Below are 288,358 nucleotides of genomic sequence, written 5' to 3'. Positions count from 1 at the left end.
GTGCAGAACGAATCGACAGAAGAATCCGCGACTCCGTGACACTCAACGGACCGTCCTTGACAGAGATTCCTTTCTTTAAATGGGCAAAGTATCTGCAATAAAAAGAAACAGCTCGTGTGCACATATTGATGCACCTCAAATCAGTGAGACATTCTGCGCCTCCCACCAATACATCGTGACAGCAGCGGTTTTTTATATACCGCTTCAACAGACGAATTCACAAGACTTTAACGCGATGTCTTTAAGGGTCGCGCGTCGCATTATTGTCGTTGGCCTAAAGCACCCGTTACATTAGGAGTGAGTAACAAATCCCGGTGGAACTTTAAAATTCAGGAACGGGTCGAAATGCTCGAATTGATGTTAAATTCCTCAAGGAAGTTACTGGGTAACCAAAGGAAAGTAATTGAGCGTAAAATAAAATTTTATTTCAGTGGAGTGGAAGTCGACTCAGACACGCTCTTCATTGGCCGTGAAGGCTCCCTCGTTCAAGCTGAATAAAATCAGACCTAGTGAATGCGCGATCAGGCGTTCTGATGGTAAAAGGCGAAGCTTAATTGCAACCCCTCATGTTTAAACCATCTTCCTGCCATATGGTTTACCCGCAACGATATATTAGATCGTAATCATGACACGCTTCATAGCATGTACAGTATCCTCCAAGAGCAGCAGCTAACTCAAACATCTCGAGCTAATCAACAGGGTTAACCAAGGAGCGGAGGTCAGAGCGCTCTTGGACGTCTAAGGGCCCTCTCAGGTACTACAGGACCAACCATCGTCATTTAAATAAACTTTTTCTCCTCTGGTAGTACGTTTTCCCAGGAGAGCACATTGTGTTCCTTGTATTCATAGATACGAGTTTCCGTGAACACGCCGAGATACCGAAGCATAGCCCGGTCCCTCTCTATAGATTCCACCAGCACTAGAAAAATCCTGTACATATCTGCTTCCGCGACAGTTCATTCGAAGCGCACTGCAAACGACTGCGTTGCCCGTAACCGGCACTGAAATTGCTAGCTAGCTCAGCGGCTTTTAAATCAAAATGCGGTCGAAGATACAGCAGAGATAAAAATATTTGCCAGAATATAAACTCATGTGTTAAGGTAATATAGAATTGCAGGCGTCTACTTTGCAACGCCAACTGAGCTCATTTTCAGTTCATTGGAAGGCTTGCTTCGATTGGATGAATCGGAAAACCGTTCACTTGGAAACAATTTTATTCACCAGGATTTGCGGATGATGCCCATGATGAAAACTGCACATGGACATGCGCTGCCATAATAATACTATTTGCCGATAAAAAGCTTAAGAAATGGCTTGTCACAGATGTCATTGGCTTGCTAAAATTCAAGACTGCCCACGCCAAGTTATCGTTGAACCGTCAGATGTAAGCGAAGATTTCTGTTTAAAATGCGCAAGCATTCAGGCATTCGCCTATTCAGAAATTCTTCTGGTAAGTTGAGATCAGCTCGCAATAACTTTGCAATGTGCTGCAGCTTCTTCGGGAGAAAACATTGCACTGAATGTCGCATTATGTTCGCGTTATGTGTGGCTACGTATTTATTCGCAATGTCTATCAAAACGAATCTGCTACAATTTTGGTGCTTCTTCAGCCGTTCATCATGCGCTGCACAGTACTGTACGCTAGCATATATCGCCGCCAGTCATTAACTGACCGTCGGATTGGCCGCGATAAACTCCTGGTGCTTGCGTTCATCATCCTCGCTCAGGTCGGCCGTGAAGAGCGGAGCCACCTTGTCCATGTCCTCCTTGGTCATGTGGCTCAGTCTCTCTGCATCCTCCTCCATCTCGATTCCCTCGATGTTGCTGAAGTTGCGAGCCAGTGCGCAGCGAATGATGCGCAGCAGCTGGTAGCGCGAGAAGCGATTCGTGTTTTTGGCCAGGCTCTCGATGTCGCTCTCCTGGTAGGTAGGGACGCGAAGCTTTGCAAGTTCAGCATGAATGATCGCCTTGCGTGCCTCCTCGTTCTGGGGAATGGGAATGTTGATCTTGGCGTCGAAGCCGTTGCGCATGTCTTCCGCGATGAGCCACGGCCGGAATGTCGTTGCTATCACTACCTCCTTGTACTCTTTTTTCTCGGCCAGCTCCTTCATGTACACCAGCAGCTCAGCCTTAACGGCAGCCACCACGGGTTTCTTGGAATCCGTGTAGTACGGCAGGCACAGCTGGTCCAAGCCCTCGAGGACAAGCACAGAGGAGTTGTGCTTCCTGTAGTTCCTAACGAGCATCCTGGTCATCGAGGTAGGGTCGTGCTTGATGCCGCCGATAATGAACAAATCAAGGTCTACAATGAATATGGACTTCTCGGGATACTTGGAGTAGAGAGACTTGACGAGGAGTGATTTACCCGTCCCGTGTGGACCATGCAGAAGTATGGTGGATGCGGCCTTCGCCTTGGGGTCCGCCAGGATTTGAGCTAGCTTCTCTTTAGTGGGATCGATGCCTTGGATGTCGTCGTCGAAATTGATTTTCTTGCCTGAAGTAACAGTTCCAGCCGCCAAGAACCACGGAGGAAGAACCTTAAGGAAAACAGCGGTGAGAATGAGAAACATATTTGTATGTAGTTCGCGGGATCGACTGTGCATAAAACTGCAGGAATATAAATTTGGAAGTAAACGTAAATCTGCTCAAGAGCATGATGAATGCACAAATGGCGCCATTACAGGACGCTTGCATGTTATCCCTTTCTTCATCATTTCTTATTTGTGCCAGTGCGTTTCTCAATTACTGAAGTTCAACTTACTGACATAAGAAGCTTCAGAATGATGAGTCTAAACTTCTTTTGTGCAAAATGCGACGAGAATAACTACACGGTTTCTGTGGGCTAGACTGCAAAGTTAACTCTCCACTATCTATTCGTGTTCTTTATTCAACATTTTCATCCCTTCCGTTTCTACTCACGAGACTGGCAAAGAGCCGGAGAAGCTTTTTTACTTTATTTTTAATTTGATTTCTTCAAAATCCAACACTATTTTTCCTGTCCTGAAAAAGTATTAGTCACCAAGGAATGATTGACCCTAGCTTTTCTCTAATTGTCTGTGTTCGTACTTATTCCGCGGCACTGAGCTTCTAGCACCTCTATTTTAACCAAGATCACTTTTCATCGCGCACTTTTTATTCAAGAAAATTGCCGCCAACATTGCTGTGTGTCAATGAAATCTCACCGCATAAAAAAAGTTACAGAGATTTATCGTGGCTAAACGACGTAAAACATGCGAGGGCACTAGACTGGTGCAGTGTAGGTTGGTTTTCACTACCAAACACAACGGAAATTATCTTTATGGTCAAAGGTCAAAAGTTGAGGCGTCTCACATACCCCCTAATTTTTCGATTTTCCCTGTGAAGTAGTGTTTCCGCAGTAAACAAATACACACTAGAAGCGTTAGCTGCATTGGAAGAAACACGTAATCAGTCAGAAGGTGTTAAGCGTAGATTTTATTTCATTCACGAGCTTATCCCACGCTGGCCTTAGTGAGCAAAAGTACTTGGGGCATGGCGTAATATGCGGGAAATAGAAAAACCATCGTTTTTTGACCCGACAGAGGAACTTTCAAGGAAGGATAAATGAGCGAAAGAACTCTGACCCCGAAGTTCACTGTTAGCGGGCGTCGCTAAGCCATGATAGGTTATTTCCAAACTAAATAGGAAGAAGGTTTCGTCTTTCAGTAAACTTAAACGCCTCATAGTGATCACGGCGATTATGTAAGCGTGTATCAACGGGAAGGGGCCACAAAAAGTGGTGATAAATTTAGTTGAAAATTCCTAAACCGTAATTACTGAAAACACGTATAATGACGGCTCGCAGGAAATTTATAAATTTTGTGATAACACGTATACTGCCTAAAGCAAGTTTCGTGCATTTTCTTCTCAATGCCTCTCCCTGCTCTTGCAACTACAAGAAGTGTTCTGGCATGCGTGCGAGACGAGAGGGAATCACTTAAAGCAAAGTTAGCCTAGTTAGTATTTAGTTCAGCAGCCCCGTGTCAAAAACTAGAACCAAAATAAAATACACCCGAAAAAAGAATTGCACTGCACAGACCTAATGAAGCGTTTACCGAAAGGCTAAATTCTATTAATTAAATTCTATACTGTATATAAATTAACTTAGTAATTAGTAATTAAATTCTATATATTAATTTACTATTTCCATGTCCTGTGTGAACCCTTTTAAACTGATATTAAAGACCTCATCGGAGAACACGGCGTTGACCTGCACTATCATAAAAGAAAGCGTGCAGAGTGGGTCAGAGAAATAACTCAAGTTACCGACATTCTATACTCCGTTTCATACATCAGGTGCAACGCAGCGAAAGCTACGCAAATAGTCCGCAAGAAAAAAAAACAGTAGGCGTATCACTACGCGCTCGTTCTGTAGGCAAGTGGGTCCTGCCGAAACGGGCTCTATTCCGAGCATACACGTTTGCAATAACTTGCTTCGCATGCCTAGACATCACAAAGCGGATCTTATAGAAAAAATGCGCACCAAAAAACCATTTTCTCAAAAAGAGATGCGCAGCGTGGAGAGCACAGCCAGTGCCATCTGGTGGCACAGCTGGCAAGGTTGCAGGGAAGCGAAACGCGGCACGAACAAAAACGACATAAAGAAAACATACAAATTAGCCAAATCCGACCTTTTCTCCCTAAAAAAGGTGCTTTTTATGAAGTTGATGGCAAATGTAAAATGTATTAAGCTTGCAGACAAAGCAACTATTATTTTCTCTCGTATCGCGGATGCGGAGAGCGCAAACAAGAGCTGTAGCTTTGGTAGTGTTGCACTTGATGTATGAAACGGAGTATAGTGAAAATTAAGAAGAGGAAATGGACATGGGCAGGACATGTAGTGCGAAGAGAGAATAACCGATGGTCGCTTAGGGTAACAAACTGGATTCCAAGGGAAAGAAAGCGTAGCAGGGGGCGGCAGAAAGTTAGGTGGGCGGATGAGATTAAGAAGTTCGCAGGGGTGAAGTGGATGCAGCTAGCACAGAACCGGGTCAGTTGAAAAATATGGGAGAGGCCTTCGCCCTGCAGTGGGTATAATCAAGCTGATGATGATGATCATAAAATTCGCTGATTCGTCGATGAAGTGTGAAGTTTACGAGGCTTTGGAGCATGGCTGATTGGCAGATGCGATAGCTAATGGTAGGCATACTGGTTACGTGACATGTCAGCACGCTGTGGCGGGCTCGCTGCGCTTGGTTGTTTGTAGGAGTTTCTATATAGTCGGATACAACTCAAAAACGCAGCGGCAAATACCCTTCAAAAAAGATGTCCCCCAGGAAATGGTGTCACACGGGATTGTTATGATGTCGCTGTTATAATGCATTAATAATGAGCGTGTCTGCTGTTCACCTCTGATTTGGCGATAAGAGATTCATTGCGACGGCATCAGAAAGGGTTCTCGACATTGAGTGAAAAGCCTTATTTGAAGGGCATTCATCGCTGCATTCAAGTGCTCTGCCTGACCATAAACATCTCCACGTATCATACAGAGCCAAGATGTCTCTATTTGAGCGTATGTCCGCAGCAGTGAGAAAACCTCTGCAAGTGGAGAGGGCGAACACGGAAGTGTGCTGCTGAAAATGGAGCGTCGCCGATTGCACAAGGTATGCGTATGCAATGACGAAGAACGAGAGGCAAGTCGACTGGATACGTGGTTTCAATGCTATCGCGTTCTATAAATTTTCCTGTCCTTCGTGCTCACCCGCTCGTCAGCGTTTCCTTCTACAGATTATGGGGGATAAGCTATTTTCCGCCCTCACTGCCCGGTCCCACAGTCTTCATAGTTGATGCATCATTCAGCATGGCTCTCTCACCTGAGACAGAACGGCGATCTGCAAAATTTTCTTCATCGCTGGTGCCCCTTCCCCCACCAAGTGCAGGTCGGCGTCGCCGTCCGAGAACTGCTTAAGCTTCAGCGCCCGCTCGACAAAAGGAGCGCATGCGTTGCGGATTATCAGGGCCGCGCTCAGGTAGGTCTCCATGGCCTTGCGGTAAAGGCGGATAGCGCTGGCGAACTGCTTCTTGTTGTCCTCCGCGTTGGCCTGGTTGGACAGGTCAACGGCCGCCTCGATGTCGCTGACGAACGTCGCCGGGATCACCATGGCGGTGGCCTGGATGGACCACACGACGACGATAGCAGTCAGGTTCTACAGTACACGTGGCTCTCTACTCACGTTGTGGTTTCTACGTGGTCATAGGCCACCAACCACCGCGGGTTCGAGCGTCGCGCGAGCCGAAGCCCCGATCAGCCGTCACCACGCGCACACTGAAACACTGCAGCGCGCACTCAACCTCCAAAGGAAGGAGAGCACTGCGCTGCAAGGACACAAACCTCCAAGTTCACAAAGGAGACGTTTATTGAAACGCCATCCTCCAGCGGCACACACACACACACACACACACACACACGCGCGCGCACACACATACACATATTTACAAACGCACATACGCACACACATATTTACAAACGCACATACACGCACGTACGCACACACATACACATATATACAAAACGCACATACACACACATACGCAGTCACCGTGTCAAGGGAGCGCGCGAGGAGCTAGGCTCCCCTGCGCACACGAAGTGACACGGAGTGCGCGCCGCAAGCACGCAAGGGCGTGCTGTGATCTCTCTCTCGCAGTAACCAAAGGGTTCCTTTGAGAGAGATTGGGCAACCACCGCAAGGTACGCCTGTCGCGGATCGTTGGATCACGATCGACAGGCTCGAGCTTCGCTCTCAGGTAAGACCCGGAGCAGACGAACTCGAGTACACACTGGTCTGCGCGGACAAAGGCCGGCAGACAAGAACAGTTGCGTACGCACCTTGCGATGTCTCGGAGGGGTCTCCCTCTCTGAGCTCCGCTCGGACAGTCGCGCGAGCGCGGCTGTCGAAGCGGTGCCGTGTTCCCGCCAAAAGGCGCCAATGAGAACAGTCACTGGGACGCCAGGGCGGAGCTGTGGCCCGAACGACAGTGACAAGTCGCTCGAGCCCCTCTCCGCCGCCTCAGGCGGGAGAAAGGGAACGGGGAGAACAACTGGGAAGCGGGCGGCGGCCGCGCAAAGGGCAGCCGCAGCAAGCCCGAATCCCACATCCTCCTCTCCTTAATTGCCCTCCTACCCATCAGTGAAAGCACGCGGCAGGTCCCCAGCATGAGGAAAAGAATGCTATCCTCACGCAACAAGTCAACTACACTTCAGTTCCAGCAAGAAAGATCTCGAAAAGACAGACACTCAAGAAAGACAAACATTAGCAAGGCGCACAAAAAAATGAACAAGATGACATGAAGAATAATGTACAAAGTTCCGGAGGCTAAGTAACAACGACTATGTACAGAACAGAATAATGTACAGAACACAACTATGTACAGAACAACTATGTACAAACACCACTATGTACAAACACAACTATGTACAAACACAACTATGTAGAGAAGTTCAAAGTTCGTCGGTGCAGCTCTGGGAGCCTGCGGTGACTCACCGCTCGTTGACTTCTGGGTGGCCAACGTTCATCCTTGGCTGCAAAAGATCTCGGTCGGTGGTGGTGCAGGTTAGGTGCAGGAGCAGCGAACACGCCGAAGGGGCCCCAGGCGTTGAAAGTCCGTGACTCCGTGGCGATCCAAGGCGCACATGGGAAGACCGCGCGGGGCTTCCTTTCCACCGCGCTCCGCACACGCCGGCAAACACACATGGCGCGACGTCGTCGCCTCCACGCCCAGGCACGCACACGCACAGCCACTCACACACCAAAGGGTGATGCCGACCTTCCGCGGCGAACCTGTCCCGAGCACCTTCGTAACCACGGCGGCCTTGGGTGAAAGGGGCATCGTCCATGCTCCCCGTCCCCAAACGGCCCCAACTTCATTTCCACACACACCGAAAAGCCGCGCGTCGGGACTGCTAATGAGCAACCCTCGCGATTTCAAGAAGAAAGAGGAGAGAAGACGCGCTGTACAAAAGAAGGCACTCACTGTACAATATTTACAAGATAGGAAGCAATAACAAAAACAGAAGAAAGCGAAAAATGTGAAGAGACACAAAAACAAAATAAAATACAAAGGCTGGAACTGAGCGAGCTAGAAAAGGTAGAGACCAACCTTGCTTCCGGGTAGGGTTGAACGAGCAAGCTCGCTCGGTGAAGCGGTATGCCTTCGGTTGCGGAAAAGGCCCGCCGTCCGGCATCAATCACACAGGTGAACGTCGCCTCACCTTGTACCGGTGCGGGGCACGGCTGCGTTCCACTGCATCGGGTGTGCCTTGGCACTTGCCTGTGGTGACAATGGGCACCAGCGCAAGCTCGTCAGACCGTTACGCATAGGCCTCCAGGTCTGCAACGTAGGCACGGCTGGCTTTCCCCATAGGGGGATTCTCCAGCAATGAGCCCCTGCTTGTTACTGGGGAAATGCCCCATGAAATCGCAGGTGGCCATCTGCCACGGACGCACACTGTCAGTTGGTTTCGTCATGCCCGGTGGCTTGCCACCCCTTGACTTCTCCATTTGACAGACGTGGCAGGAACGGCAAAAGCGGAAAATGTCGCGCTTCATGCCGGCTGCAGTCACCGATTGACTCGGTTTCTTGAAACCTTGGAGCCACTCAGATGACCAGCCAATGGTTTGTCGTGAGAGAACGCAATAGAGCGCCGCTCAGACATTGGGGAATAGCCACTTCAAATGGTTCATGGACTCATCATCCGTGGCTATGTATTTCAGCGCGAGCCCGTCATGGCCCAGCAAATATGAATCCCCGGGGCACGCCGCGACACACGCTGGCTCGTGCCCCCCTGCGCCCGCTCAATACAAGTAGCGTAACGGCGCTGCGCCCGCTGCAATACAAGCAGCGTAACGGCGCTTCGTCTCCCAGAGACCGTCGCTGACATCGCGACAAAACGGGTCATTCTGCTGGACCGTCGTAGCTCTTCATGGCTGAAAACGATCCCAGTCATCTCAAAGGAGAGCCTGGTTTCGTCCCCCCGCAGGTTCGCAGCAAAACTTCCGCTGGCATCGGCGTCTCAGATGTGCTCACAAAGAGCTTTCACCCTCGCCTGCTTTGCGAAGCGCTGCTTACCCGGATAGCGGAATGGGGAACCCGTCTGCGGGCGTCCCCTCCGTGCCGATCTGCGGCTCGTCCGCTGTTTCGCCCCCTTCGCCCGCCGTCCGTAAAGACGCCGCCGCGGGCGAGTGGGGCACGGGATAGCGCGTCAGCTACCACGTTCGTTCTCCCCTGTAGATACTGCACCGAAAAGTCGAAATGCTGTACCAAGAGAATGGCGCGCCAGCCGGCTCGCAAGTTCAAGGAGCCGCATCAGCCAACTGAGCGCGCTTTCGGTCCGGTTTCCAGAGGGAGCCCGGTCGACGCCTCGCCGTTCCCCGAACAGAAATGACTGCAAGCGGGGTACGGGTGCTGTTGTGCGGAGATGCCGGCAGCGGCGGCGTCGCGCACATTGCTTCCGCAACGGCGTAAAGCTGAAACAGCGGAGGCATATGGTCAACGGTCGCACCGCAGGGTGGTCCGAAGAACCATGTAGCGTGTTTCAGTGCCTTTGCCGAGTGCCGCGCAGGGGGCGGCAGGCATGACGCATGAGCTTGATCGTCAAGGCGACCGGCTCGGCCGATGTGCTGTCCAACGACTCATGGAGCCAAGGACAATTCACGTTGGGCGCCAGTTGTGGTTTCTACGTGGTCATAGGCCACCAACCACCGCGGGTTCGAGCGTCGCGCGAGCCGAAGCCCCGATCAGCCGTCACCACGCGCACACTGAAACACTGCAGCGCGCACTCAACCTCCAAAGGAAGGAGAGCACTGCGCTGCAAGGACACAAACCTCCAAGTTCACAAAGGAGACGTTTATTGAAACGCCATCCTCCAGCGGCACACACACACACACACACACACACACACGCGCGCGCACACACATACACATATTTACAAACGCACATACGCACACACATATTTACAAACGCACATACACGCACGTACGCACACACATACACATATATACAAAACGCACATACACACACATACGCAGTCACCGTGTCAAGGGAGCGCGCGAGGAGCTAGGCTCCCCTGCGCACACGAAGTGACACGGAGTGCGCGCCGCAAGCACGCAAGGGCGTGCTGTGATCTCTCTCTCGCAGTAACCAAAGGGTTCCTTTGAGAGAGATTGGGCAACCACCGCAAGGTACGCCTGTCGCGGATCGTTGGATCACGATCGACAGGCTCGAGCTTCGCTCTCAGGTAAGACCCGGAGCAGACGAACTCGAGTACACACTGGTCTGCGCGGACAAAGGCCGGCAGACAAGAACAGTTGCGTACGCACCTTGCGATGTCTCGGAGGGGTCTCCCTCTCTGAGCTCCGCTCGGACAGTCGCGCGAGCGCGGCTGTCGAAGCGGTGCCGTGTTCCCGCCAAAAGGCGCCAATGAGAACAGTCACTGGGACGCCAGGGCGGAGCTGTGGCCCGAACGACAGTGACAAGTCGCTCGAGCCCCTCTCCGCCGCCTCAGGCGGGAGAAAGGGAACGGGGAGAACAACTGGGAAGCGGGCGGCGGCCGCGCAAAGGGCAGCCGCAGCAAGCCCGAATCCCACAACGTGCAAACAAAACTTCGTTCTTCACGCCCCGATCTGTTCGCGCTGCAGTAGCGTATGCCAAGCGACGCAGGAGCAGGCGAAAAGGCCGGCGCAAGTCCATTTTCTTGTCCTTTTCAACGCGACAGCTTTAAAAGCATCGTTCCTTATAAAAATATTGCAGACTGCATTTACGTCTCCTTAAGAACGGAAATGATGAAAGCCACTTTACAGGACTGTTTCCATTAACTTTATCATAATTTTAATTCCTACTATCATCATCACGACCATCGCCCAGCCATTACTGGCGCTAGAAGCGATGGTCGTGATGATGATAGCAGAAATTAAAATGATGATAAAGTTAATGGAAACAGTCCTGTAAAGTGGCTTTCATCATTTCCGTTCTTAAGGAGACGTAAATGCAGTCTGCAATATTTTTATAAGGAACGATGCTTTTAAAGCTGTCGCGTTGAAAAGGACAAGAAAATGGACTTGCGCCGGCCTTTTCGCCTGCTCCTGCGTCGCTTGGCATACGCTACTGCAGCGCGAACAGATCGGGGCGTGAAGAACGAAGTTTTGTTTGCACGTGAGTAGAGAGCCACGTGTACTGTAGAACCTGACTGCTATCGTCGTCGTGTGGTCCATCCAGGCCACCGCCATGGTGATCCCGGCGACGTTCGTCAGCGACATCGAGGCGGCCGTTGACCTGTCCAACCAGGCCAACGCGGAGGACAACAAGAAGCAGTTCGCCAGCGCTATCCGCCTTTACCGCAAGGCCATGGAGACCTACCTGAGCGCGGCCCTGATAATCCGCAACGCATGCGCTCCTTTTGTCGAGCGGGCGCTGAAGCTTAAGCAGTTCTCGGACGGCGACGCCGACCTGCACTTGGTGGGGGAAGGGGCACCAGCGATGAAGAAAATTTTGCAGATCGCCGTTCTGTCTCAGGTGAGAGAGCCATGCTGAATGATGCATCAACTATGAAGACTGTGGGACCGGGCAGTGAGGGCGGAAAATAGCTTATCCCCCATAATCTGTAGAAGGAAACGCTGACGAGCGGGTGAGCACGAAGGACAGGAAAATTTATAGAACGCGATAGCATTGAAACCACGTATCCAGTCGACTTGCCTCTCGTTCTTCGTCATTGCATACGCATACCTTGTGCAATCGGCGACGCTCCATTTTCAGCAGCACACTTCCGTGTTCGCCCTCTCCACTTGCAGAGGTTTTCTCACTGCTGCGGACATACGCTCAAATAGAGACATCTTGGCTCTGTATGATACGTGGAGATGTTTATGGTCAGGCAGAGCACTTGAATGCAGCGATGAATGCCCTTCAAATAAGGCTTTTCACTCAATGTCGAGAACCCTTTCTGATGCCGTCGCAATGAATCTCTTATCGCCAAATCAGAGGTGAACAGCAGACACGCTCATTATTAATGCATTATAACAGCGACATCATAACAATCCCGTGTGACACCATTTCCTGGGGGACATCTTTTTTGAAGGGTATTTGCCGCTGCGTTTTTGAGTTGTATCCGACTATATAGAAACTCCTACAAACAACCAAGCGCAGCGAGCCCGCCACAGCGTGCTGACATGTCACGTAACCAGTATGCCTACCATTAGCTATCGCATCTGCCAATCAGCCATGCTCCAAAGCCTCGTAAACTTCACACTTCATCGACGAATCAGCGAATTTTATGATCATCATCATCAGCTTGATTATACCCACTGCAGGGCGAAGGCCTCTCCCATATTTTTCAACTGACCCGGTTCTGTGCTAGCTGCATCCACTTCACCCCTGCGAACTTCTTAATCTCATCCGCCCACCTAACTTTCTGCCGCCCCCTGCTACGCTTTCTTTCCCTTGGAATCCAGTTTGTTACCCTAAGCGACCATCGGTTATTCTCTCTTCGCACTACATGTCCTGCCCATGTCCATTTCCTCTTCTTAATTTTCACTATACTCCGTTTCATACATCAAGTGCAACACTACCAAAGCTACAGCTCTTGTTGGCGCTCTCCGCATCCGCGATAAAATATAGTGCCTGCTCTTGACGAGAGAAAATAATAGTTGCTTTGTCTGCAAGCTTAATACATTTTACATTTGCCATCAACTTCATAAAAAGCACCTTTTTTAGGGAGAAAAGGTCGGATTTGGCTAATTTGTATGTTTTCTTTATGTCGTTTTTGTTCGTGCCGCGTTTCGCTTCCCTGCAACCTTGCCAGCTGTGCCACCAGATGGCACTGGCTGTGCTCTCCACGCTGCGCATCTCTTTTTGAGAAAATGGTTTTTTGGTGCGCATTTTTTCTATAAGATCCGCTTTGTGATGTCTAGGCATGCGAAGCAAGTTATTGCAAACGTGTATGCTCGGAATAGAGCCCGTTTCGGCAGGACCCACTTGCCTACAGAACGAGCGCGTAGTGATACGCCTACTGTTTTTTTTTCTTGCGGACTATTTGCGTAGCTTTCGCTGCGTTGCACCTGATGTATGAAACGGAGTATAGAATGTCGGTAACTTGAGTTATTTCTCTGACCCACTCTGCACGCTTTCTTTTATGATAGTGCAGGTCAACGCCGTGTTCTCCGATGAGGTCTTTAATATCAGTTTAAAAGGGTTCACACAGGACATGGAAATAGTAAATTAATATATAGAATTTAATTACTAATTACTAAGTTAATTTATATACAGTATAGAATTTAATTAATAGAATTTAGCCTTTCGGTAAACGCTTCATTAGGTCTGTGCAGTGCAATTCTTTTTTCGGGTGTATTTTATTTTGGTTCTAGTTTTTGACACGGGGCTGCTGAACTAAATACTAACTAGGCTAACTTTGCTTTAAGTGATTCCCTCTCGTCTCGCACGCATGCCAGAACACTTCTTGTAGTTGCAAGAGCAGGGAGAGGCATTGAGAAGAAAATGCACGAAACTTGCTTTAGGCAGTATACGTGTTATCACAAAATTTATAAATTTCCTGCGGGCCGTCATTATACGTGTTTTCAGTAATTACGGTTTAGGAATTTTCAACTAAATTTATCACCACTTTTTGTGGCCCCTTCCCGTTGATACACGCTTACATAATCGCCGTGATCACTATGAGGCGTTTAAGTTTACTGAAAGACGAAACCTTCTTCCTATTTAGTTTGGAAATAACCTATCATGGCTTAGCGACGCCCGCTAACAGTGAACTTCGGGGTCAGAGTTCTTTCGCTCATTTATCCTTCCTTGAAAGTTCCTCTGTCGGGTCAAAAAACGATGGTTTTTCTATTTCCCGCATATTACGCCATGCCCCAAGTACTTTTGCTCACTAAGGCCAGCGTGGGATAAGCTCGTGAATGAAATAAAATCTACGCTTAACACCTTCTGACTGATTACGTGTTTCTTCCAATGCAGCTAACGCTTCTAGTGTGTATTTGTTTACTGCGGAAACACTACTTCACAGGGAAAATCGAAAAATTAGGGGGTATGTGAGACGCCTCAACTTTTGACCTTTGACCATAAAGATAATTTCCGTTGTGTTTGGTAGTGAAAACCAACCTACACTGCACCAGTCTAGTGCCCTCGCATGTTTTACGTCGTTTAGCCACGATAAATCTCTGTAACTTTTTTTATGCGGTGAGATTTCATTGACACACAGCAATGTTGGCGGCAATTTTCTTGAATAAAAAGTGCGCGATGAAAAGTGATCTTGGTTAAAATAGAGGTGCTAGAAGCTCAGTGCCGCGGAATAAGTACGAACACAGACAATTAGAGAAAAGCTAGGGTCAATCATTCCTTGGTGACTAATACTTTTTCAGGACAGGAAAAATAGTGTTGGATTTTGAAGAAATCAAATTAAAAATAAAGTAAAAAAGCTTCTCCGGCTCTTTGCCAGTCTCGTGAGTAGAAACGGAAGGGATGAAAATGTTGAATAAAGAACACGAATAGATAGTGGAGAGTTAACTTTGCAGTCTAGCCCACAGAAACCGTGTAGTTATTCTCGTCGCATTTTGCACAAAAGAAGTTTAGACTCATCATTCTGAAGCTTCTTATGTCAGTAAGTTGAACTTCAGTAATTGAGAAACGCACTGGCACAAATAAGAAATGATGAAGAAAGGGATAACATGCAAGCGTCCTGTAATGGCGCCATTTGTGCATTCATCATGCTCTTGAGCAGATTTACGTTTACTTCCAAATTTATATTCCTGCAGTTTTATGCACAGTCGATCCCGCGAACTACATACAAATATGTTTCTCATTCTCACCGCTGTTTTCCTTAAGGTTCTTCCTCCGTGGTTCTTGGCGGCTGGAACTGTTACTTCAGGCAAGAAAATCAATTTCGACGACGACATCCAAGGCATCGATCCCACTAAAGAGAAGCTAGCTCAAATCCTGGCGGACCCCAAGGCGAAGGCCGCATCCACCATACTTCTGCATGGTCCACACGGGACGGGTAAATCACTCCTCGTCAAGTCTCTCTACTCCAAGTATCCCGAGAAGTCCATATTCATTGTAGACCTTGATTTGTTCATTATCGGCGGCATCAAGCACGACCCTACCTCGATGACCAGGATGCTCGTTAGGAACTACAGGAAGCACAACTCCTCTGTGCTTGTCCTCGAGGGCTTGGACCAGCTGTGCCTGCCGTACTACACGGATTCCAAGAAACCCGTGGTGGCTGCCGTTAAGGCTGAGCTGCTGGTGTACATGAAGGAGCTGGCCGAGAAAAAAGAGTACAAGGAGGTAGTGATAGCAACGACATTCCGGCCGTGGCTCATCGCGGAAGACATGCGCAACGGCTTCGACGCCAAGATCAACATTCCCATTCCCCAGAACGAGGAGGCACGCAAGGCGATCATTCATGCTGAACTTGCAAAGCTTCGCGTCCCTACCTACCAGGAGAGCGACATCGAGAGCCTGGCCAAAAACACGAATCGCTTCTCGCGCTACCAGCTGCTGCGCATCATTCGCTGCGCACTGGCTCGCAACTTCAGCAACATCGAGGGAATCGAGATGGAGGAGGATGCAGAGAGACTGAGCCACATGACCAAGGAGGACATGGACAAGGTGGCTCCGCTCTTCACGGCCGACCTGAGCGAGGATGATGAACGCAAGCACCAGGAGTTTATCGCGGCCAATCCGACGGTCAGTTAATGACTGGCGGCGATATATGCTAGCGTACAGTACTGTGCAGCGCATGATGAACGGCTGAAGAAGCACCAAAATTGTAGCAGATTCGTTTTGATAGACATTGCGAATAAATACGTAGCCACACATAACGCGAACATAATGCGACATTCAGTGCAATGTTTTCTCCCGAAGAAGCTGCAGCACATTGCAAAGTTATTGCGAGCTGATCTCAACTTACCAGAAGAATTTCTGAATAGGCGAATGCCTGAATGCTTGCGCATTTTAAACAGAAATCTTCGCTTACATCTGACGGTTCAACGATAACTTGGCGTGGGCAGTCTTGAATTTTAGCAAGCCAATGACATCTGTGACAAGCCATTTCTTAAGCTTTTTATCGGCAAATAGTATTATTATGGCAGCGCATGTCCATGTGCAGTTTTCATCATGGGCATCATCCGCAAATCCTGGTGAATAAAATTGTTTCCAAGTGAACGGTTTTCCGATTCATCCAATCGAAGCAAGCCTTCCAATGAACTGAAAATGAGCTCAGTTGGCGTTGCAAAGTAGACGCCTGCAATTCTATATTACCTTAACACATGAGTTTATATTCTGGCAAATATTTTTATCTCTGCTGTATCTTCGACCGCATTTTGATTTAAAAGCCGCTGAGCTAGCTAGCAATTTCAGTGCCGGTTACGGGCAACGCAGTCGTTTGCAGTGCGCTTCGAATGAACTGTCGCGGAAGCAGATATGTACAGGATTTTTCTAGTGCTGGTGGAATCTATAGAGAGGGACCGGGCTATGCTTCGGTATCTCGGCGTGTTCACGGAAACTCGTATCTATGAATACAAGGAACACAATGTGCTCTCCTGGGAAAACGTACTACCAGAGGAGAAAAAGTTTATTTAAATGACGATGGTTGGTCCTGTAGTACCTGAGAGGGCCCTTAGACGTCCAAGAGCGCTCTGACCTCCGCTCCTTGGTTAACCCTGTTGATTAGCTCGAGATGTTTGAGTTAGCTGCTGCTCTTGGAGGATACTGTACATGCTATGAAGCGTGTCATGATTACGATCTAATATATCGTTGCGGGTAAACCATATGGCAGGAAGATGGTTTAAACATGAGGGGTTGCAATTAAGCTTCGCCTTTTACCATCAGAACGCCTGATCGCGCATTCACTAGGTCTGATTTTATTCAGCTTGAACGAGGGAGCCTTCACGGCCAATGAAGAGCGTGTCTGAGTCGACTTCCACTCCACTGAAATAAAATTTTATTTTACGCTCAATTACTTTCCTTTGGTTACCCAGTAACTTCCTTGAGGAATTTAACATCAATTCGAGCATTTCGACCCGTTCCTGAATTTTAAAGTTCCACCGGGATTTGTTACTCACTCCTAATGTAACGGGTGCTTTAGGCCAACGACAATAATGCGACGCGCGACCCTTAAAGACATCGCGTTAAAGTCTTGTGAATTCGTCTGTTGAAGCGGTATATAAAAAACCGCTGCTGTCACGATGTATTGGTGGGAGGCGCAGAATGTCTCACTGATTTGAGGTGCATCAATATGTGCACACGAGCTGTTTCTTTTTATTGCAGATACTTTGCCCATTTAAAGAAAGGAATCTCTGTCAAGGACGGTCCGTTGAGTGTCACGGAGTCGCGGATTCTTCTGTCGATTCGTTCTGCACAACACCCAACAGTTCTTATCGTCATCCCATGCATAAAGTTCGTCGCTTATCAGTTGTTCGTCATATACTAGCTTTGCTTTTACTTTATCACCAGGTAGACTACCCTTGCTTTTGCTTTATCGCTAGGTTGGCTATCGACCTCGACGGACTGCCAGTTTTTTTTTTCCTTTTCTGCAGTGTAGCGTGTAAGTGATGGGGAGATACCGACTCTTCAGAATCATTGAGTTTTGAACAATTTTGGAAGAGTGAACGTTTTGCGTCGTAATTAAACAAGCAAAAGATGACGGGTCGAGGCCGTTGGTTGTGAGGCTTATCAATTCGATGAATGCGTTCGACCGAGCTAGTTTCTTCACATATTTCTGGATTATTTTTTCTTCTAAATCAGCTCGTGATTAGTCCAGGCTTTCTTTTATACAGAACACTACGACGTTTTTCCAGAGCCTGCGATACTTTCATTCCTTTTTTTTTTGTTCAGCTAAGGTCTTTTCAAATGTTTTACTGGTTCTTCAATTTGCCGTATTCTTTCTTTGCTAGCTTCGCACAATTCCAGAAGCTCGTCTAATTTGATAGTTCTGAGCTATCTCGGAGAGTAATGAATCAAGAAACTTGCTGGTTTCTTTCATCTATTTGAGCTCAACAATAATAATATCCAATGCCTCCTTTTACTTGGAGTGGAATTAGGTTGAATATCAACCCACACGAGAATCAAGAGAACTGGTTGATTGATAGACAATATTGATAGACACTTTCCTCACAATTAAAAGTTATCAGAAAACTGCACTTGTCTCACGATGTGCCACAAACACACATCTATAAATTGTGAATGAAAGCAAGCTACACCCAATAAAAAAATAAAACAGATTCTTTCACTGGAAGCAATCCTTCACCACCAACAACGTAGCGAACAAGCATGACATGTGAGACAGCAGCACCCGGCGACAGCAGCGCCACCGCATCTTGCTTACGTCACTGATCGGTGTTGGTGTACGTTCGCTTTCTGATTTTTTTTTATTCCTCCATTTGTCGTCTCCCGTCCACGACCACTGATTTGTATTTTTTTTGTGTGTTCTACAATGGGGGGGGGGGGAGGGGGGGCTCTTTTACGGTTAGCCAATTTGCATTATCGGCTGACGTGAGTGGTGTATAGAATTGCCTCTGAATAAAGTGCAAAAGACCCGCAAGCCCATCGATATCTACAAAGCGGGACTAACAAAATAATATCGCCGATAGGGTCAAAATCGTAGATTCCTCAGTTTACTTCTGTTTTTCGTAACCGCCAGGTCCTTATACGGGAAAGGAGGAAGGTGGGAATGAAAGCATAAAAGTGTCGTAGTGGAGGGCTTCGGAGCAATTTTGACTACCTGAGAATCTTTAACGAGCACAGACTAGCACAACACATGGATGCCTCTCCGCTTCGCCTCCATCGAAACGAAACAACAGACTTGTTCAAAAAGAACTGAAAGGCAGGTACTCTTCCCCCGGAATGGACACACGCAAAAGTCATCTTCATTCCCAAACCAGGCAAATCACTAGAGATAACCAACCTCCGACCAATCTCTCTCACATCATGCATGGCCAAATTTTTCGAGCATGTAATCCTTAACAGATTACACAACCACATGTGTACTCGAAATCTCTTGCCACACACGAGGCTGGGATTCAGAAGCCACTTATCCACACAAGACATCATGCTTAAAATTTCTGAAGAAATTCTACATCCGCCATCTAAAAAACAGCGCGAACAAACGGGGACGAAAGGAAGAAACCAACTCGCCCGCTTTGGATGATCTATCACCAACTCGCCCGCTTAACTATCCTGTTGAATCTACATCCGCAGCATCGAAACCATACGAGAGCCTTACTGGCTCTGGACCTCACCAAAGCATTTGATAATATACAAAATGACTCAATCCAGCCTAGAGGTAGGAAAACGCACCCACTCATATATCGCAGCCTTTCTCCGCGACCGCAGCGCGGAACTCCAACTCGGTCCTACAGAATCCCCCACCTTCTCTCTAGGCAATCGCGGAACACCCCAGGAATCAATCCTCTTCCCCCTACTATTTAACATCACCCTCATCCCAATCGCCCACAAACTAACACAAATCCCAAACCTCTCCCGCACCCTCTATGCGGATGACGGGAAAAGTAGGAAACATAGAGGACACTATTGAACTAGGAGTGGACGTAGTGGCAACGCATGCAGCATCCATCGGCCTAGCGTGGTCCCCCACTAAATCCGAACTCCTGTTGCTCCACCCTAACCGCCGCTTTACCAAGTAAAAACATGCCTCCATACACATCACCATAGATGGGCTCCAAGTACCCGAGGTCAGCATACTTCGAGTTCTGGGCATGTTCCTGCAAAACAATGAACTCAACACAGAAACTATCCTGAAACTGACTATCACCACCCATCAAACTATCAGACTCACGAAACGAATAGCGGACAGGCACAGAGGCATGCGAGAGCACGATCTCCGGCGCCTTGTACAGGCATTCGCCATCAGCTGAATGTTCTATTCACTCCCGTATCTCTATCTTACAAAGGCAGAAACGGAGAAAGTGGGCGCACTTATTCGCCAGGCATACAAAACAGCACTTCACCTCCCGAAACATACTTCTACCAACGCCTCCTAAACATGGGAATACACAACACAATCCAAGAAATAGTGGAAGCTCACCGTACTGCCCAGATCAACAGACGTTTCTCCACAGAGACGGGCAGGTTCAGTCTCGACGCGCTAAAACTCCAACCAATTGGTCCACCTGCTGAAAACAGTCATCTTGTCCCCCAACACATCCGGGACACCCTTATACCGTACAACCCCTAACTAAAAATATGCACCCTGTTCACAACAAGGCACGACGTGGAGCTCGAGCCAAGACGTTACACAAAGCCCACGCGACTGACACCTAAGCGGCCTACGTAGATGCGGAAGAATGCAGTCACCCAACAGCATATGTCTTCAGTGTGATTTCTTATAACTTCAATCACATAGTTTCTGCCTCTGTCAAAGCAAAAACATCGACAGACGTCGAAGAGGCAGCCATAGTGCTAGCCATCTCCTCTCCCATTGCCACACTCATTTTCAGCGATTCTAAACCGCCATTCAAAATTTCGCAAGAGGAAAAATACATCCAGTCGCCCATCAAATCTTAACCTCTGGCTCCACAGCTCCCCAACCCATTCACATCGTTTGGGTACCAGGTCATGCAGGCAACCCCGGTAATTAAGCAGCCCATTCAACTGTTTGGGATAAAGATCTACCAGTCACTGACAGGTGCCCTCACTGTGACACTGCACCTGACGTCTGCGATGTGCGTCACTTGTTGTGGACGTGCCCATCAAAGACTCACATTAGACATTGGATAATCATGAAGGTGGGCCTGCGGTGGAATCGCGATTGTGATTATAAGAAATGGACAATGGACAATCGCTACACTGCCAACCTCTGCGAATACATAAGCGCAACTGGACTTCACTCCTTTTAACTTTCTATCTCCTGCACCCCATTCCCCTTTTCTCAACTTATGCCTTGTGGCAAACTTTTCGAAAAAAAAACTGCTCGAGCGCACGTCAACCGAGCGGGGCATACCAAAGACTGGGGAAGCACGCGGGACAGACTTCTCACCTATCATGACATAACACTTCACTACCGAGAACAACGACTCCTATATGCTCCAACAAATACCTCTCTATCAAAACCTCATCAAATAATCTGGCGACAGCTACAAGCCAAAACCTTTCCCTTCCCAGCTTGGTTGGCCTCAGCAAATCCGGGCCGGTACGACCCCACGTGCCCTTTATGTGCCTTACCTAGAGCCACCTTCAATCACATAATGTTTTTATGCGAAGATTTTAAGCCACCGCCTAAATGGGGCCACATGGACCAAGAGGGTTGGGAGAAGGTGGTGGTGGTGGTGAAAAACTTTATATTTGGGAGCCTTAAGGGATTACATGCTAATGACGGGTCGGCTCTTGGCTGCGTGTTGTGGCCGGAAGCTGGTGCTTCCCAGCGACACCCAAAGCCCAGTCCGTCAGCCGCTTTTGAACGGCCGGGTCAGAGCGGGACACCGCAGCCTCCCATCGCTCGAGATCGGAGAGTTGCCAAGTGGCTGGAGGGTGGAATTCCGAGCATTTGATCATAATATGCTCAAAATCAGCTTTAGGTGCCCCACACAGGGTGCATTGCGGCGAGAACAGTCCTGGATGGATCAAAGATAAGAAAGCAGGGGATGGGAATGTACAGGACTGAAGTTGACGCCACGTCACCTGTTGTAGCTTAGTCATAGATTTATGAGGAGGAGGGTAGATGGTTCGTTGATCACGGTAATGGAGAGAGATTTAGTGATAGGATACCATGCGCTCGCGAGCATCGCCCCAGGCAGTGGCAGTCCCTGCTCGGCTGACGTATCCTCGAGCAAAAGAGTGAGCTGCTTCGTTGCCTGGGTGACCCGTGTGAGCGGGCACCCATATTAGTTGAATAGGGTGTTCGGGTGGGGGGAGGGAGGCGAGGAATCGGAACGCTGGTGCAGAGATCCGACCGCGGGCGAAGTTCCGTACGGCGGATTTAGAATCGGTAAAGATGGTTGTGGCTCGGGCGGTAGCTATGGCGAGGGCAACCACCGCCTCCTCCGCCTCCAGGGAAGTGGTGGCAAAAGTTGTATACCGGCCGCGACCAGTTGCAAAGAGTTGGAAACAGCGCTGAGGGCGAACGCTGGGCGGGAGGGGTATGAGGCAACGTCTACGTACACGGTCTCTGGCTGGAAGCCATAGTGTTTGTGAAGAGCTTCTGCGCGTGCCTTGCGGCGAGTGACATGGTGCTCTGGGTGCATATTCTTTGGCAGGGGATGCACCTTAAGAACGCGGTGTATCGCAGGGGGAAGTGTATGTTGTGTAGAGCAGTGACCGGGAGGTGAGAGATGGATGCGAGCAAGGATGTTCCGGCCGGTAAGGGTAGATGATAATCGCTCCAACTGGGCTGAGCGGTGGGCTTCCGTGAGCTCAATTAGGGAGTTATGGATGCCCATGTGAAGAAGGCGTTCATTGGAAGTGTAGCGGGGTAAGTTGAGGGCGGCCTTGTACGCCTGTCGGATAAGGACGTTAACCTTGTCTTCTTCCACCCGCGTGAGGAAAAGGTAGGGGAGCGAGTACACAACACGGCTCAGGACAAATGCCTATACCAGGCGTCTGAGGTCATGCTCGCGCATGCCATGATGACGATTGGCTATGCGGCGAATGAGGCGGATTGTTTGATGAACCATCACCGTCAGCTTAGTGATGGTTGCGGTATTCTTGCCATTGTTTTGTATCAGAATACCAAGAATCCTGATGTTGTCCACTTCTGGTACCCGGGTGTTGTCAATTGTCAAGAAGATGGGGGGAGGAGGGCCTTTGTCTGTACGACATCTAGGAGGTCGGAGTATGAGAAGCTCCGATTTGGTAGGGGAACAAGCCAAGCCGACATTTGCGGCAAAAGATATTACAATGTCTGCTCCGGCCTGTAATATATCTTCCATGGCGCCAATGTTACCTGTGGTGGTCCACAGTGTAATATCATCGGCGTATAAGGAGTGGGACAGGGCAGGGATTTGGTTGAGGGCGTGTGCCATGGGGATAAGGGTAATATTAAAAAGCAGTGGAGAGAGGACAGAACCCTGTGGGGTGCCAATGCTACCGAGTTTGAAAGATGGAGATGAGAGCGAGCCGATGGTGATTTCTGCTGTGCGATGACTAAGAAAGGCGGATATGTACTGGTGGACACGCGAGCCGACTTGAAGCGATGAGAGAGCATCTAAAATGGCTGCGTGACGGACATTATCAAAGGCCTTTGTGAGATCTAGGGCAAGAATTGCTCGGGTGCGCTTTGCGTGGCGGTGGTGAAGGACATCTTCTGACAGTTGCAGCATAACATCCTGTGTGGAGAGATGTGTCTGGAAGCCAACCATTGTGTCAGGGAAGAGGCTGTGGTCATCTATGTGGTTTTGGAGGCGTGCGAGCACAACATGTTCAAAGAGTTTGCCAAGACAGGAAGTTAGAGATATGGGTCGGAGATTCTTGATGTCGAGTGGTTTGCCGGGTTTAGGAATAAATGTGATACGGGCGTGTGTCCACTGGGCCGGAAGGGTTCCCGTGCGCCAGCATTGGTTGAAGAGGTCCGTGACCGCAACGAGAGACGGGTCATCCAAGTTACGAAGCATCTTATTTGTGACTCGGTCCGTCCCCGGAGCTGATGTCGTCCTGAGGCGGTGCATCGCCGCCCTGACTTCAGCATCGAGGGTAGGGTTGGGAGAACCGGTGTAGGAAGGGAGGGGGGTAGAAGGGGTTGTGGTGATGTACTGATCTTTTAAGGTCTGAAGAAGGGCGTCATCGTCTAGGGGAAGCTGATGAATAATGCGGGTAATATTCCTACGCTGCGTGGCCTTGGTGTGCCCAGGATCAAGGAGGTAGTGTAAAAGCGACCAGGTGTCTTTAAGGCCTAAATTACCGCTCATGCGGTCACAGACCTGCCCTCACTGCTGGCGAGCGAGGTCCCTTGTATGAGCTTCAATTTATTTCACAAGGTGGGAAATTCGCCGTTTGAGGGTGCGATTATGCTTTTGGGACAGCCAGCGTTTCTGAAGGCTGGCGTGTGCCTCCCACATGTGGAGAAGGCGACTATCCGCAGCCGAAGTGTCCTCTGGTTTCGGGATAGTGGATGTCGCCGACTCCACATCCTGCGTGAGAGAATCCACCCAGGCCTCCAAGTCCACAATGGTGTCCGGAGCGTTTTGCCGGATGCGGCGAAATCGATCCCAATCGACCACGCAGGCCCGATTGCGTTTGGGTGGGGTGAAGGAAGAGATGGAGAGCTCGGTGCATAAAATGTAGTGATCACTGCCTAATGAGTGAGTGGTATTAGTCCAGCGGCTTTCTCGAACGCCTTTTGAGAGAGTCAAGTCTGGGCTTCTGTAGCGCTGAACGCTAGATCCGATTCGGGTGGGAAAGGACGTGTCGTTGAGAATAGAAAGCCCTTCGTCCTGAACGAAGGACAAAATTGCCGTACCCTTACGGCAGTTCTTTCGGTAACCCCAGCTGGTATGCCTAGCATTGAAGTAGCCAACCACTAGTAGGGATCCTCCCGCGCTAACTGTGAGGGCTTTCTTGATTGCGCCAATGAGGGGGGCAGGAGGGCTCTTGGGAGGGCTATAGAGGTTGAGAACAAAAAGGGCGTGTGCTTTTCGTGTGTGGGGTAGGAGTTCCAGCAAGAGACCATCCACGTCATCCACCTCAAGAGGGTGTTCGACCGCGGTAAAGTTGCGGTGCACCAACGACGCCACCCTGGATTGAGGCTGGGTGGAGGGCTCGTAAGTAGTATAGTCGCGGAGCTTAACTGAAACAAGCGTCTCCTGCAGCGCTATCACTGCCGGTATCTCGCTAGGGGATAGGGTAGATAAGTGAAGTTGCAGATTATTCCGCTTTGTGCGGAAACCTCTGCAGTTCCACTGCCACACGCTAATTATGTTGGGGTGTGCAGCCATGTTGGGTGCTATCAGTAATAGCTAAAGGGATGGGTAGTACAGTGCAACCTCTGGGGAGAAGCTCACAAACTTGGGTTTGGATTTGAGAAAACGAGGCTTCTTGAGTACTTTGACGCTTCTCAATAGCCTCTAGTCTATTTTGCGGCGTTCGTCATCCAGTTCTGGGTTTCGGCGCGGAAAGATTGTACCGAGCGTTCCAGGGACTGCATTGCCGTCATAAGGAAGGCAGTCTGGTCTGGCATTGATGGCTCGGAAGGAACTACCCCAGTGGCTATCTTGCGTTTTGTAGGAACGCCACGAGCAGGCGACCTAGCGCGCGAAGAGGACGCGGAGGGGGGAGAGTTTGAAGGAGTTTTGGAAATGGTGGGAGGTGCTTGGGTTTGCAATACTGCAGGGGACTGCTCTCGCCTTAAAAGGAGTTGTACCTGCCGTTTAAGCTCGACAATTTCTTCACACTGTGTTTTTAACTGAGCTTTAAGTTCCGCGTTCTCTCGTTCGAGCGGGGAAGACTGCGGCCTCCGGCTCACCTGTTTCGCGGATTCCTGGACTGTTTGGCGCTGGAGTGGCGGGATGGACCTCGAGCGGCTTCTGCTGTGGCCATGGCGGGATCCCGTCTTGGAGCGGCTGCGCGTCTTCGAAGACGATCGAAACCGGCTTCTTGATGGTCTAGATGATTTGAGAGTTGTCTCAGGAGGTCGAGCGTCCGAAAGCGTTATCGGCGGGGTGGGTATTTTGGAAGACTTTCCGGAGCGTTCGAAGCGCACTTTGCAGCGTTTGTTCCCCGTGAAGTGGGCGGCTTCACCGCATAAGCTGCATCTGGGTGTGCAGTCCGGCGTTTGCTTGGGTGGATGGGCAACGCCGCAGCGGGAACACAGGTCAGTCGTCTCCTTGGCACAGACGTCGGCACGGTGTCCAGGCTTCCGACAGTTGAAGCAAGATTCAACTTTTGCCTTGAATGCTTAACAAGAATAAATAGTGCCGTAGAAGTTTAGTTGACGCGGTACCTCCGCTGTGTCGATGAACGTGACTAAAACTGACTTGGTCCTGCCGAGCTGCCGGGCGTCGGCGATGGTGAAGTACTTGCTCTGATTAAGGGCCACAAGGTCTTGGAAGATTTCATCTTGCGTCTGATTGTAGACGGCTTTGTAAATAATGCCTCTTACGGCGTTGTCGCGGGCCGCGACATAAGCTTTCAGGGGGTACATCTGTTCGTTGAGGCGAAGTCCTTGCATGCGGACAAACTGTTTCATTCGAGTTTCAGAAGGTGTGCTCACCGTGAAAGAGTTGTGCGGGTTGATGCGCAACTTGTCGTTGATTCTCGCTTCGTGGTAGTCGACTACTGCTTCAGCACAGATCAGAGGCAGAAGTGCACCTCCATTTATTAGGCGAAGATCCAAGCCCCCGCCCGGTCGGAAAACAACCTTCTAGTCCGATGTCGGCAACCGGGGAAGAGGAGCATGCCTCTTCAGCTTGAGAGTGGAAGTCTTGCCTTTCGGCGCGGAAGCAAGGTTATCCAAACTTGTCGAGGCTTCAGGAGACGCGGACGCGCCGCTGTCCGAGGCTTGCTTCAGGTTGGGGTAGAGCTTGTTCCGGGCTCGCACCGCACCGGTCCAACGAGGATCGTTTTTACTGCTTCATCTTTCAAGATGGAAGTTGGTGTAAAAGGAGAAGATATTTCACCAGGTGAATTTCATAACGATCTTCGTTGGGTTGGGAGATTGCGGTCTCCAGCTCGGACCCAGTAGCGCAAAAGATGCTGGTTGACTGGGCTGAAGCGGTCGTTGCCAGGCAGGACCGCCAGGTGGCTGCCGGAGCATACGGACGCAGTAACTTTAACGGACACGTCTCACGTCGGCTCCGGAGTTTTCTACTCTTTTGTGCGTTTTTTTTTTACCATAATAGATCAAAATTGCTGTAAACAGTTTGTGAAGGTGTTGTGCACCTTTTACACACACTTTTCTGGACTTTCGAGCCCGAATTCTGTGCTAGACACGGATCGGCAGACGCTTCGCTGGGCCTCGCAGTAGGCCTAGCTGGAAATCGCCGCGCCTAGGCTAGGCTAGGCCTAGCCTCACAGTGCGCACATGGCTTAACCAAATGCCGAGTCTGCCTGCAGCAGCAGGGTATACCAAGTCGCCGGAGAAGCAATCTCGCTTGAAGAATTCGCCACGGATCCTAGATGGACCAGGGCCCTCGCAGCTCGTAAACTGGCCCACCCAGCCCCGCTCGTATTCAAGTTCCCCGCCACCAGCTCGCCTCTCAAGCCACCGGACGGAGCAGCCACACCGGCCTAGCTCAAGCAAGGCAAATCTCATCCACCAACTATAAAGCATCAGGCTCCGCTACCTAAGCTACCCGCCCAAGACCTGAAAATTATCTACCGCCCTAGCGGATGCCTATATCTCAGCAAACTCAATGGGGGTTACATACTATCCCTTGTGTGCGCCGGCCTGAAACTCCCCATAGAGGCAGTACGTCAACAAGACGCCATACGCATAAATCCTCGAAACAACTCTTTCACCGTCAGTACTCCATCAGAGAACAGAGCAGAACATTACGTTAGGCTGCAGTCTCTTCAAACCTCCGACGTGACCTACCCATTACAGGCCTACATCGCCCAACCAGACAACGCTATCCGAGGCGTTCTCTAGAACGCTATTTACGACCAGATGCCTGAAGAGATAGTTCAGGAACTTCAGACTTTCAACAAAAGCAGTTCGTACGTCATTACAGACGCTAGACAGTTGCGCAAGACTAAGTCCATACTCGTCACTTTCGTCAACACAAAGTCGGTTCCTATGCAGCTACGTCTTTATGGAGCCGTCTATAACTACTATCCATTCCTGGAAAAAGCAGAGGCATGCTTCAACTGCCGGCAAGCCGGTCACAGAAGCGACGTCTGTGTCAAACCCAAGAAAAATCTCTGCCAGCGCAGCGGAGAGATTCATTCCTCAGTCGAACCACCCACGTGTGCAGCCAAGTGCATCATTGCAATGGATTCCATTTTACTGGCTCCAAGGACTGCAAGCAGCGTTTCAACCAACCAGGCAATAAAAGACCGACACCTAAAGAAGATACGACAAAGAACGCATTCCTCCGAAAATCCTGCCGCAGGCAGCGATCAAGCTCCAGAAGCCGCTCCAACTCCAGTCACCGGTCTCGGTCCGAATCCTTCCCACCCCTGATTAGGCAGCCCACGTCTGAGAAACAAGGAAAGACCGGACAGCCCACATCTGGCAAACAGGTGTGTTGGGGTCCGCGATCTCCTTCCCTTGTTCGTGAGAATATTCAACTTAAAGCAGAACTCGAACAGCAGAGCAATTAGATCCAACACCAGAGTCAACAAATCGATAGCCTTAGCAAGCAAATTCAATCGCTGCTAAAAAGAATCCCACCAACAGAAAAAATAGAAATGCGTCAAGACATTCCCTCTTTCAGCCCGGTAGCTAGTACACCGAACTCACCCACCCAAAGCACACCTGCCAAGCGCAGAGCAAAAGAAAACACTACCACTGAGGATGTCACAACGTTAGGAACCCTGATCAACGCGATCAAAATTCTCGAACAAAAAATGGATACGAAATTCAAAGCCATGGCCAAAGACATAAGCACATGGGCCAGCAATCTTAACAACGGAATGACGACGCTCGAGCAGAGCTCTAGCGCCTATGACAACACCGCTGCTCAGCTGCAAAGCAAAATAGACCAATTGTTTCCACCCACACAAATCAACCTACGAGCTGCTAATGATGGCACCAAACAACAAGGAACTTAGAGTGTGGCAGTGGAATTACCGAACATATCGCTCCAAGAGAAGCAATCTGCAACTTTACATTCAATCTCTCTCCGACACAGAAACGCCTGCAGTCATCGCACTATAGGAGACTCAAACTCCTGCCAAATTAGCCAACTACACTCCCCACACGCCAACGAACAGACCCAGACAAAGGGTAGCAACCCTAGTTCACAGAGCATACAGAGCTACAGATCACCCGATGGAGGTTGAAGGCATAGATTGTCACTTAATAGAGCTCCTTCTGAAAGTTAGAAATAGAGCTAGCCTATACATGCTCAATGCATAAAGCAGCCCGAAAGGCAAAGCAGCCCCCTCCTCGCAGCCATACGCAAAGCGCTTCATATCAGCGATAAACACCCGCTTATTGTACTTGGTGACTTTAATGCCAGACTGCAATTCTCCTGTTAACAGACATCTAAGAGACCCTGTAATTTTTTTCTATATGTTCTGTGGTGCTGCGTTCGAGGAAGCGCCAAATGAAGTGCCGTACGGTCGCCTGGGTCGAACGCCCGGCAGGGTCAGCTCCGTATATGCGTGATTGATTGATTGATTAAAAGTTTATTTTCCTCTGATTTAATCGCCTGGTGACGTCATCACTGGTCGTTACGTCATTATCACCTCCAGTTATTAGACATGGTCGGATGTGACGTCATGATGGTTTCCCATCCGGTGATGACGTCACGGCTGATGAGATGGTGTCATTATCAGGCATGCGACACAGCTGGCGAAGCGAGCGAAGGCGGCGGCTCCGCGGCGAGCGTTGGCGTCCGCCAGCTACGCTGGTGGCTAGACAACAGCTGAAGGTCACTGTCATTCTGTGCCTCCTCGGAGTACCGCTATGGTCTCTCTAAAAATCGCAAGTTCGTGGCCAATGTAGCTTTCGATACAAAAAATTAAAAACGCCTTCCGTGTGCGTGCCCCCCGGCGTTGCATCGAAGGCAAAGAGCCCGTTTCGTTGAACGCGCACTCGGACGCATCAAGAGGCGGCATTCTAGTTTACTGCTGACGTCATAGCTCGGAAGGCCATAAGAGTAAATGTATAAAAATTAAGGATAAAGACTCGGAAAATACTTTGTGTGAAACGCTGTCGCGTCTAACTGTTAATGGCGGAGCTTGTGTCCCCATAATTTTTTATTGCGAGACAAGTGTGGAGTATTGTAAGATACTGTTATGCGCATGCTAATGGGAAACTGGAAACCTGAAGTGTAGCAAAATTTTGTTGCTTATTAAACTTATCCTGCGCTCTCACAGAGTAGTCAAAATTGCAGTAAAAATCAATGCGCAAGGTTGTTGAACCTAATTGTGGAGCAAGAGCAATGGGAATATTTTAAGATAATTTTATGGACGTATTGATATTAATGGCCAAAGCTTCCGATGGCTTTGCGTTTCTCCAGCATCGAAACGCGGCTGCCGTGGTTGGACGTTTACTCGGGTGTATGAGGAGATGTGTTCATATTAGTCATGAGAGAAGAGCGTGCCGGAACGTCGTCGGAACATTCATTGTACAAAAAGGAGTGTCGGAAGCGCTTGTCTTCATTTGATCACTCAGTGGATGTTGCACATGGTGTAGCAGCTCTCGCTAAGAACAGGGAACGTGCTTTCGCTTCTTAAATAGTTCGTAGGGTTAAATCTCTGCAATTGTTTGGCAACGGTAACGCTATTAGTTCCGCACTAACTGCAAGATAACCATTAAATGAAAAATTGTTCCTTTTGTGATCAGCGTAGTTATTAATGTCATAACATTAGGTGCACTTTGGTATTGAGGTTATCTGTTTGCGCAGCAGTTCTTCGAATGCTCAGTTGCTGCGACAGATAATCCAATAACTTTTGCAGCAGCGACAGCAGCGGCACAAAAGTTCCGCTGCTGCTTCCTTGTGCTCGCAAAATATACCTAAAAATCAAGGGGCGATAGAAATAGAACAGATGCGTGCTGTAGCCATCTGTAGTGTAAGGAAAAGGACAGTTGTAAAATCCGGGTATATCCTGCACTGACCGCCGAGTCACCGTGGTAGGCGCACCATTTTGTGGCAGCGACTCAATTCATATGCAACAAGATATATTTGTGGATGCCAGCATTTTGGTGTTTTAAAACATGAATATGTTTAATCTTTTTTTTTTTTTTGTACGCAAGCTTGCCATAAGGCATATTATATAAACTCCTGTAAATGGTTTTCCGTGAGGAACCGGAGCAGGCTCCCGCTCTTAGCGTTGTCGGTGAGCCATTTAGAAAAGTCCTCTCCCCTTGTTGTTGTTAGACCCACTTCGCGCAGAATCTGTGTCCTTGATGCCCTTGTCCCTGCACAAGTCTATAGCAGGTGGCGAACATCCACTTCTGCAGCTGATGTGGAACACTTTGGGCATGTGGTTGGTCCGATGTCAGCTTGCGATTCCCATCGGCATTTTACCGACGGGGTAAGGGCCGCCCCAGCTCTTATCCTTCTAAGGGAAACCTCCTCCAATCTCTTTATGTTACGAGCGAGTGGGAATGTACACGGGGGAATGAGGGCACGTGTACTTTCCCTTAAAGAGGATGCTAAAATGGAAACTGCGGAGCGGGCATCGAAAGGGAGCCTGGTGGGGGTCGTATTAGTGTGTGGAACTTCGTGTGTGAGGTGGTCAACTTTTCTCTGCTCAGCGTTCTCAGCATTGTCTTGTGTCCAATGTATCTGGATACTTATCTTTCTTTTTTTATTGAGTGCGTGGATTTCCTGGGTAACACATAGCGTCTTCGTCACTTTCTTCAGTTGTTTTATGGCGGCTAAGGAGTCTGTATAGATGTGGGCTTCTGTTATCGAATTTATTTTATGTTTAATCTATCTATGTTTAATCGTGTTGCCTGGCGTCGAAGTTTTATTTTAAATCAGAAGTTTAAAGCACCGCTGCCATCCACGCACCTCAGCAGGCTTGGTATAGAAGGTATGTGTGTGTTGTGGCTGTAGGAAGAAGGAAAAGAAAATGCACGGGCCTGCTACTGGCTCTGTAGCTGAGCCACCTCCGCTGCCTGATTGATTTATAGGAAGGGAAAGGCGCGGTAACTGTCTCACTTGTTCTCTGCGGACACCTCAACCGCGTCGTAAGGGAAGGGAGGAAGGTGGGAGTGAAAGTGGAAAGAGAGAAGGAGGAGCCGTAGTGGAGGGCTACGGAGTAATTTCGACCACGGACGCCTCTTCTTTTCGCCTCCATCGAAGCGCAGCCGCCAAGGTCGGGTTCGAACCCGGGTACTCCGGCACAGTAGTCGGGCATCTTACCACTGCACCACCCCGGCGGGGCCCTGCGCTGCCTCGTGTGGACAGAAGAGAATATAGAGAAGGAGGGAAAAAGAAGAGGGAGATAAAGACGTGCGCCGCAACAACAGCCGTCGTCCACCACCGAAGCAGTGACGGGTGCAATGACGGCCTACAACAGATACAAATCGGTGGCTGGCTAGCCCCCGCCGCAAGCGGCGTTGACCTACCGTCCCAGCCCCGTAGGGCAAGGAACTGCCACCCTTCTCGAGGGGAGACGCAGAGCTCACTGTCTGAACTCTACGTGGAAAGTGCGAGGTTAACGATAATAACTGGCTCACAGGAAATGATGGCACAGTATCTGTTACACTTTTTCTGTTGACACCTGGACCGAGCTGCAAGGGAAGGGAGGGAGGTGGGAGGGAAATCAGAAACAAAGGTTCCGTAGTGGAGGGCTGCCGAGTAATTTGGTTGAGGGCTGCATGGTCCAGCGCTCTCCGGGAGAAAGCGGAAAAACAAAAAAACGTCCAGCGGCACGAGGCCCTGTCATGCCCGCGCAGCGTTTGTTTACGTGCACGGGGTTGTTGAGGAGAAGGAGGAGGAGGAGAAGGAAGAACTTTTATTTCCGCCGAATATGGCGCGGCAGCCACCTCCGGGTCCGCACGCAGGCGTCCGGGGAGGCAGTCTGTCGCACCACGGCCAGAGGACATCCGGCCCCGTCTAGGAGAGTGAGTGAGTGAGTGAAAAACTTTATTAAGTATATTTAAGGGAGGGGGATGGTAGGTGGGGTCCCTAGTCCGGGACTCCAGCGGCTGCCGCTGCTACCCGCGCACGTGTCACGATGGCCCGTTGGGCCTCTAGTCCAGAGCTGGATAGGGCAGCCTCCCACCCCTCAATTGTTGGCACTGCATTCGGATCATCTGGAGGATTGTGTGGGCAGGTCCACACCATGTGGTGCAGGCCTGCCTTTTCCCCGCAATATTTGCATTTGGGGTCGCAGAACCCGGGGTGTATTGTGTTTAAACGGGCTGGTGTGTTATATGTACCTGTCTGTAGGCGTCGCCATCTAACTTCCTCCGCTTTGGAGAGCCCCTTGGCTGGGGGTGGATATTTTCTGCGAGAGAGTCTGCAGTGCTGTAACCTCTCCGCATACGTCGCCAGAGGGCCGGGATAGGGTGGTGTGGAGGATGGAGGGGTCGAGTCCCGGGGGAGGAGAGCTCGGGCAGCGGCATGGGCGCACTCGTTCCCTTCCACGCCTTGATGTCCCGGTGGCGTATTTGGGTTTGCTCGGTACGGTGGCTCCGCAAGGGACAAAGCAACAGAAGAGACGAAGAAAACGGGCTGTTCCAGCTAGCATCTACCGCCCCCAGGAGCCGAGCAGCCTAGCGATTAGTGGCGCATGCTTTTTCAATGGGCGTCACGTTGGACGCGGCACTAACTTGAGAGCCTCTAATACTACTACTACTACAACTACTAAATAATAATAATAATAATCATACACAGTAATATTTCCTGCTAATATTATTATTATTATTATTATTATTAGTAGTAGTAGTAGTAGTAGTAGTAGTAGTATTATAGAGGAAGACTCGTTTCACGAAGTTGGCACTGAATTGTCTAGTTAACGGCCGGATTAACTGGCTAAATATTATCTTCACAGTTTTAATTAATAGCAATAATAATAATAATAATAATATTAATAATAATAATAATAATAATAATAATAATAATAATAATTGGTTCACAGAAGGGAAAGACGCAGTATCTGTCACACTTGTGTCTGTGGACACCAAGGAATGAAGGTGTCCACAGACACAAGTGTGACAGATACTGCGCCTTTCCCTTCCTGTGAACCAATTATTATTATTATCATTATTAGTTAAAACTGTGAAGATATTATTTGGCCAGTTATTTTTGCCGTTACCTACAGACAATTCAGTGCCAACTTAGTGAAACGAGTCTTCCTCTATACTACTACTACTACTACTACTACTACTACTACTACTACTACTAATAATAATAATAATAATAATAATAATAATAATAATAATAATAATAATAATAATAATAATAGTAGTAGTAGTAGTAGTAGTAGTAGTAGTAGTAGTAATAGTAGTAGTAGTAGTAATAGTAGTATTATAGGCTCTCTCAAGCTAGTGCCGCGTCCAACATGACGCCCATTGAAAAAGCATGCGCCGCTAATCGCTAGGCTGCTCGGCTCCTGGGGGCGGTAGATGCTAGTCGGAACAGCCCGCTTTCTTCGTCTCTTCTGTCGTTTTGTCCCTTGCGGGGCCACCGTACCGAGCAAACCCAAATACGCGTCCCGGTGTCCAGACGAGGCATTTGTCTTGTTCGGGGTGTCCATAATTTTTCAATATTCTGGCAGCCTGGGGACATATTCGCCCTTTGATGTAGTTGCGGTAGGCAGCCATAGAGTCTGTTATTATATAGGCGCAGGTGGTATGCGTGGCGGCTAAAGCAATGGCCACCTCCTCCGCCACTTCTATATTGTCATCGCAGATGGTGAGGGCATCAACCACCAGGCGGACGGCGAATCGCTGAGTTTTTTCGTCGGAGATTCTTAGCCTGGTTTCGCATTCATCGCTAGTTTTAATTGCTTTGCGCCGTGGGGCACGAACGCATCTCCATATTATGTGATCTAATGTTGCCACGTGGCCGCAAAATTCACACATTTCGGTTGCTGCACCGTCCCTCTTCCGCTCTCTGGCACCCGTCCAACTCCTCCACAGGGGCGAAAAGAAATTTCGAGCTTGGAGCCTTCTCCAGTCGTATGATTCCTTTTTACTCAGGGATCTATCCGCAGCACCCCGACGTAGCGAGGAGCGGGTGAGCATGTGGGCAGCCTCGTTGCCGGCGAGACTGGCGTGTGCTGGAGTTCAGGTTATGGTCACGCTTTCGGCGAGAGACGACTCGTTCAAAACTTTTGCAGCACGATTGCTGACTCTACTCTTGCTAAAATTGAAATTCTCTGTTTTTTGCCGAGTTGCTGCCGTCGTTCCAGAAAAGAAAAGAAAACTACAATGAATAAATACGATGTGTTTTCTCGTACTACTTGTGGGTGAAACGGAAGAATTTGACCGGTGGTTGCCGGCGCCTGGTGTTAAGGCAGCTACTATGGCAGCTAACATATCTCGTACCGCTCTTTTAACCTGGCGGCGCTTCGGCGGCAATCGCGGAACACAGCCTCCCACAAGAGGTTTGTTATTCGTCCTGTTCCCATACACAATCCTTCTTGCGGAGCTAAAAATGTGCTCATTTCCCGTGTTCGAACCCGACCACGGCGGCTGCGTTTCGATGGAGGCGAAACGAAGTGGCGTCCGTGTGCTGTGCTATGTCAGCGCACGTTAAAGATCCCCAGGTGGTCGAAATTACTCCGTAGCCCTCCACTACTGCTCTCATTTCTCTCTTTCCACTTTCACTCCCACCTTCATCCCTTCCCTTACGGCGCGGTTCAGGTGTCCACAGAGCAAGTGTGACAGATACGGCGCCTTTCTCTTCCTGTAAACCCATTATTATTATTCGCTTGAACAGGTAACAACTAGGAATTGCACAAGATAGGTGTAGATCTTGGGAGACGGTTTCTGGAAAGAACTGTCTCCACTTGCGTTTAAAGTCAACTGCAGGTCCTCGCTGCTCGTCTCGTGGAGGGAGGAGGAGGAAAAACTTTATTTAGCCCTATTTTACTTGGCGGTTTTGGGACGTCTTCAGAGATGTCTGCTTGTTGAATACACGAGTCTTCGTCGACCTCGTCCACTTCTGCACAATGGTCGGTTGCCCTGAGTCTAGGGCTCCGCTTGCTACTGCCGCCCGTTGGGCTCGCTGTATCAGACCTTGCTGGTCTTCGCAGCGGTCGCTGGACAGCAGAGTCTCCCATAGCTCCGCACTCAGGTTTCGAACTTTGGGACCACATCTATGTTTTGATAGGCCCATGTGATGTGATGTAGTTTTGGTTTTTCATCGCACCACGGACATCTGTCCGCGTATATGGTAGGGAGCATTTTGTTTAGCATGTGTAGGTTTGGGTATGAACCCGTCTGTAATTGTCTCCATATGACAGCTTCCTCTCTGGTGAGAGAACTGTGCGGTAGGGGATATCGCATTCTTCTTCCTCTGTAGTTTTCTAGTATGACCGAGTATGCCTTGGGTGCTGGCAAAAGTTCCGCGGACTCGTCGGATGCTCGGAAAGTAGTGTATGCTCGAGCTATCCTGTCGGCCTCTTGGTTCCCTGCCACCCCCATGTTCCCCGGTACCAACATAATTTTGTGTCTGGTCTTGTTTTCTTCGTGGTTTTTAATTCTGTCGCTCGATTCGAGGAGTATACGGAGCGCGTGACAACCAATCCTACCATTCATGAAATTTCGACAGGCTATTTGAGAGTACGTGAGTATCGTTAGCGACCGCCCAGTTCTATAGCCCTCCGCCACCGCTAGAGCAACGGCTACTTCCTCGGCCTCTGCTACTGTGCAATGTCGGATAGAGGCGCTGGTCACTTCGCGTAGAGACGAATCGACCACCGTGGCCACTGCAATTTTGTTGTGTCCTCCTCTCGAGGACGCGTCTGCATACACGGTCGTGTCTTGAGGAGCATATGTTTTTTGAATAAAATCGGCCCTTGCTTCTCTTCTACCTTGGTGGAGGTTAGGGTCCATGTTTCTCGGGATTGGAGCTACATTGAGAGACTTGCGAAGTTCGTCGGGGATCGTTTCCGTCCTCGCTATTTCTCGCATCTGCTCACGGTATCCGAGTCTCTGTAAGAGCGCTCTTCCAGTCGTTGTCTGCAGCAGCCTGAGTTTTTACGACTCAAGCTGCGCCTCGCGTAGTTCTTCGAATGTGTTTTGCAATCCAAGCGCCATGAGCTTTTCTGTAGACGGGTTGCGCGGTAATCGGAGCGCTGTCTTATACGCTTTGCGTAGCAGGGCATCCGCTTGTTGTATTTCGCTCTTGTTGAGGCACTGGTAGGGCAGGCTGTACATAATTCGGCTCACTACCAGGTTTCTAACTAGTTTTAGTGTGTCCTCTTCGCGCATGCCATGCCGCCTGTTGGTGATGCGGGTGATCATGCGTGTCACTTGTAGCGTGGTTGTTTTGAGCACGGTAAATGTGTGACTACTGCGTTGGTTCGATTGAACCCACATACCTAATATTCTTATTGTTATCTTTTCCGAGATGGACATTCCTTCCAGGTAGATGTTGAGCTTCAGGTACTCACTGGTTGGGAAGGTCTGGTTTTGTTTGTCTCTTCACACTCGAAGCAGTTCCGATTTCTTGGTCAAGCATGCGAGTCCTCTTTCTCCGAGATATTTCTGTACACAGGAGGCCGCTTTCTGTAGTTTTTCTTCCTTCTCCCCGAGGGAACCGGTGTTCGTCCAGACTGTTATGTCGTCTGCATACATGGCGTGCCTGATGCCTTCGATCTTCTCTAGTTTACGTGCTAGACCTATCATAGCTATATTGAAGAGGATAGGTTCGATTGAACCCACATACCTAATATTCTTATTGTTATCTTTTCCGAGATGGACATTCCTTCCAGGTAGATGTTGAGCTTCAGGTCCTCACTGGTTGGGAAGGTCCGGTTTTGTTTGTCTCTTCACACTCGAAGCAGTTCCGATTTCTTGGTCAAGCATGCGAGTCCTCTTTCTCCGAGATATTTCTGTACACAGGAGGCCGCTTTCTGTAGTTTTTCTTCCTTCTCCCCGAGGGAACCGGTGTTCGTCCAGACTGTTATGTCGTCTGCATACATGGCGTGCCTGATGCCTTCGATCTTCTCTAGTTTACGTGCTAGACCTATCATAGCTATATTGAAGAGGATAGGTGAGATGACTGATCCTTGGGGTGTTCCTTTGTTTGGCGCGTGAATTTTGTTCGATCGAAGGTCTCCCATGCCGATGATGGCAGTTCGATCTGACATGAAAGCTTTGACGTACCCGTGTATTCTGCAGCTGCAGTACAGGTCGTCTAGGCCTCTAAGGATCGCTTCGTGACTGACGTTATCAAATGCTCCCTTGATGTCGAGGGCCATTATGCAATTTCCACCCGTTCGGGGTACGTTGCGGAGCACATCTTGTATTTGAAGCAGCACGTCCTGCGTCGAGAGTTTTGCTCTGAAGCCGAACATGGTGTGGGGTACATGGTCATTATCGTCCATGAAATTGTGGAGTCTGAGCATCACCACCCGCTCGTAAAGCTTGCCGAGGCACGACGTGAGCGAGATGGGCCTGAGAGTTTCAATTTGGAGCTGTTTGCCAGGTTTAGGAATCATAATTATTTCGACGTGTTTCTAGTCTTCGGGAACCATCTCCGCCTTCCAGTGTTTGTTTAGAAAGCTTACGAGCTCTTGTATGAGGTCATCACTCAGGTTTAGGATCAGGGCGTTGTCGATGCTGTAGGCTCCTGCTGCCGTGTTTTTGGTCGTAATCCTTATGGCCGCGTAAACTTCTTCCACAGTTATTGGGCGGTCGAGTTTCTCGTTTTCGGCTCTGTGGAGGAAGAAAACTGCCGCAGGAATGGCATGCCTTGACTTCTGGTAAATCGCCCAGGTCGTTAGGAACCCCTCATCTTTTAAGGTTGATTAGTCACTGATTTAGAATAGCAACATCGCCGCAGTGAACTAGTTTCCCCTGGTCGCTGTCGGCATGAATCAAGGGGGAAGGTGATACGTTTCGTGCTATTGTCGGGAAGACAGCGTAAGTTGCGACGAAGACATGCTGTGCGGCGCCGGTAGTATTCTGCGTGGTCGTCACCTTGCTGAAGCGAGTTTATATAGTTGTGGGTGGCAAAGTTTGATTCCGTTCACCTTGTTGGGAGTATTACCTAAAACCTTAATTTGTTTTCAAAAATACTCGAGCGCGCCCCATTTAAGTAACTGACCACAAAGGGAAGCTGCCGTCTCAACGTTTATAAATACTTATGTTTGTTGGTGCACATTCCGGGAGACACATGAGCGCAAAAAGGTGCACGGACTTAGTCTTCCGAGTCTCATCACTTTATTCTACATTATAAAGTTAAAGCACAAGAAACAATCAAATACAGACAGAGTTACGACCTAAAACACAAGTGCTTTTGTTTTGTGTCGTTACTCTGTCTGTGTGCGGTTGTTTCTTGCGCTCTAACTTTATAATACCTATACAGTCAGTCAGTCAGTTCAGGCGTTCAGTCGTGTCCGACTCTTCGTGACCCTATGGACCATGTCACGCCACGCTTTCCGGTCTCTCACTATCTTCTTAACATCACATAGCTTCATCTGCAATGCCTCGAGAATGCCATCTAACCATCGCGTTCGCTGCCTACTCCTTCTCCGGCGACCCTCAACCTTTTCCAACATCAAATCTTTCTCCAGCGACTCCTTTCTTCTCATCAGATGACCAAAGTAGCTGAGCTTTAACTTTAGAATTTGACCCTCCAATGAGCAGTCAGGGTTTATGGTCGACAATATCGACTGATTTGATCTTCTGGCAGTCCAAGGAACTCTTAAGAGTCTTCGCCAGCACCACAATTCAAACGCGTCAATTCTTCGGCGGTCAGCCTTTTTCACAGTCCAACTCTCGCATCCATACATCACAACTGGAAAGACCATAGCACGGGTTATACGGATCTTGGTTGGTAGACTAATGTCTCTGCTCTTTACTAGGCGGTCAAGGCTAACCATTGCTCTCTTTCCCAGAAGCAGGCGTCTCCTAATTTCATGGCTGCAGTCTCCTTCCGAGGTAATCTTGGCGGCCAAGAACAGAAAATCTGTCACAGCTTCCACTTCTTGTCCATTGATGCTCCAGGACTTGATAGGGCAAGACGCCATGATCTTCGTCTTTTTAATGTTCAGTTTAAGCCCAAACTTCTCACTCTCTTCTTGTACGCGCATCAGAAGTCTCTTGAGTTCCACTTCACTTTCTGCCATTAAAGTGGTATCATCCGCATATCTAAGGTTGTTGATACGTTTTCCAGCAATCTTCACTCCAGCTGAAGACTCGTCCAGACCGGCCTTCCTCATGATGCACTCTGCATATAGGTTAAATAGGCAGGGCGACAGTATGCAGCCTTGCCTCACCCCTTTCTCAATCGGAAACCAATCACTAAGGCCATGCCCAGTTCTGACTGTGGCCTCTTGCCCTTCATAAAGGTTCCTGAGGAGACAGATGAGGTGAATTGGAACTCCCATCTCTTGGAGAGCTTGCCACAATCTGCTGTGATCTACGCAGTCAAACGCTTTCGCATAATCAATAAAGCAGAAGTAAATGGGTTTCTGGAACTCTCTTGCTTTTTCCATGATCCAGCGAAGGTCGGCAATTTGGTCTCTAGTTCCTCTGCCCTTGCGAAACCCAGCTTGCACGTCCGGAAGCTCCCGATCCACATACTGCTGCAGCCTACCTTGCAGGATTTTTAACATCACCTTGCTGGCATGCGAAATAAGCGCGATCGTGCGGCAGTTGGAACAATCTTTGGCACTGCCTTTCTTCGGAATGGGGATGTAAACTGACCTCCTCCAATCCTGTGGCCACTGCAGGGTTGTCCAAATCCTTTGACATAATGTATGCAGTGTGTTAACAGCGTCGTGGTTGAGGTTTTGAAGCAACTCAGCTGGAATACCATCAATTCCGCTAGCTTTGTTCTTAGCAAGGCTGGCTAAGGCCCATTCAACTTCACTCTTCAGGATGCCCGGCTCGAGATCAGTAATCACAACCGTCCTATGTTGGGTTTGCACATCCGGGTCCTTCTTGTACAGTTCTTCTGTGTATTCCTGCCACCTCTTCTTTATCTCTGAGGCTTCAGTGAGGTCCTTGCCTCGTTTGTCCTTTATCACGCCCAGCTTAGCACAGAAGCTTCCTTTGATATCTTTGATTGTCTTATACAGAGCTCTTGTGTTCCTTAATTGGCTGTTGTCCTCAACTGCTTGACACTGTATGTTCAGGAAGGCATTCTTATCTCTCCTTGCTATTTTCTGAAAATCCGCATTGAGAACCTTGTATCTTTCTCTTTCCCCCATACCTTTTGCCATCCTCCTTTCCTCAGCTATTTGCAAAGCCTCTTCAGATAACCAGTTTGCTTTTTTTTTGCATTTCTTTTGCTTCGGAGCTACCTTAGTAGCAACTTCTTGTATTATATCACGAACATCAGTCCACATCTCTTCGGGCTCTTTGTCTTCTAGATCTAATTCTTGAAATCGATTCCTCACTTCCACAGCATATTCTAATGGAATCTGATCCAGATCATACCTGAAAGGCCTTCTAGTTTTCTGCGTTTTCCTCAATCGAAGCTTAATTTTGGCAACAAGAAGCTGATGATCGGTGCCACAATCGGCCCAAGGCCTTGTTTTTACTGCTTGTATAGCGCTTCTCCATCTCTGCAGGCAAATAATATAATCGATCTAATTCCTGTACAGACCGTCCGGTGAAATCCATGTGTACAGGCGCCTCTTGTGCCGTTGAAAATGAGTATTCGCTATGGTCAGGTTGTTTTCTTGACAGAACTCTACTAGCCTCTGCCCTGCTTCATTTGGCTCACCAAGACCGAACTTGCCTGTAATTCCGGATATTTCTTCACTCCCGACCTTAGCATTCCAGTCTCCTATGAGAAAAACGACGTCTGATGATGGGGTGCGGTCTAAAAGGCATTGTAGGTCCGCATAAAATCTCTCAACGTCAGCGTCTTCAGCAGCAGTGGTCGGTGCATAGACTTGGATAACTGTTATGTTGAAAGGGTGACCTTGGATCCGAAGTGAAATCATTCGGTCGTTTTTGGGGTTGTACCCTAGCACTGCTTTGCCCATTCTTCTGTTTACTATGAGAGCGACCCCATTCCCTCTCTTGGATTCGTGCCCACAATAAAAGACATGACCTGTTGTCGCGATTTCGCATCACACCGGTTTTAAGCCGCACCACCAGAAGAGAACATCTGTAGCCACTACCCCTGTGCTCAGAGGGAATCTACAGATGCCTGGCCACATGTGGAAAAGGCAGCGCCATACCCTCTATTCGGTAAAGAGCAGACGGCTTTCATTTCTCGAGTTGATGCCGACGAAGAAAGTTTCCCTGCATCCATCGATTGACATCCGACTCTATTCAAGGTATGTAAGTATTTTGAATATAAGAAAATATTGCCTAGCGGACACTTGGTGGAATAACGCACGCAGATCGCGCAAATAATTTGTTTTTGAAGATTAGTTGTTTTTGCAAGCGTCCGTCGCTTTGTCGCGTTTTCGCATCATCAGGCTGTAGGGTTCCAATTTATGCACAACTTCATCTTCCCTGAGATGTGGCCACGGAACTAGTAATTGTTGTTTTCTTGCAGTCACTCAATGCTTTTCGTTCGTGATGGACACCAGAAAGTTCTACGGGATCAGGGTTCCACCCGTTGAAGAAAGTGAAGATAGCTGCCTCAGCGACAGCGATTCCGACTACAGCCCTGACACGGAATACGCTGCCCCAGGCAGTCCGGGAGCGACACAGGTGCGCAATGTTTTTGTTTGTTTGTTGGGCGAGTTGCATTCCGCCGTAACGTGAAACGCCATCGGCGTTCCTTCGTGTTGTATTCCAGCGGCGCGTCCTTGCAGTGGCGCGTCCGTTTCTTTTTCAAGCCAAGGTTGTAGGGCTTCTCAAATGTGGTATGCTGACCTTGCAATGATTTCTTTTTCTTTTTTGCAGATGACGAAGATGAAACCGAACAGCCTTCAACGTCAAGTGCAAGGGGTTTCCTCTGGAAGCAAGCGAACGATCCGCGGACATGCCACCCTGAATGGGAAGACAGTCTCCCAGACCCTCCAGATGAGCCGAAAGCTCCCATTCAGTACTTCCGCTATTTTTTTGACGACAAGCTTCTTGCCGAGATTACAGAACAGTCCAATCTCTATGCAGTACAGAAGAATGCCAACAAAGCATTACGCCTAACAAGCGCTGAACTAGAGCAGTTTCTTGGCGCCACAATGTATATGTCCCTATACAGGCTTCCGCGATCGCGCATGTACTGGAACCGCGAGATGAGAGTAGAAAAAGTGGCAGAGGTTATGTCATGTGACAGGTGGCAAGCCATAAAGAACAACGTTCACTTCAACGACAACAATCTACTACAAGCGAATGCTGGAAAAGACAGGCTCTTCAAAATTCGACCACTCATTGACAATCTGCTGCCCAAATTTCAAATCCTTCCAAAGTCACAGATGCTGGTGGTCGACGAGCAAATTGTTCCGTTCAAAGGCCGCTCGTCGCTCAAGCAATACGTCCCTAGCAAGCCTCACAAGTGGGGCTACAAGATTTTCGTACTTTGCGACACCCATGGACTGGTCTATGACTTCTCTATTTACACAGGGGACATCCGCCCTGTTTCTGGATTACCTGACCTTGGAGCAAGCTCTAATGTTGTGCTCGAGCTTTCGCGCTCCATCCCAGAGAACAAGAGCTACTTGCTCTTTTTTGACAACTGGTTCACGTCCATAAAACTGCTCGTAAATTTGCATCAGTGCGGTATTCCAGCCATGGGAACTGCGCGCGCAAACAGGATTTCTGGATGCCGACTGCCCAGCGATGCAGAAATGAAGAAGAACGGAAGAGGAAGCCACGTGGAAAGGGAGGCTACTATTGAAGGAGTCGAAGTCCGAGTAGTGAAGTGGTACGACAGCCGGGGAGTGAACATTGCCAGCACATTCGGTAGTGCCGAGCCACTAGGAAGCTGCCAGCGATATGACCGCAAGAAGAAAGAAAGATGCGAAGTTCAGCAGCCAGCCATTGTGAAGACTTACAACACTTTTATGGGTGGAGTCGACCTTCTAGATGGGCTCATGGCGTACTACAGAATTTTTCTAAAGTCTAAAAAATTCTACCTGCGATTTTTTTTTCATTTTGTTGACATGGCTGTTGTAAGCAGCTGGCTGCTCTACCGCAGGGATTGTGATGCTCTAGCGATCCCAAAGAAAGAGCAACTAGATCTTTTAGCGTTCAAGGCTTCTCTGGCCAGCTGCCTCTGTAATCAGAACAAGGACATAATGAAGAAGAGGGGCCGGCCGTCTCTTTCTGTGGAAGCAGAGCTTGAAAAGAAGAAAAGAAGAGGACCAGCAGCTCCAACACCTAATGTTCAAGTCCGTCAAGACAATGTTGGCCACTGGCCTGAAGTGTCGCAGCAACGACAACGGTGCAAAATGCCTGGCTGCAAAGGCCAACCTGTTTCTTTCTGCACAAAGTGCAAAATTCATCTGTGTATAAATAAAAATTCAAATTGCTTCATATCTTTTCACAAGAACTGATGTACATATGTGCTGAGAACAAAGAAATGCGTTCTGAAGTGTGTTTGAAAATAAATATTTTCTGATGTATTGCGACCTGTTGTCGAGTTTTCGCGACATACCCGTAACTTTGTTCCTGAAACCCCGACATGCATAAAACTTGCTGTGCAACTTCCTCGTAAGCAGACTATAAAAAGCCACAGCAAAAATATTTTTTTTATGCAGTACGCTAAATTCAGGCTAGAAGAGGCCACATCTCTTCGGGCTCTTTGTCTTCTAGATCTAATTCTTGAAATCGATTCCTCACTTCCACAGCATATTCTAATGGAATCTGATCCAGATCATACCTGAAAGGCCTTCTAGTTTTCTGCGTTTTCCTCAATCGAAGCTTAATTTTGGCGACAAGAAGCTGATGATCGGTGCCACAATCGGCCCCAGGCCTTGTTTTTACTGCTTGTATAGCGCTTCTCCATCTCTGCCGGCAAATAATATTGCCGCATAGAAGACGACGCAAAAGATGACGACAAGCGCGAGCCTGGAAGTGAAAGAAGCTTGAACACAAGACTTGTTCTGGTCGACCATTCAAACCATCTATCGCTAGGTTCTCCTTGGTCTTCTACCGAGACGTGACACTGGTGGAGCGCGCTGGGGTATGCATAGGACTCCTTCCGGCAGTCCACAGCGGATCCCAAACATCGACACGCCTGTCCATCGTGCTAGCCGCCGCCTTCTAGGCCTAGCGCCGGAGTACAGTCATCTGCCGAACGACTCCTCAAACGCCCAAGTTCCTAAGACCTCTCAAGCCATGGCACATACCAATCCTACACCGGTGACTCTACAGAACACCAAGGTGCCAGAGTGCTTTCGCGGGGAAGCGTTTGAAGATGTGGAAGACTGGCTCGACCAGTTTGAGCGAGTGTCAAAGATCAACCAGTGGAGCGCGGACCAGAAGCTTTGTAATGTTTATTTTGCCCTTCAGGATAATGCTAGAACGTGGTTTGAAAACCATGAGGCCAGCTTATCCACATGGGATGACTTCCGCTGCCAGCTGGTCGACACTTTCGCGAGAACTGACCGACGGGACAATGCGCTGCGCCTGCTTGAAGTGCGCATCCAGAAGCCAAATGAGAGCGTGGCTATGTTTGCGGAAGACATGGCTCGCCTTTTTCGCCGTGCCGACCCTGATATGAGTGAACCAAAGAAGCTACGGCATCTCATGCATGGCGTCAAAGAACAGGTGTTTGCCGGCTTGGTCCGCAACCCCCCTAAAACCGTGAGTGAGTTCGTTAAGGACGCTACGGCTATCGAACGAGCCCTCCAAGACCGGTGCCGCCAGTACAACCGACCGGTCAACTGTGCCCCGACGACTGCGGCGGCGCTGACTGCAACAGATACGACCACTCTTCGAGACATCATTAGAGGCATTGTCCTTGAGGAGCTGCAGCGAATTACGACTACGAAGGCTCAGTCGTCAGGGGCCCTCATGGAAACAGTGAGGAATGAAATTCGATACGCCCTATCACCGTCTACACCATGCAACGAGTCTCATCCAGTCTACAACGCGGCACCCCTTTCCGAACCATACCACGCTCCAAAACCGATCAGCTGCACCGCCAACATTCCTGCAGCTTACCTCGAGCCGCAGCCCGAGAGCTATGCTGCGGTCCTTCGTCGCCCACCTCCAGACCACGCCCCACCGAGCTCACCGAACCGTCAGGAGATTCGGTTCCTCCAGGGGCCTCAGTGGGCGCCTCCCAGGCGCTCTCAACTGCGCCGAACTGACAGGTGGCGCAGTTATGACAGCCGACCACTTTGTTTCTACTGCGGACAACCTGGCCATGTGTATCGGTACTGCCGCCACCGCGAAGAGGGGCAGTCCTTTCCGCTTGCTTCTGCTCGCCGCCGCTTCGACACTAATTCTGCCCAAATCGACGACGACCCTCCGGTCAGCAGGGAAACCGAAACCCCGGGTTTCCGCCGCCGCTCCTCCCCATCGCCACAGCGTTATTCGCCGACACGTCGCAACACTACTGGCGTTAGCGGACGGCGGTCTCCTAGCCCTCACCGGGGAAACTAAGAGCTGCAACCTCGCGAGGGGAGGTTGCAACCAGTCTAAAAGTGTCGAAACCCTCACCACCGCCGCAATTGCCGACAACCCGGGCTTCTGACGCCGCCGCTAACATTGACATTTCCGCACTACCGCCGAAAATGCCGTACCAGATGATCAGCCATGACGACGAAGCTGACAGCGCCGACCTTGCCGCGCTTCCGCCGCAAATGCCGAAAGGGACGATCAACCCAGATAATTTTGTTAGCGCTGACCTCGCCGTTTCCATTGATGGGCTGGCGGTACATGCTCTGGTGGATACCGGGGCAGATTTTTCAATTATTAGCCAGAAACTGGCCGACACCCTGCGCAAAGTAAAAACTGAATGGACTGGGCCAGTAATAAGAAGTGCTGGGGGTCAGCTACTGGCACCGACAGGGAAATGCACTGCCCGGATAGGAATAGGAAACGCGGTGTTTGTTGGCAGCTTCGTTATTCTCCCTGACTGCTGCAAAGACCTCATCTTGGGCATGGACTTTCTGCGTCTTCATGGGGCTGTAATCAGCATCCGTGACAGCATCGTTGCCTTCACCAATAACCATGAAGACCTTGGTTATGCGCAAGTACCACTATTGCCCTTACGCGTCGCCAATGAGACGGTGACATTACCTCCGAGATCATGTTCTCTTGTTGAAGTGAAATGCGACGTGGCGCATACAGGCGATGGCGTCGCCGAACGGGCAGTTACCCTGGTACTCAGCCGAGGTGTTTCTATAGCTCGAGGGCTGGTCAACTTGACCAATGGGCATACCGAACTGCTGCTGACAAACTTCAGCGACGAGCGTCAGCAAATTCCGAAAGGCACAACTGTGGCCTTTTTCGACAGCCTCCCAAATGCGCAGCACTGTTGCTTACTGCAACAGAGAGGATCAGTGTGCAAGACACCCGTAACCATCGTTGATGTGAGCCCAAATCTGTCTTCTTCAGAGCGGGACCGCCTTTTGGATCTCATAGATCAATTTCGAGACTGTTTTGCTTCAGAATCGCGGATCGGCCAAACGCCTTTGACAAAACATCGAATTATCACGGATGACTCGATTCGCCCGATTCGACAAAATCCTTACCGTGTGGCTCCGAAAGAACGTGAAGCCATTCAGCGCCAGGTGGCCGAAATGCTTAGAGACGACGTTATCCAGCCGTCACAGAGTCCCTGGGCTTCCCCCGTGGTACTTGTTAAAAAGAAAGACGGCAGCTTACGATTTTGCATAGACTATCGCAAGCTCAACCAAGTGACCAAAAAAGACGTGTACCCTCTCCCTCGCATCGACGACTCCTTAGATCGCCTACGAAATGCACGTTACTTCTCGTCGATGGACTTGAAAAGTGGATATTGGCAAATCGAAGTGGATGAGAGGGATCGGGAGAAGACAGCATTCATCACTCCCGACGGATTGTATGAGTTTAAAGTCCTTCCGTTCGGTTTATGCTCGGCGCCAGCAACATTTCAGAGACTGATGGACACTGTGCTTTCGGGACTTAAGTGGCAAACATGCTTGGTGTATCTTGACGACGTGATAGTGTTTTCGGCTACATTTGAAGAGCATCTACTCCGTTTGCTAGCTGTGTTTCAGGCCATACAATCTGCGGGCCTCACATTAAAACCTGAGAAGTGCCACTTCGGTTACGAGGAGCTGCAGTTCTTAGGCCACGTCGTCAGCCAAGAAGGTGTTCGGCCGGATCCTGAAAAGCTCTCCGCAGTCGCCAAGTTCCCAACACCTACGGACAAAAAGACATTGCGGCGCTTCTTGGGTCTTTGCGCCTATTACCGTCGGTTTATTGCTGGCTTTTCACGAATAGCCTGGCCATTAACTTCACTGACTCGTGACAACGCAGTCTTTCGCTGGGGTGAAGAACAGCAACAAGCTTTCAATGAGCTGAGGAGGCGTCTACAGACACCACCTGTCCTGGCGCACTTTGATGACGACGCCCCTACACTGCTTCATACGGATGCCAGCAACGTGGGCTTAGGTGCTGTGTTAGTACAGCGCCAGGATGGTGTGGAAAAGGTAATTGCTTACGCCAGCAGGACCCTATCTAAAGCAGAAGCGAACTACTCGGCAACCGAAAAAGAATGTCTTGCAGTGGTATGGGCGGTTATGAAATTCCGCCCTTATTTGTACGCTCGCCCCTTTCAAGTCGTCAGCGACCATCACTCTCTCTGTTGGCTGACGAACTTAAAGGACCCTTCAGGGAGACTCGCGCGTTGGAGCCTTCGATTGCAAGAATTTGACATGGCAGTTATTTACAAATCTGGAAAGAAGCACACAGATGCAGATTGCCTTTCGCGAGCGCCGGTCGAACCTTCCACTATGACCGATGAAGACACTGCGTTTTTAGGTGTCATAGATGACGCAACGCTTTCCCAACAGCAGCGAGAGGATCAGGAATTGCTCCCTCTTATTGATTTCTTGGAGAAGCGAACTACGGTTGTGCCGAAGATTTTCGCCCGAGTAATCTCTTCATTTTTTATTCGCAACAATGTCCTTTACAAGAAGAACTTCCGTCCTGGGGGAAACAGTTTTCTGCTCGTCGTCCCATCGGTTCTCCGCACTGAAGTTTTGCAAGCGTGCCACGACGAGCCAACCGCCGGTCACCTAGGCTACACCCGCACGTTGGCTAGAGTACAGCACGGATACTACTGGCCAAAACTGCCGGCGACAGTGAAACGCTATGTACGTACGTGCATTGACTGCCAGCGCCGTAAATCACCCCCTGTAAAACCAGCTGGCCTACTCCACCCTCTTCAAGTGCCAGCGACACCTTTTAAGCAAATTGGCATGGACCTCCTGGGACCATTTCCGACGTCTACAGCCGGGAATAAATGGATAATTGTCGCCACTGATTATCTGACCCGCTACGCGGAGACCAAGGCTCTGCCAAGGGGTACCGCCGCCGAAGCAGCTAGGTTCTTCGTTGAGAACATTGTCCTGAGGCATGGCGCTCCGGCACTTATTATAACTGACCGAGGAACTACATTTACGGCCGAACTTTTGGAAATCGTTCTTCGCCTCAGTGGTACCAGTCACCGTAAAACTACTGCCTATCACCCTCAAACCAATGGGTTGACGGAACGCCTCAATAAGACCCTCGCAGACATGCTTTGCATGTACGTCGACGTAAACCACAAGAATTGGGACGAAATACTTCCCTACGTTACGTTCGCCTACAATACGGCCCGCCAAGACACCACTCGCATGACACCATTCAGCCTCCTTCACGGGCGACCAGTAACAACTATGCTGGATGCAATGTTGCTCCCGAATGCCGACACCGATGATCTCGACCAGGACGCCGAGGAATTCGCTCAGCGTGCAGAGGAAGCTCGCCAACTAGCTCGTGTGCGGATTCAAAATCAGCAGGAGCACGATGCACAACGCTACAATCAGAGACACCGGCATGTAATGTACGAACCTGGCGACAAAGTGTGGGTCTGGACACCTATTCGCCGCCGTGGACTCTCCGAAAAACTATTGCGACGATACTTTGGACCCTATGTTGTTCAGCGACGTTTAACCGACGTCACTTATGAGGTGATGCCAGACGGGGTGTCGACATCAAAGCGACGCCAGCACCAAGCTGACGTCGTCCACGTCGTGCGTATGAAGCCATACCACTCAGTCTGACCTTAACCTCCTACTTCCTTTTGTTCTCATCGGGACAATGCTTCCTAAGGAGGGGGGCAAATGCCGCATAGAAGACGACGCAAAAGATGACGACAAGCGCGAGCCTGGAAGTGAAAGAAGCTTGAACACAAGACTTGTTCTGGTCGACCATTCAAACCATCTATCGCTAGGTTCTCCTTGGTCTTCTACCGAGACGTGACAATATAATCGATCTAATTCCTGTACAGACCGTCCGGTGAAATCCATGTGTACAGGCGCCTCTTGTGCCGTTGAAAATGAGTATTCGCTATGGTCAGGTTGTTTTCTTGACAGAACTCTACTAGCCTCTGCCCTGCTTCATTTGGCTCACCAAGACCGAACTTGCCTGTAATTCCGGATATTTCTTCACTCCCGACCTTAGCATTCCAGTCTCCTATGAGAAAAACGACGTCTGATGATGGGGTGCGGTCTAAAAGGCATTGTAGGTCCGCATAAAATCTCTCAACGTCAGCGTCTTCAGCAGCAGTGGTCGGTGCATAGACTTGGATAACTGTTATGTTGAAAGGGTGACCTTGGATCCGAAGTGAAATCATTCGGTCGTTTTTGGGGTTGTACCCTAGCACTGCTTTGCCCATTCTTCTGTTTACTATGAGAGCGACCCCATTCCCTCTCTTGGATTCGTGCCCACAATAAAAGACATAATGGTCGCCGGAGTTAAATTCTCCCATTCCGGTCCACTTGAGCTCACTGATACCCAAGATATCAATGTTCAATCTGTCCATTTCTCGCTTGACGATATCCAGTTTACCTTGCGTCATAGATCTCACATTCCATGTTGCTATGTGATATATCTCCTTGCAACATCGGACTTTCCGGTCGCTTCCCGACACATCCACAACTGAGCGTCCTTTTGGCTTTAGCCCAGCCGCTTCATTCGTCCTGGAGCTACTAGGAATCGCCCTTTGTTCATCCCCAGTAACATGTGGGACGCCTTCCAACCTGGGGGGCTCATCTTCCGGCGCCATATCGATAATGGTATTGTGACTGGCCATAGGGTTTTCTTGGCAGGAAATACTGGAGTGGGTTGCCATTACCTTCTCCAGTGAATCACATTTTGTCAGAACTCTCTTCCGTGACCTGTCTATCTTGGGTGGCCCTACACAGCAGAGCTCACGACTTCATCGAGTTTCGCAAGCCCCTCCGCCACGACAAGGCAGTGATCCATGAAGGGGATAATACCTATACAGTATGCACCAATTCGTCGCCGAGGAAGAAATCTTAATATTGTTTATTCGCTCCCCAACCAGCTCCCGGAGCACTCATCGTTGTTTGAATGCTCGTTAATGGGCCACCACGAGACCCTTCCTTTTCCTGAGCAGCAGCGAGAGATATCGGGTGATTTCGCATCAGTACTGACTTCCTTATATCCTGTCAAGACAAGAAGTGCGGCATGGAGTCCCCGAAACAGCTTGCCTCTTGCCCCTCGCTTCGAGCAGTGATTCGGGGTTCATGCTTTTTGTTCATCATGGTTTGCTTCATTTCCCTTTCAGAATTCAGGGTGGCAAAACGAAATACCCTTTTTGTTACTTTCCTAATTAGTCCTCTTTCTTTATGACAGTTTAACTGTCTTAAGGCTGAAGTAAAGGTTCGAGTGGAACTCTGGGCTGTTTTGGATAATAGCTCAATATGCTCAATGACGGGAAAGGGTTTTCTCATATTCAAAAAGGAGCACTTGTATACTGCAAGCAATATTTGATTCCCAAAACAATTGAGAAGGATGATAGTTATTAGTATGGAGGCGGTTTTGCCTACTAGTAAAATGAAAATTTTCTATATCCATTCTATTATCAGTGTCCCATCCCGGCAACTAATGCTTCGCAACGTAATTAAATATGTCTTCTCAGGTTACTTGTCAGCAAGATATATAGGCGTCCTTTAGAGGAAAGCTCGACAGATTGAAGTGCGCTAGTTACTGGGAGTAAAACGAATCATAAAAGCGTATTCTATTTCTGCCGGCTGCATTCTATACACTGGCTGAAGCGCTGAAAACGGATCTTATTCAACGTGCTTTCCTGAGCAAGCTTTTAAAAGCAGCATATATGAAGAGTAATTTTCACATAGTAGTACAATGGAGCAGTATTTTCTTTAAAAAGATCTTATACGTTTATTTCATACAAAGCTTCATCAAAATTGTGCTTCAAAGGTGATAACATCTGCCAGATTAATAGCTTTATTGACTTTATTGAATATGCAGAAAACAAAAACTCCTAGAAGTTGGGAGATGTTTGTTGAAGAAAAAAAGAAAGCGAAATTGATTCAATTCCTGAAAATAAACATGTGTTAAGCGGATAGTCCAACTGGAAGGAAATGGTATAAAAAAATTATAAAATAGAAGGCACTGCTCTATTTTATTTCGTTTTTTTCGTACTTCACAGCACTCAACTGTAGCAGAAAACAGATCAATTTTATTTGGTGGTTGCTGATCCTCAGCCAATGTCTTTAGCTAAATTAGGCATGATCTGACATGTGTCTTCTCCTTTCATCTTTGAACCTTCCTGGCAACCGAAGGCAACGCTGAATTCGGTGAATGTCTTTATGGCAAAATTGACTCTGCAAAAATGCTTTCGTTAGGCGGGATTTAGAAATTAAGACACTAGCACATTATATAATTTCAATTTAAACGTTAATGCAGTGACAAAAATGCTTTTATGCTGTCATGCATTTATTCATGAAAGCAATGGACAGCATATAAAATGCTGTTCGCGACAGTTGGCCGTTAGGTAACGCTGGTGATTCTTACTGGCTGTGCAACAAGATTAATCCTGAATATACTATGAAATTTAATTTACGTTTCTAAATGATGAAACATAGGTGATTAGCTAATGCTAAAAAACAACGTGAGTACTATAGGTTCCATAAAGTACATAATAATTAGGCACCTGGCGCCTACTTGCATAATTTAGGCATACGTTTTTCAGCAAAGGTTGATGTGGTTGCTACTGCATACATAAAATGTCTGCCTGCTGCCGTGGGCGATGTCAATAAGAGCCGTCTTTAGCGAGAGCTATTATGAAATGAGTGATAAAAGTTGAGGGCCGAAGCAGCAGATATAATATCAGTTACAGAACGAGGATCCAAATAATGTTTTCAGATTACTTTTAGCACGAGAAGTTTTAGCCGCATACCACGCTGAAAGCACAAGGTTTTGCCCACCGCTGATTTTAACTGCGTGAAAGTGTGCTTTCCTCCACCACTGCCAAGAAGGAAGGAAGGCAAAACTCAATTTGGCTATGCTAGTTTTGGGTGGTTTTGGGGCGAATTCAGGAGTGTCTCCTTGTCGCATCCCCAAGAGCATTCTCCGTCGACTTCGTCCACCTCCAACCAATGGTCGGTTGCCCTTAGTTCAGGCTCCGCTAGCCACTGCCGCCCTTTGAGTTAGCTGTACCAGACCTCGCTGGTCTTCCCAGCGGTCACTGAACAGCAGTCTCCCGATGCTCCGCACTCGTGTTTCGTATTTTGGGGACCGCATCTATGTTTTGCGTATTTTGGGGACAAAATCTATGTTTTGACAGGCTCATGTAACGTGATATAGCGTGGGGTTTTGGTCGCACCAGGGACATGTGTCCGCGTATATCGTAGGGTGCATTTTGTTTAGAATGTATAGGTTTGGGTATGAACCTGTCTGTAATTATCTCCGAATGACAGCTTCCCCTTTGTTGAGAAAACTGTGCGGTAGGGGATATCGCATTCTTCTGCTTCTATAGTTTTCTAGTATGGCCGAGTATTCCTTGGGCGCTGGCGAAATATTCCGTGGTCCCGTTGGTTGCTCGGAAAGTAGTGTATGCTCGAGCCATCCTGTCTGCCTTTTGGCTCCCTGCCAACCCCACGTGCCCTGGCATCCACATAACTTTGTGGTTGGTCCAGATATGGCAGTAATCGAATTACTGTAATGAAAGTACTGTAATTTAATTACCTTTTCCAGGAATTCGTAATGTAATGAATTACTTTCTCGGTTTGGTAATTAAGTAATGCAATGAATTACTTTTTGGCAGTAATTTCACAGCAAAAGTAATTAAATCCTTTTGAAATTACTTTTACCTAAATACACCACTACTCTAATAGACAACACAGTAGAGTGCTGCGAAAGCAGGGACGACGTGCGGCAAGCCGAAGCCAGTGTAACGGATCGGCAAAAGGAGACAGAATTGAGCAGAACAGTGCGTCTGAGACCTCTTGTGTAGCAGGTTCACAGCGCGGCGATCCCATGGCAACCTATCTCCAAGCAGCAGGAAACAAGGCGTCAAAGGAATGCCGAAGGGACAGATGGTGCAAGAAGGCCGGATTGAAAACTATAGTTGGAAGCGCGGCGTAGTGGCAATCCCTGTTGCGTCGGCTAAGGCACAGCGGTGCCTGTTTATACTCGTCACCACACTGAGCGTAAATGCGTGAGCATTACTGAGCGCAAGGTGCCGAGGACCATTCTTGGGACTACAGAAGCAATAAATAACCTAACTTCTTCGGGCCTTTCAAATCGCGGAGAAGGTTCTGGGCCAGCAAGACGCTGGATTCACCGCTCATTTCACGACGGTTCGATCATATCATGCTTCTGCTTTTTTTTTTTTTTTTTTTTTACGGTTGTCTTATTTTTGTAATGCCAAGTGCTGTAGGAAAGAGGGAAGGAATAGCTCTCTGGGACGGAATTTGGCGGGAAGACGAAAGAATGTGTGTGCTTCGTGTGTGAACAAGTTGTTGTTTTGTTTACTAGCTTTACTTTGCTTTTGTATGGATGAAAACTAGAAAGTAATTTAAAAGTAATTGAATTACTCAGTCGAAGTAATTGTAATGTAATTTCATTACTATTTAGGAGCAGTAATGAGCAATGTAATTTAATTACTTTTCTGCTATTTTCAGCGAAGTAATTAGTAATGTAATTTAATTCTTTTTCAAAAGTACGTTTGCCATGTATGGTGTGGTCTTGTTTTCTTCGTGGTTTTTCATTTTGTCGCTCGCTTCGAGTAGTATACGGAGCGTGTGACGACCTATACTGCCATTCACGTAATTTAGGCAGGCTGTTTGAGAGTCCGTGAGTATTTTTAGCGACCTCCCGATTCTAAAGCCCTCCGCCACCGCTAGAGCGACGGATCCTTCCTCGGCCTCTGCTACCGTACAGGGTCGCATAGACGCGCTGGTCACGCTTATATAGAGACGAATAAACCCGCGTGGCCACTGCAATTTTGGTCTCTCCTCCTCTCGAGGACGCGTCTGCATACACGGTCGTGTGTTGAGGAGCGTATGTTTTTTCAATTAATTCGGCTCTCGATTCTCATCTGTCTCGGTGGAGGTTGCGGTTCATGTTCATCGGTATTGGTGCTACCTTGAGGGACGTGCGAAGCCAATCGAGGATCGTTTCCGTCCTCGCTATTTCTCGCATCTTCTCGCGGTATCCGAGTCTCTGTAAGAGTGCTCTTCCAGTCGTTGGTGCAGCAGCCTGTTTTTGCGACACAAGCTGCGTCTCACGTAGCTCCTGGAAGGTGTTTTGCAATCCAAGGGTTATGAGGTTTTCTGTAGACGTGTTGAGCGGTAGTCGGAGCTCTGTCTTATACGCTTTGCCTAGCAGGGCATCCGCTTGTTGTACTTCGCTCTTGTTGAGGCACTGATAGAGCAGGCTGTACACAATTCGGCTAACTACCAGTTTTCTGACTAGGTTTAGTGTTATTCGCGTATGCCATACCGCCTGTTGGTGATGCGGGTGACCTGCGTGCGACTTGTAGCGTTGCTGCTTTGTGCAGGGTAAAAGTGCGAGTTCTGTGTTGGTTAGATTGAACTCACATACCCAATATTCTTATTGTTGTCTTTTCCGGTATGGTAATTCCTTTCAGGTAGATGTTGAGCTTCAGGTCCTCACTGATTGGGACGGTCCGGTTTTGTTTGCCTCTCCAGACTCGAAGCAGTTCCGATTTCTCGGTCGAGCATGCCAGCTCTCTTTCTCCGAGTTATTGCTGCACACTGGCGGCCGCTTGCTGTAGTTTTTTTTTTCCTTCTCCCCGAGGAAACCTATGTTCGTCCAGACTGTTAGGTCGTCTGCATACATGGCGTGCCTGATGCCTTCGATGTTCTCTAGTTTTCGTGCTAGGCCTATCATAGATATACTGAAGAGGATAGGTGAGATGACTGATCCTTGGGGTGTTCCTTTGTTTGGCGAGTGAATGTTGCTCGATCGAAGGTCTCCCATGCCGATGGTGGTAGTTATATCGGACAGGAAGGCTTTCACGTATCCGTGGATTCTGCGTCCGCAGTCCAGGTTGTCTATATCAATAAGGATAACTTTGTGGCGACACACACTGCGCACATCTTCGCTGCGTCACCCTAGGCATGCCTCCCTGACAGCGGCTACAAAAACAGGCTGCCCGGCTGGAAAGCTGTTCTTTTGCATTCCGCTTCCGAGGCGAGTGTGGAGCTAGTTTGCTCGTCCGCTACCACTGTTTTCCTAATAAACAGTCGTTAAGGTTTTATGTTGGGATCGGTCCTTCATCGGAGGCGATATCCCACAGCTTCGTGGCTGACGTTACCGAATGTGCCTTTGACGTCCAGGGGCATTGTGACACTTTCATCCGTACGGGGTACGTTGTGGAGCACATCCTTTAGTATTTCGAGGAGTACGTCCTGAGTCGAGAGTTTTGCTCTGAAGCCGAGTATGGTATGGGGTACATGATCTTTATCTTTGCCAAGGCACGGCGCATACGAGATGGGCCCAATAGTTTCAATTTGGAGTTTTGTGCTAAGTTTAGGTGCGATAATTACTTCAGTGTGTTTCCAGTATCCGATAACTGTCTACATCTCCTAGAGCGGCTTCAGTTGAACGTAAAACGGAAGGATAGCTATGGGTGAGCCTCCAAAATTAGGACTAGACTAAAGAGTACTTCAATGACACTTGATCGGTGTAGCGTGTGGAGCCGTCAGACATAAGACTATTTCTCACATCAAGTTTGAATTTTATGTATTAAATATATTGCATTAAATGTAGAAATTAAGGAATTGAAAATCAGAAAGTAAATGTAGTCTAAATTAAAGCATGCGGTCCCCCTAGGAGGAAACAATCTAGTTGAACACAAATAATATGCATGACAACTTGACAAATATCCTTTCTCTTGTTGCATGGACGCTAAGATTATTGAAGCGTAATAACGTTCCGACATTTTCGGCCCCATGTTCTCTTCATAAATAATTTCCGGCTGAAGTGATGAGAGCTGTGATGAGCTTCGTAAATCAAGGCGAATTGGTTAAATGACCGAAAAAAAGCTTCGTTATTTCGCTATTTCGTTATTTCGTTTACTGGTTTTTGCGCTACGAATGCCGTCTTCGCTATTAGGACATTCCAACCGAACCATAAATAAATGAAATCAACACTTCTATTTCTTTGTGTTTGGTTCTAGTAGATTAAAAATGCTTTTGTGAGTGGAAGTGAGCAGCCAAATGATGAAACTAAAACAGCTACCCTATTTATGAATCAGCTATCGCAATTCTAATGCATCCCATTAGTGTCCTCAGGCTGAATGTGCAGCCTTTTGGTAAATTTAGATATTTATAAAATCTGGACGTTCGATCATCGAACGAGGCACTGAAGCGTACGAAAAGCTTTAAATGTTACTAATTGATTGCATTTTAACTGCATCCGAACTGTAGTTCTCGCGATGCAATTTTAAATGTAGTTCGCTTTAATATGAAGGACTTCTATGTTGCTGTCGTTGGAATTCTCGATGAAATCTTTACATTATTCCGGTGATATACTATGACACACTCTGTCAGTCTCATCTGCATGGCTGCTGTGGGCTTCTGATGCATTGCGTAGCGACAGCTTCGAACAAGACTGAGACGAAAAGACAACACAATGACAATTAAGCGCCGACCTTCCAATGAGGTTAATCGGCGCGGAGCGGCCGAAGATGTCTGTGAAATTCTTGGATGTGGGGATATGAACCAGGTCGGGAGGCCGGCTTCGTGGTTCTGAAACCATAAGCTGCAAACCTCCGTGAGGTAGAAGAGGACGTTGCTTAATTTCCCTGGAATCATGTGAGCCCTGACGCGTCGAAGGAGACCAGCCAATCGCCAACATTGTGGTCGCCGGTACCCCTGAAATGCGGATCACGCGGCCGTTGTGCCCCGGAATAGAGGGCGATGGCAGGGATGGGCGCACATGGATGTCTCGGAGCGTCTTGCATAGTGACCGAGTAAAGTGTGGCTTCGAAGTTCCAGGATGTGGATCGTTACGAGGACCGGGACGGGGACTGAGACACCACCAGCAAGTTTAGTGTGTTTATTTGAAGCGCAGGGTGGTAGGCGGTGAATGAAGACCATTGCTCGGACGAGCTCTCAAATGTCATCCAGGTAACAGACTGCATTTTGTCTACCTCTTCGCTGTGTCGTGTGAGCTGCTGTCGATCGGATCCATTGCACATTCCTTTTGTTGGTTTAGCCTGTTGTACTTATTTGCGCGGGCCAAGTGTCGAGCAACGTCTCCATTTACTAGCTTTACCAGCTACACTAGGGACTTGATTGACCTCTGCAAGCATATCAGTACATATATGCCAGAGACCAAAAGTGTCAACCATACTTTTAAAGCGCTCGCTGATGACGCGTTCCATATGCTTCTGGCCAGGAATACCATTTTCATCGACGGCGTTAGGACACTTTGCCAAAGGTTTTATGAGGAACGGAAGCAACGCACATCTACAGTCTGGTTCAACTACTGAGGAAGTTGCTGGCTTGGCGTTTGCTCCATCGTCTTCGGAGCAGTTCCTGTTCATGCAGCGCGTCCCAGACCTCATCCGCGAAGAGGTCGTATTCCAGTTGTTTTTCCTACATTCCGTTCAACGTACCACCTCTTCTGTGCACTTCGCACCGTTCGCCGTACCTGTTATCAATCAAAGTATTGAGAAAGTAGCTGAAGGGACCCCGCGCTCATTCTACTTCCGGCCACCGGCGTGTTCGGACGCAGGATCATGGGCTCCACCGGAGCAGTGATAGCGGCCCAGGCTGGCCGCGGTAACAGGTCCGATGTAAGTGAAGATAGTGAATATCAGATTGTTTTGCCACAGCTGCCCACAGGACGTGTTGCTTTAAACACGTTTTTTTTGCATGGTGACGTTCGAGCTAGGCCCTACCGCGTAGAAGATTTTCGGGATGCACTCGCCGAGACCGACGCGCTCGCCGAGGTTGTAGCCTTGGGGGAGTATTAAGTTAATCACGTGTGGGCTGTCACCTTCAAGACTGCTGAAGCCACGAAGCGTATTGTGACTTTGAAAGAGCTGAAAGTGAAGGGACGACGGTGTGTTATTATCGACCCTCAATACCAGCAAGTCCGACTCAGACTACATTGGATGATTCACGGTGTCGCAGATGAGGACATTCGCACGGCTTTCGCCGCATTCGGGAAGGTGACGGAGGTCACTCGAGAACGGTGGCGCGTCCAGGGCGTCAGCGAGAAAGGTTCGACAACGAGGTCAGTACTTCTCAAGTTGAAGGCCGGGATGAAGGCAGACGACCTGCTCCATCAAATAAGGGTAACAGGTGAGCTGGCCCTCGTCGTCGTTCCCGGAAGGCCTATGCAGTGCCTACGTTGCCATGGTTGTGGCCATGTACGACGCGAGTGCAAAGTACCGCGTTGTTCTCGCTGCCGACGCTTTGGACACACGGAAGTTGATTGTGTCCGCACCTACGCTGCGGCAACAGTGCCCGCTCTCAGAGAGGAGACGCCTGAAGATGTAATGGATGTTGTCGAGGCCGAGGAAGCAGCAAAGGGAAGCGAAGACGTTGGAACCTCTGCGGCATCCGTCAATGTGGAAGCACCGAACATCACCGGCAAAGAGGCGGGTGATGACACAGGAAAACAACAAGAGTCGGCAACCTGGGTGCCAGTGGCGTCTGCGAACGCACCCCTTCAAGACGCAGGTTCTTTGGAGCCTGCGACGAAGGTGACCATTGCTACGGGAAACGGCGTTCGGTCAACGAGCGCCGGCAGCGCACCTAAACGCCCGCATACCAAGGCAGGAGGCGGGAGCGAACAGCAGACCCTTAAGAACGACGATGAGCCGCCTATGAAAGCGACCCTGAACCGGTGACCTCCTTTCAAGCAACGGCCCAACATCGTGGCGGACAGGAGGGCCGAGGAAAAGCCACCCTCGCAGCAAGTCGAGCCCGTAAAAGATGATGGAGGTGGGCATTCTGGAAACGTCTAGCGCCATGCTAGACGTGAAAGGTAAGCGTCATGCTCCCGGCCTCCTTCTAATGCATGATTATGGCGATGGACCAGAGTCTGAACGTTGCAACGCTCAACGTACGAGGGTTGGCTGGTAGAAGGAAGCAAAGCCAAGTACTTCGCCTTTTAACAGAGCAAAACATAGACGTGCTAGCAGTACAAGAAACTAAAGTGGAGGGAGAGGAGGAGACAGGGAGCATGGCGCAGCGTTTCACGTCTCGGTACGAAGTGGCTGTTAGTCACGCAGTGGGCACGTCGGCTGGGTGCCTTCTTCTTGTCAAACGGTTGCCAGGACTTATAGCGCAGGCCGTGATTTCGTCTACGTGCGGAAGGTTGATTGTTTGTGACCTGGTTTTGCATAACAGTGAATGGCGCATTCTCTGCGTTTATGCACCAAATGCAGCTGAAGACAGGCTCATTTTCTTTAAAAACATCGAACGATACTTAGATTCAACAAGGCAGCTGATAATTATGGGTGACTTCAACTGTGTTTTAAGCGCCCGAGACAAAACCTCTAACCACCCCTTTAAAGATGCAAGCACCGATTGTTTGTTGCAGATGATTGCAGAGTTTTCATTAGAGGATGTTGCTGAGTGCTTGTAAGGAGCACGCAGCGTGCAATACACCCATTTTCAGAGTTCTAGTCATGCTCGACTTGACCGAATTTATTTATCGTTGGATGTTATACCGAAGTGTAAAAATTATTCTGTTATCCCAATGTCATTCTCCGATCATTGTCTGGTGAAATGCACTATAGGAGCTAGAAGCCCAAGCAAAAGTTTTGTGTGGGACCTTTGGAAGCTGAATTCCAAACTTTTAGAAGACGATAACTTAATCGAAATTATTGTACAGAAGCTAAATGAAATAAATAAACGACCTAACAGCAGCATTGGGGAGCAATGGGAACTGTGCAAGCAAGAAATTAAAATGAAAGCGATAGAAAGAGCCAGCTGTATTCGCCATAACGAAAAGCGAGAAGAAGCAGGCCTAAGATCAACATTAAAGAAGTTAATAGCGCAGGAGTGTAAGGAGCCGGGGGTTTACAAAGAGGACATCAGAAAGATAAAGAAGAAAATAGAATTATTAGACGAGGACCGATATCGAGGCGCGCTCGTTCGCGCCAGGGCCGAAAGGTGGGTCGCCGGCGAGACGCCCACTAAGCGCGCTCTGGGTCTTGATAAAGCACAGGCTCATCGAAATGACATAACTGAAGTAGAATGGAATGGAAGCCTCGTGACAGATAAGAACGACATTGAACGTGCGTTCTTCGACTATTATCAGGAGCTGTTTGCTTTTCGGGACATGAAGTTGGAGACGTTTAAGCAGGTGTTTCTTTCCTTCTTGCCACGACTGGATGCCACCACAAGAGAAAAGTTAGAGCAGCCGATTTCCGAGGACGAGGTTGAAAGCGCCATTGATAATCTGAACCCAGGAACGTCGCCTGGGCCGGATGGTTTGAGCGCAGCCTTTTATAAAGCATTCAAGCTAGATCTGTCCCCATTGTTAGCTGCAGTATTTAACGATGCCTATGAACTTGGTGCACTCCCTCCTTCGTTCGCATCCTCACATACAGTGTTAATTCCTAAGTCAAACCAAACAGAGAAACAAAAATTTGTGACGTCATACAGGCCTATTTCTTTAACAAATGTGGATTACAAAATACTGATGAAAGTTCTGGCAGCCAGGCTACAGACAGTAATAAAACATATCGTTGGTTCCCACCAGACGTGTGGTATAAAGGGCCGGTCCATTATAACAAATATTCATAAGGCGAGGTGCGTGCTGGAATGTTGTGACGTTGCTTGCGCGAGGGTCGCGCTTCTTCAGCTCGACCTAGAAAAGGCGTTTGACTGTGTTCCACATGATGCATTGTTTGCAATATTGGATTATATCAATGTCGGTTCTATTATCAGAGAGGGCGTACCGAAACTACACAACGCGATTGATTGTTAATAAAGTATTAGGGGAACCCATAAACGTGTGGCGTTCGGTACGTCAGGGTTGTCCCCTCAGCCCTCTTCTATTCTGCATTTATATCGAAACTTTATGCCTGTCTATTATTCAAAATCCATCTATTCAGGGCTTTCAACTGTACAAGTCTGAGGTCAAACTTTTGGCGTACGCTGATGATGTGGCAGTGTTTTGTGCGAACAAAGAAAGTATTTGCGCCGCAGTTGAAGTTGTGAAAGATTTTAGTGCGACCACAGGAAGTCCAGTAAACTGGGGAAAGTGTCTTGGCTTCTGGCACGGGGCGTGGACATCAACGCCTGACTTTTTTGCCAACGTTACATGGGTTGCAACACCCGTGAAGTATTTGGGTGTACCTCTAGAATTTTATGAAGACAGCAAGCCATTTTGGCGCGCCCAACTTCAGGAAATACGGGAGAAGGCTGACAAGTGGAAAGGAGTGCCGCTGTCTATCTTTGCACGAGCTACAGTGTGTAATCTATTTTTTTGTTGCCAAGGTGTGGTACGTCATGCAAGCACTTCATTGTTCTAGGTTGAGTGTTCAAAAGCTACACCGAATCTTTGCTGTGTTTGTATGGGCATCAAGCAGGGAAAGATGTAGTCGGGATAACCTGTTCCGGCCAATTAAAGACGGAGGTCTCGGGCTTGCTCACTTATTTGTGCGCCAGCTTGCAGATAATGCAGCGGTGGCGTAGCGGTAGAACATCCGCCTCGCATGCAAAAGGACCGGGGTTCAAATCCCGGTGCCGCGCAATTCTCCACCGGATGAAAGAAGAAAAAGATCCGCGTGTTGATGGAATCGCATAAACAGGTTTGGGGTGCGACCTGATACCGGTGAACACCTCCGGCAACGCACTCCCTCACCAGAACAGGAGTTGGCCACCCTGGTGCAGTAATCGGCCGCAACCTCCTATGATAAGCTCCATAAAACCCCGGCCCTCAGTCATCAGCGGCTGCGGAACAACTGACCACGGCGGCGGTCAGACCTGTGACGCAGCAGGGGGTGCTAAGAAAGCCTGGCTCCGCTGGACAGGCCGCCATTGGGAACTGACCCTGGCAACGTTTAATGCTAGAACCCTAGCTAGTGAAGCTAGCTTAGCAGTGCTGTTAGAGGAACTAGAGGGCATGAAATGGGATGTCATAGGGCTTAGTGAGGTTAGGAGGCCGAATGAGGCATATACTGTACTGAAAGATGGGCATGTACTGTGTTATCGAGGCTTACCAGAGAGGCGACAACTAGGAGTAGGTTTCCTTGTCAATAAGTATATAGCGGGTAATATAGATGAATTAGGCATCGTAATTAGGCTTAAAAAAGCGGTATAAACTGAAGGTTGTACAGGCCTATGCACTTACATGTAGTTATGATGACCAGGTAGTTGAAAGCTTCTATGAAGATGTAGAATCGGCAATGCGAAAAGTAAAGACGCAGTATACTGTACTAATGGGCGATTTCAATGCCAAGGTAGGGAAAAAACAGGCAGGAGACAAGGCAGTAGGTAACTATGGCATTGGTTCCAGGAATAGCAGAGGGGAGTTACTAGTTGAGTTTGCAGAGCGCAATAACTTACGAATCATGAATACCTTCTTCAGCAAACGGAAGAACCGGAAATGGACATGGAAAAGTCCTAACGGAGAGACTAAAAATGAAATCGACTTCATAATGTGTTCAACCCCCGCCATTATGCAAGATGTAGAGGTAATCGGGAAAGTGCGATGCAGTGACCACAGGATGGTGAGGTCCCGAATTAGCCTAAATCTGAAGAAGGAACGCAACAGATTAGTAAGAAAGAAACCCATCAACGAATTAGCGGTGAGGGGGAGGGCAGAAGAGTTCAGGATCTCGCTACAGAATAGGTTTTCAGCTCTAACTGAGGATGGCGACATTACCCTAGCGGCAAGGAACAATAATTTCAGAGATATCATTACTGAGTGCGCGGTAGAAGTAGGCGGTAGGATAGTTAGAGAGGATACCGGTAAGCTGTCTAAGGAGACAAAAGATTTGATTAAGAAACGCCAGAGTATGAAAGCTTCCAATCCAACAGACCAGATCGAATTGGCCGAGATATCAAAGCTAATCAATAAGCGCAAGGTGGCCGATATTCGGAAGTATAACATGGAGAAAATTGAGCATGCTGTAAAGAACGGGGGAAGCCTTAAAGCGGTAAAGAAGAAATTGGGCATAGGCAAAAACCAGATGTATGCGATAAGGGACAAGGCGGGCAACGTCATCACTAATATGGAAAAGATAGTCAAAGTAGCCGAGGAGTTCTATACAGATCTCTACAGTAGCCAAAGTAGTCAGGACCGTAATGAGATTGGCAGTAGGGAAAAACAGTCAGACGTTCCACCAGTGACGAAGGACGAGGTCAAGAAAGCACTGGAAACTATGAAAAGCGGGAAATCAGCTGGAGAGGATCAGATAACTACAGATTTGCTGAAGGACGGGGGGGATATCGTGCTAGAAAAACTGGCCACCCTGTATACGCAGTGCCTGGTGTCATCGACGGTACCGGAGTCATGGAAGAATGCAAACATTATCCTCATTCACAAGAAAGGGGACTCTAAGGACATTAAAAATTACAGACCAATCAGCTTACTGTCTGTTACGTATAAGGTATTTACTAAGGTAATCGCTAATAGAATCAGGACAACCTTAGATTGCAATCAAGCAAAGGATCAAGCAGGGTTTCGGAAACGGTACTCTACTATCGATCATATCCATACCATCAATCAGGTGATAGAAAAATGCTCGGAATATAACCAGCCCTTATACATAGCATTCATTGATTACGAAAAAGCATTTGATTCAGTTGAAACCTCGGCGGTGATGCAGGCATTGCGAAATCAGGGGGTAGACGAGCCTTACGTGAAAGTGCTGGAAGATATATATAGCGGCTGCACAGCAACCATAGTTCTGCATAAAGAAAGTAACAAAATTCCCATAAAGAAAGGTGTTAGGCAAGGAGACACAATCTCCCCAGTACTATTCACAGCTTGTTTAGAGGAAGTATTCAGAGACTTGCAATGGGAGCAGTTAGGGATAAGGGTAGATGGGGAATACCTCAGTAATCTGCGATTTGCTGATGTCATTGCCTTGCTAAGCAACTCGGGGGATGAACTGCAAATAATGATTCATGACCTAGACAGGAAAAGTAGAAAGGTAGGCTTGAAAATGAATATGCAGAATACTAAGGTAATGTTCAACAGCCTCGGGAAGGAACAGCAGTTTACATTAGGTAGCGAAATACTGGAAGTAGTAGGCGAATATGTCTACTTACGACAGGTAGTAACCGCAGATCCGGACCACGAAAAGGAAATAACAAGAAGAATACGATTGGGATGGAGCGCATTTGGCAAGCACTCGCAGATTATGACTAGCAGCTTACCGGTATCGCTCAAGAGGAAAGTATACAACAGTTGCATCTTGCCTGTACTCACCTATGGGGCTGAAACGTGGAGGCTAACCAAGAGAGTTCTACTTAAGTTGAGGACAACCCAGAGGGCTATGGAACGAAAAATGGTAGGGGTAACATTAAGAGATAGAAAGCGTGCAGAGTGGGTCAGAGAAATAACTCGTTACCGACATTCTAGCAGAAATTAAGAAGAAGAAATGGACATGGGCAGGACATGTAGTGCGAAGAGAGGATAACCGATGGTCGCTGAAGGTAACAAACTGGATTCCAAGGGAAGGAAAGCGTAGCAGGGGGCGGCAGAAAGTTAGGTGGGCGGATGAGATTAAGAAGTTCGCAGGGGTCAAGTGGATGCAGCTAGCACAGAACCGGGGTAAGTGGAGAAATATGGGAGAGGCCTTCGCCCTGCAGTGGGTATAATCAGGCTGCTGCTGCTGATGATGATGATGTAAACAGATTTATTTTCTTTCGCGACGTCACCGACCCCTTTTTGCGCACTGTGTGCCAAGTGAGGCTCGCGCGGGCGTTGCCCAATTTCGTTGTTGCTACGGAAAGCATGCCAGGGCGTCTTTCTAGTTTTTTCAAAGAGGTTGTCAGCAGTGTTCGAATTCTGTCAGCTCGCTTCTCGACAGAATACTTAAGTTCAGTGAAAAAGAAGAACCTGTATAAAGCTGTTTGTGACGACTTCTTCCCTGTTCCTGTGTACAGAGTCTTGTATAGCGGCCGTTAAGTCAAGACGTACTGAAGCGTGTCAAAAGAATGCCAGTTTCTCCTGGGGTAAAGACGTTTTTCTTTAAGTTACATACAGGAACATTATCGGTACAAACTTTTTTTGAAAGCAAGGGCTTTTATCTGCCATGGGGCTCACTTTGCTTAATATGTAAACAGCCAGAGACAATAGACCATGTATTTCTGCACTGTTGGGAGGGCGTCTATTTTTGGGACGTGCTGCAACGAACTGTTAAAAAAGAATTACCATTAGACTCATACGGGTTTAGATTCCTGCCAACTGAAAATAATGATGGGATTCCACTTGATATGGTTATGCTAATAGGCCTGCACAGTCTATGGCAGTCCAGAATGGCGGGTTTTCACTGTGACCCTGACGCCCGCCCTGCAAGGCTCTACTTCCGCGAGAGTATACACGCATTGGTTGAAATGCACAAATTGAAGACCACTGTGCCAGACTGGATTTCAAGAGTCGAACCACTATGCGAACTGAATGAATTTTAACTTGACAAAGGCAACTCGTATGAGCCTGCCGGCTTCTGTATTGTGTCATGCTTGTGGTAACCGCTCTGCTGTGAGCATTCTGATTGTAGCGCGTTTTTGTTGGTTTTGTTGTGTGTTGGTGATGACCGGCAATAAAAAAAAAAAGCCGGGGTGGCGCAGTGGTTACGGCCCTCGACTACTGTTCCCAAGGACGCGGGATCGAATCCCGGCCTCGGCGGCAGCTTTTTGATGGAGGCGAAAAGCAAGGCGCCCGTGCGCTGTGCGATGTCAGTGCACGTTAAAGAACCCCAGGTGGTCGAAATTTCCGGAGTCCTCCACTACGGCGTCTCTCATAGCCTGAGTTGCTTTGGGACGTTAAACCCTACAAACCAAACCAAACCAAGCCTGCCACCGAGTGTTCCGCATTCCCCTGTGCAACGCTCACCTACGCTCAAGTAACTGCTAGGACATGGAGCCAATTTCCCTACTCCGTCTTACCAGAGCAGTCCTACTTATTATGCTCCACCCCCCTTCCATGCCGCCTCCACCAGATTCGGTTTGTCGACCCCGATGATGCACTACCGCTGACAGTCGCCCTTTTTGCTACGCTTGCAGGCTTCCGGACCACGTTGCACTTCTTTGCCATCCGCCGCCGTCTTTTCTTGGGGATGATGTGTGCCATACCAGTACAATCCCGAGCTACTCATGGCCAGTGTTACTTCTGGATCGTATCCACCTCGCGTTCGGTACACCATACGAAGCTCGTCTTCGCCTCGCCAACATCCGTTCACCGATGCTCTGGCGATGGGCTGTCATCCAAGGGGAAACTGAATGCCGCAGTTACGGAGGCAAGAGCTGTGTATTTTGCGACCTCGTGAAGTCCTCCGTCTCCTCCCGCCATCCCATTAAATTATTAATTGAAAACGGTTCTGTTCTCGCGCTGGTGGAAACGAGTGCTGCCGTGTCCATCATAAGTGATGTCCTTTGCCACAAAATTCTCAAGGTCACCACTTTGCTATCTGACTTTCGCTCCTTGTAGCCATTGCAGTGTATCAACTCAGTGGCAGCGTGCACTGTACGAGTTTGTATATATATATATATATATATATATATATATATATATATATATATATATATATATATACAAACTCGTACAGTGCACGCTATATACGTATATATATATATATATATATATATATATATATATATATATATATATATATATATATATATATATATATATATATATATATATATATATATATCAGCCTCGGCTATGACTTCCTCTCGACCCACAGTGCTGTGATTGAACGTGACCGTGCTTTCCTCATGTGTAATGTTTCCTTGTGCGACCTGCCAATGCGCCCCGCTAAGCTCCTTTGAGCTGAAGGCAACGACATTCGCTCTTTTCTTCTGCTCTTGTTCCCTTTACTTGTGACGCTGCCCTCGCTAGCCGTGTCGTTACGCCCACCGCCACCCCAGTATGACTGCCTCCTCCTATCTTTTGTGGTCCTCATAATTTTAGATGATAGCTGTGCCACCTGTGCACCCAACCCGCTTTTTTTGCCAGGCTGCTGTGCTTCACAGATAACGCCTCGGCTACATTGAGGAGTTGAAACCTACCCCGCTTAAGACTTTTCCGATCCACGTCCTTTTCCCCGCGTCACTTCCATGACGTCTTGTACGACTATGATCGATAAGCTTCCTGTTGACATCCTTCCTTGAGCCATCGTCACCAACCTTCAGCCGTCTCAACGCCATCAAACAGTGGCCCTGCTTCAGCACTTCGGCACTTCAGTGCTTCGTTTCACGTTTCCAAGCCTTCGTTGGGACGCGCGTTGTCCGTCTCTCACGAAATTGATACTGGTATGAACGCCCCCTTGTGCCAGCAGTCGTACCACGTATCGCCAGCTGAGCGCTACGCCATTCGTGTCAATGACAATGACCTGATTCAACGAAGATTCATACAACACTCTCACAGCTCCTGGGACTCTCCCATCGCGTTGGTGATGAAAAAAGTGGGCACGATCCGCTTGTGTGTGACTACAGCCGTTCGCTAAAATCACCCGCAATGATCCCCAACATGAATAGGCGACGCTCTAGATTGCTTATAGGGGACGGAGTTTTTTTCGTCACTAGATTTAGGGTCAGATTATTGGAAAGTTGCTGCCTTCCGCTTACCGACCGAAAACAGCCTTTACCACCCCCAACGGCGTTTATTAATTTGTCCTGATGCCGTTTGTTCAGCGCAATGTCCCAGCCACCTTCGAGAGAATGATGAATTATATTTTAGTGGGCTCAAATGAGAAACATGTTGTTATTATGTTGGTAAAATTGTCGCTTTTTTCAAAATATCTTCCCTTTCGTTCCCTGCGCCTTCAGCCCATGCTCACGTGCCTCACTAAAGACGACCTAAAAAGCAATTTGAAAAAGTTTTACTTTGTCGTTACTAAGCTGGCGACACTAGGCCATGTCATCTCCAAGGATGGCATTCTATCTGACCCTTGGAAACTTCATGTCGTCGCTGATTTCCCCCCGCCGATCATCTTGAAAGAACTCCCAGTTTTATCGGCTTGGCTAATAGTTCCGCCGTTTCATATTGTCGCGTCTCGACAGAACGCCAAGGAGGGTCGAAATATAAGACGGTTTGATTATTGGCCTAGAACGAGTCTTGCGATCAAGCTTCCTCCTTCTTCTTTCCGCTCGTGCTTGTGTTGCCATAGTCGTCCTCTTTTGCGTCGTCTTCTATGCGGCATTTGCCCCCCTCCTTAGGAAGCATCGTCCCGATGAGAACAAAAGGAAGTAGGTGGTTAAGGTCAGACTGAGTGGTATGGCTTCATACGCACGACGTGGACGACGTCAGCTTGGTGCTGGCGTCGCTTTGATGTCGACACCCCGTCTGGCATCACCTCATAAGTGACGTCGGTTAAACGTCGCTGAACAACATAGGGTCCAAAGTATCGTCGCAATAGTTTTTCGGAGAGTCCACGGCGGCGAATAGGTGTCCAGACCCACACTTTGTCGCCAGGTTCGTACATTACATGCCGGTGTCTGTGATTGTAGCGTTGTGCATCGTGCTCCTGCTGATTTTGAATCCGCACACGAGCTAGTTGGCGAGCTTCCTCTGCACGCTGAGCGAATTCCTCGGCGTCCTGATCGAGATCATCGGTGTCGGCATTCGGGAGCAACATTGCATCCAGCATAGTTGTTACTGGTCGCCCGTGAAGGAGGCTGAATGGTGTCATGCGAGTGGTGTCTTGGCGGGCCGTATTGTAGGCGAACGTAACGTAGGGAAGTATTTCGTCCCAATTCTTGTGGTTTACGTCGACGTACATGCAAAGCATGTCTGCGAGGGTCTTATTGAGGCGTTCCGTCAACCCATTGGTTTGAGGGTGATAGGCAGTAGTTTTACGGTGACTAGTACCACTGAGGCGAAGAACGATTTCCAAAAGTTCGGCCGTAAATGTAGTTCCTCGGTCAGTTATAATAAGTGCCGGAGCGCCATGCCTCAGGACAATGTTCTCAACGAAGAACCTAGCTGCTTCTGCGGCGGTACCCCTTGGCAGAGCCTTGGTCTCCGCGTAGCGGGTCAGATAATCAGTGGCGACAATTATCCATTTATTCCCGGCTGTAGACGTCGGAAATGGTCCCAGGAGGTCCATGCCAATTTGCTTAAAAGGTGTCGCTGGCACTTGAAGAGGGTGGAGTAGGCCAGCTGGTTTTACAGGGGGTGATTTACGGCGCTGGCAGTCAATGCACGTACGTACATAGCGTTTCACTGTCGCCGGCAGTTTTGGCCAGTAGTATCCGTGCTGTACTCTAGCCAACGTGCGGGTGTAGCCTAAGTGACCGGCGGTTGGCTCGTCGTGGCACGCTTGCAAAACTTCAGTGCGGAGAACCGATGGGACGACGAGCAGAAGACTGTTTCCCCCAGGACGGAAGTTCTTCTTGTAAAGGACGTTGTTGCGAATAAAAAATGAAGAGATTACTCGGGCGAAAATCTTCGGAACAACCGTAGTCCGCTTCTCCAAGAAATCAATAAGAGGGAGCAATTGCTGATCCTCTCGCTGCTGTTGGGAAAGCGTTGCGTCATCTATGACACCTAAAAACGCAGTGTCTTCATCGGTCATAGTGGAAGGTTCGACCGGCGCTCGCGAAAGGCAATCTGCATCTGTGTGCTTCTTTCCAGATTTGTAAATAACTGCCATGTCAAATTCTTGCAATCGAAGGCTCCAACGCGCGAGTCTCCCTGAAGGGTCCTTTAAGTTCGTCAGCCAACAGAGAGAGTGATGGTCGCTGACGACTTGAAAGGGGCGAGCGTACAAATAAGGGCGGAATTTCATAACCGCCCATACCACTGCAAGACATTCTTTTTCGGTTGCCGAGTAGTTCGCTTCTGCTTTAGATAGGGTCCTGCTGGCGTAAGCAATTACCTTTTCCACACCATCCTGGCGCTGCACTAACACAGCACCTAAGCCCACGTTGCTGGCATCCGTATGAAGCAGTGTAGGGGCGTCGTCATCAAAGTGCGCCAGGACAGGTGGTGTCTGTAGACGCCTCCTCAGCTCATTGAAAGCTTGTTGCTGTTCTTCACCCCAGCGAAAGACAGCGTTGTCACGAGTCAGTGAAGTTAATGGCCAGGCTATTCGTGAGAAGCCAGCAATAAACCGACGGTAATAGGCGCAAAGACCCAAGAAGCGCCGCAATGTCTTTTTGTCCGTAGGTGTTGGGAACTTGGCGACTGCGGAGAGCTTTTCAGGATCCGGCCGAACACCTTCTTGGCTGACGACGTGGCCTAAGAACTGCAGCTCCTCGTAACCGAAGTGGCACTTCTCGGGTTTTAATGTGAGGCCCGCAGATTGTATGGCCTGAAACACAGCTAGCAAACGGAGTAGATGCTCTTCAAATGTAGCCGAAAACACTATCACGTCGTCAAGATACACCAAGCATGTTTGCCACTTAAGTCCCGAAAGCACAGTGTCCATCAGTCTCTGAAATGTTGCTGGCGCCGAGCATAAACCGAACGGAAGGACTTTAAACTCATACAATCCGTCGGGAGTGATGAATGCTGTCTTCTCCCGATCCCTCTCATCCACTTCGATTTGCCAATATCCACTTTTCAAGTCCATCGACGAGAAGTAACGTGCATTTCGTAGGCGATCCAAGGAGTCGTCGATGCGAGGGAGAGGGTACACGTCTTTTTTGGTCACTTGGTTGAGCTTGCGATAGTCTATGCAAAATCGCAAGCTGCCGTCTTTCTTTTTAACAAGTACCACGGGGGAAGCCCAGGGACTCTGTGACGGCTGGATAACGTCGTCTCTAAGCATTTCGGCCACCTGGCGCTGAATGGCTTCACGTTCTTTCGGAGCCACACGGTAAGGATTTTGTCGAATCGGGCGAATCGAGTCATCCGTGATAATTCGATGTTTTGTCAAAGGCGTTTGGCCGATCCGCGATTCTGAAGCAAAACAGTCTCGAAATTGATCTATGAGATCCAAAAGGCGGTCCCGCTCTGAAGAAGACAGATTTGGGCTCACATCAACGATGGTTACGGGTGTCTTGCACACTGATCCTCTCTGTTGCAGTAAGCAACAGTGCTGCGCATTTGGGAGGCTGTCGAAAAAGGCCACAGTTGTGCCTTTCGGAATTTGCTGACGCTCGTCGCTGAAGTTTGTCAGCAGCAGTTCGGTATGCCCATTGGTCAAGTTGACCAGCCCTCGAGCTATAGAAACACCTCGGCTGAGTACCAGGGTAACTGCCCGTTCGGCGACGCCATCGCCTGTATGCGCCACGTCGCATTTCACTTCAACAAGAGAACATGATCTCGGAGGTAATGTCACCGTCTCATTGGCGACGCGTAAGGGCAATAGTGGTACTTGCGCATAACCAAGGTCTTCATGGTTATTGGTGAAGGCAACGATGCTGTCACGGATGCTGATTACAGCCCCATGAAGACGCAGAAAGTCCATGCCCAAGATGAGGTCTTTGCAGCAGTCAGGGAGAATAACGAAGCTGCCAACAAACACCGCGTTTCCTATTCCTATCCGGGCAGTGCACTTCCCTGTCGGTGCCAGTAGCTGGCCCCCAGCACTTCTTATTACTGGCCCAGTCCATTCGGTTTTTACTTTTCGCAGCGTGTTAGCCAGTTTCTGGCTAATAATTGAAAAATCCGCCCCGGTATCCACCAGAGCATGTACCTCCAGCCCATCAATGGAAACGGCGAGGTCAGCGCTAACAATGTTATCTGGGTTGCTCGTCTCTTTCGGCATTTTCGGCGGAAGTGCGGCAAGGTCAGCGGTGTCAGCTTCGTCGTCGGGGCTGCTCATCTGGTGCGGCATTTTTGGTGGTAATGTAGTCGGCATTTTCGGCGGTAGTGCGGCAATGTCAATACTAACGGCAGCGTCAGAAGCACGGGGTGTCGGCGGTTGCGGCGGTGGTGAGGGTTTTGACACTTTTAGACTGTGTGCAACCTCCCCTCGCGAGGTTGCGGCTGTTAGTTTCCCCGGTGAGGGCTAGGGGACCGCCGTCCGCCAACGTCAGAATTGCCACGACGCATCGGCGGAGAATAACGCTGTGGCGATGGGGAGGAGCGGCGGCGGAAGCCCGGGGATTCGGTTTCCCTGCTGACCGGAAGGCCGTCCTCGGTTTGGGCAGTGTCAGCGTCGAAGCGGCGGCGAGCAGAAGCAGACGGAAAGGCCTGCCCCTCTTCGCGGTAACGGCAGTACCGATATACGTGGCCAGGTTGTCCGCAGTAGAAACAGAGTGGCCGGCTGTCATAACTGCGCCACCTGTCCGTTCGGCGTAGTTGAGAGCGCCTGGAAGGCGCCCACTGAGGCCCCTGGAAGAATCGCGTCTCCTGACGGCTTGGTGAGCTCGGTGAGGCGTGGTCTGGAGGCGGGCGACGTAGGACCGCGGCGTAGCTCTCAGTTTGTGGCTCGTGATAAGGTGCAGGAATGTTGGCCGTGTAGTTGATCGGTTGTGGAACGTGGTATGGTGGTTCGGAAATGGCTGCCGCGTTGTCCACTGGATGAAACTCGTTGCACTGGGCAGACGGTGATAGGGAGCACCGAATTTCATTCCTTACAGCCTGCACGAGGGCCTCTGACGACTGAGCTTTCGTAACCGTAATTCGCTGCAACTCCTCAAGGACAATTTCTCTAATCATGTCTCGAAGAGTGGTCTGATCTGTTGCAGTCAGCGTCGCCGCAGTCGTCGGGGCACAGCTGGCTGGTCGGTTGTACTGGCGGCACCGATCTTGGAGGGCTCGCTCTATAGCCGTAGCGTCCTTAATGAACTCACTCACGGTTTTAGGTGGGTTGCGCACTAAGCCGGCAAACACCTGTTCTTTGACACCATGCATGAGATGCCGTAGCTTCTTTGGTTCACTCATATCAGGGTCGGCACGGCGAAAAAGGCGAGCCATGTCTTCCGCAAACATAGCCACGCTCTCATTCGGCTTCTGGATGCGCACTTCAAGCAGGCACAGCGCATTGTCTCGTCGATCCGTTCTCGCAAAAGTATCTACCAGCTGGCGGCGGAAGTCATTCCATGTGGATAAGCTGGTCTCGTGGTTTTCAAACCACGTTCTGGCATTATCCTGAAGGGCAAAATAGACATTGGACAGCTTCTGGTCTGCGCTCCATTGATTGATTTTGGCCACTCGCTCAAACTGGTCAAGCCAGTCCTCGACATCTTCAAAAGCGTCCCCGCGAAAGCACTCTGGTACCTTGGTGTTCTGAAGAGTCACCGGCGTAAGGTTGGTATGTGCCATGGCTTGGGGGACCTGACGAACTTGGACGTTTGAAGAAGAGTCGTTCGGCAGATGGCTGTACTCCGGGGCTAGGCCTAGAAGGCGGCGGCTAGTGCGATGGACAGGAGTGTCGATGTCTGGGATCCGCTGTGGACTGCCGGAAGGAGTCTTATGCATACCCCAGCGCGCTCCACCAGTGTCGCGTCTCGACAGAACGCCAAGGAGGGTCGAAATATAAGACGGTTTGATTATTGGCCTAGAACGAGTCTTGCGATCAAGCTTCCTCCTTCTTCTTTCCGCTCGTGCTTGTGTTGCCATAGTCGTCCTCTTTTGCGTCGTCTTCTATGCGGCAATATGCAACTTTGCCTGTATCGTCGCCCCTTTAAGGCAACGTAGCCCGAACATCTCTTGGTCGCCAAACTGTGAGGCTGTGTACAATACTTGACGCGCCTATTAGTCTTTTTTCCCGTATTCCGCGATATTGGCCCTTCCTGCCCAACAGAAATACACACTGATGATGCAAGTGGATTCCAAAGTAGGGAAAGCTTAGCAGGGCGCGGCAGAAAGTTAGGTGGACGGATTAGGTTAAGAGGTTCGCAGGGGTCAAGTGGGTGTAGCTAGCACATGACCATGTTAATTGGAGTATTATGGGAGAGGACTTCTCCCCGCAGCGGGTATAGACTGGCTGCTGCTGCTGCTGATGATGATGATGTTGCAAGTGGCGTGGACCTGGGTGCTCTTCTCGTCCAACGAAAGTTTGGATATCTGGATGTCCAGGATATTCAGTGTATTTCGTCGCTTACGCCGGTCGTACCATCCCCGAAGCGGAATAGAAATATTCTGTGTCGAAAAAAGGAGTTTTTAGCCATCATCTAGGTAATTTATAGGTTTTCTCTTTGTCGTGTTTGCGCGTCGTCGATGTAGAAACGACGTACGCGCTACTATTAAACTGTTAACTTCGTTTATTTACCAGATAAGAGGGTGCGACCAGCGTCGGCCGAGGCGTAGGCCGAACTGGCGGGCGCAGAATGGAGGGAACGGAGGCCGGGGATGGGGATGGGGTTTGCTTCCCAGAATCAGAGGATCAGGGTGCGGCCTCTCTGCTCTGCCGCCCCGAGTCGTTCTTGTTGTTGTTTTTGTTGTCCTCATAAAAATGGCGCATACCCACAAGGGAGCGACCAGGTGGTGATTACATTTTCTTAGATTCCATTCTGCAGAACCGAGCTTAGAAATTTGAGCAAATCATGTTCACTGACAGTGATGGTCGAGGGTGATGCATGGGTTTGCTGCAATTTAATTGAGTGAGATTAAAAAAATAATAATAGTAACTTAGTAAGTAAAGGGAAACATAATTTGGAATAACAAAAAGGATATGTTAAAGACAAATAATTATGAAAATTAGTTATGATGAAAAACGTTTTGACTCTAGAAGAGAATTTTGTAGGGCAGAGCAAACATTCTCATCGGCACGTCCCAGCATATAGAAGCGCCAAGGGACAGAACCGCTGAACCCGCCGGGGTGGCGCAGTGGTTACGGCACTCGACTAACTGTTCCCAAGGACGCGGGATCGAATCCCGGCCTCGGCGGCCGCTTTTCGATGGTGGCGAAAAGCAAGGTGCCCGTGTGCTGTGCGATGTCAGTGCACGTTAAAGATCCCCAGGTGGTCGAAATTTCCGGAGTCCTCCACTACGGCGTCTCTCATAGCCTGAGTCGCTTTGGGACGTTAAACCCCACAAACCAAACCAAACCAGAACCGCTGACGACAAGCGCAAGCTAAGTTTCTGTAATGACATTTCTAGCCACCGCCTCCATAGCGATGTACAACGGCGACAAAAAATGAAAAAATGTTCAATGTTTTTTCTGGCACAGCACAATATTGACACAAAGGAGAGGTTACAAGACCAGGCCTGTAAAGGTACAAATTTAGCTGAGAAACACGACAAGTCGCGTAAAGGAAACCTGTAGTTTGCGAGACCGCTAGGCTTTACTCCTCCAAGGGAATAGAAGGTGATCAAAATCATCCAGGGAATTAGGCGCAGATTTGCCAAATTCTCGCATTAAAATATAAGTACGAAAACGTGCTGCCGTGACGATCACACAGGTTGGAAGGAGTTCGAAGATCGTACCTCAGAAGGCAGTTTTCGCTAAAGCATCAGCAGGCTCACTGAAATGAAGGCCCCTGTGACCAGTAACCCAAACAATCCTAATTGATTGGACATGAAAAGGGATGAGAAATTTAAATGTGCGAACTGCGACTCATTAAACGCAGGTAGAGAAGTACACAAAGATAATGAGTCTGTAAGCATTAAAGCCGTTGAAAACGAATTTGGGAGCTTGTGAAGGGCAAGAACTACTGTTAACAACTCACCCAAATAGATAGGGGTGAAATCTGGAAGGCGGGGAGAAAAAGACCAGTCAAGGGACGTAGAAAAGGTCCGCACTTGCCTTTTCTTCACACACCGAGATATCAGTCGCAATTGTAACATGTGAGCGAGAGGTCATCAAGTAGTCCTGCAGTAATGCCGTTTACCAAGAGGAAATGAAGTAATTTGGCATTACGTGGATAAATGTCATCGACGGTTATATTCACAAATGATATGGTTAATCCCATCGGAATAATTTCGGACATTCGCACATTTAGTGGTCCTAGCAAGGATTCAACGAAACAAATTTGGGGCGACTGAAAGGAGAGCGCTTTGCACTAAAACATTTCCCGCCGCAACTTCAAAATGCTGTGCAAAATACAGACACTGAGGACATTCAACTATATGGGCCGTCCAGCAGGCCCGCAATGCGCTCGAAAAGCCCAAGCCTCACAACCAACCACAAACGAGCCAAACTGAGGTAATGCAGAGTGGGGCATAACCCCGGGTCGACGCTTGGCCAGCGTCACGACGCTTTAACTCGTCGTTTGCCGGCTCCTTAATAAAGTTATTTATACATACATACATACATTCCCTGGATAAGTAAGGAAAACCAGCTTGCTCACATGCCGCAACGAATCGCATAATTTCAAGAATATTTGGGCCGTCAGAAGCCGAACCATCCAGTTAAGAGGTGGCAACCGTGCTTCAAGATGTAAAGCAATGTTGGGCACGAACTTAGGGAGTTCCAAACGGAGACGAAGAGCTTCTCTATAAGAGTAGAAGAGGACGCAGTTTATATGCAGCGGCTCCAGAAAACAGACGGAGCCAACTTCTAAAATTGGGCGAATATACATTTTAGAAATCGCCAAAAAAACATGCCTGCACATACCGCAGCGCGGGCTGCTCAGCCTACGCAGCATTCCGACCAACTCTTCACGCAGCAACTTGCTCTACATGAGTCTTCCAAACAAGAGAGGCGTCATATGTAACATCCAAGGTACTTTATAGAGCACACCTGTGGTATCACAATATCCCGGTAAGTTAGTGAGATGCTAACTTGCTGAGCCCTATTAGAAATTGGGAAACTAACAATGCACACATTAAGACATAAGTGGATATCCGTTAACAATTGGTCAAGGACATCTAAGTATACTGCAACACCCTGTAAAGGGAATTTAAGTCACCCGCTTTTATGGTATGACGTGGTCCTCTATACAATGCTGTCCGTTTTCTGCCTCGTGCCAAATAGCCCTTGCATTCTGAGGAGCCGACTCGTCAGGCTTTGTTTGATGAGGGTGGCCATATTATTTCTAGCGAAGGCTTTCGGCTCTGGCATTTATTCGCTCCGCGTTAAATATCGGATGCATGTTTTTTGGGTATTTGATGGACATAGATGTTCTTGCGGATGTATAGAGGAAGTTCCGTCTTTTGGTCCACTGTGTAGGGTACTTTGAGGTGTATCTTGTTCAGAAGGGTTTGGCCTGTTCGAGTGATGGCCTAGCGGTTGAGCTGTGACAGCCTTTGCGCCTCCGAGATTTCTTGGAGTGTGTTGTGGATGCCGAGAGACACGAGGCGCGATGTTGATGTGGTCTTCGGCCGACCCAGTGCCATTTTATAGGCCGCCCGTATTAGCGACTCCAGCTTTGCGATTTCTGACGAGGTGAGGTGGAGGCAGGCAGTCCCGTACATTATTCGGGAGACAATAAGAGCTTGTACAAGGCGAATTGCGTCCCTTTCTTTTATGCCGTGGTGCTTATTGCAAATGCGGCTGAGCATCCTGGTGATCTGCTGCGTTAATTGTTGTTGCGAGTTTTTTGACGGTCGTGGTGTTTTGGCGGCCTTGTGGTATCTACTGGCCAAGGATTTTAATTTCGGATGGCTTGGGGATTTCGTGTCGATCGATGCTGACTGAGATGTTTTGGGCTAGAGGTTGTCTCGGTTTCTTGAGTATGAGCAGTTCCGACGTTTCTGGAGCGCATTGTAAGACCTTGAGTTTTTGCGTACTGGTGGACGTACCGTCGGCTGTAACCTGGAGACGTTGTTCCACCTCTGCGTCGTTCTTAGTGCGGCACCAGATCGTAATGTGATCTGCGTAGATGGCGCGTGTTGTATGCCTTCGATTTTCTGAACCTTAGGTGGTAGGTCCTTCATCGCCAGGTAGAACAGCAGGGGTGAAAGGACCGCCCCCTGCGGGGTTCCTCGCGGGCCAAGTGTGATGGGCTGAGATCGGAAGGATCGCACTGATACTAAAGAGCATAGATAAAGAAAAATTGCACTATGCAGAGGGGTACGTATATCCATTACGTTATCTAATGTGGACTACAGGACTTTTGCAAAAGTTTTGGCGAATCGATTACAGTTTGTAATGTCGACTGTCATTGGACCGCATGTAGTTTGAGGAGCCGCTTATCTCATTCAAACTAACCTACATATTGCACGCCGTGATTCACAGTTTGGCAGCACCACTCAGGAGCAAGTGGCCATGCTTTAAATTAACCGGCACGATTTTCAGTTCTCACTTTCGCAGCAAGTAAATGATTGGTTCGATGAATACGGGGAAATACCTCTTTGCAACACTAATTGCTCCATCCGCTTGATTATTAATGGTTTCCTTTCACAAAGCTTGTCCATCTCTTCCTCTGTCAAGCAAGAGTTTCCATTATCACCACTGCGGTTCGCGCTCTACTTGAACTATGATGAGCAGTGTGCAGAGTAGTGACACTTGAGGTTTCTGCATTCTGGGTAGTGATCTCAAAGCATTGGTTTGTGCAGATGATCTGGATTTTTTTTTTGTTTTTTTCAGACGAGCCTATAGTGTGAATAAAGTTGTTAATTTAACTGAGCATTTTGTTACAGTTTCATGGGCCAACATGAACCGTTCAGAGTTGCGGCTTGAGGTTTGGATTGTGGGAATCTATACCAGCGGAATATGCAGGTGTGGCATGGACGTGTGTACCACCCAAGTACCTCAGCGTACCACCAAACGCGTGCAGGCGCAGTGAAATCACATGGAGAGATCGGGTATCGGCTGTACAGTGCTATGCTTAGACGTTTTGTCTCATATGGCCTGTCAATACTGCGCGAAGCTAACGCGTGTAACTTGTAAAAAATTTATTATGTTTAGCAGACTATCGACTGCGCCAGTACTTCTACTGAGCGCTTTCATAGAGTTTTTTGCAACTTTTGGTTGGGGCTATTCCATGGAGCTAATGCGACGACGTGATTTCTTTATCCGACCTGTCAGCACCAGTGGGCTAGGTTTAGTTCATCTTTATGTGCAGCGGATTTCTACCTTTTTTCATGACAAATCCCGCAAAATAATTCGATCTTTTCTACAGGCATATTTAGTTAACACCACGTTGTTAACACTTTACCCACATTGATTGTGTCCTCTAACTTGGCAGACCGTCCTTGTTTGTGGGGATTTATACATGGGGTATATTTTGCTGTACATTTTCTAATAGTCTTTTTTAAGTAGAGTTCTTATTTTCCATATCAGATAAATGCTTGTACAAAGACGACTTCGATGATTTCCTCTCAAACTCTTTCCCTCTCGCTGTGTAGTTGCCAGGATATGACGTTCTTACGTAGGTACGAAAAATGTTGCTTTCATCTGCACTATATTTTCTTCTACAAGTTGCACACGGAAACATTGCTTGTGAAGACTTGGCTTCAGAAACAGATGAACTGTGCCCTTTGCGATATTGCGGAAACGAGTAAACATTGCTTCATCTATTGTAAGGACGGAATTTTGTTTTGGAATGTCTTGCAACGGACCTAGGAAGAAAAAACAATTTATTTGACTCCATGCACATTCAATTCGACACCTCACCGCAAAGCAATATGCTGATCTAGCTCTTGATAAGATTTTTTTTTTTTTTTCTAATCGAACTACATAACTTATGGAAAACTAGACTAATGTATCGGAACAGTGAATCTGTCGTTTCAACGAAATCTCATTTCTGTCAAATAGCTGTTAAACTGAGGGAAGTGTATGAACAGACCGACTATGAACCGCAGTGGCACTCTCTCCTACTAGTGTGTCTGCCTTGCCTCACATGTAAAGCTGCTACCGTGTATTTTGAGGCGTCATTTGTGACGTTTCATGAAATCTCCGTAAAATAGTTCATGTAAATATTTACCTTCCTCACTGTTGCTTTACACTTGTTGCTTGCTGCTCGAAACTATATATATGCTTTGTACTTTGCACAGATATACAGTAAAATACAATTTATTCGCGAGTTTTTTTTGTTTTGTTTTTTCATACAAAACTCTGCATGTTAGCTGACCACACTTTGACCAAACTCCATGCAGTAACAGAGCAACCGAAATAATGGTTAAACTTCAACCTAGTTTCTGTTTTCACTCGGCTGACTGTCCAAAGCAGGAACCCGCGATACTTTAATGGTGCGGGAGAAGTCCGTCTTTGGACTCCATCTTACATTGTGTACCAAGCAGGAGTACGCACGCACTTATTTGAGACAAAATTATCAGTTATTTTACTTACTTTTTCTGATTATTTGCTTTCAAGCCATCCGTATTTACTTACTTCTTCTTTTGTTCCTGTTGTATTTCGTCCCTGTCTCCGTTTCACCTGCTGTGTCTGATTGTTTGTACCGAGTACACTGATTGCATTTCTTTATTGCATTTGGTTGTATTCCTAGCTTGTATTTTAGGGAAAACATATTCGTTTGCACTTGCGTGTATTGCCTGTATATTTTGTGCATTATATCGTCAACGAATGTTCTTTTTCTTTGTTGACTGTTTTTTGTGATGTGTTCTGCAGGACATGAGTTTATCAATTTCATTGTCTAAGAGACTATTGTCGACCTAAATTCTACATTTACTTTTATTTCGTTGTCCGTGTGCCTTCTGTCCTGTGTGTGAAGTTTTTGTGCATTATTTATTCTTAGTGCCTCGGAGCAGTGCTGATTAGGTTGTCACATGCCATGATCTGCTTTCCTTGCGTCGTGTTTTCTGGTCGGGATCGCGTTCGTATTTTTGTTTCATTGTGCCTCGTATGGGTGGTATGCTGACCACCTTAAGCAGCTCCTCCTTCCTCGTGTGCTTAAGAAGCCCAGTAATGGTGCTAAGAGCGGCTAGGCACGTGCATGGTGGCTAGGCACCTTTTAGAACAGAGAACGGCTCTCACAAGAGCGCTGAACACAGTAGACGTCTACACTGATGCCGCAATTAGAAATGAAAGGGTGAGTGTGGCATATATTGGTTTGTGTGCCAGCGCCCCAACACAACGGACAGCCCACGTGTCACCTACCTGGAGGAACAATTTTACACGCCGAGTTGCTTGCCATATGGAGAGCCATAGCACCATTACGACAGCTGCAGTCACAAGAGATAATTTCAATGGATATCGAATTTTAACCGACTCATACACAGCGATTGCAGAGCTGACGGCACCAACTACAGAAGACGCTGTGGCCAACGACATAAGAAAAAGGCTGAAGCGAATGTGGGAAGTTTAAAAAGAAATTCAAATTATATGGACACCGGGACATACTGGCACGGACGGGGGAAAAGCAGCCGCGCACGCGGGTCGGCTTTCTATAGGCACAACGCCCTACACTCCAACTCCATGCCTAACCCGAAATACTTAAATCCCTACCAAACAATGCTCATTAAGGCTCCCCTGGCAGAGCGATGATGCACTATGTGCGCACCAAAATAAAGCACGACAGCAGGACTAGATATTATGAAGCAACACCAACGGCGGTGTTTGACAACGAAAGGGCTCACTCGACAGCAAGAGATATTTCTCAGCAAAAATAACAAACGCAGCCTACACACCACACATACTTGACAAGTCGTTCCTCGGCTGACACGGAACACTCAAACACAACATATGCACCCACTGTCAAGAACAGTCTACAGCAGATCTAAAACATCTTATATGGCAATGCGCATCGTTTTCACGAGGAAGAAACAAAATTACGCATATTCCACACCACGACATGCCCACCCTAGCAGATCAGATTCTATCAATCATCGCAATACAACACTTATGGCAGTGAGAGCGGCCTGCTTCGAGCAGTGGGAGAAAGGTCGATTTACAGCGCGCAGATCGGCAGCATGGCAAGCAGCGAGAAACAGCTCGAAGAATCGTGAAGAAGCTACACTCCCATCCCTCCTAACTCCCTAATTACCCAAACAGCGGTCGAGAGCTATTCCTTCCTTCAAATAAAGGATTCATTCATTCATTCATTCATTCATTCATTCATTCATTCATTCATTCATTCATTCATTCGTTCGTTCGTTCGTTCATTCATTCATTCAATTCATTCATTTCTTCGTATTTGTGCTGCAGTACCAAAACCGTATGCTTTTCCCTGCCCACGTTAAAATGATAATTGATTGATTGATTGATCGATTGATTGATTGATTGATTGATTGATTGATTGATTGACTATACTCCTCCTTTTGCCTTGTCTCCCTACCGCTCCCCTAGTCTATGTCCCCTACAGTCTACTCACTGTCTCTGTTTCCTCCAACGCATCCCATGTGCGTGCGAGTACGACGTCAGATGCCGCTGCTGTCACAAAGTTGGCCTACATTTTTAATTAAGGTTAATAAGCCCCTCTATGATCGGTTTATTGTGCTGTTATTTTCGTATTGCGTGTTTTCCCGTTCAAATTTGGCGCGTTTGGCAAGGTTTGACGACTTTAGCATGACTGTAGCATTCCAGTGGTGACATTAAACAGACATGTCCCTTCCAGAATAGAAGGCAATGAAGGCTATCTACGGGATTTACGGTCTCCTTGTCACTGCTGCCGTTGAACAATCTGTCTGACTGCTGTTTTATTTTTAGCTTTTTTTGTGTGTGTATGAAAATTTCCTACCACAGAAAAGGTTGTAAACATGTTAGCAATATACTGAAAATAATGAGCGCTGTTATTCGCTTTTCTCGTTATATTTGGTTATTTTGGTTATATTTGGTTCGTTTTCCCAAGATATAGTGCTTATTCTAGAGCACTATACCCAAGATGAACTCGCGAGTCGAGAGAAACGGCGGCGGCTTTTGTACCATTGGCCACACTGGGCAGAAAAAAAAAAATAAGATACATCACAAAAGCAACATGGCGGCGATCGTGTTCGCATGGACTTGACGTTGAGCAGTTTTGTCTTACGTTCAGCTATGCTTTTCTAGCGGGAATTCGTAGTATTGACCACCGCTCAAGGACTGTCTCAGAAGGGATCCAGCAAATCATGAATCCCTACATGGCAGACATAGGAATCAACCTGGACGCCGTTAACTCGGGCCTGAGAGCTGTCAAAGCTCTTCGGTGTACCGTCGGTGAAGTGTTCCGAACGCTGGCCGATGGCGTGCCGTGCACACAGGGCGACGAAAACAAGGAAAGAAGCTTTATTGTGGACCTCCAAGGAACACTGGGCGCCGTCATCTCGCGCATTCGGGAGCTGGAGACTGCCGTCACCCTTCTGGGCTCTCCGGTCGCGCCGCTGAACCTGGGCAGCACGGGCCACCTTTGCCAGGACCCGACTCTAGACAGGACGTCACTGTATACGGACATGATCAAGTCGTACCGATGGTTCGATAAGGTCCACGAGCACACAAGCCACGCTTCGGCTATCCTGAATCAGAACGGACTGAAACGCTCCAACAGCTCGCTGTTTCCGACCAAGCGGCTGCGGAGGCCTCACAGCAACGGCCACAACTTCTCGCCTCAGAATGTAGACGCGTTCGTCGGCAGCGTGCAGCGGCAATTCGTGGACATGTCTATCGAAATTCTGCGACCATGCGGCAACTCGGCCGTGCTCAAGATCACGCTGAGCCGTACGCTGCGGGCGCTGGTATGCCTTCGCGGTCTCATCATCGAGTGGGTGCTGGTGAAGGGTTTCAACGAGGACTTCTACACAGACGACGACCAGCTCGACATGTGGTCGAAGTCGCGCTACCAGGTTTTCCAGAAGGTGACGGACCACGCCAACGCGGCGATGCTGCACTTCTTTTCGCCGCAACTGCCAGACCTGGCCGTCAAGTCCTACCTCACGTGGCTTCACAGCTACCTGCATCTGTTCTCGGCGCCGTGTCGCCGCTGCGGAACGCGCCTCCAGCACAACATGCCGCCAACGTGGCGCGACCTACGGAACTTGGACGTGTACCACGAGACGTGTCGACCGTGACGTTGTGTTTGTGCGCGTTCGAATTTCTTGCATGAATACCTTTTTATTTTATCCGATTTCACCAGTTTGTTCAGTTTCTTGCATTGCCTCTTAAAAAGGCTCTTCACTTTACACTGCATGTAATGGCCTTCTCATAATGTTCACATTTTATTGTTGTGGCGAATAGAAAGAATAGTGAAGCTTGAACGAGCAGAAGTAGTTCTTTGTGTAACCTTGTGACATTGCATGACCTCAGTCGCACCCCGCCTGCCGTCCCAGACGTTACGGGGGTGAGACAGATTTGTGCCCGAACCAAGGGAAAGAGAATTTGCCGGGTGATCATTGCAGAACACCACCCGAGCCCCTAGGAAGTGGGGCATAACCACATCGAAAATTAACTTGCATATATAGGCATTCCCCAAAATGCATTAACTCCCCACTAAGAGGGCTGCAATTGATTAGCATCCACCCAAATACAACACTGTGACTAGAAAGGAAAGCTAAGCAGTTTTGACAGGTGCGTCACAGTGGAAGAAATATTGCCCAGGTTTAAGGATCAAAATCTGGGACCCATACCTGCCCGCGGCAGTCGCTGGATCAACTGACTAGACGGCAGTGTGAGGGCAAATTGATTAGGGTGCCTCACTGCAGGAATTTTTCCAAAAGTGCTCTAGAATTGATTTGCTGGTATGATAGGTTCAATCCCCTGATCACCATGAAGTTTTTATCAACTGGAAAGTTTCTTTCAAATCTCTATGGTGTTCTCTTGAAGCTGTTTGTGCTTCGGTGGGTGTGTATGGTGCCTAATCGCTGCTAAGCACCCACAAGAAAGTGCTGGAGTGCAGCACAGCAGGCAAAGCTTTCATCACGGTGTTACTACACCAAGTAATTCTGGCATATCTTGTCTCTGTTTCAATTTCAGTTCTGCCCTTACATGAAATAATAGTTTTAAAGCCACCAAAAATGCAGAAATTTATTTTTTTATACTGCTGAAGGCCTAAATGAAAGCAGATTTGTGGTTAATGAATATCCCGCGCTATGTACATTGAAGCTCACAGAAACTGGTGGATCAACGCAGCAGCAGGAGCCCATGTATGCTTCGTAAGATTCCTGACAGATTTCGCAGCCATCGGCACTTGCACAGCGTATTGTACTGATTTTATAATGCATGAGAGCAGTATGCGATTAACGCAGCCGACCACGTCTCATGTAAAACTGTAGCACATACTCATGCTGTGCGACATATGTCTTCATCAAGCTGCAACTGCAGCACTCTTGTGCTGTCCAGTTAACATTATCTTCGTGAAGCGCAGTGTTGGACGAATCTGCCAGGCAGCGTGAAAAAAAGATGCTGTGTTGCGTAGAGGAAGCCAATCTTACTTTAGACAGAGAAGGCAGTGGTGCCAGACAGGCTGCCGGGGCTCCCGAACAATGAGAAGCCAGATTAACCAGTTGCTGAGAAGCTTACCAAACGTGGAAGCATGCTAAGATGAAGCGCTCTTGAAACTTAATTCAAGGATAGTTGAACCTCTATAGTTTTTTGTGGTGTTCCTTCAAGACATACACAAAGCGTGTAGCAACACAGACTGGTACCATACTCTCTTGCTTTGTGAACCAATTGGGGCTGACACAAGTGCCACTCCATTTGATAGTGCCTTTGTCATGGTAATTTGAAAATCTGGCTGCTGGCTATTTTAATTCAGAAACATTACTACCCGCATTCTCAGATTTCGCCGTCCCGACAGGAACTATTAGCAAGAAAACTCTCCACCAGTGGGTTTTGAGTCCAGGCTGAGGCAAGAACAACAGCTTCGCTGGCCACTACGTTAGACCACTGCACCATCTCGGTAGCTGGTTTCTTCACATGCCAAGTTGCCAGTCTCACTCAGCGGTTTGGATGTCGTCGCCTTCATCTCCTCTGGCAAAGCTGTTCTAAGACCTTAGGCCTCCTCAATCCTAATTAAAACCTAGAGCACCCGTGAAATACTTAACCTAACGTGTCAAGATGTGGCTAAGTGAAGCGAAACAAAGTAGAAACTACTAGCTACATGAACGCTAAATAATGTTTTTTCATGTATATCCATGCCTACCCAAGCTAAGTTTCCATTAACTTTATTTGTCCTGTGAAGATGTATGCATGAAGGTTGGTATACTGCGTGAACAATCGGACTTGTCTCCCTTGTAGATACAATGAAATTACTGCCGGCAACAAAACATTGGTACCTCCGTCATCACGTATGATGGTAAACCAACAAGAAACAGCTCAGAAGGGAATTGGGTGCAGGGCACTTTGTGCCAGCAAATCTGAGCCAGCACGTTTGTTTAGATTATTTGCTTTTCATGGGCTTTATCGTCGGTGTGAATAATGAATGAATGTGAATAAGAGTCAGCATTGTAAAGGCTGCTCTGATCATGTGCCATACTTTCACCCAGAAGGGACTCGAGGATTTATTTTCTATAGGGCAGGTGGAAGGGTTAGGGCATTTAAGCTGCTGGACCTTATAAGCAAAAGTCATGCTCACTAATGAGTAAGCCTTTCACAGCAGGACTCAGCAGCAGGCAAGTTCAGAGTCTCTATAGCAGTGGTTGGAAGGGCTTGAAATTGCACGCTGGGCAAACAAATTTCTAACTTCTGATTTTAATACTTTAGCATGCCAGACAATGACAAGAGGTGGACAGGAAACATGGAAGTCACATTACATTACATACAAGCTACAAGGACATTAGCACCAAAGGGTCTCCTGCCTTCTTCATTGCCTTGTCTGCCTTGTGCTGTAATTTCGAGCTCGAACAACTCACCCAAGCTGCCATCTCTTGATTTGTTGTGTGAATGGTAGGAACGCACCATTCTGTGTTCAAGCAGTGTAGGCATGCAGCTGACTGCACATCATCTGTGTGCAGAGTAAAGGAACTTTCGATGATGCACATTATTTTAAAACAAAAGCCGTTAATGGCTCATACTGTTGTCACAGAAGGTGTCGCACTTTGCGGCCACTCTAGGTCACATGATGCCACCCAAGATGACGGCCACCTTAGGTCAAGGTGGGCCACCCTGAGCCCACGCCCCCCCCCAAAGAGGGACGTATTAAGGCAACACGTTAATACGCTTTTGTTACGAGGGAGGCAGTAGCTGGCAGCTGACATGGCTGGGCACTAACTGCACATAGGGCTTCCGGACATTACGTTTGGCAGGAGCTGGCAATTCTGGTCTCTCCTTTCATATGGGAGGGCGATATCAATCAGCCTGCCAAGACCCTTGCGTTCACGTTAGCCTAGGCTATGCAGGCAAGTTCATACGACTTGGTTAAAGCGGGGCTCTATAGTATGTTTGCTGGTAACTTGTGTCATACCGGTCCAGGCGTCCGCACGGCGCCTTTCATTTGGTACTTCCTCGAACGCCGCAACACACAGCCTGCAGAAGCAGACGCAGTAAAACCTGGACTCTGCGAAGTTTCAAACAAAGGCTTATTGCAATTTAGTGGTCCAAAGTGCCACACAAATTATTTTTGTTGGAACAGCCATTCTTTATCTCAGGAAATGGCCTTCTTGTCTTCATTTGTCTCCTAGATTTCCTCTTGCCAGCTGTAGCTTCATGCAGTTTCACGTTAAAAGAGACACCGTGAATGACTGAATTCAATTGCTGTGCTCTGTAAACGTCAACTCTCTTCCTCCTGGCAGCTATTCTTGTGCTTTACCAGTGTCAGTTGCTACCAAGAAAAAAGTGACTACTGCACTGAAAGGACTCCGCGATCATTGCTTTAAATTGAACGGCAGTGTAGCCTAGCTTCAGAGACCTGTGTCTTGGAATTCATACGTCAACACATTGCACTTTGCTTGTGAAGTCACCGTGCGATGGTAACTGCTCTTTTTCATTTTTCCGGACTGCCACTGTGGCTCTTGTTGGGATGCTTGACTGTTGATCCCAAGGTCACGGGTTCAACCCTGACCACATTCCAAAAAAGGGAAACGCAGGGCTCCCATGTACTGTGCAATGTCATTGCACGTTCAAGAGCCTGACATGGTTCAAATTATTCAAAGTCCATCACAATGGTATCCCTCATAGTCGATAACATTTTGGGAAGTTAAACCCCAAAAAGCAAACCTAGTTCAGGTGCGACTGTGCTGTTTACCCAGTGTTGTTCACTGGTGAGAAAATTGCATCAGAAAACTTATAGACTATCAACACATAACATATGTCCGAATGACATGTGGGGGGAGTCCGAATTTTCTGGGGTCCCTAGCCCATTTTGAAACCTGGCTCTATCCTGCAATTGGCTCCTTGATGTCACGAGACCTCAATGATGTCGCAACTCTCTCAACCAATCAGGAAATTTCCTGACACAGAATGCGAGGTTCTGCTTCGTTGGCAGCTGATATGCTAATGTATTACAACAATTGCCATAACCCTGTTTGCACCGGCCATTTTTTGGCAATGCCAGCAGAACTTGTGTGCATCGTTTATTTTTCAGTCATAAAGATAAGAAGTGTCCTTACATTTCAAGACATTTTGATTATGAGGAAAGCCGTTAGGACACCATTATGTACAAGTAAAATGCAAACCACGCCGCTGGGGTATTTTTTGGCGAAGATGGTACATCAAAAGTTATGAACAATAATGAAAACAAGTGGGATACAACACTTAGCTGATGGTGGAGCTTGGGAAAATTGCATCTCAACGTCATCTAGCAACAGCGAACACAAAAGCAAAACATGCATGTCGATAAAATGGGCACCACCATGATTGTTTCGATCCCAGATAGCTGTTGCTAGATGGCATTTCAATGCAGCTTTTCCGAGCTCTGCCATCAGCTAAGTGTTGTACACGACCTTTGCTCACGACGGTACCTTGAGCAACGAGAAGCCAGAAATTAGTGTTCTTGATCAATATCACATTTTTCTACTTGGATTGTACCTTACAGGGAAATATGTGCATGGAAAGAAAAATGATATGTGTAATGTTCAGAGGCAGTGTCAGAGCAAACTGGGTCAAAGAACAAATGCAAGTTTAATGACATTCTAGACAAACTCAAGAGGAAATGGGCAGGACATGTACTGAGAAAGGAAAGGAGCAGGGCGTGAAGTGGGTGGATAATGTGGTCGGAGCTGGCAGAGAGGGTTAAGTGAAGAGACACTGGAGAGACCTTTGCCTTACAGCAGATGCTTTCCTGAGCTGATGATCACACTTCCAGGATGCACCGCTGGCATCCTCAGCTATGTGGTTTGGCACAGTACACCAATGCACATCTGTCTATGGGTGCATACTGATCTATTAATCAGAGCAAAACATTTCCTTTTGCTCTTTCAAGACGGACAGAAACTGCTAATAAGTCTGTTATTTTTCTTTCATTAATCAAATTTTGGTTTGTGATCTTTTGGCTGAGGAATTTTACAGTGTTAAGGTGACGCTGATTATACAGTTAAAGCAAGCTTTCGAGACTTTCATTTCCTTTGGTTTCACCTTGCACAGCAACACGCTTTGGTTGTAACTCAACACTACATTGTTTTTCCGGCTGGAAGTCGTTTGCTCAGGCTGAATGGCAATTCTGGTCATAGTACCCTGGCGTATTGGTAATAAATTCGTGGCACAGTTGTTCGAGGACCAGCGGGGGCGGCGGCATTAAACAAAGAAATCCCGGACTAAGGATTCGACCAACATTCCCATAAATTCCCCTCCTTTTTTCCTTTTAATAAAACATTTTCATCATCGTCATCAAGGGGAGAGTTGTGAAAGAACAAGTAAGTCCTTTTAAATATCCCCATGAAAATTGCTACCAAGTTGCGATATCTTTGACCAAGGTGTGCGCTTTGGCCATAAGTGCAAAACAAAGCAAGCGCAATCAATCCTGCTTTCCCCAACCGAGCCACATCGTAACCAGTCTGAACATGGCTGCCAGATTAGCCAGCATGAAATTGGACACGGCTGACTACATGCACTTTAATAAGTGATTATGTGAAGAGAACTCATGCTGAAGTGCAAAGAACTGCCCTTGAAGACCTTCACACACCATTTTGACATTATACACCTTAGCCAGTGAATATTGAGTGCTTCCCTGCTGTGACCGGATACATCTGTTTAATGCATATGCAGATGAGGTCATAAAACAATTACACCATCTACAGGTCAACCACTACACCATAAAATGAGCGGCAGAGTGCAAAAACCTCCCCTTCAAACAGAAACCAGCACCAGTAGATTAAAATGAAATGGTTTGAACCAAATTTCCAAGCCAGTTGAACAGCACTTTCCAGACAAGTTAATGAATGTTCACTGACAAGCTGAGTGAGGCAGTACACCTTTCATTCAACACTGGCAACTTGGACTATTGTGTCTTGCTCCTCATCATCAACTTTGCACCTCTTAGCTGGCGAGCACCCGACGACACCGTGAAGAATGTCCCAGGAGAGGTCAAAGGACGCTCTCATCATGTCTTTGTTTGGTGCCACGTTGCGAACAAACGACACCTGCACGTCCCTGTCGGTCGGTCGGCCCAGCCCCTCCTCCACCTTTCGCTTCGCACCGGTCACACCCTCCTCGCCCTTCACAAAACAGTAACAGTGGACTCTGATGCGCCAGGTCTCAACCTCCGGGTCCGAGTCGTCCGCATCCTTCAGCAGTCCAACAAATGCGTCCAGGAATTCCGTCGCAAGTGCTGGCAGGTTCATACAGACGTGCACAAGTCTGGCAGTGGCCAGATGTGCCGGAAGGGTCACCCCCATGACCTCGCGGATGAACTGGCGGCCGTCCAGGTTGTGGGTGGTGACCCTGTCCGACACCTTGTTGAGGCTCACATTGTGGTTGAGCCAGGTGAACGAGTGTGGGTTCAGGTCGTTAGCGACAACAGTGCAGCCCTTGAGTGCTGCAGGAATGGCAAAGGGCCCGACGCCTGCAAAGACGTCGTACAGGACGTCATCCTTGCGTAGTAGGGCAATGATGCGCGCGTGTTCGGTGGACAGCCGTGGGTTCCAGTAGACGTCGGCAAAGTCAAACTCGAACCTGCACGCACAGTAATTAGCCAAGAATGAGAAGCTCTGTAACAAAAATTTCAAAAATACTACGCATTACTACAATAACTGGCACAAAAGGACTTGTGGCTGGCATCCTCTGCAATACAGGTGATCGATATCGACCATGAAACCCACAGTACAAAAGTAAACGCAGCAGCAAGTGAAATAATGCCATTTTGCTCTAGAGGTGTACAACTTTACAAATGCTGGCCTAAGGTGATGCCAATATATTCTGAAAACAGCTTTCGTTGGCAATGAAGAGAAGTAATGGTGGCTGGCATCCTGTGCAATACAGGTGATTAATTAACGTCGCCTATGAGGAATCATGACAGAAGGCACAATGCAAAAAAAAAAAAAAAAAGATGAGATGTGGAGAAGCCAAATCACTGCTGCACTCCATCCCAGGTGGCTCTAAACCTGTTAAGAATGGCATTGCTCAGTCATGCATCACAGCAACATCGTTTATATCAAACAAACCGCGAAGCTCAGGTCTCCCAGCTGTTACCCTCCAGCTAGCCTCATTATATAATCACCTCTGCTAGCGAAAATGGCAAGAAAGGATGTCGTAGAACAGTTCAGGCATGCTTCTGAGGACAGGAAGCGAAGGAAGCTTGCATTTTTACCTTATAGTCATCACACAGCTCATGGGCTAAAGAAGGTGGCTCTGCATTACAATAGTGATGTTTTTGTTTTCTGTGTCAAAAAAGCTCAGCAGAATTTGTCACGCGGAAAAAATAAAGCCGCCAAAAACAAAAGAATGTGAAACAATGTGAAATCAAACATATGAGGCCATCGGTCGCCTATAAGCGAAACATGGTGCATAAGATCCCCATGTCTTGCTGCACGGTGTACAACGGTGAAGCTGGTCGTTGCATCAATATGAGCCTCAGAGAACCGCAGAGCCTTAAGAAATGGCACAGGCACTTCTCTTGTATGTTATGTATGTAAGCACTAGGAAACAGATAAAATGTGTGAAGTCCACCTGGAAGCAAATCAGAATACTACACAGGAGACTGTAAACGCACAACATATTTCCAAGACTGTCACTGTGTCAGCAAGCCATCTACTGCACTGATGGGGAGAAAGATTTCACTTTTAGACTGTAATAACTAACTAAGGTTTTTGTTTTTCTTGTTCCTCGGTTGTGCTTTGTTTGATTTTTTCTGACACTATTTACACAGAGCATTGGAATAAACACCGAGTTACTAGTAAGTGTTTGTAATGTGCAACCTCTGTGTGTCTCTTAATTTCTTTTTTTTTTTTTTTGCGCCCGTGGTGGCGCAGTGGTTAAGATGCCAGACTACTCTGTGGGAGTGCCCAGGTTCGATCCAGACTGGCGGCGGCGGCGTTTCGATGGAGGCGAGACGAACAGGCATTAGTATACTGTGCAATGTCAGTGCATGTTAAAGATCCCCAGGCGGTCAAAATTACGCCATAGTGGAGGGCCCACCATTGCGGCACCCCTTTCTCTCTTTCCGCTTTCACTCCCACCTTCCTGTCTTCCCTTATGGCTTCAGGCAAAAGTGCGACAGATACTGCATCTTTCCTTTCCCGTCAACACATTTAATTTCAATTTATTACTGGACCTTCCATCAGGAACCAATACCAACGTGCCTAACTCTTTGCCCTGCATACCCCAAAATAAACCCCACAGTGTAACGTAAAAGCAAGAGTTATGACAGAGGTGAACACATTTAGAAATGCTGGACTAATGGGATACCACTAAGAGTGTCTGCAACTGTGCCACCGCGCCAACAGTTATTGCTGTCACCTGGCATGCTGCTCATTGGCCAACTGCTTCATTCCACTGACGACATCAGTTAACCAGGTGTGTTTAAAAAAAAATATTAGTAATTAAACTTTCTTCCCCGGATCTCAAGAGCTGGAAATACGCAGTCCTGTGAAAGGTGCACCATAAATAATGTCTGCTATAAACTTATCAGCTTTTTAAAGGTATACTGAACAAATATCCAAAAATATTGAGAAAGCACCACAATTGCATTCTTAAGACACAATTACACTAGTACAGACGCATAATTCGGGTTAGTTTTGAGCGGATGGCTTTATTTTTGATGTTTCCTGAGCGGCCACCAAGTCACAGGCAGCGCACAGTCAGGCAGGAGAATGTGAGCCGGCGGATGTGTCGTCACATTTACCCTCAGCAACATCATGGCCCCACCGCCGCCGCCGCCCTGCACCTGAGTACGTTGATCGGCTAAGCGCAGTGTCGGCTTCCCCACGTCGTGCCGTGCATAATGCTGCGGAGTGTGGAATGCTGCAGATGAGGGAGGTCGAGAGGTGCGCTGGGAGGGAAGGATGAGTTGCGTGCGCGAGTGCTTTGGAGGAAGGGAAAAAAGACCAGGTGCGACCACTCACGATGGGGGTGGCTAGGGAGGCGTGAAGAAGGCAAGTAAAAGTGACGTGATATCCGGTTTTGTCAGAGCTTTCAGAGGCTGCTAAGTGCGGCGATTTGAGAAATATTCATTAAAATACTTACTTTCCGCTCATTTCTGTTCATAAAGTGTACTGTTTTGGTCACTTTCAATGCGATAGTTATCATCTGCACTAGAAATCTCGGCGGCAATTTTTTTTGTTCAGTATCCCTTTAAGAGGTAACTACTAATTGCAACCAGGGGCCACATTCCACTGCTTTAGGAAGAGGTCATTTTGGCCCAGCAGCTTTTACTCCATCATCAAAATAAAAGCCACACAGTACAGAAGGCTGCAAATCTCTGCACAAAGAAAACTGAGCCAGTTTATTTAAGAATGTACAGTAGAACCCCCCCCGCCGTGAATGATACGAACGAACGTTGTACAAATGCACAAAGCCACCGAGCAGCTCAGCGCAAGAGCTCACAGGGGGAGAGGGTACCCACTGCGGCCGCTGCCTCTCCTCTCCAACGCCCCTCACCCCACTAGCCGCCCTACCCCCACCTCCCTTTCGTAGCAAACCAACGAGCACTAGACAAGGACGGCCAAGGCGAGGCACGTGCCCAGTCGTGTACGTCACTCATTCGCTGGCAGCTCATTGGTCTATCGAAAAGTTGTCTCGCCGGCTGTCCCCAGGAGGCCTGTGACGCTGGCTGCCACTGCAGTAGTTCTCCGGTTCTCCGTTCGCCACTTCTTTCTGTCGTTCACTGTGACGTGAACTGCCCAAACATTAGAAAGACGCAAGCGTTCGCTGCTGCCAAAATGTCGCGGAAGCGTAAAGTCCTTTCTTTTAAGGAAAAGCTTGAAGTGCTGAAGAGGGTTCACGAAAACCTTAAGAAGAAGCGTGTCGACTTAGCAAAAGAGCAAGGTTGGCACCGTCGAAGCTCTGCACCATTGTTGGGCAGCGAGATGTCATCCAGAAGAATGTGCAGCACTTCGGTGCGAATGTGAAGCAGGCTAAAACAGCGACCCATGTCAAGCTGGAAGAGGTTCTGCTGACTTGGTTCCACAAAGTGACAGCGGCCGGCGTCAACATGGACGGCAAGGTGCTACGTGAAAAAGCCGACACCCTCGCGCTTTCGCTTGGAATGGAATATTTCCAAGCGTCTGGGGGATGGCTGCACCGGTTTAAAGAGCGGCACAAACTTGTCCACCAGGTCGTCTCAGGTGAAGGCAAGAAAGTGGACCAGTCAGCTGTAGATGAGTGGCTGAACACGCTGCCGGCGCTGATTTCGGAGTACGCACCACGCGACATATTTAATGCCGACGAGACGGGCCTCTTTTTCAACCTTCAACCGGAAAGAAGTTTGTGCGTAAAAGGCCAGGCATGCCAGGGCGGCCAGAAAAGCAAGGAGAGAGTAACAGTACTCTTTTGCTGCAACTCGGATGGATCCGAGAAACTCCAGCTTACCGTCATCGGTAAGTCGAAGAAACCGAGGTGTTTCCGATCGGCGGAGCGTTTGCCTGTCTTTTACAAAGGTAACCGAAAGGCGTGGGATGACTGGAGATTTTTTCCGCGAGTTCTTGACAAGCCTTGATCAGAAAATGGCGTCAAGAAACCGGAAAATTTTGCTTTTCGTGGACCAGTGCTCTGCCCACCCAAAGGAAATGACATTCAATAACGTGAAAGTCAGGTTCCTGCCGGCGAACATTGCCAGCTATCTTCAGCCACTGGACGCTGGGATAATTAGAAATGTGAAACATCATTTCAAAGGACTTCTAATGAGGCGTCTGCTGGCGAAAATTGACCGTAAAGAAGCAAACTTGCGGATCAGTCTCTTAGATACTTCGCACTTTCTAGCCATGTCGTGGGATAGTGTAACTTCAGACACAATCTCGACCTGTTTTAGAAAGTGCGGATTTGACATCGAACTTGCTGCAGCTTCGGCAGTAGATTGTCATGAGCCAGATGAAAGACCTCACGATTGATGGCTGGGACAATCTGGAAACTGAAACTTCAGCTCGGGACTTCGTTACCGCGGACGACAACGTCACGACCTGTGGGCTGAGGTCTATTGAAGACTTGGTCAACGAAGCGAATGATTGCGAAAGTGAGCCTGACTGCAATAGTGACGCTGATGACGAGTGTGATCAGCTGCCGTCAACGGCAGATACTCTTCACGCTTTGGACGTTCTGCGCCGCACCGTAAGTGCCGGCAGCGTGAGCGACGAAACCGCGGCATGGTTTTATGCCTTTCAGGCGAAGCTTGTCCGCGACATCAATAGCAAAAAAGTGCAGACAAGCATTACGGACTTTTTCGGCCGCAAGTAGTTCGCCATAATAAAGTTTGGTTCATTTTCAATTCATTCCCATATGAAAGTTGACTTGTTTTGGATCATACGAATTCGGGATGATACGAATATTTTGAGTGCTCCCTTGGAATTCGTATCATCGAGATTCTACTGTATCAGATGTTAAAGATGGTGGTGCATTGGATTTAGCGTCCCAAAACGACTCAGGCTATGAGAGATGCCGCAGTGAAGGGCTGCAAAAATATCGACCACCAGAGGTTCTTTTATATGCACTGACATCACACAGCACATGGATGCCTAGCTTTTCGCCTCCATCAAAAAGTGGCTGCTGCGGCTGAGGTTTGATCCCGCATCCTTGGGCACAGTAATTGAGCTCACTAACCATCACGGCGGGGCAGATGTTAAAGAGACCAAGTGATATTGGAATTAAATGCCCACAACAGCACTGCCAGGCAAGGCTAAACCTAAGCAAAAAAACTATCAATGTTACGCATCACAGGTACAGGGCCAGAATAGTACACAAACTCTTGCAGGTGTTTCTCAAATTAATTTTCCTGTCACTGGTCCAGAGGCAAAGCAGGTTACAAAGTGAGGCAACAACACACAATTAAGGCTCGTGGTGAAAGTCAAAGTTACAGAAGATCCAATGCCTTGCACTGAAGATGTCATTTCTCACAAGCTTTCCATTTAGGATGATGGCTGCACGGGAGGTATTGTTTGAGATTCCTGCAAGCCATGCCTATTTCTGATGTGGGGATGCAAATCTTCAGCAAATACACCAGGGGTTTAATAGAAAGCCATCGGGAATAACCACGACAGAAAGACATCCAAGACATCATTCCTTGATTTCATCGCTCTTCGTGAGACATAGCCAAACTGTCACCTCAAGCACTGGTCCCTTCATCTGACTGGTAAACCAGAATGTAAGCATCCCATGCATATCCGCAACAGTTTCAACCTAACCTTCAAAGCACGTGATGAGATGCTTTTCTCGAAAAGACATTGAGGGTTCCAGCTGGAATCTACTTACTTTGAGACAACCACACACATGCTCGGTCGAAGCAGAGCCGATACGCAACCAACTATACATAGCCACTACTTGTGTTGATTAATTAAACTCGCCGCATTTACACAACTGCAAGTTTTTTCAATTTGAAAATCAGAAAAGCGGGGCAAGAGGGGTGCAGTGGGCTTACAACTGAAGTTCGAGAATGACATGACATAGCATAGCCCATAAAGGTGTGAAATCCTGACGCCAGGGACACTACAGCGTGGTTACAATTTTACGTTTGTCCTAGCATAGAGTCATAGAATAAGAATTACAAAGTAAATATGACACATGAGCAGGGTTCACTAGAACTTTGCCACAGTAGCTCCAGCAAAAGTTACCACTTGTTACAAAATAGTCCGTGCTGCACTCCCCTCCACCATCACCACACCTGCTATAGGCAAAAAGCAACCTTCTAAAGCAGTCCTTTTGCAGAGCCTGAGTGAAAGGCGTGCAGGTGCTGATACAAGTAAGTCATTACTATTATATCACCACAACATGTGCCCATAGTTACCTGGCGCCATTCTGCCTGACGTGAACCTTGGTGTCCTGTTCCCCTGCTAGCAACTCCATGCGGAAGTTGCGGAAGGTGCTCTCAATGGCGCTCGCCTTGCTCACAACGCACCGGATGTTCTTGGCCTTGTCCAGGTACACCTGCAAATGCACACAGACGGAAACCTAGAGACCTTGGCATCTCGCGGTGGGTGTCTACAGCCGATCCTGGATAAATCGAATTATTGCTTACATCAAACTTCCTGCATATCCACTTGAAAATCCCATGCAAAAGCATAGCATTGTGGTTAGCATTTACCAAACTCCCATTCAGCGCAACATTCCATATAGCATCGAACTGTGTCCCTGCGAACGGTGGTTCTCCTAAAAGCACTCCCACGATCATTTCGCGCATATGTAGCCAGCTCGGCTGGCTAAAGCTATAAAGCTGCATGATGCGGTGAACACGAGGTTCGCTCAAAGGCCTTCAGTCTTGAGTGCTTGTTGTCAATGCGCCACTGCGGTCGTGCGGTGAAGCCAGCCTAGCTGATCAAAGGCTTGCCACAACAGTTCTTGTGTGGCCTGCTTCGCTGCTGAAGGCGGCACAAAAATAAATTGGACCCAACTTTAATTGCAATATGTACTATTGAACTTACAGTATTACAGTAACAGTAGCATTTATGTCCAGTGCTAGCCTTTGTTAACACATCATCCACTGCAACCTTGACACAAGTGCCAACTTCAAAAGCACGAGACGCGAGCAGTGAAAGTTCCAATGCTTCAGTCTGGCCCCTAGAGCAACACATAAGGATGTGCCGAGCATGCCCTTCCCCGCTTCGGACACTTGGCGCAAGGCGGTGCTCAGCGCGTGGTGTGCACTTGTGCTACTCATGCCAAGCGGTGCACTGCAAAGGTATGCCAGTGAGCAGCATGTCGTAGCAGGAAGTGCACCTCTAGCATAGACACATCATATTCACGCTTCCAGGTTGTCGAACCTCATCAGCTAGAGAATTTTACATATTGAATTATCGATAGAGCACATTTTTAGTTGTAAGCATGTTGGTTAAAAGAATATTTCTGAATAACGAATTTTAAAAAATCCCAGCGGCTTTGCTACGCACTAGTTGAACAAATTTCAGAAGAAAAATATTTGACTTGAATGAACTTGACTGGTGGACCCAGGTTTGTTTTTGCAACCAGTTCAAGAAAGTTATGTGCTCTGCAGCACTGACTACGTTAACACCAGTCACAGCTAGGAACTGCTGGCATGGATTCGGCTGCTGGCGTGAACTTACCTTTTGCATTGTTTGTCGCCTGCACATGGCTGAAAGCTTTACAGCGTGGTTTTCACTACGGTTGACACCTGGGGTTAGGGTTAGTATTAGCGGTAATTTTAGATTTAACTAGAATGTCCTAGAGCACCAACATCTAGAGAATGTCCTAGAGCACCAACGTCTAGAGCACCAACATACTGCTTTTGGTGGATGTTTGAAAACGGGAGACAAGTGACTGCTTTGCTAGATAATATTCAAATGTTTCGATAGGATGTTATTAACCCGTGGCATGTTTGAGGAATGAGTAAGAACGAGGTATGGTTGGCCTGTCGCTCTCCTGTGGTTTTTGGAAGCCGATTATTTTATTTCTGTTAAAGCCTCGAGCTTTGCCAATAGCATCATTGATAATGGATGAGGGGCAATCTTTTATAGAATATTTGTCTTTAGTTGCTCCGCATGGCAGTCTAAGTCCTCACGCTCAGAGCAGATCTGCCGGAATCTATGGACCTGTGAGTAGGGTATACTAGTTTTACAGTGTGTGGGTGGCTGGTTTTGAAATGTAGGTATTTCTGGCGGTCAGTGAATTTCCAGTATAGAATTTTCTTAAGCACATTGCCTTTTCTCTGTATCATGACTTCCATTAATGATTTAGAAATGCTGCGGGCAAATGATATGATGGGTGAAATGAATTATAATTTTGTACCAACGTTAACAGGCTCGCTTCGTCATGGGACCAAATGACAAGGATATCGTCCAGAAAACGCTTATAGAGGAGGGTTTTCACAGACTGAGTGTCCAGAAATTGCGTTTCTAGGGCCGCCATAAATATATGTTGACGTAAGCCACCCCTGTAAAACTAGATTACCCTACTTACAGGCCCACAGATTCCGGCAGATCTGCTCTGAGCTCGAGGACTTTGACCACCATGCGGAACAACTAAAGACAAATCTTCTACAAAAGGAATACCCCAACCATTGTCGATGATACTATTGGGAAAGCAGGCTGTCTTCCATCTTCAATCTGCCACCCAGAGCAGTATATCCACGCTCCAGAAACTAAAAAGACATTTTTGTTAAATCTTCAACTAACACCAACTGTCAAGCTTCAGGTGGTGCCAAAGGGACCGTGAATTTCAAGCTTTTTAAGTATGCTAAAATTATCTCGTGGCTATTGATGTATCTCGTAATAAATAGTTCAGTGCTCTTTACGATGATTAGTGTTATTCAACCCGATTTACTCACTGCTAGTAAGTAGGCGAGCCTGCATGTATGAGAAAATATGTGGGTGTGCACTTTTTGTTTGTTTTTCCTTTTTTTTTCGCAGGTCCAGATATAGCGACAATCTATTACAACGATCGGATATTCCGGATTTTCTTAATATCCTTATAAGTGGACTGCATTAGGCTGTCATCATCAGTATGCATGGGCTCCTTTCGAACCTCAGTCACAGGTAGCATGAACAGTGGTGTAGTTCCCTTTTATTTAGCAAGAAAGCACTGCTTCGCATTCACACTTCTACAGAGTTATTAAAGTGGGACTTTACTGTATCCATGCCACTTCTGACAACTTGGGCGGCATACATCTCTGTCCTACTCAGCGTGCCTCTGGCACGTGATGCCGAGAAGACATCCACGTCAAATGCACTTGACCACCTACCCAAATAAACTACACCAAACTAATGCTTTCAAACGTTATATTAGGTTTGGCCACGCCAAGGATATGCAATATTTTTCACCCATTTTTCTAATTCCTTTACCAATGCAGCAGTAGAGGCGGGAGGGAAATGGGAGGGCTTCAAATTACCCTCCATGTGGCTCACAACATTTTTTGTAGAATGGTTTTTGTAGAATGGTAGAATGATGCCCCTACAACAAATGAGACTGTATAATATTTAGTAAAAAAATAAAACAAGAGAGCTCTGAATGAATGTTCCGGTGATGAATCTGCATCCATTTTCTTAGCTCGGCATTCAAAGTCTCCATCGCTGCCTCACAGCACATAGGAATGCTTGAGACTGAGTGCAGAGTCCCTCACAAGTAAAAAAGCGGCCGCTCCTACCTGGCCTATGAGCTTTTTGTACGGCTGCAGGTGTTCCCGCAGGTTGAGGTGAAGCACGTGGCCAACAATGCTGTAGCCAGAGGCGTCAGGCTGGCCAATGACAGCACGCAGAACGTCCTCCGCCGTCCAGTTGTCGTACGAGAGAGACACCTTGCGCTCCCCCAGGGCAGTGACCCTGGCCTCCGACAGTGCAGCACGAGCAGCCGCATCCATGTCATCCAGCGTGGAAACCTGCACACAGGCACAGGCTGAGAGTCAAACAATACGGGACCACACTACTTGCACGAGCACAGCTTAAAGAGCTCTTGGTGAAAATTCTGACACCATCTGTACACTCGCGAGTGCAACACTTCAATAGTACTTTTCTCTCCTCTGGTGTTCTTTGCACCATGCATTAATACCATTGCTTAGCTCCTTTTAGAGCCCATAATTTTGTTTCATTTCTTTGAGGGCCTTCATCTTATAATGCCTAGGTGAACAACCTTAGTTTTTGATTCCTCCCTAGACTGCCAAAGAAGAGTGGCAGTTTTTGACAAATATGCGCATTAAAAAATATAGAGAACACTCGTGATAGTCCTCCCCTAAATGTGGGTTCATGGAGTTTAACATTCCAGAGTGACTGAAGCTATGTTGGATGTCGCAGTGGAGGGCTGCAGATAATTTAAACCACCCGGGGTTCTTGAACGTGCGGTAACTGAGCACATGCTAACCACCCCTACCCAAATGGTGCACAGGAATAAATCATAGCAGAAGTAACAGCAGGAGACAGCTGCATATAGTGCTATACTTTCATTCATTTCAGAATGTCATCCAGGTCAGTGCAACAGTCAAATAATGCATGCAGCAAAGGCAACCACTGAATGCATAGCCAAAAGTTCACTCGCTACCTGCATCTTATGCCGTGATAAAATTAACAAGCGCATAGATATAAACAAGATTGTGCTTGATTTATTTCAGACTTCACCAAGGCTTTAGACTTGACTGACGATGAAATTTTGCTACAAAAACTGGAGACAGGAGATATTGTGGGTTGTACCAAACATTCTTGCCAACTGCCTTTAAATCCTGCCTTACCCTCCAAAACCTATTTTATAAGGTGCAACTACAAACTGCTCTTTTAAGGCCTTGTCTTTTCAATATTTGTAATAGAGATACGCCCGATATAAGACTGAATTCTGTACCTTACCAGTGTTGCTTGCTCTGCTTGAGCCGCGTAATAAGGCTGCAGAACTCATACAAATGGATACTAATAAAGAATGGGATTGGTTTGCAGGTAACCAGATATACATTACTGGGCAGAATACATTTCTTGCATGCTTCAGAAATTCTCACATAACATTACTTAAAGGAAACTGTTATTCTGCGTGTTACTTTGTGCTCTACACGCCAATGCATTCCACTACCCTTCTCTAAAACAATCGGATACCTGAGTATACATTTTAACAGCATGCCCTGGGCAACTCGTAATAAACAGTTAATAAAACATATCCCCAAGAACTTCCATGCATCTGTACAGAGTGAAATTAACCACTCTATGCAGGTTGCGTTATATGTGTTCAAGACTTTAGGAGAGTCTGCATTAAGGGCTTATGAAAAGCAAGTTGCTAGAATTATGAAACGCACCCTAGCAATAGGTATCCCATCAATCCTCTCTCTAACGCAAAAATTTCTGAGCTAGCTTCATTAGTTCTGAACATATGGGCGATCGGAAATCATGCTCCTTCTTTCCCACCTCAACTCAACCCACACCGGCGTGCAAAGAAAAAAAGGAAACAAGGCACGGCGGCGCCCCACCCAACTCCGTCCCGCTCGCCTTACTTGGGAGCGTCCAATGAGCAGCCACCCAGCAGCCTCACTGAAGTCAGTGGGGAGGTTTGCGCACGGCGATGGGTTGCTCAAATAGGCTCCGAGCGGTTGTCAGAACCACTTCTTAAAAATTATTTACAAGTTATTGCCTCCGCGTAAATCTTTCAAATCTGACAAGAATACTCACAAAGACCATCTCTATGAATTGCTTGCATTATTGTTTTACCCCAAGTACCATTTCAGGGGCCCTTTAAGGCATGGTGTCACTGCTCATGGCTCACACACACTGCAAAAATATACCAGCCCAATAGATACCGCACAGAGTCGCCACAAATATTCTGTGTGGCACATCAATGGATGGCCTGGATTACACCAAGAATATTCATGCAGCTTATGTATACTTTCTTCATGATTTATTCATACATACAGAAAGTAGATACTTCTCAAATGAATTTAGGCATCCTGAAAATGAACAGAAAGTACTAAGAAAACTAGACAGTTGAAACTTTCTAAGGCACGTAAGAACTATGGAAAAAGTTGTCGTTCTACAAGCCCTCCTGATCAGCCTAGTAAAATTTTTCTCTTTTTTTTTCCTCCTTTGAACCATCTTAAACCCCATTCAACCTTTACACCTTTAAGCCCTTAAAGAGTAAAAGTGCCTTTTATTTTCGCAGAGCGTGCATGTACAATTGTGGTTCCTCTTGATGTATCTTTATAATCTGTTAATGCTGAAATTTATATTCTACGTAATTTTCACACCTCCATTATAGTAATAAAATATATTTCTTTGTCACTACAAAGACCGCACTTCAGGTGATGGCAGCAAACAGCACAAAGTGCTCTTTTTTGTGTTTCCATGGGCATGTGTATTTAAATGCATAACAGAAGCAAGTGAACATAACTGTGCACACGTATAACAAATGGCTTCAGAATGCCTGCCAAATGCACTCTACCAAATCTTTTTTTTTTCTTTCTTAGCACTTCGTACCACAGAGTGGACATTAGTTCACAAACTGTGCTACAAAGATCTCAACAACTCTGCAACTAGTACCTGACTAACAACCTTAAATTGTTATCAAGTTGTGTCATATCTAGCCTCCCCATTGGTGCTCTTTATAGCCGCCCGCAGTTCTCGCATTTCGAGAACGAGGTATTTCCCAATTTTTACGCTACTCTTGATTAAATAATCTGCCTTTTTAACAAGGCTGCTCTGCACATGCGTACCTGTCCTCCGATTGAAAATGAACCGGCAGCCCCAGCTGCGTATGCACATTTCTTAGCCTACGCGATCGGTGCAGCCAGAGCTGAACTCGGGGGACATGTGCAGTTCATATTTGTGGCAGACGTATGCGACAGATGGCAGTAGCTGTCAAGAACACGCATCACCATTTCGCAGGCAGCTGCGTCCCTCAAGAACCTTTTAAACCAGTAGCAAACGAATTTTCAACCACTACCAGAGGGCGCCACATTTTGTGAAGAAAGGCGGATTGAAAATATAATTGAAGGTGTCAAAATGTTTGACGGAACATGATTTTTTGATGGAGTCATATTTGCAAGGTAAACATGCTGCTACACAGATAATAAAACAGGCATGCTACAATGGCCCAAGCAAATGACACCTAGCAGTCAGCAGTGAGAGAAACAACACCTTGGCTGGGTCCAGATGAAATCTCTTCCTGTTGCTATCCGTGCTCTCCTGAACAGCTCTGAAGTTTGGCAACTTCAAGAGGTACTTGCGCACATGGTTCAGGACGGCTGCGACATCTTTGACATCCACCTCGAAGCTGGGTGTAGAGGCGACCGTGTCGAAGGCTTCCCGCTTCAGTTCAACCATGCCCAGCACGCAAGCAGGGGGTCGGATAGCACGACTGAGGTCTTGGGTTGTCGCCATGGCAGACGTGCGTAGACGTTCAGAGTACTCTGTCCTTGTGCTAAGCCGTCTCCAGGTCTTGCCTAGCCAGCAGCATGAAGTCTGGGATAGGCATGACTTGCTGATGAGCGAACTAACAGAAACTGCGCTGAAATGACGGATGACCTGCAAGGGCCAAAAATGAGATGGAAACAAGTATAGTGGTGTTGTTCAAAGAGAGAACCTGTGTATGCTTCAATTAGAGATATGAGCATTACATTAATGAGGTAGATTTCCTGTAACGTAGACTGAAAACAGGCTCCTCAGCTCTTTTCTGGGTTTGCTAGAATACGCGACAATTCCCTGTGTTTTCTAATGCGTCATGACATAACCTGAGATGCCGCCATTTACCAGTTTGCACCCACAAGGCGCAGGTACAAGGTCAAACAGATTGTGTCAACAACGAAGATTATGAAGCCAGTGGCGTAAGCTTCTAAGCATCAGCTTTTCTGTTATAATCCAGTTGTGCACTGATAAAAAAAAAAAATAAAACATAACACAGAAAACCGAAAAGTCAGAGACTGTGAGAGACGAATCAACAATGAGCGTGAAGACCAGGGTACACGTACCACGGGCAGATATTGCCACTTTGCTACTATTTCTAAACGTAGCTGCTTGGGCAGGTGACCCAAAACAAAACATCGAGTCATGTTGAGCCTGCCCATTGGTTCCAGTTAAAATGGGTTTGCCGATCCGATTCAAATGTACACAGAACACGACGTGGGGACGAGAATACAAGCACACGCAGCCTGTGTGACTGGCCAAAAACCTTCCGACACACCAAACCCACGCTCAACGAACATTGCTGGCACATCCTAACACGCGTACCCGAGCCTTACAAACTACACGGCTCGTTGTAAACAATGCACCACGTGCCCGTGGCGTCAACACGATCACGACGCGCTTCTCACCATGAATGTGACTCCCGTAATGGCACCCGCGGTCAGTCGTCGTCGGAGTCGATGTTCTGCGGACCGCTCGCAGCGTTCACGGCACTGGCCAGATCGTCGCCACCGCCGGCAGCCGAACCGAGTCGCTCGCGAATTAGTTCAGCGATGGCCCTCTTGGTCCGGCGCTCAAGTTTCTCCAGCTTCTTCGACACGTCGCGCTTCAAGTCCCAGTCGGGCTTCCTCGGTGCGAGGGACGCGAGGTCGACTTCTTTAGCAAGGTCCTCGGGATTTCCGACGGCGATCTTCTGCTTGATCTCTTCTTCGATGGCAGCCGGAGAGGCGTCCGGCAGCACAGACTCCTTCAGAGCGTCGTCTTCAGGCCTGTAAGAACGAAACACGGGCTTTGGCAGGGATTCGTGAGACGATGATTTTTCTCCGCCCGCCTCAGCGTCGTTCGTGCTGGCTTTCTTCTCTCGTAAGGCGCGCAATCGTTCCTTGCGCTTCAAAGCTTGTTCTTCAAGCGAACCGACTTGCTCGTCGGCGGCCATCACTTACAGAACCACTGGATCTGGTCGGATTGGATCAGTGCTGATTGGATTCGTTTTTACAGTCAGAACTTTGTGGCCAGACTTGAAAAATCATTCGTTGCTGTTCTTGACGACGTAGGGTTGATTTTGGCCCTTGAGGCCAACGTTTATAGATACTCGATAAACGTTGCTTGAGGCAACGTGAAGGTCTATGCAACGTTCCCTTGAGGTTGATAAAAGCAAGCATACCATCGTTATCTAATCAAATATATGGCTGATAACTGCTTTATCTGCAATCTAGTGCTGCAAATATTTATCACTCTCTCACAGGCAAACTTAACAAAAGTGGCAATTCCGAAAGTAGACGTAATCATTTCAGACTTCGCGTCACCCGACCAACAAAGTGGCGCGCTGAGTAATATATGTATGCGCACGTTTATATCGGGACAAAACAATAGAAGTCCTGACGTCGGGACGCATGATCAATGAACTGGGTTTTATCGCACCCACCTCATACCGAACTAATCAGAGAACCGCGTGCAGCATGCTTGGTGCAGCCTCGGGTGGGATTCTGACATACAGAAGTTCAGTCAGTTTTTGCTCTCGGTAGTACATTTTAACAACGTGGCTCAAGACAGAGATTAATATGACCGTAACCAATGCTCAAGGTAAATATACGTGCATTTTGTCACGTTTTTTATGTAACTGTAGATGCTTTTTACGAATTTTCAGCGAGTTGATCGCGACTTTATTTCATCGACTGTATACTTATTAGGTCCATGTTCTGCAAATGGCGCTATAGCACCGTGGCTTCTCGAACTTGAACTTGTGTGGACATCGTCTAGGCTGCACAGCTGTGAGTGAATCTATCAATTACAGCCGCATTCATTTTGGCACTGTATACAAAAATAGCAAAAAGTCTGTTATATACGCAAGGCTGCACTGTACGTGTTTCAGTGGCAAGAAGAATTTAAAATAACTTTTTCATTTCCTGTCAAGTAATAAGTTTATCGTAACAAAAGGACAGATATAATAATAATAATAATAATAATAATAATAATAATAATAATAATAATAATAATAATAATAATAATAATAATAATAATAATAATAATAATTTTGTCTGAAATTAGAAATGGCCGCTTAACCTTATTTTGTGAAACGTGGGAACGGACGGTTACTAGCTCAACAAACCTATTGTGCTGGAGTGACAGCATTCGTGGATCTGCCGTGAGACGGAGATCACGGTCGTCTGCAAACCCAAACTAAAACCGCCTGGCTGTGTAGCAGACGACGCGCGGGTTTTGCTAAGCATGTTCTCTTTACCGAAAACGCATCACTAAGCTAACTGACTGCGAGAATGCATTAATCGTGATCGATTCGCGGATCTTCATTACCTAGGAAGGGCGTTTCTTTGGTGCGATGCGACGCAGCACGGGCTGACATGCCGGAAGGGAAACTATTAAGCAGGAAAGGCGGGGCGAGGAATCAGCGGAAGTTTTGCCACACATTCTTGTTTATATTCTTGGTTTTCCTGCCGCTCACAGCGGCACTCAACTTTACCACAAGCAGTACGATCATTCCACAGAAGCGTTCTTGTTCCTAGTTCGCCGTCTCGCCGCTGCGTAATCAACGTACACATTCTACTGCAATATTGGCGCTGCAAGAGCACCATTTTTGGCTTCGCGTTAGGTGACTAGCAGCGCCACAAGACAAGAGCGTAGATTCAGGAAGTTTTTAGCTGCGGAGAAAACGTGAACTAAACTTCGCCAAAGAAATGAGGATAAACGTCACATCGTGGGAACGACATCAATGAGTAGAGGGAAACGCAGTAGGCGCAGCTATGCCAACTGTCTCTCTCTTCGCTCAGCGCTCGCTCCGCGATCTCCGCTGTCCGTAGCGAACGCAGCGCACAGGCAAGCAGTTACCGTGGGATTTGCTGGGAAGCCGTGTTGTGTGCGTGCTCGTTTGCTGTGTTCCTTCAGTGCTCGCCGACTTTACAAGCCCTGTGAGTGGATATTCTTGTCGCCGGACGGTCATCTTATTCTGCCAGCAATGAGAACACCCCCGCTCGGATGCGCCGTTTGAAACGGCGGGCATGGAAGACTCTCCGGTTCGCCTCAACGGGCGGAACCGTCGACGGCTGTCAGGTGGGTTCGCGCATGCTAAAAAGCCCCGAATGAGGCGTTAGGACTAAGCCGATCGCGACATCTCCCTGGCTTCGGATTAAACGCCTCGTTGGGGCCTAATCCGCCGTAGTGATCGAGCGGCGGAATGCAGCTCGTGAATTCCGCAGCAGCCCAAAGCGTGCCGTCGCATCGGAGAGTGGCTCCGGCTGCATTGAGCGCTCTTCGGGAGTACTTCCAATGGCGATGAAGCGACTGTTTCGGTTTTGAGAGACGCGGCTGAATTCCCAGCAGTTTAGTCGCACCGATTAAATCGGGCCGCAAACTGCAGCGGTGTCATTCGTGCTGTGTCTGTGCTCGCCGCTGGCCCGGTGCGAGCTTCCCTCTCTCGATATCGGAACGTTAAGTTCACGGCCAGCCTCGGATGCGGGTGAGCTCATCCCTTGGCGATCCTGATGATTGCCCGCGCACATCCGTTCGGTGCGCTCATACCAAATGTATGTCATTGGGCGTATTTTGTGTCCTAATCACACATATGCAATTTCGAAAACTGATGATCAACGACACAGTCGGACGAGGCAATCTCCTCCGTTTTTCAACTGGGTCACCGCAGCCATGCAGACCATGTTTCGCGAGGTAATTGGTGTGGGCCGCGCACTCGCTTCTGGCCCCATCGTGTGACCATTCGTCCGCGCGACTCGGGAGAACAAAACGATATAGACAATCGCGATGTTCGAACCGTCGACCGGCGGGCTGTGTGCCGCTCCTGTTCCGGCGGTGCGTAGGCGAAAGGCATTCTCCAAGGATGAAACCATTGGAGCGTCTAAAGGAACTGTCGAGCGCGCCCCTGCGTGACTTTTGGCGGGTTTGCGCGCTCTCCCGCCGCGCTTGTTTTCGGCGCGGTGACGAGCAAGGACGCGTTGTTTCCTTGCGCCCTTCATGTTTTGATGGCGTGTCTGTAGCGTCCCTTGTCAGCGGTTCCCGTACCTGCCGTGGCGAAACTAACGTGCGGCGTGTGGAAGCTCGGCAAAAAAAGAGCAGACTGAACGAAGCCGCACGCGCTGTCTGCGCTATCTTGTTCTCGCACTGGGTCGAGGCAACTCGAGGACGTGGGAAGATTTGATTACTTTGCTTGACCGCGATCAGTCCGATCGGGAAGGTTTTCACACGTGCGCCGTTCGTTTCGGGCACCATGCTTCTCGGTCGCATGGAACTTGAACGCTGACCTAATTACCTAACGCCTCCCTCATTTTACGGCGGTCTTATCGTCGACTGCCTGGAATCCGCGATGCGCAGATAGCGGCGATGCTCATAGGGCGGCTGCGTTAACTTATGGAACGAAAAAAGGAAAATTTTCAGCGGGCACGCATTGCAGTCGATAAGTAAATTCAAAATACAGAAAGTAAATTGCTTGCATATTGCATGAGTCGGAGCAGACATTGTGTAATTGTCGCGAGCTTTCTTCACCGACTGACGGAGCATGTACGTGTCGATCTATTCGGGATAGGTGTGGGGGTTCGATTCCTAGAAAAGTCAGTGCCGTGGCTATGTTGAAGCGAAACGGAGAGACGTCCTTGTGCTGTGCGATGTCAGCGCACGTTAAAGATCCCCAGGTGGTCGAAATTACTCCGTAGCCCTCCACTACGGCGCGTCTTATAGTGAGTCGCTTTGGGACGTTAACAATAAAAAAACAACGTGCAAGGCCACCAATAGTGATGCTAGACTACTCATCTTCTGTTTGCAGAAACCAATAAGAAGAGCGACACTTGAGCTCCGCAATACGGCAAACGTGCAATGCAATTCATACACTCACCAATCGCTCCGAACAAGGTACGATGGAGTCATGCTTAATAGCCCCTACTGACAGGTGGCCCATGTTATTGTGGCTGTAGAAAGAAAGAAAATGCTTGGGCCTGCTACTGGCTCTATAGCTGAGCGATCTCCGCTGCCTCGTGCGGACAGGAAAGAAAATAGACAAGAAAGAAAAAGAGAAGAGAGAGAGAGAGAAATACGCTCCCCGCAACAACAGCCGTCGTCCACCACCACCGAAGCGGTGGCGGGGGCAATGACGGCTTACAACAGATAAAAATTCTGTGGCAGGCTAGCCCCCGCCACAAGCGGCGTTGACCGACGTCCCAGCCCCGTAGGGCCAGGAACTACCACCTCCCCTGATGGGGCTGGGACAGGTGGGTCAACGCCGCTTGTGGCGGGGGCTAGCCTGCCACAGAATTTTTATCTGTTGTAAGCCGTCATTGCACCCACCACCATTTCGGTGGTGGACGACGGCAGTTGTTGCGGCGCGCGTCTTTCTTTCCCTCTTCTTTTTCCTTCTCTATTTTCTCTTCTGTCCGCACGAAGCAGCGGAGGTGAGCCCTGCCGGGGTGGTGCAGTGGTAAGACGCCCGACTACTGTGCCGGAGTACCCGGGTTCGAACCCGACCTCGGCGGCTGCGTTTCGATGGAGGCGAAATGGAGGCGTCCTTGTGCTGTGCGATATGTCAGCGCACGCTAAAGATCCCCAGGTGGTCGAAATTACTCCGCAGCCCTCCACTACGGCTCCTCTTTCTTTCTACTTTCACTCCTACCTTCATACCTTCCCTTACGGCCAAGTGGCGTCCGTGTGCTGTGCGATGTCAGCGCACGTTAAAGATCCCCAGGTGGTCGAAATTACTCCGTAGCTCTCCACTACGGCCCCCCTTTCTCTCTATCCACTTTCACTCCCACCTTCATCCCTTCCCTTACGGCGCGGTTCAGGTGTCCACAGAGCAAGTGTGACAGATACTGCGCCTTTCCCTTCCTATGAACCAACCTTCCCTTACGGCCCGGTTGAGGTGTCCACAGCAGACATGGCAGTAATTGGATTACAGTAATGAAATTAGTGTAATTTAATTACTTTTTTCGGTAATTTGTAATGTAATGAATTACTTTTTGGTAGTAATTTCGCGCAAAGTAATTAATTCCTCTCGAAATTACTTTTACTAAAGTGCGCCATCACTCCTTCAATAGACAACAGAGTGCGCGAAAGCAGGAACGTCGTGCTGCAATCCGAAGCCAGCGTAACGGATTTGCAAAAGGAGACAGAATTGAGCAGAACTATAGTCAACTAGAATACTCTGGAGAACAAGTTGTTTTGTTTAATAGCTTTACTTAGTTTTTGCATTTATGGTAACTAGAAAGTAATTTCAAAGTAATTGAATTACTTAGTAGAAGTAATTGTAATGTAATTTCATTACTTTTCGGAAGCAGTAATGAGTAATGTAATTTAATTATTTTTCTGCGATTTTCAACAAAGTAATTTGTAATGTAATTTAATTCCTTTTCAAAAGTAATTTTGCCATGTATGGTCCACAGAAAGCAAGTGAGACAGTTACCGCGCCTTTGCCTTCCTATAAATCAATTAATAAGCAGCGGAGGTGAAACGAAGAGGCGTCCGTGTGCTTTGCGATGTCAGCGCACGTCAAAGATCCCCAGTTGTCGAAATTACTCCGTAGCCCTCCACTACGGCTCCTCTTTCTCTCTTTCCACTTTCCCACATTCCTCCCTTCCCTTACGGCGCGGTTGAGGCGTCCACAGACAAGTGAGACAGTTACCGCGCCTTTCCCTTCCTATTAATCAGTCAGGCAGCGGAGGTGGCCCCGCCGGAGTGGTGCAGTGGTAAGGCGCCCGACTACTGTGCCGGTGTACCCGAGTTCGAACCCGACCTCGGCGGCTGCGTTTCGATGGAGGCGAAACGGAGAGGCGTCGTGTGCTGTGCGATGTCAGCGCACGTTAAAGATCCCCAGGTGGTCGAAATTACTCCGTAGCCCTCCACTACGGCTCCTCTTTCCACTTTCACTCCCACCTTCCTCCCTTGCATTACGGCGCGATTGAGGTGTCCACAGAAACAAGTGAGACAATTACCGCGCCTTTCCCTTCCTATAAATTAATCAGGCAGCGGAGGTGGCTCAGCTGCAGACCAGTAGCAGGCTCGTGCATTTTCTTTTCCATCTTCTTACAGCCACAACTGAAATAAATTGATATTTAGAAAAAAAAGGCGCAGTATCTGCCACATTTCTCGGTGTATACCTAAACCGCGCGGCTAAAAGGCGCATTTTAGGTTTGGTTTGTGGGTTTAACGTTCCAAAGCGACTCAGGCTATGAGTGACGCCGTAGTGGAGGACTCCGGAAATTTCGACCACTGGGGTTCTTTAACGTGCACTGACATCGCACAGCACACGGACGCCACTCCGTTTCGCCTTCATCGAAACGCAGCCGCCGGGGCCAGGATTCGATCCCGCGTCCTTGGGCACAGTGGTCGAGCGCCTCCCCGGCGGGGCAAAGAAGTATTATAACCCTATAGGCACAGTCACTCTAAAGTTTAGCAGATGCTGAAATGCCCGTCAAGAGTCGACGTATATACATGAACATCTTTAAAACTGCAAGATGGGTTAGTTGGTAACTGCTTACCGGACTCATTGTTTAAAGGTAAAAAATTTTCTGATATCGCTGGAGTATCTGCACAGGAGAAATGCGTAAGCCTAAGGGTTGCGAGTGAAAGAGACTGCGCCTTTCATTTCCTGTGAACCAATTATGGAACGCCGGTGAACGGAAAGCTGTAATTCGGCTCCTGGTTGCGTTCGACAAGCGGCACGTGATGCACCCGTATGATACCGTATGCGGCAACAACGCTCAGATAATATAATAATAATAATTGGTTCACAGGAAGGGAAAGGCGCAGTAACTGTCACACTTGCTCTGTGGACACCCGAACCGCGCCGTAAGGGAAGGGAGGAAGGTGGGAGTGAAAGTGGAAAGAGAGAAAGAGGAGCCGTAGTGGAGGGCTACGGAGTAATTTCGACCACCTGGGGATCTTTAACGTGCGCTGACATCGCACAGCACACGGACGCCACTTCGTTTCGCCTCCATCGAAACGCAGGCTCAGATAGCTCAGGATTTCGCATTTCTGCTCAGATGCACGTGACCGGAGGCTGTGAACCGAAACCGGAAGTTGGCTGGCGGCCATATTGGCTCCCAGTAGTTTCGGCTTCGCGAGTCCGCGTTTGGGTGCGCTCGCGTTATGCTGTGACGGAGCGTGTCCAGTAGCAGGAATGAAGTTGCTAGCCTTGCGAATGATTCACATATTTCCTTAATTTTCTGAAATTAGGCTGCCTGGCACTCTTGTGAAAGCACGCTTCTAACGGCTCCTGATGTAGCCTCCGTTGATTGTGAACGTTTTAAAGCATGATTAAAAATGTGTAGAGTTGTAGTTCCAAATGATGGGTAATTTTCAATTCAGTTTATTTCCGTCAAAGCGGCAGGGGCTCGAACAAAAGTGAAAAACACTTCACTTGACGAGGTTCAAGCCCCTGTGTACAAGGCATACAGCGGTCGTACAATACAGCATACAGCGGTCGCAAATGTTTAGATAAGCAATGCATAATCTGCAGGACAACCTTTTATAGGAAAAAATAAATGTGCAAGGACATTGCATAAACTGAAGCAAACATAATAAAATAAAAAAAGCTTCATTTGTATGTTCGAAATTTGCTCAATCAGTGTAATGGAAACAATACATATATACAATATGGACAAAAAATAAAAAGATAAAGAAATAGTCATCATTATACAATTCTTTACGAAGGAGCCACCTCTATTATGATGCAAAAAAAGTCTTCAACGTTGACATACTAACATTTTCTACCATGATATTGTGAGTGTGGAGACTGGCGAGCCGGAGCAATTTCTGTTGCTCCATGCAACCAGAGTGCTGTTTAGATGTGCAGTTTGGATCTAGATCCAGAATTCTTATTGGATCTCGACGCGGTATCATTTTTCTTCGCGCATTGGGGAGCGATTCAGATCGCTGCTGTGGAAGCTGAAGGCCCAAATACGTTGAGGATGATCAAGAACTGAGAAGGCAAGTATACTGCCGAAATCAGTTTGCTGGTTATCGTTCATTGGTTATCACATATGTTTGTCATTATGGTGTCATTTCGGTAGCATCATACGTCAGGTGCATTACTCAATCTAGAACCACTGAACAAAATACAAGACGTATTGCTAGCAGGGTTTGCTTTCAGGAATGTCATTGTTGAATTTTTGTCTGTACTTTTTTCGTCCATCGTTATTTTTCAGATCATATTGATTGGCTAGCTTTGAGAATGTAGATTCATTTTTCTACAAGAGCAAGGAACGTCTGCTATAAAAATTAAAATTATAGCTAGAGAAGCCGTTACAGAAAGTATATTTTCCACCAGTGCTATTGCTACCGCAGTAGCAGTAAGTGTCGTCTGCGTCGCCGCCTCGTATAAAGGACGGTCTGTGCTGTCTGTTGGCACGACAGTTGAGTCGTTTAAAGTTGATTGTTTTTTTTTTTTTTTTTCAGCGTTCGTATTTATTTTTACACATATATCGGCATCGAAAACGAGGCGCGGATGTTTGGCGCCGAACTGTTCACCTGTGGTCGGACCACTTCCGTGACAGAGTACATTAGCCACCTCCGCCGATGAAGGCAATATCGATTTCTCTTCTCACAGCTCTACCTTCGAGACTGTTTGGCAAGAAGGGAGCGAAGCTGGCAAGGTGTAGGGGTGGGAGGAGGGGGGCGATAGCAATGGGGATCGTTTAATATGCACTAACATCGCCATGCACACGGGTGCCTCTTTATTGTTTTTTCTTCATTGATGTGCGCCCCCTGCAGCGGTCTGGACTCAATCCCCGGGCCTTGGGATGTGCAGCTAGACGCCGAACCCACTAAATCGCTGCAGCGTATAGTGAGATAGTTTTTTTTTAATTTACTGACAGGGGCATCCATAGAAACCACGGTGAAAATTGGGTATACGTACAGCTCAACAAAACATGCCCAGTTCACGTACGATGTACAGGCCAGTTGGTTATGCTAACACAAAATAGAAGATATATGTTCGCTCTGTTGATGGAAAGGATGGATTGAGGGGGGGGGGGGGGGGGAGGCGGTGATGGGCGAGCAGTTGTTGTGGCTGTAGGAAGAAGGAAAAGAAAATGCACGGGCCTGCTACTGGCTCAGTAGCTGAGCCACCTCCGTTGCCTCGTGCAGACAGAAGAGAAAAAAAAAAAAAAAAAAAAACTGATTTATTTATAGGAAGGGAAAGGCGCGGTAACTGTCTCACTTGTTTTCTGTGGACACCGCAACCGCGCCATAAGGGAAGGGAGGAAGATGAGATTGAAAGTGGAAAGAGAGAAAGGGGAGCCGTAGTGGAGGGCTACGGAGAAATTTCGACCACCTGGGGATCTTTAACGTGCGCTGACATCGCACAGCACACGGACGCCACTTCGTTTCGCCTCCATCGAAACGCAGCCACCGTGGTCGGGTTCGAACCCAGGAACTCCGGCACAGTAGTCGGGCGTCTTGCCACTGCACCACCCCGGCGGGGCAGCCGCCGAGGTCGGGTAGACAGAAGATAAAATAGAGAAGAAAGAAAAGGAAGAGGGAGAGAAAGACGCGCGCCGCAACAACAGCCGTCGTCCAGCACCGAAGCGGTGGCGGGTGCAATGACGGCCTACAACAGATAAAAATTCGGCGGCAGGCCAGCCCCCGCCGCAAACGACGGTGACCTACCTGCCCCAGCCCCATCAGGGGAGAACTACCCCGGGCGAGCGGTAAGAGACGTCGCTTGCATTGTTTCGACGGCTTGTCGTGTGGCGCGTGCTTCTTGTTCCGTCCTATGATATGGCAATGACGTTGTGCGGATAACGGAGGCATTCAAGTATCTGCTGGCACTCTAACTCACTGCCGACATTCGTTTTCATCTCCGCGCAGTGCAGGCTGTGACGCGCGCATTTTAGCGCACACCGTCGACTCTGTTTTAAGGCAGCGAACGAATTTGTATCCAGTTGCTGTTTGGAGATCTCTGGCGCGTACGGCGCAAGCCCCTGAAGGCTGAAGCGTATCATCAACGGCGCATGAGTAGTAACGAGAGTGAGTCCGGATCGTATGGAGAGGCATACTGAAATATAAAGGCTTTCTTCATATGTCCCGGCCATTTCGTGTCCGTATATCTTTCCCGCTTAGATAATTTCCACATGAATTCCATGTGATGTCCAGGAAGTCATGCGGAGTCATGGACGCTAGAAAAGAGCGAATTATGGGAGTCATCGAATAGAACACTTCACTTTAGAGTGAACGCAAATTCTGTACTTCAAATAAAAGTGGTAGGGTTTTAACGTATAACGTGCGGTATCTTTTGCACAGAGGTAGAAGTTGACGTGCTATCCGCAGTCATTGCTTACAGAAGAGGGAATGGCCCATCGCGAAATTGCGTGTAGCAGCCTGCACGCGGGCCGACTGCCTGCGGCGATCGGTGCAACGTTCTCTTCTCGCTTCCACGAAAAATGATTAAATTCAAATCTGCCTTGTCTTTTTCTTTTCTTTCTTTCTTTCTTTCTTTCTTTTTTTTTTTTTTTTTTTTTTTTTTTTTGAGCGTGGCATGTGCAAACCACAATATTTCTGGTGGAGTTTGGCCATTTGAAGTAGTGCTTTCTCAATACAATGATTCGAGGTGTAACATCTTACACTGGTGATAGTGTACGAAAGGGAAATACCAGCGCCAGGATACGTGGGCTGTGACGTCACGATCTGCCAGGCCAGTCAGGAGTCAAGCACAACGACGTTTAACAAAATTATTGCTCGGCTCTGGCGTCTGTATGTCATTTCGCACTGAAAGAAGGTGAAACTAGTCGTTAGGCTTTTTGGCGCACCCGATAACACGTCTGATGGAACACTGCAGGGAAACAGGGGTCGGTGTGCATTTGTAAGCGTGGATCGCGGAAGCAACACGCATTGTGTAGACGTGAACCTTCGTGTACATGCAGATGCAGGTGAACCGAGGAGTAGTGGTGGGTAGCGAAATTATTCAGCCACGCCCGTGTTCTGTCGGTATTACGCGAGGGCTTGCGGACAGAGGTGGGCGGGAGCAACCTTGTGAGCTTTCGACCTCAACCTCGGAATCGGGTGGGTTTGAGGCGATGTCGGCGAGAGCGCGAAATTGTGTAGGAGGTATACAAACTTCAACGAGCTCGTCAATCGGGGAGGTGCGCTTGTGAGATTGGGCTCTTCGCTGTTGTCACTGCTTTCTTGGACGAGCGCCGCTTCTGGAGCGCACTTCAAGTGCACTCCCGGGCCGCGTCGTGTGGTAACGGTTGTTGTTCATTCACTGCACTTGGGAGGCGGGATGCTGCGGCCCGCTCCTGTAGCTTTCGGCGGCTCCACCGTAGTTTCTGCTCAGCCCAAGCTCATTGGTCTTTCGTGAAAGGAGTGCTGATACCATGGCACTGAGTCCACTGCACCTTTTTGATGTGAATGAAGTAACGGATGTAGAGGGATGATGAATCTGGTGAGACGGTAGTGATCATACATTCATGTAAAGGGCGAAGTTTGACGGGGAGCTTCTATGGCTGCAGCTGCGTGTGTCTATAAAATCGCAGACACTGCTTAAAGTCTCGCTTCGGCGTGGGGGGCTCCAGTGCTTCGAGCACTGGTGGCCTGCCTGGCACATCGTTTTATACACATTTAAGGGGAGAAATTATTTTTTTCCTTCTCGGGTATGTTAATGGCTTCTTATTAAAATGATTAAAACTATGAGAAATAGCCTAAACAACAGAGGGAAGGCTTTGACAACCACTGACAAGAAAAATAAAAGTGGCAGCCTGCTTCGTATTAATACAGTCATTATACAATATTCTAGCGCGGAGGGGTCTCGTACCTCTCTTATATGCTGGTGGGGGTCTCAGGGGTCTGAGCCTGGTCGCAGAGAAATGCATGAAAACATACAGCTGCGCTCTTAACACTGCCGTCCGATTTGTCTCTCCGCGCACCTCGCTTCCGCACTTTGCTAATTTTCTCTCGTAACCGACTTCAGCTCGCAACAAGCATCCAGCAAGTTGTTGAATTCCGTGTCGTGATGTCGGGTATGTACAGTGACTTCTTTCGGTTTAATTTCGAAAAGTTAATTCGTCTCGTTTTCTGTTCGCTTCTGACCCAAAAGTCCGACATCTCTAATCACAGTGCGTGTATATTATGGAAGGCTATTCCCGGCCCTTTTCACTGCGATCAAATAATGCGCGCGTGTTCGGAAATTCATATATACCAGCTTGTCCAACTTTTCTAATCGATGTTCACGCTTGCTCTGGAATGAGTGGAAAGTTTCTCTGCCAGACCACGAAGTCTAGCAAAGGAGCTCCATTGGACGTTTTCTCGCCTTCTGCCACTTTTTCCAATATGCTACTCCGCCGTGCACCGCAGCTTGCTTAAATGGGGGGGAAGGAGGAGGAGGAGGGATAAGGCCCCCAGGGACTTTCGCGTTTTTTCTTCTGTTCCGGACCGCCGCCTTCTCGGTGTCTTCCTTGCAACGATGACAAATGAGTGCCAGAAAATTAAGGGAGGACCTCCGCCGTGTGTCTTGCACAGGAGAAACCAGGAAACGCCGGAGGAGACATTCGCTCGAGCTCCGTGTCCAATACCACAAGGGACGGCACACTTTTCACAGGCCGTGCGAAAACCGAGAGAAAACAAACGCGGAAAAGGAGTAAATTCGGATACTTCAGCTAAGCCCGCGTATCTCTGAGACGAGCTTCCTTTTCGGTCACGACTCTATAGGCTGAAGCGGGATGCAAAATAGTCTTTTTGTTTTTTATTATCTAAATCTCGCTCGGTCTCTTTATTTTTTCTTGTTTTTCCTAACGCTCTTTCGTGTGTCGGGCCTCGTCCGCTGCGCGGTCGTTTGTGGCGCTGTATTATATATGGTGCCGTATAAACCTGCGACGTTAAGAGCCCCCTCTGCCATTATCCGTGGCGTGCGGCGTAGCTGTATAGTCTCGTTCTCAGTCGCGCGTAGTGAATACGGGCCACTCGCTGTATACTGTATAGTGTATACTGTACCTTGCGTAAAGAAAATGGCCCTGGCGTCCAGCGTCGGCCGTGATGCCGTGCGTGGAGTCTCTGCGAGCCTGCGGCGTTCTCGAGGAGAGAGCGAAATGACTCTCTGTGTACCACACTGAGACATTTCCGGAGGAACCGCACATGCAGAACTCTATATGAACTCTATATGAACTCTATATGAACACGCTGAGCCCGTGTCGTGCATATCTAAAGTATACGGGAAAATATGTACGCACTTCATTTGTTTTGTAGCGTGCTTTTCTTTTTTTTTTTTTTGCATCGCGTTACGTGACTTCATTTCGTGCAGTTTCACTCGTTGCTTTCTCAATAACCTTAAGGCAGCGCGCAAGGGAGCAGCAGGGGCTGCGAGCGACACACCGAGGGAGAAACAGGAAAATAAATACAAGTGATATACAGCATTGAAACGAACGTAATAAACGCGACCAAGCTAAGTACCGAAGGCAACTATAAGATCACATAACGCAAGGCATGTGTTCTCGCAGTACGTTCTCTGCCATTTTGGCGCGGACGTGCTTGCTCGTTCGCGGCAATATTTTTCTCCTACGTTTCTAAATAGAGTCATATGTCCGTCTTCCAAATTAACTGTTTGGATCCCCTGACCCCTAAAATGCTCCTGCGGCAAATCCTGTAGTGGCACAGTTTTACAATTTCAACAATGGCCATTGTAATGACAACGCTTTGTGCCAGATGTACATTCCCGTAAAGCAATTACGATTGGGGCTTATCGTTTCAGTCCAGAGTGATAGTCCTTCTCGACGCCTGCATAGCTACTTCGTTGTAAAATGAAGTGCTGTGTGTGCTCTCATCTCCGTTCTTGTATAGTCGCAGGGTTCAGTATTGCGGCTAGTCCATCTTCAGCCCTCCGTGACAGTCACGCTTAACGTGTCTCCTGTTCTTTGGACGTCCCGTCCCGAACGGTCCGTTGTTGAGCCCGGTGGTGGCAAAATGCGTCCGCGTACTGAGCGGTGTCAGTGCGTGTTAAATAACACCAAGTGGTCGATGATGATGATGATGAATAACTTTATTAACACCCGTCAAGGAAAAGATTCCTCCCCTTTCAGCAGGCTGGAATCCCTTGGGATTCAGCGGTGCCCAGGGCCACGTATGAATGATTTTAGTTTGGACCTCTTTGTTCTGGCTGATCATTAAAGCTTCCCAGTACTCCAAATTCCTGTCTGGTTTGTTGTGTCTAGGACATGTCCACACCATGTGTATCATACCTGCAATTTCATTACAGTGTTTCTACCGCGGGTCCTGTATCACCGGATGCCATCTGCTTGGTGCGAGTGGGTCGGGAAAAATCCCCGCCTGCAACTTTCTCCATTTAACCACTTCTTTTCTGCTTAGAATTTTGTCTGCTCGAGGCAGTGTCTGTCTTTCTAATCTGTAATGATTGAGAATATCATGGTATGTTTTCAACTCTTCGTTCTGAAGGAGCTTTCTGCTCGGCGTGACCGCACTGGTATCCCGGTGTGTAAGCCCTCGGGCCAGTGCGTGCGCTGTCTCGTTTCCTCTCAGGCCCTCGTGGGCCGGAGTCCAGACGAGGTTAATCAGCTCTGCCGGTGGCGGTCAGGCAGCCAGAATTTTAACCGCTTCGGCAGATATCCTGCCTGCGTTGTAGTTTCGGACAGCCATTGGGAATCAGTTACAATCACCCTTACATTCGCGATATTATGGCCAGCGCAATGGCCACCTCCTCAGCCGCTGCTGCGTCTCTCTGTCGAATGCTGCAGTACGAGACCCGGTCCCTGTCCTCCCTAGTTGCTAGGGCTACGAAACCCGTTCTGCATTGGTATTCCGCCGCGTCCGTGTAAACCATGCACGTCCTGTCTGTTTGCTAGTCCTTTCTGTAGAGCTTTCGCTCTGTCTTTTCTTCTACCCTCATGGTGCACCGTGTGCGTGTTCCTTGGAAGTGGTGGGATTCTTATTTTGTTCCTTATGTCTGTTTGGATATCCTCAGTCAGTTTTAGCCTTGATAGAGATTCGAAGCCTAGTTTTTCTAGTATTTTCAGTCCCGATCGGCTGCGTAGGAGTCGTTGCTGCTTTGCTACTTTGGTAGCCTCAGTGAGCTCGTCTAACGTGTTTGAAATCCCCATGTTGAGAATTTTCAGGGTGGATGTGTACGGAGGGAGGCCCAGGGTGGTTTTGACACCTTTTCCAATTAGGATTTCAATCTTATTTTCTGCTTTTGCAAGCCGCAGGTATGGTGCCACATATGTGGTCCTACTGATTATAAATGAATGAATTAGTCTCAATAGGTTTGCCCATTTTATTCCCGCGTGTTTGTTTGCTAGTCTCTTGATTAGCCGACACGTCTGGCCTACAGTCGATTCGAGTTTTTGTGTCGTTTCGGTCTTCTTACCTTTTGACTGGATCCGAAGACCCAGCACTCTAATCGTTTCTACCCAGGGTATTTTGTCCCCATTTACCGTTAGCGCTATCCTCTGTTCCTGGGGCTCTCTTTGTCTATTTTGTCGGCCGAGGAAGAGCGCTTCCGATTTCTCGGCAGAGCATTTCAGTCCTATTTGGTTTAGGTACGACTCAATGTTCTCAATCGCTGTTTGGAGCGTGTTTTCGATGTTTGCATCACTACCTCTGGTATCCCAGAGGGTGAGATCGTCCGCGTATATTGTGCAATTGAGTCCTTCTGTACCTGCCAATTTCTTCAGTAGGCCAATCATTGCAATATGTTGAAGAGTGTTGGTGATAGGACTGAGCCTTGGGGAGTACTTTTGTTACCCAGTCTTATTCCTTTCTCTTCCTTCCCTCCTAGGCAGATATTAACTCTTCTATTTGAAATAAAGTATTTGACGTAATTATGTCTTTCTACCAGCATTTAGAGTTTCTAGGCGTTCTAGAACTGCTGAGTGAACGTTGCCGAAAGCTTTGGCCACGTCTAGACCGACTATTACTCTTGTGTCTAACGTTTTTGATTGTCTATCATTTGCTCTTTAAGTTGAAGCATGACGTCACACGCGGAAAGATGTTGAATACGATCATCGTGTCTGAGTAAAGTTCTAGGAATCTGTTTAGCCTCGTTTTAATTACGTGCTTCATTAATTTACCTACACACGAGGTAAGCGAAATGGGCCTGAGGTTTTCTAGACTTAGTTTTTGCCTGGCTTCGGAATAAGGACTAGGTTGGCCTCGTTCCACGCCGGTGGAATTTGGTCCTTATCCCAACATTCCTGCATATACTCTGTTAGCTTAGCTATTGATGCATCATCCAAATTCCTTAGCGTGCGATTACTGATTCTGTCTGGACCTGCCGTAGTTTTTGTTCTAAGCACGTTTAATTCCGTTCTAACCTCTCCGATCGGGATGGGCTCGTCCAGAATGGGATTTTATGCGCCCTTATACTGGGGAGTGGTGTGGGGGCCGTCTGTCCCTCACTTCAGAGATCAATTGGTCACTAGTGCCTTCGTATTTATATACGAGTTTCTGTAGTTGTTGGTGTGCCTCATGTTTTGTCTTATCCGGGTCTAAAAGATGGCTAACCACGTGTTAGCTTTGCTGATTCCGCGGTCCTTCTGCTCGCAGATGTTGCCCCAGTTTTGTCTAGTGTCGGGAGGTCCGGTGAACAAGTTTATTTATTTACATATACCTTACAGGCCTCCAGAGAAGCATTATGTAAGGGGGGACAAATACAAAGGTATCCGCAAAGTGGGTTAAAAATCAAAATCACAATCGCAAGTACAGGAAAACAGGGCTAATTATACAAATCTATAAACATAACAAACAATCTATCGCAATGCAGAGGGAGTTATAAGAAGTACTAAGCAACAAATCATGTAACGCAAGCGAGAAGATTGCAAGGTATTGTACAGATGCAAAAAAAAAAAAAAAAATACAAGAAGAATGTAGATTCAACTATACCACAGAACTACTAAGCATCACCAAAGCCCCTTCAAGGAATAGTGACATAAATGACGGGAACATACATGATATGCTAAGCATTATCAATGAAGTGCTTCAGTTGATCTTCGCGAAACACGTCGTGATGGTGGAGCGATGCGATGCTATTCGAAAGATCATTCCACAGACGGATGGCGCGGGGGAGTGATGAGAAGTTAAAAGCGTTAGAACCGCCGTAAATGGGAGCATATGTATAGTCGCTATGCAATCTATGCGATAGGTAGGAGGGACGTTGTAGATGACTTAGGGATGGCCGAGTGCCATGGGCGTATTTATGAAAAAGAGATAGAAGGGCGATATCTCGACAGACTTTTAACGGATGAAGTGAAAGTTCAAGCTTGAGCTGGGTTACGCTGAACCGAGAGTTATAATTACGCGAGATGAAACGACAAGCCCTGTTTTGTATTGCTTCCAACTTCTCTAGTAAATATTTCTGATGAGGTGACCAGATATAGGAGGCGTACTCTAGGAGCGGACGAACAAAGGTTTTGTAGGCTAATCTATGAACGTGAGATGTGCTTGCAGATTGCGGCGAAGAAATCCTAATGACCTGGAAGCGTGAGCATAAAATGGTCGCTATATGATCTGCCCAACAAAGATAGTGAGATGGACGCCTTGGTATTTGTACCGTGTAGTTCGAGCCAATGTAACGTTATTAATGTGGTAGAAAAAAAAATTCGAATTCGCTGATTTTCGTGAGAAAGAAATTGTTACATTTGGAAGTGTTCAAGGTTATCAGCCACGTTTTACACCAGTCGTTAACGCGGTTCAGATCATTTTGAAGTAAAATGTGGTCTTCAGTGTTCTTTATTGCACGATAGATGATGCAGTCATCAGCAAATATGCGTGTACAAGACGAGATGTTATTCGACAGGTCATTAAAATAAATCAAAAAGAGTAATGGGCCAAGGACGCTTCCTTGCGGCACACCTGATGTGACGTAGGAGGAAGGAGAGGAATAATTATTAACAACGATGAACTGCTGGCGATTGGAAAGAAAGTTACGGACCCATGATAAAGTTAGCGAATCTAATTTGACGAGTTTAGCTATTAGTCGGCAGTGCGCTACACGATCAAATGCCTTGGAAAAGTCCAGAAAGATGCAGTCTGTCTGTAAGTTACTATTCATGTTGAAATGTAGGTCAGTGGTGAATTCAAATATCTGCGACTCATAGGAAACACCCTTCCTAAATCCATGCTGCCTGGGGAAAAATAATTTATTAGATTCTACGTGATTGTAGATTTGCGATGCGATAATGTGCTGAAGCATCTTGCAGCATATGCAAGTTAATGAGATCAGGACATAATTTTCTCATGAATGTTTATTGCCACTTTTGAATACCGGTACTACCTTTCCTATTTTCCAATCGGAGAGGAGCTCACTTGTTGACAGGGACTGAAGTAAGATGGTGCTGGAGGCTGAAATGGTATTTTTGAGTATTTTTGAATTAATGTTATCGACACCAGAGGAGGAGGAAACCTTAAGTTTATTAATCAGGTGTACTATGCCATCAAGTGTAATGTCAACTGACGCCATATAAGGGTAATTAAAATCTGGTACATACGATATGTTAGAAATATCTTCGTTAGTGAAAACAGAGGTGAAAAACAAGTTAAAGAATTTAGGACAGTCAGTGTTGGGTTAGGGGGTGTTGTTGACGTCATGTCTTGAAATATCATTGCACAGGCTAGGATGACCTATTGTTTTCCAAAATTTGCTTGGATTATTTTTCAGTAGTATAGGAAGGACTTCTCTGGAATATTTATCTTTTGCTTCACAAAGAGCAGAGCAATACAGTTTTATACGTAGTTTTTATACTTATCCCAAGCACATTGCGTACACTGGTGTTTTGCGATTCGGTAAAGTCTTTTTTTTTTTTCCTTATTTCCCATACGCTGATGCTTTCCTGTAAACCAAGGGTTTGATTTATCATTTGATATTGAGATAAGTGGGACGTGTTTTTCTACCAGTTGATTGAGCTTGTCTCGAAAAAGAACCCAATTATCTTGCACTGACCGGTGGTGAAACAAAGGTAATAGGACGTTATCTGAAAACTTTTCAAGTTCGGCATTAATGAGATCGTAGTTAGCTCTGTTATAATCACGTATCTGTTTTCGCGGTGCGCCAGTGAATAGAAGCGGAATATTAATTGTTACTCGGAGTAACTTATGATCGCTAAGCCCATCGAAATAAGCAATGTTATAAACTGTATCAGGGGGGGTAGTAAAGATGAGGTCTAATATATTGGGACCACGGGTTGGTTGGGTAACTACTTGAAATAGGTTGAATTCTAAAGCTAAGTTTATGAAGCTTGTTGAAGCAGAACAAGGGGATGAGAGGTCTTCCCAGTTAATTTGCGGAAAATTAGAATCGCCGAGTAAATAAGTGACGTCGGGCTGGAAGAGCTCAAATGCCCTCCTAATGATTTGACGCAGTTTATCTGAAAAAGAGTGGTCGGAGTTTGGTGCGTGGTTACGATTGCTTATCAATAGTTTTGTGGAAGATGCAATGCAGTCCATCCAGATTATTTCATGTTCGGAATCGGTATTGATGGCAAATGATGTGAGCGCATTTTTAATGCCTAAGAGGACACCTCTTCCTCGTCTATTGATGCGATCGCACCTGTATATATTGAAAGGATTGGAGCCAGAAAGAACTTCGCAGTCGTCGATATCGGAATGTAACCATGTTTCTGTAAAAGCTATTATGTCGGAATCACTGTCTTCAAGGAAAGATGAAACTAGGGCGCACTTTGATAGGATACTACGAATATTAGTAAATGATAGTGATAACTGGGTAGAGGTGGACGATTTCGGTTTTTTGTGTACGTGCGCGCAATTCTCTGCTCGACCACATCAGTAGTGACATTGTAGACATATGAGTTATCAGTTTGTCAACTGATAACTTATACTTTTTTTTTTTTTTTTTTCAGCGGTTTTGCGAATTCTGTCAGCTTTGCCCTCACTTTCCGCGTGGCAAGCGAAAAATCTTCACGGATAGCAAAATCTGTGTGCTGGAAGCAAAATCTGGTCGAAATTATTCCGCAGTCCTGCACTACGGCCTCCGCCCCCATAGCCTGAGTTGCTTCGGGACTTTCTATCGGCACGTTGAAAACCACTTACGATACGACACGGAATTGAGCAGTGCAAGAGGACCTTGGCGAGCTACGCGATGTCGTAGGATTGATTGATTGAAAAACGTTTATTCTCGGTAAGAGAAAGGGAGGGTGGAAATACAGGAAGGTGGTTTCCTCAGTGCAGGACCCCAGCGGCTATGGCTGCCGGCCTTGCCTGGGAAACCAGTTGACGTTGATCCTCCAAGGTTGAGCTGAGCAGGGTCGCCTCGCACTGTTCCTCTGTTTTAGTGATGTACAGGTGTAGGGGTTTGTTTCCGGTACAGTCCCAAGTAGTGCGAACTTTCGTCGGAGTGTCCCCGCACCAAGGACAAGACTCCTCGATTTCGCCTGGAAAGATCAAGCTACAGTGGAGTAAGTTTGGGAAGGTATTAGTTTGTAGTTTTCTCCAGTCTCTGGCCTCCTGTGCCTATAGTTTGCGGCGTGGAGGTGGGAGGGTTCGTAAGAAGCTACCCTTGCAGCCACAAGATGATGTCCCAAGGCCTCGAACCGCATGGTCCCTCTGCGACTCGCTCGATTGGCGGTTAGTTCTGCGGGGTTCGCCGTGCCCCCCTATGCCCCCCGCGCTGGGTGCGCCTTCTACAGAACGCGTCACCCTCCTCGCCGCTTTCTCTTCTCTGTGTTGTGTGCACGGACGTCGTCATCGGCGACAGGGTTCCCTGCTGCGCCTGACTCAGCCCATATCGGCGCTGGAATGCGTCCGCAGCTAAGCGAGCGACAAACCGCGCTCGCTCCGGCTTCCGCTCTGTCGGCGGCGCGCTCTTCGTGGGGCTGCCGCTCGACGCGCTGTTGCTGATCGAGTACGGAGGTGAGGGGCACACCGCCAGGCAGCGCTGCGTGACGGTATACTCTGTGCAGAACGCCTAACTATAGTGCCTAGAATGCGTTTCTGCCCCGCTTCAGACACATGTCCACTAAAACCCTGTTGGTGAGGGACCTGCGTGGTGGATCTCAATGTTGTCCAAGATGGCGTTGGTGGCACGGCTTCCAAAATGGCCACACTGTCATAACTCCTTCAGTTGATTGCTAGGACCTATAAACGACGGTCCACATTGTAAACGAGTGATGAGAATTTTAGTTTGGATCGATCTGACGAATGTCTTGATTCAGGCACCTCATCAACCCTTTTTCGGTTTCCTTTGGCTTTTATAAGGTGATGAATTATCTGGCCCCTTGGAGCGAGGGCTTGTTGCAACTCATGAAAAGTGCGGCTGACGCCTTACAAAGGAGGCTGTTCAAGCAATGGCGTCGACCGATCCTCACGAGGCTCGCATGCGGGTAATCCGATTAAGGCGTGGTAAAACGTCGTTTCATCCGTCCGCCACACACTGAGTTGTCCCGCTAGCAAGGGGATTAATCGCAAGAATCAGCCGACACCATTATGTGCAGGGATCTCTTATGAGGGGCATCTGGCGCTTTTTTGTGCCGGACTAAAGTGAATGTCGGCTCAGTGTATTTTCCGGATTACGAGTCCGGTTATCCACCGGTTGATGTCAGAACAAAGGTCTGTCTATTTCGCATGGAGTGTTTCTCTTGCCCACTTCTATGTCAGCGTTACTCGTCTTAATACGAAAACATTCTTTTTTCCCTTGAGTAGCGTCACAAGAGTGTTTGGTTTGGTTTGGTTTGTGGGGTTTAACGTCCCAAAGCGACTCAGGCTATGAGAGACGCCGTAGTGGAGGACTCCGGAAATTTCGACCACCTGGGGTTCTTTAATGTGCACTGACATCGCACAGCACACGGGCACCTTGCTTTCCGCCTCCATCGAAAAGCGGCCGCCGAGGCCGGGATTCGATCCCGCGTCCTTGGGAACAGTAGTCGAGCGCCGTAACCACTGCGCCACCCCGGCGGGGCTCACAAGAGTGTGCCGGGACTGGGGAGTGTGTGTGTCTAGACGGTGCCTGTCATCAGAGTGTGTCCGCACGACAAAAAAAAAGGTCGTGGTTTCGAATCGTAAAGGTCTTGGGTTCGAGTCTCAAGAAAGTTCGTGAATTCGAGTCCCTCGCTCACGTCACAGCAACTGTGGTGCCGTGCAAGAGATCGAGGGTTCGAGTTCCTCTCCCGCGCCATATTTGCAACTGTGACGCCAACCGTTCTCGAGCCATCGAAGCGGTTCACCACGCGAGCGAGCTTCCGTCTTTATACACGTTTTAAGTGTCTAGAAAATTAGATAAGCCGCGGTTGTTTCGAGGCCCCAGACGAAGAGGGGGTGCCCACTCGTGCAGTGCGACTGAGGAGGCTAGAGGTGTGCGTAATGCGGCTCCCCTCGTTGGCTGCGGAGACTAGCGCATGAATCACTGCGTCTTGTATAACAATGGGCGCGGTTCGAGGCCATGGCCGCCGCTCTTCCAGGACTCTGTGCGCGGTTCACTTGGAGCGCAGTCGCGCATGCCGGTCAAAGGCCGCGCTGGGAGGGGCGTCACGCGACTGCTTGGGTGCTCTCGGAGGAATATTGCGAAGCAGAATTCTCAGACAGACGAAGCGAGCGCGCCTGTAGAGTGCCGGTAGAATCGGTGCGTCGTGTGGACGATACGCGAGTGCGCGGCTTGCGTGAAGAGGTCTTCACTGCACAGCGCCTGGTTCTGCCCATCACTGCGTCCTGGTATTGATACTTTCAGCCAGGTTGAAACAACTGTTTGGGATTGCCTATTTCTGCCGAAAAAGAAAAAAAAAAGGAGGCGGTGAACTTGTCACGGTGAGTCATATAATGTATACTGTACATGTTTCTGGGGCAGAGCTCCGACCTGCGCGCAGTTGCAGGTAAATGTCGTTAATTGCTCTAGAACTTCGTATTCCTTTTCGGTGTTGTGGAGTAGTTCATTATCACGTTTATCGAAGGCAGCTTGCAGCCTCATGGGCGGCTACGGACAGCTGATAACACTTCGCCGCGGTCCGAGCGCCGTTCCATTCCTTTCTGCGCATGCCTGGCACTTCCTTTTGCAACGTTAGTGCTTGTGACGGTGCGACATGTTTTGACGTCACTTCCGCCAACTCCTCGCGAGCCAGCTGGCGAAACTGCCTTGGTGCTTATTAACGTTAGCAAGTACTTGCCCTGAGCATCTTCCACCTGCCGAATGGCAACTCACAAACCTCGAGCGATGGGAGGCTGCGGTGTCCAGTTCTGAGCCGGTTGCCCAACGGCAGCTGGTGGACTGGGCTTTGGAAGTAGCCGGGAAACGTCACCTTCCGGCCACGACACGCACCCAAGAGCCATTCCATCCCTAGGATGTCACAGCTAAGGCTCATCTTAATAAAGTTTGTCACCACCACCACCACCGGGGCCCAGGTTTAGAAAGACCCCCGAGTGAACAGTTGTCTTGGCGTGGAGCGATGAATGTCGATGGTCTGTCTGGAAATTCTGCTTCCTGTGGACGGCGTGAAACCCCCGCGCAGAGGAAGGAAGGGCAACGCGCCGTCGCCCGCGGTTCCCGTTGCGCTACCGTATACCCGAGGGAGGATGTGTGCGCGATCGACGACGCCTGCTGTTGAACGACCTCCTTATTACTAACCACGCATCACTGGAAAGGAAAGGGAACAGAGTGTGGAAGGTGGTGAAAGTACGCGCGATTTATCCTCTGTGGTGTTTGATGGTGAGAAAAAAAAAATACTTTCTTAGATGACCGTTGTAGTCGGGTCCGGCTCTCCAGCCTTGCAAAGGTGTGTAATTATTTAGGCCACGGGCCGTTGTCATCATATGCTGCAAATTCGGCCAAAGGAGCGAGGCCTTTAGAACCGAAGTTCTCAGGTTCGAATACGGCCGCGGTTGCCGCCTTTAGACGGGGTGAAACGCAAATGCGTTCGTGTGCTGTGTGACGTCAGGGCACTTAAGGATCCCCAGGCGGTCGAAATTTCTCTGTAGCCCTCCACCGCGGCACTTCTTTTCTCTTTCTATATATCCGCTTTATCTCCCATAATCCTCCCTTCCCTCACGGCGCGGTTCAGGTGTGAAGCAATCGACATCCTTTTTTAAAATTTTAGTCCTTTGTTTACGCAGCTCACTACGCAGTGCTAGAAGACGGCTCTTTGCAGACGGTCGCATCTGCATCAGGCTGTTGATCGCAGCACACAGCAGGGACGCGTCCCCCGTTTCCCAGTAACACTGGAGCCGATCGATCTGGGCTGTGTCGCGAGTGTCGTGTGCCCTCGAGCGCCAAGGCTGGAAGTCACCTGGAACAGGTGTGGCCGTGTGCATATATGTGTATGCGCATCGAGTGCTGCTGCTGCACCCTGCAGTGCGCCCCTACCACTCCCATTCACGAATTAAGCCTGGATAGACCGTCGTGTTGTCGCTGGCAGCAGTCAACGCAGAAAGGCTGCAGTGGATTGATCGCGACTATATATATAATTGGGTCATAGGAAGGGAAAGGCGCTGTATCTGTCACACTTGCTATGGGGACACCTGAACCGCACTGTAAGGGTAGGGAGGAAGATGGGAGTGAAAGTGGAAAGAGAGAAAGGGGAGCCGTAGTGGAGGGCTACGGAGTAATTTCGACCACCTGGGGATCTTTAACGGTTGCTGACATCGCACAGCATACGGACGCCACGTCATTTCGCCCCCATCGAAACGCAGCCGCCGTGGTCGGGTTCGAAGCCGGGTACTCCGGCACAGTAGTCGGGCGTCTTACCACTGCACCCGTCCTTTTAGACGGTTCACCAAGCAAATACGCGGTTGCTCATGCGCTGCCCCGGCGTGCACGTGCGTACCAGATGTCGCCAGATTCCCTGTCGACGCTGTGTCCTAAACATCGGGCGCGCTATGAAGAAAAAGGAAAGCAGTGCGCGACGTGAAGAAGTTCACACTGCGCTGCACTATGGGCATGGACTTGTAGCCACGCGTCGACGTTCGTGAATTCATGCCTAGTTTGGTATACTTGCCCGGATCGACGTCGATCTCGCGTCTGTTAGTTCATGCAAGCCGTTCGCGTCGGGTTCGCTCAGAGAGCTTTGCCATTTCGCACTCGATGATTCCTTGGAATCCTGAACAGCAAGCAGTCCGATCGCATCGTCTGCGCGCATTTTACGCAACCATGCAGTCTGCTGACAACGATAACATATGGCAGATTGCCCGGCATTCATCGCTTCATGCAAGCTCCATATAATAACTTGTGGACTTCCAGTGTGACAGCGAGATCTGCCAAGGCCTCGTTGTTCGTTTTTGTGCAGTGTAACATATCGCGGTGGTTGGCTCAGATACAACTATATGCCACTACGTATGTGGCGCCATATAGTGCGATTTTAAGCGCAACCGGCGCCCCTATGCAGACTGGCACCAGGCAAGGTGTCAGTGTTAAGTGCGCCTCATGCACCTCAGGGGCGAATTTTCGAGGAATTTTTGTGTCCTTGTACCTGATGTTTATTCCATATATCCATACCGCTCTCCGCAGGTGTAAAAAGCCTTGGGTTGAGCGCCCAACGCGCAACAGAAAGTTTCCCTCTGTCATTTTAAAGCTGCTTATTTTCTTCTCTCACTTTTTCAGGTTTTGCTATTCGGTCATCTTACCGACTGTGTTGTATACTTCTGCTCGTGTTCCGTGTGCGCGATCTTGCCAGTCTTTCGATTACTCACGGGAAGGCATTAACCTGCGATAGAAGGTCGGTGGCTGAAACTTCGCGGGGCTGTCTTAATCGCCGCTTGGAGCCCCGGACGCATACGCAGACAAACGTCAATCGTACGTGAAACCCGCTTTTCGACGAGGCAGGCGCGTTCGTTCAACACATTTATTTATTCAAAAGGGGGAGCAGGCGCGACCGAACTATACTTACTGCCTGCGACTGCGACCCGACTCTCGCTCTATCTATATAAACTTCAGCGAAGCCGGTGGCCTCGATTGGGGCACTATTTCGGGGTTGAGTATAGCGTTGGTCGTGTTTAATGACGCCCCGCGTCTCTCTTCCGCGTGAATGAGGGTGGTGAGAAGATCGGTGGGGGTTCCACTCCGAGAGAATTTCGCTGCTCCCCTGATTGCGTGTACGCGTCGCCTCGATTGGCGGTCGTGCTATGCTGGCGCGAGCGATCGCCGAGGCGTTAATCGAGTAGGGTCCCACGCTGGACGCCACGTCATGCGGGTCGCCTTAATCTGTAGCTGCCGAGCGCAGAACGGATGTCGTCGCTTCCGCCCCCCGCCGTTGAACGCGCAGAGCTCCCGACCGCAGCCGTCTCACGTGTCGACGAGACCCTTGGTGCGCGTCGCGAGCCGCTGTGCTGTCCTGAATGCAAGTGTTGGGAAAGAGTCTGCCGTTCGGGCTCGGCTTCCGTGATTCGCGGTTATCCCGCATGTAGGCGTATATGCAGGCGCCCTGCTCCTAGACGGAGAGGTTCCCTTTCTGTGCGTATACGATGATGCATACGCGTACCCCCGTTGCCGTATACTCAGCGCACGCTCTATCTTTCTGTAGGGTAAGTTCGTTGACCAAACTGCTTGCTGGGCTCAAAGTCGGCGAGCATATGCACGCCTCACCGTCGCTTTGTACCGAGTACACTGGAGGATGGTATTGTTAAAGGAACGGCAAGCCAGGCTGGTTGCATACTTGAGCTGCATGTGAATCCAGTTATAGTCTCCTCTATTTTTTTTGAGGGGGCTATCGTCCAGCTCAAATAATAAGGACGGAAACAGAGAGAACGACTCACACAAGACCAGCGCTGGTCTTGTGTGATCGTGTGTTCCTCCGTGTTTTTTAGCCCCTTTTTCATGCCAAAATAGCTTGAACTTATGCACCCTTGTCTCCGCAGCTATTTCCTCGAACGTTCAAGGGGAGCTTTGGGTTTTACTTCGTTCGCTGGACTCGACGTTAAGTGGACACTACTGAATCAGTTTTAGGATTCAACGAGCCGAAAGGGATCGGATGTGTGGATAAAATGATAAAAACGTTGATAGTATGACAAGCCAAAGATGCATTCGTGGGCGTGGGAGGGGTGGAACTTGTCGGGAAAGCACGCGAAATCTTTTCGTTCGAGCACTTGGAAGCGCGAGTCGCCGTCCGCGGACCCGGGTTGTAGATGTGTTCAGGCTTTTCTGCGTAGCGCTGATTTGGGGTCAGTAATGTGACGGCATCGAGGGTGGTGGTACATTTCCAAAGCACTAATATGCTTCCTAAAAAACAAAAAAAAAAGTAAAGCAAAAAAAGAAAAACCATAGGCGTCAAACGCCATCGACGGTTAAAACCCCTGTGTTCCGCGGTGGCATTAAACGGGACGCGTGAGCATGGACGAAGGCAGCGAAAGTAGTTCTGAAGGTTACTTCAGCACTCCGCATATTCACGTAAAGCTCTAATGACAGGCCTGCACATCGGCGCTGCTTTAAACGGCAATCGAATCACTGCTTTAAGCACTCTGAATGCTTTCATTCATTAGTACGCTTGAATATGTGTAAGTAGAACAAAAAAAAAAAAAAGAGGCATCGGCTGCGATTTAATGACCACGCACGGAGGTAGGCTTTCGCATTTTTGCTATCTTTGTTTATTGATCGAGGAATTCGTGTACTTTCGGAGCTATCACTTTCCGACTAGAGTCGGCGTTTTGTGTTTCAGGCTACACGATATTCTCATTAACAGTGTCACCGCGGAATCCCCTAATAACTCTCAGTACACGCAGCTCTCCGCAAGCTGTCGTCCTGTGTGCGTGTCTTCGATCTATTTTCAGTCGAGACTTTAGCGCGCTTTTTTCGTTGAAAGCATGCACCAACCGGCGGTCGGCACTAACTGTCTGCATGTTGTCATCGTCGTATAGTATACTTCCACTCCTCCTTTGTTCACAAAGCTACATTATGCTCTCGACGCAAAACTCATGGATGTGCGGTATAATGCCTCCTCGGCAGTCTCTTCGTTTGCTAGTTTCGGCATCGTATCGTCACCAACGCGTGACAATATACCACCGCATACTCGCGTTTTTATTTCGATGGAGGGGTGCCTGGGGGGGGGAGACTTTTAAGAGGGTTAGTTCTTTTACATTTGCCAGTTTGTCGTCTGTTTTTGCGTAGTTCTCAGATTCAAGATGGCGGCCGAGTCATTGATTGATTGATTGGTTTACAGGAAGGGAAAGGCGCAGTATCTGTCACACTTGCAGCTGTGGACAGGGAAGGGAAGGGAGGAAGGTGGGAGTGAAAGTGGAAAGAGAGAAAGGGGAGTCGTAGTGGAGGGCTACGGATTTCGACCACCTGGGGATCTTTAACGTGCGCTGACATCGCACAGCACACGGACGCCTCTTCGTTTCGCCTCCATCGAAACGCAGCCGCCGTGGTCGGGTTCGAACCCGGGAACTCCGGAAGTGGTCGGGCGTCTTAACTGCACCACCCCGGCGGGGCGCGGCCAAGTCAGTGATGTGAAAGAGGGAGAGAGAAAGTCTGCCTCTTTTCCCTCTGTCATGATTCCTCAAACACGAAGGAAGGCTTCCAGAATTGCGCACTTTTTCCAGTTATCGGACAGCGCGCCTAAATTTGCGTGTTTGCTCCATAGCCTCCTGTTTGTTTTTTAGTGTCACTTCTGAATCATCGCGGTGGGGGCAGAGTCTCCTTCGCGCGCACTTGTTTCGCCTTCGAAAGGCGCAGAGGCAGCGCCTCCGCCCCGTCGAAGCCCACGTAAACTCCCCACAAACTGTGTGACAGCCAAGTAGCGTGCGCCGATTCTCATCGTTCCGGTGCTCCGGCTCCGAACTGGCACACTGCCAACCCAGTCGTTTCGGAAGGAACACCCCTGCAGCGCGTGGGGTGCACAATCGCCTTTCTCTGCCCGATCGTGTTTCCTTGCAACAGGGGGCGGATGCCCGGGCAAATAATGGGAGTTTTATGGGCGCGCTGCCAGGCAGAACAAGGAGGTGAAGACGAAACTAATTTGCGCGGCTCACCCCTTAGTGCCTACATGGGTGCTGCCGCTGGAGCAGCGCATCTGTCAACGTCTCCCTGGCACTCGGCGCTGGATTCAAACTGAAGGTGAACAACTATCTACCCAGTAGAAAGAAGGCCAATCCTGAGGACACGCATCTCGACAAACTTGCCGTAGACATAAGGTCTCTTAAGGAACTAATGGAGAGGTCCAACTATAGGTATACAGTCGAGCGAGGAACCACCCTTGGTAATTGCATTACAAGAGACCAACGCCAGGCATGTTGGCCTCAAGGGATACAAATGTTTCCGCAGCTCGCTGGGGGACTCGGCTCGGGTGGCTACTCTGGTTGAGCACAATACGGCGGTTACTCAACACGAGGCTGATGGGGACATTGAAGCAGTTTTGATTGAAGCCCATTCAGGAAATAATAAGAAAGAGAATCTCTTTGTGCTCAATGTATACAGCCCACCGAAACAAATCAATGCGAAATTCTCGCTCTTATTCAAAAAAGCACTGATAGCCACCCGCCTGTCATGGTGGTTGGAAAGTAATAAAAAATACCATGCTCGACAAATTGGGTTCCGAACTAACCTTGCCACAGAAAAAGGACTGGCTATGCTCGCTGAAGAAGTCATACGCGCGTCGCCTTATAGCCACCTTGTGAGCACTGTAGTGGCTACCGACGTGGCGAAGGCATACGACAACGTGTTACATGCCAAGATTCTTAGCAACATGGAATGTATGGGCATTCCCTTGCAAGGTCATAAAAGCAGTACATAATCTGCTTAAGGACAGGACGTTTTCTATCCGGATAAACGAAAAACAAATTGGCAATTACACCTCGAACAGAGGCGTGCCACAAGGGTCAGTGGCACGCTATTTAATAACCCTTTTGCTATTTAATATCGCACTGAACCCATTGCCGTGGAAATTAGCTGAAATGCCAGAAGTGCGGTTCATGATATACGCAGATGATGTCACAATTTGGTCTGTTCATAAACAACTTGAGAGACAGAATCGGCATCTGCAAGAGGCTTTAAATACCATAGATACCAATATGCAGGTCTGGAATTATCACCTCAAAAGTCCAGTTACATTCATGTTGCCAACAAGAATGGAAGAAAACAAGTGGCAACGCAAAGAGTCACCCTAAATATTGGGAATCAGGCATTGAACGAGGTGGACGAGTTGAGAGTTCTTGGCCTAGAAATTCACAAATCCGGCAAAGGAACACAATGGCTTCATAAGGTGAAAAAAGTAGCTGCGACTTCCTTAAACTTGATAAAACGCATTTCGTCTAGGGGAGGAGGAGCTCGAGCGGACATGGCAAGACGTCTTGTACAATCAGTGTTACAGCCGAGGATACTATACCAGGCCCAATTCCAAAGACTCACGAGGCGGCAATGGGCGAAATTGGAAACAATAAATAGAAACGCAATGCGCACTATCACGGCCTTACCAAAACTTACCCCTATCCCTATTCTCCCATAGCATCCTTGTACAACGAGGTGGCAGTTCGAACACCACCAATGGCTGACCCCCCTCCGTGGGAATTCACGACTATTACGACAAACAAGACCACTCGGCTTCGTCGCAAAGAAAAGCTGACATCTCGACCTCTGGTTGATGCACTTCCAGGTACCTGCATTGCATATACGGACGCATCAATTATAGAAAATGGCGGTAGAACAGCTGCTACTAGTCCAACACACAGCGAACTAAAGGCACATAAAGAATATATTTCAGAATACCCGGACCCGCTTGTGGTGGAACTCTATGCAATCCGCGATGCTATGGAGGCCATAAATAAAATAGATTCGATAACAGAAGCCCACATCTATACAGACTCCTTAGCCGCCATAAAACAACTGAAGAAAGTGACGAAGACGCTATGAGTTACCCAGGAAATCCACGCACTCAATAAAAAAACAAAGATAAGCATCCAGATACATTTTACACAAGACAATGTTGAGAACGCTGAGGAGAGAAAAGTTGACCACCTCACACACGAAGTTCCAAACACTAATGCGCCCCCACCAGGCTCCCTTTCGATGCCCGCTCCGCTGTCCCCATCTTAGCATCCTCTTTAAGGAAAAGTACACGTGCCCTCATTCCCCCGTGTACATTCCCACTCCCTCGTAACTTAACGAGATTGGAGGAGGTTTCCCTTAGAAGGATAAGAGCTGGGGCGGCCCTTACCCCGTCGGTAAAATGCCGATGGGAATCGCAAGCAGACATCGGACCAACGACATGCCAGAAGTGTTCCACACCAGCTGCAGAGGTGGATGTTCGCCACCTGCTGCGGACTTGTGCAAGGACAAGGGAATCAAGGACACAGATTCTGCGCGAAGTGGGTCTAACCACAACAAGGGAAGAGGACTTTTCTAAATGGCTCACCGACAACGCTAAGAGCGGGAGCCTGCTCCGGTTCCTCACGGAAAACCATTTACATGAGTTTATATAATATGCCTTATGGCAAGCTTGCGTACAAAAAAAAAAAATAAAATAAAATAAAAAAGCACTAAAGGTTGCCGGCTGCGAACCACTTCTAATCTGCGGAGACTCCAATGCTAAACACCTGCTTGAATCCGTATTATCCAATGGGCTGTCTCTAATAACGGATTCAGCGACACCGACGCGCATGCGTAACAGTGTCTGTAAAGACACCACGCCCCATCTTACACTAACTCACAGGTGCGGCCCAGTTGAATGGTGCAACACGGGAAAAAACTACGGCAGCGATCATATGGTCATAGAAATTCTGCTCAGGTTTAATCTTCCGGATACCGTGTTACGAGCCAAAATAATAGATTGGGATAAATTTCGCTCCATCAGAGGGGCTGCAGGTAATAAGTCCTGGTCTTCTCTGACAGTGGCAACAAGAATTTAATCGGCATATAAAGGAGGAAACGGAAGAACAGGCGACGAATCTCCAAGCCCTAAAATTAAACACCTCCTACATCTCCTTAAATCCAAGACAGAATTGGAGGGAAGGTGGAAAACTAAGAAATGGAACAGAAATCTCAGAAGAGGGGTTGCTAACCTCAATAAGGAAATTGAGCGGTATGCAGCCAAGCTGTCTGAAAGGAGCTGGGCCGAGGTGTGTGATGAGATGAACTTCAACATGAGCCTTCTCAAGACCTGGGCTTTCCTCCGCTACCTCATCGATCCCAATAACACTAAGAGACGGACCAGACTAGACCAGATTAAGATCAAGCATAAGTTCCAAGGGGGAAACGAGGAGCTGCTAGATGCAATCAGGACAACATATACATGTCAGGATCCCGGCCCCCCTCTACCCTGCTATACCGGGCCCGAGAATAATGCCATAGATGCTTCAATTGAATTGGCAGAAATTAGGGCGGTCCTGCAGGATTTCGAAAAGAGATCTGCTCCAGGACCAGATAATATCACGAACCCTATGCCTAAAAATCTAGACGAAGACTCCTTACACTTCATTTGCGAAGTAATGAATAAAATTTAGGAAGGGGCCGAAATCTCAGAGGAGTGGAAAATTTCCAGATTGGTCCTTATTCCTAAACCGGGCAAGAAACTTGAACTATCCAACATGAAGCCCATATCTCTCACCTCTTGTCTGGGAAAGCTCATGGAAAAAGTGGTTCAAATCAGAATCTCTAGGCATATGGAAACCAATAAAGGAACTCTGGTCAGCGGAAATGGTAGGGTACAGGCCGGGATTGAGCGCGCAGGGTGTCATGCTCAGATTAAAGCACAACATCATGGACGCTCCCGATGACGATGCATCATTTAGAGCCATCCTGGGACTTGATCTCACTAAGGCATTTAATAATGTTGAGCACAGAGCGGTTCTCGAAGGCCTCAACTCGGCTGGAGTGGGAAGCAAGTGCTTCAACTATGTCAAAGATTTCCTCACCTGCAGGAAAACTGAAGTTAGCTTCGTGGGACTTAGGTCCGAGCCCATAAGTACCGGCGGCAGAGGAACGCCCCAGGGATCTCTTCAATTTTGCAATGAAAGATCTCTCGTCCCATCTTAATAAGATAGAAGGCATCAAACATAGCATCTGTGCAGACGATATAACAATCTGGACCGATGGAGGCACCAGCGCCGATATATCGCATAGACTGCAGGAAGCGGCGTATATAGTTAAAAACTACGCCCTAGATAGAGGACTATCTTGCTCTCCTCACAAATCTGAACTTTTCTCATTGTGCAGCAAATCACAACTAACCAGAGAATCCCACCTACCGCACCTACACAAACCAGTGGAGGTATACGTGGGAGGGAGCAAGGTACCGAGAGTCAGCACCATTAGGATCTTGGGGTATTTCTTACAACAGAATAGGAAAAACACCACCATCCTGAAAAAGCTTCAGACATATGTCGACCAGGTAACGGGCATATTCAGACGAATCTCTCTCAGGAACAAAGGCCTCAGAGAACACTGCCTAATAAACCTGCTTCGTGCATTTGTAATCAGCAGGATAGCTTATGCCACCCCCTTTCTCAATCTCAATCCTGGTGAAGTAGAGAAGTTAGAGAAAATGATCAGAAAGTCATTCAAAAGGGCTTTAGGCATCCCCCCCAACTCGTCGACAGAGAAGCTTGTAGCTATGGGAATGCATAATACCTGGGAAGAGATTGCTAAAGCGGTCAGGGAGGCCCAGATTTGGCGGCTCAACTCCACTATAGTGGGCCGAAAAATACTGCTAGAACTACAGCTTCAGTCAGGTGAGCCATCCTATGTCGCTGAACTCCTGGAGCTTGAGACGCGGAAAATATTCAAAATTGCACCGATCCTTAAGAATATGCACCCGATTCATGACAAGGAACGAAGACAGCATAGATCAAAATTTATTCAAAGCAAACTAATAAACGACCCTCCTGAGGAATCAGCCTATTGCGATGCTGCCTGCGGGCTAGAAGGGGCCGCGGTCATAGCAGTGGTAGATGGGAACCACTACCAGAAAGTAATTGGATCTATTAATACGCGTAACGCTTTAATAGCTGAAGAGGCTGCGATAGCGCTAGCATGTACATGCACTAAAGCCAGAACTATCCTTTCAGATAATAAGGCGGCTGTTAGGAACTTCGGCAAAGGCCTAATTTCCAAGCAGGCGGCCAGTCTACTGAGAAAGCACCCGCTAAACTGGGAGGTTTCAGTCATCTGGGTTCCAGCTCACGAGGGTCTACCAGGCAATGAGGCTGCCCATCGCCTTGCTCGAGATGTATACACCCCACCCGGAGACAAAGACCCCCTCATCACCTACAAGGAGCTCTCTGAGACTCCCAGACTAAACAGAAGGATTTATCCACCTCCAGATAGGTCCCTAGTACCCTCAGAATGCAGGGCCTGGCGAAAACTTCACGCCAATCGTTTCTTTCCTCATGTTACTCCGCATAATGAGTTGACAGGGGACCCAGAGGCTTGCAATCTCTGCAACGTACCTCTGAGTCAAAATCACCTAATCTGGCAATGCCCCGATTCTCCGGGAGCTAAAGAAACTGATCCCCTTCATCAAATTACCTGGGAGTCCTACATCCGCAGCCCAAATGTGGATGAACAAAAGATCGTCCTACGCCTGGCGGAGGAGGCTTACTTCAAGACCTTGTCTGCGGCCACTGCACAGGAGAGCCGGCAAGGAGACCCTCCCCCTGGCTGAGTCCCTGCCCCGAGGTCCATGTCGGTGTAAATAATGTCTTCTCACTCACTCGCTACCCGCCGCGGTGGCTCAACACCACCTATTTGTTGGTGTTACGGCGCTGTTCAGGTTTCCATGAAGTGCGACAGTTAATTCACCTTTCTTTTTCTATAAACAAATTTCATTTGTGTGTATTGTTAGTCTTGGGGTGTGCAGGCGAAACCCTATTAGAGCTACATATTTGAGCTTTCACTGTAAAACCATCGGCTATCGCTGTTAGGCCCATCCGGGCCTGCTTTGTTGCCGCCGTTGCGGCTGACGGCGGTGCTGAGAGCAGTGCATATACTTCGCGTGTCTCAACTCGCGACCGCCAACATTTGGGTCGCATTTGTTGTGCACATTTGTCGCAATTGAATGGTCAGTATAGTGGGTACAATGTACGGAACATTTAAGTAATGGCTTGCACGATGGGGTACATACATGTGACTACAGTCCGTCGTAGCCAACGCAGTGTGCCGGACGTTGAACCAGCTTGTGCGGTGATCTGTTTTGACCACTCTAGCGTGACTCGGCCGCCGAAATTATAACCGGGAATGGTCGCTGTTTATTAAACGATAGCTTATACTCGTTCTTTCGAAAAGCCGTCGGCGTAGTCGGCACTGCGTGCCGGAAATAATCGGTGGTTGCGTAACAAAATCATATCATGGTAGTTTGTGGTTTTATGCGGTAGACGATGAGGTAATGAAATCATTGCAATTAATTGATTAATTGGTGAAAAAAGAAATGAAAGAAATAGAAAAATGGGGTTCAAAGTTGTCAGAATTCTCAGAATGAAAAGCCAATTCTTCAAGATGCTAATTAAGAAAGTTTGGTGTGTCATTGATAAATGAACCGATATAAATGAAATAATGAAAAATTGGAAATAGGTGGTTGAAAGGTGCCAAATTCTCACAATAAGAAGCCAATGATTGATGATGCTAATTAAGAAGGTTTAGTGTGTGTAATTGATCATTTAGTTAATTGAAATATTTGAATAAACGAAAATTTATAAACGGGGGTTCAAAGGTGTCAAAATGCTCAGAATGAAAATCCAATGCTCGATGATGCTAATTAAGAAAATTTATATTGTCTATTCGATCAATCATTTAATTTAAATAATTTATTTGAAATCATTTTATTTAGAAATGAAAAATGCGTTCGATGTCAGACTGCTGAGAATGGAACGACATTGTTTGCTGATGCCAAATATCGGTGTCTAAAAATAACAAAAATTAAAAACAAAGTAATAAAAGTATCACCCTTGTGTGAAAGGCTATCCCGTCGTACCCTTAATGGCAGAGGTTGTGCTCACCTAATTTCTTTCGTTTTTTTCTTTTTTTTTCTGCGTCGTAACTGTGTGCTTCGTTACACCACTTCTGAAATGAGACATTTGATGCTCAAGAGGCGCTTCTGTTTGGACATTCTCCGGAATACGTCGCGGCGTTTCTTGTCGACCTGATAGTCCTGGGCGAGTTCCGAACTTCCTTTGGCTCGAAAAGCGTCCGAAATATACGAGTTCCAAGAGAGGCGGTGGCCGCTTTTGGGTGGAGGCGAGCAGCAAGGCACTTGTGTGCTGTGCGATGTCAGTGCACGTTAAAGAACCCCAGGTGGTCGAAATTTCCGGAGTCCTCCACTGCGGCGTCTTTCATAGCCCGAGTCGCTTTGGGACGATAAACTCAGCAAATCAAACCTTAAACCAAACCGAGTTCTAAGAGAAGACTCGGAACAGGACCTCATAAGGATCCCGCCAGCCAGAAGAAATGCACCCCGGCTGTGCGGAGTGTGACTTCTCTTTTTATTGAAATTGTTTACAGCGCAGGAAGGAAAAGAAAGGGAAGGCAAGGGAAGGAAGGAAGGGAGGAATAATGAATGAGTGAATTAATTAATGAATGAAATAATGAATTAATGAATGAATTAATAAATAATGAATGAATTGGGAGGGAGGAAGGGAGGGAGCACTAACAACTCAGCTTTTTATTGACCGATAAATCGCTTATATACAGCAGCTGCTCATATCAACAAAACGGGAATAGCAGGAAGAAATCAAAGCAGTTAATATCCCGTCATCGCGCGAGCTGATGCCATACAACTATAGCTCTATTACAGCGCGAGAATAGAACTATTTGTACAGCATCACTTCGTGCGATGACGGGATATTAGTTGTTTCAATTTCTACGCGTCAATCGGTTTTAATCGGCCAATAAAGAACTTAAAATTTAATTAGCGCTCTGTCATGTCACTTCCCTTTTTCCTGTGTTTGCCTGCGCTGTAAACCAATTTTACTAATGCGCCAACCAGCCTGCAAAAGTATTCTCGCTCTTTTTATCGCATCTATTGATTTTTAAGGCGAAAACCATATTTGCGTCATGGATAGCGTAAAGTGTGCGCAAGAAGTGCTGCCACAAATTATCACGTGATTTTGGGTCAAAATTGCGACGCAGCTGTTTCTTTTCTTTTTTCACGTGATTTTGGGTCAAAATTGCGACGCAGCTGTGTTTTTTTCTTTTCTTTTTTTTTTTTTTTTTTTTGCAGCGTTCAGGGTGGTGTCATAACACTTCGCTTCCTATTCACTCGCATCAGTCTCTGTCTAGTTTGAGGCTAGTCTGCGATATGGATTTGAACCAACAACACATGCACCTCCAATCGTGATGCCACCGCTCGTCGTTAGTGATGTTATACGATTTCGCGTTGCTCTAAGTCTGGCGTTGCAGGCTATACCTCGTGACAGGGATTCCAACCGACCACACATAAACTCACGGTAAGATGACATTCATGCTTTCGCCTTATGTGCGGGTGCATCCACCGGGCCGCCAGGAGTGATGGAAGAAAGGGTGAAAGAATCGAAGAGCCGGAGTGTCGCTGTGATCGAACACTGCGCATCGATATCGCACAGGTCCTGAGCGCGTAAATGAAAATTGTATAGAAAAGGAAAGACGCAATCTGAACATCCGCAGCGATTTAGATCTCCTGAGAACTGTCTTCACAACTAATTGCTGTCCAATTCCGTGCCATGAGTACTTTCTTTCTTATTTTGTGCCAAAAGTGTATACATGTCCAAACATTCCTTGATTGTGTTGGTGTTTTCAGCATTGCTTATTTAGTTTAGAACGTATGTTGTGTATAAGATCTCAATCCGCACTTGCATCTACCGACCTGCGCATGGATGACAGGGCCGTCGTCAGATAACCTGCCTTTAGCCTTGTTATCCAAGGCCAAATGTGTCTGACAGAAAAAAATAATAGATATGCCACACTTCTCCCTTGATTGATTTATAGGAATCGGAAAGGCGCGGTAACTGTCTCACTTGTTTTCTGTGGACACCACAACCGCGCCGTAAGGGAAGGGAGGAAGGTGGGAGTGAAAGGAAAGAGAGAAAGAGGAGCCGTAGTGGAGGGCTACGGAGTAATTTCGACCACCTGGGGATCTTTAACGGACACCACTCCGTTTCGCCTCCATCGGAACGCAGCCACCGAGGTCGGGTTCGAACCCGGGTACTCCGGCACAGTAGTCGGGCGTCTTACCACTGCACCACCCGGCGGGGCATACTTGTCCTTGGACACCTGTACCGCGCCGTAAAGCAAGTGAGGGGGGTGGAAAATAGATTGTCTCACTTGTTTTCTGTGGACACCTGAACCGCGCCGTAAAGCAAGTGAGGGAGGTGAGAAAGCAGAAAATGAGAAAGTGGAGCCGCAGTTGGTTGGTTGGTTTGTGGGGTACGTCCCAAAGCGACTAAGGCTATGAAAGACGCCGTAGTGGAGGACTCCGGAAATTTCGACCACCTGGGGTTCTTTAACGTGCGCTGACATCGCACAGCACACGGACGCCACTCCGTTTCGCCTCCATCGAAACGCAGCCACCGAGGTCGGGTTCGAACCCGGGTACTCCGGCACAGTAGTCGGGCGTCTTACCACTGCACCACCCCGGCGGGGTGGAGCCGTAGTGGACGGCTATGTAGTAATTTCGACCACCTGGGGATGTTTAACGTGCACTACCGTACAGCACACGGACGCCTCCCCGTTTTGCCTCCATCGAAATGCAGCCGCCGGCGGTCAGGCTCGAACCCGAGTTCTTGTTCGGTATCTGGGCTGCTTAATCACCGGGGCGGGGCTCACCTGAGCGCGCGCCATTTGCGTTTTTCCTCCATCGAAATGCGGACACCATGACCGGGATTCCTTTAATTATACTCCCTTAATCTAATGCGCCTGGTTACGACGCCCGACTAATGCACCGGATTATCCGGGTTCGAACACGACCGCCGACGGCAGCGTTTAGAGGGAGGCGGAACGGAGTGACGCCCATTTGCTGTGTGGTGTCAGTGCAAGTTAAAGAACCACAGGTGGTCTAAATTGCTGGAGTCCTCCACTACGGCTTCTCTCATAGCGTGAGCTTAGGACGTTAAACCCAAACAAAACCAGTGTGTCCATTTGCTACGCCTTTCCTATCCCCCAAAACCATTTTTTTTTTCGCTACTACCTACGATACTGCTTCAAGAGCTCGCGGCGAACCTTCGGCGTCCCCGACGTGACCTTCCATCGGCTGACGCGGCGTTTGAAACCCGAGGCGGCTGCGCATGACGGGGCAGCCAGTGGTGGGCGCGCCGTTGCTCCGCCGGCAGGTAACGGTGTCCGGGGCTCGCCCTGAACGCGTCAGGCGGGACCACTCGGGGCGATCACAGGGTCGGCATCGCACGCACGCGGCATCGATTGTGCGACGGCGCCGGCTCAGTCGATCGACATTCCGCGCTCGTCGGGACGCGTGTAAAGTCGTCCAGTGGCCGCGGCTCCCACTCCGCGCCTCCGCATGCACCGGGTCAAGGCACTAATCGTCCGCCCCCGTAAAGGTAAGGAGGGCGTTACTCGCCCAAGGCGCGCTTCACGGGCCTCTTGAAGCTTCGGGGCAAGACGGTAGAGCGGGATGTCGCGCGGAAGATGGGGCGTGATAGAGCGCTTACTTCACGTCGGGGGTTCACTGTCGTGAGCTGCTCGTCGCGTTCCGCCAGTTCCGTAGTGTAAGAAACAGCTTTCGGGCCCGCTTGGTCTTGATCCGTTAAACACACACGCGGGGGATTCCTTCGTTGCCGTGGCACTGTGGTTCCCGGTTTACTTGTGTAGACTTATTTACAGTACCGGGTTAGTTAGGAACGAGTCCGCCCATTGAACGGACTGTCCGCGATGCACGCATCCTGCATATCGCTGGCCGCAACTATACACGGGCGCATTTGCGTTTTCGCCCTGCCGCGGTGGTGCAGTGGTAAGACGCCCGACTACTGTGCCGGAGTACCCGGGTTTGATCCAGACTGCGGCGGCTGCGTTTCGATGGAGGCGAAACGAAGAGGCGTCCGAGTTCTGTGCGATGTGAGCGTACGTTAAAGATCCCCAGGTGGTCGAAATTACTCCGAAGCCCTCCACTACGGCTCCTCTTTCTCTCTATCCACTTTCACTCCCATCCTCCTGCCTTCTCTTACGGCGCGGTTCAGGAGTTCACAGACACTAGTGTGACAGATACTGCGCCTTTCACTTCCTATAAATCAATCACAGAAACAAGTGACATATATGGCGCCTTTCCCATCCTGTGAACCAATAATAATAATAATAATAATAATAATAATAATAATAATAATAATAATAATAATAATAATAATAATAATAATAAACTTTTTTTTGCGTTTCGCCTTCATTGAAACGCGGATGCCGTGGTCGGGTTCGAACCCGTATACTCCGGACTGCAGCCGCCGCGGCGCGTATTGTGCAGGGTGCCAGTTCCTTGATCCTGTGCTGCCGCTTCTGCAATGCGCTTGCATTACTGTCCGCGACGAGGAAAAATTTCAGCGATGTGCCTGTGGTCCTCAAGCGTTAAAACAGTGAAAAATATACTGATTGGGCGTGGTAACTGTCTCACTTGTTTTCTGTGGACATCTCAACCACGCCGTAAGGGAAGGGAGAAAGGCGGGAGTGAAAGTTCAAAGAGAGAAAAATATACACTCCCCCCACCACCACCACAAAAAAAAAAAAAAAAAAAAAAAGAATGCCGTCAGAACGAAATTGAATCCAAGCATTTCTCGTGGGGACCTCATTGTCACAGCGACGCAGTCATCGTTGCTTTAAGGATAGAGGTATATCTGGCTTGTTTGCATTAGCGAGTGATAGAAAGTCGGTATCACGTGATGACACTGCCACATGGTGACGGTCGACTGTTTAGGTGGTGGTAGAAAGTGATAAGGAGATAATGATAACGAGGTGACATCGGGACTAGCTGTCTGTTTTGGCAGCCAAATATGCCTGACTAGATGGAGACATGAGACTGTTCACATGAATGCGACAGTAGCGCATTGCATCGCATTTTGTAGCGCCTCACGGTAATGCGATGCGACAGTATTTACATGTAGCGCAGCATATCTAGCGCGATGGTGGCGGCGCATGGTGTCGTATATATCGAAGGCAAAGCAGCACTTCCTGTGCGAGCTGCTTCCGGCATTCTTCTGCGTGGCGTTCCTTGGCGCGCGTTCAAGTGTGGAATAGCAGATGGCAGGAACGCTAGACAAGATGAGACTTCTGGAGACAAGTGTGAGTTTGGATTGTACGCCATCGTTCTTGTCGCGTGGCGTTCCTTGGTGGTAGTGGTGGTGGTGGTGACAAACGTTTATTCATTTAAAAGGGGTGGATGTATGCATGGGCCGGATCTTTGACTATCAGCCCTTACAGATACTGGGTGGGGTCCCGTTCAAGTGTGGGATCGCAGATGACAGGAACGCTAGACAAGATGAGACTTCTCAGGCTTTCGCCTTTCACTACTTTAGTCGCTAAAGTCCCTCGTAATTATTGTCTCGGAGCTCTGCGAGCGCGCCACCAGGCGGACGTCTGAGAAAACTCTATTCTCATAATTGCTAATGCGACCGGGTTTACATGCATGGTGAAAGTCGACTTACCCCTCTCAATCCAGCCCCTCCAGGCCCATTAATGCCATTCGCTTTTCTAGCGCATTACTCATGTTTACATGAATGCGATACGCTAGAAAGCTGATGCGATGCGCTAGCTGTCGCACGCGGCTTTGGGTGGCATTGGTGTTTCAGCAGTACTCAAGAGTGAGTAAAAAAAAAGGTATTTGCAATGGCAATTGTGTTTGCAGTGTATTGGAAAATAACTAAGCAATCGCCGGTACAGTCAATTGCTTACTAGAGCATTTAAACCTGCAGAACATGACGTATACCATATCTTTTTTTCTCACGCTTCGGCTGTTTTTCCCCCCGGAAAATCTTCGGCGCCGCGGGTGTCTCTGTGAACAGCGCCATTGTTATGCATGTTATCTGTTGTGCAGAATGAATATGTAGAATTGCTGATGTCACGGTGAACAAACGATTAGCACAAGGAGCACTGCAGGACGTGCATATTAAATAATAATAATAATTGCTTCACAGGAAGGGAAAGGCGCAGTATCCGTCACACTTGTGTCTGTGGACACCTAAACCGCGCCGTAAAGGAAGGGAGAAAGGTGGGAGTGAAAGTGGAAAGAGAGAAAGAGGAGCCGTAGAGGAGGGCAACTGAGTAATTTCGACCACCTGTGGATCTTTAACGTGCGCTGACATCGTACAGCACACGGACGCCTCTTCGTTTCGCCTGGGTTGCGACTCTCACCAGGGAACGCGTGCGAACGTACCTCGCATGGGATCCGTATTCTTCAGTGCGTGGATTTCATATTTCGCCTCGGATACTCACCCATTTTTGTGAGCAAGCCCGTGAAGGTGTAAGGATTCACCTGACACCTTATTTGCCCTCATCCGACCGACCGCCGGTTGACTAGGACCTCATCTTTGACCCGCCACGAAGCAGCCGAGCTAAGCCTAACGCTCGGCGTGGCACCGCATTGTCCGCAGCGCAGAGCTGCGTCTCACGCCATCCCTGTGGCCGCTGAGCCATCGCCGCAGCTGCTGTAGCCTCAAAGACGTCGACATGGAGAACCAAGTCGACGGTACGCCCATCACTCCAGAAGAATTTGACGACGACCCCCGCTGGACCCGAATTGTTAAGGCCCAGCGTTCGGCCTACCCTAGAGGAGACGCTACTCCTCAAAGCGACCCCCTCAAGTCCGCAATAGCGTCCCCGCCATCACTGAAGACTCCCAGATTACGTCACCATGTCCCTCTACCTCGACTTCCACAAGAAGACTACAAGATCGTGTTCCGCCCCGGCGGTGGCCTCGACCTCCGCACCACTACCAATGGGGCCCTCCTGACCTCACTTTGTGCCATCGCCAAAGTTGACTATGCCACCGCCCGTGCCAAGGATCGCGTACGTATCAACCCATACAACAACTCATTCACTGTTAGTTCACCCTCAGACCAACGCACCCGGTTATATGTCCAAACCTCTGAGCTGCGTCTCGCAACCAATTCGTACCCCCTGCGCGCTTACGTTGCCGCTCCTGACAACGCTCTCCGCGGTGTAATCTACAACGCCGTGGACCAACAGAGCCAAGAGGAGATCATAGCAGACCTTCAAGCTATGAACCCCAGCAATACCTACGCCATTGCCGATGCAAGACAGATGGGGCGTACGCGGTCCATCCTGATCACCTTCGTCGGCACAAAAGAACTACCCCGCACCGTGATATTCAACTGCGGCCTTTTTATCTGCCACCCTTTCCGCCGCAAGGCCGAAGCCTGCACCAATTGTTGGAGCTACGGCCATCGCTCCGACGTATGCACCCAGCCCAGATCCGGACGCTGCACTCGCTGCGGAGCCGTGCACGAGATTCGGGAGCCCCCCGACTGCACACCTAAATGCATCTTGTGCCAAGGCACACATGTCACGGGATCCCGCCCGTGTGGACTTCGCTACGCGCGGACCGGTCCCTCTCCAACCAACTCCAGCCTTAAGTCAACGTCATCCACCCCACCGCAATCAAAACCGTCCACCGAAGACTCCCGCCCATCTAGACCCAGCCAGCGGTCCAACTCCGGGACCCGCCAAGGACGCAGCCCCCGCCGCCGCTCCGTCTCTTTTCCGCCACTGCCGAGTCAAGACACCTCATCGACTTCTTCCCAGGTGAGCCGGCCTTTGCAGCCTCCCACCCCCGACCCCGAAAAAGAAGAGCTCAAAGCTCAAGTCGCTGCCCAAAACAGGGAGATTACCCTGCTAAAACAACAGCTGCAGGCGTTGTTGGGGCACCCCCAACTCCCCAGCCCTTCTTCACAATGCCCCCCACCACCTGTCACTCAAAAGCCCCAGCCGCCCCTACCCGCCCCCATGTCCATCTCCTCCAATGCTTCCTCCCGCGCCACCTCCCCTTCCCGCACCCCTCCACAAAAGAGGCGATCCACCAACCAGCCCACATCCATCCCGGAGGTGGAGGCCGTCATCCACCACACAGCCTCGTTTCTTGAAGCCCATGAACAACGCCTCATGGCCGCAATTTCTACGCTGCGTACCGACACGCAGAAATGGATGGAACAAATTAACGAACGCGTAGCCAGAATTGAGGCCCGCCAGAGTGCCCACGAAGCCGAACTTGCCCAGACGACCCTAATGGTGTCATCCCTCCTCCCCTCCTCCTCATCTCCCAATCCCCCTGCACCAGCAGGGGCACCCAGGCCTCGTGATGGCCAGACACCCCTCACGCCTTAATTTCTGGCAGTGGAACTGCCGTGGTTTCCGCGGAAAGCGGAACGCGCTGCAGCTCCACCTCCAGAACATCCCTCCCTCCGAGCTCCCCGCTTTAATCGCTCTCCAAGAAACTTTCTCCCCAGTTAAGCTGCGCGACTTCACTGCTTTCCATCCTTCTTCCTCATCCCCCCCGAACATTGCCACTCTGGTTCACCGCAACTACACGGCGATAGAGCATCCTCTCGACGTTCCAGAGTGCACGCACCTTTTCCTAGAACTCCTCCCCCGGCGGCGACAGGATGCCAGTCTCTTTGTTCTTAATGTCTACAGCCCTCCTCGCACACCTTCAGCTCCTCTCCTCCTCCTTCTACGCAAAGCCCTTTCTCGCGCACATCGCAACGCGCTCCTCATTCTTGGGGATTTCAATGCACATCACGTCAGCTGGGGTTATCCCGGGAACAGTAGGAAAGGTCTCGCGCTGTGGACATTCATCCAGAACGAACAGTTATCCGTCCTTAATGATTTTTCTGACCCAACCCGCATCGGCTCCAGCGTCCAACGCAACACTAATCCGGACCTTTCCATCTGCAAAAACGTCGTGGATGCAGCGTGGACGAACACCTGGGTCTTTCTCGGCAGCGACCACTATATCCTGTCCATCTCTTTCTCTCTTCCTAGCCTATCCTCCCGCCAGCGTCTGAGCCAGGTAGTCGATTGGGATCGGTTCCGCCACTCGCGGCAACATGCCCCCACCTCCATCTCAGACCTTTCTCAATGGACTGCCACCTTGCTCAAAGATGTTTCATCCGCCACCTCTACCGTCCCTACCCCTCCTCACTCCTCCACGGCTGACAGCCGCCTCCTTCACCTATGGGAGGCGCATCATTCCCTGCACCGCCGCTGGCTTTCACAAAAACACAATCGCTCACTACGCCTCCGCCTTGCCCGCCTGGGTATGGAAATTGAGGAGCACTGCTCATACCTCACCAGGCAGCAGTGGGGCCAGACATGCGACCGCATGGCCGGTAATCTCGGGCTGAGGGATACGTGGGCGCTCCTACGTGCCCTCCTTGACCCGTCGCATGTCAAGGCCACGCAACGCAGGGATGTGACGCGCCTCCTGCAATCCTCACCGCTATCCGATTCCGATTTCCTTCTTGCACTCCGAGATCGCTATCTTTGCACTTCCCCTCCGTCCCCCCTCCCTTCTTACTTCGGCACCATTAATTCTGCGCTTGACGCAGATATCACTTTGGGGGAGGTTTGTGCGGCGCTACATAAGCTCCGCACCACTTCCGCACCAGGAGCAGACCAAATTTCTAATAAGGCCCTCCGTAACCTGGACACATCATCCCTAGAGGCCATTACGGACCTCTTTAACAAACATTGGCACGAAGGCACCCTGCCTTCTGAGTGGACCCACGCTAAGGTGACCTTCATCCCCAAGCCCGGCAAACCCATAGACATTCAAAATCTCCGTCCTATTTCCCTCACCTCTTGTCTCGGTAAGCTCTTTGAGCACGTCGTTCTAGACCGCTTACAGAGCTTCCTCGAGGACAACCATCTCTTCCCCGATTCGATGTTCGGCTTTCGCCCATCCCTCTCTACACAGGATGTCATGCTCCAGCTCTCCGAAGAGGTCCTTCACCCTCTTCACGCCAAGCGCACTCGCGCGATCATGGCACTGGACTTGACAAAAGCATTTGATAATGTCTTCCATACCGCCATCCTAGACGCCCTTTCTACCCTTAACGTGGGCTCCCGAATCCATAGTTACATCAAGGCTTTTCTTGCCCATCGCACGGCTGAGATCTCATTCGGCACCCTCTCCTCTCCTACTTTCCCTCTTGGAAATCGAGGTACCCCCCAGGGTTCTGTTCTCTCTCCCCTTCTCTTCAACATCACCCTTTTTCCGATGGCACGTGCTCTAGCTAGCATTCCTAACCTCTCCCATGCTTTCTACGCTGATGATATCACCCTCTGGGTGACTACCGGCAATCTTGGTGAGATGGAAGCAGCTCTCCAGGCAGGCGCTAAAACGGTCGCCGATTATGCTCGCACGGTCGGGCTAGCTTGTTCCCCGTCCAAGTCGGAGGTCCTGCTCCTCCTGGCTCGAGGCATAGCTCCAACCTCATCTCCTAACCTTAACGTCACTATCGACGGACATCCCATCCCTTCTGTCTCTTGCATCCGTATTCTCGGTCTCTTTCTCCAATCCAATGGCAAACACACTACTGTCCTTTCCCGCCTTACTACCACCGTCCAGCAGACGGTACGGCTGATCCGACGGGTCGCTAACCGACACTACGGCATGCGCGAGCACGACCTCCGTCGTCTTGTTCAGGCCTTTGTGCTAAGCCGCCTTGTATACTCCCTCCCCTACCTCTTTCTGTCTCGTACCGAGGAAGACAAGGTCAACTGTCTCATCCGCCAAACTTATAAGTCGGCTCTCGGGCTTCCCACTTCCACCCCCACTTCTCGTCTACTAGCGATGGGCGTCCACAATACTCTTTCAGAACTTGTGGATGCCCATCGCGTGGCACAACTCGATCGTTTATCTCGCACCACCCCTGGTAGAGCCCTTCTTACTTCCCTTCGCTTGACCCCTGTCTCCCCTATCTCTGTCACCCATCCCTTGCCCAGCTCCCTCTTCTCCATGCTCACTGTCAAGCCCCTTCCCAAGAACATGCACCCTGAGCATCATGCCGCTCGCCGATCTGCCCGCGCCTCCACCCTCTGGTGCCAGTACGGTACACGGTCTGACGCCGTGTATGTTGATGCGGCACCCTACCTCTCGCATCCCGCCTATGCCCTGGCCACTGTCTCTAATACACGAGCCCCCCTCTCCGTCGCCACTATCCATGCTCTCACTTCCACTGCCGCAGAGGAAGCAGCCATCGCCCTCGCCATTGCCAGCACACCAGCCCTTTTCATATTTAGCGACTCTAAGACCGCAGTCCGCAACTTTGCAAAGGGTAGAATCTCTTCCTCTGCGCTCAATATCCTTAAGCACTCCTCCCCCCCTTCCCGATCTATCCAACTAATTTGGGTTCCGGCTCACGCGGGGCACCCTGGAAATGAGGCGGCAAATTCTATCGCTCGCGAAATGACCGACCGAGCTGGCCCCCTCCACCCCGGGATGGACACGCGTGACTCCCTCCTCACCTTCCATGACATCACCCTCCACTACCGCAACTCCCGATTATCCCTCCCTCCCCCTCACAAGTCCCTATCTAAAATCGAACAGAATACGTGGCGCCATTTACAGGCCCACACTTTCCTCTCCCCTGCACGCCTTGCCCTTATTCACCCCGGTGCCTTCTCGCCCCAATGCACGCTTTGCAGCTCTCCCCGAGCAGACTATGCTCACATTCTTTACTCTTGTCCGGCGCACTTTCCCCCCGTCTCCTGGCAAATAAACAGCCCGCAGCTGTGGGAGGCTGCTTTGGCCAGCTCGGAGCCGCATATTCAACAGCGGCTTACGACCTGGGCAGCGGAAGTCGCCGCCAGGCGTGACCTGGAGGCCACGACCAGCAGCCGGAAGGCCACCCACGGAACGGCGGCAACATAATTTTACTTTTTTTAATTTTTTGGCCTTCAATGAATAAAGTTTGTACCACCACCACCACCATCGTTTCGCCTCCATCGAAACGCAGCCGCCGAGGTCGGGTGCATATTAAAGGAATTGTCTTCAGGCCAGTTTCCAATAATTGTGGGGAAGCCGCGCGAGGCAACAGAAACCGCGGTATGCAGCCTAGTTTCCTGGAGGTGCAGCAGCGGTGTGCTCGAACGTCGACACGGTCGCTCATTCCCAAGCTCGTACCCAGTCGCGGTGGTGCAGCGGTTACGGCGCTAGACTTTTGTTCCCGAGGATGCAGGATCGAATCCTGGCTGCGCGGCCTCTTTTCCAGGGAGGAGAAAAGCAAGGCGTCCGTGTTCTGTGCGATGTCAGTACATGCTAAAGAACCCCAGGTGATCGAAATTTCCGGAGAGACCGCCATAGTCTCTTTAGGACGTTAAGCCCCATTAACCAAACCAAACCACACCAATCTTGTCGCCGTTCGCTGCGCTGTGCTTCCTCAGTTTTAGCTTCTCTGTGCTGCAATTTCAACGTCGATTACATTTTTTTTCCATTCCTGTACGGGGAGCTATCACGTGTACCGAGTTAATACTGTATAGTCTGTCGGCAGAGGTGCCACCGTGGAAGGGGGCCTTCGCACCATTCGGTGAGCCCACGTTGCTGCGCATGCCCACCCCCGTGCCTGGCTGAGGAATGCGGCCGCCGTGGACGCGTGGGAGCTGTCGGCCGGTGCTTCACGCGGTTCTAGTAACGTTGCTTCACGCTGCCTTGCGCTGCGCCAGTGCCCTCGCCCGCGGCGGCAGACCGACCGGCTGGGGGGCGGAATAACAGCTTGCTGTAAGCCAAGGGCACGCGGTATGCCAAATTAGCGCCCGTCAGAGACCAGCTACACCGGAGAAGAGTTAGGGCTGTGATTTAGGCTGGTTAGCATGCGAATAAGACACAGAAAGAGAAGCGCTTGCCATCCTCTTGCCGCCTCTCCACCTCCGGCAATGTTGAATGTATAGTAAATTGGTTTACAGGAAAGGTAAGGTGCTGTTTTTGTCACAGTTCTCGACGGACACCTGATCCGCGCCGTAGGGGAGGGTGGAGGTTTAATGGTGGGCTACGGAATAGTTTCGACCACCTGGGGATCTTTAACGTGCACTAACATCGCACAGCACACGGACGCCTTTGAGTCTCGCCTCTGTCGGAAAGAGGACGCAGTGGGCGTGTTCGAACCCGGGTAGCTCCGGATCAGTAGCCGAGCGTCTTAACCACTGAGGCACCGCAGTGGGTTACCGAATGTGCAGAATAACAATCGGAATGAAAAGACCGTACTTTGCTGAGAAGTCTTTCATAAATCGTTTTTCTCCTGCACGATTGAAAAGTGCAACTGTCTCCCATACTGCATTTTTGAATGTATAAATGTGAAGGAATTTGAACAGTTGTTATCCATGCACTGTTGCTCTCTTGCTCAGGCAGAACTATAGATATGCCTGCAGTATTTACAGGTAAATAAATAAATGAAACCGCATAGTATACGTAAGGGGCGCGGACGTTGTTCACTCTGCGTACGTGTGTGTGTTCTCCCGCACAGCGTATGTCACTTGTACCACGTTGTCCATTCCCTTGGAGTCAGTAGTAGTAGCCCGCGGTGTTGAGAAGCCGCGGTAAGTGAGCCCCTGTGGACGCCCCATAAACAAATAACCCCCGCTGCCGCAGCCTGTTTCGATTCTACAAGTTCGTGTGTTTGGAAAAGCTATCGGGACATCGCAGCTAGCGTTGCATCTCGCGCGGGTAACACGCACGCATGGACTCGCGTGCACGCGCATGCGTCTTAGTGCTGAGGTGTATACTGTCAGGGCGTAGGAGCGCGAGAGTTGTAGCGGGATGGGCTTCTGCAAGCAACGACGAACGGCAGACACGCTACGCTGCCCAGCGAGCAAATGACCGCAGCAGGATTTATTGAAGTGTATATATCCAGGGAAGCAGTGGTGCCACCAGGTGTGGCACCACTGGCGCATGCACACGCTACAAGAGTGACACGTGGTCGTTTGAGGGGCGGACTGTCCGAGTTACGTTACGTTAGCTTACCAAGCAAGGAAGGCGTGCTAACCAGTGATCCGATTTAACGAGGATAAAATCCATTAATCTATCCTTGCATTCGAGCATGCCTGGCTCCAGGCAAGCGGGACCGTGCGCGTTCACCAGCGGTTAGGAAATCCGCACTCGGAAAGCGCACGCGGAGCGGCACGATGTGTTTGCTCAACTAAACGGTGTGGTAGTTATCTGCTCGTGTTGGATCGGCGGCGTCGGCAGCTTCGAGCTCACCTCGCTTCCGCGAGCGGCTCTTCACGCGGTCACCGATCCCTATCCCCGTCTAATTTCTACCCCTCACGCTTGCGGAATTACGATAGCAGCGGAGCCTCCTTCCTCCGCTGAGCTCCGCTTCGCTTGTTCCGCCGTGCACAGCTGACTGGCCGGCCAGGCGCCGCTCCTCTGCCGGTTCCGTGTGCGATTCCGGCTCGTCCGTCTCCGCACTTTCCTTCCCCGCTTTATTTGCCCTTCTCGCCGCTTTTTCTCTCCTTTTTCGCGGCGCGCATCGTAGCCGCCGCCGCTGTGTAAACGAGGTCGCTGAGCTCCGCACATCTGTGAGCGGTGCCCCGGAGGAAGTGGCGATAAGCGCCGAATCCCAAGCAGAGGCTCACAAAATGCATACGGACCCTTCGTCTTCGAGCTGCCTCTGTTCCTACCTGGAGAACGAACCCCTCCCCGCGTCAGAGCACCGCTACGTTTCCGCGCCCTTCCCGTGCCTTCAGCGCCCACTCTGGTGCCGTAACCTTGGGAAAGTTCCTGGCGCGTTGTCGACCTCGGTGGTGGTGAAAAACTTTATATTTGGGAGCCTTAAGGGATTACATGCTAATGACGGGTCGGCTCTTGGCTGCGTGTTGTGGCCGGAAGCTGGTGCTTCCCAGCGACACCCAAAGCCCAGTCCGTCAGCCGCTTTTGAACGGCCGGGTCAGAGCGGGACACCGCAGCCTCCCATCGCTCGAGGTCGGAGAGTTGCCAAGTGGCTGGAGGGTGGAATTCCGAGCATTTGATCATAATGTGCTCAAAATCAGCTTTAGGTGCCCCACACAGGGTGCACTGCGGCGAGAACAGTCCTGGATGGATCAAAGATAAGAAAGCAGCGGATGGGAATGTACGGGAGCTCCTCCGCGGCATTGCGCGGTCGCTCTGAACATTGCAGTCGGAGCTCTCCCAAGGGGAAGTCATCGGGTCTTGTACGCCGGTGGAGCGGTGTTTACGTTCCGTCATTTTATGGAGACACTTATCAGGGGCGCGTTTCAAAGTTCCATGCTGGTGGGGTGAACGAACCTCTGCAACACGAAGTTCTACTATGAAGTGAGAGAAAGGTACGGAAGCAGGTACACAGCGCCGCTCTAATTGCTGTCCATGTGATGGCGTCACGCATAACGTCGATGCAATGTTCAATGCTGTACTTTCTGAGCACGGTGACGTTATGAGTGACTGCGAGTTGCGTCACTGGCACAGCACTAGAGAAGGTGACAAGTAATCGATAACCAGCAACGTTATAGTACATTCAACCCCGCAATCAGGTGTCGCTGAATATAGCGTTACACCGTGCTGACCGCCCTGTTTTCTGCGTGCTTAATTCCGTATTCGGGATAGTGTGGTCTGGGCTGATTGGTTCGGCGGGGCTATAATTCTACGGTAATATATGCCTCGCTGAACGGCACTAAATCACTGCTTAAAGGGGGTTGTGCGCCTTCCAATTAGGATTTTGAAGGTGAGGTAGTTGTCTACTGCTGGCAGAACGTTTGCTTTCTAGAGTTCGATCAATCACTTTATCATAGCTATTGCCAAGAAATTGAAATATAGTCTCCTTTCTACTCTAGCGCAATATAGCATTTTGCTAAATATATTACGATGACTGAATGTGGCGTTTTATAACGTTCGTTTACTTTGTAGTAACAGGCTGGCGTCTTATAGGAATTGTGCATAAGTATTTTTTGTTACTGTGAAGGCAATGCTGTATTATAAGCTTGACCCCACCTCTTCACCCCTTCCCATCCGGAAGAATGTGATATCGGTTGGAGTGAAACTTCCAGCCCAGAAGCACTTTCCACCAGCCACCTTGAATGCAGCTGGCAGCAGTTATGGGGCAATTTGTACACAACCCCCTTGAGTATGCCTGACGTAGGAAATGTGCCAATTTATCTACCCATATTGGGCGCATTTGTATATGTGGAACACGGATAATGTCTCTCGGGTATCGCTATCGTGTGAGTGTGGCGCGTCATCACCGATGCGACACAGGCGGGGAGCGTGGCCTTGTAACGCCTTTCGCTGAAAAATACGCGGATGGCTTCTGGGAAGCCTATATTCGCCAGGTTTTCGCGATTCTGCTGTGCCCCCGCCGTGTCTTCTGTCGAGTGCCGTTTAGCATATCCGATAGGCAAATACTGCGTTCGCTCTCGCGGAGGCAGAGACGCGGCGATGCTCTCCATCCATAAAGAGCGCCGTTTTCCTTCCGCGTGTGCTCTCCGTTCATCACGTCCGCTCCCGGAACGCCCCGCTGGTTCGCATGGGCGGCCACGGATGCGCGCTCTTTGAACGTCCATCGGGGAACAATGCGGAGATTGCGATTATGTGTATTTATAGCCACCTTCAGCCTGCACTTCCTCCTCGACCCCATTTCGAGCTCCTTTTCGGGCCGCTGCACTCATCTGTGAGCTACCGCTGCTCGCTCTGCTATCGCTGAGGCGATGATGGAATACGCTCGGGTGCGATGTAGTGCCTCAGTGTACTGTTCTGGTTAGTATACTTATAGGGGCCCTCGGTCGTCCCGTTCTCGGGATTGTACAGTACCTGCTGTCGTGGATTATGCTTCTCTGTCCGCCGACGTGGTGGGTGGACCAACATGTCGTCCACGTGCGCGCGAAGAAGGCGATCTTCGTTGGCTAGTAGTCGGAAGTGATTTCGGCTTCTCTCGATCCTTCGCCGACTCGTTTCAGACGTCCCTGCCTGTCCTGTCGTATGTAGCTCACGTGGTTGTCGTGATATAGCTGCCTTGCAGTTCATATGCCGTCTGACCCTGCAGCCGAGAACAGGGCAGCACGTGCGAGGACTGACGCGCATGCCGCCGTACTTCACGGGCGAAACGAGCGGCATGCATATTCCGCGGTTTCGAGTGTATGTTTTGCTGTAGAGGCAACGCAGCTAGATTTCAGGAAGGAGCCCGCAATAATGGAGCGACTGCCGGGCGAGGCACTTTGTTTCCTCTTTGGGATGTCACGTACACTCGCAGTCGTAATAATACGGAGCGTGTTTCTATCTGATGAAACTGCAGCTCTGAAGCGCGCCATTTAGCCACAATTAGGGAGCACTTTATAATGCGGTTGTGCTTCTAGATAAACGGAAAGTGGCTCATCTGTTTTCTCCACTGGAACACCAAGGCGTGCACCTTACTGATTTGTCCTCGGCTGCACTACTATCTGCGGCGGTGGAAGGGCACGTGAGGCTGTTGCCACCGTGGTCTCTCCGGTGTACGAGTCCACAATTTGGGCGTTGACGCGTGAAGAGCTATCGAAGTAAAAGTGACAATTGATGCTTGGCAGACGCCGTGCTGTCACCCGAGATTTGGCAGCGCGTCTTCTTCCGCGCTGTTGTTACACGAATGCGGCGCTATAGGGCACTGCTTGAACTTATACAGGCAATGGGCCATCACCTGTGCACCACCTTGAACTCACGGGCACATAAGATTAATGCATGTATGGCCTTGCACAAGTGAGACGACTCAAACATTTTCTTTCTATGTCCGACTTATGCATAAAGCACGTACTGCACCGGTATTGGCACCTTGGCTCGACACCATGGTGCTATTCACTAAACCCATCGGCAGCCAGCGCGCTAAAACCATGGTTGCGCAAGTATTTCCGTGCCCTTGAGTGCTCAGTTCACTGAAGGTGACGTACCCACTAGGAGATTCAGTATTGCAGCCAGAGAAAGCATCTTTTTCGCCGCACCGCGCGTACTTTAATTTCACCGTGTTGGTGCAGCCTTCCCGTCGATTTAAGTGAGTGACGTTGCAAGGAATACGGGTGGGTGCTGCGCTGGCTCCTACGGTCAGGGCCTCATGGACATCGCATACTGCTCTCCTGACATGACCCTTTTGCCCGCGCTCCCGCTCCAGAGGTGACGGTGTAGATTATTTCTTGGCGCCAACTTGCCCAAACCTCGGGCGACACACAGGCTACACCTCGGGCAGTCGGGATTGCCGCCCCGTAGCCGACCACCAGGTACAAGAATCTGGATACATTAACCCCGACAGCGGACCTTGTTTTCATTTCATAGCCGCGACACAGGTCTGCAGTTCTGCATGGAACTCACATATGAAAATTTCATAATGAAAAAGTGCCCTAGTAAGTTGATGGTGACGATGATGACAACACCGCACATTACATGGCTATAGCCATCGTTGCGACCTCGGCACTGGCGGAGCGGCCTCTGTGCCGCATTCCATCCAGTGTACCGGTACAGTGCTTCGTCTGCTGCGGCCACCTTTTTTGCAGGCGTGGACGGCCCAGCCTCGTGAATAATTCGTGGCTCGAGCTGCAGAAACCGCGTCTGGGAGGAGCTGTCAAAAGAGTTCCCGTACCTCCACCACTCCCACGGGGGGCACCCCTCATGCGAGAGCACCGGCAGAATGGACGAAGTGGCTTTCTTTTTGTTTCTATTTTTTTTTGTTTCCAGTACCGTTAGTTCGCTCTTCACCCTCCTTTCTATCCTTGGTTGGACAGCCTTTAGGTCCTTCTGCAGCGCTGTTGGTGGTCCACTAAGCCCCGGATGAAACGGGTTGTGGACGCGTAAATATTTCATCGGTACGCGCGAATAATTTACGCCCGGTGCACTGCGTGCGCGCACGTCTCGTTCATCCCCCGGCCGTAGTATCGTGCTTTAGATCAGGGGTCAGTAAGAAGGGCACTGAGGACAAATTGCAGTCCTCTTTGCACCCATCCATCACCGTTTCCTAAGACAAAGTGGCGTCTCTCACTGAATACTGGAGCAAAAAAGCGCCCAGGGGTAAACGATGAAATACAGGTGATGCCACCCCACGGTTGTTTTCGGAAGTAAATTGCGGTGCGGCAAATACTGCAAGCTCTTTTTTATGTTTGAAGCGTTAGCGTTAGAGGTCCCTATGTTGGAGGAATGTGTCCGTCCGCCTGCAGCTCGCTTGGCAGAGTGGTGAGAAGTAAATCCCGGGGAGAGTGAAGATGAAGTTATATGGTTGGAGTTGGAGCAGGGTGGAGAGCATGGAGGAAGGAAACAACTTGTGGAGAGGGATGTTACGGTGCAATATTGACGGACTGGATCACGCCGCCCATTCGCACGGTCCGAACCCAGCAGCGTCTTCTCCGTCACGCGGAACAGTAATGATAACGCATACTCTCCCGCGTCAGTGGCATTGACCGTTTCGCATTGTGCGCGGGCAGGGGAAAAACGATTCTCATAGGCCGTGTAGCACTTGCGTGTAGACATTATGAATGGTAGTAGTAAGTGGTTTTATTGTTATAGGATAAAATAAAAATAATAAAGGAAGGAAAAGATTTTTGCCTGCCCCGGTATCTGCTATCGAAACGAGCTGAAGAACCTGAACTGGGGCGGCGGAAATAAAGGGATAGCAAGGAGACAGGTAGGAGAAATCAGAGGTGAGCGACAGGGAGAAAGGACAGTTTAGGTTAAAAGGTAAAGGAGTATATACAAGATTGTACATTCTACACAGTGTGAGCTTGAGGCCCGCCCGCGATTGACTTAGCACGCTGGGGCACTCGGCACTGCGGACGAGCCTCGATTATGAATGGTCCCGTTGCCTCGTTGGGTGGAAAATATACAAAGCGACGTCAGCGTAGTATTAAACTCAACCAGTCTGATAGCGTTTTGGTGGTTGGTTGGCTGGCTGGCCTCAAAGTCTATGGCACATACAGTGGGCAAGACACACCACGGGTACCGCGTTTCGTTCCCCTCTTGTTCAGCGAGTCTTGAGCTTCCAGCTCTCTGCTCCCCAGCCGCCGGAAGCGCTTTTTTTTTTTTTTATGCGCTTTATACGACTTGAAATCGCCATTTGATGTTCACCGCTCGTTTTGTCCGACCTCTTCCATATCGCCCGTCCATCGCGCCATTTACAAGGATGAATCTTTACGATCAAGAAGCCCAACTCATGTGGGGTGGGAGGCGGATAATAGCTTGCCCATGACGTCTTGACAGCGCGAACACTCGTACCGCGGGGCACGGAGAACAGGCACACCGTCGACATTCAGGGCCTGGTACATTTCTTCCTTTTTTTTTTCTTTTTTTTTTTTGGGGGGGGGGGGGGGGGGGGGGGGGCCAGCATTTTCAACATCCTCTATTCGATCCGTATTTTAAGATAGATTAGCGCAGCCACTGCCGAGACAGTTCATCGACAACCTAGCCAAAAAAAAAAAAAAGAAAAATAATAACGACACAACCGCGTCGAAAAGACGATAAAATATGCTGTAGTTCTATCATAAAGCGAGACTTTTCTGACGTTCTGTAGTACACTTCTGTTCTGAGAACTGGTTTGCTGTCAAAAATCGGACAGAAATTCTGTTGTGAACAGAAAATTTTCTGTACCTTTTCTTTAACTGGGAACACTTTGCAAGTCCCGCTGTTACGTCGACCGGTGGAAAGGCATGGCTGCATTTGGTCAAACCTACCGTGCGTGTGGTTCTCGGAGGAGTATGAACCGAACTACGTGTCATTGGGCATTCGTACGTCCTCTATTGCAGGCTCAATTCACCGCCTGGCATATTTCTTTTTTTTTTTTTTTGTTTTTTTGTGAAACGCGCTTGCGCGACGAAAATTATGCATACGTGACACGCAGCAGCTGTTCGTCTATGTTTTCCTTTTTTCTTCAACTTACCGACTGCCGTGCTTGGACAGTGGCAGTTACACGAGTGTGCATACGGTATTGTGCAGGTGGTGCTTTCGTTTTATTAGACCGTGCGTGTGTGCTCCCGCTCCAGAAACATCACAGCTGAGGATACCGCGTCGGTTGTATTGGTGTGCGCTGCAGATGTGGGCACCCAGGGTGATTCTTTCCGCACTGAGTGCTCCCTGTCATGTCACAGTGATCGCTGCAGCGGACACTTGAACCCTCTGTCTAATTCCTCTTTCAGTCAGGCCATATGTGGGGGAGTTCATGCGTTATCCACAACAAAAGTTGAGAAATACTGACACCAATCAACAATTTAATTCCAGCGTTTTAGGGGCTAACTCAGTCCCATTTACTTTCAACACAACGTTTCAGGGCCGATTCGGTCCCTTCCGAAGGGACCGAGTTGACCCTGAAAGGTTGGGCTGAAAGTAAATTATCGTGTCAGTATTTCTCAACTTCTGTTTCAAAAACCCATCCATATGGACTTGTGCCGAATGGGTTCTCGATATCCACGACGAACATTCCAACAGTGCAGGCTGTAAAAGAGGCAGGAGACATACACGTAAGCGTTGGCTTCCAACTGGATATTGGCTGGAACAGAATAGCTGTAAGCTGGGGCACTTGTGATTGCATAAAACAAAAACCAAGACACAACAGACAACTACATTGTGCACGGTACTATACGCTGGGATCTATGTTGTGTAAAGGAAAGCTAAATGCACGTCCGTTACTTTGACAAAAGCGGGATTGCGATTTCCGAAGACATAATAGGCTGTACGTGCACAATAGGTGCTGAACTATTTCGCCTTTTTACGGGCCGTGGCGACTATGTTACCACCGCATTATGCAAAAAAAAAAAAAAAAAAAAAAAAAAGGAAAAGAAATGACCGTGTGTTGTGCGATGTCAACTGAGTTTGAATGCGGAGCCCATTATTAGTGCGGCCGTCATAATATAATAGTAGTCCGTTTAATACGATCGGGACGGTAACCCAAGCAGTTTACGTTATTTTGTCATGTTTTTTTTTTTTTTTTTTTTTTTTATGTATCACAACTGGCTTCGTTTATAAACCACTTTGCCTCTCTCTCCCTCTTTTTCTTTGAAATCCGGTAGGCGGCCAGCGCTTGTGATTTCACGTCGTCTCTAGTACTTCGCGCTACAGAAGGTGCACGTGTTTTTCGGCGAAACTGCCCTCGTGTATTAGAGAAGGCGACGATTGCGTTTCCGGGGCGCCGCCGGCCGGCACGCCCAAACTATATGCACTGCAGGGACGGCAGTGAAGGGTGTCGTTATCTGTGGTGCCATATCCGGGCTTCGCGGTGCGAGGAGCCACGCGCGCGTCCGCCCTGACGTCCTTTCGCTGATCCGAAAAAAGGTCCGTGCTCGGAATCCCTGCTTCTTCCTTACCGCAATCGCATGAGGGTGTGCACGTGTTTTCACGCGTATAGAGCGCATGCTACACGTCTCGCTTCGCGTCCTCGTTTTCGCAGCGCAGTTTTACTTCTTAGTGCGGATTGGTTGCTCTCCGTGGCCGTAGAAAAATGGCAGCGCAAGAAAACCGGAGTCAAACCGAAGCACGGCAGGGCGACCGAAGGAACAAACCAGAACGGACCGATCCTGCACTTCGGGCTGATCTTTATCGAAAGGGTTCGACGCGTGATAATACGCCAGGTGTTCGTAGCCGTGCAAAACATGCCAGCTCATTTTCAGGCGCCGACAATGGCGGCGTGCTGGCGCAGTTGTTACCAACCCTTTCGATGTAAAAAAAGTATGATATCCCGCTCACAGTTCTCCTTTGCCTGTTGGCGTTTTGAAACATATTTTACATTTGCATTCCCGCCGATGAACAGGGATATGCTCCATTCTTTACTAGATTGAATAGACGTCTCTCATAGCCTGAGTCGCTTTGGGACGTTAAATTCCACAAACCAAACCAAGCCCCAATCGGATTGAATAGCTCTCATTAAAACACTGACCTGTTTGACTAATGTATGCCTTTTGCATGTGCCGTTTCGCGTGGGTCCTTTCTTGTTTATGCTCCACCGGTTCACTCCGTCGCTATTGTGACGAGTTTTTTCTACGCTTATTGCTGCGCGTTAGCGGCTGAAGCAAAATAATGGAAGCAAAGCAACCGCGGCTCGTTTTGTTCGGCTTCGGGGGATGTGTGAGAATTTAACGGAGAACACCCTATAGTACATTTCCTTTCGCTGACGGTCGACATTGCGTTGCCCGAAGGCGCTCGAAGGACAGCGCTGGTGCTGAAAATTCACAATAAGTCCGCAGGCAAGCCGAGGACGACAGTTTCCTATGAGCGTTGAAAGGCAATGCAGTGGCATTGGACATTGTGACAGGTGCTCTCAGGTCGTAACGAGGAGCTCGCCAGTATCCCCCGAGAGGCAACATTACGTATGCGCAAGCGTGGATGCGATCAACGAAACTGGTTGAACTTTCTCAAAAACAGCGCAAGATACGTCACACGGACACACAGGAGAAAAAGACGGACACAGCGCTGTGTGTCCGTTTTTTTCTCCTGTGTGTCCGTGTGTCGGACTGTTTTTGAGAACACATTACTAACTAGCCCGGCATCTGACACTTGTCTTTGAAATTAAATTGAGAACAGCGCAGTGGTACATGGGATATGAGAGGGGAGAAGAATGGGGGGGGGGGGGGGGGGGGGGTCGTTCAGCCTGTGGGCTTATCGGTAAATCAATGGCCAACGGCTGTGTCGGAAAATGTCTGCTGCGATTTTAAGGATGTGGGAGAGTTATTTGTGCTGCATCGCAATATAGTTAAGCTGGTGATGATGTGGATGATGATTAGGACCAATTTATGCTCCCTAAAAGGGGATCCCACCAGGATTTCGATGGTCGTTAATGCACGAGATATCTAGGGTGGTCTTTTTGAGTATTCGCTGATACGCGGTTTGCGAGGTTTGCCGCGCCCCTTTCTTGCGTCACGAGTTTCAATGGGGTGAAAGTGAAAAAAAAGAAAAGTCGCGCACCTCAGTTCAGTTTTATTGGATTTGAACGCGTCGTCTGCAGCCTGACAAACATCAACATGACCGCACGAAGTGGAGAAAACCGATTTTTAGTTGACAAAATAAAGAAATATTGGATATGTTGTCGTCAGTGGTGTCGGTCGAACCGAGGAGGCACGCGACGTCGGCCGTATTTTTTTCTTTTTTTCTTTTTTCGCGGCTGTGGAAATGGGTCTCGTTTTTCCGGGCCGACGCAGCTGCGCGCGCCAGCTGGCTCGGGTTGCTCACCTCGGCGCGAGTGGTTATACTGTTTCTCGGCTAGCGCCCTCTGCGCCGATACGCGATCTGCGTAGGGGGTCTTGTGTCGCAGACGTACTGCCCAAACATCGGCCGAGTATGCGTGTGCGAGGCTCTCGGTTCTCCTTGCACCTCCGTGTCGAGTGACCGCGGGCGCAACGCGTGGGCTTACCTCATCTCGCCGTCACACCGGTGCTGTGATCCAGTTACCGCATGTGTATATACCGTCTCTTCACTAGGTAAACCGCATTGGTAAGACAGCGCAGGTCTAAACTCTGGTGATTCACGATCGCCGCATTCTACGCAACTTCCGGTCATATCGTACACAACCGCGTCAATGTCTGTTGACGCCTCGCGGTTGTACGTGTGTCGTTGAGGCTGGCGGCGTAGAGCTGTGGTGGGCGGTGCTACCGCGGCCGTCTTCTCACTCGTCGTCTCTTGTGGTGCAGGGGACTCGACCAACAGCGACAGCATGCCGGACAACCACGACTGCGACTTCGAGCCGGCCCTGGAGTTTGACGACACCGAGCTGGTGCAGACGTCGCTCGGTGAGTGTGCGGGAAAACTGCGGCTCTCGATGACGCTCGGGAACCGCACTCGGGCGGGTCGCCGTGCCATGGTGCACCACTGTGTTCGGAGGAAGCCCTGTCGTATGCGGCCGACTCGATCGGCAACATTCCACGCCGCCTAAACGCGGGCGCGTGTGCAAAACGGCGTCGGGACATTGCGCCAGCGATTGCCGAAGTGAGGATGCGCGCGTGCGAAGTAAAAGCAGTTCTGGTGAAAAGGCAGAAACTGTTGAGTACGTTACGGATATTGCAACTCGTCACCGGCTTATTACTATAACCCAGGACACCGCAAAGGTATAGGAATCATATTGTTACTAGCGCAAAACTCTCCACTTGCAGTTGTTAAAAGCGAAAATGCATTTTGTGCTTGATATACGTCCATAATTTATTTTGAGTACGTCCCCTCCCTTCTCCCGAGTCTCCAACGATTTACGAGGTCAGATCGATTTCTGAGAAAAAAAAAGCGTTCAATTCAAAGCCGTGATGATGATGGGTGATGGTGGCCTTTCCTTTATACCGGGTCGCCGGTTTAACCTCACAAAGTTCAAGCGTGCCCCCCCCCTCCCCCCCCCCCAAAAAAAAGCGTTCAAATTCAAAGCCGTGATGATGATGGTGATGGTGGCCTTTCCTTTATACCGGGTCGCCGGTTTAACTTCACAAAGTTCAAGCGTGCTCCCCCCCCCTCCCCCAACCCCCCCAAAAAAAAGCGTTTCAATTCAAAGCCGTGATGATGATGGTGATGGTGGCCTTTCCTTTATACCGGGTCGCCGGTTTAACTTCACAAAGTTAAAGCGTGCTCCCCTCCCCCCCGCCCTAAAAAAAGCGTTTCATTCAAAGCCGTGATGAGATGGTGATGGTGGCCTTTCCTTTATACCGGGTCGCCGGTTTAACTCACAAAGTTCAAACGTGCTCCCCCCCCTCCCCCCCCCCCCAAAAAAAAAGCGTTTCAATTCAAAGCCGTGATGATGGTGATGGTGGCCTTTCCTTTATAGCGGGTCGCCGGTTAACTTCACAAGTTAAAGCGTGCTCCCCCCCCCCCAAAAAAAAGCGTTTCAATCAAAGCCGTGATGATGATGGTGATGGTGGCCTTTCCTTTATACCGGGTCGCCGGTTTAACTTCACAAAGTTCAAGCGTGCTCCCCCCCCCTCCCCCAACCCCCCCCAAAAAAAAAGTGTTTCAATTCAAAGCCGTGATGATGATGGTGATGGTGGCCTTTCCTTTATACCGGGTCGCCGGTTTAACTTCACAAAGTTAAAGCGTGCTCCCCCTCCCCTCCCCCCCCCCCCCAAAAAAAAGCGTTTCAATTCAAAGCCGTGATGATGGTGATGGTGGCCTTTCCTTTATACCGGGTCGCCGGTTTAGCTTCACAAAGTTAAAGCGTGCTCCCCCCTCCCCCCCCCCCCAAAAAAAAAAAGCGTTTCAATTCAAAGCCGTGATGATGATGGTGATGGTGGCCTTTCCTTTATACCGGGTCACCGGTTTAACTTCACAAAGTTCAAGCGTGCTCCCCCCGCTCCCCCCCCCCCCCCAAAAAAAAAAGCGTTTCAATTCAAAGCCGTGATGATGATGGTGATGGTGGCCTTTCCTTTATACCGGGTCACCGGTTTAACTTCACAAAGTTCAAGCGTGCTCCCCCCGCTCCCCCCCCCCCAAAAAAAAAAAAGCGTTTCAATTCAAAGCCGTGATGATGATGGTGATGGTGGCCTTTCTTTTATACCGGGTCGCCGGTTTAACTTCACAAAGTTCAAGCGTGCTCCCCCCCCCCCCTTTAAAAAAAAAAAAGCGTTTCAATTCAAAGCCGTGATGATGATGGTGATGGTGGCCTTTCCTTTATACCGGGTCGCCGGTTTAACTTCACAAAGTTAAAGCGTGCCCCCCCTCCCCCCCCCCCCCCCCAAAGAAAAAAGAAAAAAAGAAAGTGGGGCCGAACTACTTAGTTTCATTGTATCGAATGGTGCATTGTATAGCGACAAAGCGACCGCTCTAACCTGAAACGGCGGTTTCATAAAGGATGAAAAAAAAAAGGAAAAAAAATCTCTTTACAGCTGTCGCTACTGCTACCTGATTTTACAGATGAAATTCCTGCGTCGACACTCAGCCTACGCTACGCTGCCATTGACCTCAAAATGGTTCATTCTTCTTAATGACGTCACAAATTTTAATGAACTGGTAGCAAGATTTTTTAATCAAATCTTAGCGTTATCTGCTGATAGACAAACATCATCGCAGTCAAAATGAGTCGAGAATTGATTTTTAGAGAGAAGGGGGAGGAGGGGGGCACAATAATGGGAAGAGGCGATACTCATTGCCGTTTTTAAAGGATTTTCGTTTGAGAAACCTGTATAGACAAATCGCGGCCCCACATTTGTCGTCGATGGACCGCTTCGGAGCATGCATGGTTATCTGCACTACAACAGACTATGCGTAAACCTCTTTGAGGCGCTTGATCACTTCTAGCTCGCTTATTCATGTTTATTAAGGTGCCAAATTCAATATCAGGTTTTATATGCATCAGCCGAATACAGTATTGAATAGTATGCAGCTAGGGCATAAATAAATATCAGGAGGTAAGCACATAAATATTTGACTAAATATTTGAGGCGTGGCCGCTGAAGATAAGGGGGTCGCTTTGCCGGGTGGAATGGGAACAGATATGACTTTAGCGGGCAGTTAAAAGCTGTTTGGGCTGTGTTCATTAGGCATAATGGACGCTGTGGCAAAGTTCACCATGACAAAGTCTGCTCTGAAGTTCCAAGCTGACGATCAGGCCGAATCTCCACGAGAAATAAGAGAACTGGAGGGTTCTGGGTTCGCACCTGCAGGAAGCGGCGAAGCGACGTTCATGCTAGCTGGAGGACGATGCGGAGGATGATGGAGCAGTGTTGTTTGCCTCATAAAAAGTGGCGCAGACCCACAAGGGGTATCAGTGTCCAGCAGCCTGTCCTCGTGCGTCAGGAGGGGGAGGAGGAGGACAAAACGTCTTTATTTTATCTTAATCGTGCGTCAGGGACACGGTGTGACAACCGTCTTCCTCCTCTTCGGATGCCAGCTTTACATAAGAATAAACGTTGAATTCCCTCAGGAAAAAAAAAAAAAAAGTTGGAGGAGTTCCTGCTTGGACTCCACTCCGGGTGTCGCCTTCTGAAACATACTGATGATGGTGATGATGATGTCCTCAGTAGTAATGGCACATATATCCACGGCGGGGGATTGGCCAGGGTGCATTGCAGGTGCAGGATACTCAGGGACAAGGAATGGAGTATTTAAAAAATTTTTAGTCTTAAACTCGAATTTGAACAAAAAATCAAAAGAGAAAGAAAAGGCAGATAATTAGAGGAATCTCCCTGAATGGAATCGCACACTGGTTTCAGAGCGTATATCCCTTGACACTCGCCTCGAAGAATAAAGTTTTTCTCGTTTTTTTTTTTTATTGTTATGCAAACTTTATTGTATAACTTCATTTTTTGTCTGCTTTTGTAATGTCACATACCGTTTCCCGCATTGTGTTTCCGGTACTCAGTGCTAAATATTTGCGGAAATCGGAAAATTTGAAATTAAGGTTTAAAAACAGAGCAGCAACACTTGTGAACTTCAACAGGAACAAATGAATATAATTTTTTTGAAAACACAAGACAACTATGTTCTGAAGTTTAGATCGCATATGCGTTAAAAAAAAAAAATGAAACAAGCGGAAACGTCGAAATTTATTTCCTATTTGGCGCTGTTATTTTTATACAGGATGGTTTATTCTTTGCGACACGACAGGGAATTGCAGCGCGTGCCTACCTGTTAGGATGAACTCGTGTGCCAAGCAACAGTTCATTAATAATAGTTTTGCTCCGTTGGGGTGGCGCTGTGGTTACGGTGCTCGACTATTGTACCCAAGGATGCGGGATCGAATCCCAGCCTCGATCGGCGGCCGCTTTTCGCTAAACGCAATAAGCTAGGCGTCCGTGTGCTGTGCGATGTCAATGCACGTTAAAGAACCCCAGGTGGTCGAAATTTCCGGAGTCCTCCACTACGGCGTCTCTCATAGCCCGAGTCGCTTTGGGACGTTAAATCCCGCAAAACAAACGAACATTAATAATAGTTCTTCAACTGTACGTGATTTCAAGCCGTTTCAGACACTCGTATATAGCATATGCGGACTTTTCTTTTGTATTTTTTTTTTCCACAAGAAAACACTATATTTCTGTCTGAACTGCATGTAAACCACACTTTGTGACGTCTATTTAGTCCGCACCCTCCTCAAGGAGAGCGTTTGTCGATTTCAGACACTCTTTCAAATCGACGATCTTTGCAAAAATACACCCCTTTCTAAAATGGTGTTTTGAGGGTGTCTGAACCCTTCCAAAACTGCACAGATTTGCTGGGGCGCTTGCCGTTCTCGTGCTTCGCATTTCACCCTATACTCACAATAGGGAAACAGTTAGAACATAAGGGGAACACAGCTCGAGAAACGTTACGCAACTTGAGCTCACCAAAGTTTCGAGAGTACCGGACACGGAACTGCAGTGCACATGACAGCTAATGAACGCATGAGCGTAGAGCAGCTCATCGTTTACGTATATCTCACACATTTGCCGTACATGCGTGGACTACGTCAGTTATAGCGGACACGTGGCGCTCAGCCGTTGATCAAATTAAGATAGTCTGTTTCACAATAAGCTCCTGACGGCAAAAGGAATACGTATACCGCTTCGCGTGTTGTGGTGTTCCGATGTGATCCGTGCGGTGTTTTCCAGGGTATCCAGGTGAGCTGATGTAACCCGATTTCGGCCAGCATTCATATTTGTTCGCCATCACCCGAGGGTGGGAGCTGGCCCACTCGACGATGTACTCTGTACGCTCGCGATTTTCTTTATCGGCGCCTCGCAATTCAGCACGCAAAGAGCTGCGAACACCTGCAACAATCATTTAGACACGCATCTGTCTGAAATGATTCTAAAAATATCCCTTGCAGCCCACATTCTTCATGTGCATATCGCACTGTAGGCGAACCCATTTTCACCGCCCAAGAAAGGAAGTTGTGTGAAGAATAGACGGTGTACACTATTTGCGACATCTTTTTCACTGAAATGATGTGTGTTGTAAGGGTGGTGTGGATGCCCCCGGAGATAGTTTACAATTTAGGCTTGTCGTAAGTTAGTTGTCTTTTTTCTTTTTTTTTTTTTATCATGCGAATCTGAAATGCGAAAGAAACAAAGCTGGCGCGTCTTTGGTGATGAACAAACCCGTAGTAATATACTTATATGAAGTAAGCATTTTAGAAATAAAAATTAAAGTATGGTTAATCGTTTCTGCTTATCGGGCGTGTGATAACGCTGCCATCGATTGCTGTTCGATTCGGCGTTCGTTTAGAACTGCCGCGCGATGTGTGTGTGGTTAGGATGCATTTCCAAAAGCATCGCGGTGACGTCCAAGCGCGTATGTGCCCCACCCGTTACTCAGCTTCAGGCTTTCTCCACCGGCCCTGTCTGGGACGACAGAATTGTAATCGGAGGCTGTTCGGAAAAAGGAAACAATTTATATACCCAGAATGTTTCTGCAGATTGGCCGGTCCTGCATACTTAGCTGACGTATCATGCGCAAAAAAAAAAAAAAAAAAAAAAAAAAAAAAAAGAGAGAGAGAGAGATGCACACAAGAACAAATAAGTAGAAGAAACACATAACACGTGTTTTTCTAGAGCAACTTCTCTTCCAGAGCAATATATGACATACTGGGGCATATTCCTCGCCTATTTATTCTGTTGATAAGAGCATGATACACAGGCTCTGGGGCGAAAGCCGATGACGCTTGTGTCAGCAATGCATCCCCTCCCCATTTCGCTCGCACACAAAAGGAAAACTAGTAGTGTTTACTGGAGATACTAGCACCAGGACTTTGCTGATCCTATCCTCAGCACATATAGGAAACAGGAGGTATAGGTGACGCGGTGTGCCTCTATGTCGGGCTCCTTTTACGAAGTGAGCTCGGCCTGCGCGGATAGACCGTACAGCATCCTTATTGTAGGCAAAGGCATCTACTTCTCAGTGGTAAACGGGGCTTTTATAAGCTACAGAAAGACAATTGGTAACACGAAATGCGGTTGTCTTCATCAACTTCTGATCTCGCGAGTGAAATGCGTGCATCGGAATCCCATGGGCTACGCTACACCGCCGCTTACCTCAAAATGGGGGCAGATAAGCCTTCTCTGTGTCGAGATTGAATCGGGGAGGGGGTGGGGGGAAGAGCAGGGTTCACTTCAGTGCACTGAGCCATAAATGCAGCTGCTGGACAATCGCTCATTACCCAGGAAGAGCATTCGTGGAAAAACTGAAATTTAGTTGTGGGTGTTGCCGTTTATCATTGCGTTTTATGTGTCAGCGCTAATTGACATTGTTAATGCCGATTTGTGGCCCTTGGCCGCTGCATCCGGGGCTACTTAGTGCTATTTGCTGATTGTAATTTGTGTTGTTCTGTATAAAGCGCTGGGTGTTTTGGTGTTATCGATTATACTGGTGTTTCAGCGAACGCTTTTGAAATACGCAAAAAAAAAAAGTATATTTGCGTGACCAAGCTCTCAGCCGCGGCGGACCCAATTTGAACTCTTCTTGTCATAGGAGTACTTAACTAAAACTTGCTAATTATTTTTCAATTATCGTAGTTGAATAGTTCTTCGCAACGGGGAGTTTGAAATCAAAGAAGACGATGCCGCATCTGTTTTTGAAACGAAGAAAAATTAATTTTCTATAGCCCTGTAGCGCAAGGAAATTGGACGTTTTTTTTTTCTTGCTTTTTTTTATTGTTTTTCGTACGAAACTTGACCTGAGCGCAATAGACGCGCAGGAAGATCGGTACAGGTGCGACTTCCGATGATGTGATGCGGTGGTTACAGCGCTCAGTTCGGACTGCAACCGGCATTGCGCCACGTCGTTACATGCTATTTGCGAGGTGATGAATGTGTCTGCCTGTGGGCTACGATATCAGTTAAATGTAGCTGATTTCAATCCTCCTTCACGAGGGCTATCCTTGGCGATGCCTGACCTCAGGTTAAAATTTTAAAAGCGAAGGGCCAGAGCGCAGGTACATTACCGGAAATTTCCTCATCGGTTTCATTGTGACCATGATTAGCCTTGCTGCAAAGCCTTACTCCCTTTCAAAACGAAAATGACCGCTGACGTGCTGAGTGAGCGTTTTCGCAACGCGCAAGTTTACACAGTTGTAGGTATATAGACGCGGTGCTCCATATATTGAAGAGTGTGTTGATGTGACCTCTTTCCAGACGATTTAGGGAAATTATGAGCCAGAAATGAAGCACACTACATGTCCTGCGCAAAAAGGAGTTCCAGTAGTCATATGCCCCTTGCAGGAAAAAGAAAGTATTCTTCGAAGAGATGCAGTCCTTGCACAAAAGCGAAGTCGCCAATATACTTTACGGTTTCGTGGCCACTTGATGGGACTGTATATCTCCCACGCGTTTTTGGCGATGGCAGTAAAGTTTTTCCACCTCCTTCAGTCGCCTTTTTTGTACCAATTTTTCTAATGCTTCTCTACCCCCCTCACTTTGCTCCGCCGCGGCGGTGCAGTGGATATAGGGTGCTCGACTACTGTGCCCAAGGAGCCGGGACCGAATCCCTGCTGCGGAGGCCGCTTTTCGATAGAGGCGAAAAGCAAGACGCCCGTGTGCTGTGTGATATCAGTGCACGTTAAAGAACCCTTTAGGTAGTCGAATTTTCCGGAGGCCTCCACTACGGCGCCTCTCATAGCCTGAGTCGCTTTAGGACGTTAAACTCAACAAACCGCACTATCCTTTGTCTTTAACTTTCAATCTGTTATGCGATGCCACTGCCGTCATCCGGGTGGACTCTTCCGCCCATTACCCATCCACTTTTGCACTGCTCCCTCCAGAACTGTTTGTTGTCCGTACGTCGCTCTTTCTTGTGTTAATTTTTTTGCGCCGTGGTGTTCTCACAAATTTTTAAGAGATATTAAACCTACTAGCCAGGCTACGTGTTTTACTAAACCACTATCACCAACCTCTGCCCTCTACAGACGGAAACGACAGAGAACTGAAAGCAGCGCTTGACGCGTTGTTTTCTCACGTTCCTTGGGTAGTGTATGTCCACCATGAACAGTCCTGTCGCCGTCCGTGCCCCGCATAGAGTTTCCTACACTAACTAGAGGGAAAGCTGAGGGTGCTGCACTTCAGCCACCATGGGCGCGCTAAGATTCATGGGCCGGTGTGCTACTTGTTGCGGGATAGTTGGGTTTTCTCGGGTACGTGGAGTGGCGTTACTGCGATGTTTCCTTTTCGTCATCATCATCATCTGAAGGTGCGTACATAGACCGCAAAAGCCATAGTAGCGAAGGCGCAAAAGCAGACGTCGCCAATAAATGGTTTCTGTTTCCCGAAATGCCATTAAAAACTTCCTTTAGTGATTGCACAACCATAAATATTTTCATAGCGTTTTTTTTTTATTTCAGTTTGCCTATTAAGTGCAAAATATTGGTATTTGTGCGGCTCAAAACTAAGCCAATAGGAGAAAGAGCCATCGCTTATATTGGATAAATCTCACACTGACATGCTGTTTCTCTCCCTTTTTGAAATTTATAGTGACAATATTCAATCTTAGGACATTATTTACGGTAGAACAACGTTTATCTGTGCATTAGTTTTGGCCAAAAGATGTAGTTCTGCACTCGGTAGCTCTTCGGCCCATGATGCTTTGAGCGCCCATGGTGGCTGAACTGGCCGTCTGGAAACTCCATGTAAACGCCCATAGACGGCAGGACAGCTTTCCCTCTACCCTCTAGGTTAGAGTAAGAAACTCTATGGTGCTCCGGATGCGGCTTCTGCCATGAGTGTCATTGCGGCTCCAGTTTTCAACCAACACAATTTTCATATAATTAGAGTCCAGGAACTGTGTATTTTAAGCTGCAGGGGACAAGAAAAGGCCCACAATGAAAACACAAGCCTCGGAGCCAGCCCTGTGCAATGGAATTTCGTGTGGCGCGACGCGGCGTGGCTTGTTTTCACACGCTTTCGGTCTGCAAGGGTCCTTTCCCTTCGGCCCATCGCGCCGCTACATCAGTATGGCAAGACTGATTAGCTATGGGCCTTGGTGATTTTCTTCCACAACCGACGCTGCGACCTGATGCCTCGCGAGAAAGCGTGTTATGGAAAGAATGATCCCTCGCCCATTGTGACGCCAAGTTGTCGCCGTTTGTCGCCCGAGCCGTCACGTTATGTTTAGCTGCGGCTTTCTGATATCAGCCTTTGACGCGTCGTTGCGTCAATGAAGAAACGACCTACCACTGTATATTTCTTTACGATTCGAGGCATAACGGAAGCTCAGCGGCCCTCGTGTCGTTGTCGTGTCATCTTTTTCACTGAAGCGGAGTCATGTTAGTATACGAATCGCTTTCATATTATCTAGAAATTGACGTTTAAAAGTTTAAAAACTGTTCATTGCCTTATTCATATTGGCACGAAGACAATAAATAAAACAGTTTTTGCGGGATATACTTTTTTTTTTTTTTGCATGGCTTTGCTCTGCGGAAGCGCGTTTATTTTTTTAGTTTATGAGCGTCCTTTATTTTTTGTACTTGCATATACATACGATATAATTTCAAGATGTTTCATTGACACCAGAAATTCGACGCGCAAACATTCCAATGTTGTCACCCTGAAAGAACTGGGTCGGAGCAACTCTCGTGCGTCCGTGCTCTTCCTCTCTGTTTACCCAGGAAGCTTCGCATCCGTGAGGCATGCGGTGCGTGTCGGCCAGAGCCGCGCGTAGAGCGGCTGAGCTTTGCCGACTACTTACGTGCTAGTCTGTTGTACGTGGCTTGACGTGCGGACTGCTCTCCAACTCTTGGCTTAATTCTGCAGATTTCCGTGTACCCGAATCTAGTTTCGAGAAGTTAAGTTTAGCGGTGATTAACACGGCTCTTACTGTTTTACAAATTGATACATGGAATAGAACGATCGAGTATTTAGAGACCTGAGCTCGTGCCCTGAAGTTGCTCCAGAATGCTGCTCCAAAAGCGATTTTCGCTTTCTTGTTCCTGCATTAGTCATCCTTTTGCGGCTTTTCTTAAAATATATTTTGTCCTGACGCACGTGTCGTGCTTAGCTCCTCTCTGTGGTTTTGGGCCAGCAGCTGTGGGCTTCGAAGCGGCTCTCTGCGTCAAGGTAGTACATTTGAGCGTGTTTTCCTCACGCGCTTCTCTCCACAGAGGGTGTGGAGAGGCGCGCGCGCCTTATCGGGATCTGGGCCCAGTGCAGCCCTTGAGATAAGGCGTTAGTCAGGAGGGCCGGCTCCTGGCGGCTATTTGCCCGCATGCAACGTTGTTGGCGTCGATAATTGAGCTCGCTGTTTCCGTTTCGAAAGGCACGGGATGTCGTCCTCTCAGCAAGGCGCGTCGGGTGAGTTTCCGCTGTTCGCTACAACTGTGCAATATTCGATCCCAAGCACGGGCGGTTAGGGAATGTGTCTTCGCTTGGCATCCACGCTTCCATGTGGGACTAATTGTTGCGGTTGGTGGGGAAGGGAAGGGGGGGGGGGGGTGATGCATTTGGGCAACCCCGCCATCAGGACTCGATGTGAAGTTCATGCTTTGGAGGCAACAGTGAAGCAGATAAGCAAAACTATCATTCGTTACGGAGGCTGCGTGAATGCAATACGAAAATGAAAAATGTTCGACGTCTTGCGCCCGAAACGACCAGCTTTGGCCACTTGCCCATCCATCCATCGCGTACCTGAATGTGACACGTCTTCAATGTTTTTTTTTTTTTTTTTCTTGCTTCGTAAGACACCGTACGCGTGTTATTTTCCGTGCCATGGCGTTCGATACTTACAGTCCCGTCGCTTTTTCATTCCCGGCTTATTTGGCGCGTTCGCCACCGCCATCAGCTGCGGTTTATATAGTGCAGGTAAGTACTGAGTACGTTTCAATTATGCGACGTACCCTTCAGTACGCATTGTCCTCAGAAAAAAAAAAATAAAAGAAAAAAAGAACAAAAATTTCACCGTTGCAGAAGCCAAACCACCGCCTTTACTCTAGACTCGCTAGGAGAAGTTGAAATTTTAGACATATCGTATGAATCGGAGAAGTTCGAAAAAGGCAGTGGTAGAATTTCAATTGATATAGAAGGGTTCCTAAAAATTTTCGTTGGGCAGGGACGAGAAGAATCGGTAGTCAGCTGTAACTGGTGTGAAATAAAATTTTCGACGCATTAAGTTAAGGCGGTGCTTTAAAAAAAGCAAGAGTGCCGAGTGAGATGTGCACCAGCGTCCCCGCCTCCCTCCCCCTCCCCGCTCTCTTAATTCTATGGTGTGTGCATAGAAACCACTTACTACCGTAAACGTCCTCAGTTCAATTTTTATTATTTTTTTATTAGTACTCAAATGCCTTTGGTGAGGGATATTACATGAGGGATGGGCATAATGTTCATAAATGTCAAGTGAACAGTGGTTCTTCAGTCTCTGCCGGTTTCACCGCCTAAAGTCGGTCCAGGCGTCCACCTCTGTAATAAGAGTACCCATGCCTCTCCCTATAACTTTAATTCCCGGGTCAATTCAACGTCAATGCAATACTTCTTCTAATCCTGCTCGAGCATATGAGAAGCGGTAATCGCTTTTGGTGGTCATCAGTGAAAAAACAAAAACAAAAACAAAACAAACTCATTACAGTTTACGACTGCTTGCTGAAAAACAATGGTTACCCCTCCCTGGGTGGATGTGCAGGGGAATGCTCTGCGTGTACAAGGGTGGTCAGGAATTCCTAGGCCATATCAGCGTAAAGTTCCGGTACCTGTGATGCCAGTATAAAGGCCGAACCTAGAGGTGTGCGCCGTGCCGGTTTCGACCGGCGGCGGCGTCGCGCGGGCATTTTCACCGGCATCGGCGGCGTGGAAACCGCAACCAAAAGTCCAGCAAGCTATTTCGCTGCATCCCTCTTTCATGGCGGCATTTCGTTGAATTTTAGGCTTTTCACATAAAAGGTTGATATAGGATTTGAAAGAGGAATCTAGACCGACCGCGATTCTAAGCCGACCTCAAAAGTTGAAGTCCTCCCCCAAGGAAAATGAACTGTCCTCGAATGTAAGCCGGCCGAGAAACTATGGAGAGCAAGCAAACGGCATTTACTAGACCCCTCAGTCATCTCATTTCTCCTCGTGCAGTGCACCTATAGGAGAGGCTGCACCACGTGGGCTGCACTTTCGGAATGAATGCGTGGAGAAGCCTTCCGGGATGTCCTTCCAGGTGGGGGTGGTGGCTTATAATTATTAAATAATCAAAAAGGAAGGAAAAGCATGTTGCCGACCGCGGCAACAGCTACCTTTTAAAAAGGTTGAAGCGATCCAGCTTGCTAATGAAGACGCGCGTTTGATTAGCTCGCAAATTTTATAATCTTATGTCGTATTTTATGATACATTTTATGATCACGACAAATCCTTGAATATCCATTCTCCGCTTTGATTCTGCTGCTAACTGCATCCGCATAACTGTCAGGGACGCTGAGCATTTCAAGAAGCTGTGTACATTGACCCGTTTAATCGCGCGAACGCGGGATTCTGTCCAAGCGTTCGATGTGGACACGTCCCCACTGAAGCAGCCTGCGGTTGGCAGCACGCGAGGTGTGATCAGAATTAGAGAAGGCCTCACGATGGACTATATCATGGCACATCTGCGGTGCGAGACAGCTGAAATCACAGACATACGCATGCTCGGCAAGACAAATTTGCTACTTCTGACCTTCGCATCAGACGCATTACCTTCTCGGCTAGTATTCGACTACGAGATTACACGAATCCGTGAATACCGCCCGCGCCCAGTCGCATGTTATAACTGTCACCGCATCGGCCATGTAGCCAAATACTGCTCGTTTCCCGCCGTTTGTCGGGATTGCGGTAAGAACCCGCACCCTGAGGACCCCGGCTGCAAGCAGTTTCCTCATTGCGTAGCCTGCGGCGCTTCCACGCATATCGCCCTGAGTGCCCAGTGCCCGGCTCGAGCTTATGTAAAGCCTGTCGACAAATCGGCACCTAAGGAGTCGGATGATCCGAATACGCATCAGGTGACATCCTCACATACTGTCTCCAAACATGTATCATATGCTGAAAAGACCTCTTCTCCAGGTTTAGCCGAGGTCATTGAGAGCCTCAGAGCAGAAATATCTGAACTACGCCAGGAAAATCAGCGTCTCCGGGAGATGATAACTAAGGACAAGATAACAATGGACACCCGAACTCGTTCCCAGACTCCGCAACGCAGCCGCTCACAGAAGGGCCGCAAAAGCCGTTCGCCTACCCGCCGGCCGCAACCGGTCACAGCGTCTGATTCCGCCTATACCCACATGCTCGGGCTAATCCGACAGGAACGCGCCCAAGAGACACAGAAGCTGGAAGAAACTCTGCGAAAGGAAGTTAATGCAACTCTTACTGCTGCCCTCACTTCCATGCAGAGCCATCTGCAGACTATGTTTGAGGAGTTCCAACGCACCACACTCACAGATGATAGTAAGCGCCGTAAATCTGTGCCCCTTTCATGAGCACTATGGCTCATGGGATTCAATGGAACTGCAGAAGCTTCAATCAGAACGGTCCTACCCTTCGTACATTTGTGCCTCAGCGCCGTCCTCTTTTCATACTTCTTCAAGAAACGCGCGGTCCTTGTAAAATTCCTGGTTACTGCACTTACCAGACACCTACTATCCAACATAAAAACGGCCGTTCAGAGGGACAGGCGGCCGTCTTAATCCGAAACGATTGTCCTTCCACTCAGCTCTCGCTTCAATCCCTTTGCTCTTCCACTCGTGAGATTGTTGCAGTAAAAATCTTCCCCCCTGGCCAAAAACCTTTCGTCGTAGCATCGGCCTATTTCCGGCCAGGTAACGTCATGGCAGAACCCTGTTCCTGGCTCCCTGACCTTGAAAACGCAGCACACCCTTATCCTATTCTTATTGGCGGAGATTTCAACGCACATCACGCAGCCTGGAGCTCATCTCAGCCTAACCAACGTGGTAAACACCTATATGACGCCCTTGATCAAACTCTTCTTACCCTGTGCAACGAACCTAACGTGCCGACCCGTATCGGTCTCCATCCCTCTCAAGCAGACACTACACTGGACCTTACATTCTCATCACCGCGTCTTCTTCGGCGCTGGGAAGTCCTTTCTAATTCTTGGGGTAGTGATCACTTGCCCATCTTGCTCACTCTCAATCGTAAATGTCTTCGCGTTCGGACAACACGTTCGTTTTTCAACTGGGACAAGTTTCGTGCTAATACTACGACCCCCTTCTCGGATATTGACTCCTTTCTGTCTGTACTCCGAGATGCCCGCACTCAAGCTCTCGAATATATCCCCTGTGACGATTCCACAGTTGGCATGGATGCTCACCTGGCTAACATTTGGCGTCGCGCAGATCACCTCACGCAACGTTTTCGGACACGCGGAAAACGTCACAAAGATCTCGTGCTTCTTCGACGACAATTCAAGCTTATCCGGGCATACCAGCTTCACCTGCAAAGTGAGGCTTGGCACTCTACATGCGACCGTCTTGGACAAGTACCGGGCCTATCACAACTTTGGCGCATCTTTCGTGGCCTAAATGGCAAGGCACGCGGGGCACCACCTCTCGCCGATCTCCTTCTCAATGGCAACCCGGCTGATGTTGAAGATGAAGTTATACGCACCTTTTTCCCACACGCCAGCCTAATGCCTCCACCAGCAGTTTCCATTTTCCCAGTCGGAAACCCTGATCCAGACCTGGATCGCCCATTCTCAAAGGGAGAACTGCAAGCAGCCCTCGGAAGAGGCCGAGCTCGCGCCACAGCCGGGCACGACCGAGTTAGTTGGCAGGAGCTTAGCAATCTCGACTCGGCAGCCCAGGATGCCCTTCTCGACATCATTAATTCTTACTGGGAGACCGGAACGGTACCGGATAACCTCAAGCTTTCTCTTATTCTTCCTATCCCTAAACCTGGCAAAAACCCTCGACTTCCTAGTAATTTGCGTCCAATTGCACTGACTTCACATCTCTGTAAACTCATCGAGCGCCTGCTGCATACCCGGATTAGTCACTACATTGAATACGTCAGTCCTGGATTTCATCCAGCTCAAGCCGGCTTCCGCCCTAACCTTGGAACGCATGACTGCCTTTGGCTTTTGCGAAGAGTTCTGAATAGAGCTCATCGTAAAACGCTACCTGACTATCTCCTGGCTGTCGATATACACAAAGCTTTTGACAATGTTCGCCATGAGGTTATCCTGGAGGAACTCGCCAAACGCTTTCCTAGTAATCGTGCCCAAATCTGGATCCGCAATTTTTTGACATCTAGACCCATTCAGCTACATGGCAAAGCTCCGGGATGGGTGCCCAAAACCTATTACTTGGATAGGGGTGTACCTCAGGGCTCCATTCTCGGACCCATATTGTTCAACTTGGCCATGACACGCGTCGCCGAGAATCTGGAAATCAGCACAAGCGCAAGATTCGCTATATATGCCGATGATATTACCGTCTGGACTGAGGCAGCGGATTACGTAGACAAATATTCTATGGAGACTGAACTTCAGGCGGCCCTTCTTTGTCTTGAAGATACACTAACCAAAATTGGCCTCGAACTCGCACCACATAAAACAGAATTGATTAGTATTGACGGAAAACATAAAACCAACCCCAGTATGCAGATCCATCTTCACATCGGAGGCAACACCATCACCTCCTCAAATGGGCAAATCAGCATTCTTGGCCTGCCCATATCAAGCTGCAACAGCCCCCAGAAATGGGTTCGTCAGTTACAACGCCTTTGGCCAGCACTGCTACATACTATTCGTCGCCTGTCCAACCGGCACGGCGGTGCGCGGCAGCATGCCTGCCGTGCGATGGCCAGAGCAGCGGCGGTCGGAAAAATCCTCTATGGTACACCGGTCCTCCAACTGTCGAAGACTGACTTCGCTAAGGTCGAACGCCTTCATCGCGCTACACTACGCACTATTACCGGTCTACCTAAGCACACTCCTATAGCCGAACTTGAGCGTTTGGCCGCTCTTCCACCGCTCACTACCATCGTTACCGAGTCACAGACGCGTCATCGAATACGTCTAGAGAACACTGTCCAGGGGCGTCGCCTGCTGGCCTGGGATGAACAGCGTAACGACAAAACACCAGCCCTATATGCATCACTTCCCCCTTGGGAGATGCCAGTAGTCACACGCGTCCATCGCCGACCTATAAACCGCGATTTTGTCATTTTCCGGGAGCTCCTAGCTGCCCATCACCGACAAGAGCGAATCCCCGATACGACTGACATATACACCGACGCATCCATTACAAGCGAATTCGCATCTATGGCCTGGGTATGCGATGACAACCCTTCCCTTTCAGGCGCTTATGCCTGCCATCTACCTCAGGGTACCCCTCTTCACGCTGAACTCCTCGCGATTTGGGGAGCCTTGTCAGGAGTGCCTTGCACCGGAACTGGGTCACTACGTATTCTTACTGATTCCTTTGAAGCTTACAAGGAAATCGCTACTCCGCGTTCACAAGATGCAACAGCTACGGCTATACAGCGCCTCCTTAAACGCCACCAACTCGCGACCAGAACTGTCGCTATTCACTGGACCCCAGGTCACTCGGACGAATCAGGGGGCAATGCGGCGGCACACGCCGCGGCTGCCTTGGCAGGTGGGATGTCCACATTTACTTCCCCACCCCCCTTGCTTCATCCTTATTCGACCTTGGGCGGGCAACTCACCCCTTCTCTTGCCCTTATGCACTATACTCGGACCAGTCTTCGTAGCCTCAGTCAGCATCGCATGCAGGTGGCCACACCAGACCCACCTTTTACGAGAAGAACCCACCTCACCCGAAGAAGTCTTTTTGAATAAGCTCATCGCCCATGCGGCTTACACGCCACGTATTATGGCCCGCTGGCGTCAGTATAAAGAGAAAATGATTACGTGCCCCCACTGTACGACTCTAACCTGCGGCGGCATATCTCATTTACTTTGGGAATGCCCTGCTTTTTCTACTGGACGCCCCGAGATCGAACCCTACCGCCTGAACTACCGTTCCCTTCTAGAAACTGATGCAAACACACAGATGATATTTGCCAAGTATGGCTCGCTTAGTGGCCTGGTTAGAGCAATGTGATTCGAGTGACGACCTAAATAAACAATGAAGATTATGTCTACTCCCCTTTATCCCCATCCATGGCCATGAGCCTTCCCATTCAATAAAGGACATTCAATCAATCAATAAGCCGACCAGAAAAGAAGAAAAGAAACTATCGGAAGCTCAAGACTTCAATAACTGGGGTAAATATTTTCCTCTGCTGCTAGGCGGCCCTTGTGCTGTCAGCCAATCAGTAGATGAAATAACGCAAAGCTTCCGACTGGACAATAAGAGCAGTCACGTGTTCTGAATGTTAACCTGGTTTTGAAGCAATTTTTCCTTACCTCCTTCGATCCCTGGAAGAAAAAAATTTATTTTCTTTAAATATCTCTTAACTGCAGTATTTATGATAAAATTATAATTCGCTAATTTTATTCTCTTCGTCAATAAATTCAATTAAATAAGCACGGAATACTAAAAATGAAACACAATTTTTATGCAAAGGTATAAAATTGTAAAATTATTTCTGAAAAAGAATTATCGAATTGTAGAATACATATTGTCACGTAGCCGTTTAGGCCCGTAACCAGAAGGTTGGTTTTAATAGGGGGGTTTGACCTAGAAGGCACAGAAGAGTAGGTCCAGAGAGAGCACTGAGAGACAGCAGCCGACTTCAGCTTCTTCTCGAACGCCACGAGACCACTTCTTCCAGTCCGCGCACGAGACTCGATGAGCTGCCGCCTAGCGGCTGCTGTTGCACACGCTACATTACCCCCCTCTCTAAAAAAATAAATGCGAGTTTGATGAATTCAAAAGCAGAAAGAAAAAAAATTAAGCAAGAAACATGCGGTAGGCGGTGCACTAATTTTCTCGCGAAAAGTACGGTTTCATGCGCACGACATGAGCAACCTCGGATTTCTGCTGACGACGAGTAGAAGAAAAGCCGTCCGGAAGAACTTCGTAAGTCACGTCGCTCAGCTGACGGAGCACTTTGTATGGGCCAAAGTACTGTTTCAGAAGTTTTTCGGATAGTCCCCGACGTCGAATCGGAGTCCAGAGCCACACTCTGTCGCCCGGTTCGAAAGTCACTACACGATGGCGGTGATCGTACCGCTGGGCGTCTCGACCTTGCTGGTTCCGGATGCGTGCCCTCGCCAGCTGTCGCGCTTGTTCTGCGCGTTGAGTGAACTCCTCGGCGCCAACTTCGAGGTCACGGCCGTCGTGGGGCAACATGGCTTCGAGCATTGTCGAAACTTCACGGCCATACAATAAGGAGAAAGGCGTCATTTGCGTTGTTTCCTGCTGCGCCGTGTTGTACGCGAACGTGACGTACGGGAGGACGTCATCCCAAGACCGATGTTCAACATCCACGTACATGGACATCATGTCGGCGAGAGTTTTGTTCAGACGTTCTGTCAAGCCATTAGTTTGTGGATGGTAGGCTGTTGACCTGCGATGGGTAGTGCCGCTTAGCTGCATGACAGATTCCAGTAGCTTGGCAGTGAAAGCAGTGCCTCGGTCCGTTATTATAACTCTCGGGGCGCCGTGCCTGAGGACTATGCGTTCGATGAAAAATTTCGCTGCTTCGATTGCCGTACCACGCTGGAGGGCCTTCGTTTCAGCGTAACGCGTAAGGTAATCTGTAGCGACAATTATCCACCTGTTGCCGGAATCAGAAATTGGAAAAGGACCCAACAAATCCATGCCAACTTGTTCGAATGGGTATCTTGGCACTTGAACAGGATGTAGTAAACCGGCCGGTTTCACAGGCGGTGTTTTTCGTCGCTGGCAATCATGGCATGTTCTCACGTAATGGCGTACTGCGGCCGCAAGGTTTGGCCAATAATAACTCTTCTTAATTCGGGCCAGAGTTCGAGCATACCCCAGGTGACCCGCGGTGGGCTCGTCATGACATGCCTGTAAGATTTCTTCGCGAAGAGACTCTGGTACGACGAGGAGATAATCTCTTCCCGTCGGAGCGAAGTTGATTTTGTATAAAACATTGTTTTGCATGCAAAACGACGAATGCGTTCTGGCGAAGAGACGGGGAATTTCTGTAGTGCGCTCTTCTAGAAAATCAATAAGTGGTGCGAGAGCCGGATCATTACGTTGCTGCTGCGAAACAGTGAGCGCGTCGACGGCTGTGATAAGGGGAAAGTCTGGTTCTTCGTCTTCCCGCGCAGCCTCGACAGGTGAACGGGACAAGCAGTCAGCGTCGTTGTGCTGACGTCCAGACTTATACACGATGGTCATGTCGAACTCCTGTAGCCGTAAGCTCCATCGTGCAAGGCGTCCGGAGGGGTCTCGCAAGTTTGTTAACCAGCACAGAGAGTGGTGGTCACTCACAACCCGAAAGTGCCGGCCATAAAGATAGGGTCGAAATTTCATCACCGCCCATACAACGGCCAGACATTCTTTTTCGGTGGTTGAATAGTTTGATTCGGCACGGGACAAAGTCCGGCTTGCGTATGCGATAACTCGCTCGGCACCGTCTTGCCACTGGACGAGTACAGCGCCTAGACCCACGTTGCTGGCATCTGTGTGGACCAGAGTCTCGGCATTCGCATCGAAATGGGCAAGTACAGGTGTTGTCTGCAAGCGGTGCCGTAACTCGTCGAATGCCTTTTGCTGTTCGTCCGTCCAGGTGAAGGTGACATCATCCCGGGTGAGACGTGTCAACGGAGCGGCAATGCGTGAAAAGTTTTCAATAAATCTGCGGTAATAGGCGCAGAGGCCCAAGAAACGGCGAACTGTCTTCTTGTTACATGGAGTAGGGAATTTGGTGACGGCAGCTGTTTTAGCGGGATCGGGACGAACTCCTCGATGGCTGACGACGTGGCCCAAGAACATGAGCTCTTCATAGCCAAAGTGACACTTTTGTGGTTTTAACGTGAGGCCGGCAGATCTGATAGCCCGTAGCACAGCGGAGAGACGTTGGAGGTGTTCCTCGAACGTTGGTGAAAACACAACAACGTCGTCCAGGTAGACTAGACACATCTGCCATTTAAGACCAGATAGAACTGCGTCCATCATTCGCTGAAATGTCGCTGGGGCGGAGCACAATCCGAAAGGTAGGACTTTGAATTCATAAAGTCCATCGGGCGTGACAAACGCTGTCTTCTCGCGATCACGTTCATCGACTTCGATCTGCCAGTAACCGCTCTTGAGATCAAGCGATGAAAAGTAGCGCGCGTGGCGCAACCGGTCTAATGAGTCATCAATACGTGGCAGCGGGTAGACGTCTTTTTTTGTGACCTGATTGAGCTTACGGTAGTCCACACAGAACCTTAAACTTCCGTCTTTCTTCTTAACGAGGACAACAGGCGAAGCCCAGGGACTCCTCGATGGCTGGATGACACCGTCATTTAACATCTCGTCGACCTGTTGAGCAATGACTTCGCGTTCCCGCGGTGACACTCGGTAGGGGTTCTGCCTGACTGGTCGGGTGCGGTCGTCGGTTATTATGCGGTGCTTGGTCAAGGGCGTCTGTTTAACCGCGGAGGCGGATGAGAAGCAGTCTTGAAACTGAAAGAGTAGCCCAACGAGTCTGTCCTTCTCTGCCGGTGATAGAGCGGGATTCACATCAGGGTCGAAGTTGTGCGTTTGGCTGGCAGACGTGTTGGTCTCAAGAACAAAGCAGCCGTGGGCTGCTTCTGCGACACCTTCAAAGTAAGCTACCGTGGTGCCTTTAGCGATGCGTTGCCGTTCGTTCCCGAAGTTCGTAATCAGTACGTGAGCTAGACCATTAGTCAGATGAACTATACCGCGTGCAACACAGACTCCATGACGTAACAGAAGCTCTATGTTCTGTTCGGCAACACCGGCAGCACAGGACTGATCGTCGCACCTGACTGCGACGAGAGCAGACGAACGCGGCGGCATGAATACATCCGCGTCAACGATGCGTAAAGGTGCGTGGCGTCTTTCTGAGTCAGCGGTCATCGTTTCAGGCGTCGAAAACGTTACAGTACGGCGAGGAACATTAATAATCGCCCCATGCTCACGTAAAAAGTCCATGCCGAGTATGAGATCCTTGCAGCAGTGTGGCAGAATAACAAAAACGGCTACAAAGGCTGAATCGGCGATGGTTACTCGGGCAGTGCATCGTCCGATCGGCGTCATAAGGTGACCGCCAGCAGTACGAATTTGCGGCCCCAGCCATTCAGTTTTCACCTTAGAGAGCCGATCTGCGAAATTTTTGCTTATTATTGAGAAGTCTGCTCCGGTGTCTACCAAAGCTGTTACTGGGTGTCCGTCGACGAGAACGGAAAGGTCGGCGCTAACAACTTGATCGGCTTGAGGTTGATTGGGAGTTTCGGATTCATGTGGCGGCGGCGGCATCCTAGTCACAGCATCGGACTGAGTCGTCACGGGGGGGTCTTCGGGATATCGGTTCCGTTCGTCAGCAACCTGCCCCCCTGAGGTCGCCGCCTTCAGTTTCCCCGGTGTGGGCTTGGCGACCGGCGCCTCGGCGCATCATTAAAATCACGGCGGCTAGGTGACGAGTAGCGCGCGGGAGAAGACTGTGTACGGTTGCCTGAAGGGGTTGCACGGGTTGCGAGGTACTCCTCGATTTCTGGAGGGCGTTCGCCGACCCGGGGACGCGGGGAATCCCGAGAAAAACCCCGAAGACCGAGCTCACGGTATGGACAACGACGGTACAAGTGGCCGGGTTCTCCACAGTGGTAGCACAGCGGCCGTTGGCGAGGAGTGCGCCAGACGTCTGCCTTCCGAACCGGTGGCTGCATGACGGGGCTCTGCTGGGGCGGTGGCTGGTAGGAAGGCTGGTAGTATAGTGGCTGAGGAGCGGACGGCTGTATGACGAGGCTCTGCTGGTATGGCGGCTGGAAGGACGGTTGGTAGAACGGTGGCTGCAAAGTGGGTGGCGGCTGTGCTTCGAATCGAAGCTGTTGCGCAGGAGGCACTGCAGGCCGACGAAGAGCCGCTGCGTAGTTCATAGAACGTGGCTCCGACGGTGACTCAGGCGGGGACAATGTCTGACGTATTTCTTCCCGCACGGCTTCGGTGACAGCCACGGCAGTCGGGTTAGGCGATCCAAGGTTGAACTTGAGGAGCTCCTCGCGAACTACCTCGCGGATCAGCTCACGCAGACAGTGATCGTCAGTGGATCCGTTCAATGTGGCCACACTGCTGAAGGGCTGACCACAGGCAGACTCCGTGCGCCGGTATCTTTGCTGCAGGGCTCGCTCAATGAGGGTAGCTTCATTGATGAAGTCCGCGACGGTTTGCGGTGGACTCCGAACCAGACCAGCGAAGAGGGGTTCTTTTACGCCCTGCATCAGGTGGCGCAACTTCGCTGATTCCGTCATGTCGGGATCAGCCCGTCGGCAAAGACGCGTCACGTCCTCAGCGAACATGGCCACGCTCTCGTTTGGTAGTTGGACACGAGCTTCTAGGAGGCGGCGTGCGCGATCACGGCGGTCATGGCTGGAAAAAGTGTCCCGCAGCTGCTGGCGAAAGGAATCCCAGCTTTGAAGACTGGCTTCCCTATTCTCATACCATGTTTTGGCGCAGTCCTCAAGGGCGAAGTACACATTGTGCAGCTTCTGAGCAGGGCTCCACTGATTGAATTGCGCCACTCGCTCGAACTGGTCGATCCAGTCGTCGACATCTTCCCCAGTAGCGCCATGGAAACTGGGGGGCGTACGAGGCTGCTGAAGCAGCAACTGGTGCTGACTTGCCTGTGCCATTACAGAAGTCTCGAACTGCTGATCAGCTGGCGTCGGTTCAGGTAGAGGGGCAAATTCCGGCGCCAGACCTCGGAGGCGACGGCTGCAGCGATGAACGGGTGTCGACACGAGCGGAAGCCGGTTGGGACTCGATGAGCGGCTGCGAGAGGCCCGAGACATGTAATTCAAGGCCTCACCTCCACCAGTGTCACGTAGCCGTTTAGGCCCGTAACCAGAAGGTTGGTTTTAATAGGGGGGTTTGACCTAGAAGGCACAGAAGAGTAGGTCCAGAGAGAGCACTGAGAGACAGCAGCCGACTTCAGCTTCTTCTCGAACGCCACGAGACCACTTCTTCCAGTCCGCGCACGAGACTCGATGAGCTGCCGCCTAGCGGCTGCTGTTGCACACGCTACAATATTTTGAAACTTGCACATTGCAACTGTTTTTATAATACAAAGCAGATATCGATTTCAGTTGCATTCCGTTTTTCAGTGTATGGCTGTTTCAATGAAGCACCACCACGCGCAGCACCAACATACGCAGAAATAATTATTTTATTGGGGATCAACTCAAAGGATGTTTCAAATTTGCAAATCTAATCTCCGCTGCACTGTCCATTGCAGTGAATAGAAGCTGACTTTGACGCCAATATGGCCGGCGGGTTTTTTTTTTTTTTTTTTTTTTAATCGAAGAGAGTCTGTGAAGTTCGCTGGAACTTTGTGATGCGCCATTCGCTCTCTCGCACAATGTGTATTGCGCGAGGTAGCTGCTTCGAGATAGTGTGCACCTGGTCACGGCGATTACCAAATTGGTAGAACCGCGAACGCACGACGGAGGCTCGGTGGCTGCTCGCGCTCATACGGCTCTGGTTCTGTCCCGGTCTTGCCTTCCTGCCACAGATATCTTCCCGGCGTGCAGCTCTGTATAGTATTCACGGTGTTTGAATGCATGCAGTTGTCATTTCTGTTGGCAGGTGCGTTTGGTGTCCTCTCGTTTCCCTACGTGTGCGTCATACACTATGCTCATGTATGTACACAGCTTAGCGGGAGGAAGGGCCGACCGGTACGCGATGCGGCACCTAAGGGTCGTTTGAGCTTCTGGGGCTCAGAAGAGGCGCCTGGTTCAGCTGGAGTTACCATTGAGCGCTTGAACCCTCAACGACAGCTTTCTTTCTTTTTTCTTTTTCTTATAACCTTGAGCAATTGTTCCAGCGGCATACGTTTGTCCCGTATGCACGTGTACGGAAGAGGAAACGTAGGGGGAGGCAGAGGTTCGGAACGCAGTGACGACTATACAGTGCTGCTTGTATGTTTGCTTGGGACCTGGTGGTGGTGGTAATGGTTATTTTAGTGAATAATCAAACAAAGGAAGGAAAAGAGTTCTGCCGGCCGCGGCAACTGCTGTATAAAATCTGAAGCACCCGAGCTGCGCTGCGCCCGGCGGGAAAGAAAAGGGGATGGGGAGAGGATAGCGAGGGGAAGTACAGACTGGAGCGATATCAAGAAAGGACAGGGGGAGCTTTGCACATTATTTACAGAATACAAAAAAGGGCAACGAGTTCGCGTCGCTCGCAGGCAAGTGTCCGAGCACTGTCCACAAATGACCGCGCGCGAGCGGCCACTGAATGATTAGCTGATTAGCTGACGGAAACTATTTTCCTTTCCCTAACCATAGATTGGTGAGAAGTGTCATGTGATTTCTTATTGGTAGCTGTCCCCGCCAAGGGACAGCAACCAGGGAAATGCCTATTCGTTCAATCAACTCCACACACACACACACACACACACACACACACACACACACACACACACACACACACACACACACACACACACACACACACACACACACACACACACACACACACACACACACACACACACACACACACACACACACACACACACACACACACACACACACACACACACACACACACACACACACACACACACACACACACACACACACACACACACACACACACACACACACACACACACACACACACACACACACACACACACACACACACACACACACACACACACGCACGCACGCACGCACGCACACGCACACACAAAAGGTAAACATGCAAGTTCGCACCGGTCTCGCGAGAGTTCATAGGCACTGAGTTGAGAGGCACGAGAGTTGGTCGATAGGCATCTATTTACTCTGGAAGGGGTAAATAGTTCCCCTTTTCCGTACACTTTCCAACCGCTATTTTGATAAGTGCCTTATTTCTAGATCACTGTAAATTACTGCACTTTCAATTGAGCTTGCTAGGAAATCTATTTTGTTGCACCCATGGAGTAGCTAGAGAGGGGTGGTTATTCTGAAACCCGATTGCTCCATCTCCTCCTTTTCCTAATTGGGCCTTTTTTCCCCTCTTTTTTCCTCGGCCTGCGGCTTATAGCCTCTTTCCACCCCTCCCCCACTCACGCACACCGAAAAATATCGTGAACTAAAATAATACTGTCATCCAAAACCATAGTTCACGAGCAAGATCAAGGGAATTGAAACATGCCATGCGCAAACTTTCATAACCCACGTGTGTATTGCTGGCGTGTGTGCCATTTTTTAAGCACACGCTTTGTTATTTAATACTAATTATGATGCCTTTTAATCACCTCATTTCCTGGCACGTTCAATTCACTGGTCGTTAGTGTAGCTAATTTATTGTGTGTGTTTTTGCCCTAGGGCAAACACAGCAGTGTCTTGCATACTTGGGAGCACAATATATTCGTGGATTAATGTTTTGTGTTTTGTACTAATCTGTCTGGCTCTATATATTTCCCAGTTGGTTCAAGGTGCACAAACTTCATAAATGAAAGGGTTAAATTGACAGCCACAGCCAAGAAAAACAAAAAATGGTATCCGCACTTTTAATTATTTGTGCTTAATACATCTTTGTTAACCACATTTCAAGATACGCCTTCTTGTATTGATTGATTGATTGAAAACATCTTTATTTATTCAGTATTCTCAGAACGTGTGGGTGGGCCGCCTATTCCGGTATTAATGGATAAACAGCTAGCATACCCTTGTCGTGACGCTGGGGCTAAGTCGACCCGGCCTTCACTTGGTAGCATGCAGAGACTCCGGGTTGATGAAGGATTGAATCTTCGAAGTTGGTAAAATATATACAAGCAGGTTTAATGGCACTTTGAGAAAAACTTATTTACATGAAAAGAAGGGTATATCAGCAAAATGGCAAGCGTTAAGAGTTCATAGCGAGAAGCGTCTGGATGAGCCGTTTACCCAGGGTTCAGAGCCTCATTTCGTGCTCTGCAACGTCCTTAAAACCCCCTATGTCCAGCCCCTCTCTGAAGATGCTGACCAACCAGTTCCAGGGCACGCCCCTCAGCTATCGGCATCCAATCGAACACATCACTGCACTGATGGTCTGATGCACTGACTGGTCCGGTATTGTTTCGTTGGGCGTGGTCACTTGTTGGCGGGTAGAGCCTGGGAACGGCGAGGAGGTACATTTTTATTCTTCAGCAAAGATCCGATATCGTGGTTCCAGCAAGTAGATTTCCTTCTCAGAAACCCAAGTGCACGTGCGCACCACATACTGCTCCCAGCATTGTCCTTTTCCGGCAATTGCAAATCTTTCCTGCATTCCCGGGAATTCCTCTAATGGCCGTATGCGTCATGCTCCCTTCTTGTCCTGTACATCAGCGGACGTCGTCTCCTTTGGACAATAGGCATTCCTCACTTGACCGTAGCGCTTCTCGACGGGAAGGGTGAACAATTGAACGAATGCACTTCCGGCTATTTCCCACAGGGCGACATTTCTTTGTATTTTTCTAGACGTTCCCTTGACAGGGCCAATTTGGCATTTGCAGGGTCTCCACAAAGCAAAACAGGCTTACACAAAAGGATTCATGGAAACAGGCTCACTTAGAGCCCTTGTATCAACAGCACATATCCACAGCACATATCCATGCCCACAGGCGAACAATAGAGCGCGCAAGTGCGGACCATGCGCGGTCATAACAGCCTCCTCCCCCGCCAGAAGAGTCTCGGAGGGCAGCAGTCGCAGCTGCTGCATGAAGAGACGACTTAATGGCCTGCACATGAACGCTTGAAGCTCGCTGTTGCTTGTCGCGTTGTCTTGATTGTCGTAGGCCAAATTGCTTGAGCTGTCTCCGAAACTTAACCACATGTCTAAGCAAGCACTCGGCTCCCGTCTGAAGAGACCAGGTGAAAAGAAAAATGCCATCGTTGTCCGTGAAAAGCCCACACTCAAGACGCCTAGAAAACCAAACGTGCTGCTTTACATAGTCACACATATACAAGCGCACGAAAAAAAAAAGAACCTGAGTATCAATTTGGATACATGGTGAGGAGCAGCGGCTAAGCGCGTCGGCATTCCCATTTAACTTCCCCTTTTTGTATGTTATTTCAAAATTGTACTGCTGTAAAATCAAGCTCCACCTCAGAAGGCCACTGTTCTTGGATGTCGTAGTTTGCAGCCAAGCCAGGGGACAATGGTTTGTCTCTATGGTGAATTTGGCCCCTCCAAGATAGCACTGCAATTTTTGAATGGCCCATACAATGCAAGCGCACTCTTTCTCTGACGCGCAATAAGCCCTCTCTCTAGAACTCAGTTTTCTGCTCAGGTAGAGCACGGGGTGCTCATTACCGTCGTCATCTCTCTGGCAGAGAACAGCACCTAGCCCTCGATCACTTGCATCACACTGGACCGTGAATTCTCGGTCATTGTCTGGAACTCGCAATACCGGACGGCTAATCAGCACAGCCTTCAGGTTTACGAAGGAGGCTTCCTTTTGTTCGTCCCAGACTACATTTGTCGGTTCTGTCTTGCGGAGAGCATTGGTCAGAGGGCTAGCCAAAGCTGAATAGTTAGGGATGTAGTGATTGTAGTATCCCGTCAGCCCCAGGAATGCCCGAATTTCCATCTTCGTGCTCGGCCACGGATAGTCTGCTACCGCAGAAATCTTAATCTCGCTGGGTTTCCTGAAACCCTGACCTACATTGTGACCCAAGTAGTCCATGGTCGCCCTTGCCAGGCAACATTTCTCGGCCTTTACGGTTAGCCCAGCTTGACGCAAAAGGCTCAGTACAGCTCTTAGATGTACCATATGGTCCGCCCATGAGTCGGAAAAGACCACGATGTCATCTAAATAAGGCACCGCGAATGTTTCACACCCCTTTAAAACCCTATCCATGAGTCGGGAAAAACAAAATGGAGCATTTTTGAGCCCGAAACTCATCATTGTTGGCTGGTAGCTGCCCGTTGGAGTGACGAAAGCCGCGTATCTGCTGGCGCGTTCAGTGAGCGGTACTTGCCAGTATCCTCGAATAAGGTCCAGCATAGTCACATATGCCACTTTACTTACCTGTTCTACTCTCTCCTCGATATTCGGAATAGGATACACTTGATCCCTGGTGAGAGAATTTAGCTTTCGGTAGTCTACCACAGGCCTAGGGTCTTTACCTGGAGCTTCTACTAAGATCATAGGCGAAGCATAATCGCTTTCCGAGGGTTTTATTACTCCCAATTCCAGCATGCGAGTTACTTCCCTATCCAGAATTTCTCTTTGCCTTGGAGAAAATCGGTAGCACCTTGATCGCACTGGCACGTCTGAAGTCAGCTCAATATCGTGCTCAGTCAAATCAGTCCTGCCTGGCCTGTCCACGAAGCAGGCCTCAAACTCTGTTATTATCTCGCCCAGATCGGACAGCTGGGATTTCTTTAGTTCTCCTCTCTGCTCCGTCTTTTTGAGAAGCTCCTGAGCGTTGCTTTCTTTTCCGCTGAGGCAAATCAAGTTGTCCCCCATCTCCTCGGGAAGGTTTAACGTTAGATTTACCACGGCTTCCCTCTGCACATAAGGCTTCATAAGATTGCAATGATAAATGTGCACTTCTTTACGCCTACCGGGGATTTTCACTGCGTAGTTAGTGTTAGAAAGCTTTGCAACGACTTCAGCAGGTCCTTCCCACTGTACTTCGAGCTTATTCTGCCTTGAACCGCTCAGCAACATCACCTGGTCCCCGATACGAAACGTCCTTTGACGGGCTAACTTATCATAGTACACTTTGGAACGAGCCTGGGCTGACTTCATGCTGGCCTCAACGAGTTCCTTAGTGTTATGTAAGCGATTCAAGAGGTTCAGAATGAATTCTACTACTGTTGGGTCTTCTCCGCACCCCTCCCAGGCTTCGCGCACCATTCGCAAAGGTGAGCGCAGTGACCTTCCGTACACCAACTCGGCTGGGCTAAATCCAGTGGATTCGTGCGGCACTGACCGCAAAGCGAAAAGGGCTGCAGGCAGGCAGGTATCCCATTCGCGCTTGTTTTCATAGCACAGTCCCCTCAGGACTCGTTTGAGAACAGAATGCCATCTTTCTACGCTGTTGCTCTGCGGATGGTGGATAGAGCTATGCACTACCTTAATGCCGCATCGCTCGAGAAATGAGGTGGTGAGGACACTTGTGAAAACGCTACCCTGATCACTTTGGACCTCGGAAGGGAATCCAACTTGTGCAAACACTGACAGCAGCGAATTCACTACACTCTCGGGCGTCACCTCGCGCAGTGGAACAGCCTCTGGAAACTTTGTGGCTGGGCATAACATAGTGAGGATATAACGGTACCCTGACTCTGTCACAGGAAGTGGCCCAACTACATCTATTACTAACCGGTGAAACGGCTCGGTAATGATTGGTACTAACACCATCAAAGCTTTCCACTTATCTTACGCCTTTCTAACCCGCTGGCACGTGTCGCATGACCGTACAAAATTTTCCGTGTCCTTAAAACATCCAAGCCAATAGTATTCTTGCAACAGCCTCTGCTTTGTTTTCCTTATTCCAAGGTGACATGACCACGAGCTGCCATGGGAAAGTCGCAGTAAGTCTTCGTGGTACTTTTGGGGAACGACTAATTGGTCCCGCTCTACTCCGCGCTTATCCTTGAATAAGCGATACAGCACTCCCTTTCTCATCTCAAAAGAAATATTCTTTGCTGCCTTAGTGGCGCGGTGGCGCTCCCTTATCTCCTGTATCTTGGGATCATTGGCTTGCTCCATAGCTAAGTCCTCTCTGGTTCCACTTAAAAGTCTCGTGAGATTACTAGACACTGGCGGCAAGAGGTCACTCTCAAGAACATCCTCATTCCGCGTCTCATCAAGCTCACTTTCAAGTTGACTTATCTGAGATACTTCGCTCTCAAAGTTTTCTGACCCGCTATCTTCCGCATCGACCACTGTTTTAACTGCCGTTTCCTCCGCTGTGGATTTTTCTGGAATGAGCAGTGTAGCTAGTTCTCGCGCCTTTGAACATGTTAAGGCTTGCACCACTCTGTCTCCGAAAAGGATGCCCCTCTTCCGCAGTAGCATGTCCGATTTGTTGGAAAACAAATACGGATAGCACTTAGGAAGCCTTCCTGAAACGGCAGCCTCGGCTGTTAACTCGCCGAAAGGGCCCTCGATGACCACGTTCGCGATTGGCAAGCACACACTCTGTTCCTCCACTACCTGGCGGATCCATGCCCTGTATAGTCGGAAGGCAACACATACGCCGGATGGACAACATCCATCGTTGCGGCCGAATCGCGCAGTACCTTGCAAGGCTTCCCGTTGACTACTAGGTCATGCATGTAAGGTTCCAAAAGCCTCATGTTTTCATCGCAGTCACTGACATACGAGAAAGCAATCTTTTCTTTCCGGCAGTTGACAGCAATGTGACCTTGTTCATTACACCTAAAGCATGTGAGCGGCTTCCTAGCCTCAAGCTTATTCTTTGTGTTCTGCGCGTTTGTCACTTCCCCACTTTTCTCACTGCCGTCCTTTCTAGGGAGTTTGCCTGAAGAAACCTTCCTTTCTTCGTTTGCAACTCTAGCAAAGTGCCTTTCCTGACGGTTATTCACACTCAACTTGGGATTGCGGGGCCTATCCACTGCTGGGTTGCTGAATTGTCGGCGCGAAGCGTACTCCTCAATGAGTTCGGCAGCTTCAGTTGCCGACTTATGTCGTCTCGGTCCTGTAACCAATTTCTTTCATTTTCTGGGAGGCAGTTATGAAACTGCTCCAAAAGAATTCGCTCAACTACAGCGTCCCTATCACTGTAGGAATCTGTGCTCTTTAGCCACTCACTCAAATTGACTCTTAATTTGTACAGGAATTCAGGGTAACTCTCGTCCCTGGACTTAGTAGCGTTCCGAAAACGTTGTCTGAACGCCTCGGCGCTAAGCCTATACTTTCTCAGAAGGCAAGCTTTGACCTTCTCGTAGTTGTCCGCATCCTCCTTGCTTAGCCGCGCGACAACCTCCGCTGCCTCGCAGGGCAGAACCGTCAATAATCACTGAGACCAAGTGTCTTGCTGGAAGGACAGCTTTTCGCAGGTTCGCTCAAAGTTAGCCAGATACAGACCGATATCCCCTGATATCACATATGGCTGCATGAACTTTGACGTCTTGAAATCTGCCTCCTTGTTGAGAAGAGGTACCGCTAGCTGGGGAGAATTGCCCGACCTCTTGCTCAACTCTAGTTCTAATTTCCGGAGCTCAATTTCTTGCTCCAGCCTTTTTTCTTCTCTCTCAATTTCACGCCTCTTTTCCTCTTTTTCCCTCTCAAATTCACGCTTACGCCTCTTTTCCTCTTTTTCCCGCTCTTTCTGCTGTCTGAGTTGCTCCTCCTTTTTTTGTCCGATGAGGTTCCATGCTTCACTGAGCTCCTCATCATCGGTTCCCAAATCAGTGATTGCCTTTGTAATCAAGGGTTTTCGTGCCAAACCACTTGTATCAATTCCCAATTCCTCACACAATAGCAACAGTTCCGGTTTCTGCAGCTTTTGTAGGTCCATGATCGCTCTGAGTGTCGGCTACTTCCAAAACAACTGTGCAAACTACCAAACCTAAAGGCGTTTCAACACTCTTTACCAGTTCTAAAATCTAACCCTGTTCTAGAACCTGGTCCACATCAGAAGAAAAGCCAAGCACTCACCCACACATGCGATCGATGTTCCGAGCTGCTCTCTTGTTGGCCGATTGTTGGTCCTGCTTGTTGCTTGAGATTGCCACCTCCGATCACCAGATGTTGTGGCTTGTAGATTCTGATCCACCTCCAATCACCAGATGTTGTGGCTTGTAGCTTCAGATCCCAACGCTGGTCACCAGTTGTCGTGACGCTGGGGCTAAGTCGACCCGGCCTTCACTTGGTAGCGTGCAGAGACTCCGGGTTGATGAAGGATTGAATCTTCGAAGTTGGTAAAATATATACAAGCAGGTTTAATGGCACTTTGAGAAAAACTTATTTACATGAAAAAGAAGGGTATATCAGCAAAATGGCAAGCGTTAAGAGTTCATAGCGAGAAGCGTCTGGATGAGCCATTTACCCAGGGCTCAGAGCCTCATTTCGTGCTCTGCAACGTCCTTAAAACCCCCTATGTCCAGCCCCTCTCTGAAGATGCTGACCAACCAGTTCCAGGGCACGCCCCTCAGCTATCGGCATCCAATCGAACACATCACTGCACTGATGGTCTGATGCACTGACTGGTCCGGTATTGTTTCGTTGGGCGTGGTCACTTGTTGGCGGGTAGAGCTTGGGAACGGCGAGGAGATACATTTCTATTCTTCAGCAAAGATCCGATATTGTGGTTCCAGCAAGTGGATTTCCTTCTCAGAAACCCAAGTGCACGTGCGCGCCACATACTGCTCCCAGCATTGTCCTTTTCCGGCAATTGCAAATCTTTCCTGCATTCCCGGGAATTCCTCTAATGGCCGTATGCGTCATGGTCCTTTCTTGTCCTGTACGTCAGCGGACGTCGTCTCCTTTGGACAATAGGCATTCCTCACTTGACCGTAGCGCTTCTCGACGGGAAGGGTGAACAATTGAACGAAAGCACTTCCGGCTATTTCCCACAGGGCGACATTTTTTTGTATTTTTCTAGACGTTTCCTTGACAGGGCCAATTTGGCATTTGCAGGGTCTCCACAAAGCAAAACAGGCTTACACAAAAGGATTCATGGAAACAGGCTCACTTAGAGCCCTTGTACCAACAGCACATATCCACAGCACATATCCATGCCCACAGGCGAACAATAGAGCGCGCAAGTGTGGACCATGCACGGTCATAACACCCTATAGAAATGCACTGTGTATATATATATATATTTTATTTTTGCGGAGACAGCATAATGTCAACGTGTTGGTCACTACACGTGAACCAAGGATGCGACATGTGCACTTATTAATCTTTCCCTGCGCAACAAACAGCTGTGGAATTGGCACAAATGAAAGAACTGCACAAACTAACAAGTGCGCCCATCTGTTACGGGGCTCAATCCGTTCAACCCGATCGACGCAGGAGCATGGCATTCCACACGTTCGCTCAGCTTCAAGCCGTTCTAACACAAGATGGACAGCAGAAGACGAGTCTTTGCAACCATCAGACAGTGAGCATCCAAGGGGCGACGGCAAAGGGGAAGACATCGGTCGCTTGCCTTTGATCGGCTGGACGAGGTGGGGGTAGGCGAAACCTTCTCTTCTTTCCGAGCTGAGGAATTCACTGGTGGGACATTCGCCGCATGAAATTCGGCTCAACGAGAGCCTTTCAGGCCCAGATAGCACCTGTACTGAAACAACAACGATGGGGCTTGTCGCGAATGTAAAGCAGCAATACTTTTTCTTGTGTATTTTCAGGTGTGTTTATTGGGTCACATCTGGTGGGTGGAGACAATGAAGAGGCTTGCGGCTAACTATGCACTAGTCAAGCAATTTAGCTCATTAGCTACAGGTACCGGGAACCATCAGCTGCTAACCGCAAACTGACAGGTTTGAGCACGCTTCATATTTTTAGTTTTAGTCTTCTTGTTGTCTTATGTGCTCGGGTGTATTCCGTAAACCATACAGGTGGACAGCTTAACGAGCCATAAGGAAAAAGAGGAAGGTGGAAGGGAAAAATGAGAGAGGTGCCATAGTCGAGGACTTCAGACCACCGTGCAACAGATGCTTTCACCTCATCGCACTGTAGTGGTCCAAAGTGCCCCCTAGAATTTTTGTTCAATGCTCCTGCTAATACACCTTCCCAGAGGAGGGGACCGTCATTCTGCTTTAACTGCATGCTTTTGACGTGTGGCAGACGAGGTCCGCAGGTAGTGTGCGTAAAGGTGTATTCACACAACGGACCATGCGCCCACAGACCAGGCGTCAGGGGACGCCCCGTCTCCCCGCCTTTAGACTTGAGCCCAATTCGCATTTGGAGAAAAGCTTGTCCACTCCGCTTGTTGCCATTTCGACTGCTGCCTTTGAAGGTGGCTTTAAGCGGATCATGCCCAAAACGGTCTTTTGCCTTCCGGCTTTCACCAGCATCAGGGGCCAGTCCTGCACATTGCAGAGCGAAAATGGGACGTCACCTCCTTGCGTTGGGCTTGGAGCTATGTTATCACATCGTGAAGTGTCCCTGAAAAGATGTGATAATTTGTGATGTGATTTTTTTAATTGATCCTCACTACCACTCGCAGCCAATTAGAGCAACACCTCTAACACTTCACCTATGCCTGATGGTATAGACTCCAGTCTGGGCGTGCCACCTCATTGGGCGCACACAAGTGACGCGGGTGAGGCGGAGCGGAGTCACAATCTGCTTTCTTTATTTTTTCCTGTGCAGTGACGAGTGTTGAGCTGAGGGACATTGAAGGGGCATCATTTTTCAATCGTTAGTTTCCTCCTTGCTAGTGAAGCGAGGTAAAAAATTTTCGCGCTTCAGAAACAATTGATGGAATACTGATCATTCGTGCATGTTTTGTAGCCTTAGTAGATATGTTGTCCCTGTCTTTTCAACACTGCTTAACTCAGTACTCAGTCTTCGATCTCTCAGTGCAGAAAGCTTGGGTTAGTTACACGTGGGCCATAAAGGTTGGGAAAAACTTTCTCCTCCTGGAAAAATTTTTCTCCTGTTTTTCCTCATGGGAAGCCCTAGCCTTGTTCTAGAAGTTAAATTTTAAAATAATTTGAAAATTTGGGAATATATTCTCAAAGAAGAACAGCAATAATTAACTAATACACAGCGGTTAAAATTAATGGGTGATGTGATGCAACAAATTTACATTATCTTCTGGTGTACGGAAGTTTTTGAGGGGTGCAGGGCTTCAGTTACACTGACAACGGCATTTTTGCCACATGAGGGATATGTACTGCTCGTGGGTTAAAAAAAAAAAGCATGGATAGGGAGTGGGTTACTTAATGACCTTTGAAATGCTCATATGGTACCTTGGTACTGCACTTCTGGCTTCTTACCCATGAGCACATGGTTGCCGGTTATGGGTTTCTGATGCCCGCCTTTTGGTGTAGGTCAATATGCTAATCTACACAGGTGTGCACAACCAGCGTGTTTCTTCAAGAAATCTTTTCACGGCGAGGATAAGAGACGTGGAGATGCATTAGCCATTGAAACTCCCTTGGACGTCCTGCATGCATTTATGAGGTCCAGAGGACATATCCAGTGGAGTTTCAGTACCTGTTGGGAAAAGGTTGTCTCCGGAACCCATTGTAGTACTCACTTGACATGTCTGCAATGCCACACAAATTTCTCTCTATTGTGCCATGCTCATAATTACTGCTTAAAACAAAAGAGTGAACTTGATGCCGCTTGGGCAACAATAATTTCTGCCTTCTTCCTGTATTCTTTCGCGCGAAGGTCTCCTATTTATTTTAATTGTTTTCTAACCTACGTGTCATTTCCTTGCAGGTTCCCATGGAAATCTGCCCATTAAAGGTAAGCCTCATCGTGTATACATCATTGCACGCCACTATCGATCTGCTGCGTGCGAGGAGTTCTCAGGTGCTTGTCAGGACGAATTCGTTGCTAGTATGCTGGGATAGTTGTGACATAACATCAGCACAGCGATGTCTCAAACAGTTATCTTAAGTTGCTACATTTATGCCAGTCATAAGTTTCCGGATGTGAGGTGGCTACAGCTGGTGCTGAGGACAAGGCTGCCAGCAAGCGTATGGTTAGGCTGCATGCCACATATACGATGACGACATATTTCCTTTCTTCAAAGAAATTTGATATTGATGAACAGCAGAACAATAGTTCTGCTGCCAATATGCATGTAGTGGTTCTACCAGTATGAAGCTTTACATGCATAAGAATAAATGTTTCTTGGAAGTACCTATATTTCTGCCACACAAAAAAAAAATAATAACGTAAGGTACCGTTAACAGGGGTATAATTAACCTCAAGGAGTTGACGAATGAGTGTGTACGTAGGTCTGAGTTGATGCAAAAGGAAGAAAGCATAGATTGTGAATGCGATTGATGTGACAGAATATGCGTTAGCATTGGTATTCCCCTCAAATAGAGCAGGTGCGGCCCTTGATAGGTGAGGACCATGTGACGGGGACTATGTGACCCTCTGCTCCCTCAACCGTCGCCTCCCACCCTCTCTCCATCTTAGGTCTCCCACTTCCCTTCCTCCTCTCCTGCTAAAGTGGAATTTCTTTTTTTTTCACCTTCCCCAACTGTCAGCTGGAAAACAACCGCATAACGGAGTGGGCCCCAAATCGCCGTCGGTCAGGCGTGAAGGCGAGCCGTGAGCCCATCGTGACGTGACCGTGGGCACCTTGCGATGGTCCATTGGCGACCGTTTGGGGCCCGCTCCGTACCCTACACTTAGCCAACTGACCCTATCTAAACATGTTGGTTTGCTACCTACAAACTGAAGCTTTAGATTTTTCAGAGATGGAAAAAAAAAAAAGCATAGCATGTTTCTTTTGAGTCAGATGGAGTGACCACGATTAAGAAACATTTTGTAATGTAGCCTCTGGTGGGTAAAAACAAAAAGGAAACATGAAAGAAATGTTTTCGGAATTAAAACTGCCACAACCTCAAAGTCCGTCTGTGGATACATCCAGTGATGCATCATGCGGCTGCTTGATGTATAGTTTTCTTAAGTCTCCATCGTTGGTATTTCTATGACTATCTCGCGAGCACGGCGAATGGCTCCTCTGGCTTCTGATTATGGAACATACAATGCCTCTTCACTAATTCCTAAAGATGGCGTCCTTGATGCCAGAAAAAATGTCTGTATCCACCGGAAATCAAAGCAGTCCACTACCCTCTGATTCCCTGCCTTGCAAGCGCGCAAGCCACTATTCCATGCCAGGCTCGTGAGAAGCCGATTCTTCTTGTGATAGCAGCCATGATACTGACCCTGCAGGGCTGCAGTTAGTGATAATGGTAATGATGCAGTAACGATAACAATGATAGTGCATTTAGCTTATCATGATGACAGCAGTGATATAGTGACGATAGTAAGGATAAAAATGACGATGCTGTTAGTGAAAACAATCCTGTGGAGTGGCTTTGACCATTTCCGCTTTTAAACAGACTCAAACACAATCCTGTAATTTTTGCAGTTCAAAGGCACGCGATCGTGTGACAGGCTCTGTAATTTCACTGAATGTATCGCAGCTGCAGAACCCAACCGAAACGTCTCTGTGCACCTTGATCTGAGAGACACGACGTCGACGCGGTCGGCGACCACGGCCAATGGTCGCAGCGGTGGTGGCGGCGGTAGCAGGGGCGGTGGCTCTTCATCGCCCGAGTATCTGGACTCGTCGCCGTCTCTCTCAGAGAGCCTGCTGGACGACAACAACTACGAGGCTGTGCTGGGCTTGGACCTGGAGCCACCTGAGCTGTTCCCACCCGACGACGGGCGGCGGCAGGCTGAGGACTTCTCCGATGTCGAATGCCACGGCATCGTCGACATTGCAGGTGCGACGATTTGCCCCTTGTGCGTGTACGCCTTGGACAACCCCTGCCCAACTGCCGAGTTGTGCTGGTTTTCTTGAAACTTTCGCCGAGAACAAGCCACCACCACACGCTCACAGTTTGCGTTGGAGACATGCAGGTGGCAGCCAGAGCTCTTTAATACTACCAATTGCGAAGCTTCTAGAGCCTATGTATAAAAAAACGGCGGTTTTGGTTGGTCAGAATTCGGTTGTATAGAAGTAGTGCCGGTGCCTGCGGTCATTATAGGAAACTATGTCTAATTTGCAAACTTTCAGATTGTTGATAAATGCGCCACCACCTGAAAATAAAGTTAGTTGAAGACTTGCAGTAGCAAACATTCTTAAATATAACACCGTACAGTTAATTAAGGTGGAAAAGAAGAAAGAAAGAAGTGATTTGTGAAAGCAATGACGGTAATAGTGGAAATCTATTGATTGCTTCTAGACGGCGCGACAATTCATAGGCACACAGTAAATGTGCACCGGAACTAGTCACTTTTTGAAGTATCCCAACTGGTGTGATCCAAAAGTTGTGGGTGGCAGCTACAGCCGCTCACTTCCAGTGTGGAACTGGAAGTGGCAGCTGGTGCAGTACCGGATCGCACCAGAGATGAGTTCACGGGCATGCATGGGCAGGCGTTTTCAGCCAATTTGTGTAGCAGACTAATTATATTTCACTGGATTCCAAAAGGGCTTTAACTGAATTAAAAAGGATTGAAATTAGTAGTGCCAAGGCTAACTTCATGTAGTCGATGGAGACAGGCGCGCTATACTGAGAGCGCAAGCGTACTTCTTTTGGAAGAAAGTGGCAGCGCTGTCATTTCCCACCCTCAGCTTCTTCCTACAGCTTCGAGGTCTCTCATTTTTCTTGCCTGTCTGTCACTCATGTCTATCAAGCAGTGCTTAAACTATTGTTGTGCTCTAGAATGTACAGGGCCATGGTTTACAAGAGCAACTCAAGAGCGCAGATTATCTCCTTTTAAGACCTCGAACAGGATGAGCAACGGCTCATTGCATAGGCTTGACTATTCCTGCACTCTAGCTTTGCTGCCTATGCATGGCTACACTTCGAGCTGCTCTTTTCATTTGGGGATTATGTGCATATCTTAAATACTCAGCCTAGCTGGGTCGTTTCTGATATATATCTGCTTAGCCTCCTGCCCATCTGAGCAAAAATAACACTCTGGATCTTCTGGTCTGATTGTGCCATATTGGGTGATTGTTTGGCTGTGACCTGTGGTGCCTGTTTGAGTGCTGTTTTTTTACCAACATGAGCTCTAGGTTTGCACCTTTGTCGGCAGGTGATGATGCTTATGGCCGCAACGTGATAGTCATCTCGGCATGCCGGCTGCCACCGCACAAGGAGCTGAACCACCCCAAGTTTCTCAGGTGGGCCCCTTTCACTTGCTCATGTTTATTTCTTATTCACTAATTTGTTTATAAAGTAGTGCAAGCTGAAATCGTTTCAAGCAGGAGAGGAAGCACATTGTCTCAATAACCACTGTGCCATATGAACAGCAGCAAGAATTTTCTAGTTTTCAATGTTGTACCCAATGTAATACACAAATAAAAGGGATTAGTTAGCTATTAGTAACCACCCTAATTACTGATTCACATGTAGCCATAAGGTTTTGCACAGTGCTAGTCGCTGACTCCTTCCTTAATTGAAGTGACTTGTTTGTTCTCCTGAATACATTGGTTGCTACAGTTGCTACACAGGTTCAAAGTTGCAAAATAAAGTGGACAGTGTACAAGTGTGCACAGTAAGGTGTTACAGGCCAAGAATTCTCATTTTTCCTCCAGAAAGCACTCCTAATATTGGAGTGCTTTTGCTGCGTACTGCACAAGTTTGGCCACCTGAGAGAGTCGTTCGCATATCTGTAAGAGACACAGGGCAGCCTGCTTGTGTAGCGCAATGCAGCACTGTGATTGTGCAGTTCCTTCCAGGATGCAAACTCTCTTGCAACGAACTGGTGAGCATACAGGGGCCTTCTAATCTACAGTGTGCAATGAGTACAATGAACAGCAAAAGACAACATAGCATAACAACATAACAAGACCACAAACTGCATACTTAGCAAACTAAGTAGTCAAGAGCTTTTCAGAAGGCAGCATTGCCCCTGTGCTAGTTGCTTAGGTTGCTATATGCAAGGAATTAGACTGATACATCTCAGAGGGCATTGGCTAAGCTCTTGTAAGATCTAAGATACACGCTGTGTTGTCTGCTGGGGTCAAAGAAAGAATGAGGAAGGTCATCAAGTCCAACTCAGTATGAGTGCCATGAAGGAGTGTCACTCTTGGCAAACAGGGCTTCTGGCTGTCCAAGAGAACCTAACAGGCCTACCATGATTTCCATAAAGTGCACGGGCACTTCGGATTGTGACCAAGTTGACCAAAATCAAGCTCGATGCGGATCCGGCATTGCTACACGGCGAATCGCGATCGCCCACGATCCTTCCCTACCTCTTCGACCGTGGTCGAGCTGTCATTGCCACTTTCGTTCGCAGGCATTAATCAAATATACCAACTAGAAGTACTAGCTACAAATATTAAATTGTTTGTAAAAGAAAGTGACTTTCTTGAACTTATTTCTCAATCACACACCGACGCACATACTTGACGGGTTGACCGGCCTAACTTTTAACTGTAAAACCTCATCTCAGCGCAGACTTCGAGGTTAAAACAAGTGAACCTAATATGGCAGCATGGTCTGACGTATAGCCTTTGCTAGCCTTTGCTTTGAAAGTGTGGTAAAAAAAAAGAGAACAAAGTTTTAACCAAGCTTGTATTTTTATATATATAGTATTACAAACAAATCACGAACTTCATCGTGGGAATAGCACCATGTCTGACGTAGTGATCTAACTTGTCGATCAGAATCAAGTGGGCATATGTAGCACGGTCCATCTCTACCACACTTGAAACTTCGATACAAATGTTACCGATCACAATCCTAAGTGCCTGTGCGACAGCGGTATTAGTGTCACTGTTGAAGCATTATTTTGTGTGCATTGTGGCCGCAGTGCGACTTTCTTTTGCCGGGGTACAACGAGCTGACCATTGAAAGGTAAAAGTGTCAACGGTGGGGTTGGTTGGCACATGGTGCACCAATCAATGAAACAGGTTGGGAATTAGACAGTAAATGAAAAGAAAAATTTCACCTTGTCCACCTCCTCCCTTAGTCCTTTCTGAACGGCCACAGTGCCTATATAAGCAACTTTTAGGTGGACACCAGAGAATTATGATCACGTTGGATTGTTCAGTTCGGTTGTGTCTCTGTAATTGCTCTGCCATTGATTGTGTGGCAGGTACCTGATGCACACGCTAGACCAGTTTGTGGAGAGCGACTACACGCTGGTCTACTTCCACCACGGCCTCAGCAGCAAGAACAAGCCGTCCCTGGGCTGGCTGTGGACCGCCTTCCGGGCATTCGACCGAAAGTGGGTGGCCTATATTTTCCCCACCTTTCTTTATGGGACCTGTATCCATCAGCAACACCTGCATCCTGTGTGTGGTGCATGCAGTAACTCGTATGTCCTGAATGGTCTTTGCTATGTGGTGCCCAAAAAGAAAACAAATGGCAGGGTTTTAATGTGTTTAAAGGAGCGAACAGTCTCGGAGTGCAAGGTAAACTTTTTTTCTTTTATTATTATTCATACTGTTAACATTTACAGGAATGTTGTCTTGTGTTGATTATTGGAATAAAGAGCATTAAATGCAAAGCGGAAGGAAAAACAATCTGCTGATGGTGGGCGCATTGTTTTTCCTTCCGCTTTGCATTTAATGCTCTTTATTCCAATAATCAACACAAGACAACATTCCTGTAAATGTTAGCAGTATGAATAATAATAATAAAAAAAAAAAGGTTGCTTTGCACTCAGAGACTGTTAACTCCTCTAATGCTTTATTACCGAGCCCCTCATTTGCCTTTCAGTTGTCTGCTTAAGGGTTTTAATGTGGTTAAACGAAATTGTCATATGAAAGCAACCACCAAACATCCTACCTAAAAGTCAAGGTCAGAAGTAAAAGGTCAAGGTCAAAGGTTATGACTGCCATGGTGGGCAGTGGTCACTGTCATTTTGTGGATTGACACGGTGGCGGTACATCACGCTACACTTTGTTTTAACTGTGTGTTAGTATTCCAAGGTCAAATGAAGGTGAAGCTCCACACCTCCCTTGCTTTTTTTTTTGGTCTGAAACATTGCAGCAGTTCTTTTTTCCTTGTATGCATGAAAATGATTGCTTAATGTTCGCAGAGTGCCAGAGACCCCAGCTCTCCTGCACAACTGCAGCTTAAGCCACGCATCTCACGTAGAGCTGTAGCAACATGGCGTCTCATGCGTCTTGAGGCACCGACAACCAGCTACCAATGTAGAGAAGCAGTGCTTGAAGTACAACAGTTGATGCAAGTTCTAAATTAGTTTTTTCAGATGTCTGTGCACCACCCGAGCTGTAATCTGTATAACAGACAGGGCATTTTCTGTGAACAAATGGAAAGCACGAAAAGCAACACGTGGCAGCAGAAAGTGCAAAAAGTGTGCCTTCTATACAAAGAATTACTATGTGGGATATATAAATATTGAGATTTTTCAAATGAAAATTGAATATGAATATAGAGGGGAAAAAAAAAAGGCCTTTGACTATCAAAATGAACATCAAATACAGTAGAATCTTTGTTTTGTGGAAACAAATCTCACACAGGGTCACGAAAAAATTTGTATCGTAAAATTTGTATTAACTGAACGAACAAAGGCAGTGTACAGAAGTATCAGAAAGGCATTCACGCAGATTGTTTGTGGCCAAGAAGATTTATTTTTGTCACATTGCCACAGCTTGCCACCCGCGGTATTTACAATGCGACAGATGATTATGACACCGGCAGTGTGAGTGCTGCGCGCCTCCGTGACCTTCTCCCAACTCATCCAGCACGACGTCAGCGATGTGCGGGCTGCACAGCGCTGCAAACTGCTTGTGATGGGTACAACACAGTTGGTGATAGCGGAGTCAGTGGTGTGCAGTATATGCATTCCTATCAACTGTAGTGGCACAGAGCAGTGTTTGGAACATCCGAAATTTTGCCCATTGTACGCAGTGCACTCCGGCAGGAAAGCTTTGAAAATTTGTACCATCCTGAAATTCTTATCAATCGGATTCACATCACGAAGATTCTACTGTGTGAGTTCGAACAAGAACATTTTCAGAAAGAATGTTAATGTTACTCCTTTCAACATAATGTTTGGTTAGTACCAAAGAAAAATAAAAAACTATGTGCAGAAATGTGTGCTAGCTGATTAGACAGCAGACTGTAATACTGTGCAACTGTGCTTGGGGTCGGCGGAGTCCACTGCCACAAAATTATTGGAAAGCGTGATAGCTGCAAATGCTGTTTGAAGTGAACAATGTTAAAAGCCAGTGTCATAATCACAGCTGACCGCATGCTTTCGTTGATTCATAAATGCAATAGATGACTCGCAAAAAAAAAAATATATATATGTCGCTTTTATCTGCAGCCGTCATAGCTTCCGCTACGCCGCACGTTCAGCACGACAACAAAGATGGACGACTCTAGCAAAAAGAATAATCTGCCGCTTCTTAACGTCCCCAGCCGCCATAGCTTCTTATGCTACGCTACAAGTTCAGTACAAAGACACAAGACACACATCGTATGTCACCCGTAGCAGTGGAGGCCACCCGCAGCAATTATGGCATGTAGCAGTGGAGGCCACCCGCAGCAATTATGGCATGATAAAGTGAATGTCCTGAAAACCAGCAGGCTTGTGCAACCAGATGAGCAGAGCAAGGCGCTGCTGACACTCCTGTCAAGGACAAGAAATTTGCTGGGGACCATGACTACGATGGCGCGATGTTGGGGAATGCACTAACGACAAACATTCTTTTTTTAAATTCTTAGCAGCACAAGTGCAGTGGGTTTATTATGCGAGTGGATCTATTACACGAGTAAGTACGGTAATTGAGATGCACGTTAATCCTCTATCATAGCGTGCCATCAAAATAAATGACGTAAGTTGATGTTAAGCACTCTCACTCCATCAAGAACACAGAGCAAGAGTACTAGTATTCGCGGCAAGGGCATGCACTGCTACTGCTACGAGTGGGAGATGCTTTGATGCCAGCGCTTCAAGAGGGGGAGATGTGCTTCACTGCCTCGGTGGTCGGAGACTGTACCACAAAATGGTTTTCTGTGCTAAGAACTCTGGGGTTGGGGCACTGTGGTGTATCAAGCACAAGCATCGCTCTGCGGCGCTAGTTCTCGGCTTCGAGGTGCCGTCGCTTCGTTGGTTTATGGCAAAATCGAGCATTCCAACAAAGCACCGAAAACCTTCGAATTAACAGAACTAGTGCAAGTGGTTGCTTCGAATTGTACGGTTAAATCTACGTTATATGTTATGGGAATGGAGAAATTCTTCGAATTATCTGGGATTTAGAATTATGCGAATTCGAATTATCTAGGTTTTACGGCACTAGAATTATGATTAGTTACGAGATCAAATCACTGAAGCAGATTGCTTGCAGCTATGGTCTCAGCAAGCATAGCATGCCATCCTAAGGAGCCTGGAATGTGCCTAAATCTACTTTGAAAAAAAATAGATGTGCATGACACAGGTATTGAGAAATGAACACCTTAGTAATGGCAGCCATGCTTTATTTGCCCTCATATATATTTGTTGGGAGAGCGGCAGGAAAAGCTGGTGCTCGATATGCATACATAATATAGAAGCTGTATTTTCTTTTTCTTTAGTAGAACTTGTGAGCGCAGTGCTATAAATCTTACTAAGGAAATCAAACCCACATCTGAAGAGAGAGTATAGTAATGCAATGGATACTTATGCCAGTATCGTTCCAGTGTTTTCCCTTCGTTATGTTTTCATGTACCTCTATTTTGCATGCCTCGTATTCATTTTTTTTTTCCCCTGCTCTTGTGGTCACATTTGGTGCATGCCCCAATCTGGTGCAGGTACAAGAAGAACCTCAAGGCCCTGTATCTAGTCCACCCCACCAGCTTTGTCAAGATACTCTACCAGCTATTCCGGCCCTACATTAGGTGGGTGTTTATGTGTGTATGTGTGTGTGTGTGTGTGGGTGCTACACAAAATTTTCTGGTGTCGTGATCCTTCGAACAGAAATGCCCTTGTAGCTGGCATGCTCCACTTGCTTACTGTACCTCAAATTTTTGTGTGCTGCTTCAACTGCTTTAGTGCTGTGCGCTGCACCAACATTTATACAAATGGGTGTATAAGTGGACAATGGAAAAAAAAAAAATCACGAAAGTTGAAGCAGCGAAACAAAAATGTGACGGTAAAAACAACACGTCTGCACACCAAACGCATTCTGCAGGCTGCATCTACACAGAACCTGCAGTCTTAAAACAGCTGTTATTGGGTCACAGTGCACGAGAAAAGGCATTCCTCATTGCTTAACAGCACAGATGGTATGCTGAGGATGTTTTCTGTAAGCCTTGCAATTTTACCAGTGTCTGCTCAGCACGTGTGCAGAGTAGTGGCCACAGTTTTTCCTTTTGCATGCTTACGCAGTGATCTGTATAAATGTGGCTGCGGTGCATGGCATGAAGTCAGCGCTTCTTGGTGTTTTTCTTTTCTTCGTCATCCATTTCTTGCATACACTGTGGTAAAGCAAACCATGCTGAACTAGCTGGCTGAGCAGTTTTTCTGTAACAAATTTGTACACAGGAGACTCTTCTTAAGATCAACTTCGGGAGAGCACAAAATTTGTTTGCGTTTTTCAGAAGTTCATCTTAACAGAAATGCCCCTTGCAATAAGAGGGATGTGAGCAAGCCAGGTATGTCTAAGTATATGATAATAAAGACAACAAATAGCCTTTCAGAGAGGGAATAACTTAAAATTTGCTGCTGATGATGCAATCCTGGCATTTTTAATCCTCAAGTCGTCTAGCACGTGCACTTTGCACGTACGTGCCTTTTGGCACGCTATGCTGATGTCTGACAATGGCGGATTTCTGTGCCAGCATTAGTGCAAAGGTTCCCTGCCTTTCTGGCACTGGCAAGAAAGCTTTCATCAAGACAGTGAGCTCCTGCAAGACGGCTTGTGTGCACCTTTGTGCAAAACTGTGGGGCAGCCATCTTGTGTGCTTTCTTGCGTAGAAGCAAATCCTTTTTTTTAGTGTCGTGCAGATGGGCGGTTGTGCGAGGTTGCCGTGGTTCATGATCGCTGTGGAAATTTATCGTAACCTGTTGACACGCAGAACAAACTGTCATAAGCATACATTTTTTATGTTCACTCCAATGGGAAACCAGCTAATGATGTGTAAATCTGTTCATCTTATTCAAGAATTTGTCTTAGCTGGGTTTGTCTTGACATGATGTCTACTGTATCTCAGTAGTTCATGTAGTGTAGAGTGCTAGCCTTAATATAAATAGCCAATTCAAATATTGCTGTTATACAATTTTTACATCAAAATGGTGATGGGAAAATATGTGAATTAGTGCACTCAAAGGCAGTGTTATCATGCAGGCTGTCTTGAATAAAGTATTTGTTACACTGTGTTCAATAACTGTTTGGTGAAGCTACTAGCTTGTCATCTCCTACCGGAAATGGTAAGGCAAATTCAACTGTGGCCTACGAATTACAGTCGGAGTCAAAAATAAGAAAGGTACTCCTTTCCAGCTGGCTTAAAAATCAGTAGCTACAGTAGCTAGCTTCACATGTGTACCGGCAGTGAATTCTAAGCTTGCGAATGTGCAAAGCAAGAGAAGGAAAAGAAAAATGAAGACAAGATTGCCAAGTTGCTTTTTTCTTTACTCCAATCGCTCCTCCCCTGTGGTGCAGTGCCAAATTTGGGAGGAAGATCTCGTACGTGAATCACCTGCACGAGCTGAAGCAGCACGTCCATTATGACCAGCTGCGGATACCCGAGCAAGTGCTTGAGTGAGTACGTTGCTGCTGTGCTTGCGTCACCCACAGACCTTTTGCGTGGCATAGAAGAAGTGCCACTTTCATTCCGTGGTATGAGCTTTGTGTAATTTTCTGCAACATGTGTCTTGCCATGTCTAGCACATTAGCGAGCTTTTGTCACTTTGCCATGGTTAGCAGACGCGATGCACCAGCTAGGAGTGGCAAGTGTACACTTGTTATACTTTTCATTATAAACTCAAAAACTGTTGCACAAGTTGCTTGTTTCAGGTCTTGATTTGTATCTTTACTAGGTATTTACACGTTTCTTCTACTGCTCCTGTTTCAGTGATTTTTTGTTGTGCGGCACCATATTGCAGTTGTTAACCATCCCGTGCCGTTTGACTGTCCACAGATGGCGTGACAGTCATCTGACCTTACAGTTTAGGCCCAGTCTGGCCACCTGATTTCAATACATGGGCCTCTTAACGAGCTTTGCATAAGTGCTCTATGGTGTAGGCTCATATGAAGCAGTGTGTCTGTGTAAAACACTGTTCATTGATTTGTGCTGTTTTGCACAGTACAGATTTATGGCATAGACTGTCATCCTATGGTCAGTGTTTCTTTAGCTGTGCTGCTCTGTGCATCTCAACTGTATAACTTAGGTGGCCTCAAAATATGCACCTTTAGGCCTTCAAAATGACGCCTCTGTCCATTTCGCACTCGAAAGTGAATTGCTAGTGGTAACGAGTGGCTCCGCCTGTTGTTTGCAGACACGACCGCAAGCTGCTCGCCAATGCCAAAGCGGCACGCATTCCGCACTCGCACAGCAGCAGCTTCTTCAACAAGACGGCTGTGCCCGTCTACTCGCCCACCCAGCAGTTCCGGGCCACCTTGGAACAGTGAGTAATTGCCAACCATCCACATACACACTTGGGATGGACGCAGTGGTTCAAAACTCCATTCTGCACATCATCTGTCAGTTTTTATCAGTACACTTGGCATGAGCTCACTGCAGAAGATAGATTGCGAGTTATGAGGATGCCCAGCATGCTCCAGGTGGTGCATTGTGAGGGATTTTACATAGAGCCAGGAGACTTGTCAAGCTGTCACATTTCTATATTGTGTGCAAACGCAAGAATGCGGACAGTGCTTCGAGTGAGGATAGGTTGCGCCACCCAGTGGCAGTACATTGCACTACTAACAAAATCAAGCATCCGTCAGGCTTTCTTCAAGTGCTGTCCAGGCCCTCTCGATTGCGACTATAGACAGATTGCAATGACACCTGATGCTTTGTTCTGATGACAGATAATTGTGGGGAGGAGATGAGAGCAAAAGGCTGCTTGGTTGTTCTTCGATATTCTGCATAGCGATGCCGCCTTGTTGTGCCTGCTGGCATCCATATTGCAGCAGCAGATATGAGCATTGCTTTTTTGGGAAGGATCATCTCCAGGAATGTCACTCTCAGTGCACAGCGATTTCAAACAACTCTATAAATTTGAGGGATACCTAACCGATGCAACATATGCTTTGGGCATAACTTCTTAGAAAAGACGCAAACAAACAATCATCTTGCTCCCTATGGTAACAAGGGGAAGATTGCGGTCTACAGGCTCTGACAACGGTCTTAGATAGAGACAGTTAGAAAAGTGTGCTGGCATGCAGCGCTGTGGAGTGGGCCCGAGCAATTGCCTATATGACGCCAGCTAATCTCAAAACGACCGAATAACGATGCAGAACGACGAATAAGGCCATGAAACTTCATGCGCTGGTGCTGGTTCGCTCCCCTTCTTGCGCCGAAATGCTTGGTCGGAGAATTTCACACGCCGTGAGAACAAGAGTAGCTGACATTCACCCCGGCAATCGCGGACGCCACATGATCATTCAGTTGTTCTAAAACTAGTATAGGCTGCTTCCAGATCTGACGCAAGACTGTAGCACACGAGTTGGTGGCCATCTTGCACCGTGCTCACGCCTATTCACTTCAGCACCTTACGCAGGCGCGCGGCGTGTGCGCCCATGAAGTGTTCCGAGCTTCAGGGTTTTCGCGATTGTCATCGTACGGTGCGTGTATCATCTGCCGATCGAGAGTCCTGTGCTCGAGACATGTAGAAGCTCTTTTTCAATACCTCTAAACACGTTTGGTATCCCGCATTTCTCGAAAGCGCGATCGACGTGCTCCTGGGAATGAATACTGGCAAGGCGTCTGCGATTCAATCCGCAGTCTGGTGCACAGCCAGCATGGCTGGAGAGGCCAGTGCAATGTGCCGAGTGATCCTTTATCTCAACATCATGCGAGGTGCTATCAACCTCCTTCCAGCCGCGTGTGCACCGCGGGCACCATGGTCGCGAGGATCGTGGGGTCAGCCTGGTTAAATCGAAATCATCAAAACAGTAAGCCGATGCTGCCACTAGATGGCGTTTTATTTTTCGTTGGAAGCCTGATGCTGATTAATAACGAGGCCGGAACAGGAATTTGTTCAGATCCGCATATAGTACTTGGCAGAAATTCGACATGATAAAATTGGGCAAAAAAACCTCGTATTATTTGCGGGTTTTTACGGTATTCCCTCGCATAGGAGGAGCTTAACTTGGCTTACACACAGCAGGGAGGCACTTGCGCACAGGATGCGATCACTCATCAAGGGACCATTTATTTATAGGTTTATTATATACTGAAAATTTCAAAACATTCCCATGTACCTGGTGAAGGAGCCAGCATTTGTGATATGTACTACTTGATATGCACTGGAGTTCTCAGCTCAGGTGAAGGCCCTGGAATGGGAGTACTGGCCTGTAAGATACATTGCTGGCAGCTTGTTCATTATAATTGTATTGGCAAAGACTTCACCTTCAAAATTAACTCAGTAAAATGGAAAACTGGGTGACTTGAATCAGATTCGTGGTGGAACTAACATGAAGGATGGGGACAACAGGGAGAGGTACGACGTGGCAAGAGCACTTTTTTGCAAATGATTGTTTATTAGAACATGGAATAATGTACAACCCCACCCCATAAGAAAACATTAACAAGAGAGGTGAGCAATGGGAAAAAACACCGGGCAAGAGCACATGGCAGCTTGTGTCTTGTTGCCCAATGTTCTTTCTTTTGTTATGAAATGGGTCGATATTAGTAATCTGCGCCTTCCCATCAATATTGAGGTGCAAAAAAGTGCTCGTGTAGTGCATATCTGTTCCTGCTGTCCTCATCCATCATGAAAGGTAAGTTCCGCATTCTAGTGCTTGTAGATGCAAAACAGTCTGTAGCTCTTCTTGGTCTAGTCTCAAACTCTGGCTAGTCAAGGTGCGTAGTCACACTCATAAGGAGAAGACTTTGCAGAGTAAAAGGAAATGGCTGTGGTGGAGGAAAATAACTGCTGCTATGTAGTTGAATAAGACAGTTCACTTAGAGAACAGATTAAAAAAGAAAGAATGCACCTAAGTTGAGGAAAGCTCAGTAAGCTGTGGAAAAGAAAACAATGGGTGTAATGCTAAGAGACAGGAAGAGAGTGGAGGACGTCAGGGAACTAATGCGGATTAATGACGTCTTTTTTTTTTAATGAAGAACCGTGCATGGGCAGGCATGTAATGTGATGGCAAGATGACTGATTGTTACTGAGTGTGGCGTACTGGATTCCAAGAGAAGACAAGCGTAGCAAAAGACAGCAGGAAGTTAGGCAGAGGGATGAGATTTGGAAGTTTGTAAGAGCAAAATCGGTGCAGCTGGCACTGGACCGAAACCAGGACTGGGGATGCCTTTATCGTGCAGTGGGCACAGTCAGGTTGATGATGATGATGCGCTTTGCAGGGTAGATAGTCTGCAGTCATGTGCAACCATTGCTCATTTGCATGCTTGATTGATTACCTGGCTCGCTTTTCTAGGGTAGTCTGCCGCATTTTTTTAGCCTTTTGGGCAGTCCTGTTGCGCTCGCAAGTAGCAGTGTGTGACTCGGGGCTCTGCTGCTTTCATCGGCCAATTAAGCTCACTGAATTCTTGCATTCTAGCGTCTTTATCTTGCATCTTCATCATTTGCATTTTTCATCTTCTTGGTGCAGCATCAAGAAGCACAACAGCGGAGATCCGATTCCAAATGTCGTTCGGGACTGTGTTACGTACCTGGACAACGACAACGGTATGCTCCCTTCTTTGCTGCATCGCAGCCTACTTGCTTGTTTGTTATGGACACTTCCACGACCCAAATGCATTACAGTATAAAGTGCAGGGTTGTGTAATAAAACTGAAATACTGTAAATGAAACCACAGACCATTTTGAATGGTGACCTTGAGGTGAATGCTGCCAGGAATGGAGACTGCATAGATAGAAACGAGGTTCTACTCAATGCCAGCTCCTAATATAGAAGAATAGTGATTATGTACACTTGTTCGACAACATGGCACATCGACTTTGTATTTGTGACCAGTGCTAGATGAGCACTATCTGAACGTGGCGTGGTGCAAGGAGTTTCATTCAGGAACGGAACGGAGCAACATATTTTGGGAAACAAAGAGGTCCTGCAACAAAGGGGCATGAGAAATCATTGCCAGGCACTCTCTACAGTTTCCATGTGTTACTTTCATTGTGTCCTTCGATGCTGCATTGGAATGATCAATTTCATGCAGTCTATGCAGCAGCTCCTCGTGGGAGTAAAAGCACTGTAGTTTGGGCCAGTGGGTTGCGGTGCATGGTGTAAAACATTTGCAGTATTAACGAGACATAGACGAAAGCACAGGAGCAAACAAGACACGACAGGTGCATGCAAGTGTAGCAGCTGGGCCACATGATTCTCACGTATACAAGGCAGCTGTCTCTCTGACTTGTGAACATTTAAGGCTGGCCCTGAAGGGGGGGAGTGGGTAGTTAAAGTCATTCGGTCTTTATTTTAAGTGGATACGATGAAAAAAAAAAAAACAAAGCACCAGTGGCTGCTGTAACATGCTGTCTGACAACATTCATGTGGTTTCATTTCTTGCAAATGTGAAGCAGGCATATAAAGAGTTCTTAAAAACAGTTTATGTTTGAGTTTACAACTTTAAATGTTGATTGAAAGAAAAGTGCTTGTATTGAAATGTATGAATTGAAAACTGCGTGCATTTCTTTTTGCGAAATTTGTTTGCAGCATTGTAAAACAAAGCATGTACAATGTTCTGGCTTGTTTGGCAACATCATGCAGCTTCTCGAGAAGTCTCTGGCTTGTGGGCACATTTACTTTTCATTGTTATGTTTTTGTGATAGCCTCTGTCCATACACATAATAATAATAATAATAATAATAATAATAATAATAATAATAATAATAATAATAATAATAATCTGCACTCAGCCATGCATTGTTGTACAAAATATGCAACGACTTTCTTGACCCTCTCCTCTGTCTCTCATTCGTAAGCTATCACTCCCTTGGAAAGAAGACTACTGCATGTAAAGAGACTGTATAATAAGTAGGTTAATGTGGCATTCAGCAAAGTCAACTACAACTCGCTGGTGTTTGCACTGTGTATTTTCTCCATCTGTTAAGTTAGCCACTATAGGTTGTGCACAGTGTAAATCATCCACCATATTTCATGTTGTCATCTAAATCTAACCTGGGCCATAGCGTATCACAGCATAGGGGCTGCGACAGGTGACAGTGGCATAAAGAGTAGCTTTTGCAATCCATATATGCTATATATGCTAGAAAGACTAGACTAATCCAACCACTTTCTTCTCTACCCATAGCCGCACTCTGGGAACAAAAACTGCGAGGCCGCTCTAACATTTCTTAAAGGAGCACCATAAAACTTTTACAGAAGTACAGTCCTCCACCCATGAGAGTTGTTAGCAGTCAACCCTACACGGTTGTTCGCTTTTTTGCCGTTTGCCCCCACCACGGCTATACAGCAGAGGAGAGAGTGGAAAAGGAGGCGCACTGGCGGACCAGTGACAGAACTCTGCTGCTGACTCCACATGTGCTAGATGATGTTTTTGTGTATGGATGCGTGCAAAAGCCTAGCACCGTGGGTTGCCGAAAATTGCAAAAGTGGTGTTTTTTTTAAATGTCTTGTAAATTCGAGGCAGGTGATGAAGGCATGGCTGTCTTCTGGGCGTGCCTATCCTCACCCCTATGTCCCAACTTATGCTTTGCAGCGCTTGAGACGGAGGGCATCTTCCGGCGGTCAGCCAACACACAGGTCGTCAAAGCAGTGCAGGCACTGTTTGATGAAGGTGAGTGGCCATGGTGATGCTTCGGTTATGTATTTGCTAGTTCAGTGTCCTACTTCATTTTGTCCTGGACTGAAACAGCGTATACTTTATGTACATTCCAGTGTAGAATGAAGCATTCAGTACTATAGAATATACATTGCTGGAGTGAAGCGCTCTGAAGTGCTTCCTTCAATACCAGAATGAAGCAGCATTTACGCTATATACTTTCTAATATGCACGATAGTTGTACGATTGTTCCACATTCTATGCTACAGTGCTAGACTAGCACACATTTGAGCACTTTCAGTAAACTTTTGTATGCTGTCTTTGTGTGCCCTTATTAGAGCAGGAGAACTTTCCACAGCAGTGCAGCAGCCGAGGTGGTGGTTGTTTGCTGTTGTAGCATTTGGCCATGCCCTAAGTCCAGTGCATGACACAATGTGCAGGGAAGTACGTCAACTTCGATGCGTACAAGAACATCCACGTGGCGGCAGTTATCCTCAAGACCTTCCTGAGGGAGCTGGAGGAGCCCTTGCTCACCTTTGACCTCTACGATGACATCATGAGCTTCCAGGGTGAGCCTGCCTGCCTAAAAGAAGTGCCATCTCTCGAGTTTTTACGAACGCTCCTCATGCATTCCTTATCCTGCACCGCATTTGATACCAGGCACTACACAAAGCACATCTTCAGATTTTCCTCATTACCATGTAGCTTGCGCACATGAAGAGTACGTCATCATGACAACATACAATAGCTTGTTCAGAATGTCCAATTTCAATTGGCCCTATTTAATGACAGTGGTTTGGAATCTGGTCATATTTGGTTCTGTGATGGGAACGCAATAATCTATTTATATTTTATTCTATTCAACCATTTCAGTGTGATACTCTGTTAAATAAATGTTAAATTGGCTGACTTGTAGAACACTGCTAGCTGGTGTTTCGTAAACCAACATATATGGACGAAGTGCGCGCCTGTCTGTTTTCATGTCTTTCTGTATCACTTAGCGCAGTTTCTTCAGTTTTTTAACACTATTTTCTTTCAAATAATAGGGTAAGGTCGAGTGTGGTCTTAGTTACTACTAATGTTACTCACTTTTGGTGTTGCAAATGTACAGAATTTTGATATAAATCTTTTATTAAGTTGCAAAAGCAGAATTTCAGCTTATAGCCTGCACCTTTTGATTTTTGGCATTTTGCAATAAAAAAAACTGTAACAGCTAGTGGACTGAAATTCTGCTTTCAGTGCTTACTTATTTTTGCTATTTTTTCCACAAATGGAAACAAATACAGGAGGAAATGGACACAATTTTATTCTTTTTCATATAATTTCAGTTTTCAGTGAAAACATGCATTGCAGCTAGCAGCTTAAAGCAATGGGAAGGAAGCTCATCTGGAATTTCTCGTCTTCTCTTTACCTGGCAAACCGACAGAGAGCGGAATCTTCTAGCTACCAAATTTTTAATTTTTTTTCAAAGTAGCAAACTATGCAACAGATGTGGTTCTTTATTTCAGTCCACTAGTCCTATGTTAAGTAACGTTCGCGAATGGCTGACACGGAAGTCAGACTTGAAGGGGTTTTAGCCATCTCGGATGGCTAAGAGATGAACTTTGCTTTGTGTGTAAAAACACTTCTTCGCCTTCTTTTGGAGTCACCAAAGCAGAACTTCTGTTTTAGGCTTGTCTTCTGGAGCATAGCGAACGTCTTGCTTGCATCTCTTTTTGTGACAGCATTTACCGTACTTACTCGCATAATGCTCGCACCCCCAACATTGGCCGTCAAATTGGAATTTTTTTTTCCTCGCATAATCATCGCACTACCAATATTACCACCGCGAGAGTTGTCTGCTAGTAGTAACAAGCGCCATCTTTGGAGTGCTACTGAACCTAGCTGGCCTCGTTGTGTTTGCGCTACCAGGCGGCAATAGCGTGTTCGGGTAGATAATCCTCATCATCATAGGTTATGCTCTTTTATTTTTTTTTATACCTCCATGATGCTCGTAGTCGTCGCCATTGTGCAAGGTGTCTCCGCGTCTCGTTTTCATTGTTCCTTCGTTCAGTCTGTATTACTTGCTTTGTTCCACTGTCTACCGTGTTCTTGGTGCCGCATCACGGTGGGGCGGTACGCAAGTTATACAGCTGCTTTTAAGCTGACAGCTTCCGAGTATGCGCTACAGCATAGCAACCGTGCTGCCAGCAGGCACTTCAGCGTCAACGAGTTCTGCGTAGTATGCTACTGGAGACTGCGATTGCAGTGTCGACACGGACTCGGATCAAGTCTCTGATCAAGAGTACAATTGTATGGTCTGCTGTGAGCATTATACCACAAAACGCGGGGAGTGATGATGAGGCTGCATGTGGTAATAAAGCGCTTTAGCAGTTTGTGCTTTTGCGACCCTGTACTTTTATAACAAGGGTAAGTTCTGCTTGAAAGTAATGTTTTGGTTATATTTATAATAGCTGACCTAAGAATCCCGATTCGCATCTGATTTAAATTTGCTTTTAGCGCACCAAAACATTTGCTCAAAACTTTTCCCCGCATAATTATTGCACCTCCCAACTTAGTATCAATTTTCCACGAAAAAAAGTGCAAGCATTATACGAGTAAATACGGCAGTAGCATCACCTGCCACGAGCCTGTCCTGCCAAGTAGTCACAATAGACTTCCCTCAGTGGCCATATTTACGTCAAAGTGTGCAGATCTTCTGTGCAGTAATCCTGCTTCTTGCGGCTTTCAAAAATTATGTTGTGTGAAATTAAAGCTGACATGATTATTTTCGCAAAGGAATGTTGATTTCATTTGTGGCCGATCTTTTGTTCACAACCATATTTTCTTCATAACAAAGTTTTGTATATTTGCTCACAAATTCATCGCATAGGCACAGTTGGATTGCAGCGTGTGCAGTTTCTCTTCAATGAGAAATTAATTTTTTGCCAAATCTTAGCTGACTGTTTTCCAGACAATGCTCGGCCAATTCACGCTGGCATTTCGTCTTTGCTCCTTGATGAGGCAACTGACGCACCTCTTTCTTTGCGCCTCTCTCCCAGAGCTGGACCAGTCCGAGAAGCTGACTCAAGCGCGTGCCTTGCTCCTGGAGCGGCTGCCCGAGGATAACTATGAGCTGCTCAAGTACATCGTTGAGTTCCTGGCCAAGGTCAGCCCCATTGCAACGCCTGTCTGTGCAGAGCTCAGTGAGCACACAAAAGTGTATCACTCAGGCTTCTCGAAATATCTGCAAATACTTTGATGAAAACATGAATTGGTGTAGAATGACATGCTTAGTGCTGCAGATCCACGGTGGCGCAGTGGTTAAGATGCCTGACTATTATGCCAGAGCACCCGGGTTCAAACCCGACTGTCGGGGCTGCGTTTTGATGGAGGTGAACCGTGTGCTATGCAATGTTAGTGCACATAAAAGATCCCCAGGTGGTCAAAATTACTCCGTAGCCTTCCACTAGGCACCCCTTTCTCTCTTTCCACTTTCATTCCCAGCTTCCTTCCTCTCCTTACGGCACGGTTCAGGTGTCCACAGAATATGTCTGACAGATACTGCGCCTCTCCTTACCTGTAAATCAATTGTTACTATTGGTGTCGCTGATATCACAGACAAGGCAGTCAGACATTTGGTTATTGAGCCCTCTGCAATTCTCATTGATGGTGAACTATATTTTTGGCGTGGATGGAGCCCGAGACTTTTATGTAACGATCTTACGAGATGTTGTTACACCTTACATTTCGTGTAGTTAAGGGGCTGAGATGAGAACACAACTTGCTACTCAGTTGGATGTGTCTTGTTCTTTCTCCTTCCATAGCACCACAAACATAACAGTTTAGGCAGTTGTTGTGGGTAACTCCGTTGCTCTGAGCCCAAGAGCAGTGCTTGTAGTGTCAGTTTTAGAATTCTCCTACCATGCACGAACCTAAAGGTCAATGCATGGTGCAATTGTGACCTTGAACGCTCGTGCTGTGCAGCAAACATAGTCATCTTCATCATCATGCCCAGGGACGAGAGCGCTATGCTATTGCTGCAGCTGATCATGCCTCATTAAAAAGTGCAACACACTCTCGCGCTATGCAGTGGACGTCGTCCACATAGAGGAACATCGAAGGAGTGGCACAGATGGAATTTGATGAAGACGATATCAAGTTCCATCTGTGCCGCTCCTTCGTTTAACCTAGGCAAGAAACAGCATACACATGCGCCATCTGGCTAAAGACAGAGGCAAGATGTCAGAATCTCCGAGCAATGAAAAGCGAGACTGTAGCTTGTTGCCGAGAAGCTTACCAAGCGTGGAAGTGAGCCAGAATCGGAGTGGCAGCAGCGATTGTGGCCGATGGCTAACGCTTGTGAAACTTACCGTAAAAACCCGCGTATAATACGAGTTTTTTTTCCAACTTTCAGCGTTCCAAATTTCCGCCTCGTATTATTTGCGGATCCCAACCAAAATGTCAAAGTTTTGCGAGAAGTTTTGGTTTCGTTGTTGCCGCGTGGCTACGGCTTGGCTTTGTTATCGATGTGCGGCTACGGCTTGGCTTCGTTGCCCTAACGTGGCCGTACCCCGCAGTGGCCACGACGTCGAGGTGTCGTCTCTTTGTTGTTGAGTCGTCGAGTGCGCACAGCATCAGCGCATGTGCTCTCGTGCAAACCACGGTTCGCGAAAAAGTGCACGCTTTTTTCTTTAAGTGAACGAGCAGGATGCCAGGGTCTCGGAAACAGTACTCGGCTGCTTTTAAGAGAAAGGTGATTTTAGTTGCTGAAAACATCGGCAACAGTGCGGCCGGGAGGCAGTTTGGCGTCACCGAGGGAAGCATTCGCGGATGGCGACGACAGAAAGAAGCCCTTTTCGCGTGCAAGGGAATGCGAAGAAGCTTTCGCGGGCCAAAGAATGGCGCATTCCCGGAAATTGAACTCGCTCTGACGGAGTTCGTACGAGAACAGCGAGCATCGCATCTAGCTGTGAGCGTAGAGCTTATGCAAGCAAAAGCTAGGGAGCTTGCAAGGGAAAAGGGAATTCCGAGCTCCGCCTTCAAAGCAAGCAAGCACTGGATACATCGCTATATGTGCCGTGCTGGATTCTCGCTACGCCGGCGAACCTCGATTTCACAAAAGCTGCCCGAATCCTTCGAAGAGCTGCTGGTGGCTTTTCAGCGCCACGTGATTTCTTTGCGAAAGACCAAAAACTTTCAGCTGGGGCAAATAGGCAATGCTGACCAGACGCCGGTTTACCTGGACATGCCATCGCCCCTCACCGTCCATGAGAAAGGCTCTAAACAAGTTTGTATCCGGTCTACTGGAAACGAGAAGACGCGGGTTACAGTCATGCTATCGTGCACGGCAGACGGCCGCAAGCTCCCGCCCTATGTCATCTTCAAGCGCAAGACAATGCCGAAAGGTGAGGAGCTGCCGAAGAATGTCATCGTGAGATGCCACGAAAAAGGTTGGATGAACGAGGATCTTGTCCTCGACTGGGTGAAGTCAGTGTGGTGCAAACGGCCCGGTGCACTGTTGTCCTTTCCATCCATCCTCGTGCTGGACGCGTTTCGTTGCCATTTGGCCGACTCGGTGAAAAGGCTGCTAAGCGACTGCCGCACAGAACTTGTTGTGATTCCGGGTGGGATGACCTCACAACTTCAGCCTCTCGACGTTTGTGTCAACAAACCCTTCAAGGACGCAGTCAAGCGATGCTACGCGGAATGGATGCGGTCAGGTGAGCCTGCAGTGACGCCGGCCGGGCGGCTGAAGCGAGCATTGCCAGCCACGCTGTGCAAATGGATTGTGGACGCGTGGGCAAGCATCCCAGAGGAGCTTGTGCGCCGTTCGTTTAAGAAGTGCGGCATCTCAAACGCCCTCGATGGCACAGAAGATGAGTACCTGTGGGATGATTTGTCCGACAAAGAAATTTCCGAGGAAAGCGCTGCTGAAGATGAAAGTGATTGAAGTGTGAGGTCCGATTTCAATAAATGTCTTGTTTTTTCTCTCTCGTATTATATGCGGTAAAAACTTTTTTTTTCCATTTCGCGTCTCCAGAATTTCACCTCGTATTATATTCGGGTTCGTATTATACGCGGGTTTTTACGGTAGTTCAAAGATAGTTGAACCTCTACAATTTTTTGCTTGCGTGCATGCGGCCAGCCACCTGCAGTGTGACCAGCAGGGGAAAATTGTGCAGTTCAATCAACAATGTGATGAATGAATCAGAGTAGTGCGAGAGCGTTTCCCAAGACACATTTTGTGGTGTGATGCATACATGTTTTTGGGAAAGTGCTCAGGGGCAAATTATTGCACCATGTATGCCTTTACACCTTTCTTGCAAAGGAAAGATGTAAAATAATGAATTTCAAAAAAAAATATTAGCTGTGGTTTAGCTTGTAGTTAAACCTGGAGTTATGCGAGAGCAATCTGCGTGGCTACGCTTAAATTCGGCTTGAAAGTAAAGACATGGCTATTGCGCATAGTAGTTTATTCTATGGTTTCAGCTTTATTTATGCCATAGGGGAATCACTTGGCGTACGAGCACCCCTTGTCTCAACGCTGACCATTCTCATTCGGGTGTGAAGACTTCTAGTGGTATGGCATCGTCTCTGCATCCGACTCCGGGGCACACTGCCATCACAGCGTTCGAATGAATCTTCTGTCCTAGCAACTCGCTCTTGTCGATGGCCTCCGCCAACTACTGAGTTATCTGTCTTCTTCTTCTTTTTCTTCTTCTCCTTCGCCTTCTTTTTTTTCCTCAACTTTATTTTTTATTCATCTTTTTCTTCTTTTTCTTTGCTCTTCAGACAGGTGCGGCAAAATAGCGAGTAGTTTTTGCTACAAAAATGTCTGCACACAGTGGAAGCCGCACTTGAAGCTCACAATAACAATTTGAATCGCATCCCTTGGCAAATGCAGGTCTGGCTCTGCATGACAGGTGCACTAGAATGTGTGAGGCTTGCTTACTGATTCCAACTGGGACACTGAAGACAAGTCCAAGTTTGCCTGCATTGATGGGGTGCTTCATTTTAACAACGGATGTCACTTTCAGTGAAAATGGAGCTTTTAGAGGCTAGAAAAAGCCAGAAATACTAATGGGAAAGTGTTGCCATCACTGGCAAGCTTCACAAGTATTATACTGCGGGGCGTTCATGTTTTTACCATAGATGCTAGACTCTGTTGCCATCCATTTCAAAATCGTGACCGCGGCATACATGTCACAAATTTTAATTGAGTTGTGATAAGATTCCAAATGCAGCTATTTTCATACAGCATACTTTGCTGCTGGAAAAGCATCACTACATACATGAAAGGAATGATGGCATTGGTTTTCACCAGGTACAAAAACTGGATCGAATTGTAGTTTGATTGCATCTTCGGAGAGTGGCCGACTGGTTTCAAATAGTGTGACGTTCTCCCTCTTCTCGCGCAGGTGATAGACAGGAGTGACCTGAACAAAATGACGGCATCCAACCTGGCCATTGTCTTTGGGCCCAACCTGCTGTGGTCGCGCCAGGAGCAGGCATCACTCAGCTCCATCACCCACATCAACCAGTTCACTGAGTACATCCTGCGCAACCAGCACCTGCTGTTCAGCAAGTGACCGCCTCCTCGGCACCACGTTGCTGCAGCCGCGAAAAAGGAGGAGGAGCCGCTGGGCGGCCCTCGCTCAGTCCACACCGTTGCGCTCCAGTGTCGTTTGCCACTCGGTCCGTGTGTGAAGACATTCCGCCGCCCAGGAACCGAGCCAGTTATTCTCGGCTCTGTCATGTTGGCCACGTCCGTGCAAATCACTGGACGGGTGAGCGTTTCTGAGTAGCCGAGAGCTATGAAGTCTAAGGTTTCATGAAGCCTCGTCTGGTCAGGCAGCATGTTCATTTCAACCAGGAAAAAAATAGGGCAGCGCCGACAGTGTGAAGCTTTGACACTGGTCAGCTCTGCCCTTATTTTTTTTTTTCTGCTGAAATGATTTTAGGGGTAAAAGCGTCAAGTGTCCTCAGTTCCGTTCCTTGGTTGCACCAGTACACAGTGCTTCACTACAGGTCGAGGCTTTAAAAGTATGCACACTGATTAGTTTAGGATTTTTATTCTTACTGACCGCTTCATCATCTCCGAATGGTTTAAATGGATTGGTCAGATCAAAACTTGGGGGAACAGAGTTTTGTAACTTGTCTGAGAGCTCTGGCCCTGTGTGCATCATTCTGGGTACACTTGTGGGAAGAATAGAGGTTTGGTCTAGTTGGTGATCATTCATGTTTAAGCAATGGCGCTAGAGGACAAAGACGGGAGTGCTGTAGCGTGTCCCTTCATGCTCCCGTGTTTGTCCTCTATTGCTGTTGCTTAAACATGAATGACACTTAGGGGGTTCTACACGAAAGTTTCACAGGCTAGCTGTGGCCATTCATCTATAATACGGTCTGCAAGAGAGTGTCTACCTTGTTCGGTAACTGCTTGGCAGGAGCAGGATCCAGTCCACCACGTGTCGTCCACACTTGTTTGTCGGGATGGAACCGTCCCTTGCTTGTTGCTTTCCGTGTTTAACTAGACGCTCACGCACGTCCTTCACGCACAATTGCAGTTAGTGGCCAGGAAGTATTGTCTGCATGATGGCAAACACCGAAGGGCTCTGGACAAAGATGACATGGACTAGCGCCTACTACCAACTAAATTTAGTCATTCAACCATAGAGTAGTTTTATGAGGAACCATCATGATGTCACAAAACCTACACAAATGGCAATTAATGACATCATTGCTCTATCCTGTGGACAGTTTAGAATGAAAGCATAGACATTAACCACTTGTGGTATGAGTTGTGTGGTTTTGTTGCATTCTGGTGGTTCCTGATTTAGTAGCAGGCACCATTTCATTTGATTCTTGTTTCATATGCCTGTGTATTTTGCACTGTGCAGTCAGTGCAATTGTTGACCAACCATCTGGGAAGTCTGCCTGGCGTGCCATAGTTGTGGAGCGTGCAGTTGTGGAACTCGTGAGAATCTCATCTGCCATTCTGGCTGAGTTTGTCTTGAAAAGGAGAAAGAGCACTGAAGAGGAAGGGAAAAGGCACTTAGGCAGCATCTGATTTTGTCTTTGAAAGGGGGCTCGCATAGAGTGTCTTCTCGTAGGGTTTGTAACACTCCTGTCGCACTGGAGGATTTAACATCATTTGAACCAAATGTCTTTCAGTTTCTTTTTTATGAGGCACAAAAGACACTTGAAATATTTTGTAACATTATAATATAGTGCACTAGGCCACCAAAATCTAAATAAAAGGTAAAGTCACCCCTGATAAATTCGATAAATGTGAACAAACCATATGGCTGCCACAGTGGAGCGTAGATATATAATAGTAAAACATTGTTAATTCAGAGTCATCGGGGCCACGAAAAATATTGAAGAATTAACTGGGTTTTCCAGTTAGCCAAACATGAGGGGAAAAGTCGTGGCCCAGGCAAAAAAAAAATAAGCCACAGTGAAAACGTGATGCACACACACCCCTCTCCCCCAACCACTTTTTATGCTACCACCACACTTTGCTTTGTAGTTTTTCAGATGGCATCACGGCATGCCATCGCTTGTAGATTCTTCCTATGAAAATTTCTACTGTGTGCCATTTACCCGGTCTGTCCACGCTGGTAGCCACTTTCCCTGAAAAGGCGTCGGCAGCATAGAGGCAAACTTCTCATAATTACGAGAGCATGCATCATGCTGGAATCTGAAACTACAGGGCCGTTGGCACTTTGGTTTGCTACTAGTCATCTGGCCACACAAAAATAACGCTAGTGGGACTCGTGTCCCGAGCACAATTTTGCCAGTAATTAATCATTTGTATTAACTCCTTTTGTGCGTCTCACGTTTTCCCTTGTGCTCCACTATGGGCAACCAGGCCGTCCATTGGAATGCAGTTTTCTTCTAGCGACATATTGGTGAAACCGAGAGGCTCCATAAACCGATTTCGTGGGTGTTGCGGCCGCTTGTCTTTGCCAGTTTTGTTCACATGACCTGCCTCATTCTTTTTGCCAGTTGTTGTAGTGTCTTCAGGGTTGCAATGGCATGGTCTGTGTCCGCCCGTGCTCACAAGCTGCAGATCTGTGGTTGTTTACCTATTTGTTTACCTGGCACGACTTTTCCGCCCAGTCAAAAAGACCATTTTGAACTGGCCTAAACACAGTTTCAACCAACCAGCATCGCATTGGTTCCAGGTGGCTTGCAGTCAGCTCATGTGGGTTTCCAATAGACTGCAGTTGCGTTGTTTCCAGTTCCTTTTGCTCCTAATTTTTACTCGTCGTCATTGTGTCCAAATGGTCCAAGTTTAGAGGATTTTAGTAATGCTAGTATTCATTTAATCATTCAAGGCATATAAACAGTGAGAGGCGAGGTTAAATTAGAAAAAAAAAGCATACAAAACCAGCATCCACAATATTGATTCGTTCTCATTAGCACATAAACACTCTCACCCAGGCTTTCTCATAATGCTAGCAACATTGATTTCCTGGGAAAAAAAAAGAGGGCAGTTTTTGTGCAGTTGACCAGCTCCATCCATTTAAGGCTTCTCTCATAGCCTGAGTTGCTCTGGAACGTTAAACCCCATAAACTAACCAATCATCAATTTCAGGGGCTGATTTCAAGATGGTTGCAAATACATGGTACTGGGCGGCATTTTTATTAGCAGATACCTCTGTACTTTTGTTGGTAGTAAGAAAAGTCCCGGAGCCAAGGTTAAGTAAAGTGATGGATCTGTCCACATATCACACACGTCCAAAAGTTGTTGTTGATCTACTTAAACCAAATACTCCTTAGCTGTCATTTGCACTGTTATAACGACATCAGCACCCCTTTGTGAAAAAATCTGAGGCTCAAGGTGTTTTCAGAATGTTCCCCGGGGATACGGCAGGAAGTTTGCTACTGTGACGTCATTTTTTTTTTTTAGAGCCAGCCAGTTACGGCAAGCTTTGTTAGCAATGCTGTTGCGATCTGGCAAGTAGCTCTGTTACTGACGTGGAAGGTTATTAGTGGCAAACATATGCAAGGTTATTAATGCAGTGCAGCGTCTCCACCTAGTATGCTGTGCTTTGGCCCTTTTACCAGCCGGCTTCTTCACAGTCTGTCAGGCTGCCAATGTTGGAGCAATGCTGGTTTGCTATGCTAATGGATATACGTGTCCGTAAGGTCTTCTCCATTTGGATTGGTAGCCAGTTAGCACCACTATTTCGCACGCTCGTAACATTCTGCAGACTGGAGGTTGACCAGCATCAAAATTTAAAGCAGCGCCTGTCTAGTTCATTCAGAATCACTCAAGTCGTGTTGACGGTAGGTTTCTTGAGGTGAATTTTTGTCAGAGTAAAGAACTGCAGTGCCGTCCACAACTCAAAGAGGCCTGCCTAGAGAAGACTATGCAGGTGCCTCTTAAGTTTATTCTTTGTGCATCACCGCTGCAAAAAATCACTCAGCTAAGTTATGTCCTAACTAACATGAACATAGTGTCCTCAAATATATCACAGAAAACCCACCTGTGTGTGTGTGAGAAATTGCAGCACGAAGAAGATTCCTGCACAATGGTTCACACTGGTTTCGTGAAGCTTGCAATGTGAGAAGCTTCATTTTCGCTATTAGAAAATTCAGTCCTACATATAGCCTTTACAGCTTCTTGCAAAATTTGTTGCAAAATAGCTATGATTTACTTGTCATATGTGTACTCCTTCTTGATCATTCACAAACTATATCAAAATGTCGCCTCGCTTCTTTAGCCATGTACCTAAGCACAATTTCATTTCATTGTTACATGTATTTTTTTCTGCAGCTGCGCATAACGGCTGCCCTGCTGCCAAAATATTCGTTCTCGAGCTGTTCCGAGCAAAGACCAAAGCCTCTTTTTTTCTTTTCCCAGTGGTTTTAGTTTTTAACCTGACAGGTACGTAACATTTCAGGACACACTGCTGAGATGCGGGAAGCCTAAGCGTGATTCTAGGACGCAACATTGTTTTCCTTGAGGGCAAGCCTCTTACTTGCATTTTCTTTCTTTCTTTTTTTTTTTTTTTTTTTTGCTACCAAAGGTTGCCCTGTTACCGAAGGATGTTGTTCTGGGTATGAACACCACCTGTCAATGTCTGTAAAGGTCCTTTTTCTTTTTTTCTTTGCGAAATGGCAGCCTATATACTGCTTTTCTTTCAGTTCTAATCCGCGGATAAGGACTTTTTCTCTCGAATGTGAGCACGTTTGCCCCGTCCCGTTGAGCTGGTACTTGTCACCTTACAAATGGCACATACTATTGGCAGCAAAAGTTCGCGGAATGTGATTTTTCAGAGAAACATTTATCGCAGCTCTACATGCTACCCAGTAACTGGGTATTGTCGCCAGAGGGGGGTGTGCACCTCCCTTGGCACCTTGATATATCTCAGGTACTGAGCCAGTCTAAATTTTTTTTTCTGCACAACCATGTCTCATGAACTTTTGCCGCTGATTGTGTGTTTACCAGACGGTGTAATCTCAGATTGGGGAGCTTTTTGTTGCTGTGCTTTTGCTTGATGTGTACATAATGCCTAGAACTACAGTTTTCACAAACTGAGAAAGAGCCGCCGCGTCGCGTTTGCTCATTTTTTTCCCTCTAGTCACCAATAATAGGCAGGAACCGAGTCTGAGACTGTTTTCTTTTAACATATCTCTACACATTTTGTTTGTTGGGAATGTGCACTGTTTTCTGTGGATAACACTTTCTTCTGTGAATAGTTGGATGCGTTTTTTTTTCTTGCTCTCTGCATAATGTGCAATTCAGGTCCATTCTTATAGTTGTATGTATATTTGCTGTGTTTTGTAGAGATTGTAAGTGTACGATAAATGCAAACGAGAGAAAGCTGAGCATTGCGTGAATGCGTGTGATGTAAATGCCCATTTATGGTGCTCTGGGTTTCTCGGTTGCGAGTGTTGATAGTTTTTAACGAGCTGCTGCAACAATGCGTACTTTGATATCTGCCAACTCTAGTTGACTTCCCTTGTTGGAAGCCGCACAAGATCTGTAGAGTTTTATGCTTGCCGGGTGTATACAAAGTTTGTATGTGTGCTTCAGAGCTTTTGTGTGAAATGTTTTAGATGCTCCTATTGAGTTTTGCACATGCAAACCTACAAAGGTGTTTAGCATGTTGCTAATCTGGTGGCCTATATTATATTTAATTCAACTGTTTACTAAATTTTATATATGTACGCTAATTGTAATTGCTAAGCAGCCTCACAAAAAAAACGCAAAAAAAAGCCCTGCTTATATTTATCGTGTATAAATAAGTGTGAGGGAAAAATTAGTAGTCACTTTTTTTCTGTTTGGCCAATTAAAAATTATCAGGTATATAACAGAGGGTGTGAAAATTTGGGAACCAAAGGCCTTCACTACTCATAGTGTGATGTATAGGGTCGCTCAACATGAAAGGGAACTTTAAGTATAAAAGATTTCTCCGTAACTATGTGAGAGAATCATATGCCATCCTTTTTGCTAACTAGAATTCCTCTTACGCATAGATGTCCTGAAGTCATATTCAACTTTAATAGAAAAATGATGATTAAATTTGTCTTTCTGTGATCATTCCCTTTAACACTGAGTGACCCTGTACTTTAGTCGAGAGAAAGAAACCTCCTTGCCTCTGGGTGAGTATAATTTGGGGAGCTTGAGTGATGCAGCTTGGAAATCATTATGAAAGGAGTAATTTCCACAGCCTTTGCTAAACAATGCGTCGTTTCGTGTATGTGTGTAGATTTAAGGTCACAGTATATAATTTATGCGCACTTGCTGTAATAAATAGCCAAAGGAAACAAAATTGGCACAATTTCAAGCATCCACATCCATCTGCTTGCCCAATTTCTTGGTAAAGTGCCTCTTGAAGCGCGAAAAGCCATCTCATTTTGCTATAATTTGCTAACATCGCACAAGATGAGAAACTGTCAGATAATTAGCAGAGAGCTCGTGGTAATGCCAATGTAAATACTTTGCGAGAAGTTCTAAAAATTTATGCCTTTGGTTTTCTCAGCCTACTGCCATCCGCAGTGCACAATCACAAACCCAGGTGAAAAAGTGTTGCGTTTACCACATTTTGTCCCGCATGTAAGAATATGTTTGAGAGAAAGTTATTTTGGCACCACACAGCTGGAACGTCAAGTATAGACACGGTAGATGTGAAGGGTCTCCATGAATAAGCCTTCCAATTCAGGACAGAGCCAGATCTGTGAGCCAAGTCCTCTGTGAGCCAGGTCCGCCCACAACCATGGTTCAAGCACAAACATGTTCTAAAAAAATCTGCAATGAGGGACAAAACAGACACCAGCTCACTTTAGAGCAAAAAATTGGCAGTGTCGAAATGCCACCCATCTGCGTAGTACTGAAACTGTTACGCACTGTTAACTGTTGCACGTTTTGCGTTAACCTTAGATCAGTTTTGCAATTAGTATAATGAGTGGCAGCGCTGTCAGTGAAGGGCATTCTTTCCCAGAAGCCGGCCACATTGCTTTGCTACCACCCAAAGACAGTAAATGACGACACAAAGTTCTGTCAAGTGTATGAAAGATATTTTTTCTTGGATGGCTTCCATTGTTTGAAGAAACTTCGAGAGAATGACGCCACGTTCGATGTGGCCAAATTAAAAAAAAAAGGCGAAGGAAACAAGGTTTCACCGATAGTGAATGTTCTAACAACCACGGTGTTGCTGGTACTGAGCACACCTCATTGAGGACTTCTTGGTTCTTTTTAATGCCTGAGCAAAAAGAGGAAGACCATCACAAAACAGCACAAAGCATTTGCTGATGTCCTGTATCCACTGAACAGAGCTTTTTTTCTTCTCTCTGTACAAATTACTAATGTGTTAGATATGTTGACATGAGACAGAGGTGCATATATATATAAATATATATTACATGTCTATATGTACTATATCAAAGAGAAAAAGATGTATGTACGAAAGAACAAGAAAACTGTTTTTGTATTGTGCCAATGCTGCTGTGAATGCAGGGAAGGGTCAGTGATGCCATGCATGTAAATAAAAAACACTGTCCTTTTGCAGATGGTTTACCTTACTTGGTCGCCAAGGACAAAATGCTCCAAACCTCATTCCTTGCATTTTGTCACGGCAGTGTTTTACACTGCAGACTTCTGTTTTTAAGCATTAAATACTTTTGCCTCTCATTGTCAATGCACCATCAGTGACCTTGGTGCCAGAATAGGGAGAAACGGAGGCAAACTGGAAGCTACCTAAACACTAAACATTCATGGGTTACCTCTTGTTTCCCACATACTGCACTGCACCTGGAGCAACACGTGCATAAACAAGTGTTCATCAATTCCCATGCAGAGTAAGGCAAGCATGAAGAAGTCTACAACTCTGTTGTGAAGCCTAAGGGATTCACTCTCATTCGTGGTGATACTTATAACTAAGGTGACAGCACTGCATTAGTTTCTGTCATTACAGAATACACGCACTGGCCAAAACTGTACACCATGTGTCACCTGTTAGTATGGACAGTAACAAGCTCTAATTTGCTTGCCTTGTCACCGATCAACAGTGACACTAATTTCCAGTCGTGTGCATACACTGAAAGCAGGTGTCGGTAATCTTTTTATGACGGTAATAATTTTATGATTTGATCTACTCGATTATGGGAGAGGCAGTTTGTTTTTTTGTTTTTTGCCCTTGCAAGTCAACAAGCTTTTGTGCAGTGTAATATTAATCCTAAAGTAGACTGATATTTAGCTCCTTTTTAGCTAAGTATTGTTTTGCTTAGCTTTGCCACATTGAGCTAAGCTTTGAGTCAACTTCTACTTCTCTCATAGCACCGCCATCGTCACAATCATCAGTAACAGCACAGACATGACAGTGTGACTTTTATGTAGAACCATGTCACATGATGTTCACACAGCTTTCACAGCTATAAGTTTTCTTATGACAATGTAAATAATGAAGCTACTTTGCCAGTAAAGCAAGTTTTATGCTCACAGTAAAGGTCGAAAGCGAAGTCTTGGGCAAGGTTAGAATTTAATGTCAGAATTCACAATCGTTTTATTAGAATGAAGGAGGCGTAATTAAGGTCTTTAGTTCGGCTCTTCCAGAGGAGATGAAGACAACAACATCCGAAGCACAGCGGGAAAGACTGGCAGCTTAGCACTTGAAGAAACCAGTCACCAAGATGGCGCAGCAATCGGCGAAGCGGATCTGCTTGCCTCGACGTGGGTTTGAAACCCACTGATAGCAAGCTTTCTTTTTATAAGTGGCTGCTTGAAGTAAGCGTCGCAGTCACCTTGATGAAATTTAAGCATGCGGTTAATAATGCATTTTGCATAATTTGACCCGCACACCGAATGTTTTTCTCAAAAGAGAACAGTAAAACATTTCCAGGCTCAAATTGCACACCTCATGCTCTTTGGTTTGACAGGCTGCCATGAGGATACTGGCTTCATTTACAAGCACTCAACAGGACCAATTGTGGGTTCGGTGATGAAGCTAGCTGGTTATACAGCTGAGCTGACTGAATGTTTACTCTCACTGTCTTGTCCAACAGCATGTCTATTTTGTCACCGACACTCGCTTATTGCACAAAATATTGACGACCTGGCTTCTGCTAACAAGACTGACCTTGAAAGCAAGCAGTATAGTTTGATGGCTGGAGTGAAAGCTCCAACGATTCAAAGCCATCACTTTGCTGAGCAAAGTGCATCAGGTACCTTCAGCATCAGCATCAGGTACATTTGAGCAAATGTGGTGCTGTTTATCATCAGCAAAGTAGAGCTTTGTCAGAATCTCTCTTGTTGTGCTTGGATGCATGGATGCAAATGCGCAGTTACCCCTCTCGATGAAAATTGCTCTGGCCAGACGGAACTCTACCAGGCACATTTGGCTCTCTAGTGCCTGACGTGGGCTGTGCTGAATGTTGTACGTAAGAGATTGTATACTTGTTATTAATTATTCTTGTGTAATTTTGCAATCAGTTGATTGTTATTTTTAAGCAATGGTGTTTTGGGCAGTTCAACTGTTTTTTTTTCCCTCTAATTTATTACTTGTTATATATAAAATATATTGATAATAGAAATTTGGTTACTGGTAATGAATGAATGAATTATTAGCAACAAAGGCTACAGGGGTGAAGCATCCATGACTGCGATTGCGTCAAAGTTTTTGGCTGCACGACAAGGTGCCTGTCTACCTGGCGTATGCGTTCTTTGTTCCTGGTGTAACTATAGTGCCATACATGGATGCTTCTTGCAATGAGTTATACCTAGCTACTTTGTTGTAGTAAAACACAGTAGTTTCTGGACTTCAAATGTTTATTTTTTTTTTGTTGACAGTTGACAGAAAGATACCTGAAACAATAAATATTAAAAATACAGTATCTTTAGACAAAACTTACAACTGCACCCACGACAGCACCTTACCCTCTAGCGCTCGCATTAAGAGAGTGCTCAGTGTAGTGGCTGACGTCGTCACGAGGAAACATTGCAAAACTGGTGACAAGTTTGAAAAAGAGCTCCTACTGAAAATAAATGTGTAAAACGTTTTAATCAATGCGTCACTATTGCAGTTTGAGCAAGTTTGTGTTGTAATACAGTTTGAAGAAAGGCATTGCAGCGGTAATCTATTACAATTCTGTAATTATTCAGTTATGGTTCTAAGGTGGTAAATTACCACTCGATCAGTTGCAATCCAGAAGGACTAATTGTAATCGTAGCTGGTTGCTTATTTTTTATAAAGTGTAGATGACTGACTGGCCTTCCAAAAGCAGATCTAGCCCGCATTGCAGCGTAACTGTGCACAAGCCTTTTAACGTGAGGGCACTAGGAGTGTAGTGAATGTGAAAACTGTTCAGTCTTCACCTGCCAATTGTAACATGGTGTTTAGGACTTCCCTTTTCACCTGCCATGGTTGGCAGGTTGGGACAAGAAAGTACTACATATTTAGAGGAGAAGGGCAAAGAAGGAAGTGGCTCGACTAGGCAAATGGCTCAGCAAAACTGAATCACAGAAGCAATCACAAACAGAAATAAAGCGAATATATTCGGAATAGATTGGCGAGTGAAAGATTGGAATCGGAACTGGGACAGATCCGCAAGCGAAAGAGATATAAGATCGCAATTCCTCCACATCACTCAAACTGATTGCTCGTAAATGCCTTTTTTTAACTCGGCATCCATGAAGTGTGTCAAGGCACATACAAAGATGGGGAGACTAGCTGCGACTCTGCTATACAGAAGGATGCAGACATTTATGTGCTCAAAGGTATTTGTAAATAGTGGGATTTTAAAGGGCAACTCCGAAGGTTTTTCAACATACTCACATTCAGGTAAAAAATTTTACTGTAGGTTTTCCTCTCCGCTCCTACACATTCTGCCAAATTTAGGCACCGTGCGATAATTCCATCACGTGCAACTCGATTTTAAGATGTGCGGTTTTTGTGGCCTCAGTTCAATTTCTGTGGGCAACACTACGTTTGTGACACAAACATTACTCGTGGTATTGTCCACGCCCCGCGTGATCATGAAATTGTGAGGCCTGTATTGGGCTACCTCAGGCATTTCATGTACCACGTCATGATTTCCACTTTATTTCCAAAGCACGTGCGAGTGTTTTTCCAATGCTGTATGTGATGCCACCATTTCGTCAACTGGAACGTTTCTGACAACGAAACCAGTTTTGGTTTTGACTTGCTGTTTTTTTATTTTAAAAACAGTTCTACTTCGAATTTCAAGAACCATTTTTTTTTGTGTTAGGGTCAGGACACATCGAGGAATGTAATGCCATCAACTCAAAATGATGTAAAAATCACCGAAATAGTCCTTTAGTGTCCCGAAGCGACATATAAACTATCATAAGAGGCTGGACTTGTCAATTTAAACAGCAAAAAAAAAAAAAAGAAAGAAAAGAAATTTATGCTGAATTCAATTTTGTTAGCCCTGTCAGTATTATTCGTTAGCAAGGCATAGCTAGCCGGCAGTTGAGTGCGAGTAACACTGGAATTATATGGGGAAACAAGTCTGTGATGAGAAGCAATGCAGTTGAACAATTTACAAGTGTTGTTCTGCTAGGTTATATGCCTCTAAAGACTGAGAAGCACCCCATCTCTTCGCTGCTTGCAAGCTAAACAAGCACCTTTTACTCACCACCATCACCCACTTTTAGCACTTAGTTACACTCTGTTAAGTAGGTTTATCATCTGCCTGTGGGACACTGGCAAGATACCATGTATGGGTGTCACGAAAAAGCATCATGTTCTGGCTACCATGACGACTGAGCAGCAGTCGTATTACTGCTGTCTGCAGGCAGATTGTGTGATGTCCAAAATTCTCATGCAACCCAGTGCAACAACCCAAATCAACCTAGCTGTTTTAGGTAAACTTCCGCTTGGACTTTCTTTTTGTTGCGAAAGGGACACTGCACTAGGTCTGAGCGATTTCGCGGAGCCCCGGAGAGCCCCAACTGCGCATGCACAAGGAGCCAATGACGTCACACGGAGCACAGCTGGAGAGCCATGGCGGAACCGCCGACTCCTCCGCTGCGCAGGTGACTCAGAGGTGCCGCCGCGCAAGCGCCAGGAGGGAGTGACATCACATGATGCACAGCTGGCACGCCGAGGCCACTGCAGACGCCTCTGCGAGAATGGCGAAAGCCTACCCTTCCTCTCCTATCATTTGCTTCTCATCGTTTGTCTCTTATCGGCATTCATTGCAGTGCTACATATAAATATAATTGCTTTACAGAAAAGGCACAGTATCTGTCACACTTTGTCCGGCAAGTGTCTTTGGACGGTACACCACCGCTGCTGTCGCGTGGAGTTCCATAGACGCGTTGAAGTCTCCTCTGGAATGCTGACTGTGCCCCAGACTGCAGCACTCCGTTTGGCCCCAGCGGCTGTCATGCTCTGAAGGCCACCCCTCTCTATGGAAAGCGCACCGCGTTCATCACATCTCTCCTTCTAGCCACCCTACCATAGTGGAGGATTGCAGAGTAATTCCGACCATATGGGGATCTTTAATGTGCACAGACATCACACAGCACACAGACGCATCTCCATTTTGCCTCCTCCTGCATGTGTTTGCATCTGATAATGTTCTTTCTGTGACTAAACAAGTGTTTGGCACAGGACATTTGTCGCAACTTTTTTTTTTCATACTTTGTGTTTTCTTCATTGCTTGTATAAAAACCTGCATTTGGTATTGTGTTCCACTGGTCATCTGTCTATGTTATCCCTCTCCTACTTGGGATTTCTTTTCAGCCTGCAGTATTGTATAAAGGAAAAACAATTATGGCTTCCTACATGTATCACAGTTCCTTACTTTCCCTGAAACACTTGCAAAATGACAGTGGGGGCCACGGATCCTTAAGGCAGTGATTTATGGACTAGATAAGAGCTAGACGTTGAAAGTCAATAAAAAAACGGATATGCCAAGCATAAACGGCGTTGCTTTGATTCAAAAGTGCAGCACACGAACAGACAGCAGACAGCTCGGACAGCAGACAGCAAGCACAACAGGTACAGTATGCATGAAAATGATGGTGCCACTGTGCAAAGGCTGTCGAGAATGATTTGTGAAATTATTCATTGTACCATGCTGGCCATTCATCATACCATTCATCATATCATGCAGCGCTTGTTTGTGTACTTCATAAGTCTGTCTTTTTTGCGCTGTCTACCCTCAATGGATTACCAATTTGCCTAAGCGTCTGTTTTAACCATGCTGGCAGAATGATCATGTGCCAGAGCCAACTTAATGAATGCGTAGCTGTAACAAGAAGACTACTAAAAAAAGACTAAAAAAAGTTGCATTGCTTGCCGCACGAATGTTTTTCCCCATTCATTTTCCCCTTTTACGGTAAACGAATGGAATCGACTGCCTGAAAGAGCAGTCAATGCCCCATCCACCAACTTTTTATCAGCCTGGTTGAAGTGTGTTTTCTGTGAGTTTCGTTACATTTTTCACTATGTTTATTATGAATTCCATTGTATATTAGATGCATTATTTTTCATCATTGTTCCTTTTTTTTTTTGGCCCTGACTTTTCTTCCTCATGACACACAATGTTTGTAATCCCCCTACAATAATGCCCCAGGGGCATTGTAGGTATCAGTTCAGTTCAGGCGTTCAGTCGTGTCCGACTCTTCGTGACCCTATGGACCATGTCACGCCACGCTTTCCGGTCTCTCACTATCTTCTTAACATCACATAACTTCATGCATAAATAAATAAATAAATAAATATTTCAGAGTCAATGATTGCTCTTTTACGTTGCACTGGGCTAAAGTAGTAATCAACAAAGCCAAGTAAACAGGGACCATTTTACTTCCACTCGACACTACTAGTCCTTTGGAGGTTGTGATTCCACTTTGCGCCTTTTGGGCGGAATGTAATTGCCCATGCCGGCAGCAGCTTCGGCTTCAGCTTGGCTGTATGGTTCTTCTTCCAAGGCCTTCAACCTGGGTAATTAAAAAGAACAGTATCCAATCAAGTTGAAGCTGAAAAACGTGGAATGCATTGCACAGTCCGCAGAATCTCCAACTGGTGGAAACCATTACAACAGGAGAGGAGCATACTGACAACCCCGAATGGAGCACCCTAAACACTTCTCAACAGAGCTCTCTCTGGTGTAAACAATGTGACGCCAATAAGGCATTGCCCGATGGCCAAATTGGCCAATTTCAGTCTTCTCCCATTCTGATTCTCCTTGATAGGATGCACGTTTTGTCCTTTGGTCCAGTAACACATGCTCTGACAACGTAGGCCAGGAGAGGTCTATTCAAGAGTGCATAATGCACGCGTAAGCACCGGACTCTGGAGACAGTGAAACTTTGCCTCAAAACGCTTTGAAGCAAAGGCAGCCAGCCAAAATCTTTTCAGGTCTGTAGCAGTGCTGTTGTGAACAATGCCTGCTAGACTGAACAGGTACAGACCTGTAAGGGAGCACATTACAAGGTCCAGCTACAACAGGCAGCTGAACAAAACATGCCTCGTGCCCACTATCTTCAAGAATTGCAACACCAAACAGTAAGGCCTTCATTAGTGAATGAAACGGAAGTCGCTTACCTTCGTTTGTGGTTCTTGCTCTTCAAGTGGTCATTGAGCGAGTTTTTGTCCATGAAGTACCTCCTGCATAGAGGTGGGGAAAACAAAAGATGCACCATATATGCCTCCCTCTCCAGACAAGTGGAGAGGGAGGTGGCAACTAAAGACAAGCAGACACAGAGCAAATGCTAGTATCCAAGGCTTATTGGTTTACCACAAATGTGCCCCAGTAATGTCAGTAGGGGATTTTTGTCATGTGGGCAAAAGGTAATATAAAAAGAAAGGACAAGCAAGAGCAACATTTGTTGAAACGAACATCCGAGTAATTCATAATGTGGCCCCAACCATCCTCCACTTTATGAAATTAAGGTTCTGCGCATATATTACAGTAGAACCTCACTACGACAAAACTGACTGGAAGCGTGAAGAATTTTGTTGAAACGGGAACTTCGTCGTGGCAAATCCTGCCCAAAAACACTTTCTGCACACTTCACAACTACCATTTATTCCCTAAAATGTTGGTTCTCTTCGTTTGCTTCCATCCTTAAGATACCAGCGCCGTGGTGGGGTGCTCACACTCGGTCAGCAGCTGCATCGCCACATCATCGTCGTAGGCACTAATGCAATTACGAACGACGTCAAATGTGTGCATCACATCAAGTGTAGGAGGCGGGGCCAGTGCATCTCCTATGTCATTACATCACATATCATTACGCGTCGTTACAGTAAATCGGGCCACTGCTGCGCCACCGCATGCTACATTGTACCTGCATGATCTAGAATGGATTCGGATTGGCTGTGGCTCCGGCTTGGCAAAGCAGGCCTATGCCTTGTCACAAGGTGGCCTGCCAAGCCTCACTCAACAATGGCACCCCTTTATGAGTTTGTTTAAGTGTGCTGCCATGGGCACATGTTTTTGCTGAAACTAAGCAGCATGCACGTACCAGATGTTTAAGTCGGTAAGCTAACTTCATGAGAAAAATTTCCAAGCCCAGCTCACTCAGCGAAAATGTCGTTAAAGCGAGAACAGGCCCAAAAAATGTTTCATTGTAGCAAGAACTTTGTTGCATTAACTTCTAAGGCTAGCTGACGGGGAATTAATATCTTAGTGAAGCGAAAATTTTGTTGAAGCGGCAGATGATTGTATTGGGGTTTAAATGAACACTGCTGAAGTGAGATACTCGCAACAATGAGAAATACACAAAAAAAGTATAAAAGGTATGCCATGCACCAGCAAAAGCATTTTGTTGACAATGAAATAGAAATTAGAATAAGAATTGCAACGACAGCTACAAGAACAGGAGTAATTAGGATGCGCTTGTGAGAATCTTGTTCCCTGTGTTGGCAAATGATGAAAATTATTACATATGTGATCCAGGATGCACAGAAATTTATGCTACGACAAAGTGAGCGTGCACGTTTGCATTATTAGGGTGATTTCTGGCGGATATGTGAAAAGCTAGTGCAGAAAGACAAACACAAAAGGAAAACGACAGAAAAGTGCCCACTCTATAATAGAAAGATCATCAAAACTCCCGTATCAATAACAGGGAAACCAAACAACACTACTGCATAACAAAATTGCAAAGCTAAGTTGCATCTGAGCACTCAACTGCCTGCTCATTCATGAACAAACTGTTTTTGTGCACGAAATTTAACATGTAACAGACCTGGAATACCAGGTGCTTTTGCATCTATCCTTCGTGCACCCTTTGATACCTTTACCTCAAGGCAGTGCAAGGCGAGGAAGGCTCCCAGAAACTGATGCAGGAGTTTGCAAATTCTAAACCAATGCTTTTGTTCTCTCATGGTATGGCACATAATCAGGAGTGTAGCCATAGGGGATGTTTCAGTGTCAGAACACCCCTCGATATTTTTCGAAAACAACCCCCCTCCCCCCTTCCTTCCTACCTCCTTTCAGCCTTTCCTGGTCCCATTTTTTGTTTAACTGACAGTGTAAACACTTTCACAAAAATATTTCTGCCTACCCCACTGCATGTTATATAAGTATATTGAGTTTAATGCATCGAAGTTGACAGAGGCTATGATAGGCACTGCAGTGAAGCACTCCAAATTGACTTGGTCTACCTGGAGATCTTTCAACGCCCTCTCTTACATGGCAGTCCTTTGTATTTTGTCTCCATCAAAACATGGTCACAGCACACAAGATTTGGTTCTCTGCTCATCAATCAGTACCAGGTGCCATACTCACTAAGCCAGCACCATGCACCATGCCCAGGAAAGCAAAGGTTCACTACTATGGCTTTTGTTATGCACACTGGATCAATTTTACATAAATAGCATGCACAATTTCCTAAGCCATCACTCCACAGATCTGTCGTTAGATTTTCATTTTCATCTCCTCAGTGTGCAAAAACTTGAGAATGGCCCAAGCCTCGCAGTTGGTGGCTGCAACTGCCTGTAAAATGTGATTCAACAGAGCCAACCATAATCCAAATTGCAGCCACGTGTGGTGCAAACACATGCTGCCCTAACAACTACCACCATCACCACATTTTGACACACCGAGCCCTTTATCATGTACACACTCAGCATGACACTGAACAATGTAATAATGAAAAGTAATTCATTCCTAAACACAGCAACTGTGTCTATTTTACAACTTACTGCACAAATTATGTACGAGCATCCAAATTAAGTTATTACAGAGCAAGCACAGAGTGGCATTTATGTTTTGACACACACACACACACACACACACGCACGCACGCACGCACGCACACGCACGCACACACACACACACACACACACACACACACACACACACACACACACACACACACACACACACACACACACACACACACACACACACACACACACACACACACACACACACACACTGTTGCTACTGTCTGGCACTGGAAAAATTGTTAGGCCCTGCACGTTTGCACTGAAGCAAACGGCATTCGTGACCATTGCTGTCACCTCTCCCCCCTCCCCCCTCCCTCCTCTCCCAATCAAGGAAATATGCGGACGCGCTAAACCACTGCTGGCGCTTTTGAAACTATTTACATTCGAGTTCTGGAGAAAGCCTTCACCATCTTCATGACATAACTAATTTGGACAGCGCTTCTAGTTCTCGCACAGCGTTAAAATGCTCCTATGAATGCCTTCTTTGTTTTGCAAATGGAGAGAGCTGGTTGCTGCGCTCTCACGTGCCCATGGGTTTTTCAGTTCTTTGTCTTCTTATCACAGAGTAACTGAACATTTTAGGGCTACAGGCAAGAATGACGGCATTTTACTCAAAGCTATAAATTCGGCGCTGTCTAGTCTTTAAGCAATACTGCGGTCACAGTGTAAATAAGTCGTCTCCAGTACAGGCACTGAACACAGGGATTTTCAAGACTTCTGTTAACGAAGGGAACGGCAATGAGCCACATCAAACGCCAAGAAAGCTCTGCTGAAAGAACGAAAGCGATCGCGTTAACACACGTTCTCAAAACCTGTTTGCCGAGGCAGACAAAACAAACCATATAGGAGCAGCAAAATTCTTTCACATATTTGGCTGCACACATCAAGCAAAAAGGAATCAGAAAACGTAACACTTCTTACGCGCAGTGAAGACAGTAGAATTGTGCATCGCCAGGCATGTCGTAGTCGACCTCTTGGTTCAATAGCTTTTCAGCGTTCTCCGGCTGCATGTCAACATGAATCTGATCAATGTCCTTGGCCCGACGCTTTGTCTTGTCTTTCTTGTGCGAGGCTGTGTAACCCTTGTGCGTTTTTTTCCTTCCGTAACGGGTCATTTTGACGGATGCCGAGATCTGTCGCGCACGCTTACACAGACAATAAGCGTAAAAAGGGCGCGGCCATCTTGTATTTCATTGTTGCCAGCAACTAAATCCTTGGGTGGCCACATTTAGAGACAGTGGTCCTTTCTCTGGTGGTATAGTTGGTATAGTCAGTATAGTCTGACCGGTGGTTCAGGCAGTTCCAGTCGTTCCGGTGCCTTCGGTAATGAGAAGTGTGCAATCGTGAAATGATTTTACTAGATAACTGTAGCATAGTAAAAGATCTATAACCAAAGAGTTCAGGAAGAATGCAGAAATCAAGTTCATTATGATGATTATGACGTGAATAATGAAGGTCTTGATATAGGTGTGCTTGATTTCAGGGCCACTTATTACCCCAAATCAAACCCCGACGTCCTGTGACGAAAGATCCAGCTTTGTCGAAGGTGTATCAAAAGGGTCGTCAAAGCTTTGTCAAAGGTGTATCGATCACCACCATCACCTCATGACCATGCGCGGGTAATTCAAACACGCCTTTAGGATCGCGCAGTACTAGTGGATTGATTGATTGATTAATTAATTAATTAATTGATTGATTAAATAATTCATTAATATATGATTGATTGATTGACTGATTGATCGATCGATTGATTGACCAACCGACCGACCTACCAACCCACTGAACTTTATTTTCCACCGATGTAGGAGGCCCCCTCCTCGCCGCTCTTGGCACGTAGGCCTGAGGAACGGGGGCCAGACCCCCGCGACTAATGCGTTTGTTATTCGCAGCCTCAACCGCCAGGCTGATGGCTCGCTGGTCAGCGGCGACCTCGCTTCGCCGCAGGGTCTCCCTCGCTTCGCAGGCTTCCCATTTATCATCTTTTCTGTTATCTATCTGGGTGTGAAGCACCCAGACGCAATTTATGAAGTTTTCAGCTCGTAATCATCGCTAGACTACTGCCTCTTTATTATTTAAGCTAGAATCTGGCGGTGGCATCAAACGTCTTCCTAATCTATAATTTTCGATTATTTCTGTATAGGTTTGCAATCGTTGATCCATCTCCTGGCAGTCGCAGTGCAGCAGTAATCACATCACCAGCAATCCCCTATCGATCTACCGGGTTATAGCATCACGTGGAATTTCAGTAGAATAAAACATCTGGGAAATTGTATAGAGATTTGCACGGGCCGAAATTTTGAGCCCGAGCGCGGCACGGCCCGAAACTGAGAAACCGTAAGCCCGGGCCGGTGCTGAGATTTAAAGGTCCAGGCCCGGCCTGGCCCGACATGTTATCATTGAAGTTTAAACGGTGATACAGAAATATATAATTTAAGAATGATGATCGTGTATCTAAGATCTTGAAATGTTGAGCCAAGATGACCAATTTGATATAGAGCCACATCATATTCATGGAATTATCATTCTAACTTAGTATGAAAAAAAAAAAGTTCTGCTTTGTTGAATTCTTGGGGCATTTGCGGCGCTCCTGGATGACGAATTCGGCAGCGCTGAAGTTGTTTTCAATGCTCTAACTTGTGGCTGGAATGACTAACAATAACAAGTTCTTAGCAAGGAAAACAATATTTGGGCAAGTATACCTTCTTGAATTGCTTCTCCAAAAGTGCGCAAGCTCTAAATCTAAACAAGGGGTTGATTCTGTGGCCAGGTACTCGATGAACTCGTATCGCTCACCGTGTGCAATTGGCGTGTGCTTTTCACGTTGCCGATAAGGCGCCGCCACTGCATTGCCAGCGCTGAAAACAAGAGGAAACTCAAACACCAGGGGTTGGTTTGAGCTTCAACCGAGGCTAGTCGAGGCAAGAACAAGCCACAAAAGAGACGCAGGAGAGGCGATAGCGGAGCCCGAATCGTGAAACGGGTACCTAAATATTTGTGCCGGTGTTATCATAGAGTTCCTTACTCTTACCTAGAGGGAAAGCTGTGTCGCCATCTATGGGAATTTACATAAAGTTTCCTGACGACCAGTTTAGCCCGCTCAGCCGCCATGGGCGCCCAAAGCATCATGGGCCAGATACCTACCGAGTGCAGAACTACAACTTTTGGCCATACTAATGCAAAGATAAACGTTCTTCTACCGTAAACAATGTCTTAACATTCACTTTTGTGACTACAAATTGCAATAAGAGAGAGATACAGCCCCCCCCCCCCCTTCCATGTCAGTGTGAAATTTATCAAATATGAGCGATGGCTCTTTCTCCTATTGGCTTAGCTTTGAGCAGCACAGATACCAATATTTCGCACTTAATAGGCACACTTTGAAAGGAACAAAATGTTCTGAAAATATTTATGGTTGCGCAATTACTGAAAAAGTTTTTAGTGGCATTTCGGGAAACAGGAACATTTTATTGGAGACGTCTGCTTTTGCGCCTTCGCTACTATCATAGCAACACCGCTCATAGTAACATCATAATAACGCCATTTCATGCACCCGAGAAAAACCAACTGCCCCGTACCAAGTAGGGCACCGGCCCATGATTCTTAGCGCGTTCCGCAAAGTACGTGGGCTGTGCGTACGTAGCGCTCACTAAGCAGTACTAAAACTCTCTATTGTTTCACAGCGAATAGGTATTTGGTTGCCCCGCCGGGGTGACGCAGTGGTTACGGCGCTCGACTACTGTTCCCAAGGGTGCGGGACCGAATCCTGGCCTCGGCGGCCGCTTTTCGTTGGAGGCGAAAAGCAAGGCGCCCGTGTGCTGTGCGATGCCAGTGCACGTTAAAGAACCCCAGGTGATCGAAATTTTCGGAGTCCTCCACTACGGCGTCTCTCATAGCCTGAGTCGCTTTGGGACGTTAAACCCCATGTCACGAAATCGGCGCACATTTTCATCAAGCCGGCACGGCGCGAGGCCCGCGCGGCGTCGCGTGGAAAGCTCGAGAAAAACCTCCTTCCCCGCGCGAGAGAGCGTGTAGCTTTGTACGCGCCGCTGTCGCCCTCTTTCTCATCACCCGGCAATGACGCGGACTCATCAGTCTGGAATACGCCAGAAAGTTCCAGAATATTCTACGGGTCGTGGGCAATGACGACGCGCGGCTCGACGGGAGGAAGAGAGAGCGCTATAACCAGCGAAGCTAAGTGTGTGTGCGCGCTAGCTTTGGCGCGTGCCAACAAACAGACGCGGCGCGCCCTGTTTAAAGAGACCGCGCTGCTTGTGTAGTCAGTCAGTCAGTCAGTCATTCAGCGGTTGCGGCGTGTTCGCCTGTGCTTCGGCTGGACTCCCGGGGATCACCCGCTGCTGGCAAGACCACGGACCTGCAAGGAAGCGGCGCTCGTCTTGTATGGCGGCCACATCGTGACTCTTGAGACGTCGGACTGCAACAGTGCCCGGTGAACAATTTGGTGTTTGTTTATGTAACTCTCTCGTGTTTCATCTGTGTTGTAAAGCCTCTATGTTATTGAATACCTCTGTAGGTACATGCTTAGCGTTTGTTATTCTGTGAACCTCTCATCCGTGCAAATTTAGTGTTTGTGTATTCCTCTGTATTCCTCAGTTGTGAAAAAGGCTGACCGCCGAAGAATTGACGCGTTTGAATTGTGGTGCTGGCGAAGACTCTTGAGAGTTCCTTGGACTGCCAGAAGGCCAAATCAGTCGATATTGCCGACCATAAACCCTGACTGCTCATTGGAGGGTCAAATTATAAAGTTAAAGCTCAGCTACTTTGGTCATCTGATGAGAAGAGAGGAGTCGCTGGAGAAAGATTTGATGTTGGGAAATGTTGAGGGTCGCCGGAGAAGGGGTAGGCAGCGAACGCGATGGTTAGATGGCATCCTCAAGGCACTGCAGATGAAGTTATGTGATGCTAGGAAGATAGTGAGAGTCCGGAAAGCGTGGCGTGACATGGTCCATAGGGTCACGAAGAGTCGGACACGACTGAACGACTGAACTGAACTGATTCCTCTGTATCGCCTCTTGCTGTGTATAAAGTTTGTTTCGTTTGTTACTTCTGACTCCGACCCTTACTCTGGCTTGAACCGGCGACCGCTGGGCACCAAAAGGCCACCCCCTTCTGTCACTACAAGGTAGTTGAATTCCGGCTGAGCTTGCCACGCAGGTCGAGGGCATCTCCTTTGTGACCGGAACAGCTAGCCCCACTCACTTTAAGGGTGTCTGGGAGTGTGCGCACCGTTAAGGGCGCATCGTTAATAATCCCCTCCTAATTATCAACGGGTGACACCCCACAAACCACCACATGTACTTGGTTTATGGGGTTGAACGTCACGGCTTAGGCTACGAGAGACGCTGCAGTGGAGGGCTCCGGAAATTTCAACCACCTGGGGTTCTTTAACGTGCACTGACATCGTACAGCTCACGGCGCCTTGGTTTTCGCCTCCATTGAAAAGCTGCCGCACCACGGCGGTACCAATTAAGAGGTGAAGAGGCGGGACGAAGAGCTGTGGAGGAAAGGCGGGTCGACACACCAGCCTCGCAAGGGGAACGCGCAGGAAGATGCTGCGCATTCTAGAAGTCTATTTCACCATGACCATACTCAAGCTTTCGCAAAAAGTTGCATGTGCTCGTGATCGGGGTGTCCGACCGGGCCTGCCCTTGACAAATATACCTTGAGCCGGTCCCGGCCCGAACCCGAAGAAGAGAGCTTCCGATCGGCACGAGCCCAGCCCGTGGGCCGGGCACGGGCTTTCAAACCGATGCGAGCTTGCGCTTAGATCTAAATTGTAAGGTCGCAGCTTGATTCCGACGCCATTATGACATGCAAGAATGTAAACGGCGCTGGAAAGAAAATAAGGGTGATGTGGAAATCAAACCCGTCGACCATATTGCGAGCCTGGCACGCGTCTCCTAGGCCATAAAGGTAATTTTTACGGCAAAATGCTTTTTAGGGTGATGTGTGTTCGTCCATGCGTGCGTCCGTCCGCCTGTCAATCAAATGACGGCTGAGTTCTGCAACTTTAAGAAAAAAAATATTCTTCATCGGGAATCAACTCATACCCCTCCGATCACGTGCTGAGCGCGTTAAACGATTAATCCAAGCGGGGTATGCGAAAACCTATCTTGACATATCTTGGTTCTCCTTCCCTAGCGTTCCTGCCGCCTCCATGGCAGTGCAGCGGCACAACGACGATGCCTTCAACCCGGCCTACTGCGAAAGGCAGAGGCACCCTGGTCCAATCAGGATCACGCGCACTACAATAGGCAATTGTGCTCCTACGCGCCTCTCGCCCCCCAAATTGGCGGGAGTGACAGTAGGAGCACAATTTTCTATTATAGTGCGCAGGGGCGGGAGGCACATAGGAGCACAATTGCAAGGGCTCTTCAGCCTTTCGAAGTGCTGCAGATATCTTGTGAGACGAAGTATAAGGAGGGCAGGAAGGCGCTTGAAGCACACGCCATCTGTCGCCAGCTATGAAGACCAAGCGTCGCAACGAGCGTGCGCCATCGCCTCCGAGTGGAGCTGCTTAACACGGATCCGGCACGAAAGTAGTACTGTGTGGTCGGCGGAGTTCTCGCAAACACTAAGTAGAATCAGCCCAATGCTTTCGCATTATTGCTCCTAAGGAGTCTTAAATGTCCTAAATGTTTCAAGAATTTTACGAGGCCGTCATAGCGATAATTTAACGTGAAATGAAATTGCACAGTACAAGGGAGCATCGCATTACATAGCCGCTTCGGAGACGGGGAATTCGTTTTTGCAGGACTCTGCGCAAATGATCAGATTAAGCGAAGTTACGTTAGGCGGAGGCCCCATCTCTCCGTTCCAGTTCGCTGAAAACAACGGCACATCGTTTGCAATCTTAGCTTTTCCAGAATATTTATTTTTACGTTCCGTTCACTTAGCTAAATAACTAAGATGAATTCTTCAAAATATTTCAGGTTGAAGACAAGTGGGCTTCATCAAGTTGCAGATGGGTTCGGAAACGACCTATCAGCTTTTCCACCAACGCAGTACCTGCGACGTAGTCCTTTTTCCCGCATTTCAAGCCCGCGAAATGCGAAAAAAAAAAAAATGTCACGTGACTGCTTTCGTGAATTTTAATAATGCCGGGCTCACGACAACATTTGGACGAACTAAACGTGTACTTTGAGTGCGCTGAAGTGAGCGACCGCAGTTCACTTTGACAGGCTGCACCGTGACACAAATAAAGAGAATTTAGTCTGGCTTGAATTAAGCAATCTCTGTGCTTTTTTTTTCTTTTTTTGTTGTGTCCGTGTCATAGCTCGATAAAAGCTCCGGTCGAGTTGGCTTTCAGTTGTCTACCCATCGCTTATTGCTGATTGTGGCTCTGGATCTTCATTCTCTGGCAGAGTGTGTTAGCGCAGCTTTTAGACTGTGCTGATAGTGTCGTTTCGATACGGCGAGCTTGCACGCTTCGTTTATTCAAAACGTGTTTGGCAGCGCAAGATCGCAGTCACGTGGTAGGGAGAAGGAGGAAACAACTTTATTTAACACATTATTAGGCGTCGAGAATGTCCAGGGCCAGGGTCAACAAAGCCAACTGGTCTTTCAGCTTGTCAGAGGCTTGGCGGGCTTGGTTGTCACGTAGTATTTTTCATATTTCGCGCTCATTCTTCAAATGCTTAAAGAGTGTCGGAGGTACGTTAGTAGAAAAACTGTGTCGGTGCTATCTGACCCCTCTCTACAGCCTAATGAATGTACTTAGCCGCAAACCGATTATTAATGATTGGACGTAATTAATCTTAATTATTTAACTAATTAAATGAGATATGAAATATACTCTAAGGAGCACAACATGATGTCAAACAATATTTCTTTGGTTTCAGCAAGCTGCTGCGAACTGCTATATTTTAATCCTTGGTCCAAGTTATGTGAAACCTGTGCATAATGCATACGTATACATACATACATAGACTTACATACAGACATTGTAAGAGTACGTTCAGTCTGAGGTCGGTGTTCTGGTCGAACGTTTAACTAGCGCGTCAGTCTCTTGCGTCTTCTTTGTCAGCCGTCTTCTTCGTAGCGCGCCTTTTCGACATACGCTTGTCGTCTTTGTCACCGTCGACAGTCACCGAGCGTTGGTGCGACACTACAGTTATCCCCGGGAGAAAAAGGAGGCATCCTGCCGACGCATGGCATCGACACAACAGGCGGGTCATAACAGGGCTTGAGGCGGTCAACGTGCACTGTTCCACGCCAGTGGCGACGCATTTCCGGTGTTGGTGCAAGTGGTTCTATAACGTAGTTCACCGGAGATGTCTGGCAAATAACCCGATATGGGCCATGATATTTGGAAGCAAGTTTAGTAGAGAGGCCGGGGGGGGTGGCAGGAACCCAAAGCCACACGAGGGAGTCTGTGCTGTATGAAGGAGCTGGACAAGACGGTGCGCGAAGGAATTGCTGGTGACCTTGGTTCTGGGTTGTAAATGATCAGGCCAACTGGCGACATACTTCTGCATATGCTGCCGCTTGATAGACGGTGGTCGATTCGGAGGTGTCAGGGCGATAAGGGAGTACCGTGTCCATAGTTGAGGTGGGTTCAAGGCCGTATAGAAGGAAAAAGGGGGAGAAGCCGGTCGTGCTTTGTATGGCAGTATTATAAGCGTACGTGACGAAAGGGAGAATCCGGTCCCAGTTTGAGTGGTCGGACGCGATATACATGGCCAGCATGTCACTGAAGGTGCGGTTAAAACGTTCCGTCATGCCATTTGTCTGCGGATGGTAGGCCGAGGTAGAACGGTGGACAATGCGGCACTGCTGAAGAAGGGCTTCAACGGTCTCGGAAAGAAAAACACGGCCACGGTCACTGAGCAATTCTTTAGGTGAACCGTGGCGCAGAACGAGATCGTGCAGGACGAAAGACGCAACGTCCGGCGCCGACGCAGAAGGTAAAGATAATGTTTCTGCGTAGCGGGTAACGTGGTCAACAGCCACGATAACCCAACGGTTACCAGCTGGAGTGACTGGTAGTGGCCCGTAAAAATCAATACCCACACGGTCGAATGGCCGGCTGGGGCAGGGCAAGGGCTGCATCGGAACGGTGGAGTGGTGTGGAGGGTTCCTGGCATGCGTGGACGTAATGACGCACGAAGCGGTACATACCCTGCCAGTAATAGCGGAGGCAAAGACGAGTGTAAGTTTTGAACACTCCGGCGTGGGCACACTGACGATCGGCTTGAAAAGCGGCGCATATTTCCGAACGAAGGTTCCGAGGAATGACAAGGAGCCACGTGCGTCCGTCGGAAAGGTAATTTCGGCGATAAAGCCTGCCGTCGCGTATGGCAAAATGACAAGCTTGGTGGCTAAGCGTTCGAGAAGCTGGGCGCAGAGAAGGTGTAGAGAAGCGTGAGAAGAGAAGCGATCCAAGGGTCTTGCCTTTGTTCATTGGGCATGTCGGTAATTTGTAGTGAAGACCTATGGTGACAGCTGTCGCGTCAGAGCCGCATTGAAGAGGTGACCTAGACAGGGCGTCGGCATCAGAATGCTTACGGCCAGACCGGTAGGTGACCTGAATGTCGTACTCTTGTAAGCGGAAGTCCCAACGAGCAAGACGGCCGGATGGGTCTTTAAGGGTGGACAACCAGCAAAGTGCGTGATGGTCAGTAACAGCAGAAAAGGGACGACCGTAGAGATATGGGCGGAACTTTCCAATGGCCCAAATGATGGCCAAGCACTCCTTCTCGGTTACAGAATAATTTTTTTTGGCCTTTGTTAAGGTGCGGCTGGCATAAGCAACAACGTACTCTGGGTAGCCGGGCTTTCGTTGTGCAAGGACAGCGCCGAGACCTACACCGCTGGCATCAGTGTGAACTTCGGTAGGCGCTGCAGGGTCAAAATGGCGGAGAATCGGAGGCGCCACTAGAAGGCGCCGAAGCGTCGAAAAGGCCTCATCACAGTCGGACGTCCAAGACGAAAGAATGGCGTCACCGGCAAGGAGCTCAGTCAGCAACGAGATGATCGAAGCGGAATTCCGGACGAAGCGACGAAAATACGAGCACAGCCCGGTAAAACTACGCAGTTCCTTTAGGGAAGTTGGGCGTGGAAACTCAGTACTGCACAGAGTTTTGCAGGATCTGGACGAACACAGTCTTTCGAAACAACGTGTCCTAATAAGGGAAGTTGGCGAGTTCCGAAGCAGCACTTTTACAAATTTAGTTGCAGGCCGGCATCAGTCAAGCACTTCAGCACACGCTCGAGACGATCCAAATGTGACGTAAAATCTTTTGAAAACACGGCAACATCGTCCAGGTAACAACAACAGTCATATGCCACTTGAGTCCGCACAGAATTGTGTCCATCATGCGCTCGAAGGTGGCCGGTGCGTTGCACAATCCAAACGGCATGACGTTAAATTTATATAGACCGTCAGGTGTCACAAAAGCGGTTTTTGGTCGATCGTCAGCTGCCATGGGTACCTGCCAGTAGCCCGAGCGGAGGTCCAGAGATGAAAAGAATTCGGCACCTTGAAGGCAATCGAGAGCGTCATCAATGCGTGGAAGGGGTCTTTTCGCGTTATCTTGTTCAATCGCCTGTAATCAGCGCAGAAACGGATAGAGCCATCCTTTTTCCTCACGAGAACAACTGGAGAAGCCAAAGGGCTGTGTGAAGGCTGGCTGACACCACGTTGAAGCATGTCATAAACGTGCTGGGTGATAACTTGACGTTCTGCAGCCGATACGCGATAAGGGCGCTGGCGTACCGGGGCGTGCGTACCGGTGTCGATGCAGTGAGTGACAACGGATATACGCCCCAAAGATTTCTGAGGAAAGTCGAATGAGGAACGGAAGCGCTGAAGTAAGCTAACGAGCTGGTTGCATTCATCTGCTGAAAGGCTGCCATCAAGACAGCCAGAAAAATCTGCATTGGATTTGTCGTTGTGTACAGAAGCAGGCAAGGCAACTATCGAGCTGAAGTGGGGCTGGGTCTCATGAGATGGGATATGTCATAGCGTCATCAAAGGGCTCGACATGACCAAGACGTTCTCCACGAAGCGTTGACGAACAAGGCAACGGGTTAGAGACGTACATGGCGCTGTAGCCACCACAGAAGGTCAGAAGGGCGAAAGGCAGGATTAAGCAATGGCGACGATTAGCGGCATGCGTCGGAGTGAAAAAACAGTCGAATTGGAAAAGCAGGCGCAGGAAACGGGCACGAGGGCGGTAGAGCAGGCGGGGATGTCAGTATCTTCGGCCACGGTTATCTTATCGACGTGGAGCGGTGTGTCGGACGAGGCAGCAGGTGAAAGCGGAGACAATTCGATGTTGGCTCGGGCACAATCAATAAACGCATGATGACTGGTGAGAAAGTCGCAACCCAGAATCAGTTCGTGAGAGCAGTGAGACAGCACAAGAAATTCGGCGACGTACAAAACACTCTGAATAACAAATCGAGCTGTGCACGCCGCAAGAGATTGAATGCGATGCGAGCTGGCAGTTCGGAGAAAAAAATTCGAAACAGGCGTCGTAACTTTGCGAAGTCGGGGGCAAAGGTTGGCACTTATAACAGACACAGCGGCGCCAGTGTCCACAAGCTGATTGATTGATTAAAACTTTAATTTACACCGATTTAGGAGGCCCCCTACTCCCCGCTCCTGGCACGCAGGCCTGAGGAACGGGGGCTGGAACCTCCGCGACTAAGGACTGGCGAATATACATTGGTTATTCGCGGCCTCAGGCGCCAGGCGGACGGCTTTCTGCTGGTCAGCGGAGACGTCGCTTCGCAGCAGGGTTACCCAGGCTTCTCTACTTTTAATGTTGTCCCTAGCGCTCGGAGACTTAGGGCATTCCCAAATTATATGGTCGAGGGTCCCCCTCGCTTCGCAGGCTTTACATTTATCGTTTTTTTTTCTCCTCTATCTGGGTTTTTTCTCTCCTCTATCCACAAGCGCGAGAACTGTGACGCCATCAACAAATACTTTGATAACGTTGGCCGGGGAAGACAGAGGACTTGCACAAGTAGAAGAAAACGCAGTTCTTGCCTCCGGAACTGCGGCCGTTAGTTTTCCTCCGGGCCAGCAGGAGAGCGACGGCGGTGGTGGTGGAAAACATTTATATAGGATACGAATACAGGAGGTAACGCATGAGCTGACCCTGGAGGGGCCAACCCTCACAAACATTAGGCGGAGGTCCCTAGTTCGGGACCCCAGTGGCGTCTGCCGCCGCTCGGGCTCGCCCGACTAAGGCCCGTTGGGCATGCAGGTCGGAGCAGCCGAGAAGGGTCGCCACCCAGTCCTCCCGAATTGGGTTGGGGTGAGAGGGGATAGCCGGATATGAGGGGCAGGCCCACACCATGGGTAGATGTCCGAAGACACCACCCCACAGTGTGAGCAGCTGCCAGAGAAAGCAGGGTCGAAGTATTTTAGACCTGCCAGGCACAGCAGTGTGTTGGTATAAAGGCGGAGTAAGAGCCGCTCATCTGCCTTTGAAAGGCCTTTACATGGGTGGGGGTAAAGGCTGTGGCTGATTGGTAGTAATTTACGATATCTTTGAATGTATAAGCCGGATTAGGATCAGCGTCCTGGTCGGAGGGGGAGGGGGAGGAAACTTCCCGGAGAGAGAGCGCTCGGGCGGCGGCATCGGCAGCCTCGTTTCCAGCCAGCCCCTGATGAGCAGCAGCCCAAATAATATATCGGGTAGCGGGGTCCCCAATGTAGGAGCTATGTTGAAGTATTCGGTAGGCTAGATAAGGGGTCCAGCCCTGTTCGACGTTCCGACAGGCCCTTCGCGAGTCAGAAATTATATACTTCGAGTCAGAGTGGAAAGCAGCTAATGCTATGGCGACCTCCTCCGCATGAGTTATGTTGCGAGCCCTGAAGCTAAGACCGTTGACTGTTTTCGCCTCGTGGACGGCTGCGGCCGTGTACCGCCCCCCATGGTGCGGGCCAGAGGCGTCCACATAAAAAACGCCTGGTTTAGAACCATAATCGCGTGCCAGGGCTTCCGCCCGCGCCAGGCGTCTGCCATCATGGTCTTCGCGTGCCATTTTGGCGGGAAGAGGGCGTACGCGGAGGGCGCATCTCCACGGCGCTGGAATGCAGGCCCGTTCTTCCATAAGTGTGGTATGTTTGATGTGGAGCCGGGCAAGAAGGCGGCCTCCCGACGGCATCTGCGACCCTCAATTCCCTGAAGGTGTTCACCACTCCCAGCGCCATGAGGCGCTGGTTTGAGATATTCACCGGGATATCGAGGGCCCGCTTAATGATTTTGCGAAGAATGACCTCGAGGGCATCCTCATATTGCTTCCGCAGGTGGAGATATGGAGTCGAATAAGGATTCGACTGGTTACGAAGGCGTTTGCCAGCCGCAAGGCATCCTTGCTTCGCAACCGTCCGCGTATATTGGAAACCCGGCGGACCATGCGGCCCACCTGGTCCTCCACCTTGCGGAGTTTAGCCAATGTGGTGTCTGGCTTGCGGTATTGGTGAACGAAGAGTCCCAGTACTCGGACTTCTTGTGTTTCTGGAATTGGACCTGATTGAAGAGTAAGTTGAATTTTAGTAGTGCATTTGGGAGAGGGGCGGATGTGCATAAATTCCGATTTCTGTGGGGAGCATTGAAGGCCGCAGCGGCTAGCATAGCGGTCTACTATAGTCGCCGCCTGCTGCAGGCTGGCCTCAATGTCTTCAAGCGAGCACTGTGTGGCCCACAGGGTGATGTCGTCGGCGTACAGAGCATGCTGCACGCCCTCTACAGCACAAATTGAATAGCAGGGGAGAAAGCACTGCGCCTTGCGGCGTTCCCCTGGTACCTAGGGGGAAGGGGCCGTGTTCGTTTATCCTGAATGCGGATGTAAAGGTGGCGGTCTGTGAGGAATTGGCGGATTGCAAGGCACGACGGCCACAGTTGGTTTGACCTAAATGAGTGAGAATAATATCATGCGTTACATTGTCGAAAGCCCCCTTAAGATCCAGGGCGAGTACAACCCTGTCGTTATGAGAGCACTCGAGGGGGTCAAGGACTTCCCAATGTAGTTGAAGCAAGACATTCTGTGCGGATCTGTGTGGGCGAAATCCGCACATGGTGTCCGTGAAGACATGTTGCATCTCAAGGTACTCGGACAACCGGTCCCGCACCATCGTCTCCATAAGTTTGCCCACACAAGAGGTAAGAGAGATGGGGCACACGTTGTCCGTGTTTATTGCTTTGCCGGCCTTTTGTATGAATGGGACCACAACAGTTTTCCAATCAATTGGGAGTGGCGTATCTCCTCGTCATATTGCATTGATGTAGTCCAATAAAGTTGTATAAGCTGAGTCGGGAAGGTTAGCTAGTAATGTAAAAGTGATTTTGTCCTGGCCAGGTGCAGTACCACGTCTCATTTTGCCCAGGGCTGCCCTTAAGTCGTGGAGCTTGAACGGCTGATCAAGCTCAGCATTCTCAGAGCCTACATTAGAGTATGCCTGCCCACGGGTGTCCTGTATGTTGCACAAATATCGGTCCCTGAGTTTGTGCTCGAGTTGTGTAGTATTACCAGAGAAGGTGTGGATTACACGCTGAAGATGTTTTTGTGTTTCTCTACGGGTCTGAGTTGGATCAATGAGGGCGCGAAAGAGGCGCCATGTGTTTCGGCTGGACATTTGACTCGCAGCCATGTTGCACCTATCTACCCAGTTAGAGTCGGCGAGCTGGGCAGCGTCCTCAGCCGCTCGCTGTATGAGCTCGGCAATTCGAGCTTTAAGGTTTCTGTTATGTTTCTGCCGGCGCCATCGGCGGACGAGGCAGTGCCGAGCTCCCCAGAGGTGGAGTAGGTGGTTGTCCACATCCGATACTCTGAAAGCTGAATCTGAGTTTCGGTGGAGCGAAGGTGTGAAACCAAATGCTGGGACCATGAGGTGTACCCTTGCTCTGTATAATGGATGTTGTGTTGTCGAAATTTTGCCTGAATTTCGTCCAATCGGGGAGACGGGCTTGTGTTGTGGGTTTAGAGAGTGGACGAGTTCTGATTATGATATTGGTAATGCAGTGGTCGCTGCCGAGGGTTTCCTCGGTGTTGACCCAGTCTGCATGTTGGATGTTATAAGTAAAGGTAATGTCCGGACAGGTGTCCCTTGTCACGGAGTTACCAAGTCAGGTTGGGTGGACGGGGTCAGTATGAAGAGTGAGGCCCAGCGTGGACGCAAGCTCCGCCAACCTGCGCCCTCGCTTTTCTTCATGGTGGTAGCCCCAAAGCCGACTGGGGGCGTTAAAGTCGCCTACAATCAGGAGGGGGTCTTGACCCGCGACTCAGCGCTCGGCTGAAGAGGTCTGCAAAATAAATGTGTTGCAGTTTAGGAGGACAGTATACATTGAGAATGTGAAGTGGTGAGTCCTGCTTGCGGAGAGGGAGGAGAGTCACCATCACGTAGGAATATACAATTTGGAGGTCGAGGTCGACAAGATTTGCTGTATAAGTTTTGTGAACACAAAGACAAGTCGAGGGGTCTTGTTGGAATGTCGTATAGTTTGTGAGTGCGGCGCCCATCCCTGGCTCTTGGAGGGCTACCACGGATGGTAAGCTTTCAAAAGTTGCGAGGTAAAGACGGAAGTGCCCGCTTACAGCGAGCACGGAAACCTCTGCAGTTCCACTGTGTTATTGTAAATGGGGAAGCCGAGTTTGAAGGTGGAAGGCGCCTACTTGTCGCATACGCTTGTCGTCTTTGTCACCATCGACAGTCACCGAGCGTTGTTGTGACTCTACAACACACACACACACACACACACACACACACACACACACACACACACACACACACACATACACACACACACACACACACACACACACACACACACACACACACACACACACACACACACACACACACACACACACACACACACACACACACACACACACACACACACACACACACACACACACACACACACACACACACACACACACACACACACACACACACACACACACACACACACACACACACACACACACACACACACACACACACACACACACACACACACACACACACACACACCCCACACACACACACACACACATATATATATATATATATATGGCTGTCATTGATGTAGCTCAGTTGATAAGAGCACCGGACGCGATATTCGGAGGTCGTCACTCCGTTTTGCCTCCATCTCAACGCAGCCGTCGGCGGTCGGGCTCCAGCCGGGTACTCAAGTCTCCAGCATTGTAATCTGGCTTCGTAGCCACTGTGCCACCGCGGTGGAGCATGCTGTAGAACGGGGAGTTTAACGCTATCGCGTGAAAAGTGTGCACTGCAGCCACGAAAACACACAGAGAATAAGTTGAGCCTAAGTCCGTCCTTGTTACTCAGGCCAGGTTATGATCTGAATTCAGATTCAACACACTCATCGATCTGATGGCCAATAATTAGTTATGACGCGGTAGCGTTTCACACACACGGCCGATGTTTTCTCAATTTCTTTTAATGTTTAAGTATTCTTTTTGAAATTTGATGCCCCAGCGCTCTTTGCGAGGACACCACAATTAAAGGTATGACTCAAAAGCGTTTCACATACGCTATTTTTCGTTTTTGCGTTATTTGCATTTTAACTTTTTATATTTTTTTACATACCGATATTTAGCGCCAGCAAGTATTGGCATTCGATTCTTAGCATTTGGACACCTCCTTTTTCCAATGTCCCATTTTTTGTCTATTGATTCATTCAATCGATCAATTACACTTCAAACTTTCTTAAGTAGCCTCACCAAGCATTGATTTCTGATTCTAAGCATTTCGACACATTTGATCCCCATTTTCAGGTTTACAATATTTATTATTTCAGATAATTAATAGATAAATTGCACTTTTTAAATGATTTTTATTGGCATCATCAAGCAATGCCTTTTCCTTCTGGGCATTTGACACCTTGAACCCCCTTTTCCCCCTTTTCCATTTTTAATTCTTAATTATTTCAAATAACTGATAACGTGCACGCTCTAAATTTTTTATTTAACATGATCAAGCATTGGCTGTTCATTCTGAGCATTTTGACAAATTTGAACCACCTGTTTTCCATTTTTTAATTTAGTTAATCAATTAATTACAGCTGTTTTATTAACTCATCGCCTGTCGCACAGCAATCAGACATCAACCACTAGAACCCCAAATTACCATGATACAATATTTAGTAGCCCCGATTATATCCAACACGCGGGGAAGTTTTATAAGCCATCGCTTAAAATGCACATGTTCCACAGCATATTCGGCATTTCCCTCCAAATGATGTATGTATGTATGTATGTATGTATGTATGTATGTATGTATGTATGTATGTATGTATGTATGTATGTATGTATGTATGTATGTATGTATGTATGTATGTATGTATGTATGTATGTATGTATGTCTGTATTGTGGGTGATTTCTCTGCCCGAGGGATGCGCACGACAAACACACAGTGGGCCATATGACAAACATCTTTAATCTCACAGGGATCGTCGAAGTCGGTGCTAGGTCGTCGTCCGGGGGGCTGCGGCCTGCGGGTCGTCTTCCGTGCAGAAGCTCCAGGCGCGAAGCAGGAGCGAAGCAGGAACGAGGAGGCAGGGACCAAGAGGCCGAGATGGCGGCGCGAGGCTTCCTTTATAGCCCCCTCGCGCGGGACCGGTTATCCCCGAACGAGCGGGGAGAGGGAAACAGGCACCGCGCAGGGGGCATTGGGATAGTGGCGCGGCCTTCGAATGCGCGGCGCGCACGGGCCTTACGGATACGGGGTGCAGGGCCCTATATCTCCCCCCCCCCCCCCGGGTTCGACCCGGGCTACGCCAACAGCCGGGCCATGTCCATGTCCGAGCCCGGGTCGGCGTAAAATAGGGAGGCTTGTCGCCTGGCTCTGGCGGGATGCCCTCTCAGCTGGTTCGTGTGACGGGCGAAGCAGCAGGCATGGCGGGACTGTTCCGACTGGTCCCTCTCCGGCAGCGGCCACATCCTCGGGGTCACAGCGCAGCTGAGCTCGGCCACGGATACGCCTAGCAGCGGCCCTGAGCTGCTGCTCTACATCGTTGACCCCTTTCCACGTGGCGCCGTGCTGGATGCACATTGCAGCAGGCGCCCCGGGCACACCTGGCTTCCTGAGGCCCGTACTCCAAGCCTGGGCAGTGGGCTCCAATCCAGACTCGTTGAAGACGGCCAGCATGGCCGCGCTGGTCACAATGATGGGCCACAAACCACTACAAACTAGGGGGGTACCCCCTGTTTATGTGGCCCCTCCTGGAACCATGCGCTGGGTGCGGTTTCCCGCCCCAGCGACGGTGGTTCATCTATCTGCTGCAAAATCTTATCAGAATGCATTCTGAAAGAAGCAATGACATTAGACAAAGTAGTGCACTACCTTGGCCTTAGGTTATAGCGTCGGTTGCGAACGGGGTTGCTACCTGTACGCCTTACTTTGGGGGAGATCGCTGCATCGCGTTGAGCTTCCCCCGCTTCGCAGTTATCGTCCTTGCGAAGGTGGTAAGCTTTTAAGTCTGCGACGTGCACCGGACCAGCGGTTTCACCGCTCGCCAACAACCGCAGCTGGTAGGTGAGTGGCGTAGTCCGTGCCGTAACTTCGAACGGTCCAACCCACTTGTGCGCTAGCGACGCGGCGAAACCACGTGCTGCGTTACTAAGCGGGTGCGTTCTTTTCAGTACCAAGTCGCCCGTGTTAAAAACGACGTGACGGCGACCTTTGTTGTACTGATCCGCTTGCTCCATGCGCGTGACATCGAGGTTTTCACGAGCCGCGCGCTGCGCTGCCTCAAGGCGCTCGCGGAGCTTTGCCGCGTATTGTGTAAGCGGAGGGGGCGCGGGCCCCGCCGCGTCAAGTAGGGCGTTCTCTAGCGGAAAAGCGATCTCTTTCCCAAAATTCACGTAAGCAGGTGTCATACCCACCGACCTGTTCACGGTTGTTCTAGTGGCGAAAGCCAGTTCGGACAGCCGTGCGTCCCAATCTCTGTGCTGCTCGGTCGTCGCGACCAGCATACTCTTAACATTCCGATTCACTCTCTCGGTTATGTTGCTCTGAGCGTGGTAGGGACTCGTTTTCCTGTGGCGGATTTAAAGCGCCCGACAGGAATCAACAAAGACTTTGCTTGTGAAATACGAGGCATTGTCTGTAATCAGGTCGGAAGGGAAACCGAAACGAGTGAATGTCTCCAACAGTTTCTCCGAAATCCGTTCTGACACAAGCTTTCTAAGGGGGAAAACCTCAACCCACTTGGAATAGTGGTCCGTTATTACCAGGATATATTGGTTTCCGCGCGCGGAGCGATGGAGGGGTCCCATGATATCGCACGCGACCACTTGCCACGGATAGTTGCTAACTACTGGCTTCATCGTGCCAGCGGGTTTCCCCGCCCGAGGCTTGGCTACCTGGCAAACAGGACATGTACGGGCGTAACCCAGCACATCCTTTCTCATACCTGGCCAGGTCGCGACACGGCATAACTTGTCGTAAGTCTTACTGCCGCTGCCATGGCCTGCGAGCGCTGAGTCATGGAAGTACTGGAGGAATCGTTTCCGCAACTTCATCGGGACCACGACTCGGAAGGGGGATGCAATCTCTCTTCCTCGTCAAGTTGGAGTTGGGGGATGTAGCGGAGCAGTAAGCCATCATCGCCCAGCAGATACGCGTCGTACTTGCCCTCAGCGTTCCCGGTGCAAGCTGCACTACTCGCAAGCTCTGTCAGCACCTGCTGGCATAGACCGTCTGCTTTCTGGGCCTCAATTAGCTCTTCCCTACTGACCGCTACGCCCCAAGCCAGACTTCTTTCTGCCTCGCTTCTTGGCAGGCGAGTAGTTTCCGCCACCAGCTGCTGCGCCTTCTCTCTCTCGCAGCACAGCGCGGCAACTCTGTTCGCCTCCTTTCTCTCTTTAACTACGCAGGGCGCGACACTCGAGTCCGCCCTCTCCTCCTCTCCACTAGCGGCGACGCCGCTTTCAGCAAAGCTGGTCTGCGCCTCTTCTGCGCTTCTACCAGCCTTCAACGGTGCGCGCGATAACGTATTGGCCACCTTATTCATGCTGCCCCGGCGGTACTCAATGGCGTACGCGTAACGTTGCAACATCAGCGCCCATCTCGCGAGTCTGCCTGCGGGGTTTTTCAGCCTCTTTAACCACGAAAGTGCCTGGTGATCTGTCTGCGCGGTGAAAACCGCTCCGTCTAGGTACATGTCGAACTTTGACAATGCGAACATTATCGCCAGGCATTCTTTTTCGGTCACGGAGTAATTCCGCTCCGCCGATGTGAGCGTGCGGCTAGTGAACGCGACAGGGCGCAGCTTGCCCTCGTGTTCCTGCAACAAAACAGCTCCTACACCGGCATCACTAGCATCTGTCTGCAAGACAAACGGCTTGTTCAGGTCGGAGAGGCGCGAACTAGCGGTGTTCGCTATCGCGCGAGCCAAGGCAACAAAAGCGTCGTTCTGTTCCTTGCCCCAGACCCACTTCGAGCCTTTCCGCAACAGCTGGTTCAACGGCCTAGCGAGCTCTGAACAACTAGGCATAAATTGCCTGTAGAAGGCAACCATTCCCAAAAACTACTGCAAGCTTTTCACGTCCGTCGGGCTGGGGTAGTTCAGAATTGCCTGCAGTTTGTCATTGTTCGGTTTCAAAGTGCCATCATCAACCACAAATCCTAAGAGGTTCATTCTCTTTGATGCCAACTGCACTTTCTTTGGGTTGATCGTTATACCCGCACATCTCATTCTTTCAAGAACGGAATTCAGGTGAATGAGGTGCTCTTCGAACGACTGTGAGAATATCACAACGTCGTCGAGGTACGCCATCATGTAGTTGAACCTTGCATCACCCAGCACGATGTCCATCAATCGCATGAACGGGTGGATTAGACAAACCAAACGGGAGTCGAGTAAATTCGAAGAGCCCGTGATGACAGGTGAATGCGGTTTTCTGAATGTTACCTTCCGCCACCTCAATCTGCAGGTACCCTCTGCTTGCATCCCGGACTGTCAAGAACCTTGCGTTTCCTAACGCGTACATCAGCCTCGATCGACTGGAAAGCGTACGCAACCGTAGGCGTCAGTGAGTTGAGCTTTCGATAATTAACACACAGCCTGACCGAACCATCTTTCTTTGGCGCTAGAACCAGTGGGGACGCCCAGGGACTTTGTGAGGGTCTCACCGCGCCGGTATCTATCATCTTGTCAAGGGCGCTGTCGAGAAGCTGTCTCTTATGGGCGCTTAACGGCCGCGGGTTACATCTGAAAGGGCGCGCATAACCCGTTTCGATCTCGTGCTGAAGCAAGTCGGTTCTGCCTGGTTTCTCTGTGAAGCAATCCGAAAACGGAAGTAAAGTTTCCACGAGCCTTCGGCGCTGACTACCGGTTCCTGAAAAGGACGCGATAATTGCTTCTAATGGGCTACCATTCAGTGTCGCGGGTCCGGTTCCTGAAAAGGACGCGATAATTGCTTCTAATGGGCTACCATTCAGTGTCGCGGGGGAGCCCTCTGCCACACAAGCGTGGACGCTCGCCCGCTGAGCGACGCATTCCTGTTTGCGTGCGCTAACAAAGGGAATGAGGGGGGTGAAGGGGCTGTAGTGATAGCCATTCTCCCCCATGTCAAGCACAATGCCTTGCCTCGAAAGAAAATCTGTTCCCAGAATAACTGGTATGGCTAAGCCGGGCAGATAGACGAAGCGATGCCTCCGCTTCCTGCCGTCAAAACGCAGGACCAGACGCACCGCTCCTTCCGCTTTTGTCGTCCCTGCTGTTAAGCTCAAAGGGGTTTCTGCTGGCCTGACGCGGATGTTACATCTACGGCAGGCCTCGAACACATCATCACCGACCAGTGACAGAGTTGAGCCCGTGTCAACGAGTGCCAAGTAGCTTTGTCCAGCTAACTGCACTAGCATAAAAGGGCTCGAGCGCGACAACATTCCTTGCGCTCTACAGGCGAGGGGGACAAAAGCCTCTGCGCCCCCCGGGGCGGTCGCCCTGTGACGCTGCGTGGGAGTACATTTCCCATTTTCCACCGTGGCTACCACGAAATTCTCCCGCCGACGGCGACAGGCTGGTGTTACCAATTATGGCCGCCGGTGGTCCGCGTTTCGCTGCATACACCTTGCTTGACACTCTCGTGCCACGTGGACCGGCTGGTTGCAATTCCAGCAAAGCCTATCGTTCACCTGCCGCACGGTCGGGGAATGCCGCGTTCCACGAAGCGGTTGGGGACGTCTTTCCCCTCTCTCCGCGCCTATGCGGACGTCGCTGGCGAGCCCAGCTCGACGCCGCTGCACGAACGCGTACGGGTCAAGAGCGCGAGGAATCGCGGAGCCTTCCGCTGGCCTTTCCTGCCCAACCGTCATTACGTCTGCACCTCTGGCGCGCGGCACGGAGTCTTGGCCTCCGGCCCAGGCGCATCGCGGCTCTAGCGATTCGGGCGGCCTGGGGGGTGGCTGGTAGCGCAATTCAGCGAGTAAATCCGCCTGTACTACCTTCGCTTCCTGTGCTAGGGCCTCGAAGTTTGCAAAACCACGTCCCCGCAAATACGGCTTGAAGCGCGGATGGCATTGCCTCATCACGCGCGTGACCTGTTCTAGATCGGTTGCCGTGGGATCTGCCCTCTTGTAGAGCTCCTGCATTGCGCGTACATACTCGAGGAGGCTCTCCTCTGGGTGCTGTGTGCGGAACGCTAGCTCCTCAACCATCCGGCGTTCGTAATCGGGCGGCAAGAACTCGGCGCGGAAGCGATTGGTGAAGTCTGCCATCGACTGGAAGGCCGGCTGACAGCGTCTCCATCGCGCCGCGCTCTCAACAAGTGCCACGGGGATTATCTGCGCTAGCACCACATCGTCTGGGGAACCTAGCGCCGTCTGATAATCCGCGACTTCTTGCAAGAACTCGTGGACTGACTTAACGTCCGTGTAGCCGGAAAAGGAGGGAACCTCTACATTTATCCGCGGACGTGAGACTGTCGCCGCAGCTGTGGCTTGGTTGGCGCTAGCCACCGAACCGAGCTGACGGGTGAACACCGACATTTCGTTCATCTGCCTCATCAGGGCGGCCGCATCGGTAACCTGCGAAGACTCTACCGAGTCCTTTACCTCACTTCAGGACGCACTGGCGTCCGAAGCGGCGGCCCTATCTGGCACGTCTTTTCTCGGAGGCATTGCACTCAACTAAGGCCGGCCGGGAGCCTACACGTGCACGACTAGCACCTAGCCCGCATCAAGAGGCTAGTCACAAAGGCTAAACACTTCATAAAACTAACATATGCACAAAAAAAAATTAAAACACAAACCGCCCGACACTAACAAACACACACATAACCCAAAACAAAATTAAAACACTGTTCAAACACTACTATACTACATTCCGTGTCATCTGCACACACTATAGCCCTAAACTGAAAATGGCGTCGCGCCTAACATACAAAGGACCGGCCCGTCGTGTTGTCGTGCGCTGCCATGTTGGCAGAAAAATTGTCCACATGGGTGCTAATTCAGCCCCAGTTGGGTGCCAGTTGTGGGCGATTTCTCTGCCCGAGGGATGTGCACGACAAACACACAGTGGGCCGTATGACAAACATCTTTAATCTCACAGGGATCGTCGAAGTCGGTGCTAGGTCGTCGTCCGGGGAGCTGCGGCCTGCGGGTCGTCTTCCGTGCAGAAGCTCCAGGCGCGAAGCAGGAGCGAAGCAGGAACGAGGAGGCAGGGACCAAGAGGCCGAGACAGCGGCGCGAGGCTTCCTTTATAGCCCCCTCGCGCGGGACCGGTTATCCCCGAACGAGCGGGGAGAGGGAAACAGGCACCGCGCAGGGGGCATTGGGATAGTGGCGCGGCCTTCGAATGCGCGGCGCGCACGGGCCTTACGGATACGTGGTGCAGGGCCCCACAGTATGTATGTATGTATGTATGTATGTATGTATGTATGTATGTATGTATGTATGTATGTATGTATGTATGTATGTATGTATGTATGTATGTATGTATGTATGTATGTATGTATGTATGTATGTATGTATGTATGTATGTATGTATGTATGTATGTATGTATGTATGTATGTATGTATGTATGTATGTATGTATGTTGCGGGCGATTTCTCTGCCAGAGGGATGCGTACGCAAATACACAGTGGGCTGTATAACAAACATTAATCTCACGTAAGCGCGGGCGTCGTCCAAGGCTGTGCGGGGTCGTCGTCCGGAGGGCTGCGGGTCGTTTCCGTGGAGAAGCGCCAGGAGCCAAGCAGCAGGAAGGAAGAGGCAGGGACCAAGAGAGAGCGAGACGGCGGCGCGTGTCTTCCTTTATAGCCCCTCGCGCGGGACCGGTTATCCCCGAACGAGCGGGGAAAGGGAAACAGGCACTGCGCAGGGAGCATAAGAAGTGGCGCGACCTTCGAATGCGCGGCACGCCACGGGCCTTACAGATATGTGGCGCAGGGCCCCACATCTCCCCCCCCCCCTCAGCGTCCGGCCCGGGCTCCGCCAACAGCCGGTCCATGTTCATGTTCGAGCCCGGGTCGGCGTAAAATATGAAGGCGTGTCGCCCGGCTCTGGCGGGATGCCATCTCAGCTAGTCCGTGGGACGGGAGAAGCAGCGGGCAGGACGGGACTGTTCCGGCTGGTCCCTCTCCGGCAGCGGCCACATCCTCGGGGTCACCGCGCAGCTGGGCTCGGCCACGGATACGCCTGGCAGCGGCCCTGAGCTGCTACTCTACATCGCTGACCCCTTTCCACGTGGCGCCGTGCTGGATGCACTGGGACCCCTTTGCAGCAGACGTTCCCGTCCCGGGCACACCTGGCTTCCTGAGGCCTGTACTCCAGGCCTGGGCAGTGGGCTCCAATCCAGACTCGTTGAAGACTGCCAGCATGGCCGCGCTGGTCACAATGATGGGCCACAAACCACGACAAACTAAGGGGGTACCCCCTGTTTAAGTGGCCCCTCCTTGAACCATGCGCTCGGTTCGGTTTCCCGCCCCAGCGACGGTGGTTCATCTGGCTGCTGCAAAATCTTATCAGAATGCATTCTGAAAGAAGCAATGACATTAGACAAAGTAGTGCACTACCTTGGCCTTAGGTTATAGGGTCGTTTCGAACGGGGTTGCTACCTGTACGCCTTACTTTGGGGGAGATCGCTGCATCGCTTTGAGCTTCCGCCGCTTCGCAGTCATCGTCCTTGCGAAGGTGGTAAGCTTTCAGGTCTGCGACGTGCACCGGACCAGCGGTTTCACTGCTCGCCAACAACCGCAGCTGGTAGGTGAGTGGCATAGTCCGTGCCGTAACTTCGAACGGTCCAACCCACTTGTGCGCTAGCGACGCAGCGAAACCACGCGCTGCGTTACTAAGCGGGTGCGTTCTTTTCAGTACCAAGTCGCCCGTGTTGAAAACGACGTGACGACGACCTTTTTTGTACTGATCCGCTTGCTCCATGCGCGTGACATCGAGATTTTCACGAGCCGCGTGCTGCGCTGCCTCAAGGCGCTCGCGGAACTTTGCCACGTACTGCGTAAGCGGAGGGGACGCAGGCCCCGCCGCGTCAATTAGGGCGTTCTCTAGCGGAAAAGCAATCTCTTTCCCAAAATTCAAGTAGGCAGGTGTCATACCCACCGACCTGTTCATGGTTGTTCTAGTGGCGAAAGCCAGTTCGGACAGCCGTGCGTCCCAATCTCAGTGCTGCTCGGTCCTCGCGACCAGCATACTCTTAACATTCCGATTCACTCTCTCGGTTATGTTGCTTTGAGCGTGGTAGGGACTCGTTTTCCTGTGGCGGATTCAAAGCGCCCGACAGGAATCAACAAAGACTTTGCTTGTGAAATACGAGGCATTGTCTGTAATCAGGTCGGAAGGGAAACCGAAACGAGTGAATGTCTCCAACAGTTTCTCCCAAATCCGTTTTGACACAATTTTCCTAAGGGAAAAAACCTTAACCCACTTGGAATAGTGGTGCGTTATTTCCAGGATATATTGGAGTCTGCGCGCGGAGAGAGGGAGGGGTCCCATGATATCGCATGCGACCACTTGCCACGGATAGTTGGTAACTACCGGCTTCATCATGCCAGCGGGTTTCCCCGCCCGAGGCTTGGCTACCTGGCAAACAGGACATGTACGGGCGTAACCCAGCACATCCTTTCTCATACCTGGCCAGGTCGCGACACGGCATAACTTGTCATAAGTCTTACTGCCGCTGCCATGGCCTGCCAGCGCTGAGTCATGGAAGTACTGGAGGAATCGTTTCCGCAACTCCTCGGAACCACGGCACGGAAGTGGGATGCAATCGCCTCTTCCTCGTCAAGTTGGGGGATGTAGCGGAGCAGTAAGCCATCATCGCCCAGCAGATACGCGCCGTACTTGCCCTCAGCGTTCCCGGTGCAAGCTGCACTACTCGCAAGCTCTGTCAGCACCCGCTGGCATAAACCGTCTGCTTTATGGGCCTCAATTAGGTCTTCCCTACTGACCGCTACACCCCATGACAGATTTCTCTCTGCCTTGCTTCTTGGCAGGCGAGTAGCCGCCGCCACCAGCTGCTGCGCCTTCTCTCTCTCGCAGCACAGCGCGGCAACTCTGCCTGCCCAGGGCGCGACACTCGCGTCCGTCCTCTCCACTAGCGGCGACGCCGCTTTCAGCAATGCTGGTCTGCGCCTCTTCTGCGCTTCTGCCAGCCTTCAACGGTGCGCGCGATAAAGCATCGGCCACCTTATTCATGCTGCCCCGGTGGTACTCAATGGCATACGCGTAACGTTGCAACGTCAGTGCCCATCTAGCGAGTCTGCCTGCGGGGTTTTTCAGCCTATTTAACCACGAAAGTGCCTGGTGATCTGTCTGCACGGTGAAAACCGCTCCGTCTAGGTACATGTCGAACTTGGACAATGCGAACATTATCGCCAGGCATTCCTTTTCGGTCACGGAGTAATTCCGCTCCGCTGATGTGAGTGTGCGGCTAGCGAACGCGATAGGGCGCAGCTTGCCCTCGTGTTCCTGCAACAAAACCGCTCCTACACCGGCATCACTAGCATCTGTCTGCAAGACAAACGGCTTGTTCAGGTCCGGGAGGCGCAAACTAGCGGTGTTCGCTATCGTGCGAGCCAAGGCAACAAAAGCGTCGTTATGCTCCTTGCCCCAGACCCACTTCGAGCCTTTCCGCAACAGCTGGTTCAACGGCCTAGCGAGCTCTGAACAACTACGGATGAATTGTCTGTAGAAGGCAACCATTCCTAAAAACCTCTGCAAGCTTTTCACGTCCGTCGGGCAGGGGTAGTTCAGAATTGGCTGCAATTTGTCATCGTTCGGTCTCAAAGTGCCATCATCAACCACAAATCCCAAGAGGTTCACTCTCTTTGATGCCAACTGCACTTTCTTTGGGTTGAGGTTATACCCGCACGTCTCATTCTTTCAAGAACGGAATTCAGGTGAATGAGATGCTCTTCGAATGACCGTGAGAATACCACGACGTCGTCGAGGTACGCCATCGCGTAGTTGAACCTTGCATAGCCCAGCACAATGTCCATCAATAGCATGATATGCTCGGTGCATTAGACAAACCAAACTGAAGTCTGGTAAATTCGAAGAGCCCGCGGTCACAGGTGAATGCGGTTTTCTGAATGTCACCTTCCGCCACCTCAATCTGCAGGTACCCTCAGCTTGCATCCAGGACTGTGAAGAACCTTGCGTTCTCTAATGCGTACATCACAGCCTCGATCGACTGGAAAGGGAGCGCAACCGTAGGCGTCAGTGAGTTGAGCTTTCGATAATCAACACACACCTGACCGAACCATCTTTCTTTGGCGCTAGAACCACTGGGGACGCCCAGGGACTTTGTGAGGGTCCCACCGCGCCAGTATCAATCATCTTGTCAAGGGCGCAGTCGAGAAGCTGTCTCTTATGCGCGCCTAACGGCCGCGGGTTACATCTGAAAGGGCGCGCATCACCCGTTTCTATCTCGTGCTGAAGCAAGTCGGTTCTGCCTGGTTTCTCTGTGAAGAAATCCGAAAACGGGAGTAAGTTTCCACGAGCCTTCGGCGCTGACTACCGGTTCCTGAAAAGGACGCGATAATTGTTTCTAATGGGCTACCATTCAGTGTCGCGTGTGAGCCGTCTGCCACAAAAGCGTGGACGCTGGCTCGCTCAGCGATGCATTCCTGTTTGGGTGCGCTAAAAAGGGAATGAGGGGGGTGAAGGGGCTGTAGCGATAGCCGTTTTCCCCCATGTCAAGTACAATGCCTTCGCTCGAAAGAAAATCTCTTCCCAGAATAACTGGTATGGCTAAGCAGGGCAGATAGACGAAGAGATGCCTCCGCTTCCTGTCGTCAAAACGCAGGACCAGACGTACCGCTCCATCCGCTTTTGTTGTCCCTGCTGGTAAGCTCAAAGGGGTTTCTGCTGGACTGATACGGATGTTACATCTACGGCAGGCCTCGAACACATCATCACCGACCAGTGACAGAGTTGAGCCCGTGTCAATGAGTGCCGAGTAGCTTTGACCAGCTAACCGCACTAGCATAAAAGGGCTCGAGCGCGACAACATTCCTTGCGCTCTACAGGCGAGGGGGACAAAAGCCTCTAAGCCGCCGGTGCGGTCGCCCGGTGACGCGGCGTGGGAGTACATTTCCCGTTTTCCGCCGTGGCTTCCAGGAAATTCTCCCGCCGACGGCGACAGGCTGGTATTACCAATTATCGCCGCCGGCGGTCCGCGTTTCCCTGCATACGCCTTACTTGACACTCTCGTGCCACGAGGCCCGGCTGGTTGCAATTCCAGCAAAGCGAGAGAAGAAATAACACTTTATTTAAGAGCGCAAATTAAGCACTCAACATATCCTTCGCCTGGTTTATCAAGGCAAGCTGGTTTTCCATCTGTGCCGATGACAGCCAGGCACTCCAGGAGGGAGGTGAAGGGAAGGGGATGTAGTGACTGGACTGGGCGGCTGGACAGGAGTAGAGGCAGTGTTCTAGATTGGCATACAACGCAGGACAGTTGGAACAGGAAGGGTCTGAACGAAGACGGAAATGGAATTGTCGGGAAGGTATAATAAGAGTGTTCGTTTGAATCCTACGAAGTATATGTGCTTGAGCAATGTTGAGATGCCGATGGGCGCGGGTTACGTGCCTAAATGACGTTTTTAGTTGTCTGTAGTGTTCCTTAATTGTGAGTTTATAGGCCAACGCATCGTGCCACGTCGGAGGGCTTGACCAAGGGATCACAGGCGCCCGGATGTGAATATCGCGGGCTAGCTGATGAGCCAGCTCATTTCCTGTGATCCCTGCATGGCCAGGGACCCACCGTATCGTGACTGACGATGGAGCCAACGAACGTAAGGCGTGGTGTAATGCTGTTTCTAGGTCCGAAGGAATTAGCCGACGCTGCAGCAAGCCAATAGCCGCCATTGAGTCAGTGTAAATGGTGTACGAAGAAGTGCGAGGAAGTTCAGAGAAGGACATGATGGCATGAATGATAGGTACAATCTCTAGAGTAGCGATGGGGGGAGGATTGCTGTATGGGCCGCATGTATGAAGGGAAGGGTCCGCCACCAAAGGGGTGAAGATTACATATGCCGCAGAACCTGTGTCCAATATGGTGGCGTCTGTATATGCTACAGTCTGTGTTGATAAGGGAGGACTGTGGTGAGCTGCCTGAGCTTCCCTGCGACAATTATTCACACAAGGGGCCATATGACGGGGTGGAGGGGCGAAGCGCATATTGGAGGGAAGGGGTGCAGATGATTCTTCGATAGGCAGGTTGATAGGAGACAGATTTGCTTTCTCTAGGAGCCAGCGACCCTGCAAAGTGCCAGACAGTCGAGCCACCTGCCTGTCTCAGTGGAGAATGAGTAATGTGGGGAGGGGAAGAAAAAGGCCTGTGGCGTAGAGCCTCTTATTTGAAGTGTGTACAGGGAGGTTAAGGGATGCTTTATAGAGGCTGTTGAGCGCTGATGAATCTTTTATAGTTTGCTGTTGTGTGAGTTCAAAATAAGGAAGAGCGTATAAAATTTTGCTTAGTGCTAGTGCATGCACTAACTGACTGGCTTGTTTTTCTTGCAATCCTGCTTGGCGTTTAACAACACGCCTGACCAGGTGAGTAACGGAGCGGCACGTGCTAATCGCTGAATTGACATTTAATTGATTGGACCTTTCATGAATATTAATGCCTAGAATTCTGCATGAAGAAACCTGTGGGATAGGATGGTTGGCTAAATGAAGAGATATGTGATGATTGACGGATCTTTGATAGCGGGTACGCGATAAGAGGAGGAGCTTGGACTTTTCTGGTGCTGGCTGGAGCCCAGCAGAAGTCAGAAACTGGGATATAATATCAAGGCCTTGTTGAAGTGTTGCCTCGACCTCCCCTGGGGAGCCTTGTGTGCACCACAGCGTGAGGTCGTCAGCATAAAATATGTGAGACAAGTTTGGAATTTTTTGAAGTTGACATGAAAGTGGGGCCATACCAAGATTAAAGAGGGTGGGGGAAAGAACAGCGCCTTGAGGGGTGCCAAGGGTGAGAGAAAAGGGAAGGGTATTCTCGCCTGCTATGCGGAAACATGCAGTGCGATCTTTGAGGAAGTTGCGTATGTATGAGTACAGAGTGGACCCACGCTCAGTTTCTTGAACACAGTGAAGTATATGATCGTGGGAAATATCATCGAATGCTTTTCACATATACTGTGACCAGGGCATGGACTTGGAAGGAGGGCGGTGAAAGGAAGGTATGCTGGAGAAGCAAAAAGAGATCTTGAGTAGACACGTGGGGGCGGAAGCCAATCTGGTTATGTGGGAGAAACGATGCGGTGTCCAGAAGACGTTGAAATCGGTCCAACACCATCCGTTCCATCGTCTTGCCCACACAAGAAGTAAGCGAAATGGGACGGAGGTTTTGCAGTGCCGGCGGCTTGCCAGATTTTGGGATCATGACAATGGTAGAGGAACACCATTCCTGAGGGAAAGTTCCCTCTGACCAATGTGTATTGATGAAGGAAAGTAGTTGCTCCTTGTCGTGCTCAGGAAGGTTCCGGAGTAATGTGTAAGTGATTTCATCATCTCTCGGGGAAGATGTTTTGGAGTTTCTCGCGAGAGCCCAGTCCAGATCTGCCAGCGTGAATTCCTCGTCGAGGTCTGGGTTATCTGGCCCTGAGTACGAGGGGTACGAGCATAGCAGTGGTGGGGTATATAAAGATCCTGCAGTTTTTAGTAAGCTTTGTTGGGCCATGTATGGTTAGGTGCTTATCTAGAGTTGGCACGGGGGGCGGTTGCGGACCAAGTAAAGCACGAAGTAGGTGCCATGCAGATTTTTGATGCAAGCTACCGTCAATCTGATCACATATTTTTGTCCAGTTCGAGTTCTCAATGGAAGCACAGTGCTGACGGACTTGAAGATCCAAAGATTCTATTCGCTCCCCAAGCTGGTAATTTTGGGGCTGCTCCCTGATCCGCCTCAGGATCCGTTTTCGGCGCTTCCACAGGCGGGTCAGATGCGGGTCTGGATGCTGGGCAGGGGCCGTGGTGACCGCCTCTTTAATTGCTTGTGCCTGCGCCCGCTTTACAGATTGAACCCACTCATCATACGATTCAGTGGAGCTATTTGAATTCACAAGAAGTTTGCGGAACGCATCTTAATTGGTGTGCTTGACTTGAATTTTACGTTTCCGAGAGCACATGTCTAATGAAATAATGATAATGTAGTGATCGCTAAAAAGTTGTTCTTGAGTGTGAGTCCGGGTTACATATGCAGATCCGAGAAGCTTCTCTGGTTGGGGTATCAGGATTATTAATTATAGTGAAATGCTGCTGCGTGATATACGAATGCAGAAGCCTGCCTGGGCGTAGGTTGCTCCGATATCCCCAGCTGACGTGGGGGGCATTGAAATCGCCGCCCAAAAGGACCTCATACTTATTGGCGAGCTCTGCAGTAAAACTGAAAAGGGCCTTGAAGAGTTTGTGTTCTTTAGGAGGATTGTAAAAATTTAGAAAACAAAAAGGTTTATGTTTTGGGGAGGGGTAGAAAGCGAATGCAGTCAGGTGATTTGCAAGAGCTGCGGGAGGTTCTAAAGGTTCATACTGGAGATCCCGTCGAATGAATGTGGACACGAGTGGGGCCTCGTTTGGTTGAGCATGAAGGGCGCGATACCCAGGAATATTCATCGCATGTCGAGTTTCTTGAAGTAAGATAGCCTGAGGAAGGAACGGGAGGGTGAGAATCCACTGATGAAGGGGTGTGCGGTTGAATTTCAAGCTCCTAGAATTCCACTTGATGACGCTGAATGCCGATTTAGCATCCATTATGAAATATACGAGGATCCGGTTGCGGGGGAGAGTGGAGGGGGCGGCTGTGAAGGAGGAATGCCCGGCTGTGCGGGCTCAGGCGATCGAGGTCTTTTGAGAGATTGAAATGTTGCTTCCATAGGTGTTTGTGGTGCTGAGAGAGCTGAAAAAGTCTTTTCTAACGAAACTACAAGTTTGGTGAGCTCTTCTATGCGGCAGACAAGGGGGTTAACCATATTTAGAATGTTGGACACCATTTTCTCTAAGTTTGTCATGCGTTCGGTGAGTTCAGCTATATGTTGTTTACACGGAGCTAATCTTTCTTTCAGCAATGTGAGTTGTTGGTTAATGTGCGGATGGTTAAAGGGAGCTTGGGCTATGGGGGAGGAATGAGTAAGGGGTACTGGATAGGGGTGAGGAGTACCTGGCAGATTCGCTGGCGGAGAAAGTCCAGGCGGGTTTGCGGGCAGTGAAGTGGACGGCGATCGTGCGTCCTCGGTGGGGTCAGCGTTGGAAGCCTTGGTATCAGAAGTGGGCTTCGGAACTCTTCCGTCTGGAGGCTGTAGATTGGCCGGCTGGAGAATCGGTCGTTGTTGGGTGCACTGCTGTGACGGTTCAATAGGCGTTGCAGGAGGTGGAGACACACGTCCCCATACCAATGTTTGTGGTAGCGTTGATGTTTACACGGGCGCAGATGCTTGGTGCTGAACTGTGTGGCATGATGTGTCAAGTCGCTGATAGTGCGGTGCCTGCTGGCTCGCATTTGTCTTGGTTGTTGGCGTTTTTCGCAGCGGCTCTTTTTGTTGACTGCGACTGTCGCGCTTGGCGGGTGATGACGCCCGTGTAATGGCTTTTTGAAGGTTTTTGCGGAGGTGTACTCACTGGTCGTAGGCTGCTTTGATACTCGCTTTGTCCTTTTGTTGTTGCACTGAGCATGTAGGATCGAAAGAGGGATGTTCACCGCCGCAGTGATAACACTAGAGAATGCATTCATGTGTTGTCTGATCTTGATGCAAAGCAGTAGCACACGTAGGCCATCTCCAGAAAGTCGGCACTTGGGGGCAATTCATGGCACGATGTCCGTAGGTCCTGCATCTTTCACATTTCAGGGCTTTTGGATGATAAGGGCGGCACCTGTACGATGCTCGCCGGAAAAGCATTGTATGGGGTACAGTGGTGCCTTCGAATATTATGAGAACTGATTCGGTCTCGCCCATCATTCTCGCCGTGATGATGGTGGCTTGATAGCTGTCCAGGCAATTCATTAATTCAGTGGTGGAAAGGCCCGCATCCACTCCGTGGATAACACCCTTGAACGAGTTGAGCGGTGCGGTGAGGTACGGCGTGACTTGATGGATATGGTTGTTATTGCGTATTTATTCCACTTGGGCGAGACGCTTCGCGGCCACTTCATAGGCAGTTTTCAGGATGATGACTCTTTTCTGCGGCCGAGTCTGGATGGCCACTTCTTGGCGAATGTGGGGTGGAAGCGCTGCCTCAGAGATGAAGGCGGATAAGATGGCACACGGTTTGACGGCTTCAAATCGCATGGTGTGGGAGACGCGCACTACGATGGTATGTAGTTCGTGCCTGGGGCGCGGCACTAGGCGTTCTTTCTTGGTCTTGCTGGGTGCTATCCACCCTTCTTCTGTATTGGGATCGCAGTTGTCTGCAAATGCCGCTTCATCCGAGTCGACATCAATATCGGTAGTGCCAGAGCAATGGGCAGGAGGTGACGTGGAAGATGGCAGTAGCGGCGACGCAGCATTCGTCATTACGCTGCAGGATGTGGATGCTGGTGTGGAAAAAGAGCTGGCAGCGTCTGGAACCCGAGGCGAACTAAGACGACGAAGATCACGGGACGGAGAAACGGCCGGGAACGCGGGGCTCGCCTTGCAGGCGCGCGGCATCCCGGGAGGCCAGATTTTGGGGGCGGCGTAGTCCAGAGATCGCGTAACGGGGCTCGGAGCGAGCGAAAGTCACGTCCGTCCGCTCTCAGAGCCGCTGAAGGAATCTCCCAGCAAAGCCGATCGTTCACCTGCCACGCGGTCGAGGGATGCCGCGTTCCACGAAACGGTTGGGGACGTCTTTCCCCTCTCTCCGCGCCTATGCGGACGTCGCTGGCGAGCCCAGCTCGACGCCGCTGCTCGAACGCGTACGGGGCAAGAGCGCGAGGAATCGCGGAGCCTTCCGCTGGCCTTTCCTGCCCTACCGTCATTACGTCTGCGCCACTGGTGCGCGGCGCGGAGTCTTGGCCTCCGGCCCAGGCGCATCGCGGCTCTAACGATTCGGCTAGCCTGGGGGGCGGCTGGTAGCGCAATTCAGCGAGTAAATTCGCCTGTACTACCTTCGCTTCCTGTGCCAGGGTCTCGAGGTTTGCAAAACTACGTCCCCGCAAATACGGCTTGAAGGCGGATGGCGTTCGTTCACCTGCCACGCGGTCGAGGGATGCCGTGGTCCACGAAACGGTTGGGGACGTCTTTCCCCTCTCTCCGCGCCTATGCGTACGTCGCTGGTGAGCCCAGCTCGACGCCGCTGCTCGAACGCGTACGGGTCAAGAGCGCGAGGAATCGCGGAGCCTTCCGCTGGCCTTTCCTGCCCAACCGTCATTACGTCTGCGCCTCTGGCGCGCGGCAAGGAGTCTTGGCCTCCGGCCCAGGCGCATCGCGGCTCTAGCGATTCGGCTAGCCTGGGGGGTGGCTGGTAGCGCAATTCAGCGAGTAAATCCGCCTGTACTACCTTCGCTTCCTGTGCTAGGGCCTCGAGTTTTGGAAAACCACGTCCCCGCAAATACGGCTTGAAGCGCGGATGGCATTGCCTCATCATGCGCGTGACCTGTTCTAGATCGGTTGCCGTGGGATCTGCCCTCTTGTAGAGCTCCTGCATTGCGCGTAATACTCGAGGTGGCTCTCCTCTGGGTGCTGTGTGCTCAACGCTAGCTCCTCAAGCATCCGGCGTTCGTAATCGGGCGGCAAGAACTCGGCGCGGAAGCGATCTGTGAAGTCTGCCATCGACTCGAAGGCCGGCTGGCAGCGTCTCCATCGCGCCGCGCTCTCAACAAGTGCTACGGGATTTACCTGCGCTAGCACCACGTTGTCTGGGGAACCCAGTGCCGTCTGATAATTATCGAGTTCTTGCAAGAACTCGTGGACTGACTTCACGTCCGTGTAGCCGGAAAAGGAGGGAACCTCTACATTTATACGCGGACGCGAGACTGTCGCCGCAGCTATAGCTTGGTTGGCGCTAGCCACCGAACCAAGCTGACAGGTGAACACCGACAATATTTCGTTCATCTGCCTCATCAGGGCGGCCGCATAGGTAACCTGCGCAGACTATACCGCGTCCCTCACCTCACTTCCGGACGCACTGGCATCCGAAGCAGCGGCCCTATCTGGCACGTCTTTTCCCGGAGGCATTGCACTCAACAACTAAGGCCAGCCGCGAGCCGCAGAACTGCTGCACACGCACTACTACCACCTAGCCCGCGTCAGGAGGCTATTCTCAAAGGCTAAACACTTCATAAAACTAACATATGCACAAAAAAAATTAAAACACACACCGCCCGACACTAAAAAACACATACATAACCCAGAACAAAATTAAAACACTGTACAAACACTATACTACACTCGACGCCATCTGCACACACGATAGCCCTAAGCTCAAATGGTGTTGCGCCTATCATACAAAGGACCGGCCCGTCGTGTTGCCGTGCGCTGCCACGTTGGCAGAGAAATCGTCCATATGGGTGCTAATTCAGCCCCACATTGGGCGCCAGTTGTGGGCGATTTCTCTGCCCGAGGGATGCGCACGACAAATACACAGTGGGCCGTATAACAAACATCTTTAATCTCACGTAAGTACGGGCGTCGTCCAAGGCTGTGCGGGGTCGTCGTCCGGGGGGCGGCGGGTAGTTTCCGTGGAGAAGCGCCAGGAGCCAAGCAGCAGGAACGAAGAGGCAGGGACCAAGAGAGAGCGAGACGGCGGCGCGTGCCTTCCTTTATAGCCCTCTCGCGCGGGACCGGTTATCCCCGAACGAGCTGGGAGAGGGAAACAGGCACCGCGCAGGGAGCATTGGGAAGTGGCGCGACCTTCGAATGCGCGGCGTGCCACGGGCCTTACAGATATGTGGCGCAGGGCCCCACAATGTATGTATGTATGTATGTATGTATGTATGTATGTATGTATGTATGTATGTATGTATGTATGTATGTATGTATGTATATATGTATGTATGTATGTATGTATGTATGTATGTATGTATGTATGTATGTATGTATGTATGTATGTATGTATGTATGTATGTATGTATGTATGTATGTATGTATGTATGTATGTATGTATGTATGTATGTATGTATGTATGTATGTATGAATGTATGTATGTATGTATGTATGTATGTATGTATGTATGTATGTATGTATGTATGTATGTATGTATGTATGTATGTATGTATGTATGCATGCATGCATGCATGCATGCATGCGTGTATGTATGTATGTATGTATGTATTGTGGAAGAAGGCTAGGTGAAGACGGCGAGGTCGTGGCGGCAAGGACAGCGAAGCCTTGTCTAGCGTTTTAATCCGATCACGAACCCAGGCACGCGCCGGAGTCGGCGCCGCGGGACGATGATGATGGTATGCACAAATGAAAGAAGATGATGATGGCATGTACAAATGAAAGAAGGTCCACAGGAGCCTCACACAATCTGCCCAGGGGGGTCGGAAGCGGCCAGCCTGGCCGCTCCTAACTAACCGATGTATCGCGGCGCACAAAGGGTTTCAAGCGAGAAACATGAACAATTTCAGTTCCACGGTGGCGTTGGTCGGCGGGGGATCAACAGGCGTGACTTTGTAGTTAACTGGAGAAGTTTAGCTGATGATCTGGTAGGGACCAAGGTAGCGGTGGTGGAATTTGTCACTAAGGCCAGGGGTGCGCAGTGGAGTATAAAGCAGTACTTCGTCAACGGTATGACAAGAGACCATGCGATGCGTAGAATCGTAGCGACTCTTGCGGTCTTCCTGGCACGCTGCTGTGTTGATGCGGGCAAGATGACGGCATCTGGCCACATGAGATAAGAACTGGGTAGGTACCGATGTGGAGTAGTCGGGCGTAGAGAGGAAGGAAGCGTCGAGAATTGTAGTGGGATGACGGCCATAAACGAGGAAAAATGGAGAATAACCGGTAGTCCGCTGTACTGCTGTGTTATAGGCGAAAGTGACGAATGGTAGAATAGTGTCCCAATTTCGATGATCCAGTGTGATGTATATGGAGATCATATCCGATAAGGTGCGGTGAAATCTCTCATTCAGCCCGTTGTTCTGGGGATGGTAGCTCGAGGTTGTCTTATGGAGGGTGGATGACGCGTAAAGAACTTCGGCAACGACTGCCGATAAGAAGGCCATCCCGCGGTCACTTAGGAGCACCCGAGGAGCGCCATGTCGCAATACAATTGATCGCAAAAAGAAATTTGCTACTTATTGAGCGGAACCGGTCGTACAGGTGCTGTCTCAGCGTAGCGTGTAAGGTGGTTGACAGCTGTTATAATCCAATGGTTACCCTCATCGGAGAGAGGTAGGGGACCATATAAATTGATGCCTACTACGTCGAATGGCGTGGCGGGACAGGGAACAGGTTGTAGAAGGCCAGCGGGTGAAGAGGGCAGGATGCGACATATTTGGCAACGCTGGAAGATAGGCCAGGCCAAAAGAATCGTTTTTTCACGCGGTCGTAGGTTTTGTCAACACCAAGGTGACCGGCAGTAGCGTCATCGTGGAGAGCCGCCAGTATACGTGGGCGAAGCACACGCGGCACGACTGGAATCCAGCGAGTTCCATCAGGGCAATACACGAAGCGGAGTAGGATGCCATCTTTGAGCTTGAAATTGCGAAGTTGTCGGCGAAGCCGAGCATTGGGTGGGTCCGAAGCGCCAATAAGGCGGTCGATGATAGGACGGCAGTAGGCATCGGCTAATTGCTGTGAGCGGAGAGCGTGTTTGTTCTCAGAGTCGTCAAATGAAACTGTTGTGATGTACGTCGGGGAAAGAGATGGTCGTCTGTGGTCATAGGTGGAAATGCATTGGGAAGAAAAACAGCAAGCCGATTCCGAAAGTGGACAGCGAGAAAGAGCGTCGGCGTCTTGGTGTTGGCGACCCGATTTATAAGTGACGTCGAAATTGTATTCTTGCAGGCGTAGAATCCAATGGCCAAGTCGGCCTGTCAAATTTTTGAGCGAAGACAACCAGCAAAGAGCATGGTGATCGGTCACAACTGTGAAGTGCCGACCGTATAGGTAAGGGCGAAACTTTTGGACAGCCCAGACGACGGCAAGACACTCCTGCTCGGTAATAGTGTAGTTTTTCTCTGCTGGAGTCATAGTCCGACTGGCGAAGGCAATCACTTTCTCACGCGAAGTTGCATCGCGCTGCAGAAGTACAGCTCCAAGACCGAGACCACTGGCATCAGTGTGCAGGATTGTTGGAGCGCTGTCACTGAAGTGTCCAAGAACAGGGTCTGATGTGAGGGCGTGCTTCAGGTTATTAAAAGCAGCTTCGCACTGTTCAGTCCACACGAAAGGGCTGCGTGCTTTAAGTAGTTGATGATGATACATGTATGTATGTATGTATGTATGTATGTATGTATGTATGTATGTATGTATGTATGTATGTATGTATGTATGTATGTATGTATGTATGTATGTATGTATGTATGTATGTATGTATGTATGTATGTATGTACGTATGTATGTATGTATGTATGTATGTATGTATGTATGTATGTATGTATGTATGTATGTATGTATGTATGTATGTATGTATGTATGTATGTATGTATGTATGTATGTATGTATGTATGTATGTATGTATGTATGTATGTATGTATGTATGCATGCATGCATGCATGAATGCATGTATGTATGTATGTATGTATGTATGTATGTATGTATGTATGTATGTATGTATGTATGTATGTATGTATGTATGTATGTATGTATGTATGTATGTATGTATGTATGTATGTATGTATGTATGTATGTATGTATGTATGTATGTATGTATGTATGTATGTATGTATGTATGTATGTATGTATGTATGTATGTAATGTTGCTTAGGGAAGAAGGAGCAAGGCACGAGTATTTGCAGATCCTTTGCGAATAGCAGTGCTCTTCGCCCAATGGCAAAACCACGGAAGGCTCCGGTATTCATAGCCCAATATATTACAATGAGGCAATCCTTCCTAAAGCTACATAAACACAAAGGGCGCAGACTGGCTATAGCTAGCGCCCGTAACCAACTAAATATCCTCACATAGACAATCTCATGCGCTAGGGCAACAGCGTCAACAAGGACAAGTGCCCAAATCACGCCCTTGAGCAACGAATCCTCATGCACGTGGACGAACCTCAAGGAGAATGTGGAAAGTGATCGCTACATCATTGACTCCGAAAGTCCCCTGGTGGCAATAAAACGCACAGATTAAGATGTCTTTAGCAAAAAGAAGCAACCAGACAACGCGACTCGCAGCTCGCTGAACAAGAAAATGGGAAGTCATAGAGCATAACCCCACCCTATCATGAAGGGTAAACAAATCCAAGAAGAGCTGCCCCACACCACAGCTATAGCTTGCGCAATTGCTAAAGTTGACGAGTCACTGCTTCACACTTGGGAGGCTCGGAGGTGACTTGTGAGAAGTTAGAAGAATCAAAAGCACAGCTGAAAACTCAAGCAATGCATCGCATCGCAACGCAACGCAGAGGAGCTGACGAGCGCGAATTGACATGGGTTACGCGACCGGTTTCGAGGAGAGCTAGAGCATGCGAGCAAAAACATGGGCACTGCTCAGGGTCAGTCTGAAACGACAAAACGCAAAATCGAAGACGACCAGCAAGGATGTATTCCTGCACAAAGAGCAACAAGAATAAAACAGTGCTACATCGGCACAGGACCTGTACCACAATACGGCAACTTTAAACGTAAAAGCGAGGTTAGCAGCATACTCGATAAACACATCACTGAGGCATAAATTACAGCGTTTTTGTTCATATACTGATGAACACGTGCGGCTCCGAGAACGGATAGTTTTCAGCACAAAGTCCTCAATAACATGCCTGGACGACCCTGCCATCACTAACCTCACCGCTTTGTTCAACTAGGCCTGGAAAACATGAAATCTTCCACAACAATTGAAGATGGCCGAGGTTGCTCTGATTACAAAACCTGGCGAGGCCTTGTCACTGAATGGCCTTCACCTCATATTACTAACATCTTAACGTGGAAAGTTCTGTAGTGCGTTCACGCGCCTTACCCCTTGTCTGGAGACACGAAGGTTTTGTCGGAGATCATGTTCTGGTTCAGGCCAAACTTCTTCACAAAAGAGAGCTAAAGCACGAAGTCACCCCCATAGCGCGGTGCAGACGAAGCCCGTCTTCGCGGTAGGTGCGTTGATAACGTAGACCACGACTTGACCTGGTCTCCTCGCACTGTGGCGAACGAGTCTAGGTGTGGACCTTCTGAACATACTTCATGGCAACTACTTATCATTGGCGAGCACACGGCACGTACAATTTCACGGGTCACGACATATCGCAGGGATATGTAATCTCTCCGGGTTTCCTAAATGGGGTAATGGCTGATTCCTCTGTATCTGAATCCGATTCCCATAAAAACCATGTCCTCTTCGCGGTTGATTAAAAATACTTGCGACTAAAGGCTCCAACAGGAAGATAAAAGACGCATTAAAAGAAGCTATGGACCTGGTCTATGCTATACAACAGCCTCCAGACTGACATGGGCAGCCGACAAATCTGAGCTACTCATCGTCCGGTAGAACGAGCGCTGAGAAATGGCTCCCCATCGGAATCATAGCGCACCTAGTAGGCGAACACGTAGCTCAGGCACAAAGCTAAAGAGTCTTGGGCTACAGGCAAGACTACAGGCAATGAACGTACTTCTTACATGGTGCAATTACTGCGAAAACAGAGACGCAATAGCGTAGGCTACCAGCTCACATATAAAGTCCACTTTAACTAAGTCGTATGAATGTACCTGCACGGGTTAAGGGCAACATGATTTGAGGGGTCCTGGCAAGCTGATTCTGATATCACCCTCTCGTATGAAAGTAGAGACCCGGCTTGACAGATCCTATGAAGCGTAATGCCAGGCAACCCTACGCCCAGTCAATGCGCGGGCATGTCAGCTGCCAGCTACCACCTGCCAGCGCCATGGTCGCGACTTTTCGCTCACAACGCCAACGCGGTCGCCGACGCTGAATTTTCGGTGATTACGGTGCCTTTAACGCTACCGTGTTAAAAGGCAAGCTTTCGGGCTGGTGAAAATACAGGTAGAGAGGTCAGGATGGTTGTATATTGCTTTCTTGGAAGGTTCCCTCTGATGAGCAGGAAACGTTGGTATGCGCGAAACATTATTAGTGCTGACCAACAGGGAAAAAGCTTATAGCAGTATGACAGCCACCATACTGACTGGGATGGCTCCCTCCGCGTCTCCGAAGAGATGACGTCTGCTAGTAGTACGTGGCACTGAATATAGAAGTTGGATTTATAACTAATAATGAGGCTGGGAAATTGTTTGAGGAGCAAACTGCAACAAAGGAAGAAATCTTTTCGAAGTGCATCATGTGTACGACGTGTGACTATGCCCAAGTAGCTGCCCGGCGGGTTGCGCAACCAGCGTCTGTGTCTGCGGTTGCCGGTGCGTCGCAAATAAAAAACTTCAGCATGTAACTGTCCTTATAATGGGAGAACCACAGATTTTGGCTCTCCAGAATTGGTGATATTTTACTTTGTAGCGCTGTGCAGTCAGTGATGGCGCTGCCCGTGTCATAGTGCTTTCTGAAGCTCGATGCCATTGTGCACAAGAGCAAATTTGAATATTTTGAATATCGATCGTTGTGCTTCGCACAAAAAATAGGCGAGAAGCCATACTTCATCACAAATAAAAGAAGCTTGTTGTCAACAGAAAGCTCTTCGCTTTCGGAGTTACTCGTACGTAACGAACCACCAGAACTCACTTGCAATGGAGCTGTGCGCTATGCGTAATGCGATGGTCTTATAAATACTATACCGACGATGACAGAAGTTCATATTTACGTCGACACTCTAGATGCTATTAAACAACTGAGGAGAGTTACAAAAACATTATGCATTACTCAGGAGATGCATATTCTAAATAAGAGAATAGCGAAACGCGTTCAGATAGATTGGGTACAAGAAGACGCTCACAATATTGACCATAAGGAAACAAATGCCCTTTGGTACCTGATGCTGATATTAACCGGAAGTCACGTGCCGCTTGGTCCGCGGGCCAAACAGGTCCGTGGCCCGTTGTCTGGTCACGAGTGCCTCGCCCACGAGACTTCCTTTTGATCCCCAGTCCGCTCTCCCTCTCTTAGCATACTCTTTAAAAGTGGGTGTGTCCTGATTTTCCCGTGTACTTACTCCCTCCCTTATAACCTGATGAGAAATGAGATGCCCTTACAAGGATTAAGTCTGAGGCGAACCTGACCCCATCACTGACGATGATGCCATCAAGAAGATGCAGTGCAGAGCACATGCTCTAAGTGTTCAATGCCATCGAATGAGGTGGATCTTCGTCACCTTTTATGGACGTGCTTAGAGATGCAGACATCAAGAACAAGGCGACTGAAAGAGACTGAACTTTTGCCTACAGGAAAACTTTCACTTGTGGCTAATGGAGCCGGGGCTTGCTCCGGTTTCTGAAATACGATAGTACCTGAGTTACATATAGTTAAATACAATCCCGCTGGCAAGTCTCCGCATAAAAAACAAACAAAGTTCTTTCAGGCTTCGCATTCCGAGAGGAATAACACATAAAAGCAAGAAGACCTGAAAGGAGACTGCAGTGAAAGAATGTAGTTCTTCATCAGCGCAAAGTACTTCGAAACTACCAAAGTACGGCTGTTTAAGCTCCGAACTCACGCTTCTGTCGCAAAAATCAGCATCATACGAGCTTCTGCGTTCTATATGGTGGACATTATCTTGTGTAACAGTAGCACATTGAGTTGCCTTGGATGTTTTGGGGGGGAATGTAATTTGCCCGGAAAAGCGCCAAGTCTCCGCGTCGATCGTTGCTCATGCCTACATTGCAGAAAACAGAAAGAAACAGCATGCCATTGTATTCTGTCAATATTTTGATACTTGCTGGCTTATAACATAGTGTTTTGGGAGGGAGGGCGACGTATAGCAACAAATGCCTTATGTGACACATTTTAGTCACAGCGGCTAGCTTTGGGCAGAGTTGGCGGCCGGTGCAGCTAAGTCCGGTTGGCGGAGGCCACCGTCAATCTTATCATCATGGCGTTTCTTGTCTGTTTCGTTTTGCCTGCTGTTGTGGGCGCCACTGACGACAGCGCCCCAAGCGGCAAGCTAACCAGGCGGTCGCCGGGAGACCCCGGCTACAGTGCCCATTCCAGCCACTGTACCCCAGAATGGGCGATCGTGCCAAGCAGAGCGAAAAAGGGCGCCATTGCCTGATAAATAAACAGTTGTGCTTGTTATACCGGCTACGTCTACCACATGGTGGCAGCGGTGGGATATGACGCCAAGAAGTTGGGGATATCAGTTGATTGTGCGAGGGTTTCATCTAGCTCAAGAGGGCGCTGTAGAATCCCAAGTGATTCTATAGCTGGTC

General features: G+C 48.5%; 7 protein-coding genes and 1 pseudogene across 10 annotated transcripts; 3 read left to right on the top strand and 5 right to left on the bottom strand.

The window, feature by feature from the left end:
* Nucleotides 1-1,597: 1,597 nt before the first annotated feature.
* LOC146174633 (vacuolar protein sorting-associated protein 4A-like) lies at nt 1,598-6,119 on the bottom strand. Its single transcript, XM_084585045.1, has 2 exons — nt 5,832-6,119; nt 1,598-2,537 (listed from the first exon to the last, which is right to left on the bottom strand). Exons 1-2 carry the CDS (start codon nt 6,117-6,119, stop codon nt 1,665-1,667), a joined length of 1,161 nt encoding a protein of 386 aa, XP_084441171.1. The 3' UTR covers nt 1,598-1,664.
* Nucleotides 6,120-11,238: 5,119 nt separating this feature from the next.
* Nucleotides 11,239-15,781, top strand: LOC146174632 (vacuolar protein sorting-associated protein 4A-like). The gene is made up of 2 exons (XM_084585044.1): nt 11,239-11,526; nt 14,842-15,781. The coding sequence occupies exons 1-2, from the start codon at nt 11,239-11,241 to the stop codon at nt 15,712-15,714; spliced, it is 1,161 nt and encodes a 386-aa protein (XP_084441170.1). The 3' UTR covers nt 15,715-15,781.
* A 68,103-nt stretch (nt 15,782-83,884) lies between these two features.
* MED27 (mediator complex subunit 27) lies at nt 83,885-87,891 on the top strand. Its single transcript, XM_084583815.1, has one exon. It carries the CDS (start codon nt 84,041-84,043, stop codon nt 84,974-84,976), a length of 936 nt encoding a protein of 311 aa, XP_084439941.1. The 5' UTR covers nt 83,885-84,040; the 3' UTR covers nt 84,977-87,891.
* Nucleotides 87,892-89,362: 1,471 nt separating this feature from the next.
* LOC146174630 (tRNA (guanine(37)-N(1))-methyltransferase-like) lies at nt 89,363-106,273 on the bottom strand. Its single transcript, XM_084583813.1, has 5 exons — nt 106,141-106,273; nt 104,969-105,355; nt 101,515-101,745; nt 98,206-98,345; nt 89,363-91,949 (listed from the first exon to the last, which is right to left on the bottom strand). The coding sequence occupies exons 1-5, from the start codon at nt 106,141-106,143 to the stop codon at nt 91,253-91,255; spliced, it is 1,458 nt and encodes a 485-aa protein (XP_084439939.1). The 5' UTR covers nt 106,144-106,273; the 3' UTR covers nt 89,363-91,252.
* On the bottom strand, nt 106,173-106,705 carry LOC146174629 (coiled-coil domain-containing protein 12). Its single transcript, XM_084583814.1, has one exon. It carries the CDS (start codon nt 106,665-106,667, stop codon nt 106,173-106,175), a length of 495 nt encoding a protein of 164 aa, XP_084439940.1. The 5' UTR covers nt 106,668-106,705.
* A 1,732-nt stretch (nt 106,706-108,437) lies between these two features.
* RhoGAP68F (Rho GTPase activating protein at 68F) lies at nt 108,438-234,845 on the top strand. Of its 4 annotated transcripts, none has more exons than XM_084583810.1 (14): nt 108,438-108,796; nt 167,079-167,177; nt 202,719-202,745; nt 204,452-204,748; nt 206,067-206,154; nt 208,074-208,205; nt 211,742-211,828; nt 213,592-213,690; nt 214,428-214,556; nt 217,711-217,787; nt 219,779-219,856; nt 220,282-220,410; nt 222,883-222,989; nt 227,242-234,845. In XM_084583810.1, the coding sequence occupies exons 1-14, from the start codon at nt 108,745-108,747 to the stop codon at nt 227,410-227,412; spliced, it is 1,572 nt and encodes a 523-aa protein (XP_084439936.1). In that variant the 5' UTR covers nt 108,438-108,744; the 3' UTR covers nt 227,413-234,845. The 4 variants fall into 4 exon arrangements, with proteins under 4 accessions (XP_084439936.1, XP_084439935.1, XP_084439938.1 ...); XM_084583809.1 differs by having other exon boundaries at nt 108,439-108,796; nt 204,446-204,748; XM_084583812.1 differs by lacking the exon at nt 108,438-108,796 and adding an exon at nt 201,493-201,588.
* Nucleotides 234,846-241,089: 6,244 nt separating this feature from the next.
* LOC146174627 (zinc finger protein 593) lies at nt 241,090-245,670 on the bottom strand. Its single transcript, XM_084583804.1, has 3 exons — nt 245,404-245,670; nt 241,849-241,911; nt 241,090-241,241 (listed from the first exon to the last, which is right to left on the bottom strand). Exons 1-3 carry the CDS (start codon nt 245,595-245,597, stop codon nt 241,124-241,126), a joined length of 375 nt encoding a protein of 124 aa, XP_084439930.1. The 5' UTR covers nt 245,598-245,670; the 3' UTR covers nt 241,090-241,123.
* A 27,567-nt stretch (nt 245,671-273,237) lies between these two features.
* Nucleotides 273,238-275,341, bottom strand: LOC146174626 (uncharacterized; annotated as a pseudogene).
* Between the last annotated feature and the right edge of the window lie 13,017 nt (nt 275,342-288,358).

This window comes from Amblyomma maculatum, chromosome 11 (genome assembly GCF_055883805.1).
Source record: "Amblyomma maculatum isolate TAMU_Amacu chromosome 11, ASM5588380v1, whole genome shotgun sequence".
NCBI lineage: Eukaryota > Metazoa > Arthropoda > Arachnida > Ixodida > Ixodidae > Amblyomma > Amblyomma maculatum.
Note: the sequence above shows the minus strand (reverse complement) of the source record. Positions and strands in the feature narration are given on the sequence as shown.

Coding starts and splice junctions, on each gene's coding strand:
- LOC146174629 (XM_084583814.1), bottom strand. CDS start 106,667: ATGGCCGCCGACGAGCAAGTCGGTTCGCTTGAAGAACAAGCTTTGAAG.
- LOC146174627 (XM_084583804.1), bottom strand. CDS start 245,597: ATGACCCGTTACGGAAGGAAAAAAACGCACAAGGGTTACACAGCCTCG. Junction 241,912..245,403: donor TTCTACTGTCTTCACTGCGC/GTAAGAAGTGTT, acceptor ACCTCTATGCAG/GAGGTACTTCATGGACAAAA. Junction 241,242..241,848: donor AGCAAGAACCACAAACGAAG/GTAAGCGACTTC, acceptor TTAATTACCCAG/GTTGAAGGCCTTGGAAGAAG.
- LOC146174632 (XM_084585044.1), top strand. CDS start 11,239: ATGGTGATCCCGGCGACGTTCGTCAGCGACATCGAGGCGGCCGTTGAC. Junction 11,527..14,841: donor AGATCGCCGTTCTGTCTCAG/GTGAGAGAGCCA, acceptor GTTTTCCTTAAG/GTTCTTCCTCCGTGGTTCTT.
- RhoGAP68F (XM_084583809.1), top strand. CDS start 108,745: ATGGAAGACTCTCCGGTTCGCCTCAACGGGCGGAACCGTCGACGGCTG. Junction 213,691..214,427: donor ATACCCGAGCAAGTGCTTGA/GTGAGTACGTTG, acceptor TGTTGTTTGCAG/ACACGACCGCAAGCTGCTCG. Junction 214,557..217,710: donor TTCCGGGCCACCTTGGAACA/GTGAGTAATTGC, acceptor TTCTTGGTGCAG/CATCAAGAAGCACAACAGCG.
- LOC146174630 (XM_084583813.1), bottom strand. Junction 101,746..104,968: donor TTCATCTGGACCCAGCCAAG/GTGTTGTTTCTC, acceptor GCCTGTGTGCAG/GTTTCCACGCTGGATGACAT. Junction 91,950..98,205: donor GTCAGGCAGAATGGCGCCAG/GTAACTATGGGC, acceptor CTGTGCGTGCAG/GTTCGAGTTTGACTTTGCCG.
- MED27 (XM_084583815.1), top strand. CDS start 84,041: ATGAATCCCTACATGGCAGACATAGGAATCAACCTGGACGCCGTTAAC.
- LOC146174633 (XM_084585045.1), bottom strand. CDS start 6,119: ATGGTGATCCCGGCGACGTTCGTCAGCGACATCGAGGCGGCCGTTGAC. Junction 2,538..5,831: donor AGATCGCCGTTCTGTCTCAG/GTGAGAGAGCCA, acceptor GTTTTCCTTAAG/GTTCTTCCTCCGTGGTTCTT.